Consider the following 236,181-nt stretch of genomic DNA (forward strand, 5'->3'; position numbering starts at 1 on the left):
ACTGAGGCAGTAAACTTCTAATTTCCTGCCCAATTTCTGGGAATCCTATTATCAAGAAAGAAAGTGATCAGTTATTCATGACTCTTGAATATAGTGGTTTCTCTACTACATCTACAGTGGTCTTCCAATACATGAAACAAATAGTGCTCACCTAGAACTCATCTTATAAATTTATGAGAACTCACACCTTATTTCCAAAATGTCAACAATTTGCAGTGCATGATGTAATGCTGAGACAGCTCTGAACCGGCTACTATAAATAATTATTAGTATTTTTCCTGCCATCTAAAGGTTCATATAAATATGCACACATATAACACTAAAAAGTGTAGAATATTTAGTCCTGTTTGAGGACTATCCCAATATATCCGCTGTTACCTCTACACTTAATTAAGTTTACATTTACAAAGTTCCCAAAACCTCAGAGAAAAGTGTCATTTTCTCCCTTTATTTGTATTAAGGAGATACACTAGAGACTACTGCCTATTAATTCTTCTTTTCTCCTTCAACCTTTTACTGTCTACATTTAATTCCTTCCCAGCATTCATTCTTAGAAAAGGTTAAAAAACAGCACAAAACAACAATCGCATTTACCAGGATCTAAGCAGGAGATCAGATCATTGAGGAATGAGTCTCTTACACTACAAAATTACTGTGGTTTCAAGATTCAGAAAAAATGTCCCATGCATGTGTAGAGAAGGATGAGTACCTATAACTCTTAAGTGTTTAAATCCCTTTTTCCCACCTGTTGTTATAAGCTGCTTTTTGGCCTTTCAATGGAGTTGTGTCCCCTCCTCATTTACACAGAGCAGAAAAAGAGAATATGAGAAAAAACCTAAGAAACAACTATTTTTACTACAGAATTTAAAAAGTGTAATATTTTAGAATTTAACCCAGTTATACCAGTTAATAAGCTAGTGTTTCATACAGAAGACACAATTGGAGAAGTCAATAAAGAGGGAAGACAAAGAGCAGCAACATTAAATGAAATCATGTACTTACAAGGCTCTCCAAGTTTACAATTCAATCCTATGAGTGGTTGCTCCTGCCTGGAAGATAACACTTCTTTAATATTGAAGACCTAGATCAAAGATTCCACAAAGTAGAGTGCAGATTATGCCTGCTAGCCCCCTATATTACTCTAGTTTGAGCCAAGACACAGAAGTAAGCTTTCGTATTTGACATATATTAAAAAATGAATTGGGACACTATTCTCTGCATAGTATAGTAAGAATTATAATGTTATATGTTTACCATATACTGTATAGTGCTAAATTTAAATAAACAGCTGATACTTCAAAATTTATGACTTAAAAAAACCCACAAACCACCAACAATCTCTTACATCTAAAAGGCTTTATTTAAGACAAGTTCTTTGTTTGCCCTCAAAAATTTGAAATATTTCACTTTCCTGGTGCTTATGCTACTAAAAATGCATTGTAATTCCCTAAGGTATATTAGTCAGGTTCTGAATTAATGCAAATATACATACATATAATATTGTATTATCTGGATATTAAAGGAATAATGTCTCAAAGTTATAATATCAAAATTACTCTTTTTTTTACACTAACAAAGCATTTCAGTATTTGGTGTATGTTTCTTTGCTACAGTGAGATGTTATAGGGAAATTTTTCAGTTTTATCTAATCATATTTTTTAAAAAAATTCACTCTGAATTTTGCCAGAAGAAAATCAAAATCCTTTATGTTTACTTGTTGGGTCATACCATATTCTAAGGAGTCAAAATGTTTTGAATAGAAATTGAACATAATAGTCACAGCACAATAAATAATTCATAGCACTGTGGTATGAGTTTCTGAGTTCTACATATGTCAAGAATAAAACAGATTCCAACTAATGGCATGTAACAAGAATCCAATTAATGGATACATTTCTTTTTATGCTTTGGGGGTTCATTTACTTAAAACCAAATACCACTACATTTAAAATATAAGAGGTTTTAGAGACTTTTTAGAGTTAACCTTTAGAACTGCCTTATAAAGGTTTCCACACCATATGAATTTGCCACTTGCAAGTACGTATTTTGTTAGCAATTTTAATCTCATAATAGCACACAATTTTCCTCAGACTTCTTGTCTTACTCAGTGCATGTGGCTACTTGAACTTGCTTAACAGTTCAGTAGCCTGTGTTGCACTTCCTGACCCATGCATGCAGGTAGCTTTATCTTCATTGATGATAGTAAGTACTTCACACAAATTAAAATCATTAATTTATTTGTAAGAAAGATTTAATTTCATTTCTTTCAAATCCCATGCTACTTACTTTAAAAATATTAATAAATATGCATACATCTGCATTGGATAAAAGCCCTGAAGGTATAGAGAACAAAAGTACTGAAGGTGAACTTAACCTATCTCCTAACCATAGGGGCTAGACCAGCTACCTAAACTGAGGCATCTTAGTAACCCTTGAGGTGCAGGAGATGGGCAAATATGACTCAAAAGTCCAGTACTTTCTACATAGATACCTGTATTTAGGTAGGCATTTATTTGCAAGGAATGTTGAATAGCCCTGGACCCAGTCATGGGCAATTGATTCAAACCAAAGGTATAGACAGTACGTTTAGTGGATGTGGTCTTCTCCCAAGGACTCTAGCAACATGTGAATTTTCTTACGTATTTCCCTGAAATATATCACAGGAGGCATGTATTCTTCAGACTCCTGCTAAAGCCTGACATGTTACCAGTGCTTTAAACAAATTAATAAAATCCTTAGTAGGTACAGTCTTCAAGGAAAAAGAAATACAAATGCATTAAATTTTATGTGCCACATTTGAAAGAAGTTATTATATACATATACATATACAGATAGCTGTTTTCTTGGGTGCTGAAACTAGTTTTTCAGACCAGATTTCTAATTGTAACAGCCCAGAGTAATTCCTCTGCATTTACCATGCCAGTGACTCATACAGTGACATAAAGCCAAAGGATTTATTTCTATGTTGTTTTTCTTTGTTTGGTACCTCTGGGTGAGATAAACCCTACCCACAAGGACAACAGTTGCATTTATCAAGTGTTTGTCTAATGAGAAAAGACCTTTATACAGAAAAAAATGAAACTCTTGCCTTGCTACCCTTGTTGGCTGCATTGTGCTTTTTTATGTAGGGGCCACTTACGAACTGAGCTCTTAGGAAGAAAAAATGTTAGGGCTACTGGCTTTTTTTTTCTTTTAATTCCCACTGCACCATTCAGTTTCATATATTTCAGTAGGAGTACTTAAATGGAGTACGAAAAAAAAAATGGAGATCGAAGGAAAGACTTTGGTAAGACTGTCACAAGAGTGGGTACTTCTATTTGCTGTTTATGGGAGATAAGTAAAGAATTGCCCTTTGGCTTCCTGAAAATTTCAGCCTTGAGACACATTTTGAAAGAGATCTATACACAGACAAAGATAAATTTGTTTATGTATGAACACTGAATTTATTTTAAAATATACTTTTTGGAGAGATGCATACTATTAAATACTGGAAATTGTCAGTAAGGTAAAATTAACACATAGTCCTCATACCTGGTCAAATAGCACCTCAGAAAGAAATAGCATTACATCAGAAGGGACAAATCTAGAAAATTACTACTTTCTCACATTTAAAATATGTTAAAAGACTTCTCCTAGGAAACATTCTAGAGTGCCATATCATTACTTTTTAATTATAAATTTATAATTTGCTAAATTACAAGGCATATTACACCTCAGGTAGGTGTACTAACATCACAAAACAATCAGTCTGTCCTTACTTATTTGCTAAGAAAATAATTCTGAATTTTAAGACTTTGATGTTTACTTAAAATAAGGTATTCGAAGGAATAAAACATACTTTTATGTATGTTTTATTTATTTATATTTAAATATATAAATATATTATTTATACAATATATAATATATAATATTTCTATTTATATTTCAATATATTATTAAATGTATATTATAAATTAATTATAAATTAATTATATAGTATAAATTATATATAATATATTATAAATTATATTATAATATTGTGTATTATAATTATATATTATAAAATATTTATATAAAATATTATTAAATTTATAATAAATATATTAAATATATTATTAAATTACTAAATATTGATTTTAATTTTAATATTTTAATTTATATAATATATTTAATACTGATATACAATTTATGTATATTAGTCTCATTAACGGCAGGGGATTTCTAAGACTGTTTAGATATAGGTTATTTCACATCACTAAAACTATTTTCATGAGCCTCAGAAAATGCAAGTATTTCAAATATTTCTACTACATGAAACATAGACACATTAAAAAAACCATCTAAAATGCTCACTGAAGTGCTTGAAAGTATGACAGGACACATGCATGTAGTTGACCACTCTAGAAGGACTCATTTCAGTTTTTCTTGGTTCACTTAATTTCAAGTGTACTTTGCCCCACTAATATTTGTCACCAGTTGTGGAGATTTGCTCTTTTGGATTTGAATGAATGCTATGTGCGAATCACCTGTTAAAGGTAAATGGGCCTCTTTCAAAGTTATTTTTATTTTCACTACAACTTAGAGAAAAACAAAGCATACTACAAATTCTTGTGTTGGTGCATAGAAGTGCCCAGTGATTCTGCCTCCTTGCTCTTCCAGCATGTATGTATGTCAAACTCAACTGTGTTTCTATGGTTTTGAACAAAAACTAAACCTTCTCATTTCAAACTTAATGACAAAATGGAAGAACTGATTGTATGTGGTTTAATTGTTTTTCTATTCTATGAATTCAAATCACAGAACAGTATCACATAACAGCTGACAAACTTGGCAGAATTAACTAGAAGAAGAGTTTTAATTCTGCAGTTCCACTCTTCATTATCTTAATTGTATTCTTTTTAACGCAGTAGGTGGCCAGAGTGAGTGAGTGAGTGAGTGAGTGAGTGAGTGAGTGAGTGAGTGAGTGAGTGAGTGAGTGAGTGAGTGAGTGAGTGAGTGAGTTTGGGATGTAGTTTATTATACTATTTTTGGCTAACAGTACATTTAGAAGACTTTCCAGGTTGGCTTCCATTTTTCTGACTTACAGTAAGGCAATCAAGATTATTTTAGCAGCAGAACTGATGAACTGTATTAATTCTTCTGGTTCACTCCTGCAATAGTCAGGAAGTATTTTTTTTTACTGTTGCTTCACACCCAGCCATTCACTCATGTCCTGTATCTAATTCTGAATCCTATTACTGTTCTGTTGTGCAGAGCCTAAAAAAGAGCAGATGTTCCTTGTTGGTAGGAGCACCAACATCCATTCATAAAACAGATGGCTAAAACCCATAAAGCACCAGTATACATTTGAAGCACTTTTTTGAGTGGATAAATAACCTTGTGATCCTAGCAGAAAAGGTAAAAAAATCTCACAAAATCTGCAGAAGATACCAAATGTAGGAGTCCTAGCTTTAAAAAAGCACTGCTGTAGGCACACGAAAGTAGAAATGTTTACCCAAAACACAGATACAACCATGCTATTATTTTCCTCCATCCATTTTTCTGAGTTCTGTCTCAAGTGTGCCTGCAGGTGGAATACCTCCATCTGTAATCTGGACAAATCTCTCCAGCCACTTGGAGCCAACTTTCACTTACGAGGCCTCAAAGAAAACTGCTGCTGCAGAAAGAGGTGATGATTTCCTTTGATATGAATCTATTCTTGGCTTGTGCTGTAGTAGAATATCAGGATATGACAGACCTGCATCTTTTTTTTCTAGTATGAAATTGGAGTAATTCTGTAAGACATATTCCTGCACAGAGAAAAAACCAAAACAACAAAACAAACAATTCCACAATTTAAAATACAAATATCTATGATGAGACCGTGATGTATCCCAGCAGAGTCCAGAAAAAAATTCATAGCTGAGAAAACAGTACTGATGGAAGGTATGTTTCAAAGGACAGATTAGCACAGGAAGAGTGGGCAGATTTGGGGACTGAGAACTTTAATTTTTAACAGACTAGCTGTGTTTTCTTGTCACCCATTTTGAGTGCTTTCATGAAGTTTTCTGAAAAAAAAAAAGAAGGTCTAAAAAAAGAAGGCATTAATAGTGCTGCCAGAGCAAGCCACTTACATCTTGCAGTAATGAGATCTCTGTGATCATTTGGAAGGGTGTTATTGTCTTCCCATTAACAAATTCTGTAGCAATTTTCAGGTTTTGTACCTAAGATTTCCCAGAACTATGAAGAGTTTTAGTGCTGGAATAGACTGAAAGGGCAGAGCACAACAGTAGCTTCTTAAATTAATCAAACCTTAGCTCGAGAAATGGCACAGTGGGATGAGTTTCCTGGTTGCCAGAAACAGAGGAGATGAGTTGGATGACAAAGCAGTCAATGTTCTGATAAAGTTGCAGGAATCAATGTGACACTAAGGTAGAGCCTGGCCTGAACGGAATTTTTAAAGAGAATGTGTTTAGGTTTAGGTGAAAGAAAACCACAAATGCCCAAGGAAACAAACACCAACCAAGAAGAAAGTACACATTTTGATAAAACCAGCTCAGTAGGTCTGGAACAGTACATTTTTGTCTTTAAAAATTCATAAGAGCATAACAATAATAAAATGGAGTGGTTCATCTGGAATAAATGATCCATTCACAGAATATGGTTAGTTTACAGTAGCCTCTGATCCATGATTTCATAAAAATTTCACATTCACACGTCATAAACATGGGACTTTTACATGTTTCACTTGCAATCAGAAGACGCACAGACTGAACTTCTTAAACAGAGATTTACAGTATCCTCAAGTAAAGAATGGTAGTAGACATTGGAGCAGAAAAAAAGTACAACAAAACAGTTCAACAACAGGATATGAGTTGACATTTGTCTTTACATGAGACTTGTTTTTATGCAAGGACCAATGAATGATAGGCTAAAACAGGAGAGATGGAGTCTCCAAACTGGCAGTCTTCCCTTCATTGCAAGAAAATCTGTTTTTACTTAATTAGTTCTCCTGCAGCATTATGCAACAAACTGTCATACTTTCCCGAGTAAAAATTTAACTTACAAGTTAAAGATCTTTATATGACTAAACCCAGTCATTTGCTGTTTTCATTTAGCAGTAGTTCAAAGGCCAAGGATAAATATTTTACCTTTTCATGACTGATTTTCTTTGCAACTCTGTGAGGCTGTTGTAGGGGAACCTCTAGTTATATTACTAAAGTAATACCCTGCACAGGTTTCAGTAGGAAAATCTTTTGTATCACAATGGCTCATTCTATAAAGTTTTAGACATGCAAAAAAAAAATTATTTTTAATAAAAGAAAGTCTAACTCCACTCCTTTTGTTGGCAAGAGAAGTGCACAAATTGAGGCATTTAAACATTTACATCTGATTGTAACACTAAAGGCTGTCAGTTGTGAAATATTTTAAGACCACCTGCTTGTGTAGGTACCCCTCTGCAGGTGACTGGCAACTGTTACAGGAAACAACAAAAGTTGCTAAAGGTGCGAATATTAAGGGCAGCAGGCAGGGGGCCTGTATTTCACCTCAAAAGAAAATCTTTATTTTTACTTGCAAAGCTTCAAACGTTTTTGAAATTGTATTCTTCAGTGGTAGTTAATCTCTTCTCAATTTAACAAGATAAGAAGCCTATCTTACTGTTATTTGGTTTTTTTATGTTACGACCGTTACCTTATCAAGTCAAGGTAAATTTTAACTGTAATTCAGTCATGGTTTTGGTTTAGCTCTTCACACTCATAACCAGGGTTAAATTTTTAAAACTACACAGAAATTTAACAAAACATAGGCCAGGGTAAAGTAGATGAATGCAAAGAAAAAAAAGTTAGAATTACTACATATTACATAGATTTTAGAAATCACTGACAACAGAATGGAGGGCATCCAATTGCAGGCAGACAGCGGAAAGAGATGGGTCTTTACTTCAGCTAAGGTTCAAGAGTAAATTGAAACACATTCTTTAAAACTATGGCTGTGCAATACACCATCAACCCTCTAATATACCATCAACTACTAGACACTTTCAGAGCATGCTAAATGACCAGTCTTTAAAAGAGGGGGGGATAGGAATCTTAGGATTTACATGGCAGCGGGGATAGAATAGAAAATGTGATTACTTCTCAACTCAACAAAATTAAGACCAAACATCTAGCTTTCTTAGAGTATTCCTTATATTCTTAGAGATGACATCAAGTAGGATACTCTGTAATGATTTGTTCAATTACAGTAATGAAAAAATATGAAGGTAGAAAATAGTGTCTCAAAGTATGGGGACAGTGAATTTCTGTATCTCATGAGAGTGATGAGAGGTCATCAGCAAGTTACTTTGAGTGTTATGTGTATAAGGAAGCTAAAAATGTTTTGTATGCTTTCATAGCTAAGTACATGTAGAGGCTTGAGAGTGACTTGGACTACTCTGTCCCCGGGGACATTCAGGCAGACTGGGCTGCCGTATGTTTTAATCGGCTCTGTAGAAAAATGGATCTTCAGCAAGCAAGAAAAAAATATATAGGCAGTATGTCAGAGAGAGAAAGTAGTAATCTAAACTCTTAGGACCTTGCCAGTGAAGGAAGCCTCGCATGACATCCACATCCTTCCACTGAAAACAGCTAAGGAAACCAGAACAAAACAATCATTCTCCCCAGGAAGGATGAAACTCACAGGAAAATAGAAAAGGCATTTTAATAAGTCTTTCTGTCTCTAGTTCTTCACTCTACCAGTGGAGTTGGTAATGGTACTATTAATCTATACCAAAATATTTAACTAATACATAGCTACAGCAAAGCTTGCACTGGGGTGGTCTCTGCAGCCCCTGGAGGCTGGGCATGAGGCACACTCCTTCACCTGTCCTTGGCTTAAGTTCAGATAGCAGGATGAGTTAGTGGGGCAGATCATACTGAATAGTGCTGGCTTTCACCGCCCCCCCCCAGGGGAGTCAGTGATAATTTTGTTAACACTCTGACAAAGATTCACTAATCTTGTATCTGCACTATTATCTCTGAAAAGGGAGACCTTGAAATTGGTCAAGTTGTTGTGCTTCTATAGCCACTATTTTTCCTCCCCACTACCTGACTGGCTGGTGTGCTCAGTTGAAAAAGATTTCAGCCCTTCAGAAAGAAGAAAAAATAATTTTAAAAAAAGGTATAATGGAGTGCAAATGAAATGTTGGGTTCCTGTGTGCTACACACTTGTCCTAACTGCAGCCCTTTCCAACAATCCTGATTTCTAACTCTCAGAAAAATATGCTAGCAGCTCTTCAGATATCCTCACCAACATCCAGGTAAATATGCTGCATCTGGACACAGTGACTCAGATGACTGTTTCCAATCTCAGAGACCTGAGTTACTGCTTTTCCTTCCCGCCCCACTGCACCCTCCTCCTTAAGCTAGAATCTTCTGGCTCATCTTGCTCCACTACTTCTGCATTGAGATGATGCCACTGCTGGAAGACCCCAGAGGTGCAGTCCAGCTCCTGGATGTTTTTGTTGCTTACTGAAACTGTCTTCAAGTTTTGAGCACCCCAATCAGCTCTTCTTTTGCCTCTGACTGTGGGAGGCAGACACCTATTTTGCCTGCCCTTAAAGCTCCGCCCTGCACCACAATTAGCTGTGGCTGCCAGGAGAAACTGGAGCTGACAAGAGAAAATAAAAAAGCTGGGCAATCAGCTTAGAGAGAATAGCCCTATGAAAGTAATTGGTAGAGGGTACAAAGAGTTTTTCAGAATAAATGTCTGCCTCAATTTATTTCCTTAAACAAAGGCCCAAAGTCAATGAAGCATATAAAATAGAAGTATTAAATGTTTAGTATAGCTTAGAGACCGAGAGAGTTGTATCCCTTCTGAACGCCTTTGCCATTGTTCACTCTTCCTTAGAGACCCTCAATTATGCAGCACAGGCTGCAACGCCTCCCACATTGCTGGTGTCTGCAGAGCACTCTGCTCAGCACTTCGGCCTGGGTTTCACATCCCACAGCTGCCCTGACTGCTCCTTTCTTCTGTTATGTGCATTATATGAAGAAGTCTGCCAGGACTCTGCAAATTCTCTGGGACCCCTCTTCAGGGCAGATAATAAAATGATAACAAGGAAAAAGAAAAAAAGCAGAAGACCATCATAGTCGTTGCGGTTCATTACGAGCTTTTTCACAAATATCAAAACACCCACAAAATCTGCTTTGTGGTTACACAGTTTCAAGACCAGGCTTAGGAATCTTTTTTTTTTTAAACACTGACTTAGTGCTGGAGATCTCACGTGTGATTCTTTTTGAAGACAAACAAAAGTGCTTAGTGTGTATTTGAAGGGAAGTCAGATACTGGCTTAACTGTTTTTTCTAGGAAAGAGAGCATTTGGGTGTGTACCTTGTACATACAGATAAAGTTTATTGGCTGAAATACGCAACTCAGGCTGTTTTGCAGCTGAATACAAAGTCCAAGAGATACCAGGATAAGAGTTGACCATCTGGAGGCATTTTCTCCTGTCATTTGAACACTGAGCTTTTAACTGTTGAACACAATGTGAACAATAGAGAATATTCCTGTAAGAATAGGTTATCTTTTATTATTCTTAATTTTGTTCTTGTGTCCAGCTAACATGTCACTGTACACTGAAGAAGGTTGCTGTCCACCTTGCTGTGGTGATTTCAAACCGGCAGACAGCCCAGGTTGCTTTGACCATAGCAAAAATCCCAAGGTATGACCTTGGTGAAGAGCAGCACTGGCATTTAAGGGCTTTATGACTGAACAGGCTGTCATTTAAAAATGAAAAGCATGAAACAGCAGAAGCGTGACGCTGAGCTGTAGGCACACAACATAATGCCTCTGGCTCCATCACCAGAATAGGCTGGGCTTACTTGCAGCTGATTTGCGACATATCATCTTTTCTCCTACATTTTTAAATGTAGCTCTTGTACCCAGATTTGTTGGTATCATCTAGTGCATCTGTCTTCCTCAAAGCTGATGTTTTTTGTCATAATCTTGTAGTATGTTTCCCAATAGAACTGCATTTATGACATGACTTCTTCCACCAAGTACTTCCACAGTATTCCTCATTTGTATGAAAAATATCAGAAATATTCTATAGATTATAAACACCAAATTAATCTAATCCCAGTGGTTTAAATAGTGTTTAACATAATCACGAACAGAGAGTCTGAATTTATTGTAAAGTGAAATACAGTCCAGAAGTACACTAACAAAAAGGACTTCTGTCATCTTGACAATCTTCTTGGGCTACAGAGAACTGAAATAAGCAGAGAGCATTTACAACAGAAAATTTTCACTTATCTTTTAAAGTGGTTCAGCATTTTCAAGCTATGCCAAAGGGAATAAACAGCGCTCAGTGGGTAATCTACCTTAAAGGGACACAACAAAACAATTTTATAGCATTGCTGAATACATAATAATACAGAAGAGGATGTTCTTTATAGCCCCTTGCTGTGAAGAACAAAGTCTTCACACAAAAGTGCATGAAAGTGCTGTTATTTGTTGTCAGTATGATCAGACGGTTAAGAGCTGAGCCTTAAAATAATTCCTTCAGATTTCTGATAATAAACAGCTTTAGAGCTGTTAATCACTTAAGACATATCTTTACAAAGGAATTAATTGTGAGAAGGTGTCGGAGTCTAGAACATCCCTCTGGCCACCCTGGAGGGTTTGGAGACCGGACAGGGGGGTCTGGGATCTGTACAGGGGGGTCAGTTAGACCCACACAGATCCCAGGAGGACACTGCCTCTGATTCCTGTCCATGGGAGTGAACACTCACATGCAGGAAGAATCACAAATCCTAAGAATTTGAAATAAGTAGTGGATGGTTTATTATAGAATATAAATATAGAAATTAGGATTCTTAGCATATGGGGCTGAAGAGACAAGATGGAGGAATTGGGGAGTGGCCCCTGTCTTCCTTGTTCTTGTTCTCGTCCCCCATCTTGTGCTGAGTTGGGTTTTAGAGATTGGTTTAGAGTAGAACTGACATGTTAGTATAGGTAATAGGTATTGGTAAAATTTTGTAAATAAAAAATACGTCTCGGACTGTGGTTGGGTCAGGGGTACTGTACATAAGGTACGGGGCTCTCTGATCCGCCCAGTCTGCTGCGTGTCCTGCTCTGCGGAGACACCTTGCAGAGCTGAGAAAGAACTAAGATAAGGTACCCTGCCAGGGAAGTGCCTGGCAGAGCTGAAAAAGGACTGAGATAATGAAGAATAAACAACCTTGGAAATGTGCACCGGCGGACTCAGTTTGTCGTCTCTGCCTCTGGTGTGTAACACTTAGGGCAAAGAGAAGACTGAAAACCTTATTACCCCTGGGAACAGCAAGCCAGGGGAAACTCCTAGGGAACAGCAACCTTGGGAGACCCTTATTACCTTGGAGAACACCAACCCCAAGGAGAATCTCAGGAAAACTACAACCCTGAGAAGAAGGACTAATTTTTATGCCATAATTCTTAAGTGAACTTTTTTTTTTGTGTTAGATACGTCTAAAGACCTCATGATCACCCTGTAACTGACAGAGTTCTGTGGAACACACGTGGGATTTAATCATTGCACCTTTAGTAACAAAGAGGAATACAAAATCATGTGAAGATTAAAAAGTTCAAAATAAGGCTGTCACCTCCATAAAGCTTTGCCTAGAACTGAGACAATTAACATTGTTAGGAGTGGCAAAGGAAAGGAAATCCAAGACAAGAAGGATAACTTTGTCAATTACAGTTCCTTTAGTAATGGTACAGTGCAACAACATCAACAAAAATACAGCTACCTGTACATAATACAAAAATATAACCCTTCATAAAGTTTATACTCTGCTAGGAATTACATATTGAGCTTAAAGAGTGATGTATAACATTTTCTCTTAAATAACATGGTCAGGTACACTCAGCCAAATGGATGTACTAACACACTCTCTTTGAAGACAAACACAGAAAGAGCAGTTTCTTAGTTCAGTGTATCCATATATTATACCTCAGCTAGGATTTGAGAGCAAACTAAGTCTTTCAAGTTTTCCCTTTGCTACTCTTCTCTATCCATAGCACAGCAGTTCTATAACCAAATGGTGAATTGAATTTTTGATAGTGGCAATTATGAGCAGATACAGAAAAGTACTATTCAGAACCAGCTTAAGGCACCATAGTTTCCACAACAGACCCAAGACATTACTGGCAATAATCAATTTTAAAGGCAGCTATGAGTGTTTAGCTACAGTACCATGATGAACAACAATCTATTGTTGACAACATACTCTGTTGACTGAAGTGGCTTCTGTTTATTCTCTAAAAGGAGTAGTAAAATATATGATTTTAACATTACCACAATCTGAAGAATGCATAAACTCTTAGCAAAAAAAAGTTCTCCTTTCATCTCTCCTTTTTAAAATTCCAATCATCAATCTTGCAAAAGAATTCTTATACAGACTTTTTAGAAACACAGTTTCCAACACATTATACAGTAAAAATCCCACTAAATTACTTCTCTTCCACTTTAAAAGAAAGTATATTGTCCCATGTCCCTCTCTCCCAAATGTACTGTATCTGCCTCTGATATCAACAGCACTAGTGAACAATTCATTTCCACAAAATCAAGTTTTCTCCTGAAGTCCTAAAGAACAAACATGAGCCCTTGACTTCCTCAAGACCTTTCCCCTAACAATAGCCCATGATACTGGCTTTAGTATTACATGCTTTAGAATTTAAAGCAATATGAAGTGAAACTATCATCTTGACAGCACCTGCCACAAAGACCAAAGCAGCTACCTTGCTAAAACTCTCTTACGTTCTAGAGTAAAAAGCAGGATTAGAATAGGATGGGACAAGGAGTAAATTTATCAAATTTCACCACAGAAATTGTGCGTTCCATATTGAACATCGTAGTTCAGAGAGAGAATCACAGCTGAGACATATTTAAAGAAGTACTTTGAATTTCAGAATATGTCCCAGACATATTCTCAAAGCTGACATATTCTCATCACACAGGGTGATGTCAAAAAGAATGAATGTGACAGTCACTGTAGCTAACCTGCTTCCATTCACCAAAGTATAGAAAAATTTATCAGAGGAAAAGAAGAGTAGATACTGAATCATACATTAAATACTTTGCAAAGTATTTTTGAAATTACCATCAACTCTCATAGTACTCCTTCCACTTATCTATCACAGAACAGTTAGAGTTGTAAAGAACATTCAGAGATCAGCTAGTCCAACCCTCACTTGTATCCCCACATTTCAGAGTAAGACTGTCTGCAACTACTTGTAAAAAATAACCAATATTTACTACAGTGTTGATATATTATGCAATAAATCCCCAAAGGCTTTCAACTGTATATTCATCTACTTGGTCTGTCAAAACCTTGGCTCTTACCTGCATTTAGTGCAGAGTGTTGATGAGATTTTTCTGTGCCTTATAATAATACCAATCTTGAAGTCAGACATTTTACTGCCAGTGCAGTGAATAACCTCAAGATTTTCCTACGAAAAATACCAGCAGCATATAAAATGCAAATTTGTGTCTTGCTACCTTTTGTCCTTTAAGGTGCTATGAGCAGAAGTCTTGTTATATTGTTTCTGCATTTATTGCACCTGAACCTTAAGTTTATCAGCTTTCACACTTTTATTTGTTTTCTGAAATTAAGTGAAACACCTCTTCAGAATTAAACTACACTTAAATTTTATGTGTTATATGTTCAGTCAAGTGTAAAGAAGTATAGCTCAGATTCTAGCAACACAATGAGCAACAGCAATTTCTTCCATTTCAAATAAACTTAAAATAAATAATTTCAATTAAAGTAACAGCTTCAACCACAACAGCTGTGTAGTATATAAAAAACAAGAACTATAGGGAATTAATCTTGCTATTGATTGTTATCCAATCATACCAAATTTTTGAGTCAATGAATAACACCATTTTATAAGCTAAAACCCAGATCTAAGAACGACATAAAAAAATGGGAAAAGAAGCTGGAAGAACACTATGTTAAAAACAGACATTCTTCATTAAATTAGCTAACCACACCTTGGCGTTACAATTAACTTTGGTCATGTTTTGAATGTGCTCAGATCTCTAAAGGCCTGGTAAGTTTAGGATACATAGTTTATCGATAATGATGTAGCCATCTAGTTCTTCTCTACGGCTGGGCTAATGATGACTTAACCAAAGAAAACTAAAATCATCTTGTACGCTTGGTTCTGATCTCAGGTTACCTAACAGACATATGACACAAAAGTATCTATGAGAGCAGTGCAAATACAAAAGCTCCATGAAAGGGGAGAAATTTAAAAAAAAAAAGCCTGTGTGGGTTTTCTCAGCGGCTGTTTACTATTTTGCCTTCTGGCAGATGAAAAAAGTTATCTTCTTTGAGTTTAAGATGTTCTGGTAGATCTAGTTGTCTTTTCGCTTCTTCAATATCTTCCTGAATTGCCGAAATGAGTGCATCTGAAAAAGATAAGAATAGGGATATTTAAAAGTTGGTGTGTATTCTGAACAGAGTAACAAGTGAAAAGAAGGCACCACAAAATATCAAACAACAACCACAGAAGTAGAATATAACTATGAAATTTGAAAGGCAGAATTCTCTGCTTTTAAAACGTCTTTTTTTAACATGCTAAAGATACATTTTTACACATTACCATCACTATCCTCTTCGTTTGTCAAAAGACACGTTAACAGTTCTGTTTCAATACTAACAAAACTGCATTTTAAGAAGAAATTAATACACTTGACTTTCATGACAAGCCCACGATTTTAATATTACTCCTCAGACAAGTGAAAGAAAAGCGGATGTTTTTAGTGTGATACTACGAAAATATGCACGTGTAGGGTTTTTTGTTTTTAAATTATGGAAACACTTTACTGAAATTTAAAGGTTAACCAATAAAACACCTCATAATGGAAGGAGGTACAGCGAAGACACAAAACTTGTATGAGTAAGGCAAAAAAGAAACTAGTTTGAGGGAGACCTCCAATACTGACCTAAGGAATCAAAGTTTTTTTCCGGTCGAATGTATCCAGTTATGACTATACTAAGAATTTCTCCATAAAAGTCTTCTTTGAAGGTGTGGATAATGTGTGTTTCCTAAAGGAAGATAAGTAAGTGGACAATTATTATGAACTCAAGAGTTTATTTCTCTGTCTGTAACCATTTAAGCCTAATACCCGCCACTCAAATTCTCCTCAACAGATAAAAAATAAAAAGGACATTTAGTATAGCATATATAATCCAAAATTAAAAGGCCATGGCTTTAGTTTGTATTAGGAAATAGAACTACACTCTGCAGGGAATTAAAAAAATTACTCCCTCAAAAAGTGTATAAAGAGAAAAAGAAAGAAAAAAAGAAAAAACACACAAACAAACAAAATAAACAAACATCACCAAAACTACAAACAAACAAAAACCCAAACCAAAAAGCCCCCAAACCAAACAAAAAGACCCAACAAACAAATTTTAAAAAACCCAAAACCCTCACCCCCAGACACCAGGAGAAATGCTTCAAAACTTCTCAGAGGTAGGATTTCCAAGGCAGGAAATATTAATATTTCATCAACAAGTGGATACATTAAACTAACTATGAAGATTTTGACAGAAGTAGTTGGCTCAAGGAGAGCTTTTACAACTATCTTCTAAGGGAACTGAACAAGAAAATTAAAGAGCAAGTCCAGACAAAGACACAGTTCCACCTGACACTCAAAACTTTTTTACGTACAACTTCAGCTCCAAAATAGGCCAAGCCATAGCATCTGCCAGCAAAGCTATCATTTGGGAAGCTTTTAACTATTTGCTCAGCAAAGTTATCTGCAAAAAAACTTTTAAGTATACATTTGTCTAACATACACACTTAGAAGTAGAGATTCACATAGAAATAAAATTGTTTTAAACAAATAAAAGAGAACTCTGCAAGACTCAGGAAAGACTCAGGAAGACTCAGCACCTGAGAGCGAAAAAAAACCAACCCACAGATGTCCCAGATCAGGATTTTAATTTCTCCATCCTTACATCCTTATATGCCTTCAAATATTTATTCTGTACATTATGCCACAGCATGTCATGTATGGATTCCATCATGTAAGAGACGAATTAATTAAAAATAATTACAAATTAAGCTGCCCAACATCTCCTGTCTGAAATGGAGATACATTGCACAGAACAACAGACTACTACTGTGTTCCAGCTTATGCTAGGGCTCTCATAACCAGTAAATTCAATGCATTACAATGCGTACACCAAGTTTATGCTCAATTTGCTATCAGCAAGTCGAGCAACCATCATTTCAAGCACTATTATATTTTAATTTTGGAAGTAGTTACGAAATGGTGGAACAGAAGAAAGAAAAACTTTATTCAACTTCATCTGCACACTCTCTGGCTAAAGAGTATATTTTTTTCAGAATATAAATATTGTATAGGTAACAACTGCATTCCTAATGGTGCACAAATTCCTAGACATCACTCATCAATCAAATTCTGTGTATCTTGTTAAAATTCATCCAGTCTTTTATTACAATAAAAATTGCACAAAAAGCAAAATTCTTACCACTGATTTCTTAATATTCTTATAGAAGGGATTCCATCCTATGCTCAAAACCATTTTATGCACATCTCCATTTCCAACACAGGCCCATCCATAGTATATACCAGTAGGGATATCAGATGGAAAGCTTTCAACTACTTGCTCAGAAAAGTTAGCTGTAAAAATTGTATAAAGTGTGAATGACTCCATGTAAGTCAAGTATACAACAAGATCTTCAAATACTTATAAGCCACACTCTGCCTACATACTATTTACAAACATAACACTGGTGATGATAATAATAATGCAACATACCATTGCAAAGTACAAAACAGCTTCATAAAATGCAGTCACTATGTCAATGCCAGAGTTATTACATCTCCTACATACGTACACACTGTATTGTATAGTTTTCTTTCTCTTCTGCAGTAGTAATTAATAAATATGTCATACATACAGCCAGAACATATTTCATTATTAGGACAATTACCACAGTTTTACTATGATGAAAAATGAGAGGAAAAAATCAACTGCACTATAATATAGCATCTCAGAACTATTTATTAGTAACGTATTTGCTGATTAAATAAATTATGTAGAAGCAAATGTGATAATTGTTTAGTCATCTGTCAATCTGCTGTTCCCTTTCAGAGGCATCTATGGATTTGAGATTTCCTTTGAAAACTACAAATTTACAGTAGAACAAAATTTCCTTTTGATTCAATTTAACGTTCTCTCAAAATTACTATCCTACCTCTACTTTGCAGCTGAACAGATCTCTTCACACAAGATACCAAATTGATTTGGAAGAATAGACGGTTACCAAACTTTTATCAAACCTCACAGACAGTAACAGCTTACTTTCCCTGTTCCCAAATACCAACACATCATTTATAAACAATCAAGACAAAAATGTGAAATGTTCTCAGAAACAGACGTCAAAAACCAGCACCGCAAGGGTGGTCTTATAAAGTTTCATGTCTGTTAAATATGATTACTGACTTTCAGCGTCTCTCTAAGTAAGATCGAAATTCTCTTGCAGTATTCATCTGCCTGCACTTAGACAGCTAAAACAGAGATGGGCAATAGAAAAATATATTCCCTGTAGGACAAGCCCACCTGCTGTTTCAAACTCTGCTTTACTCCCCTTGAACTTTCTTCCTTGCAGCGATTCCCAATGCCTACTCCCTTTCTTATTCCCATTGGAGGTTTATGAGAAGGGATATTTTCCCTGGCTGCCACACCACTGCACCGAGAATGTGACATTTATCTACATCCCGTACATCGTGACGATCACTAGATGAGGAAAGGAACAAACATCATGATTCACGGAAACCTCTTTACAGGCTGGGGTGCAGAGAATAACACACGGGAAGGAGCAAGACTAAGCAGTGTAGGAGGCGGGGGAAAAAGCGTCAGGAAAGCGCTGGTAGGTACCAAGGCAGGGCCGTTCTCGGAAAGCGCAAGTCACACTAGCGCAGCTGTGCAGGGCAGCGGGGCGGCCGCCGAGGTCAGGCGAGCTTAGTCACCGCTGCTTGGCAGGAGCACGGCGCGGCTCCGCTCGAGGGCGCAGCAGTGCCCGGCTGCAGAACGCCCGGCCCGCGGTCTCGCCCCCGCGACCCGGCGAGCACCCCCGACCCCACGGCTGGGCCCAGCAGCGCGGACACGCCGCCCGTGATGTTCCGAGAAGGTCTGCCCTCCGCCCCCGCTCACCGGTGGGGATGCCCAGCTCCTTGGAGCCCCTGCCGAAGCCCTTCACCACCTCCCCGCGGCAGAAGTACGGCAGGTGCCTCATGGCCCCGCGCTGAGGCGCCGGCGGCCCGCTCCCGCCGCGCCGCCGCGCCGCTCACCACCGCCCCCGCACGGGGCGCTACCAACGGCAGGGGAGGAACCGCGCGAGACGCACAGCGCTCCGGCGGCTCCTCCCCCCAGAGTGGACGCGCCCGCGCCGCATGCCCAGTGTGCTCGCCGGGGGACGGCGATCGCGGCCGCGGCGGGGCGGGGCGGAGCAGGACGGCGATCGCGGCCGCGGCGGGGCGGGGCGGAGCAGGACGGCGATCCTGGCCGGGGCGGAGCAGGACGGCGATCGCGGCCGGGGCGGAGCAGGGTGGCGATCCTGGCCGGGGCGGAGCAGGGTGGCGATCGCGGCCGGGGCGGGGCGGAGCAGGACGGCGATCCTGGCCGGGGCGGAGCAGGACGGCGATCGCGGCCGCGGCGGGGCGGGGCGGAGCAGGACGGCGATCGCGGCCGGGGCGGAGCAGGGTGGCGATCCTGGCCGGGGCGGAGCAGGGTGGCGATCGCGGCCGGGGCGGGGCGGAGCAGGACGGTGATCCTGGCCGGGGCGGAGCAGGACGGTGATCCTGGCCGGGGCGGAGCAGGGTGGCGATCCCGGCCGGGGCGGGGCGGAGCTGGATGGCGATCCCCCCATCGGGGCGGAGCTGGGTGGTGATCCCGGCCGCGGCGGGCGGGCGGCGCTGAGGGCCGCTGTCACTCTTCAGGGTCGCCGCTGTGCCCACGAGTTATTTCTGCCCACGAGTTTCGTCCCTCTCGGTTCTCCGCGGGCAGGCTGAGTCCGGCGCGTCCTGCAGTTTCTTCGGTGGAAGCCGCCGTGACAGCTGCGACTGTTGCGCACCAGCTGCCACGTCCCGACCCTCTTACCTGAAAAGCTGCACCTCGCACCTCGCGCTCACGCGTGGAGATAGGGAATGTTGCTCCCTCAGTAGCCCTAGATTTGCATTTTCGCTCAGAAAAGGCCAGATGCATCAGTGCACAGCAGATATTCAGGAAAGCCGCGGGTGTCGGAGCCCAGCACAGGTCGTTTTGTGACATGCTCCACTGAACGGCAGATGCTTGCTTAAAACAAAACAAAACCAATAATCCGAACAACCAAACCCCAACAGCAAATCGAACTAAAACCAAACCAAGACCCCAAACCATTTTTACTCATCTCTGCTTTACCAAGGTGTTCATGTCCCCCGGCTATCACCGCTGCAAGTGCAGGGATCTCCTTTGGAAAAAAGCAGCAAGACAGCAATGCTCCTTCTGTGCTCACTCAAAGGAAAATGAAGGATAGCTGAGCAGTTCCTTCACTTCCTGTCTCCTGTTGCTTTTCATGTTGATAAAGCTTATTAATGTATTTAGATAATTAGCACTTGTTGTTCTATTGCCCTGAATGATCCAACTAAAATAAATTTGATACTGCATGAGTTCAAAATAGTATTGTGAAAGATGTCCATAATCTTGGTAAGTTACAGACCAGCCAGCCCAGCAGCAGACAGTCTCTTTGTGTCAGTGATACTACAGGCCTTTTGAGTTCTGGGGCCTCATTCAGCACTGCTGTGCTGCACATAAGCATATTTGTGTTTAAACACATAACCTTTATCCAGAAACACCATCCAGAAAATCCTCGAAGGGAATTGGCACTTTATTTTCTTTCCTCCATTCTAGAACACAGTTTCTAATTTCAACAGTTTGATATAAGTCATAAAAATATTTCAGGACTTACCTGAGATTTGGTTTGCTGTTTTTTAATGTGGAAAAGCAATGTAAACACCTATGGCTTGTGCTTCTATTTAATTGTATTCCAAGTAAATAACTTTTTAAAATTGGACTTTTTCTGAGAAACTCACTTATATCTCATATTATAAAGCACTGACTGTTCATGGAAGTTGTGAACACAAACTGTTTTATATAAGAAAGCCAAAAAAGTGATTTTGCATCAAACTTATCCTCTTCTTTCCTTCTTTAGTTTCTGTCAATGTCATCCTTTTCATGATAACACTTAAATTCATTACTTCAGTTTGAGTAGCTTTGATTGTCTTAGAGAATGACCATAGGTGTAGCTGGCACTTACAACAGGATGGTGATGGTATAAGAAGAAAAAGCGGAAGAGAAAGACATCCTAAGTATGCTACCATCAGGTCAATTCTGTTCTGCTGTCTCTGAGTGTATAGAGAATAACAAAGAGTGTTTAAAGTGCTGTTTCGTGATGGATGTATCTTGGATATGAAGTCTAAATCCTGAAGTCATTGCCTAGTTGCTTAACTAATGACAGACATTAACAGCTGACAGTGTGACTGCACGGCTATCAGCATTGCTAGTTTATTTTAACTGAAAAGCAAGAAACGTAAACAAAACCCCTCTGTTTTCTGGAATGAGTTTCCTCAGGATTTCAAGGACATAAACACTTGTGTTCTTCCTCCTTTTCCCCATGCTTTTTTTTTTTTTTTCTTTTTTTTCTTTTTTTTTTCTTTTTTTTTTTCTTTTTTTTTTTTTCTTTTTTTTTTCTTTTTAACCAATCCATCTTTTCAGAACAGATGATGTTGTTCCTGTGATATCCACACGATGGCACGCAATGACTTCTTTTTCAGCGCCTGTAGGTTTGGGCAAAAGGTTTACAATATCAGTAACTGAGAAGACCTTGAGGACTACTAAATCAAGGAAGTATTTTTTTAAGAACTGTGTGGTTAAGAATTTCACAGAAGTCTTAACTGACGACTTCTATGTCACTCTCTCAAACAGTTGTACCATTAATAAATTTTATCAGTAATCATGATGGGCTGCCATGATCCAGCTGAAACATTAGCCATCCTTCATACTATGTCCTCATTCTTCATTTCTTATTAAATATACTAGTTCATATTGCAGGGAGGGGGAATCTTGAACAAGTAGAACTTAACTTCTACTGAAATTTAGAGTAGTTAACTCTGCTAAAATTTAATAATCTTCCAAAAACATAATCAAATTTTAGTGATGAACATGTCTGCTAGCATTGTCAGTCAAGACAAGAACAATTTGATAGTTCCTACCTCCAAGTAAGAAAAATCAGGTGCTATTTCAGGCAGCTAGAGAAGAACTTCTGTTCCCTAATTATACTACTTTACCTATAGTTATTGTCAGTGAAAAAGTATTTTTCACTTTTTCTAGGATATACACACAGCCACAGAAACCAGAATAAGGAAAAGAGAGCATGTGTTATGTTACGTGAGTAGGGCCCATATCAGGTTACCTAACTGAACATTAGTTTGAGGACTCATCATACTAATCAACATTTAATGCAGAGTAAAACATACTCTGTTCATCTTGTTATGCAGTAAAACATAAGACTGGTACCACATCACAACCCTGTGCCAGAGTCTCTGTCTCTTACTACTCTGCTGCAAAAGCCTGCATTCCCATGCAAGGCTTAAGATGAGAGCAGGAATATCATGTTTCCTTCATGTGGTGTAGAAAAATAGCAGAACCATATCTGTTGGATACTGGAATATTTTAGGGCTGTCCCAGCCAAACTGGAAATTCTGGTTACACCAGGCTCAGTGAAATATTCAGGAGCTGACTCAGAGCAAAGAGTGACATGTAGTAGCATTTTAGCCAGTTCTTCAGAAGTTGCCATTCACAGCACAACAAAACACTCATTGATTCAGGAGTTCAATTCAAGGACGCTCTGGCACTCCTTATTTTTAGTGTGCTGAAAACAGGTGATGAAATCACAGATATGTACAAAACACTCTTGCTAGAATATCTAATACCTGCTTTGAAAGTACTTTTTCTGTATTTAAGTCTGGAATAGAAAACCATGAAAGTAATTCTTTTCCTTTTTTTAAAAAAAATTATCTTTATTTTTAGCAGTCTAAAAAGTTTTCTTCTAGTTCAAGAGACCACTTTCTTCCAGGAAAAATACCTGCACATTACGGTGAAGCAACAGGTACTATGAATGTCTGTTTAGTAAGACATAGCTGATATTATCTGCTGAATATCTGATAATTGCATAAAGTTCTAAGAACTGCCATTTGTATGTACTAAATTGTGCGTGAAAGACAAAACTGGTGCATTTCAGATATTATAGAAATATTACATAAAGGCGTAAAACTTGATGCTTTTTGAAAGTTTTTGTCAATTCTCAAGAATTCCTTCAGCTTTTGAATCCCTGTTTCTCTCTCTGGAGTCTTTTCTCCACACCAAATCCTCAATTAGCTCCTTGAAAGATACACAGCATTGCTTTCAGATAGCTTCCCATTGTCTCAACACAGCATTGCATTGTGCCATGTGGACATGCTTCGTGTTTAGTGCTCAAAATTCTCTAAATTTTAATACTTCTGAAGCAACCAAGCTTTTCTTTTTTTCTTGTTCTTTTAAAGCTTTTAAATGCATTTTAAGTCCCTCCCTCTTTGTCCATTTTCCAAAAATGGTTGAATATATGTCTCAGATTAATTAACTGTGAATAACTGATTAGGTTGAATACTATGATGGCCATCTGAATGGCAGGTGTATTGTCACACTTTTTTTTTTTTTCAGCCACAGTTGACCCAGATCAAATTGTTTGTGACCAATCTGTCCCGTATTAAAAAAGCAACCTTCAATTAATCGTTTGGCAAAATATTCAGGAGAATCCTACCTACAGAGGCTTTGGCAGCACAAGGAAATAATGTAGGGCAAGGCAACTCAGGCAGCTTACCACCTTTAAGATAGCAAAATGAGATTCTCTTAGGTTTGACAGACTCTGGTCAAAAATATCTTGCATTTCTCAACAGTCAACAGATTGGTATCAGGAGTCTCACAGTGGAATGCAGAAGAACTAGACTGGGGATCTAGGTCATGAAGGTTAGGAGATGTTTACTGTATTGTCATGATGTTTGTAGATGAATGGATGTTAAGCAACTGGGAGGCCAGTGTCAAGCTACTTCTGTAGAAATGGTATGCAAGAAATGTAGGAAATGGTGTGTAAGAAATGTGTTACAGGAAGTAACTTAGAGAGCTGAGATGTATTAAGAAAGTTATAAACAAATAATAAACAATGGGACAGGCAATGGATTTTTCAGCTCATTGAATTTAAGAAATACCAGGAATAACTCAATTACAGGTCTTGGTGACTGCATAATTTCTACTTCCCATAAGTTGTAAAGCAAACAAAACTTAGATACCAAAATATTTTCTGACCTAGAACTTAATACGACTTGGCTCTTATTTTCTACCTCCCATGGGGAAAAATAGAAGACAAAGGTGCTAAAGGTTTATAGAAAAAGGCAATCACTCAGAGGGAAAAGCCTGTTAGAAGGGCATAAGCTCAAGTGGGAATGAGTATGGAAATAAAAAGGAGCAGATATTTGATGTTCATGAAGCTTCTTAAGTTTGGGAACACTTTACAGAAGAAAGTAAATCAGTTTGTCAAAACTGTTTGTCTTTACTGTAGAAACTGGTTTCATAACGACATAAAAGATAAAAAGATTGAACCAGTAACCACTGAATTAATTAATGGAAATTAATGTTCTTCATGAAGAACAGTACACTCTCAAAACCACAAGAGATGTACTGCCCTAGTGGCAGATGTGCTTTTTTTATGTCCAAGAATATCCTGCCTAGGCACTGAACTCTATTCTCTTTACAGGAGAGATTTTGTTAGTTTTCAGCTTATGAGGGATAAAAGTTTTTCACCTGTGCAGTAACATCTGAAAGAGCAGAAAATGGAAATTATTGTCCTAGTGACTGACACTGCAGAGAGGATGTAATAAAGGAAGTAGCTAAGAATGTTTTTCTGTGCATGCTAATTATCATTTTTTAAATCATCTACTCCTGTCCTTCCCTGGGCTTGCTGTTCCAGCCTTGATCACAGAATAAGCAACAGGTGAGCAAACATGAAAGATTCTGGTGAAAAATTCTCATTATTAAAAGGAATCTGTAGTTTGTGTTATTCCTGCTGCACCTACACCAATATGTGATGCGTGTTCAAGGCATGCCTGTGTTTGTGACAGCACTGCCATCTGTATAAGGCAACCACTCTTTCAATAGCAATCTTTTTAATACTGCCTATTGAAGAAATAGCCCTAATCATGGCTTGTGTCAGCCACTGCAAAGAAATCCTTCTCTCTTCAAACGTGCCATTTGACCACAAACTTGTGATTTCTTAACACAGGAAATATTTGCACAACAGCAACAGAAAAGTGTTAGCCACAATTTCCTTAATTTTTGAGCTTCATCTCATTTGCCGTGCACACAATCCCAGTTGTCCTGCAAGCATCCTGGGCCAGATACAACAGTGCTGCAGACAGAAGAGTTAAGCTGCATCAGTCTCCCAAAAATTGCCTCCCTATGGGCAGAATGCAGTCACTTGTCCTTGTTAGTAAGCCTAGCTGGGTGCTGCCTTATTTATTTTCTTAATCACACCAAAGCTATGAATACAAAAGGCATGTACAAAGAAGAATCTGAGAAGTAATACACGGCTTGCTCTGAATAATACAGCTGGTATGTTTGTTGCTAAATTAATTATATTGTGTAAACACTGTGTGCTGCTTCTTCAATTTTCCCAGTTCAGCTGCATCCAACCGCAATGAAAATGACTATTTTTCTCATTGGGAATTATAATTGAAAATCATTCTCTCCTCCCCCGTCCCCCGCACCAAAAAAACCCCAAACAAACAAACAAACAAACAAACAAACACCCAAAAAACCCAAAAAACCCAAAAAACCCAACCCAACCCTAAAATAAAATAAAATAAAATAAAATAAAATAAAATAAAATAAAATAAAATAAAATAAAATAAAATAAAATAAAATAAAATAAAATAAAATAAAATAAAATAAAATAAAATAAAAAACAACAAACCAAAAAAACCCAAAACACCACCCCAAGAAAAGCTTCCCATCCAAACCAAATAAAACCAAACAAAACCCCAAAGCTCAGGATTGTTTTAGGATATCTCCTATTCCACTTACTTTTGCAAGGCTATCCTCAGCTGCAGAGGTTCACAACAAGTCATCTAAATCAGTATATCTTCATGTGGAGATGTTCTAACCAGTTTTTCTACATTATTAATATCCTTACCTCCTGCACACGGACCACTCATTTTACCCCACACTGTTTACCTTGGCAAAGAAATAGCCATAGGGGAAACCCATAATTTATGCTACGAAACAGGTTGAGCAGAAAATTCAGTAGAGCCTGCTTCACATTACAGAACTAATTACCCCCCAAACTAAGGGTTTTTCATAGCCATCATCAGTGTAGCATCAGACGGGTTTAATAAAAAGATGAATATAATCCCTCATTGCTTAAAAAATAAACCAGACTGTCATGAATGCTGTCAACCCTGTACTTGCACATGTACTTAGGAACCAGAATGTACTAACAAGGAACAGATATTTTGAGAGGTTGCAAAACATTTACTAGTGAGTGAAAAAGGGCACCGTATCCTGGGGTTTGAATGATCTTCTATTTCCTTCCTTGACAGCAGAGAAGAAATAATATTTTCTCACATCAGACAAATGACTTCAGCTATCATTAACTGTCTCTGTAGATAAGTAAGAAAGTGGCACAAAAACACTCAAATGTTTTATCTGATGCTGAGAATATTAAAAAAAACCCAAACCTGAGCAAACAAGCATCTTCTTTTGAGGAGAAATCAAGCCGTGGAAGAGAATCTGCATAAACATCTGTTTTGTTTATACAGACATGTTTGTTTTTATGCCAAATATTTAATAAATGTTTACGTTCCATAGTAGGCCTATAAACTAGAAGATAGGTTTCTGAATGTTACCTTGTGAAAGAATTTAGAATCATAAAATGGTTTGGGTTGAAAGGGACCTTAAAAATCCTCTAGTTCCAAGCCCCAACATGGGAGGGGACACCTTCCACTTGACAGATTACTCAGAGCCCCATTCAACCTGGCATTAAACACTTCCAGAGATGAAGCAACCCCAGCTTCCCTGGGCAATCTGTTTCAGCACCGGACCAGCCTCACAGTAATGAATTTCTTCCTTGTATCTAATCTGTATCAACAGTTTAAAGCCATTACTCCCTGTCCTATCACTAAGTATTCCTGTTAAAAGTCACTCTCACCCTTTTTTATAAGCCTGCTTTAGGAATTGAAAGGCTGCTCTTAGGTCTCCCCAGAGTCCTCTCTTCTCCAGCCTGGTCAACACCACCTCTCTCAGACTCTCATTCACAGGAGAGGTGCTGCAGCCCTTTGATCATCTTTGTGGCTCTCTGCCACATTTACTGCAAAACGTCCCCAGAGCTGGATGCAGCACTCCAAGTGGGGTCTCGTAAGAGCAAAGCATGGGGGGCAGAATCCCCCCCTTAACCTGCTGGCCATGCTGCTTTTGATGTAGCCCAGGATACAGTTGGCTTTCTGGGCTGCAAGCACACATGGCCATGTCACTTAAAGTTTCTTGTCAGCCAGCACATCCAAGTTCTTCTCTGAGCTGCTTTCAATCCATTCTCCTCCCAGCCTGTATTTGTGCTTAGCAATGCCCTGATCCAAGTGCAGGACATTGTGCTTGGCCTTGCTGAACTTCTTAAGGTTTGCATGGGCCCATCTCTCAAGCCTATCAAAGTCCCTTTGGATGGGACATCCCTGCCCTCACAGATGGGATGCCACATAGCTTGGTGTTGTCAGCAAGACAACAAAAAAGACTTGCTGACTTAATACCAAATGACCCAGAAGTCTGATATATCTTGAAAAATCTTTGAGAAGCTGTGAAATAACACACAGCATCAACAAATGCAGTTACATTTTTCCTTGTCTTCCAGTTCACCACACTCCCCTGTTTCTGACACCTCACTGTCCACATCACTCCTGAACCAACAACTCATAATCCTCCAGGATGTTGAATTTAGAAACAGAAAAACAAGCAAATTTTGTAAAGCACGGTGTCATGACCATTTCCCTGGGGAACTTGTTCCAGAGCCCAGCCACTATCTGGGTGAAGAACCTTTTCTTGCTTCTTTCTAACCTAAACCTCCCCTGACACAACTTCAGGCCATTCCTTTGGGTCCACAGAGAAGAGACCAGTGTTTGGCCCTCCTCTTCCCCCACCATGAGGAAGTTGTAGACTGCAATGAGCTCTGTCCTCTGTCTCCTCCAGGCTGAACAGACCAAGTGACCTCATCTGCTCCTCATATGGCTTCCCCTCAAGGCTCTTCAACCATCTTTGTGACCCTTCTTTGGACACTCTCTAAGAGTTTGATGTCTTTCTCATTCTGTGACACCCAAACCAGCCCCCAGCACTGGAGGTGAGGCTGCCCCAGCTCAGAGCAGAGCAGGACAATCCCCTCCCTTGCCTGGCTGTGATGCTGTGCCTGATGCCCCCCAGGACAGGGTTATCCCTCCTGGCTGCCAGGGCACTGCTGACTCAAGTTCAACTCACCACTGACCAGGACCCCCAGGTCCCTTTCCATGGCCCTGCTTCCCAGCATCTCATTCCCCAGTCTGTCCATACATCCAAGGTTGCCCCACCCCTGGTGAAGAATGTTGCACTTTCCCCTGTTGAACTTCATATGCTTGGTGATTGCCCAGAGGCCTGATTTGTCAAGGTCTCTCTGCAGGGCTTCCCTGCCCTTGGGGGAGTCAACAGCTTCTCCCAGTTTTGTATCATCTGTGGACTTGCTGAGTATTTCTTCCAGTCCTACATTCAAGCCATTTATGAAGATGCTGAAGACCACAGGACTGAGGATGGAGCCCTGTGGAACTCCGCCAGTGACAGGTCCCCAGTCTGATGTCACCCCATTCTCTGTAACCCTTTGTGCCTGACCCATGAGCCACTTGCCCAGCCATCCCATGATGTGTTTATCCAGGTAAATGTGGGCTGCACATTTTGTCCAGAAGGATCCTCTAGGGTAAAGCATTGAAAGCTCTACTGAAATCCAAAAAGATTGCATCAACTGACTTATAGGTACTTAAAGATCAACCTAATTCTGATTTCAGATAAATAATCAGTAGATTAGTTTAAATAATCAGTATATATATTTTTAAATCAATTGAACAATAATGGTTTAAATAAAAATAAATTACAGGAATGCCTTCCTTTATACTTCACTTTTTCACAGTATAATGAAACCACATCAGTTTTGCTCCTGTGGGCAAGTTGTCCATTTATATGTTTCCCAGGCATATGGATTTTTCAGTTTCAAACTGGTAAAAAACTAAATTATTTTTGTTCATAAATTCCAAATTTGGGATAATTATTTTCTGTGTTTCTTTCTTATTTGTTGTTATAGATAGTGATTTTTATTCAATCAACTTTTGATCCTGAACCAATTTCTGAAGAATCATGGCTGATACAGAAAAGATCCTATAATGTGTACTGGCTTAATTACCAAATCCTCAGTATGTTCAGTGTGAACCATCTACTACTTCACTTCTCTCTTCACAATTAGAATGTGCAATGCGATATTTTGCTGTGAGGGGAATGAAGATTTTTTTTAAATCTTTTTGTCTTTGAACATAGCTTTTGCCTTGCGTGTGTAGGAAAGGAGAAACAAGATGAATGATACATGATTGTGGTTTTATTTTTGTGAGAACATCAGACCAGTTTCCCAGAATAGTTTGTCAATACACTGCTTCATACAGAAACCTGCAGCAGTGTGCCAAAGAAACAAAATTGTCAATGCTGGACCTTACTTTAAGATTTAAATGAATATTTATATGTTTTGTGTTCAGACCATAAATTGTCTTGATCATATCTTGAAATATTACTCAGGAAGTGGCTGCAAGAAGCAAAAGTTGCAAAAGATTTGGACAGTAATTTCAATGACTGCAGCAATGCAATCTCTACATCTATGCAGAACATTTAATCAGTAAACCTAAAAGCACTCCACTGAAGAAATAACTGCCCTCTCTATTAAATTCAGAAACTACAGGTACAAGAAAATCCATACATTGAGTCCTCTTTTGTCTTGGTTTGCATTAGAAGCACTTTCTTGCTATTTTTTCAAAAGTTTCATTCTTTTGAGCTTTTAAGGTAACTGAGCTGCTATTGAGGACTCAGTACAGTGTTGATAACAAGAAATGAAACTCTTTCTTTCTGACAAGGTTCTTACCTGTACTTCATCATCAAGAGATAAATACTTGCTGCTTTTTTGGCTGTTTCTTTTTTAAAAATATTTACTTCTACCACAAAATACCACCACTTATGTTTATCAGAGCACTACATGATAAAACTTAGAAATAGAAGGACCAATGGAAAAAAACCTAGAGAGATCCAATAGGAATTTTGTCCCTCAGGAAGGTTTACTGAAGTTTCCAGAAAAAAAAAATCCTGAAATATGAGAAGTGTGCTTTTTCTCCACGTTGGCTTGCATGGCACTGTGTTTTGGATTTGTGCTGGAAACAATGTTGGCAACTCAGGGGTGTTTTCATTAGCAGCACCTAAAAATGTCAAGGTCTTTTCTGCTCCTCACCCCAGTATTGATTCAGCTGGGCATGCATGAAGAGTTGGAAGGGGACACATCTGAGACAGCTAACTGCAACTGACTCAAGGGATACCCCAGATCACAGGGCATCATGCTAAACATATAAACTACAAGAGGAATAAAGGGGGAAATGTCTGGAGTGATGACATTTGATTTTCCCAAGTCACTGTTATGAGTGATGGGGCCTTGCTTTCCTGGGAATAGCTGAACACCTGTCTGCCCATGGGAAGAAGGGAACAAATTCTTGGTTTTGCTTTGCTTATCTGCACAGTTTTTGCCTTACCTATTAAACCATCCTTATCTCAACCCATGAGTTTTTTCACTTTTACCCTTCTGATCCTCTCCCCTATACTGCTGTAAGGAGGTAAGCAGGCAGCTAGATGGGGTTTGGTTCCCAGCTAGGGTTAAACTACAATGCAAAGAAACTTGTTTTGTCCTGGATATTGAGACTACTGATTGATACATAAGTGAACCTACATGTTCAGCAGGCTGTACTAAGGACAGGTACTGAGTATGAAACTTAGAAAGTATGAAACTGTTAAAAGGTATCAGGTATGAAAAAGAAATTTAGGAAATTCTTACAAGATACCTCAATTTTATAAGCAGTCTTAAAATCTTAGGGAAGCTCTTGTTCAGCATCTGTTACAGACATGAGACATGCAAACCTTAATAAAATATTTACATAAGACACAGATTTAAACTTAAGTAAAGAAAAGAAGAAAAGGAGTGGTGAAATGCAGAACATAGACTGACTAGTCTGTAATTAGGACCCCACATGTACCCTTCAGGGCAGAACAATAACCAAACCACTAACTCTTGGGAACATAAAGAAACAGAGCAGATTTGAAAACTGGAGCTTGGAAAACCAACAGGACAGGTTTGGAAAGGGCCCTATGAAAGACTGTATAAAGGTACAATAAAATACACATCCCAGCAATATCTACCCTTTTGATAAAATTGCTCAATTTCCAAGAACCTAGGCCATCCTCAAAAGCCTGTGGACAATGATGAAATTCCTAATAAAAATGAACTTACACTCTTATGCTGCAGTACACCGCTCTTGGAACTACTCAACAAGCAGCTGTATCTAGCTGTATGAATAAACCCATTGTAATTTATGGTAATGTGCAGTTTATATGATTATGTGATGAGCTTACAGTAAAGTCCCAAAAAGGAAATAATTGAATCATATACCAGGGGACCATTCTTATTATAGGTTTGAGTTACTAAATATACAAGTGAAAGACTGTCTTGTGTTGCAGGAATTATGCAGCTGCCACCTAGTCCATGTTACAGGAATTTTACAGATGCCACCTCAACGAGGCTCAGCCCTAGGTTCCTGCCTGAAGAGACAGGCCACTAATCTGCTGAGTAAATAATTTGTTTCTTTATCTGACATTCAGAGGAACTTGAGATGTGTGGTCCAAGGAGGGACCCCTGTTCCAGACCACACACCCCAACTATACTTTGGTTGCTGGGCTGACATTTGTCTGAAAAATTACTGTGTTCCCTTAGAAATGTTTCCTTGGTTCTTAGGTTCATTCTGATTGTATCTGCCACTTTCAGCTGGTTTTGTGGTTGCACCATTAGCTTTATCCAAAGGTTCATTCTCAGAGAGTGATTCTCAGATTCTTGCAGCCTAAGGCCTCACATACTTTAGCTTCAAGTGGTAAGCAAGGCTATTAATCCTAACAATTCTCTACACTTGAATATACACAGTTTTATTATTTTCTTAGAGAATGGAGTACTTAGTCCAATGATGTGGGCCTGACATTGGTCTGAATTTAGGCTTCAGGCTCTGCTACTGTCTGTGTGAAAGGCAGGCGAACAACTTTCTCATGTTAGCCTGAGAAATCTTAAAGAGGAATTCAAACAAACCTTGGGAAGTGAGAAACTATCTGCAGGTGGTGTTTTTCCAACATGTTTACTGGAAAGAAATATTTACAAAAGAGTGTAGACGCTGAATAACCAATCATGTTCTTTGTACCGAACTACTCTATAAAAGTAGAATTTAGAAGAATAAAGTTTGCTCTCATCTTTACCATCATGGAGAGTCATGTTGTTATTTCTGTGCCGTCCGAAAACCATAGCAACACAATGATGGAAAATATCAGTCTATCAATTTTATCCACAATTGACATGATACAAAACAATTCCTATGGGACTACTGGAAAATTCATATGTTCAGATTTCACACTTCATGCAGTTTCTCAGGAATCATATATACAGTGCTTTTATGAGCATGTTATATGGAGACTGACTGCCTAGAGGGAGAGAGGAGAACATTCTGTTTCCTACACAACAAGTTTTAGTAAAAAAATCCTTAAAATTGAAATCTTAAAAAATTTTCAGCTGATGCCAGTAGAGCAACTCTGCCATAAAAAATGAACACATAACAATCAATAACATACAGTGAAAGTCCTAACTGAAAAAAAAAAGGCAGAAATAACAAAAATACCACCTTTTTACAGAATTTACACAAAATTTCATAAGGAAAGCCATACAGGGAAATTATGAGTAGGTGTTGAAAGCTTAATGCTAAAGATAGAACAAAGTAAAGATAGGAGTCTTATTGTGTACATACAAATAACATTTAAAGGAACTTTAGGTTCATGGTCCTAAGCTGACATTTATGTTTGGATATGCTGGAAAAAAGTGTTGATACAGAATTCTTTTTTTCTCCTGTCTACAAGTAGCAATACCAGACAATATTAGCTACAGATCTTACACTAACAGTACAGCAGCTGTGCCCCTGCAGCCCCATGGATGTCCACGGTGAAGCAAATACCCCCCTACTGCCCATGGAGAATCCCACACCAGAGCACGTGGATGCCTGAAGGAGGCTGTGACCCCATGGAAACAAGCCCACACTGGAGCAAGTTTGCTGGCAGGATTTGGGACCCCACGGGTGACCACGATGGAGCAGTCTGTTCCTCAAGGACTGTGCTCTGTGGAAGGGACCTGTGCTGGAGCACTTCATGAAGAACTGCAGATTATGGGAAGAACTCACAATGGAGAAGTTTACGGAGGACTGTCTCCCATGGCAGGGACCCCACACTGGAGCAGAGAAAGACTGTGAGGAATCCTCCCCCTGAGGATGAAGGAATGGCAGAAACAACACATGATGAACTGACCACAGCCTCCATTCCTTGTCCCCTGTCCCACTTACAATGCACAGATAGAGAAAATCAGGAGTGAAGCTCATCATAGGAAGCAGGTAAGGGTAAAGGTGTTTTTTAAGATTTAAACTTACTTCCTCAAGTTGCGTCTGTTTTGCTTGTGACAGTAATAGCTGAGTGATGTCTCCCTGCCCTTCTTTGACGCACAAGCTTTTTGTTATATTTTTTCTCTTTCCTATCTAGCTAAGGACGGGGAGTGATGGAGCAGCTTTGGTGGGCACCTGGCATCCAGCCAAGACCAACCCACCATGCAGCTGTAACAACAGCTTCAATAAAGCGAAGAAGGAGAAATGAAAGAAACTTCACCAGGAAAGCTGACTTATGAAACTGTCAATAGACAATCAAAGACAGGGCTTGAGCTGAGCATTGTAGATACACAGTCTGCAGTCCTTTCAGAAGTCTGCAGTTGGATCACCTGTAAGCAATTGTGAGACCAAGGTCTGTAATTTGTGAAATATTTCAAAAGTGTAGAGGACATGTGAAACCAGTTCAAACATTAGTTCAGAATTCCTGATGCATAACACATAGATCTGCATATATGTATGTGTTTATTTATGGTTATATACACATAATATCAGCATTGGTTTATAATTACTTTGGGAGAGGGGACTTTCTAAGACAAATGATAATTTTCATAAATAAAACTTGAAATAGTTCAGACCATTGAAGTTTTTCTCATTTGTTAGTGTCTTAGGAGGACCTTGACTGATTCTCCTTCTGGTTAAAATGCTGTCTTTGCCAGGTTACATCAGGCTGGGCTTTTACCACTCTTGCGAAAGGAGTCAGCAAGAAGAGTTGTTCATTCCCCCAGCAGACATGGTAACATCAAGCTTGCTTCTCGCCTTTGCCTCTCACTCACAGTGCAATCAGCAAGTCATACTTCTTAACTGGATCAGAGTAACAAAAAATAATTCAAGTGGTTCAATTTGGTTTATTTGGCAAAGTTGGTGGGGTGAGGTGGGAGGAGGAGTTCAGGGGATGCCTCGTACGGGACTCAGCTTGTTCCAGACAGTTCCAAGATGGACTCACCGCTGGCCAGAGCTGAACCTGTCAGTGACACTGGTGGCACCTCTGTGATAACATATTCCAAAAAGTGTAACAACTACTCTACAGCAGCTGTGAGAGAGAAGAGTGGGAAAAACATGGAAAAATATCCCTATGGACACCAATGCCACCGCTGAAGGAGGAGGAGGAGGTGCTTCAGATGGTGGAGCAGAGGTTCTTCTGCAGGCCCTGGAAAAGAACATAGTGGAGGAGGTTGTTGCCCTGCACCCCATGGCTGTCCCCAGTTGAACAGATATCCACATGCAGCCCATGGAAAGTCTCAGAAGGAGCAGCTGGGTGTGTGTTTTGAAGAAAGTTGTAGGCAGTAGAAAGCTCACGCAGGAGGAGGCTCCTGGCAGGAGCAGCTACCTGGGGTAAGAACCCATGCTGGAGCATCTGTTCCTGAAGGACAGTAGCCCATTGAAAGGACCCACACTAGAGCAGTTTGTGAAGGACATGGAAGGGACAAACAGCAGCAGGATGGAGGATTGGCAGAGAGGAGCAGTTATGGACTGATGACACTTATCATTCTTCATGCTCCTGCAACACTCAGGAGGCAAGAAGTAGGAAGAGTCAGAAATGAAGGGGTGAAGTTGGACCTGAGAAGAACCAGAGGAACTAAGAGGAAGGTGTTTTTAGTTTTATCTTTTTTTTTTTCTTCCTCTCATCATTGCACTCTATTTTTAATTGACAGTAAATAACCTTTCCCAAGTTGAGTGTGTTTTGACCATGATGGTAACAGGTGAGTAATCTCCCTGGCTTTATTCCAATCCATGAGCTTTTCCATCTTATTTTCTCATCCTGTTCTGTCAAGGAAGAAAAGTAAGAGAGCTGGGTAGGCATCTGGCAGCAAGCCAAGGTCAAACTCACCACAGTGGTAGAACAAGAGGTCCCTGTTTTACCCAGTATATGTTTTACAGTAATTTTGGCAACTCAAAGTCACAATCCACTCCACGTTATTTTCAATTCTGTAATTAGTACTAAATGCCAGCCAGCGTCTTGGAAGAAATTTGTCCTAGCATGTCCTTGATCATACAGAACTGAAATAGTCCATTCATATTAAACTTATTTTAAACTTACCTGAAAAATTTGCCTCTCAAATAGTATCAGAATTCTATGTAAGCACATAACTGCTAAAGTGAAATACTATTTTCAATATGTATTAAATACAGTCTGAGGAAGACAACATGACCTTTCCTAATGAACTTCAGGTATGAGCCACTCTTGTCCCTACAAATTAGTACTAAGCCATATCAGTAGACATTTTGTTCTAAAGAGAAGCACACTACAATATGCTTTAGATATGCTTTTCTTTATTTTCAAAAATGGGTTGAGGTGTTAGACAATGTTTTGTTGTTTAAATGGTTTTGGCAGCTGCAATCATCTTCTTCAGACCTTTTATTTCAGCACACGGTGTTTGCATCTTTGGCACACTACACCCCCAATTTATGTGGAGGCTCAGCCTTCAAGAGTTCATCTGCAAATTGAATATTACTTTTTTCCCCTACTCAGGTACAGAGCAAGCAGAATTGGGAATCTAGGACAACATTAAGTCTCATAAACTTTACAACAAAGGTAAATGTTGCTAGGGATGTTTATGGAGAAGAGAAAAAAAATCTGGATAGGAGCAACTCTTTCCTTAGAGAAGGCTAATGCAGTAAGATCACACTCTCGTTATGAAGAAACATTCAATCCCTAGTAGGATTCAACACTGAAGTTAGGATCCTCTGTCTGTCTGACAATAGATATTAGGATCTTGCATCCTTCTAATGCTAGGTCCGAATTATCAGAAGAAATAGATATTTGGGTTACACCTACATGGCAGAGAAATCAATCATTTTTTACAAAAGTTAGTAGAGAAGCTTTTATTACAAAATGCGAGGCCACTGTCTGACTTCTCAGAAAAATGAAACTTTTACTTCCTTAAAACAAGTAAAATTACAAGAATTAGCATTAAGCATGAGGTACTCTAACTATGTTAGTTTAGCTAGTTTAGCCATGCACAGAAAACTATTTTTGAAACTTTCTCAATGTTGTTTGCATGTATTGGTTCTCAGTAGATTGTTGGTCTTACCACATCAATCAAATATTCATGTACAAACTGATTTAATTCAAACCAATCAAAATTCACAGCAAAAACATTTATGTATTTTAAATTTCCCATAATTGTAACTTGCTTTTTTTTTTGTTCACTTTTGTCTCTATTTTGCCTCTAAATTCCACTTTTTTTATGGCTTTGTCTATCAGTAATTCTAAAATGGTGAACAACATAACTTTTTTGTTTTGCAGCTGCCATACAGTCACATCTGTCACATGCCAGAAAGGGCAGCTTGTGGACCTTGTCATCTTCATATCCAGACTCAAGATTAGAAAAGAAAACACCAGTCACAAACCCATTTCATCCATTTTTTCAGGAACAGCTAACAAAACTATCCATGAATGGGACTGTAAGTGAAATACCACCCTTGAAATGTCACAAAGCTGCACTAAAAACATGATGGGTCTCTGCCAGCATACTCAGCCAAGGATCGCAACCTCTGTAATTATGTCAGTCTATAGAGAACTCCATTTTTCACTTGTGCCAGAGAATAACAAACTTCTTGACTTCAGTCCTCTACCCAAAATAATTACATGCAGTAATGACTTTAATACCTTTTTTTCCCCCTCTCCCACAGGAAGTACTTGTTAGATGGTCCTTTGTTAGTGCACCAATATATATCAGCTCAAGTTGGTGACTTTGCATTAGACATCTTTGCATCTGTAGCTTTTTAAGTAATTAGGGAAGGGTGGATGGAACACAGTGAGAGCAAACATCTGTCCCTAAAGCTTACCCAGTTCATTCTCTTAAGAATACTGGTGGTCAGCTCTACTACTTGTACTGTGATTGCAATACTGCGATGTTTTGCATGTGGTTTAGCAAGAGAGCAAATACTTAAATTTATGTTATGATTTATTTTCTAATTTACATGGAAGACCAACAAGACAGTCACTGTCTATAACCATACATCATTAGTAATTATAAAACATTACTCTTCATGGGGAAAACTAATAGGAAATCTTGCCCACTCCCCCAGATTTCTGTCTCCCACTGGTAACTTCTCTTACCAGCCTCTGCTGGGCTTACAGATTAAAGACCCTTTTGGCATGGTTCTCCAAGAACAATCAGAAGTTCAGCCCTATAAATAACAGACACACTAGAAAATATCTTTCCCCCGCACATCTGTCAGGAAAAGAGGAAAAAGGGAGAACTGCCAAGCTAGCATGCAGTCACACACTAATTCTTTACCCAGCATATATATATTAAAGTCTCTTGACGACATGATGGTGAAAATTTGAAATCTTGCAGTCCATTCCTAAAATACGCTGTCTGATCCATGTGGTGATGTGTGGAGGCAATTCCCTCTTCTGCTGGCAGTGTGTTCCAGTAAGAGCCTTGAAAGCTAATTTCATTTTCTTGTTAGCTTCCAGCCTCTTTATCGCTGCAGATGCAGGACCCCTCAGTACAATCTCACAATTGGGATGAGAAATGGCCAGGAGAGTTCATTAAGTGTGCCTCCAGCTGCCAAATCAAGGTGCACGCCAGATAATGCTGATGTGCAGGGATTTTGGGGGAATTCTGCAAGTACTGTTCAAACTGCTAGAGGCTGCAGCCCTTGGGGGTTTTTAATGAGGCACACGCTTTCTTTGAACTTTTTATTTCCTTGAAATTTAATTTTCTGTTTTCTTTCAAAGTACTTCGCTAAAATATTAAGGGCGTTGCCCCGAAGCTCCACCTCCATGTTTCACAGCTCTCCAAACCCCCTGGACTGTGTTTATTGTCGGACAGATATTTGAATGGACAAAGCGAACAGGAAATCTGTGTCTTCTTCACACTCTGCCCACACAGTCGTACTCTTCACCGCTCCGAGTTTCGTGCACCGCTTCCCAGCCGGGTCTGCTCTCCTCGCACTCCGCCCTCCCCTCCGTCTCCCTCGGTTTTCCTTCAGGGCTTGTCCCACGCCCGCGTGTAGCAGCGGGCGAGCCTCGGGCTGCGCGGTGCGGCCGCGGCAGCGCCGGCCCCGCCGGTGCCCCTGACGAACGCGGCTCACGCAGCCACACCGAGCCCGCCCCGCGGCGCCCGTCTGGGGCTGGGAGCCGCGACAAAGCCCTGCGATCCCATCAGCCGCACAGGCGCTGGTCCTGTGCGGGTTCCAGCCTTACCGGCACTGCCGGAGGAAGCGTTAAAAGAATCAATAAAACGGATAAACAAGCGCAGTTGCCAAGGCTGCCAAGGGCACAGTGTGGGAGAGGTCGGGGCCGGGCGGGGCGCGGAGAGGCAGGGGCGGGACCCTGAGGGCGGCGGCGGCGCCGAGGAGGGCCGGGCCGGGCCGGGCCGGCGGGACCCGCGGGTGGGAGCCGGGAGGGGCGCGGGGCCGGGCGGGACCCGCAGCCCAGGGCAGCAGCCGGGGCCCGGCTCGGGGCCGCGCCCGCGGGGGAGGTGGCCGGGCTCCCGCCTGCCCCGGGGCCGCTCCGCACCTGGGTGCTGTGGGCGTACCGGGAGCGGCGTGGTCGCGAAGCGGGTGGCAGCGCGGGCTGGCCCGGAGCATCGCTCTTCCTGGGCGCCGTACCCTGCGGAGCCTCGAGCACTACTCCAGGAGCCGCCGTGTCGTCGGGCAGGTGCTGCGCTGGAGGGCAGGGAGACGCATCTGTTGTGCCTCTGTCCTTTTCCCCCCTTCTTTCCTTCTTTTTCCCCCCACTTATTTTTTCTTTCCTTACCCCTTTTCCTCTCTCTTCCATCTTCCTCTCTTCTTCCCCCCTCCCCCCCCATTCTTTTTGTTTCCACTTATGTCCTTTTGCTTCTTGATTTACCCTTTTCCTTCTCATTTCTCTTTCCCCTTTCTTCCTCAACTTATTCCCCGCCGCACCTCCTTTTTCCGTAGTTTGTTTTGTTTCCCACCTTGTGTCTGTCTGTCTGCCCACCCTCCGTGTGCCTTTTCTCGCGGCTGTGCGTGCGGGGAGCCCGGGGCAGCCTGTTGCCCTCCCGGGGTGTTGGCTTCTTGTGAGACCTGCTAGCGCCAACAGGGTTCAGGGCATACCTGATGGTCCGGAGGTGTTGCAGTCCTAGGTTGTGCTGCCTTTTTTTTCCTCTCTCTCTCTCTTAAACTCACTGCAACTGGGAAAGCCCTGAAAAAACCTTTTTTTTTTTTTTTTTTTTTTTTTTTTTTTGGTCAGAATTAAAAAAAAAAAAAGCTGTTTAGAAGGTTGTAAATAGTTTTTTTGTGGCCCAGGTTGGGCAAGAGGACTGACAAGGAAGCCTGACAGGAGACTCAGTTGTGCTCTGGCACTTTGCCTTCTTTCAGCGTTACTCAGAAAAGTAGACTTCTTTGTGGGAAAGAGGAGGAGTGGCAGCAGGAGGGAATTGCCATTTTGAAGTCTGCTATTTTAAATTTCATTTTTAATGGAATATGAGTTATTTGACCACAGAGCTGGCGAGAATGAGGGTCAGGAATGGTAGTGAGAGAAGAGGGGACAAATCTAGCTTTTCTGTCTTATAACTTCAAAATCTTTGTGAAAAATAGTGCAGTATTTGTAGCTCAAGTTGGAGTTCACTTACATTGCTTTTGAAAGTAGGTGTATACAAAAGAAAATATTTTTCTCTCCCCAGTGATTAGCTATTCTGCCTATAGGGTATACCGGTTATCAGCATAATGCTTTTCCTGTGAAATGTGAATTGGCTGGGGTAATACTCACTTCCTGAGGCGAGAAGAGCCAAAAGTTGCTAAAAAACTGATTAATACCTTTGCCAGGTCTGCCTTCTTTTTAAATATAAACTAAATGCTAGGCAAAGATACAAGCTAAAGATTTACAATCTATTTGCTGAAAATACTATGTTTACTGAGTAAAATCCTACTATCCCAATTTTGTTTCCACATTGGAAAACCCACTGCTAGTTTTATTAAAAGATTTTGTTTCATTTTTCTAAAATTTCCTCTCAGTTTTGCTTTGGATTTTAACGTAATTTAAAAAGTTCTCCCTCTACTCTGGTTCCCAAGTTCCTGAAACTGGAAAACACCTAACTTTATCGACATAGAATTCTGTCTTAGAAAAGGTGAAAAAAGGTAATACCACAGAAATGTAGCATACCCAGTACTACATCTGAAGTAACTTTTACTGTTAGGTTTACTTCATAGTTCCAGAGACACCACTTTTTGCAATGTGCAGCATTATTATATATGGGATAATGGTGGTGCTGTTAGAGGAACTTAATGAAACAAACAGAAACCTCATCCTGGAAAACTGTGATAGACTATCTGAGGAACTTCACTGATGATTTGTTAGCTCACTGATGAACTGTAGGTATGGCTTTAAAATGCTGGCTTCTCCATAGGACTAAAGAAAATCTCAGAATATTTTCTGTGTTGTGCTTGAAGAGGGATCCAAGTACTCAAAAATTTGACAGCCTCTTCCTTCCGCCTGCCTTCTGGTTTTATAGATTACCCTTCCTGCCAATGTGTCCTGTTACGAAATCCAGCATTGTCACAAGGCAGCAATGACCAAAACTTTTTATGTGAGCATGAGGAGTGCAGCAACTGCTCTCTTCCTGGTGATATTATAGGTCCTACTTTAGAAGAATGTGAAAAAAATAGGTGTACGTTTTAACTTGAAGTAGCCAAAGTGTACAAATTACTATGAACACCGGGCAGTTCTACCACATGTTAAATTGGCCAACATTAGTTTAAAGATTTCACGATTTTTTGTTTTGTGATTTGTCTGTACTTTCAGTGTTAGTAACACTGAGGTAAAACATATCTTTTTGTCCATACTAAGAGTTGCAGGCTTCTTGAGGTAGGAACTGGTCACTGAATGACTTTGCCATAACACCTTTACTCTCCTTGGTGGAAATTTGTTACTGTTAGCTCTGTTGGTGGGCCCTCTACAGACAGACAGGACTGGAAGTAGTCATCAGGCTTTGAACTGTTCTGCTGAAGGTTTACGTGATAGAGATGTATATGAGAGTTCTAGAAGGGCTTGTAAAACAGTCTACATGAAGTGTGTGTTCATGTAAGTGTTACTCATTTTTTGAAACAGGAATACTTTAGTGTGTTAGATTCCTAACAATTGAATACAAGATCTTCAAATAACCTGGAGGTTTGATTTTGTCTTCATCTTTTTTCTAGCTCTGAAAAAACAGCTGTCTACTTTTAGCTACTCTCAGTATTTAATTTCCATGTGGTGGTGGATGTAGCAGTACTAGTCCCTTGTGGACTCCTGTTTAAAGTCATCCTCCAAGCTGACAAAGGACTGTAAATGTGTTGTGGGTTTTTCTGTAAAAAGGGAGTGCATTTTCCCTTTTTTATTGTTTTCTTAAGCACCTCTGAAGGAAAAGTGTCTACTCCTACAGAGTGTTGTCAGTTGCAGTCAACTGTGCCCACATGAAACCCTGATGCATATGATTTCAAAATCAGGGGTCCCATAAAGGCTTATGGTAAGCAAACTATGTAGCTTATGACCAGTTCTCATTTTCACTAAGACTCAAGACTCAACACTACCTAACAGAACAAATACAAGTTCTTTGATTTATTTACAGACGTATCTGCTTTCAAGATTGTGCTGCTTGGTGTCGTGGAAAGCTGAGTAAATCACTTCTGTGTCTGGCAGATCTTTGCAGATGACACAGCAGTCCACTCAGTCTCTGTTTAAGCGTGTTTGTGTTTATACAAGCTGCTTAATGCTTTAAAAATCACTTCCTCATCAGAATGAATGTTCTGCGTAACTGAATCTGAGTGGAAGCATAGTAATTGTAGTAACTATAGGATGTGCCTGGTTTGAAGCGTTCTGGATATGCTTTGGTAAAATGTTAGGACTTCCCAGCAAATCCATCCTTGTGGCCCCACTGTCTGGAGAGCTCCCCAGAGGCTGTCTGGTCAGATCTGCTGTTGCTCTCCTCCTGGCCCCATGGTGGGTGCCAGGGATGGGAGTGGGGTTGCTCCTTCCACAGGCAGCACATTGTGGTGCCAGAGCAGTGGTGTGGGGAAGCTGCAGAGGCGGTGCTGTGCTGGTGGCCAGAGGCTGGTGTCCTGGCTGCTGGGGTAGCAGTGCCCTGCTGGCTCTGCACGCTCACCAGCATCCTCATTTGCAGGACCAGCAGCTCCAGTCCAGCCTATCTGCACCAAATCTCCATTCCAGCTCTGGTCTGCCTCCAAGCTGTGGTATACTATGGTAAAGGTGTTTTGTTTGGTGGCAGGGGTTTTGTTTGTATGTTTGTTTTGGAGATTTTGGGCTGCTTTTGTTTTGGAGACCTAGGTTTCTCGTGGGATTTTGTGTTTGCTAGAAATCAAGCTGAAATTATCCTGGTTTTGTTTGGTCATACCATACAGTTTGTACAGAGCTGTAAAGAATAATTTTGGCAGGAGAGAGGCAAGTGGGCAGCTAACTCAACCTTTGTACTAACTCCCCACAACTGCTCTAAGATTCCTCTTTTAATGGCAACTGCTTCAGAAATACAGATTTTGACTTGAGGAGAAAGCAGTAAAAAGAGGAAGTGGGTCAGGTATGTAACTTCTACAACTGAACCTCAGTTGAGAGCAGGATGAAGGCTGCCAAATAAGCATTTTCTCCATAGCTTTGCAAATCTTCCTCCACCTCTCCCACAGTGCAAAGTGCTGCCTCTGTCAAAGTAATTCTCCAGTGTGCACACTAAGGCTATGCAGAGCTAAAGCTTTACTAAAATATTAACTGAATGTAGCCCAAAACTATATTAATGAGTGTTCTAGGCTCAGTAAGTGTATTAGGTGTATTATTAGATGACAGGTAACAAATCTTACCCTGTAAAGATCGGCTTTTGTGAATGGTATGTGATCAGATTTTAGGACTTTGAAATTGTGAGCATAAACAAATAGTAACTTATTGTTGAAATTGTTCTGAGGAAGCAACATGCCAGTGAGAGAAATTTGCAGGGGAAAAAAAAATCCACATAAAGATAAGAGCCATGTTAATGTGTAAATGTTTGCAGATCTCTCATTTTGGTATAATGAAAATGCCGGGTCTGATTATTCTGAGCTTTGAACAATAGAGGAATTGCACCCAGCTGGGTATACAAGGTCTTTCTGAAAGGGATTCTTTATCCTGCACTCAACCAAGTTTTATTCTAAAATGGGAGCAGGAGAGCTTTCTTAGCAAGCTTTATTCTTTGAAAATTTTAGAAGGTGAAGACTGCCATGGTTAGTTTCAATTAAGATTGTCTCCCTCCATTGGAACAGTGACAGGATTGTAATTTTGAGCGTGTGTTATTTCTCAATGCTAGTGCTCCTATAAAACCTAAGAATCGGATAAAATAATAGTGCTAACAGCCTAAAGAAAGGATTCCAATGTGTGTCAGCTAAGGTATCACAAATATAACTGTATTTGAAGTACAGTTTTAGTTCTAGAAATGTCTTAATTTTTAAATTTGTAGACAGAATACAGTAATTGAAGGTTAACCAGTATCACAAACTTCATCCTATGAAAATATATACCCAGTGGACATTATCACATATTTAGTCTCCTTCCTTTGTTAATTTAATATATGATGAATATTGTTTTTAGTGGATTATTTTTGGTAATCTATAAAACCAGAAAGCAGGCGGAAGGAAGAGGCTGTCAAATTACTGAGTACTTGGATCCCTCTTCAAGCACAACACAGAAAATATTCTGAGATTTTCTCAGAATAATCACTTGTTTTACTAGTGAAAACAAGCGGGATATGAAGTACAAAAGTGTGTGATAAGTTACAAAGCATGTTGAAACATGTTCTAAATTGTTATTGTGTTCGATGTCACATGGCAAACAGCCAGAATTTTGGCATTTTCTTTTTAAACTTTTTTAAATTTGAAGCATAAGACCTCATTCTTAAAATTTCCCTCTGTGTGCTTTCAACTGTAAATGCATGCTAGCTCACTGGGCTACTTTCCTTAAGTTTTAAAATTTAAATTTTCTTCCAGTTTGACTTCAATTTACACCTAAATTATACTGTGCATAAATAATCTGCCTTCCTTAAAATGAATTAGAAATGCAGGATGAAATACTTACAATTATAATTCTGAAAACAAAGTACACTTCTCCGTAAATAAAATGTTTATATAATGCTGTTAGATATAAATTTGTGTCTAGTTTATGGTCTCTGCTTAATGTTGGCATGATATTCAAAATATTTGACTATAGTGCTTCCTTAAAAAATGTCTGATTCTCATAGCTGTGCTAGACGTTTGTGCAGTGTTCCACACCTTCCTCCCACCTGCTACATTCCCCCAGTCAGTTTGCAGTGCCATGGGCAAAGTGGTGGACCCAATGTGTAATGCATCCCAGGCAGCATGAGTAACAAAAAACTCTGTGGTGCCATGCCTCCGTTTGTTAAATGCACCTGTTCTGAGATCTACAAGTAGCAGCTTCATAGCCACAGCTATTAAGCAGCTTAATAATAGTTTAGGAGTTAAAACCTAAAGTGATACTGGGGTAGCTTAAAGAAAATAGGGGAGAAAAGGAAATCCTTATGCCGAACAGCCTATGGCAGAACACAGTAGTGGACACAGTACACACTTACCTTTCTTAAATGGAGTTTCTTACCAGGTTTTCTGAGTAGCTGTTACTCTTAGAGCTATTCAAAAAGTTATTCTGAGGCACTATCTTTTTCTCTTGAAAGTAGTAAAAATGTAGGAGCCTTCTATCTCTCAAATATTTTATATTTCATAAACTTACAGATTCATGTTTTGGAAGGCGTTCTCTGTAAACTGTGTACAAACTGTGTGTAAACTTTTGCAATTAGAGGTTGGTTTGAAATTCAAACCTGCACTAAACTATTAGGCAGTCAGTTTGTGATTAGAAGTAGCATCTGAGTAGCAATGTAAGTTATTTAAGGATATCCTGTTCTTAATCAATTTACCTGCATGAGAGCACCTTCAGAAAAAAAAAAAAGGCACTGAGTTCTGCAGTACAGTTCTAGAGTGCAGTATTCTCAACACAGCTACAGCTGTAGCACAACTGCAGTGATTCTGTTCACAGAGTACTGAAACAGAATAATGGTGCTTAAAGAGAGTAACAGAACTAACAAAAATTATCTAGTGCTTGTGCAGTAAAGTTGAAAATAAAATTGGCTAGAAATCTTGTTGCAGTTCAGTATTGCAGCGTACCTCCGCATAAAAGCAATTGCCGAATCATTAAAAAATGTGTTTAAATGACGGTAATACAACACTGCCATGGATTTGTGCACTTGCAGTGACTTGATACAAATCAGCTTGAGATACCGGTCATAAGTGTTGTCTCTTACCTTACAAAGCTGTTTCAGCACTTCAGTAACAAGTTTTCTCACAACTCTGAAAATTGAGGTATTGCCCTGCTAATAACTTTTTTTCTTGCCCTTCTCATCAGCTGTTTCCTGGTGGTATTTCTAAGCTCATACACAGGATGTTGAAGACACTATCTCACATAAAAATCTTGAAAGGCTGCAGGGACTTTTTCGCCAGTGATAACTAAAGTATGACTACTATCCAGGAAGTGAGTGGTAAGTTTTAATGATAAAGAAATCTATGTCAACCCTGGAGTGGCTATTAAACATTGTAGTTAAGCTCTAAAGCATGAATTAACAAGAAATACTTGCTTCTCAGTAGTGTATCTGACTTCAATTTTGTTTGAGGTTCAGCTGAATCAGCCGTATTTTCTTACTGAACTTCGGTTGTAGCATTAGAACTGTGGAAGTTTGATGAAAACTGTCTGCTTATTTCAGAGTTTTTCTATAAAATATATTTGTTAATTTTTAATTTTCATCAGAATATTTCTGGCTGAACTATTCAGCTTTTTACTGTCACTAAATAAGAATGTGATTATTAATCACTAATTTTTTAAAGAAACCTTTCTAAGCTAAGAATGACTGTCGTATTCCATTTTATTTTAGGATTTTTCCTTCCGTTTCTCTGAAAAACTTGCCAAATTCCTGAGAAGCACAAAATCTTTTTCTGAAGTTGTTGAAACTCATATGAAGAGAGAGGAGGACTTTTTTTTTAGCCCTACAAAGCTACCTGGTATTTGAAATGCTGAAGAGGAAATTACGGTTTTGCCACAACTTGCGCTTTAGGCTTTTCTTAGGTCTAACTCTCATTTTAGTAATAATTTCAGTTTTGAAAGTTAACCAGAAAGAAGACTTCCTAAATCGGAGACATCTGGAGCTAACAAAAGAAGATCCTATTAGCAATGTTAACTGCACCAAGATTATTGAAGGGGATATAGAAGAAATACAAAAAGTACAGCTTGAGGCATTATCAGTGTCATTTAAGAAACGCCCCAGACCAACAACAGATGATTATATTAACATGACTGCAGACTGTGCCTCCTTCACCAAGACTAGGAAATACATTATGGAACCTCTCAGTAATGAAGAAGCAGAATTTCCAATTGCTTACTCAATAGTGGTTTATCACAAAATTGAGATGCTTGATAGACTTCTAAGATCAATCTATGCTCCACAGAATTTTTACTGCATTCATGTAGACAAAAAGTCTCCAGAATCCTTTTTTGCTGCTGTGAAGGGAATAGTCTCATGTTTTGATAATGTCTTTATTTCCAGCCAGTTAGAGAGTGTGGTATATGCTTCATGGAGCAGAGTGCAGGCAGACATTAACTGCATGAAAGATCTCTACAGAAGAAGTTCAAACTGGAAATACCTAATAAACCTATGTGGTATGGACTTTCCCATAAAAACCAACCAGGAAATAGTAGAGAAATTAAAAGCCCTTAAAGGTGAAAACAGCTTGGAAACAGAAAAAATGCCTGTTTATAAAGAAGTAAGGTGGAAGAAACACCATGAGATTATTGATGGTAAAATAAAGAACACAGGCATAGACAAACAACTACCACCCCTCAGCACCCCAGTTTTTTCTGGCAGTGCCTATTTTGTAGTCAGCAGAAGCTTTGTAGAATATGTACTAGAAAACAGCAAAATACTTAAGTTCATCGAGTGGGCTAAAGATACTTACAGCCCAGATGAGTACCTGTGGGCAACAATTCAGAGAATCCCTGAAGTGCCAGGAGCATTTTCTTCCAGTGACAAGTACGACGTTTCTGACATGAATGCGCTGGCCAGGTTTGTCAAGTGGCAGTACTTTGAAGGTGACGTGTCCAAAGGTGCGCCCTACCCACCGTGCAGTGGAGTTCACATCCGCTCTGTCTGTGTCTTTGGAGTGGGAGACTTGAACTGGATGCTACGAAACCACCACTTGTTTGCTAATAAGTTTGACACTGATGTTGACCCTTTTGCAGTGAAGTGCTTGGAGGAGTATTTGCGGCACAAAGCTCTGTATCTCCAAAAGAACTGAAATGTATGCTCCTGTTAGGAAACATAGGTACAAATATTCTACTGCAATGTACTTTAATGTGTTACAGCAATGGTAGTGAAGCTGATAATGGGTATAGTGACTCTCACCTTGTTGGTGTGGTGGTGCTCATGCCCTGCCTTGTCCATGTGAAAAGAACAGGGCATATGCCTTTATTAATATTCAGCTCTTTATTAAAGTGATCAGCTCATTATTAAAATCATCAGCAGGATTGCAAAGTCCGATCGGAGTTTTCCACACTACTGCAGCCATCTGAAGGAGCAGGTGCTGTCCCAGTGGATGCTGAGTCCTTGTTCCCATAGAAACAGCTGGCAGTTTTCTCTGGTCAACCATCAGAAGGCAGAGCAGTGGCAGTCAGCTCTTTGCCCTCAGGGAAAAGTTTCAAGAGTTTCCCATTCTCTCTCCATCAGTCAGCTCAGCTGGCCGGTTCCCATTCCATTCAGGCTCCTCACAGGTCATGGCCAATCTTCAAACCAGGCCAGGAGGTGCACCCACTCCCCGCTCAGCCAGGGCACTATCCCATTCTCTTCTGACGAATCCAGCTTCCTGTCCCGGGGTGCAGTATCCCCAAAAAAACCTCCCAGGATCCACGGGGGCGGCCCTGCCCTATCTGCATATCCAAATGCATATGCATTTGTCCTGGTCATAGCCGAAGTTACTCTTGCTAAATGAGGTAGTTACAAAGGACAATAGGGCTATCTAGGTGTGGGCAGCTTCTTTTCACATTTCAATTAGGTAGGGAAAAGTTGCCAGGCAACTTTCCTTCAGGGCAGCTCTCCCTGCTCAGATTGTCTGGGGTGTGGGGGGTGTTACTCTAGCCAGGAGAGGGTCAGTTGTGGGGTGGTTGTTTTGGTTTTGTTTTTTTTTTGTTTTTTGTTTTTGTTTTTTTTTTGTTTTTTTTTTTTTTTTTTCCGTTCATAACACATGGACAAGGGGGTGAAGAGACACGTCTCAAATATGCCTTGTGGCACACTGAGGCTTGGAGCTTTAGGTACAAAATCAGACAGCAGTTTTTGGAAAGCCAACTGTTTGGAATATTTATTGTCTAGAAGGTGTAATTAATGGACTTCCTTTGGCTAAATTGGTTTAAGGCATAGAAAATGCATGTTGTTCATGGTTATTCCTAATTTTTTTCCCATGAATGTAATTCTAACTGGAAGAGAAAAATGGGTTGGGATAAAAAGCAGCTGGACTGCACTTCATACTGAGTACTGAAAGATCTCAGGAATATAACATTAAAATTATCTAAAAGCTATGCAAAAGGGGATATGCAAAGCCAGCTGTTACCATATTACTTAGATCTGTTTGCTGCAGTTCTGTTATATGTAATTTTCAATCCTCTTGAAAATGTTTTCAGCATGGAGTATTAAGAAATTCAAATCTTTCTTTTGTATTCTTAAAGCACCCTGATAGTGTGATATAAAGTTTATACACTAGTTTGTAATTACATCTTCTCAGGGAAACTTCAGTTTTGTGCCTGATGAGATTTAGACTTGTAATTCTACATTTCTTAGTGTATGGGGAGTTTTGCTTTTGTATCAAAATCACTCAAGTTTCTCAAAACTTAAAGAACTGCATTAGTGTCTAAATATTACTGATGGAACTGCTGGTTTCTGCTTTCTGTCAAGCTCACCTTGCATTCCAGATTATTTTAACACTAAGTATGGAAAAAATAAAGTTATTTTTTTAAATTGTATTGTCTCTTCCTACAATTAAAGTCCCTCTGAAAATACCACAAATAACTTCTAGTGGTGAAAGCCAAAGATACTTTTACTGTCGTTTTCCATACATGACTGAAGCTGCAGTTGAGATAAGCCCTATATGATCATTTGTTCATATGTCTGTGCTTGTTTAGGTTTAACTGGTTCATCTGATTTTAATTCCAGTTAGGTTCTTGCTTAGCTTAGCTGCTGCAGTGTGGCACAGAAACTTGGGGATGAAAGAACAGGACACTGTGAGGGATGATATTATTCCCTTCTGTATCAGTTCATGTTTGTCATGTATAGTTACTGCAAGATGTCTCATTCCTGAGATGGCAGTGGAATTCATGACAAGCATTAGCAAATGGCAAAACAGACTAAATTATTTTATTTGTGAACTGTTGCTGTAATTGCAGCATGTATTTCTTACAAAGGCAGATTGTTCTGAAGTTTCTCCTACTTGGACATTAAAATGAAGGACTGCTTATTTTTGATCATGCAAACAGCTAGGGAGGCAAGCAGTTTAATCTGAAATGGAGCCAACCCGTTGGAGGACTTTTGCCAACCCCTGCCTTCAAAACCACCTGAAAGTTGTTCAGGAAGTTTTCAGAGACTTTCACATTAACAGGTAATTAAAGCCTGTGAGTGAAGGCAATTGAGGGAAATACCCTGTCTTCCCCACCCTTTGGCTTTTCTACAAGAATGCTCTTACAGACAGTTGTGCTTTACCACCTTTGCACAAGCTACAACAAACTTCACTCCATCTAGTACTGGGAATTTCCAGGAAGTCATTTTTAACAGAAAGCAGTTTTAAGAATTTGAACCTAAAGACCACCTACATGACCATCGTCTATGAGATCAGAACTGCTGGTTCAAAAAGACTGAAAAAGTAATGATAAGTAATAAAATATTCTGTGCACTGGATGTACTGCTTACTCAGTTGCTCGAAATCTACTTGACAGAGCATCTTTACCCTACCTCTATCAGCCTGCTTTGTACTTAGTCAGTTGTGTAATAGAATGAATGCCTTTCTGTATTTCTGCTATTAAAAAAACTGCTACTATAGGTAGTGAAGATACTGCTTGATTAGATGCTTCAAATATTACTGTTTAGATGGAATCAAGATAGATTGTGTGTATGTTTGCTGTATCTTCTGAACAGACAGAAAAGTAAGAGGGCATTGCTGTTTAGCATACGTTTTCATTAGGCTAAGGAAAAATTTCTTCTGGAAAAAAAACTTACCTCTCTAAAACTGACTAGAGAAGAGTCACCCTGCTGTGGCAGAACTTAAATGTTCTAGGAAGACGTTTTCATGGAAAGAACTATTTCCTGAGCAAGTACTCAATGTGCCAAAGGAGTTATTGGATTAATTAAAGGGTATTGCAAGTACACATAAAGAAAAAACACTTTCAACAGCTATAACAAGTAAAGAAAGCAATCCAATGTACTTTAGTGTTATCCACAAAATCAGATTCATTACCTGGTGTACAACAAGCCAAGAACCACACATTTGAGAAATACATTAATTGTTCATTTCACATCTGTGCAAGAGCCTCAGTGTGACACAAACCAAGCCCACCCCTCAAGACCCTCCCTGCCGTTATTGATACACAGAAGTTCAGAGTTTGTAACTTTCCAAGTACAGCCCCTCTATTATGCTTGGTTAGTAATTTCCATACAAGTTGTGTAATCCCAGTTAACTTCTACACATGCTTAGGGGAAGTGTTTTCACATGGGCTGGGGTCTTTTTTTCTATTTGTAGGCACAGATTTTACTATTAAAACGAACACAGTTCAGCTATAGGATACATGGACATTGAGTAATTTGCCAAGTTAGCAATATGTAAATAGACATACATCAAAATCTTGGTTTTCTACATTCTTTAAGCTTGTTAGCTCCAAGTTGTCTTTGAGTAAGGTTGCTAGCTGCTGTCTCCTCTACTGACATAAAACAACAGCTTGATTTTCTGCATCCTTAAAGCTTGTTAGTCCCTGATGGCCTTGACTAAAAGATTCTGGTTGCTGCCTGTTCCTCTGGTTAGGTTTCTTTTCTTGTTGATTACACTTGAAAGTGTACAAAGAGATTGATTGGCTCAGAGAATATGATTAAGATGACACAAGATAATCTTGACACATTCCATATTTTGCAGCATTGTTATTCCACCAAATCTGCCAAGAAATTTAGCCAAAACAATCATCATTCTTAAATCAAGTAACTTTGTGGCATCAGTAAAACAGACAAAATCTAGACTGTATTCCTTACTGACAGCAGTTTTTTCATAACTTGTTTCACTTTTCTACTAGATATTTAGAAAACTGGAGTAAAAGTCTAATATTAACCTAAGTGAACATGAAAGAAAAGTGCTTCATTGGTAACTGCAGCAACAACCTAATCTTGATGCTGTGCTGAAGGCACTGGGCACTTGTCAGGAGTAGCAAAAAAGTCATTAATTACATGAGCCTTTCAGCCATACATTCTGTATACAGCGATGCTGTACTGCTGATTTACTCTGATCACCTTCAGGTTCCAGATGAGGGAAGAAGGCAACACACAGACCTGTGCCAAGATGGGCTGTACTTGGACAGAGCATACAGCAGTAGAAATCAAGGCTGTGATGGTGGGTTCGGCCGTGGTATTGCCAAGTCACACACCCAGTTTACACCAGCCTTCACTCCATGATCCTGTCATCCTGTGGGCAGCTAAGAGGGAAATTGGTTTACATTCTGCCTACTGAATAACCCTTTTTGTTTTCTTTATTTTTTATTTTTTGTGTGGCTTAAAGCTGGTCCAGTTTCTCAGTTCAGCTGACCACCATTGCTGGGAAGTAATGAGCAGCCACTGAAACCATAGAAGTACCATATATGCTATTCAAAGTCCCCTAACATCATTTAATTTTCCATAGCAGATCTTTCCAGAAGAGCTCAGTGCACTGAAGACACTGCTCTAGCTCAGTCCCCACTTAACACATAAGCATTTTGAGTGGCATTAATAATAATATTTACTTGGTTTACTGATGATAACTGTGGTCACAAAGTATCTTGTGTCACTAAGGTTCACCAGGCTGAAAGCCTTTAGGATCAAAGGCTGATTTGATCCCAGAAACCTAATACTTGTGCTTTTATCTCCTGCCTGCCTGAGGTTTGGTTTGACAAAGGAGCATGTGTTTGGCTCTTGCTCCTTCCTATTGAGCACAAGAAAAAATGACAGAAAACCTACAACACTGCAGTTATAATCAAGGTCACCAGTCAGGTCACCCTTACTTGGTGCATTTTCAAGTGGTCTGACAATTAAAAATTGACCTAGGTCATAACATGAATGCAGTACAAAATAAAAATGAAAGGTCATCTGCTTCAACATACCTGTACTGTGCTGATCAGGAGGATCTAATCCCTCCAGATTCAGTGCTGTTGCCAGCTCTGAATTGCTGCAGCAGTCATCAAAAGTAATAAACATGTTTCATATGACTTAAACGTAAAAGTGTTTTAACAATTTTTAAATTTATATGTCTTTTTATTGAAAATTATAGTGTTTTTCTTTTAGTCATGGAATAACTAGAACTAATATTGTAGGGAGTCCAAGTTTATCTCTTCAGTTAACTTAAATAAGGAAAATTTTGTAATGTAAAATGGCTTCCAAATTCCAGCTATCCATACCATTCATCCTTAGCTTAATGTTCAGTAATCTAGATAAGTTTCCATAGTTTTCAAATTATCATTTTTTAATGGATAATTTTCATGCATTTTAATGCCCTAGACTACAGTTTTATAAATTAACAGGAACCTGCTTTTGACAGACAACAGCCTTCCAGGTGCTTTAACTGACATGAAAAGCAATAACCTTTAGATTATGTTCTTTGTTTGAAATCAAGCTAGCAATTTGTTTACAGATATACTTAGCTTTTAAGTATAAAAATCTAATCTGTTCTTTCAAGTTATTTCAAGATACTACTATATCTTTCTAGATTATGTATCCTAATTTTTCTGTTTTATAGTTGAAATGAATCTGTATACAAAACTTTGGGCATACAAATAATAGTTTGGATTTTTTTTTTCTCTTCTTGGTTCTTCCCATTCCCCCTTTTCTGGATCTGACAGTTCTTCATACAGATGTTTGTGTTTGCATCATTGTCTGCCCTATTTGCTCTGCCTTAGGTACAATATCTTCAAATACTCTGCTCTGTGCCCTCATTTAATTACTGTGCCTCTCAAACTGAGCTTTGCTGTTGGGGTCTTAAACAGGGTTGCATTCTTCTATGATCTGCCAGTATTTTTTTTAGTTTGTCTGCTTTCTATATCTATAATAGAGCTTGACAAGAAAAAGTTAAGAACAAAACCAAATCCTTGAAGTAAACCAGTATATTTAAAAATACATTGTTTTTTTCACAAAACCTGAAGTTTTTAAAGTTTCCTAAGAAAACCACTAAGTTGTGCAAAAGATTAAAAAAAAAATTGTTAAGAGCATGTCAGGATGGGCCTTGAGCAGATGCCAAGCAGATGCTTTTAAAATCCATGTCAGATATTCCAAGACAGGATGCTGAACTTTTTCTGACAGATACAGATCTAGCTATATTTTTTTTAAAAAAGTATATCCTCTGGACTGGCAAACCTAGGCCTTCTGGGAGATCTAATCACATACAACTAATTGTGTTTTATTCTCTACCATGAAAACATATTAATATTGCATATCTTAACAGTTTTTTAATATTTGAGGGACATGACCTTTATTCTCTCATCTAAACAGGCAACATTTCAAGAATCTTTTAGCAGAAAATGTTTTGTTACTAAAATCTTCAATATCTTGGATGAAGCTGGTTTGTCTACAATCAAAACCCTTTTTATCGCTTTTCCTTTCAGACAATTTGCCTTTGCTACACATGAGAATGCGGAGCAGAAATGGTCATAAGGCTTCAAAGTGTAATTTACTGATTGTTGTGTGATAGCAAAAGTGAAAATCGTGGCTTAGCATCAACAGTTATGAGTGAGTCTTTAGTATATTTTGTCAATTGCATTAGTGATGCTGGAAATAGAAATTTCCCAGTGTTGATGTGAAATCATGTTAGTATAGAAAATGTACTAGAAGAGTGCACATGACATGTCTGTAGGTAATGATAATAATCTCATTTAACAACAGCCTGTTGTTAATTAAAAATGTTGATTTCACCAGGCAGTTAAATCTTAATTACCCCTTTGAACCACTAGGTTATTAAGATGATTTCGTAATACCTCATCTACAAGCAGGAGTTGAAATGCTGTTGACCTTAATTTTGAGTTAGTCCAAGCCACCCTTTAAGCCTTTTCAAGTTCTGCAAAAGTAGCAAACCTCTTTTTAACAACATGCCAAGCAGTGATGTTACCCCCATGGCATGTCTTTGCCGGGCATGAAGAACAAGGAGGTGCTCTTAAGAGTTAATGTATGAGACTCTTGTGAGCCTTGTATCCTGGCACTTTCAGTTCCTGTTGCTACATGGGCCCCCAAGAGCAGAGGGGATTTGCTTTTATACCAGAGCAAACCCAGGTGAACCTGGGAATATTGGGACAGTGAGACCAAAAGGATTTATTCTTTCTGCTGTGCCTGTGGCACTCTAGCACTAACGAGATGTTGCCTGTGAGATACAAAAATCCTTAACAACAAGACAGCAGTGAGAGAGCCATGCAAAAATAAATATCCTTCTTCAAGCACTTCTCATAGAAGGCAAAATAGAAGTTCTACACATACTCTTCCCTCCCACTTTTCTTCCACCCTCCCCACTAAATTTAAGTCAAATAGCTGCCATGCCAGGAAACACAGTAAACGAAGTATTTCACTGAGATAATGCCCCTGCTCCCTAGGGCAGCAGACCTTTGGAGAGCTCTTGTTCTCTTCAAATAACCAGAATCAGAAGGGCCAAAGAGAAACTTCACTTTGTTTTCACAGAAATTACTCAAAGTATTTTCCTTTGCTACTTTTTAAACTTTTCTGCCTGCTTGTGTAACTGAGGGCACAGAGAAGGAGATCTGTTCCTCCAGGCACAGTATCTCCAGTCCCATGGGCTTTGTCGCTCCTTAAAACACAAGACTTGTCCCACCCTTGCCTCCTTGGTTCAGAATTTCCTATCTTCTTCTCTCTTCCTGCCATGACCTGTGAAGAGAGGGAACATGTGAAAGAAACACTAAGAGACCTTCTAAGCATTACTTCAGCTGGCCAAGGCACAAGGTGAAGTTTCAGGGAAACTACCATCAGGTGTATTAGACCTAGTATGTGAGGGGTGACTGTTTCTCGACTTGGTAGCTATTTTTTAGCTTATTCTTTTAGTAAATTCAGCATCTTAAACCCATCTTAAAAACCTCTTGCTTTTGCATGTCTGCCTGTTATTTGGCAAACTACATTCTGCTAGGGTTTTATTTTTGACATCACATTCCTTTTACCTTTTCATGTATCAAAATCTGCAGTCAGTGTAGAAGACTGTTTCCCTTCTTGGCCTTTGAAGGTTGAATTTTTACCAGTAGCCTGAAGAATCTTCTGAAAATTCTAAATCTGCCAGACTGGCAGTGCAGCCATGTAATTCATGTACTTCAGTTAATCTGGATGAAACTATGAGAACACAAACCTATTTCCATCAACTGAGCATCTTGCTAGGATTAAAATAGTCACACGTTGAAATTTTTTAAATGTGGGAAAATCCTCCACAAGGCTACTTTCACCATCCTAAGATGAATGACACAAACTGGAACAGTCTCTCAAAAAACTGGAAGTATGCTAAGAGCAGAGAACACTGGGAAGTGACAGTCACAGCAGAACAGAATGACAATCAAAACATCAGAACACTTCACATAGTTTTGTCCAAGATGCTACAGTCACCAGTTGCTTTACAGCCAGTGGAAGTTAAAAAGCATATTTGAACCAGCTGCTCAAGGGAAGGCAGTGATTTAGTGACAGATGATGAGGTACTTGGTGGCTTTCAAGTGAGCTGTCAACCTACCCATGCCTGTGAGCCCAGCTGGTCTGCACCCAAGGGTGCTGACGATGCTATCTGGTATCCTCAAAAGGCTGTTCTCCTTCAGACCTGATGAATCATAGAGACTGGAGAAGGCCCCAAATGGCCAAGGCAAAACAAATGTTGTACCCATCTAAAGGAACAGCAAATAGAACAATCTGAGGAACTACAGGCTGATTGTCTCATCTTCAGTCCCTGGGGAAAGCATGTGTGAAGCAAGAACTCTTAGACAAGTACAAGCACACAAGGCAGAAGATGAAGACTGGCTAAGTGATGCGTGATCTGAGGGATGATCATCCGTGACTAAATGATTGGGTTTGTGAATGAGGTGAGAGCAGTAGGTGATGCCCGCCTGGGTGTACATGAGCAGGACTTCAGCAGACACTGAAGAAAGGCAGCAAGCTGGACTGGAGCAAGGTAGCTTCAAAGTGTCTGCTCTGCCTACAGGGAGGTTCCCTAGGCTTTTTTTACAATAGCTGCCACAAGTAGACACAGGAGAGTTTTCAGCTAGAGAAAGCAGGCCTCAGGAATTTCCTTGGCGGGGTAACTAAAAACTGGGACAGGCTGCCTGGAGAGGCTGTACCATCTCTGTCCCTCATGGAGTTCAAACCCCAGTGACACAAAGCCCCGAGCAACCAGCTAAGCATTCTCTGGGTAGGGTGTTGAGTCTGGAGACCTGCTGCATTCCACATCATTCCGTATAACTGTTTTCCTACATTCTTCCAGTAGTTACACAGTTACAAAACCACTCCAGAGAAGTAAGAGTTGAGGAAAAGTATTTCCAGAATCAGATAACCCATTACTTACAAACCAAAGGTTTTAAATAATATGTAATACCAGAGGTTTGCTGTAATTAATTTTCCCATGTTGCACATATCCATTTTGTCACCCACAAGTATCAGTCCCCACAAAGTCTCAGCACATTGTTCCTGGTTTTCAACTGTTGTCTTATTTTTAACTCAGTATTCCTTTCACAAGAACACTGCCGTATCTGTCTGGGATTAAATGTGGTGAAATGATTGCTTACATGAAAGACGGTTTCACTCTGAGAGGGCCAGGGTGCTTACTACATGTAATGTGATGGCATCTCCCTGTTACTGGCAGTCACATTTCAGAGGCTCACGTAGCCCAGATGAAGCTGAGAGATTTTTGCTGAGATGAAGCAGGGGGGTTTTTGAGCAATGAGAACACTTAGCACTTTCTGGTTCTGTTGTGACCACTATCTGGCTTTGCTCACTCCACCAAATGAAGTCATAAACGAATCAATTTGTTAGATACAACAGTGAGATGATAGAAAATATTTCCTCACTTTTTCTTGGATTGCAGTTAGAAGAAAAATTGATCTGCTCTTGTAAAAAAATCTCACTTCGGACACAAAGAAGAATCTGCGCAAGCAAGTCAATCTTCTTCTATGTATGTCTCTAAGAAGGTATTTGGCTTTTGGCTACTTAAATATTGTTTAGTAGCTATAATGATGAATTAGCTACTTCATCAAGGTAGCTGTGATCATGAACTGTAGGAAAGCAAATCAGTTTAGTATAATTATTTTCACGTGTACTCCATCTTGCTACAGAAGGTCTGTATGTCTAGACTTGAATGGTACTTTTAAAAACAACTGTAAAAAAGACTAGATATATGTTTGATTGTGTGGCTTGTCATCTCTTTGGACAGAAGCTGATACATAAAATAGTTTAGACTAAGAAACCACATCATAAAGGCCCTTGATGCAAACCTACTATCTAGTATATAGTCTAGCAATCCGAAGGAAAATCTTGTCTTGAAGTTTGTATATCAGGATATATCACCGGTGGTATTATTATTATTTATAAAAAGGCATCAGGCTTATAGTAGTATAAATGGCTTTTGGCAGAAGGCAGTATTTGGTTAATGTTTGTTAAGTGCTGCTCTCTTTAATTAGAGGGAAAAACCCTAAAAATAATGCTACCAAAATTATTTCAGTTTCTGCTGAGTGTTCTGTGTCATTTGTTGGCAAAGGTAATGGAAGGAAAAGTATCAGCAACGAAAAGTGACCGTGAAATGGTTTTTTAACATTCACAGCACTGGCTCAAATTTTCTTTCCCATATTTGGTATTGCCAAAACTGTAGGAAAGGACTATGATACAATTCATATTTTATGCTGCTAGCCTAGGCCAATTCTTAAAGCTGAAAGAACCTAATGGAGTATACTAAATAGTTATGTTCAAAATTGCATCCATGTCCCACTACACCTCAAGTTAGAGGCATCTTGTTTTCATAAGATGGTGGTCTTATCTTTGATCTTTGATCCTTCACTTAAACATGTGCATTTACACATCTTCTTCCATCTGGCTTGGCCCGTGGTGCATAGCCCAGAAACTGACTATTTTTTGAGTCTGCACAAAGACATATGCTGTAGGCACCCTCAGAAGACTTTCCTTTTCTTTCCCTCCCTGTGTGAGAACAGCATACACACTCATTTTTTGAAAGAATGAGAAATACATGTCACTGTCTACACAAGAATTTGATCTTTTCTCTGAAGAAGTCAGCAGTTCTATAATTGCAAGAGGGTTAAAGAGAAACCCTTCTCCATAGTATCCACTGCCTTGGCCAGCCCCATGCACTTGTTAATTCCCTGTGCTGGTTGTTTATGATGTTTAACTAGCTTTGTGAGTAATCTCAGACAGGAAATCAGGCACATAATGCCAACATCTCTTTGGGAAAACATTTTAAATGCAGCCCCATGTGTACATCTTCACTGATGTTTGCAGATCTCTGTGCAGACACTGCATGCTAATTACACTTTGTAAATGCTAAGGAGGAAGTGTCACCGTTCTGATCTCAAACCACATAACTTTTATCTTTTTCTGAGTTTGTGGTACAAACCAATCAATATCAGAGGCCCACTGCTAAGTTGGGAGGGTGGCTCAGAGTGATGGTAAATCTCAAGAACTGACATCTGAAGAATGCCAGGCAGGAAAAGTCAGGAAAACACAGCAAAGCAATGCAAGTTACACGAGTCTGGACTCTGCATAGAAAGGAAAGGAAAGTTTCCTTCAGAAAGGAAAGTTTATTAACCTCAAAAGGCTTAGGCAAATAAACCTCAGCTGGAGAAAAAAAGCCAACATTCACTACCCTGCCTTTTAAACATCTCTAATTACCATATAGACGATTCTCTATTTTAAAAATGGCAAAATAAAAATGGTAGAATAAAATTTCAGACTTGGTGTTAAATGAAAATCTGAAAGGAAAAAAGAAAAGAAAAGAAAAGAAAAGAAAAGAAAAGAAAAGAAAAGAGAAGAGAAGAGAAGAGAAGAGAAGAGAAGAGAAGAGAAGAGAAGAGAAGAGAAGAGAAGAGAAGAGAAGAGAAGAGAAGAGAAGAGAAGAGAAGAGAAGAGAAGAGAAGAGAAGAGAAGAGAAGAGAAGAGAAGAGAAGAGAAGAGAAGAGAAGAGAAGAGAAAAGAAAAGAAAAGAAAAGAAAAGAAAAGAAAAGAAAAGAAAAGAAAAGAAAAGAAAAGAAAAGAAAAGAAAAGAAAAGAAAAGAAAAGAAAAGAAAAGAAAAGAAAAGAAAAGAAAAGAAAAGAAAAGAAAGGTTAGGCTGTTGGATAAAACACTCTCAAATAACATTTAAGTATATGCCAAGAGGCCCTTGGCATTTTTTCTCAGAAAATCGATTCCAGTGCTGCAGTTTGATATGCAAATCCTAGTTTCAGAGTTACTTAGCCCACATTATCAGATTATTTCTGCCATAAGGGAGTCCAGCTGCTGGGCAGATTTGGGGATTCTGCTGCAATCTAATTCCTGTGGCTCTACAGTGTATTTTATGAAGGTTCACACAGAACATTTTTTGTTAGTCAGAGAACATCAGCAGAGGCTTACAGATCACAGTGCCTTCTAGGGAAATTGAAATTATCTGCATTAATTTGGAGACACAAGATGTCTCAAAAATGAGCCATAAAAAGCAGAACCAGTGATGAGACTCTGCTTAGCACAACCATTTGCTTTTTTGCACATAGTAGGGAGATGGAAAGAAGGGACAGAGGATTCAGTGTTACATGTGAAGTAGTGAAGTGGTTAGGGAAGCCCATGCAAACCTTGGGAACACAATAGTACAGAAAAGAAAACACTTTAGATCTGTTCACTTTTTCTGGAGTCCTGGCAGTGAACATACACTGAGTGGACATGTAGTGGTGGAAAAGGAAGAAAAAAAAATCCTCAGTATGACTTTCTACTAGAGTTAAATATTAACTTGTCCAGAGGAAGTAAAAGGCAGCAAAATATCACAGGGTTATTGATTTCAGTGTAACTTTATCCAAATGCCCAACTGTGGCAAGCGTAATGTAAACAAATAGGAAGACAGCCCACTTCCTCCAAAGAAACTACATCAAAAAATCACAGGGCACTGCACTAAAAGGCAAGTGAAATGAAGAATATATTTTGTTATACTGAGAAAAATAGAATGAGAAAATAATGTGTAATAAAACAATAAATAGATTGGAACTAGAAAAATAGAAAAAACTCCCAAAACCCTGAAACAGGAAAACAGGAAGGCTGACAAGGAACAGAACAACTTGTAAGGAGTAATGATAGTAAAAACCAGCAGGTTATGGAAGGTGGAGGAAACTGCTCCAATGAAGTTTTGACATTTTAAAAAGCTGTCCATTCTGTCTGTACCCATCCTGTCCACCACAGCAGTGCTGAAGCATTACTTAAATTAAATTACTTAATAATGTACTTGTAGGGAAATGCAAGTTTTGACTGGGAGACCACTGCACATTTAGGAGGCAGGGATTCACACCACAGCTCTGCTGGGCGGGTGCTGCATGCCAGGCTGGTGGTCAGGCTGTGCTGAGCCACACTGTGCACACCTTCCTCTACCACAGCCTTTGCATGGTGCTGCAGGAGCACCCACCGCTGGGCAGCTCCCACTGAGCACTCTTGGTAAAGAAATTCTGTGGAGAATGTCTTTCCTTTTTCACAGTAGAAATTATTATTAGAGATGGTTTCTTGTTAGGAAATCATGCAACAGCTTGAATCATTGCCAGGGGTAACTCACACACTCTCTCTGTCATAAATAGGGTCTGTGGAGTGTCTTGCTAAGAAATCCGATTTTGAATGATACCTTACAAGATCTGTCTGTTTTTTCTTATGGGGATGGCAACAGACCTGCACCTTCAAGGCAAAAACAGAAGCTCTGAATGAAAATCACTCTAGGGAACTAAAATCAGCATATAGTCAAAAACCAAAAATATAATAAAGCTAAAATCTTTTCACTAGCCTTCCCAGAACAACTAACATAATTTCCTCTCACCTGCAAAGTAGTATGTATGCATTCAGTATAAATGACATCAGGCAATGTCAAAAGATTTGGCAGGTAATGGAAATAAACCCCTGTTTTTTACAGGCACCAAGGGCCCCTCCTCCCTGGAAAGTTAAATTTCTAGCTTACCTAAAATGGAACAACTATCTGGAAAAATCTTTCCTTGTGGAAAATTAATTCAATGTAATAACGTCTTTAGACTTTTTAGAATCTAATTCTGAAACAAGCCCATCCACGCTGACTTCTACTAAACAAAGAAGTCTGAGATAGCTCCACAAACAGATTACTGCAGATCAGGATGCTCATTTCCATCTGAAAGTTGAAAGAACAGGAAGTTAGGCATCACACATCAATCATCTTAAACAATGACAAATCTCTTGCACAAGTCATATCCTAGTATTTTCTCACAGGTCATCCATTATCTTGTCTAAACCGTAACAGGAAGTCTTCTGGTACCACATTTTCACCTGGTCTGCTCTTTGGTCCTAAAATTAAAATAAATTTTTGGGTTAATTACCACCAGACAGCTAAGAACTTTTCTTCATTTGGGAGTACATGCGCTGCTTACTACAGCAATTTATTATTACTATAATCCAGGCATTTTTGTCATGAGATGTAGTCATTATAATTAGTATTAGATAGATTCCAGATACTTTACATGCAGTAAATGGAGATCAAACTACATTATGTGCTTATACTGCAAGAAAACAAATTTATCCTCTTTAACCTCAGCACAGGGGTGATTTCAAGATGTCACTCCAAGATTAATGAATTACAGAAGCACAAACCCAGCCTCAGCTAAGTCTTGAATCAGTGCAAGAGATCTGGGTCTCAAAATTCCTCCCTATTGCATGTAAATGTGGAAATGCACTGTCATAGCAAAGCAGGACTGAAGGAGGGTTGTGGAGATAGGCAACACTGCCCTAGCCTCCCTGCTTCTGCCAGCTCTGCAGATTTAGCCTCTAGCTTTGGGTGAGGTGAGGCTTCCCAGCACAGTGGTCTTCTGGGGCTGCACACAAGTTTGATGGTGGCCAGTCAGGCACAGTGAGGACTGGAGAAACACACAGTAGCCTTGTCCCTGGGGGCAGCCAGAGGGGAGAGTGAACAGGGGACATCTTTTGCATCCTGCAACTTGAACGAGGTAGGAGGGCTCCAGTTTGGGGAACACTATGCTTTGTATTTTTTCTGCATTGAAGCTGAGTTACTCTTAGTGTGATAGTTAAGATTGATTTCACCTATCTCCACTCAAAATGCATGTACTTTGTCAGATTTAAGAATCAGAGAATTCTAGCTATCTTAACAATTAGTTTAAGTGTTAAAATAGTTTTTATTCAACAGAAAGGGAAGAAGTTGAGAGAAGAGATGGGTTACAGCCATCAACTGGTGGTAAGCCAAACCACCCAACATATTTTAATTTATCACAATGTGATCCTCTGCTAGGCTGCTAATCTTTAACAGTAGCATTGTCACAAGGATTGCACAGTTGTCACCACAAGTGACAAGATATGTTAAAATCCATGACACATTTCTTTAGAGAAACTGACTGACTGACTGACATCAACAGAGCCAGTTAAGATCTGTCTTATTTACCAGCAAAATCTTCAAACAGAAGTCTTTAAGATAACAGGAACCAGCTGCTTCCATCTCTCTATTCTTTCACCACTGAAATTTTCTAAAATTCCTCCATTTTATCTATATCCATATTCTTACATGTAACATCATATGTGTACATCTGCACCTTTTGCAATGTCAGCCACTTATAAGAATTAAAAATAAGGCAGTTAAATATAATAGTACATTATTTTCACCACATATTTAAAAAAAAATGAGTATAGTCTTATGCTTTCATTCAGTGTACACCTGCACAGCAATCCACATGTTTAGTTAGACACATATCTGTGCAAACACACACACAAATTAAAGAAAAGGCACAATGCCTTGGCAACAAAGAGAGGTATCATTGCACTGTACAAGACATAATTTTTCAAATGCCAGAGAATTAACCACACTATTGGTTAAGAAATCTCCAAAAGAACAAAATAACAGGAAGAAGAGAAAAGCTTTCCCCAATGCCCACTTGTATTGTTTTTTGTTTCACATGCAACATCTGATTTCACATACAAGACTGATGGAAGAGTGCTGTGTGCCTAAGCTTCTCCCACACACTTTCCAGGGAAGAGGACATACAAGTTTGAATGCACAAAGCTTGAAAAGGACATTTGTAGGTCAAAGGACATATGTGTTCACCGAGCAAACATTCGAGCTTGCATATTGAGGAAGTCCAGCTGTGCCAATGCAAAAGAAAATCTCCTTTAGCCCCATCCATGGGGATTTACTTGTATCACCTGCATCTGGATCATCACTCAAGCAACAGATAAATATTGAGCAGCTCAAAATCAGGATTTTAGGGTAGCAACTGAGTAGCAGGTTATATTTTTGAGGCCAGGTTGTAGAAAGAAGCAGATTGCAATTAAGGGATCATCCAAAACCAAGGTGTCCCATTTAGTGGTCCTAATTCAAGGTTAAACTGACAGTCCTCATATGAAACACAATCCCAAACCCACACACATGCCAAGCCCTTTTCCCCTAGCTTACTTTGAATCAGTAAGTGCCTTCTAGTTCAAATATGTTTTCCTTTCACATTTCTTCAGTCATCCATTTATTAGCCTTGTTCTGGACACAGGAACAAGCTGTCTGGAACAAATTGGTCTCAGACACCATCTCATCTGTCACCTCATCAGGGCTGTTGAGGCCACCTGAAATGTATTTTTGGCTTCAAAAGTCACAGTAGTTGGCTGTAGCGTGATGCACAAGAGGACTTTAGGCCAGCCTAAATGCTACAGGTAATTTTCACTCCACTTGCTTTAACTGGTTTTAAGCTTTGCATCTTCCTTTGTCTTTACATACATTCAGCCTCAGAGAACACTATGTGGCATAATTTAATTTTTCACATAGTTGAACATTTGCTTATTTCTAGCTCCCTTTCTCTCCCCATCTGGTAATAAATGATGGGAAGTCCTGTCAGCAGTTGCAGTACCTTTGGGAAGTTTGATGCCTATAATTTGTGTCATGTATATTACCCACTTGTAATTTGTTATGATGACTGATGACTTGTTCAAAGACCTTCTAGGCTCAATATTAACTCTAGCACTCACAGGAACAGGCTGAAGAGGGTAAGGATTCATATGGTCTCCTGCGCAGTTATATAAGGTAATCCCAATCTTATTTATAAATCCAGGGTAAAGAAAGATACCTGCAGATGTTTTCTACAGGGAATGAGATCAATAACTTGACTAACTCCAGCTGGGTAGTAGTACTTTGTACTCTTCAGGCTTTGTTCCATTCATAAACTGAAAGAAGTACTGTGCTGGTTTTGGCTGGGGTAGAGTTAATTCTCCTCACAATGGCTGGTATGGTGTTTTGGATTTATGTTGAACACAAGGGTTGATAACATAGAGATGTTTTCGTTATTGCTGGGCACAGTTTACACACAGCCAAGGCCTTTTCTGCTTTTCATACTCCACACTGGTGAGGAAGCTGGGGGTGCCTGGCAGGCTGGGAGAAGACACAGCCAGGAGAGGTGACCCAAACTGACCACAGGGATATTGCAGATGATACTGCATCATGCTCAGGATATAAAGTGGGAGAAGGAAGGTGGAAGGGAAGTATGTTTGGACTAATGGTATTTGTCTTCCCCAGTCACCATTACCTGTGATAGGACCCTGCTCTCCTAGGGATGGCTGAACTCCTGCCTGCCCATGGGTGGGGCTGAACAAATTCTTTTGCCTTACCTGTGTGTGTGACTTTTGCTTTCCCTGTTAAACTCTCCTTATCTCAACACATGAGCTCTCTAGCTTTTAGTCTTCCAATTCTCTCCCCAGTCCTGCTGGTGGGGGAATGAGCAAGTGGCTGTGTGGAGCTTGGCTGTTGACTGGAGTTGACAATTGCTCACACAGCAAAAGACAAAAAAAACCAAGTGAAGACAGAACTCAACATGACAGAAAATAAGTGTTAATATTAAAGAATTAAGTAAATTTTAAAAAATAAATCAAGGGCAACCATCAAAAAGGTCACTTAGTTGTAGGGTAAGAAGTAATGGCTTTAAACTGAAAGAGGGTAGATACAGTTCAGGCATTAGGAAAAAATTAGTCACTATGAGGGTGGCGAGGCACAGGAACAAGCTGCCCAGAAAAGTTGTGGATGCCTCACCCCTGAAAGTGTTCAAGGCCAGGCTGGATGCACTGAGCAACCTGGTCTAGTGTCCCTGTGGGTAGGAAGCAGATGATCTTTAAGGTCCCTTATAACCCAAACCATTCTGTGGTTCTATGATATGTGGACATTTGTGAACTAAGCCAAATCCGAGGTAAATAATTCTTGCTTTTAGTTGTTTCATGACTTTGCATTTGGAATATTGTCATCAGCAGATCAGGACAATTTCTTCATAATATGAAAAAGGTCTTGATAAAGCAGTGGCCAAAAAGAGCTTTATATTGCAAAATGTGCTTCACTTCTCATCAAGTTTTCCATGAGGTATCTGACTTTTATATAGCACTTCACAAGACTTAACCCAGATCCATCTCTATTGAAACCAATCTCATGGTATTTTTCTTTTCATACTGGTGGTTTCATTGTAAACAGAACCTACCTCTGTAGCAGTATTTCCTATTGTACTTCCTGATGCACAGCTACAGTGCTGGTTTCCCCATATGGAGAAAAGCACCTGTCCTGCATTTAACCTCATTAGTGAAAGCTGAGAAAATTTTGTTTTTCTTGGCTGGACATTGGTTACTAGTTCAGTCCACAAACCATAAAGTGTGTTTGCTTAAGGCTCATAGGAGAGCAGAGGTCAGAAAAGAAATAAATTTATATTTTAAAAAAATTAAAGTTTAGACTAATTGTCATGACAGATAAGGTTATGAAAAAGAAACAAAACCTGTTTGGTAAGTTACAAACCAAGAATCATCAGGAAATTCCAGATCCACAGATGTTCTACGAGTGCCGGAAGGGTTACTCTATTTTCTTTTACATCCTTTCAGCTTTAAAAGGGGTGCAGTAGCTTTTTACATTTATTAACCAACGTTTACATTTCACTTTTTGAACAACGGGGAAACACTACAGAAATGTGTATACCTTCTTAAATATTTTATTGATCTAATTTCTAACAGAGCAACCTGTCTTTCTAGGATATTTTTTTTTCAGATATATCTTTCTATGAACAATGAATTTACTTTAATGATAAACTCAGCCTTAGAGCTAGCCCTCCGTAATAGGTCATTTCACTCCTTAGTAACTTCACTGGGTTCACTCAGTGTTTCTGAATGCTGATTGCAGAAAAGAAAAATAGGATATTTAAATTTAGCCAGGTGTTAAATTTTAAGCCACTGTAAGTTACTTTATTGTCCTGATTACAAGCTAGTTCCTTTTCTGTACACAAAAGAAAAACAAAAACAATTTCCACCCCAAATGTTCACTCAATAGTATATATTTCAGCCACAAAACCATGACATTGGTGATAATCTTGGAAGTCTTTCCCAAGAGAAATGATTCTGTGATCTGTGAAATGAGCCCTGGTTATCTAACCCTCTCCAGCTATCCAGAAAGCTGCAGGGCCATGGCACAAACCTGCTTGCTCTGAGGCTCATCCCAGCACTTCTACTGCCACTGCCTCAACAGCTGCTGCCGCTGCCTCATCTCTTCCCACTCCATCCTCAGCAGCGCAGCAACACAACACCAGACGAGGGCAGTAGCACTAGTGATGCCACCAACAAGAAGGAAATCAATGGTCAGCAGAAGAGCTGAGGACTGGAGCAGCAGCAGGGGTGGCCGAAGAGGAATAAAACTGAACCTGAATGTAAAATAAAATGATATTTGAGTAAGCTTATAAACAGAATAATGCAGGCACCATTCAGCAAGCTTCAAATGGGCTTTAAAATTATTTGTGCACAACATAATATACTACAGTAGTGGTTTTAAATACATTTGTTTATAGCAAATGGTATTAACATTATATAAAGTTTACAACTTTAGTAAAGAAGAGGCAGTCATGGTGCCCGTCAAGGATGGGAATGTGTCATGAACTGTCCCAGCTCTTGTTTGCTTGCTGACACACTGGGCTTGTTGAAATTTTTGTGTCTAAATGTGAAATTTTTCTTTCCTAGATTTTTAAAAAATTTGACACATGTTCCTTGGATACCTAGAGTTTACTTCTAGGTTTAAGCCATAGGCTGCCCATTATTTTTTCAGGTCTATTCTCAACGTACTGTAACTGTCCGGAGAAAAAATACATGTTTATTATGTACTATTTCCCTTGTAAGGAATTGGTCATAGCAAAGATGGGTAGCAATTGTGTCCTTTTTAGTAATTTTGGCATCCCACTTGTCTATACTTACATACAGCACCGTGTCATGCTGGGCTGTTCAGGGTGCAGCATCACAAACATCTGCCCCATGCTGTGATTGTGAACCCTTCAAGGAAACAGCAGAGCCAGCCTACAAGGCAGTACTGTTTGGATATGAGAAGTAACACGTACACAACTTTCTCCACTGGTTTTGGTGGAATACAAGTGCTCCATGTCCAATCTGCTCAGGTTAAAAACAACCACTGACTTTAAAGCGAGTTGCCTGAACTAGTATGGGCAGCCCTGAGGAAGTGCTTATTGTTTGTCATTATTGTTTTTCTGTTCTCATGGAATAGATCAGGTTTTGCATCTCTTCTTTTAAGTATGTTTAATATTTGTAAATACCTTGGATCTCCCAAGTCTGAGACTATAGCCCAGACAGCTCACTTCATCCATCCAAAGGGAATTCACTGATGTAAAGGGCATCTCAGCTAACTATGACATGATCCTAAAGTCACTTCTGCTCACTTCAATCTGGAAATGAGGATTCAAAGTAAAGCTATTACACAGGCCTGACTAAAATGACACAAACTTTCCTCCTGTCTAAAGCAATGTGAACAAGAGTAAAACTGAAGAAAAATAACAGTTCTGTTGAAAAGTCCTGAGCACATACCCTTGGAAACTTTTAAGAGGCTAATAAATAAGACCATCTGAGTGAAAGAGGCTTTTATTTTCAGCTTGGGGCTGCAGTGGGTGAAACTACTGCTGATACCCAGCCAAATTAGTATCAGGCACTCAGCAGAACTGAACTCTCTCATTTAGCAATAGTTACTACTGTTCTGAAGTAAAAGCCTTAGCTAGTGTGTGACTAATACTTATATTGATTTGGAGAGAGCACAATGAAAAAGTATTGAAAAGGTAATTATATCTGCCAGCTTGAAGAACTACTTTCCACATTTGATGAACAGAACAGCAAACAGAAGACAGTCTCTGCAGACAGCTGAAGAGAAAGCCAGCTAACGTGTGGAAATTTATGCATACCAAGAAAGTCTGGTGGCAGGTACTGAGATAAGTAAGCCAGCTGAGGTTGGCTTTATGCTAGTAGCAGCAGCAGTCAGTAGGCTCACTCTGCTGCTAGTCTCCAAACCAGTGCACTCACCTTTTAAAATACTGCTGATTGTTAAAAACAAATTTAAAGTACATCACAATGTGAGGATGTCAGTACTTTGCCAACACATGGCATCTTCTCTCTGTGTGTTCCATCTTACACTGGCTAGCACTTACAAAAGGAATCATCTATGAATGAGAAGAGACCCCAGACTGGACTTTTTAATTCTGTTTTCACAGTACTGATGTTACCCCATTTACAGCAAAGAACAAAAGTAACTCATGTAACTTTCTAAAAATTATATTCTAAAATCCATGCAGACACATTTAATCTTCAAAAGATGTTAGCTGACCACTCAATCGCTATTGAAGTTATGACCAGTGTGCCTACAAATTAAGTTTAATTTGTTATTTGGTCAGAGTCACAAAAGAGAAAGAAGCAGAACTCCAGATGTTGAAAACTTATTACATGAAGCAAAGCTTCATCCTGGCATTCATAACAAGAGCTTCTGCTCACCAATGTAAGTGTTCACATTTTAGGAAATGGGAGAGGTTAGCTGGTTGTTTTTAGCTGCATACAGTTGAATTGACTCATTCTGGAAAGTTTTTGTCAAGATGAGTATACACATACTAACTTGTATTACTTATCAGGTACTCCCCACCTACCAGTGGTAGAAATGCTAGCAAAACACTTTAAGGCATGTTAACTCTTCTACTAACAGTAGTAGCAGATGGCTCTTCCTTTCTTTGAAACAGAGGATTATTAATAAAAAAAAAAGAGTAAATAATTAGGGGACTGCAGTAGAACTAAATAGAAAACATAAAAATAACAATATGATTCACCTTTTAGCTAAAGGAGTCTGAGTTCACCGTTCCAGTTAAGCAATCTCTTTAAAAATGTCAAAATAAGTCTTCAGATTAGTAGGCAATTTGAAATTATATTTGTTTATCCAGACTACATTTTATCTGGTGCTAAGCACAGTGTTGTGTTACCTAATTCACCTTTGCTCCTTGGAAGTATAAGCAATGGAGCATGGTGTTGTGTTGGTGATCATCAAAGACAAGTACAGATGCTTATAAATGCAGTAAAGCATGTTGCTGACAAAAATTAGAAGCTTTTTTACTACATCTTTCCATTCCTTTACTTTTTACTTTCTCTCCAACATTGTTAAAATGCTACCTTAAGGAAAAGAGGAAGAGGAATCCATCCTCCCGAAAGTCTGAGACCAAGGCAAGGGGACAGGCTTTCTAGTTTGTACAGTCCTGTAGGATTTTCATACAGTCAGGTTTTTAAGGTCTTGGCTTAAGGTGTGCGATGCCATTTGTTATGGCACTAGAATAGCTACAGAACTACTTAGCACACAAAGACTTTTAGGAATAATACACCTAATGCTTATCAAACACTGAGGCCTTCACAGGCTGAATGTTGCCAGTGGGTTTGGGAATCAGCTTCCCTGAATGTTCCTCTCCTCAGAACAGAAGTAAAAAAATAAACATTAAAGGACATTTAATAGAAAGGGTAAGGAAGTAAAAGTAAAGGTAATACATAGAATAACTGGAAAACTATGTAGCCACTATCGAGATGTGAGACTTCTGAAACTGAAAAAGGCCTCATTGGGGAAGCACAGAAAAACCTTGAACCCAACTTTTCCTGAGGGATTCATATACCTGTAGAAATTGAGCCAAATGGTCTGAATTCAACCCTGTTACCAGTGGCTACCACAGATTTGTTAATTGCTGCATTTTCCCCACCTCATAATGACCTGCTTGTCCCAGGCAGAAATACAGTTCAGCAAAACTTTCAACTTACAGGAGCTTGGTTACTTTTATTACAACTGCTTCCTGAGTTAAATCCAATTTCATAGACACTGGGTAATGTCTCAAATGAAGGTGTATAAGAAAGCCTCGTAATTAAGTCTTGATGCAATATTTTTACTAGGTAGCAGGCTATTTGTATCTTCCAGACCAGTTCAGAACTAGTTTTTATCTAGTAGCAGTTTTCTCCTTGAGGAGCATTGCAATAATAGGTAAAACAATCTTTCCCAGATTTCACTGCAGTTGGGATAGAGTATTGCATTGTTAATAGAACAGCCAGAGAACGTAGGTGTGTAACTGTACTGGCCCCAGGCTGTTATTTTACCTATGCAAATAGTTAGAACCTATTGCATAGAGTCTCAGAAAGGCAGGAACAGGAAGAAGGCTAATCCAGAAGCCAGAGGGCTGGAGGGGGAAGGGTGTGCAGAGGGACGGCAGCAGCAGGACAATGTATGGCCACAGGCAGGAATGAATCTGGCAGCTGGTAAAGACCTGCTCAGATAAAATGTTCACTCTAAACAACAGCCTCTCTGCAGGCTATCTTGGGAAGCAGAGATGGCCCAAGCCTGGCTTACGTGAACCAATGGTGAGGGAAAGGCTTTTGCTGCCATAAGCTGTGAGCAGAGTAAGTTAGGCTTCTGTCTTTCTGAGCTACTGCATAGGCTCGAGGGACAATTCTTAAGAGCAGGAAAAAAACCATTCGTTTATACATGTATTTAAACTGTGATCTGGCTGTACATGAAGAAGCTACCAAAATATAGACTTTTTTTTAGTTTTCAATTTTAAATATTCTTGTTAATATACTCAGAAAAATCATAGCTTCTCAACCCAGATCCCCAAATGACTAATTTTTATTTTTGATTTCCCACATGCACTCAGTTTCTAACTCTTGAGTGATCTTGAAACAGCTGACAGAAATGTCCCTCAGATGAATCTGTCTGCTGATGACTGCAGCAGCTGATGATCACTACATTCAAACACTTCCCCAAGCAGAAGCACTGAACAGGCACCCTGTAACATCTGCATGTTCAAAAGGATGTACAGACAAAGTTTATTCAACTTCTTGGATAGAGCTTATTAAATATTAAAATATCCACTGGAGACGCACAGAATTTCCAAGTTATTAATATCAATATTCATATCAATATTGATGTGTAAATAATCTGGAGTTTTCTTCTCTAAATACATTAAAATGTTTTTAGGTTTGTCCCCCCCCTTCCCCCCCCCCCCCCCCTTTTTTTTTATGAAGCAATTAGACTTGTTTTTTCTCTTCTATCAGGTGTTATCAGAGACACTTGTGTTGACTTCCTTATCTGTGTGAAGACAGAATGTGAAGACAGAATGACCAGGCACCAAGCAAGCTCGGTATTTTACAAAAACAAAATCCTAGGTGAAAGCAGCACAACATAACTCAAGATTTTCTTTCACATACACTTGCACATTTCCATTAGTCTCCACCAATAACTCTGAAGGGCTGTCAGACATCTGCTCCTCCATGCACACCACAAGGATTAGTGGAATGACTTAGTGGAATGACTTCTCAAGCTGGTTAAACCAGTTGCCAGTATATGGGGTAGGTTCCTTATGGCCTCCATGATAGGAGGATGCCCATCATGGGGAAAGCTCTGAGCGCTTGCAGAAGCTCAGTGGCCTCCATGCTTCTCCTCCTGTGGGGAAGGAGGAGGTGCTGGAATCATACGGGCATCTCATCAACTTCAGATCTGGATGTATTGATGTGCAAAGTAAACAAAACAGGCAGACCCCAAAAAGGTTTTCCTTCCCTCTGAACTTACAAAATCTTCCTACAATTTCCAGTAAGAATGAAAAACAAAAACAAAAACATAGCAAATATCAGTGAGATACTGTGTTACCAGATGGTGAGTAATCACTGATATAAAGTTAAAACTAAAAAAACCTCATAGAATCTGCATTTTTGCATTGTAACTGAAGAAATTCATGGATTTATTCTGTTGGACATAAAAAATGGTTTTATCCCTGGGACAGTTAACTAAACATCCAGCACCCAATTAGGCAGCAGAGCAACAGATGCAAACCTGTCACAGCTTGAATACAACACAAAAACTTGAATGCAAAATAATCTTTTCAACTTTGGCTTTGCTAATAAATTTATGCTACTATACATATGCACATATATTTATTAATATGTGCCTATGTAACACATCATATCACACCTGTCTACCTAGGTGAGTTGTCACCACTGTTTCACAATCTCTGAGCTTCAGGTCTTGAGCTTCATACTAAAGATTATGAGAAACCTTCTTGTGCTCCCTCAAGATTTCCACTGTACCACATTGCTGCTTCAAGAGAAGGCGCTTAAAACAGTGCTATTTGAATTAGAAACATGGAAAAACAAAGCCATTCATCAACAGTAATTATTCATTTGAAGTTGGCATAAAGTTAGGAAACATAAATGGAAGAAGTGCTGGTGAATGGCAACAGGGAAGTAAAGACACCTAATATGGATTTGTAGTGGTAGCAGTGGTAGTAAGAATAATAAACAAACAAACAAACAAACTAATAAATATCAACAACTTAGTAGGCTAAGCAAACCAGAGAGGAAAAAATCCAGAGTAAGCCGTTATGGATGCACAAGAGTGTCTCTTCTGGGTTCTATTCAGCATTCACAAAAAAAGTCTATCCTTGCTCTCATCCTGCACTTTTTCCTAGGCTGTTTCTGCTCATATTAGAGGAAAACAGAGAACCAGCTTTCCAGAAAGTGCAGCACTTGAAATCACAGTGGAAAATGAGACGGATGTCTATGCAGCCTCAGAAGGATAATTCTGAGGGGACTTTACCCCTTTAGCCCACTTTGCCCCTGTCTGATTTGGCACAAGAGAATACGTTTTTTTTTTCCCCCCAGGACTTGCTAGATCTGGCAAGTAAGTTAAAAAAATTGGTGACAGCATTGTTTCTGTGGGTACACATCACTAGCCTCATACATTTTTACTCCCTTCATATTCTGGCAATTGAGAAAGGGCTCCACAGCAGGTACTGAGCCTGCCTGACAAGCCTGCTATGAATTGAAAATGTCAGAACACCAACCGCATTTAGACCAGTGTCTAGCTGATCACTGCTCTGTTTAAGGAACAACATTTTAAGCTAAAAATGCCTGAATTCAGATTTAGCAGGCGAAAATTATGTTTATTAGCAGCCTGGTTTTGATCTGGTGTACTAGTTTTGGCTGGGTTACAAGTTAGCTTTCTTCATAGTGGCTTGTATGGTTCTGTTTTGGATTTGTGACCAAAATGACATTGATAGCAAACAGATCACAGAACCATAGAATGGCCTGAGTTGGAGGGGAATTTAAAGATCATCTAGTTCCAACCCACTTGCTATGGACAGGCATACCTTCTACGAGACCAGGGTGCTCAAAACCCCATCCAATCTGGCCTCAACCAGGGGTGGGGCATCCACAGCCTTCTCTGGAAAACCTGTTCCAGTGCTCACCATCCTGTCAATCTTTTTTTTTTTTTTTGTTACTGCTAAGCAGGCTTACACAGAGTCAAGCCATTTTCTGCTCCTCCACCCAGCAACCAGGAGGGCAAAAGGAGTTGAGAGGGGACACAGCTGGAACAGCTGAATCTAGTTAATCAAAGGGATATCACAATCTGATCATAAGGCATCATCTCAGCATAAAGAGCTGGGGAGAAAAAGAAGGAAGGGGTGTGCTCATGGTTTTTATCTTTCCAAGTCTCCATTACATGATGCAGCTCTGCTTTCCTGATGATGGCTGCCTGACTACAGGAAGTGTTGAACAAATCCCTTGCTTTACTTTGCTTGGGTGCACAGCTTTTCCTTTACCTATTGTCTTTATCTCAGCCTACAAGTTTTGGTACTTTTACCCTTCCAAATCCAGCTGTGGGGAGGGAGTGGCTGTGGCAGGTCAGCATCTGTGAGATGGTAAGAAAAGCAGAAAGCTTTCAATCTAACAGGAGCTGTGAACAAGAGACACTTCTCACAGTTACTGTGTGTCACAGCCTACTAGACAGAGATTTCGAGTCTCCAGTTCATAAAAACTAAACAAAATTCTATTTTAATGGAAATTTTTCCAAAGAAAATTGATTTGAGAGAAAACAGCAGCAGCTAGTATCTATGAATCTCTCCTCCTGGGAGTACAGTGACCCCTTGGATAATGTAACCTTACTAGTGGACCATGTCCTGGGCTCATCTGTTCAGTATGATCGTATCAGCGACGGAACTCCATCAAAGCCAACTCTTGTACTTAATGAGTATCAGACCAACTTCAGTGGATCAGCAAGGCCTCGCTAATTTTGCTGCTTGACACCAAAATCTGCAGTGTTCAATTCACTTCTTCCACCATATTGATTTTCTTTCCTGTTCCAGTAAGTAATGCAGTAAGAAGTGGGCCAATAGATAACTTGAGGTCTTTTACTTCTGCATAAATCTATGCCATCATACACCACTGTGACACCTTCAGGAGATGGCAGCTTCTCCTCTGAGCACTGCTATTGATCTGTCAAGTAACACAAGAACTCTCTCCTGAGGCGATAAGGGGTTTTTTATTTACTTAACATTTCATTTCTGGTCTCCATTTTTCCTCTTTGGTATAGGTCTTCTCCTATTCTGTCATTTCTCTCCTGCAGCTGTTTTCCACTATAAAACACCATGTTCCATATGCCCTCCTATTGCATCTTGCTCTTTCCTTTCTATATGTAATTTGTTTCCTAATTCACACTTATGATGTCTTCTGAATCATGCTTATTCTGTGCAAGTCACTAAGAAGAGTGCAAAATTTAATTTTCTAAATTTATGCAACATTTCCCATTTATTCAGCTTTCTCCCCTGTGCTGTCTACACAAGGGCTGAGTGGGTTTTATTCTAAACACCAGAGTGAAGATTAAACCACTTATCTCCAGGGATTCCATCATTTCTTTAAATAAGGAGGGGAAAGAATGTTTGGAACAGAGCTCACTTGTGCTTCTTTTAAGTAATGCCTCCAGGCAAATAGGCCTGCTATGCTTCAGAAGCTCTCCCCAAGGAGAATCAGAATTTGGAAGGAGGCTGGAGCCTCAAGCAGAAAGAGCCTATATAACCCTCCCCTCCCCCAGTCATTTCCCTGACCTCTCCTTCCTTCCCCTAGTTTTCCCTTCTCTGATAATTTTAGCTGTGTTGCTTATTCTTACTTTTTACATCATAAAGGCCAAATTTCACATTAATATTCTCTGTATTCTTTCGGCTGGTTGTTTAAGACAAAGTTGTTCATACTTCAAAGGGATGAAGACAGAGATGAAGTTTTATAGTCATGATGGCTTAACACACGTCTGTGATACAAAGCCAGCACTTAATTTTCTGAGTCACTCTCTCATAGGGAGAGTCTGCTTTACATACCAGGCCTCAGGGAGCAGCATGGGAAGTACTCTGAGGATTATTTTCCTAGCATTGCTGGAGGCTGCTTTGCTTGCTGCTTGCTGAAATACATAACAGAGGCAAGAAGATAACGTTTTGACACTGTGGATTTGAATTTCCTTTTAACTGATTATATTTTAGCAGTACGTTTTGACTTGGCTAAACAGACAATACTGAGAAATGAAATAAAGGGAATACATTTAATTCCTGTGAACAGCGTGGCTTGAAAAGCTTAAGAGTGCAATAGTTTTTCTGACAGACTAGATACTGTATGAGAAACACTGCACTGCAGCAGCCTCCTACAGAGGTCACGGTCAACTCAAACATAACAGAAACTTCATTCTTTGGAGTCAGTATTTCATCCTAAGACTGTCCACAGGTCACTACACTAGTTTAGTGTTAGGACAGGCACAGGGGTCTGCAGGTATGACCCTCAAGGCATCTAAAAATCATTCAGAAACAGTGCTGTGCCACATTCAGACTACTTTTTCATATGTGATATTGCCTAGAAATGACATTTCTTCTCTCTTTACAGTCCAAATACGATGCACTACAGTGGTAATATAGTAAAGAGCATTCTCACACCTAACATAATTTTGGTTTCAAGACCAAAACCTTCATCCTTTGAAGACAGCAAACACCTTGTTAACAGTGCCGATGTATATGAACATACTAGCTCACAAAATTGTCTTCTAATAATAATAGCATTAATTTCATTAAAAAGAAAAAAAAAAAGGCTATTTTACCCTTTGATTCCTGTTTTATATAAAAGACCAAGACACTGGATTTTCCAAAATGGAAAAAAATAAGGAGGTTGCAAGTGTACTTGTAAAATCAGTCATGTGTGTTTTTCCTTAAAAATAATTGCTACAGGATCAACCAGCACAGATACATCAAAAAGCCTACAGCAGTCTTAGCACTTTTAAATGTACTAACATGTACCAAAAGGTAGGTAAGGCAGAGATTCTGCCTTACTTCCACAAAGCTACATTTAACAGGGTTATATCAAATGCAAGAAAACAACAAGTAATAAAAAATGTGGCAAGCTTAGGCTGTAGTTCCTTTCAGGTTCTCAAATTTGGCAGAGCACAGCCCAGTCAATTCTATTGTTTGGGCTGGATGGACAAACCAGAGTCACTAGGACTGCTGAGAGAATTCATACTCACCTCACTGTGTGAGCAGTAGGTGACCACTTCTGAAATGGGTGAATGTTTCTAGGAAAAATAAATGCAAGAACCAAGCACATAATTTTTAAAGGTACTCCAGTCCCTTTGCAAAGTAATTTTTTGGGAGGAGAGTTTGCATTTTGTAGTGGTTGACCTTTTGTTAAGCAAGGACTACAGAATTTTAAATTGTAACAGTGCAAGCAGGAACAGCTGATATTTTAACTTCGCAGTGCCATTCTCCGGTCTTCTCCTGAGCATAAGAGGTAATTGTTTGGGTGATAGCTGCATTTTGCAAAGGAACAGGGTGCCAGAGAGGTTGCATGACTGGAGGGAAATGAGAGAAGTAAAACTGCTAATCTGATGCTTGCTCAATTGGCTTCATCTGTGCCAGGCAATACAGGGACATCCCTCTAGTTTCTAGAAATAAACAAATATGGCTGCACAGCTAACACAATGTGACCTGTCATTTATTCCACTAGTGCCACTAGTAGGAAACCGAGGGTCAATTCTAACACTTAAACAGATAATTTGGTAAACATCTGATAGATCTCCAAACCTATCAGAAGTCAAGAAACCTATTTTCAACAAGCATGAAAGGTTTGTTTAATCCAACTGCTTTGACTCTGAAAAGGCCTAGGAGCACTCACAGAGCTGCTTGCAGGTGGATGCCAATTACAAAGCCATAACTCATCCTCTTTAATCCTGTATTTGGTGCCTCACTGGACAATGCTCAGGATAGCTCCAAAAATCAGGCAGGTTTACATAGTGGGCAGTATAAATTGGCCCATTTGACACAGATGTGGACTGGCATGTGGGCACAATGTACCAGGCAGGTGAGAGGATTCCACGTCCACCAGCTCTGACCCTTTCCTTCACTGAGGTCAGTCAGGTTGTTAATCTGCTCAGGGTGGTTTCACAGTCAGTCTCTTTCTGCCCTGTAGCTTTTGCCTTTCTCACATACGAGATGGACTGAGACTATCTGTGCATTTGATCTTTACTTAATAGCATGGACACAAAATGAAAGAAATTGAAAGAATTCCTGCTGATTTCTTTCAGGAATGATACTGCTAGTATCAACAAAGCCAGGATTTTAATAAATAGAGAGGGGGAATAATACCGTAAGACAAAAAATTGACTCTGTTTCCATTTCTTGAAGGACAGACAGGGAACACAAAGGAAAACAAAATATTTGTAACTATATAAAAACTGATCTGAACCAATCAAGTATGTCCATGCACCCAGGGAATAAAAAACCCCACAATTTGGTACTGAAAGGAAATATGTCCAGTGGTGGGTTGCAACTCTTTATTTCGATTCATAGGTATACATATCCATACAATGCTATTAGATATCCTTGTATTGCTTAATCTATAATTAAAGTCAGCATAGGTATTTTAACAAAAAATTTGCGACTACTAATTTATATTTCATCTGAGCACTCTGATACACAGTAGAAAAAATCCATATATAAAAGCTTGTATCTGTGCAATTATACATACTATATTTCTCTTTCAACAAACTACTGAATTAGTAATATCGGTATGTTATTGTTAGTATAACATAGAATTGCCATGTCATAACATTAAAAAACTTTTCAAAATATATTAATAAGCAAAGACAACCACACTGCAATCCTGCAATGATCCTGCAATCATTTTTTAACTATCACATCAATGCCCCATTTTGTTTTAGTGTGACATCTGGCTTAAACAAATTCCTTTCATTGCAGGCTGCCATCATTATTCTGCCCATAATAATCACATTATTTCATACCTTTGCTGCTTAGGAATTTCACACAAAGCAAACAGAATTAAACTCAACTCCGAGGTGATGTCCACCACTAAAATCACAAATCTCTTATACCCCACTTAGATCTCCAACAGTGAATGAAGATTTGTGCTGAACCTCTGCTTTGTGGTGAACTTCTCTTCTAGTGGAAACTTTTCTCATCTATTGCATAACACAAGTCATGTGGCTTGTCCTAAGAGGCTTTAACTACAGGTCTACAAAAGACACAACTTCATGCTACTCAATGCTTTTAATAGTTTAGATCTTAATGAAGCTTAATTAGCATCTGGAAGTTAATACAAATATTAATCTGTACATAAAACATTATCCCCAATATACTAAGTGACAGCACTTTTATAAGGCAGACACAAGCCAGGATTCAAATATCTGAGAAAAGGTGGAAACTACCAGACCCTAGTTTAGGACAAGGTTACAGAGCAGCAACAATGGTCAGCAGGATTAGGCCCTTTATCTGTGAAAATTTACAGGAACCGACAGAAAGATGGGAAACAGCAGACTAGCAAGTAAGACAGAAATACCAGCACAGAGAGAGAATTGCAGAGGGGATGTATTTTGGTTTTCATGCTGGCCAGTAAGAAAGCACTTTTTGCCTTTCTGACAATTTTGTCAGTCTTCGTTACAGTAGCTGAACAACTATGCACACAATGACAGACACTTGCTTCACTGCTTGCAGACTACCTTGCAAATACAAGACAGAAACTGACAGAGTTGGAAATGTGCAAACCACAGAACAAAAACATCAAACTTTCAAATGAAGGACAGAATAGAACTTTCACTTTCAATTTAGATCCTGCTGAAAAAAGCAAAGGTTCACACTCTACTGCCTCTGCTTAAACTTTATGTCCCAAGAAATACTTTGCTTGTTTTCTCTTTCGTTAATAATTCTGAACTGAAAGGAGGACTTGAGTTACACCATATTAAAAGGTGCAACTTATCTTGAATTGTTATGCCTTAGGATTTCTTTACAAAGTAAAGAATCCACAGATGTAATCCTAGGGCATACAAGAATCTTGTGAAAAAAAGAATACCATTTCAGAGAGTATGTAATAATAAGACTTCCATCAGGACTCCCAAAGGCAGGTGAGTCATCAGGTTTGGAAAGTGCATATGTGTATTCATTAGGGTAAGAGAAAACATTTATCTTATTCTTGACTCTCGTCTTTTTAAAGCAGACAAACAGAAATCTCTTGATAATTAATGGGCACACACCTGCAAAAGCATGATCTGAGAAACTGAAACTATTTCCCATTAAGGAGCAGGACTTACTGTAGTACCTTTTGTGTCAATAAATAGGACAGCAGCAAACAAAAGATGCTTAGGGTTTTTTCTTTTTTATGTTTTTACTGGTGTGTTCTGTGACACAGACAATAAATACCATTATAAGACTTTTTTTTTTATCTAATAGAAACACTTGGAGCAAGATTTTAACAATTATTTCTAACAGATGAGTATGACTCCCAGCTTGCAGCTCCTAGTAGAAAATAATATTTGATTCTTATGCAGAGAATGAACAGACTTTACAATTGGAGACAGGATGTCACTTGAAGATTCAAAACTTTAAAAAAAGTGTTCTGGAAGAAACAGACTTAGAAAGCAGCAATAAATTAATGCTCCAAGGATTTCAAAATGTATGAAAATCATTTATAGGATTAGCTGCTTCTAAAAAATCATGCCTGAAATAAATATAATAAACTGCATTATTAAAATAAAATTAATTTCAGTTGTTCATCCTCTGGGAAGTCTAATGAGACTAATTATTATTTTTTAGCACATCACACTCCTCTCTGACCAAATAAAAAAAGTCATTTAATGAAGCTGGAAAGACTTTTAGACAGCAAGAAACACAGATTCCTAAAAGCATGAATACTTTGAGTTGGAAGGGCCCTTAAGAATCATCTAGTTCCAGCTCTTTCGCCTTGTGGAGGAACAGGCTTTCACTAGGACAGGCTGCCCAAAGCCTTATCTAACATGGCCTGTCAAATTCAAGAAAGTCCTCCATAATTTCTAAAATTATTTTTAAACAATAAAGTTGCTGCTGCTCTGTGACACAAGCAAACTAACACTTATTGTAACAATAATGATCGCATTCAGCTATGCATAAACATTAATATGCTGAAGACAAAACCAAAAAAATCCCCATTCTCATTGACCTATTCATGAGGCACACTGTTGGTAAAATGGTATCCTTATAAACAGAAATGGCAAAAACACAAAGAAACCAATGCTAGATGATATGGCTTTCCTAATAAAAACTGTTTCTGAAAACAACAAAAATAACTAGGCCCCAAAATTCTGCTGTTTCCATGGCAAATAGGACCGGCTCTTCTGGTCTTCTTGAACTGCTGAATGACAGGAGAAACTTATAAACCAAAAACAATTGACCAAATCACTTATTGTACAGTGTGGTTGTGATTGTCTGGGTGATGAACATCCATGTGAATCCTCTTCTTCAAATGCCTGGCAATGATGCTTCTTATTTCAGGGTCATGTCGATTCTATTTATTAAAAACAAAATGACAAAGAAGAACAACAACAACAAAAATTAATGAGTGCTCTGAAAACACATGGCTAGTTACTTCCCCAGTCCTCAGCTCCCACAGAGTTTCATCTCTCATTTCCTTCAATGCAGTAGTGTGATCTAACTTACACGCATCCTATCTGTGGATACACCTATGCAAGTACACATCTTGGTAAGTTCTGTTACTGTTTTATTGACATTAACAGCTACTTTTTCAGTAATTCCAGTCTGAAGTACATCAAGTGGGGGAAGATCCACTGGCAGAATGATACAACTGTGTGGCAGGAATGGGTACCCCTCAAAATTTTCCTAAGCATATAATTTTGCTATTCAGTGCAAAGCACATGTCATCAAACACTTTAGAAGTATTCTTTAGAGTTAGAAGTAAGAGAGTAAGCATTTATCTTCATAAATGCTGCCTCAATATACAGTCTTCCTTAAAGAATACAAAATTCAAAGTTTCCTCAATATTTATGAACTGTTACACAACAGTTCCTCCACTATGAATTATTTCACAATATTTCTTTTAAAGTCATGAAGAAGTGCAACAAGTTGAACAAAACAGAACACAAGGAAGCATAACAACAGACAAAGGCTTTCGAAACAAAATGAAAGAGACAACAGAAGCAAACAAAGTGCTGGGCAGACTCCCAAGGCATTTTAGCAGAAAGCATAGAGAAAAAAAGTCTGTGTAAAACTGCTGTTCTCAGGGTGAAGGGATTTACATAGGATGCTATTTCCTGAAGAAATTACACAAGGAATAATGGATATGATCACAGAAAAATTATTGGCACTTCTGAAGACAGATTCATATTTATGCAGAGAAAATAAATGCCATTAATTTGGCCTTAACTATATTTATTTAACATAATGTAAATTCTCTTCTTGTATTGCATTTTGCTGCTCAGCTTATCTTTTGAGAAAAACAGGAAAGTTGTTCAAGCCACAAAAGGTCAAAATCATACACAAACAGTCTTTAACATGCCATTTTTTTTGTTTGTATACTTTGAAAAACAGTTCTTGTATTGACTCATTATAGAATAAAACAGTGCCTGAGAAAAAAAGGAGATGAGATATAATTCCTGTTCAGGAATCAGGAACTTAACTTATGGTTCTAACCTGTGTATGAGGTATGACAGTGTGATATCTTACTAGAGCACTGATTTAGTTTTTAAAAAGTAAAAACCAAAGCTTCGATTTATTTATGCAACTTTTTGCTACATATACTTCTAATTACTTGCCTGTTTATTAATACTCATGTTATTGCTGGAATCTTTTCCTGAGGATTCAGGCTGACTATACAATATTTCCTGTACCGTGTGAGACAAGAGTGTATTTCTACACACCCGTCGGACGGGCAGGGACAGCAGAGGCCTCAATCCCTGTGCCGTGTGCACGCTGGCCAGAACACACCCTCCTCTGCAAGGCTGGTTCTGTCAGCACCCCTGTGGCACACTGCACCTACACACACTCCCTGATGAACAGCAAGGGCAGCAGTGCAGGGTTTTCCATCTGCACGCTTCAGTTACCGCATCAGTCAGAGCAACAGCACACCACAGGACTGACACATTCCCATTTCCAAGGGAACAAGTCCATCTTTGAAGGGAAAAGACTTAAAGATGCGTAAGATTTAATCAGAAAAATAATTATGAAAGAAGCTGAGAAGCAGAAAAGCAAAGAGAAGGCTCGCATTAAAGAGTATGGCCCAGAAATTAAAGTAAAATGTAAGACTTTTTAATCTTTGAATGAGAATGGCAAGTTTAAAATTGAGGATAATGAATGGAACCATCTTCACTGTGATCATGCTGCACTTTTTCTATCTGTTTTTAATATAATTTAACCTGAATATTCTCTGTATCTCAGCTTGCAAATGGTTAAGAACACTTTGAACACATTCCCAATGCAATACAAATATAACAAATCTTCAGTATATCACACATACATAAATTATGTAAAATATAAATATAATAAAGCTTCAATGCTTTGTCTGCTTGTACACATCGATCCTGAATATTACCATAAAAGTATTTAGGTCTCAAAAAAGCCTTAAGGAGTCTACCCAGCCTCAGTTCCTAGACACATGGTTGTAAAATAATGTTAAAATGTAATGAATGACAGTATTAGGCATAGATTCTTACTCCTGCTCCACTGAAGCCATTTCTGGATCATTTGAGAGGCAGCTAGTTCTGGATACAGGGAAAAAGATGAGTAAACATTTTTTCTGTGTTGATTTCTTTCTCTTTTAAAATATGACATCAAATTTGGGGATGTAAAAACTAACTGTAGTGAGTACCTTTGAAAACACGAACACACAAATGTTGTTGTTTTTAGGAATGTAGGGATCTTAGTGCCCACAACACACAACATTACTTTGAGTAACAAATTTTTAAGCTTTTTTTTAAATAAGGGGAAATACACTACAGTGATCTCATACATCCAATAGTAACAATAATCAGTGATGCCTCATTATGAATATTTTGTTCCCCTTTCACTTGCTACACTGCAGCCTCTACTATCTTAAATGGAGTAACAAGAAAGCAGCTTTCTTGCACAGAGTTCTCATTTCTCACATATACAATGCATTTGAAAACATGTGAACAGAAGGGACAGAAGTTGCATTTAAGGCTGGGTAGGCCTTTTTGTTTAACAAAATAGTCAGGTGGCATCTGATAACTACTGTGAATTTATTGCTTCTGAGGCAGTGTTAACTGCTAGAATCAAAAAGCAGTGGCCAGTGTTTTAGATATTTCTCTGTGGTTGTTTTAGAAACTAATCTCTGAAGAACTGAAGGAAAATGTGTACTGCAAAAGAAGGAACTTTTGGAAAAAGTACAGCAAAAAAGCAGCTGTAAGTTGAAAATCTTGACATGCATAAGCAAAAGAAAACTGACTGAGAAGAAACTTCAAAACTCAACATTTCTAATTACAGAAAATTTTGGTACAGTTACATTCTCCTCTGCAAGGGAGACTGCTATATTAGAACCAACAGACACAGACTCCTGCTCAGGAATTTTGCGTACAATACCCACATGAGGAAAGTACACTGTAAACTTTCTAAAGGATTTATTTGGTACTCTACCCCATACTACCACATTACATTCAATTCAAAGCACAGAGTTATAATTTTAACGTATCTGAACATCACCTGCCACTGGTTTATTAAGTAATCATAGATAATATAATATTATTATCAAGTATTAATTCCCCAGTCTATCCAGCTAACACTGGAAAGACAGAAGAATTTATATAGCTACCTTAACTGAGGTAACTAACCCTAGTTTAGTGAACTGTAAAAAAAAAATTGTAGAAAGACTACCTCTTAACAACTGTATGAATCATCTGACATAAAAGGGGAAGAGTAAAAAATATTGAATGATCCATGTTAACGGAGTACATGATTTCAGTCATTCTTACGACTATTGAAACAATCATCAAAAAACAGCAAAAAAAATTTTATAGTGTGAGGGTATGATTATTTATTACTGAGACCCAGCAGTACAAAAGCGGTGAGAGGGGAAGTCAATTCACAAATGAGGCAGCTTACACAGTAATTGAAAATACAAGCTGACTGTTGCACCAAACACAATGTACTACTTGCATTCAAGCTACTCCTGTGAAACAATATTATGCCAGCATCCAGCAGAAAGCTATCTTACTTAGCTGCTTCTGAAGCTTCCCTCAGCTCTTCATCCAGTCTGCGTGAGTAAAAGTTATCGATACAAAGAAACAGAGAAGCAAGCAGAGCATAAGAGTGAAGCAGAGCAATAGCAGAGCAAAGAACAAATACAGTACATGCTTTTAAAATAGGCACCCAGTACGATTCAGGGCTAACTCTAAAGCTCTTCAGTTCAGTATGACACCATTTATCCCTGTGCTCAACCCACCTTAAAATTTTAAGTCCTTATTTAGCTCACTTGGAGGCAGGGACAGGGAAGCAGCAGGGGTCTGAGGCATGCCCAGTGGACAGAGCTGAAAGCATTCAGTTGCTCTATCAGATAAAGTTAAACTAGCTGCAGCCTGGGCCAAGTCAAGGACGTTTACAGTTCAGTGAGTTTTACTGGCAAGGGAGGCTGATCTCAACAGCTTGAAGGGGAAAGTAAGATGCCACGTCATTGCAAGTCCTCTCTCATTCAGCTGTTGAGGTCGCCTGCAGGTGAAAGGCTGTCACACAGATTCACTCCATTATGAGCAGCAGCATGGGCTAGAAAGCAAGTTTTACCTCATTCTTCTCTTAATACACTTCTCTTCATCATACCTTACAAGATAAGAGTGGATGAAGGAAGAGAAAAGATGTACAAGTTCATATGGTACAACAATCATATTGCATTGTGCTTCACTGAAAACTACCAAAAAACCACATAACCCACATTCTGGCAAAACACTGTGTGCTTTCAAAGGTGGGATTTTTCTTGACCATAAGTGGTATGCTTGCTCTTGGCAGTGGAGCAATTATGAAGCCAAAAGATGAGTTGTATTTTTGTATAGAAATCTGTCTGAATTGGCAGCAGAAGGGGAGCTATGAACTGAACATTGCTCTTCTCCCTGTGGTATGGGAATAGCCACTCACAGATGCCTTGAATACACATAGCCACTAAATCTTGTTATCACAGTATCTTGAAATGCTTGCCACCAATGGGTGCAATTGTAGTCTTTCCAGTTCTGTCTTCTCCAGCAAAATCATGATCTCTGATCTGGCTGCTGATGACATAAAGCAGGCATTACCCTAAAACTCCTTAAGTACTGAAGTTTCTTTGGTAGTAGTGCTGAGATCATTTCTCCTTCAGTCTGAGAGGTGAGTGGACTTTTCAAACATTTTTGAGTGTAAACTGAGAAGTGTACATTTTTAAGTGTACAGGGAAGAAAAAATGTGTGTAACACATTGTGTATGTGTGTACTGCCAAAATGTAACAGTAAAAAACAGCAAGGAAACTCTCTGAGTATCAGGGTAAGGTTTCTATCGAAGGGAACTGTAAGAAACCAAAATGTTTACAAGAATCAGAAGAAAATTTGTGAGGGATGTTAGAACTTTATGGACATCTCTTTGTCAGTTGACCAACAGCCTCTGCTTCACATTCTTAGCATCACTCCACCTCTAAAGAAGTCACAGCAGAAAATGAAGTTGAGTGAAAGTCTCTATGACCCTTGATTTCACAACTGTAATTTACTGTTTTCACAACAGCAATTGCCAGACCTGAGCTTCTCACTTGCTTCCTGGAATTGCACCACCAGCTTGACAAAGGAAATTGCTTTACAACCACTGTGAAACAGGTGTGAAAATTCCTGCCTGGGTTGAGCAGACCTATGTGAACTTCAAAAGCTGATTAACCAGTCATAATGAATATACAATCATACCTGCATATCTACTCTTCAAACTACCTTCTAGAACAGGCTGTTCAAAACCTGGGACATTTACTAAAGAGAACAATTAAAAAAAAATTAAATTCCTGAACAGAACATCTTTTAAATAATGACTACATGAAAACCATGATTTTTTTCAGTCTTGGTATACCATTTCCTCTTATTGTTTTCAGCTCTGAAAAAAAGTCAGTTGAGGTGAGCAATGCCAATTAACTTCCTACAGCTTTTTTAACACATATTTTCCTTTGAAAATGCCTGCATTGAAGAAACTTCTTCACATAAGCAGCAAAACTCAGAAACTGTCTTTTAGTGGTTGTGGATTTAACCACGAAAATTGACAAGGCAAGGAACAGTAAACCTATGGAATTTTACTGGTCTTCTATTGAATAGGCTATTGTTTAATTGATCTATTAAAAGCCCTGCATGACTAAAACTTGAAAATACTTCCACTTAAATAGAGGTAAAAATTATGAAAAAATACAGCATAGATGATACCTCAGGAAAGGAAAAATGATTTTTCCACTCCCCTAGAAGTAAATATTTATTGTGTTTTGTGTTTCCATTACACAGTGGTGTCCTGCTTCCAAGTTTGACAGTGAAATGTTTGTGGAACAACACATAATTACTATTAAGAAAATCAGGAAAGTGCTTTCTGTCTTTCTTACAGTCTTTAACACTATTATTAATCAGTGGAAATAGTTTCCATTAGAACAAGCACGTGCTACTGTACATCACTTACTTGACAATACTGTCTGGTATATGCACATATTCCATTGGAATCATCTCACGAAGCTCTGCCAACGTGTTGACATACTGTATCTTACTGCTGAACTTAGAGCTGAAACACAGAAAAAAGGTATTAATTGACCTTGCTTCCCAATCTTTTATGACATGCTAAAACCAAATGAAGAAATGTATTAAATGCATTAAATAATGAAGCACTTGGATATTCATATTTCAATCACAGACTGAGAGACTGGACTGTTAATGATTAATGACTCAGACAATCCACCTGACACAGCTAAAAAAGGCTGATAAGAGACAAGTCCTGTGAGTGGGATAGCACTTTTTATCATGCCAGTCCACTCTTACATAATGGCTCAGGTGTGAAAACTTCCCTCTGGGAAAGAATCAGGATTTTCACACAGAGCCTGAAGTTATTCATCCCTGACATAACTGGTGGAACATAAACGACTCAGCTTCGCTGATGTAACAGGCAGCTGTAACACCTTACAAGGCAAGGTACCTGGGCATTCCCACCTGAACTTGAGTGAATATAAATGCAATGGATTCTGTGCTTTCTGTGCTTCCCCCACTCTATGAAGACAGTGACCATAACTTTGACAAGGCTGGAACCCTCATCACCAAGAAGACCAGAAGATGAGGACCAAGGGGATGCCATCAATATCATGGAGTGATGATTTTTTTTCTACTTAGTCTGTGTTTGTCATGCTCTTTCTCCTCTCCTCCCACCCATTCTATTTCATCTCTCCCTCACATTTACTGATAAGTGAAAGTCTGTGGTATTGACTTCAGCATATGGTCTTGTTTGCACTTAATTCAGACAGAGACATCTCTCTAAGAATTTTAATAACCATATCTTAACACACAGTTCAGCTGATCATGAGTCTACCTGAGTTCTAGTGAGACTGAAATCGAGCCTACACCTTTTACTGTTCCTTCCCTAGGCTGAATCACATTATTAAGCAACATCATAAATTGCCTACATACCAGACAATGTGATTAGTTTTACAGTTTGAAGTGTGAAAATTTGGAAAATAATCAAATCCCTTGCAGCTACTTACTTATGTAAAAAGAGATGGGAAGCATTATATCCATTGACATGAATATAATCATCATGATGATTATCACAGGTTTGTGATGACTTAGCATTTCTATTTTACACAAATTCTCAATCAAACACAATAAAACTGAATTTCATAATTTATTCAGAAGAGTACAGATCTGATTGTGTTTATTCTTACTGCAGGGCCTTTTTATGATGAAATAACTTGTTTATTTCAGCTGTGCTATATGATTCATTTATTGTGTTTGTAAAATGATCACTTGGAGAAAAGGCAAAATTGTTCATTAAACACCCTTAAAACGTAAGGCTATTTACTTGTCTAACCTATGTTATTTAATAATCGTGAGGTTATGAGAATATCTATCTTTCTCATTTGGCTTATAAGGCAACTTTTTCAAATTTAGGTCTGGTTGTATTTAACAACTAACATCTTATAACATTAGTAATAGTTGCAAACTCATATTGACCATAGAAGTTAAGTGTAAGTTTTAAAAGCAGGACATATTGCTTCTATTTACTGCTGACCTGCAGGTACAGCCAGACAACATGAAGCCTCTGAAACAGCTCTGAGCAGAAGGTTACTGCCCCTCCTCTCAACACACGTATCTTCCCAATAATGCAAAGAGAGACAACTGGAACAGGAATACACCAAGGTGCTGTGAACAGTTGTTTAAGCTCATTCACTGTAATTTCTCTGTACCGAATTAGCATCAGACTATGGTCACATTTCAGATGCCAGAATCACCCATTATTCTTGTCCAGTCAAAGCACAGTAACGTACAGACTCTTAGCACTTTATCCACATTTTTAATCATAATCTGCAGCATCAGCATTGCCATCTAAAGTAACCCAGCAAAATGCAAGCCAAACATAAACTTCTACAGATGGTGGGAAGGGATTAAAAAAAATCATTCAGTGGGCAATTTTTCCTCCTGAGGATTCTTCTGAGTCCACTAATTTCACTACAGTGACTGATTTCTCAGACTGATTTCTAAGTCATGTGGCAATAATGAGTGTATGGGTATCCCAGACACAGTTTCTTTCAGACTTTAGGGAAAGAATGCTGACAATAGTAGTGACTTTCCATCATTTAAATATTTCTGTCAAATGCCAAGTGTGTTTCACAGACCCTCGAAAAAACCCTTAGAAATCTATTCTCTTACCCAACACAGCTCAAATAAATTTTGGAGTGAATATCTGTAATGGTTCTAAAACATTATCTATCTCTGCTACCTCTAGTTCTTTCATTCTATATATTCAGACAATAGTTTGTCAGCCAAGACGGGTTCTACACTCCATTGAATTTTCTTGCCAGTTTTTGAGGTAGAAAAAAAAAAGACAGAGCTGAGATAGAATTGAGGGTAGCCCACTCTCAGTGACTTGACTGCCCCCTACCATTTTGCTGTCTTTCAGGTTTTTGATGTCTACTGTTTAGTCCCAATCGTAGCTGATATACAATTAAAATTATGTTTCTTGCCTTTAGCTATCTCACTGAAATCTCTGCTTGCCTTGTGGCCAATTAATTTCTCACTCTGAAATTCCCAATGTGCTTGTCAGGGTTTTGGGGAACAGCTGAGGGCTGGCAAACTAAGCTATAGTCATTGGCCTTCAATCTAATAAAATTTTTATCTCCTTACCTCCTGAAGAAAGGGAACTCATAATATTCTTCTATCCTTGGTAAGGGTCCAAATATCTCATGTCATTCTCCACAAAAGTCCCACTACCATGTGTCTTGCCCCCCTTTTTCAGCTTCTATTTGCACTTCACCTTCTTCTTGCACCAAAACTCAGTCTACTTGGCTGAGATGGTCTCTAGTGTGTCTAGTTTTGGACTGCTAGTCTGCTTTGTCAAACTAAATCTCCTGTTTGGCAATGAAAAACCTCTAATCACTGCTGCTTAGTATGGTTATTTTGAATACTTTACTAATGAATTGAAATATACATGACTTTAAAATAGACCAAACAGTCAATTCTGGGAGCAAATAGAAATATCTCAGATACTAAATGCAACTCAGTGAATTCTCATAACTACTGTTGATAATTCCAAATATTGTTTCCCTTTTACTCTGGTATTCTAAATTGTTACTTTCTACATGGTCTTTAAGATACCACATCTAGAAAGAAACTCCATCATGACATTCTGCCTGTTGCACTTTGGCAGCAATGGGACAACTCATGTGCTTCCCTACCCCAAAGCCACCCTATCTGAACAGAGCACCCTGTGACAAGAGATCTCCAGTGCCTGCAGTCTGTGAGCAGAACTCTCTGAGATCTGACATATGTCATTCTCTGTGTGGCTTCTGCAGAAGAAGCTACTTCTCTTGCCTGAAGCAAATCTTTTTTACACCTGCCAGTCTGCTCTCCCTGATCTCAGGACTTCAACTGCATACTTGCCTATCTTCTGCAGTAAGTAAGAAGCCTTTTTTTCCCCCATTGTTTCACTAATCAAACCATTACTTTTGACAGTGTTAAACCTTTTCTGAAATCAAATGCATTCGAACACCTCAGGGTGCAGTCAGTCCTCTTGTACAAGCTATGAGCAGCAATGCTATTTTAAAAACCCAGAACTGTAGCCTAATCTTGTTCTGTACCCAGGATTTTAAAAATAAGTTTATTGTAATTACATGCAGTCCCTTTTTCTAGATGCCTTTAATCTGGATTCTAAACAAACCCAGGTTTTAAGGAACTGAATTCCCAGTACATATACATACAGGTTTACAAAACCATGCCTGTGACTTCTGCAACTGGATACTCATATAAATCACTTTTTTCCCCCTATTCATCTTAGGAAAGTGAAATCTAACTTCTAAAATCCCAACATGAGCTATAAAATGAGCACTATTCAGTGAAAGAGTAACAGCCACGTTTGATCATTTAGGTTGCTTATGTATTCTCAGAGACATAGAATATCACTGGTATTTACTACATACCTTATAAAAGGTCGTGTCACAGCCAGAATTGTCCTGATAAACCATGATGGATGAACAATTATAAATGATTTCAAATTCTTCCGTAATCTAGGTAAAAAAGCAATAGTTTTTTAGAAAAACAGAAAAAAATTACAAAAGGCAAAGGAAGATCATATACAGTAAACCTGGCATACAGGTGAGTCACAGAAATGGACACTGTTTAAAGTAATGGCTGCATTTTCAGACAGGAAAATGCTACTTACCGCCGATCAATCATCTGATAACATTTTTTCATCCAACCCAATCCAGGCATCCTTCTTCTTGGTGTTGCTCCATTCAAGTAGACAATCATATAGTCTTCAGCTACCATCAGCTCTAAGGTACTGATTACGTATCTGATAAAAATACAGATGTCAGTGAGCATACACCGTACATTATCTGATTGAACCCAAACTGAAATAGGCTACCAAGAATAAGGCAGACTGAACACTTTACAACAATACAGGCTTTTCTCTTCCTTTAAAGAAAAGCAGACATTTAGCACCGATCACCATGGTACCTGTAGGTACATAGCTAGAAAACCACAGTCTTACCTGTGTCTTCAAAAATATGTGGTTTCCTTACGAAAACAAAGTTTCATAGTGAGTTTTCAAGCATCCCTGGTGAATTTGCTTTTTCTTAAAATGTAATTAAATCAGGAGATTTTGCAAAGGAGAACATAGCATCATGTGAAGTCCTAGGAACTCCTGAAATTAACTCTTGAGAAACTTCTATTCACTATTCTAATCACCAAGTTTGTTCAACATAATAATAAAAGGTGTCAGAAGATACTTGTTTATAGTTCTTGTGATCCTCAAACTTCTGATACAGAGTCTGTGACTGGAAAATACAAATACTTTGACACCCATGCCCAAGAAAACCTATGCATCAACCTGACTTCTGATATGACAGAGCACTCCAAGACATCAGTTCATTTTGTGAGCAAAACACTCTAATCACTCATTATCAGACAGTGCTCTTGGGGCCAAATGCATCCTACCTATAAGAGCACCCTACTCAATCAAATAAGAGGATAGTTTTAAATTCAAGATTAGGACTATCTTTGCAGATGGTTCACTCACAAGTCCCTACCTCATTTAAGAGCTGATCATCACAGGAATGTTCAAATCGTTCTCTCTACTAGCAAGCCTCAAGGCATGCCTATGTAAAAAACTTGAATGCAAAACCGAAAGTCACACCTTAAAAACCTGAATGCCTGAGTGCACTCACTACAAAAGGCAGATCTATCTCTAAACCTAATGGCCCCCTCCACAGTTGTATGGGAATGCCTCTCAATCTGATCTGACCCTTAAATTCCTTAGGATGCAATGTCTTTAAAAGAACGTAGGAAATCTAGTTCTCACCAGAGTGGTAGTTTAAGTGGGAATAAAGTAGGCAGCCATTAACTAGACTAGTTTTATGCATTTGATAAATCTCATCCATATCACTACTCCCTCAATGCATTCCACTGCTCATTCTTACCTTGCAGTTGTGCATTCCCTGCTTTTGCCTGACATTTGTAAAGGTTTATAATAGTGGCTAATAATGGAAGGCTTCTAATAGTGATATAGGAAAGCAAGGGATTGCATGGACATTCTGATGTGTAAAGCTTCACAGAATAGCTACTTTAACAAAGCTACAGTTTGACAGGTTATAAGATTAGTCCTTCCCACAGGGCAGAACATCTAGTGCTTCAAAGGCACTTAAAACACTGAAACACAGAGAAGTGTGTAAGTACATATTAAAATACTACAAGTCTTTCAGTCATGGAACATGGCAGTCTGAAAAATGTCTGTTTATTAACTCCAAAGAGAATTGTGCCTATTATGAATTAATTTGTTATAGTAAGAAAAAATCATGCATATTTCTCACCAGAATTAGGAGGCATGTTATGACAGAAAGGAATCTTTGCTAGTTTTTTACTCATATCTCACTAATCTCACATGCTTTCATTCAACAGCTCTTATGCAATACATGTTGAATTAGATCATTTGCCATTTTAAGGATACTGAGCTTCCTTGCAAACCTTACATATCTAATAATTTCTTAGTATGTGTAATAATGGCAGTTTCTTCATTATTTGTAAAGACGGACAGAAATTTTCTCATTGACAAGAACAACTGAATCACTCAGAAAGCAAAGTACTGGTTTTGTTTGCAAAGTGTAGTTTTTCAAATGGAGATTATTTTTAAAAATTTTAAGCTGTGGACTGGCTTTAATCTGATTTTCAAGCAGTCACAAATTGCACAGTATATTCTTTTATGGGTTCTGCATTATCTACAAAAACTGCTGTAAAAGCTGTTTCAAGCATTTTCACCCAAATTCAACCCTTCAAAGACAATTTTACATCGTCAATTTGTCAATTTAAAAAATTGGAAGAAGATAATTGGAAATCTGAAAGGAATTCAGATGGGAAAGCAGCAATTGAGGACAGTAGTTAATCAGAAACTAGAGGTAGCTTATATGCTAGCAGAAACATGCTGTATAAAAAAGGAGATCCAGTGGTTTGCAGGTCTCTCCAGACTCCTATATAATTCAATAGTAAAGAATTACCAAATATTTAAAAATATCAGTTACTGTATATTTAATGAACTGTTTCACTACCTCTATCTCTATGCAATTAACAGACATAAAGAATGGAAAGAAAGAGGTAAACTTACTCCTTTTCCTTGTTCTCTTCAAGCCAACTGTCTACAAGCCTTAAAATAAGCTGCAAATTCACAGCCAACGTGAACTCACACTTACATTATTACTCCAGAAAAAATGACTTGTTAAACTGATTTTGGCAATATCCTTAAGCTGTGTGGAAAAAGCTCTTAAGGCTTTCTTTGCAAATTTAACTTATCACCACCTCTATCTGAACAAAGGTCTTGGGTGAAGAACAACTTTTCGAATGTCAGACATGGTTACAGTCAGCTTTGTTCCTTTCTTACCAAGTTAAAACCACTGTAGTAATTACTTCCTCTCTTCTAAATCACTGGGCATTGTGTCTATCAGTTACTGTAGATGATACTGAGTTTTTAGAGGCTCTACCAGGCAAATGATATCAGTTGTTCTGACCAGAAACTAAAACACTGAGTCTTGATTTTCACAAAAGAGACAATGTTAAAGGCACTGGCTGCCAACAAGTGCATCTTCACAGACTGGAATATTAAGGAGACCTGGATCTGTGCTTTCAGTGCCTTGTAAGCTGCAAATGGCAAAGGCTGTGTCTCCTGCTGGCTTTAGAAATTACTTACTGCATTTTAGCACAGAAAACATTGGAATGATTGATTTTTTTAACAGCTGTAAGTGGATGTAGCTGAAGGCACTTCAGGAGAGTGCTGCCTTCAAAATTTTGGGCTGTCAAACCAATTGCTATTAGGAATAATTTTCCTGTGATAGATTTGGGGTTCTGTGGCTAAATTTGTATCCTGCCCAACTGGCCCCTGCCACTTCTAGCTGAATCAGAAGCAGTCGGAGTCAGGAAGCATAGTTAGAGCTGCTTGTGTCAGCAATTGCCATTTATCCTGTTTTTAAAAACAAGTGTCAAAAAAAGGCCCTGTAACTCCTAAACCCAAGACAGCATATTGTAAAAATACATTCAAGAATACATTATGATTATATATAATGAACAATGAAACAGTCTAAGCCCCTGCTGATTGCTCCCAGCAAGACCTGGACATGACTAGTGAAATAGTGCAAAGACTGTAAACCCAACAAGGTGAAGATATTGCATTCCTTGACATTTAGGGAGATACTAACAGTCAGATTTGGTCCTGACAAATAAACCTTAATATGGGAAGGTGAGCACATAAAGGATACCAAAATAATACTCCACTGAGCAGTTTACCTAAAACTGATATTTTCCTTGACACTCCCCTTCTAACGACCAAAATTACCTCTTAAGTAAAGGTAGGTTACCTCTCACTGCATAATTTGAGTACTAACTCAAAAGACTCTGTCACATTGCTCACGTATCACTCACAGGAAAAGATTTTCCATGACATAGTGGTAATCAGTTCGACTGCTGTCTGGCAAGAAGCATGCTGCAAACACAATGATAGCATTCAGGCCATCACCATAGTACCCTGTGGAGAAAAAACAAAACCACATTTTTATCTTTGTCAAAGGCTTTTAACAGGATAAATTTTTTTAAAAAAATCTTGAAGTTCTGTAATAAAGCTCCTATGTCTACTGCTGAAGCATACCAAAATGCTCCATACCAAAGGTTTGAAAACAGATGAACTGTCTTGAAGTGATAAGAAAGTTGGATAGTCAGCTAAGCTGAATTCTCAAAAACCACACATAGCACAACTGCTAGGAAACTTTCTATAGTGACCAGCATAAAACCTTTGTAAGGCTTCTACTTCTCTATGGCCATCATTTACTGAATGCTCACCTTAGACTGAGGAATAAGGGGCTCAAGAAAATATCCTACATTTGCTGTTCTGCATAGTTTGAATTACATTTCACAAAGTCTTGCAGTCCAATCTCAGTTGGCCTGCGCAGCTCCAATGGCTCTAGAACATTAAAATTATGACTGCTCTCCACTATCCCTTAAAAGCTCCTGGGGATCAGTTAAATCCTTTGCTGCAAGTTTTGTGTAAGTTATTTTTTAACAATGGATACTCCAGTTGTCCAATGCTGGTGTCCTCTGGGCCGTATCACTGCCTAAGAATAGCTGTTAATCTTCAAAGCTGTTGCACTACCATTCCAGGGCCCAGCACAGTTGCTTATTGTCCAAAAGAAAATGTCTCTTTTCTATGATGGATTAATGTTGGTTAATCTTCTCCATAATCCTTTGCAGCTGCTATGGATTTTCTGTATTTATCATTAATAATAAATTAAAAATACTCCTGCATTTCAGTTGGAAGTTTTGCTTAAAGGATACATGCAATCAGGAGAGAATTTATAGAGATGCTGTAGAAATGGCTGTAGATGGATAGCACCAGTGATGCAGAGACAGAAGACAAATAGACTCAGAGAACACTCAAAAACCTTTTGAGTCCAGAAAAAACTGGTATTGAGGGAGAGATGATTTGTGATATTTGTGAAGGAAACTTCAATTTCCCTCAGGAACATGTTTTCATGACAAAAATTAAAGGATAATACTAACACTTAAACAACCTTTCCAAGAGGAAATTTTGAGACTTTCACAGTACTTTCTGGATACTACAGAGCAATAGCCAAGCCTAACTAAAGTGCTTATGGAACTCCAGTCCTGTTTTCAGCAAATATTACAATTCACCTAGATTATCTGGAATTGTGCTGGTTTTGGCTGGCAGAGTTAATTTTCTTCACAGTGGCGAGTACAGGGCTCATTGGAATTGCATTGGAATCAGATAGTTGATAATATAGAGAGGTTTTTGTTTTTGCTGTGCAGTGCACCAAGGCGTTTTCTGCTTTTCATAGTGCCCCCCACAACTCAGACAGCAGGCTGAGGATGCACAAGAACTTGGAAGGGGACACTGCCAAGACAGCTGACCTCAACTGACCACAGGGATATTCCAGACCATATGGCATCATGCTCAGAAGGGGAAGAAGGAACAGTGACTTTATCTTCCCAAGTCACTGTTTCATGTGATGAGGACCTGGTCTCCTGGAGATGGCTGAATACCTGCCTGTTGTTGGGAAGAAGTGAATGAATTTCTTGCTTTGCTTTGCTTGTGTGCACAGGTTTTGCTTTATATATTAAACTGTCCTTATCTCAACCCAAGACTTTCTCATTCTTACTCTTCTGATTCACCATGTGGGAGTGAGTGACTGACTGACTGTGTGGGTCTTGGTTGCCAGCTGGGTTTCAACAATAACAGGAAAAAAGCAGTATTTCTCTCCCCCATCAGGTTTACAAATAGAGAAATAGGGAGGACATTTCCTTCCTCCCATAAATTTAATAAAATTTTAGAAGACTTCATATCACACTGCCATAAAGCAATCTGTCCATCTGGCACAGGAATTTGGCAGTAAGACCACATTATGGCAGGTGCATCCACCTAATTACACAGTACCGTTTGCAGTTCACAGAAAGCAAAACAATTATGTGCAGATGCTAACTAACAACACACAGAAGAAAAGTCCATAGATAAATCTAAGCCACTTTTTCTCAAACATGCTTGAAGAGAAGGAATGTTCACCCTAGGGACAAGTTATTTCAGTTCATCACTATAAGGCAGTAAAAGCCATTTGCCCAAAATCTCAGTTACCCTAAGCAAAGAAAAAGATTTCTAAGAAATTTCTCCATCAGCATATGTTGAAGACAACCTCAAACCTACACTCCCAAATATACTCTCCCCTTTCCTATTTTGTAGCTGCCATCTAGATTCTGCATTTGCTGTTATCTGTCATTTGGTAGGAAGGAATGCTCAGTAGATCTTTGAATCATGAAGAAATGCCTGACGACTTGCTGTTGACTAATTTTAGTTAGAACCTATTATTATTCTTGAGATTAAAGAAAAGACTCCTGGCCCTCTACACACTCCACTGAAGTATTGCCAAAGGGAACTTCATATGATATGGTCCTTGCTGCCATAATGTGGAAACTGTTAGAGCTGTCCAAAGTTTTCCATGATAAACAAAAGGATTTTGTTTCCTTGTCTTCAATCTGCCACTTCATAAATGCACAATTTAATCCAGCCCTTAACTTACTTATTTGCCAAGATATAAGGAAAAAATTCTGGTTCAGACACTGGCAGGCTGAAACTTAACTTTTATACTGTTTGTTTTACAATGACTAATGCTATTGACAAACACCCTTTCAAAAGTACAGAGAACTAAATGGTCTTTACCTTAGATTTGAGTGATCTAAAAAACATCAGACATGTAAAATTTGAACTCAAATTACTTCATAGTAAGAGTTGAACTGCACGACCTAGTCTTGCATTAAACACTGATTTTTTACAAAAGCTGACATAAACATAAACTTCAACATCTAGTAGGAAATATACAAGTTTTTACCGCAAAAGCATATTGACTAGTTTAGAGCATACAAATTCTATAAAGAAACAACATTAGCAAGGCCAAAAATATTTTGTGTTTGTTTCCTAAATTAAGCCATCTGTGTATGTTTGCTAAACTGTGTCTGAGGTGTCATCACGTTCATAAATCTTTGATGGTAGTGTTGTACTGGAAAAATGCTTGAAGGCCTAAACATCTTTATTAATTCTGTTTAAATCTTCTGTACACTGGCCACCATGAATATATGTAGGCTAGCATTCAGCTCCTTTTGATGCTAAAATTAACCATGATTTATTTATGTAATTTTACCGGACAGAGGCTCAACACTGAAAATATTTTAACTTAAAGATTTTAGTATCTTTAACTAATGCTGCAGATCAACAACACTGTGACAAAAGCATCCTCATATAGATGCAAAAATTTTACCTCTGAGATGTTACGTTGCCTGCCTTAGTTTTTGCAGGAATAAAATAACTGATCTTAACCTAATATCTTGCTTAAGAGATAACAAAGAGTGCCCCCCAAAAATACAGAATCCAGAAATAATCCCAATAAAGAAAAATGCACTTAGAAAGCCTTGTTTCATTTTCTTCCTTCAACTATAGTAATATTTGTCCATTTGAATTAAGTATACTAGAATTAAGAATTGTACTAGTAACGCTGAAATCATAAATTCTCTGAGGAAGTCGGGAAGCAGATGAGCACATGAGAAAGTACAGCAAACACATGGGACCATTTTCCTACTTTAAATGTTTTCTTTGATATGTTATTTGATAGTTATTAATAAATTATGTAAAAAGTCCCATAAACTAGTTCCTGGTGAAATGCTGCTGACAACTGTAAATGGCAGAAAAATGGTGTAAGGCAAGTAGCCAGATGAATGGAAGCCCCAGGGAAAACTATTTTTTTTCTTTCGCCATTCTACTTGTTTAGATCTGTGCAACCACATACATCATTCAGCAAATCACAGAGCATTATCCTTCCTCGCACAAAAGGTTTTGTCAAAGCTCACCAAATAAAGTTTTTAAAATTTTATTTTGCTGTCGGTCAAAAGCTTTTCCTTGCTCAAGACATTTTACTCCACAGTGACCAGATTGTTCCTGACACACATATATATGTCAGTATGCTGCTTCCGAAATAGCTTTGAATTTAAAATTCTTATTAGTCATTGCCACATTGAATTGCAAGGCTGGCTGATTTCAGCCTAGGCTGAAAAATAAATTCTCTCTCCTCTTGCCGGTATGACAACAGAACAAAAATAAAAATAAATCATGATCAATAAAGCATGAATTTTTTACACCAATTTAAAAAATAATTACAGCTTCTCCTACCTCCATGTGAAATGACCTTTTTGTATGGTTCAATGACTTTCATATCAATTCTCTGTTCTTGTTCTCCAATAACCACTGTTCTCCATAACCTGTTGTCCTCTCGCTCTTCTTCAGCAGTGTACTCAGGAATTGATTCAGACTCCTCCTGAGAAGCATCCTTAGCAGCAGTCTGCTCTTCTGAAAAGTAGAACTGCATATATTACCTCTTCTGTTAAAGCTCTAAGTATTTTCACTGTTACATACATTTGAGATGCATGAGTGAGATTAACAGCATTTTTACAGTATTGGTATAAATAAGAGCAGAATGTGATCATCTGACAGTCAGTAAACAAGAAGTTTCCATTTTCTTAAGACATCTCATCATTATGAACATGAAAAGAACTACAACAATTATCACTATGCAGAATACCACCAAGGGACTTTTGCATCCAGCTGGTAAAACTGAGCAGCTGTTCACTAGAGTTACTGCAAGGTAGGCTTTCTAAAATCTATGCTGAAGGTATGAGAACTATAGGCCGGCTAACCCTGCTCTGCCAAGTAAATGTGAACATAGCAATTCTAGAGAGGAATTACCAGGGAGTTATTGCTTCTCAACCTTTTCCCCCTTGGTCTTCAATCTCTTTACACTTTACTATCAGCAACTGTGAAACACACTTATCTTCGTCTGATTCAGTCATGCTGACCCTCACATAAACACAGGAGATACCTCCCCACAGGACTGTCTGAGTTTAAATATCTGTTTTATCTTGCTGTGAAGTGTAGAGCAGCCAGGCAGCCTGACCTGTTCTAAGAGCACCCTAGAGAGAACATGGACACATAGTCTGCAGACAGAACGACCACAAAAAATTAACTATATGGCTGACAAGTGACCATAAAGTCTCTCTGCTGAATACTCTTAGTTTCAAAAAAACTGGGAAGCAATTAATAAAATCTACAGTTTCATTGCATGTTGATGGGATTGCTCTTAACTATAAATTTAACTGCATTCCAGTTTTTCAAATTTAATGACTGTTTGCAGAGAAACTGACATGAAAAGTAATTGTGTCCACAGCTGGAATTATTTAACTTCCCTCTTTAGTTATTGTTACAACATACAGTGTTTTCCATGGGGAGAAAAAAAAATATCTCTTGTACTATTCTTGCTCAAGCACCTTTGCATGAACTTGTGGTTCTGTGTACGTATTAAAAATTTACCTTCATAGTAAAGATCCTGTAAACTTTATGCATGACACATGTTTGAAGTAAGCTGTTCTTTCTAAAGTGTTATTCTGGCTCTGCAGTCACAAGAGCAGAATATGAACTGCAAGTCAGTAAGTGAAGTAACAGTAAACAAAAATACAGTGAGATACATTATTACATACATATGTGTACATAAAAAGCTGGATGCATCCTATTTGAAGATACTAAGGAGATCTATGAACTAAAAATAAACTAAAAAAACAATTTTAATTGACAAGAACTACAATCCACAATGTTTCATACGTCCTCTCAAACCTTTCTATGAGTTGGGTTATCTACAGATGTGCCTCTCTGATTAATGCTTCTTCTTGAACTACTTGTACAAATCGAAGTATATGATCCTCAAAATGCACTATGCTATCATACTAATTAAGTAAGCTATCTATGAAATCAGGAATATGATAGTACACTGTATGTATACAACATGTATCTACATAAAAGCTACAGGCACACATACAAACATGTACTATTAATTTGTAAAACTGTATTCGCCATTAAATCCAACCAATAATTTCAGCAAAACTCTTACAAACACCAAGTAAGCCCACAAAAAAAGCTTCAAAAAATACAGGTTGAGCACATACTTATTGCTACACTAGGGCTAATGAAGTCTGAATTTCTGTTGCTGCCTGTCTTGTATTTTCTAATCCAAAATAATTTTGTCCCTAATACAAAATACTATTAGGGAATTATATTTGCCCCTCTCTGAGGTAGATTCTCTCATGTGCAATGAAATTGCAGTATATAAACATTTTCTACTTTATCTAGCTCCTGCCTGATGGAATCTTGAAAGAAGGGAGGAATATTTCCCCTCTTTCCTCACTGTTTAACCAGTCAATGAGCTAAAAACATATTAAACCAAAATTGTATTAATGGCAGAAACAGGGATGGAAAAGAAAGAAATATATAGATGTGGACCTATAATGTGACCATGTAAGCCTTTTCTCCTTAGGAACTCTGAATAAAGTGAGTTTGAGGAGATCTGAAGTTGGAAAAAAGGACAGTCTGACAAAAGGTGGGGTTTTTTCAAGTATAGTATTTCAAATTGGTTTAACAGTTGCTGCTCAGCAGATTATATACTGAGGAATTTAAGAATATATTCACATCTTTCTCAGAATATATTCACACTTTCACAATGCTTATGATGTTTAACAATAGCATTCAGATTTGAAACACCACTCATTCTGTGACACTGGGAATAAGCATACAAAATGCACAACCCCACGATCTCCAAAACCAGGTATCTTAATGCAATTTGGTATGTTGTGAGTTTTGCAAAGGTACTGTTGGTAGCAATATAAAAATTGCATACAGTCAAGTTAAGCAAACTTAGACCACTGCAGGGCAGCCCGTTCCTGTAAGGATATAAAAGGATACTTTTATGCAGCTCAATGACTTTTAGAATAGATAGATGGAATTATCAACACAGCCTATGAAGACTGTCTGGTCAGCTGATTCCTCATGAAGAAGAGGAACATGACTGAGGCAGATAAGCACAGCTGGCAGAACAAACTTTAATAAAAAGGCTGGGCTATGAACATGGCTGACCAGTGTTGAAATTGTACTTGGGGTTTGATTTTTTGTTGTTGTTGTTGTTGGTGGTGGTGGTGGTGGTGATATTTAAGACAATGAAAAATTACTAAGACCCTGATAAAACTTACAATGCTGAAATTGGATACAGGAATTATTTTCTGATAGAAATGGTACTAGATTGTCTCTTCCTGATGAAGTAACTCTCCTTTACTGCCTGGAGTGTTGATTTTGCAGAGAAAAATGCACCAGTGTGAATTCAGAAAGGAAATAAATATCTGCAGAAAAAATAATAACCATTCTTACTTCGTAAATAGTGCTGATTTGAGAGCAGGCTTTCACTGCTACTCATATATGGTTTTCAGAAATGCAATTTTTATGTCCTCTAAAGCAATAATCATAAAAAGCTCATTTCAGAATGGCGTGTAAAGAGAATGCTGGAATGTATGGTATCAGTGACTAAAAACCCCCACCCCATGAAACTGATGATCAACCAATCTCTGAACAAGTCACGTGCTAGTTCAAGACAAGTACTTCTGTATTTCTGCTCTCATCTCATCTTCCATGCATATTGCAGTTGTGATGATTCTTCTACACCATTCTTTTGAAAAAACAAATGGGTTTCAGTATTACTTATAATACAAAGACATTTTCAGTGATGAGGTGGATCCCTGAACCATGGTAACAGTATTGCTTTTCTCAGTTTTCTTTTGTAGTTCAAAGGGACCTTCAACAGTCTGATCATGACAAAAATCACCGTTCTTTCTGGTCTCAGCAGCTATGTTTTTCTCAGTATTTACTTTTCTGGGTTTGGCAGCAGTTAGAAACATTGAACTGTGGGAGATAGCTGGTAACATCAGAGTTTGTAGCAGCTAACAGTAGAGTACAAAGGTAACAAAGACTATTTACCATGCAAATAAGCCACTCTGCACTGTTTCTTATGACTATAATCTTAGCTATAAGCTTAATATTACATACAGCAAATTTATTTTATTGCTGGCTTATTTTGATAAAATGTAGATTTTTTTTGGGGGGGGGTGGTCTTTTCTACTCTTTTCAAGGCTCATCTCAGTGGAAGACATTTTTACTATTGACTATCTAAAACAAAACTATATAACTGCATAAATGTCACCAAAGCTCAGAGGGACCCTGAGCTCTTCACTTAAGAGTTTGGGGAAATTGGTCAAACTTTAAGAATCAAACAAATCATCATATTTAGAAAGCAGAAAAGAAAAACCACTGGGAGGAAATGGCTGCCATCAATACAATGGCAACCAAAATCACTGACTGGAGTTGAATTTAATTACTTGGGGGGCTTAAAGGCAACATCTGTTCTACTGCAGACAAGGGACTTTTTCTCTCACAGGGTGGTCACAACAGTCTAAGCATGTGAGCCTGTTTGTGTGCGTTAGATTTAACCTTCAATATAAAATCTCACTACCAAGCAACTCATCCCCATAGTTTGCACCTATCTGAAAGGAAATCTGCCTCCTGGTGAGAAACAGCATTAGAGGTGCTCATGCATGATTGGGTACATAGTAATGCTTCTTTGGCAATACCACTTAAAATAATGCAACTGTCCTTGTATGCTCCAGCAACCTCATTAGCATTAGGGAATGTAAGTGCATGGGAAAATTCCATTTAAATGGATCCATTTTTAAAGTTTCTTTCTGCTCTGTAAAAGTTGGCTGTAAAAGTTCACACTTGTTTTCCCCTCAAATAGCTTGTGATCTGTTTTTGTTTACATCAGTGATTACAGTTCTTACAACTTTACATTTTATAAGGTACTAGCAAGGAACAGGAAACATCCTATTTTGAACATCATGAAACTAAGTAAAACTGAGTAAAACTTCTATGTCATATTTCTGTAAGAGAAAATCATTAATTCGTGAGGGAAGAATGAAGTATCCATTGCACACTTCAGGGTGCATCTACACTGTACAGCTAGCCCTGCTGAGAAAGGACATATAAATTAGGGGAATTCTGTTGTTCCATCACCTGAGCCAGCTTTATCATGCCATCCATGCACCTTCCATATCTCAGCTTTCAAATAATGGGAATAAAAAGCAGACCTTTTTTCCTGACAACAGACATCTCAGCACATTGTGTCTACCTCACTTATATATTGCAAGATTTTTGGTGCAGCCAACATATTTTGCATGAAGTTATATTCCTAAATATGATGGATGTAACCGTAACTTAGAGCTGGCCAGAGCTGCAAGAAGCTGCAGTTAGCTACAACATTCTCTACAGCAACCATCAGCTGCTCTGTCCTTCTTGAAAAACTGTCTTCACACAATTTTGTATTGAACAAAGACAGGACTTTGAATTTCATTCTCCCTAGGTAGTCACTCTTTATCAATTCAGCTGTACTATTTTTTCTGCACTCTGAATAAATGGAAGGATAATACTTTACACAAGAGGGATAAAGGTGAAAAAATAGCAGACAGTAAAAACACCCAGATGGGTAGCATTAACTCTCAAATGCTTTAACCATACTGATAATCTGAAAGACATGAAACTGAGCATGTGAGTAGCAAAAAAAGAAACAGAGATGAACTCTACATTTACAATCTAGAATATCACCTTGTCCAGTGTATTCAAAGGAGTCTGCTTCATCAGGAGTGTCAAGCTCATCTACATTAATGTCAATTTCATCGGGTGTATCCAAATTATCATCAGACAGAACAGACCCTTCACTCTGGTCCAATGAGAGATTGATGTTTGGAGCAGTGAGTTTTATCCTTCTGGGTTGGGAACCATTAAGATCAAGAGAATTGGGAGGTTCTGAATAAAAAAGAGAGAAAGAACTTTATCTACTTCACATACAATTAATCTCCCAGGTACTCAAAAACTTTAAACACAATGGGACAGATCAATTCTAATAACACCATGACATTTAAGACCCGCTAACACAAAACACAAATTAATGTTTAATGAAATGAATCAAAAATTGACAGGAGCAGAAAATGTAGCTCAGGGCTCTTAAATCCAGATTCACTTTTTTGCAGTCATAAGACAAAAATCAGGTTTTGAACATGCTCTGACCTACAATATTTACGAATTTAAAGGGCAAACACAAATCATTTGAGTTATGAATCAAGAAACTACTGAGTCCTGGGAAAAACTGTAGGAGTTAAAAGCCACAGTAAATATTTATTTTCTCATGCACTCAGTGCTGATTTACAAATACTTACATCTTTACCATTAACTATATAATATCTTACTCAACACAATAACAAATAAAAAAATCTCTGAGTCTCTTAATCAGTCTTAAATGGAAGTAGTATTCAACTAGCTGAAAGCTAGATATACCTTTGCTCCTTGCCTCTGCCTTGTATGGCACATTTCAAGTTGTTCTGTCTAACTTCTGTCTAACTAATTCTGTTCACTTAGACGGAATTAAATTACAAAATAAATAATACAGGCCATTAAAACTTTACAAGGTTACACGTGTTACACGTGGTAACAATGCCCAAGAGAAAATGTCACACTGTAATTATAATTTCTCAAGTGAAGAAGAGAATTTACTAAAAAAAGCAAACTCAATGCTTTTTTCTTTTTAACACTGAACTGATTCTTTACCAGCACAGAAATATCACCACACTGCATAATTAAATGCTACAGGAATAAGATACAATTAAGAAAATGAGCAAGAGCTTCTCTCACCAGGCCTCATCTCTGTAGAACTGGGGCTGAGTACACCCTCAGCTAAGGGGATGTCCATTCCCACATCCTCTTGTACCAACCTGAGAAGTAAATACAAAGTAAGATCTTAAAGAGATGTATAGCTCATTATCTTATACAGAACCAAAATTTCCTCTAACATAGCCAGTTCAGAAGTCTGATCACAAAACTGATATTGCAAACACCAATATTTCTCATTTTACAAAAACTAAGTTGGTCTTTGGTTATCCAGCAAACAGGAGACATCATTGCAAGAAGCTTCAGTTACTCTTTGTAAAACAATATATTCATGACTGTATATACAGTTATTCTATAGCAAAAATTAGTAGGTTTTCCCTTTTTTGGTAGTGTTTGTATCTTAGAGCAATTCTGACCCAAACCAGTAATACTGATGCAGGTAATGTGTCACAGTAAACAGTTCAGAAAGTGAAAAAGTGAGAACCAAAACTACATCACAGATTTTCAAAGACTAAATTGTTGCAAAATATCTTACCTAGACCTCATATTTAGGAAGATACACCTATGTACACACATACCTACACACATACATACATAAGACAAGGAAAAGGCACTAAGTGGTGAAAATAGCAACAAAGATAGCAACTTTTTAGAGTAAATTGACTTGAAGTTTTTCATGTCTACTTATTATTTAAATATTTTACAAAATACTTGCTGGAAGGATGGTTCAACTGCAAACATGAAACAAAATTTTAAATTTTCAGGACATTCTTAACAGCTTGCAAACTATCTGCAAATGCATGACTTCAAGAGAGGTTCATTTATTTTATCATAATACTTGTAGCATTTTATTCTGCATTATTGTTCTGAAATCTGGTTTCTTTTTTTTTTCTCCCCACAAAAGCTGCAGAACAGACCATTCTTAAACTTTGACCAACAGAACTGTGATGGTACTTTTCAAAGCTGGTACTTTCCCTGCAACAGCATCAGCTAGATATGTTTTGAATGACTCAAGTGATTCAGCGGAACAGATCTGAACAGGTGTGGCTTAATGCTCTTGCAGTTTCTTCCTGACCTCAGTCTCCCAATGAGGAGGACTACTCTCAGAATTTGATTGTGTCCAGACAAGACCCTTTGGTCAATCACTGTAGCAAGGTATGTGCATAGTCTCTGTGATTTCTCGTTAATTTCATATAAATTATAGATAAATGCACATAAGTAGGACTGCCAAAGGCTTCACTGTGCCTAAAACTGAAAAAGGTCTTCACCTCAAGCCCTGTGAGATCAAATTCTCAATACAGACAGGCAAACTAGCCACCTCTCACTTTTCCATGAGACCATACATAGTTTAAAGCCATGGTCACACACATTTGTGCTGCTCATCTTACAACCAAGCCTTGTTTCTCAATAAAAACTAATTTTACTAACTTGGATTTTATCCCAAAATACTGTATAGTACATCTTTCATAAATACAGAGATGAACAGCTTAATGATTTTTCAAAATGTGTAAATTCTAGAATATGTTTAATTACTGTCAAAGAAGGCTTGAAATAACCTTTCTCTTAGCACATACTACAAAATAGTGAAGAAATTTGTTCAAAGTATCCTGCTCATGAATAAAATGAAGGCACAAATTGCCTGTAAGGTACCATTTCCTTTTTCCCTTTACTCTGTACAATTACCTGTATTCAGAAGTACTAAATACCAGCACAACTTACACAGACAATGTACGTAAATCATAAGAGTCTTTGCAGGGGGGTTTTGTGGTTTTTATACAATCTATAGTAAAATATATGTAATGAAGTCTGATTCATTCATCTGAACTAGCTAGAGAGAAATCCTAATTCAAAAGAAATGCTATAAGTAACAGCTGGCTAAGGAAAATAACCGTAGTGGACAGGGTATGGGAAGAGTATGAATATTTCTAATCCATTTTAAATTCTGATTAGGATTTTATGTGGGGCTTTATTAACCTTTCTAAAAATAAAACTGTGAAGAGTTCTATTAAAGCAGCTCAAGACTAGTCAGATGATGACTTATGGGTACTCAAGGGTTTATATTTTGATTGGATAGAATTTTCATACTGTCATTCAAATCATTAATTTGTGGTATTTTTTACAGCTTTATCAGACCAAATGGCAATTCCTTACTACACAACCTTTGGAAATTACTGGAGGAAATTGTTTGAAAGGAAATATTCAAAGTTGTGTGAAGACTAAGATACAGCAGGATAGTGAAATTTCAGGCTTTCTGAATTAAAAAGAGACACTATTCTCTGTATAAAACAAAAAATTCTTTAAAAATGAAGATCATCTTTTCTTCTGTATGAAAAGAGCATGATTGAGTTTTATATAGTCTACAAAAACAGTGACAATTATAATCTGAAAGAAAGCAATTTCCTACAAGTAATTAATTCACAATGTTAGAGTTGCATAACATTTTTGCAATGCCCGGGACATAATTGTCCTAAACTATGACACTTCTAGGGTTACCTCAAGACTGCTTTTCTCCCTGTGGCATCTTGTTTTTATTTTTTTTTCCATCACATATGCACTTGAGTTGGTATTGTTGCTTTCTCTAGGGCCTCTTACACTTTCACAACAATAATTTGAAGTATTTTTCTGCTTTCACTGGGACCACTGCAGCTGAGTTAAACCAGATTTTTTTATCACAGTTGGGAAGAACAGTACATTTCTAGTTATTAAAACATACACATGTTTCATACACTAGATTAAATTTCTTACAAAATTCAGCTAGAAGCAGTATACTCAAAAGTATCCCTTACTCATAAATTACAGTTAAACAGCATCAAAATTAGTTGGAGAATTTCTAGTTTTATTTTGTCGACACGGTGTCTTTAATGTCAAAAATCTGTACTGGTCATATTGGATTATTAAATTTAGAAAGTAAAATTCTCTGGTCTTAAAAGCACTGGGTCAACACAGGCATTTAAAAAGTACAGTTACCAAAAGCATTGCTAGCATTGCTGTCACAAGGTTCTCCATTTTATCTTCAAATACAAAAAATGCTATTGCCTTTCAGAAGATTTCTAGCAGAGATTAAGTTTCCTTTTTTTTTTTTTTTTTTTTTTTTAATTGTGTCAGGTTCTTACATACTGTCAAAACATTCAAAAGGCTTTCTGGAGAAGAGAAAGTCTGACCTGGGAGGTAGTCTTCTTTTTCCCAATCCTTTGAGCTTTACCCAAAGACATTAAAGATTCCTTGCCAGTCATACATACCTTAGGTTCAGTGAAAGTTCTTAATTTTCATGTGCCACACTCAATATTTCAGACATAAATTAATGGGCAATACAGGCATATTTAAATGTCTGTGATACTGTGTCCCAATATATGGCTTCAGAATTGCTGTCAGTAAGAGAATTGGGAGGATATAGATGAAGATTGTTTTCTACAGACACAGCTTCACATTTGCTGATGGATTTTGAGAGCATGTTATGCTGAGCAGCTCAACACCTTGCAGAGTAAATTCTGGTTGCGCAGAAGCTCTCAACAGATCTCAGCAGGAACCCTAGTAATAGAAGTGAGACTCCAGAAACTTTAAAATAGGCAACTACCTCCTCTTCCTTCCTCACAGACTACTTCACATGCTTTCAAATTCTGGCTTATAAAAATCCTTGCCTTGCCATAAGGGTGGCAGCTTATAACACCCTGTATGATGTGGACAAAAATATTTAAGAAAGAGAGATATATATTTCTTTAATTCCCTTTTAATGAAAGTTCCTATTGAAGAAATAAGTTACTTTAGAAAGCCCATTCCATGCAGGTATGATTTACTGGATTGATAAAAAAGGGATCTTGGAACAGAGGTCAAAGTCAATTAAGGTTTTTTGTGTCATAAATGGCTTCTTTTATGTTGTACGCAGACTGGTCATTTAAGGATCAGCTGCACTTAGAATCAAGTTACTGATTATTTTCTCTGATATTCAGGTCTATGATCTTGTTCAGAAGCATCTGAACCCCCCTCATTTCTCAAAGGTGGATCAGAGACAGATACCAAAATCATATGAAAGGAGGAGAGGATGGAAGCTGAAATACTTTCCTTGCTCTTTTTTTTTGGTTCAGACATTGTTACAGCTCAGTAAATGAATAAGCTTTAAATAATTCTTAATGCCCTCTCAAATCAGTATTTCTCAAAATTAAAGTTATCCTCCCTGACTTTTCTAGGTACAGCAGCATTTTGCTGTTTTGGAAAGAGCAGCTTTGAATATTCACAGCAATATGTCATAGTCCCTATGGGCTGTGCTGCCTCACCCTTGTGTCATCTGTGATCTATCACCAGTTTCCCAAGTTGCTCTGCAGCTATTACATATCAAGAAGTTAATTTCTTTAGTCTAAAACAAGATATGCTTCCAATGCACTGCTCTGAATAAATACCTACAATGTACAAAAGAGATCAACATTAATCCAGCTGTGACTGTCACCACAATTTATTCACCAGCTGGACTACAAAACTCATACATTTTCCCATTTTCTTTACTCATCATTTTTAATCTGAAGTGGAACCCACAACTGCCAGGTGCTTTTCCTAAATAAATAAATCATGTTTCCTCTGTGCTGTTCCCTCTACATACAGAAATAATTTTACTCATAAATTTTCACAAGATGTCACAATTTTTTTTTATGAAGTTTCAAAACATGCTGAGTCAAAGAAACAACATGGATAAAATCACCTCTGTGCATATTAATATGTGCTTGGTTTGGATACTAAATGTGAAGACAGGAGACAAAGTGCAGTTGGAAAGGTTATTCAGAGACTAGACATTTAGTCTTTTTTCATCTTCCCAAATTCCATACATTATGCAGGTATACCCTGGTTTTGGATGAAGTAGGAGTCCTGCTGATAGCCCACTTTCTCATTAGTTTATAGTGAAATACTGAGCTGCTTTGAAGAAGAATGTGTGAAGTGAAATTTTAGGGTACAAAAACAAGTAAGGGAACTTAAACTTATGGAGTTACTTTTGCAGCACACAGGCAGCATAAAGTTCTCCTTTGAACTCCTCCTATCCCCACCCTGTGACACCACCCTTATGCAAGTACTGAGCCCAGGAAAATAGCAAGAAGAGCTTGACGGATTGGATATGAGAGTATTTTCCTTGGAAGGTATGAAAAGGCCCTTGGCATTTATCCAGTAATGCCTGTCTACTGACTCTCAGCACAGCTCTGTCTGAAAGTGCCTTAGCATTATGGAGGGTTAAGTGTTTTGCCAGTACCCTGTGTAAATCCATCTCTGGCCTGCCTGATGGGTCTTACATAATTTTGATCACCTCAACTGGAAGATGTCTAACTTCTTTCAGACAAAACAAGAATTCCTTCCTACTCAGAAGCAACTAAAAGCCTTAGAAGAACCCAAAGCAACCATTCAAACACTCCACAAACTGCAATTTACATCAAATATGTGTTTACACAAAATATTTTCTTAATTGCTCCATTCCTCTTTGTGTTACAATTATAGAAATGCATATAATTTAGAGGCAAAATATATTACCAAACAACATGACTTATATGGGGTGTTTTGCTATCACCCATCTCTGTAGCTCCTTGCCGTGGTTTAAGCTGAGCTGGCAACTAAGCATCTCACAGGCACTCATTCACTTTTCCCCACCCAGTGGGATGGGGTGGAGAATACAAAGTTAGACTTGAGGGTTCAGTGAGGAACAGCATAAATGCCCAACACCCACCAAGCCATGTCAAACTCCATCCCTGAGCCACGATCAGTCCCCCCTTGCTGGCTAACTCCCCAGATTACACACCAGGCATGATGTTCTGTGATCAGCTTGGGTCATCTATGGTCCAGCTATGCTTCCTCCTGGCTTCCTGTGCACCTACTTGCTTGCAGGGCATGAGACACCAAACCTGTCCTTGACTTAGGGTAAGCATTACTTAGCAGCAACTAAAACATCAGTGTGTTACCAACACTGTTCTCATACTGAATCAAAAACATAGCACTGTACTAGCTGAGAAAAAATGAACTCTGTGCCAGTCAAAACCAGGGCACTACTCCAACATTCACCTCACCTCATATAAAAGAATACCAAAACCTATTCTCTTATCACAATTAAACACTTGACACATTATTTCATTTTAGCTGTTTTACATTTATATCCAGAAAGCACATCTTTTGCTTACTTTCATAGGGCTCCACACTTGTGGCTCATAATTTCTGTGCCGTTTCCGTTCAGAAAATATATTACAGGTTTATAGACCATCAATCACTACAACAACATTTTTTAAAAGAACAGCAAATGTCTACTTTCTACTTTTCTACTTGGAGTGTTCAGAGAAGAAAGTCAGTCTGTCCATCATTTTCCAGTTGTAGATTTAACTCCATAAACTGTTATAACTGAGATGTGTTATTTCCAAGACCTTTAATGCTACTGGGCTAGTAAGAAATCCTAATGTAATCTACATGTTTTGATGCTTATTGTCCAGGTTACATAGGTAGCAATGTTCTGCAAAGTCAGAGAAATGTTGGACACACTTCAGTATCAACTGTGTCTACAGCCAAAAGGAAATGCTTTAAGAAAGAGAGTGTTAATACACGAATTTCAGAAATAACACTGACAAAAGAATAGGCTTTGCTGTGAAGAAACTTGATGAAAATACACAGGAAGAAACAGAGAAAGAAAGCAAGAATATTAGTCCCCAAAAGCCCAAATGGACTGTGCACAAAGAGATGAAGACACCCATTAGCAAATGCACCCACCAAACCCAAAATTAATTCCTATAACTAGTTCCCTGCTACAAAACTTCTAGACAATAAACAAGAATTTATGCAGATACCTATTCAGAGATAAAAGAGACTGCAGTGAGAATTTTTTAGATTCAGCAGAATTAATGATCCCTAAACTGTAAAGGAGTATGCAACAAATCAAAGTGACATACACTGTGCAAGATTTAGTCTGTATCAGTCAGAGATTATGCTTCAGCTCTGTCCACATACCAAGAAAATAAGTGTATTGGAAGGAATCCACTCCAGGATATCTGAGACTATAAAAAAGTAATTACTTTTACTCACAGCTGTGTAAATAATTTAACTGTATACAGGTGACTTGTAAAAATGGATTAATTTTATAACCTCCCAAGACCTGAATTTGGCAACCATATGTTAGAAATTAACAGTGTTTCTATTGCTATTTATTTTGTAGCTCTTAATCACAAGTTAGTTTACGAAAAATCTGTAGATTGAGCACTGTAACTTATGCATAGCATGAGACTTTCATTCTCCTATCTGTATGAAAAGGAAAAGAAACAAACTGTGATGATTTGTTTGAGCCAAAAAGTTTATTAATCAAGCATCTGTGCAAATGCTAACTCATCATTGTCATACTGCTTGCTACAGAGTAGATGACATAATCCTATTTTACAAAAAAAATGTCACTTACAAAAACCACAGAATAAGCCACTGCTAAATATTTGCAAAAATCATAACTTCCTAGTTTTTAATACTTCAGTTTTCATGAGCTGACATTTTGCTCCATTTTCAGCACTGGAGTTGAATGAAAAAGTTAGGCATGACAGTAAGAGTAATATTCTTTCTGTGGAAAAATCATGTATTGTAGCCACAAGATTTGAAAACATGATAGAATTATCACTTAAGAGCCACTGAATAATTTTTAACCGTTCTTTATTAAAACATTTCCTAGTCCCCAATCAAATTAATTGTTTTGTGTCTATTAATCTACCCATATTTTCCCTTGTTCCTCTTTTTTAACTTATACTATAAGCCTCATTTTATTCCCAGAAGCCAATCATAGTAGTAGGTGTATTAGCTTAAGACTGTTGAAAAACAAAAGCTGCTATTCTTAAGCATATGCTGCTGCTTTCACTGCTCCTAGGCAGCCACATGCTGTCTGTCCTGACCCCTTGCCAGCTCCCTCCCTGTGTCACAGCACAAGAGAAGCAGGCAAAGTCATGGAGGGATGCGGAGACATGAAGGGACAAATGCAAGTAAACAGGGATCATGGATTTCCCTAGGCCATTTCATCAACCTTATGCACATGTCCATGGATGAGGAAGACCTATGGAAGAAATCCAGGGCTCCAGCCTTCTTCAGTTGTATGTGACTTCCAGCCACATGACATAAAAATGCATCTTAATATAAAATAAGGGAAACTGAAGTCCCTAGATGTCTTGCCAAAATGGAAATGCAAACTGGGCTGATGCTGCCAGCAGTAGATCCCAGAGTCTCCAAAACCTTGTAACAAGCTTATGGCATGAACACAGTCAGGAGACAATTCCTTAGGGTGGCGCTTTCGGAACGCATCCATATAATAGCACTGTCTCCAACTATGCCTCTTACAGAGAAGTGCAGAACCTGCTAGGTTTCTAATAGTTCTACTTGAATAATATTCTCTCAAGACAATATTCTGTCTGCGAAAGCAGGTGGAGAGTAACAAACTCCAAGGCAGAAGTAACATGTCACTTAACATCTATTTCTTTGCGTAGCATTGCACTTGTATATTACCACATGGTTTTGCCCGCAGAGCAGGGGTTATTATCTGACCCTAACCCTAACCTAGATCAATGCTCCTTAATCTTTTGAGAAAATGGAGAATCATCAGAATTAACAACACAAAGTTGGGGAGCTTATGTGATGGGTGCTCCTCCATCAATACTAACAGATCACAAGGTCTGGCAATATGCTGTGCAGGTTCAAAGCAGTACCAGCATTTAGAAAGCATGTTTCTGATCTCTTAATAGATGTTGTTAGCATTCTACAGATAATATTCCACATATCTAGATGATCTGTTAATCAACAACCACTGTTGAACAAACATTAAAAATGCAACACGGTAATGCCAGCAGAGAAAGTGGAAATTAAATCTGATTCGAAAGATCCATAGGTATAACCCAAAAATACATTTTCATTTTTAATTATATTTTTTAAATTTATTAAGATGCCAGGGATCTGATTCCCACCTTCCACTCTCATTGAGTGATTAATTATCCCCTGAGAAAACTCAGTTTTAGTTTTCCTAACTTTTAAACCAGTTTCTTTTCCTGATGTGTGGCTCATGGTGACCATTTTCCTGCTGTACTGTGCTGTCAGGACCAACCATCAGAATACCTGAAGCTCCAAATTATGTAAGTGGCATGTGAGAAGCACTTGAAAAGCAGGGTGCACCTTCTACCCAGTGCAGCCATCTGCACTTACAGGAAGTATGCTAATAATCTGAGAGTAGTTAACAGAAGAAAGGATATAGGATCAGAAGCCAAAAAATCTTTAGAGAGTTTTAAATTTTATACCCTACTGGACTTGCCTATTCTCCACTGGACTTGTGAGAAATCTCCTCCAACTATTACAATCTACACTGTATCAAGCACATTTGTTTCCAAATTAAAACATGCTAAAATGTCTCAGACTGCTCTTAAGCATTATTCATAAGCATAAGTTCTGAACCTGAGCTAGTACCTGAACTTCAGTGGGTATTTCTCTTTACCACTCAGTTTTTCTGCAATATTGGCAACTTCTTGCATTGCTTAATGGACTTCTTTCTCTGCATGCACGGATGATGACAAGTACAGCAATGGTGATACTTACTGCCATCCTAAACTAGGCTGGAATGAAATGCTTTAACAAAGCATCTTACAACAGGTGAAGTATATCTTGCTCACATGGTAAAATGATGATGATGACAACTTTCAGAGCTGCAAATTGCAAGAATTCACTTAATATCAAGATGTATGATTTTTTTTTCAGCTGTCCATTAAAGTATTAGTGTTTTTCTAACACTCTTCTTATTTCAAGCTCAGCTTTTGGACAATAAGTTGATAGATAGGAAAAAACAATGGCAACATTTTTTTTTTTTTTGTAATATATGACTTCTATCTTTTCCTCCCCTCATACTGCTTTTCTCTGGTCCTATTTATCATGTAATTCCCAATCCTCAAAATATTTCTATTTCTTCAATACCTTAAATATTGTGAGATTCTTTATTTTCTCACATCTCTGTCACTGTTGCTAAATGTCTACCCTTCTCCCTTTTCCATGTTACTGAATCAGTGATTTCACAACTTGTAGTATTCTATGTAATTATAATTTAGATTCCTAGTTGACCTACTGCAAACTTAGAAATAACAGCTATATTTTCCCTGTCTTGGCTTTGGGTGACCTAAAGAAAAGGCTCTGAAAAGGTGTCATTTCAGACTTTAGTCTCTCCTAAAGCTGTTGGAGATGTAATAAACAGTAGGAGAATTTAAGTGACAATGCAGAATGTGGAGTGGGAATTTTAACCATAAAATTCAAATGGAAATAACTCACTGAGTATAAATTGGTAACTGAAATGAATTCCCATCCATACTGGAAAATTATCAGCTTGGGAAAAATATAGGTTAAAGTCCCAAACATGAGCCAGAGAAGACTCCTAATCAGGGCACATAAGCTCTACTGAAGCACTAAAACTGGAAGACATGCTGTTCTGCAGCTTGCCTGCACTGCCAAGAGGTGTTAGGAGCAGGAAAGACTGTTAGACCGTGCAGCTGGCAGGTCTAAAAGGCGTGTGCAAAGAGAGATGGGAGATGCAGAAAGCCACCAGTTATCTTCAGAAGCAGAACTCTGACACTCAGTGGGAAGTGCCACAGAAGCAGTAAGAAGATAAAAACCAACCCAAGTGTGGGAAAGAAGAGTAATGTCAGTCATAGCAAAAACACCGTGAAAGAGACACAGTGACAGGAAATGCCAGGCTGAAGAAGCAATGTTCAGGAATGAGGTGAGAAAATGGGGCTCCTCCTTCCTCCACATGGCACTCCTCACCTATTACAGCCAGGGAAATATATGGGCAAGGCTGGCTATATGCTCTATTCTCAACAAGCAGAAAATGGTGTATCCTGCTGGGCTACTACCCAGCAGAGAGCTCTTTATCGTTTTCTGCCAGTGTGTAGGATACAATCAGGCTTCATCTGACTGTAAAAGAAGTTCTGTCTGCTGCTGTCTGTTTTTCATAGGTGCAATAGCTGTTGGTAAGACCACAAACTACAAGATATACTAAAGACAAATAATTAGTTGATTCTTAAAATCCTGTAACAGCTAAACCAGTTCCTTCAATTTCCAAAGGAAAAACCAAGCAGATAAACTATGAAATCTGTGAAGCAACTGGAATGTCACTCCCACCTTGCTTTGCCTCAGTATCATTAGTTGTTGCAGTAGCACTGTCATTTTCTGGGTATTTATACAGGATGTGATAGGAAGTGTCTCCAGTCTTGAAGACACTACAGTAATTTAAAAAAAGCCTTATCAATATTCACGGGTGCTTTCAAAATCATATTCTCAGCTACACATCGTTAATTAACTTTGCAAGCTGTAACTTTTGCCCAAACAAAGCTTGGGGCTTTAAAATGACTTTTTTTTCCTACGGATATATTACAAGCTGTAAATAACACTGCTCTCCTATTACTGCTGAACACTATATAGAGGTGCCACAAAACTGCAACAGACTGCTTGCAGCAGGATCTAAGTTTTTAAAATAGTGAATGTATGCAAAAACTAGATTTGTCTTGTAACTACATAAATTTTCTACTGTCCAGATTTGTGCAAGGCTAAATAAAAAAAAACAGAGTCATCAAAGCTGCGAAAGAAAAGGCTGTTTTAGATCTTTGTACACCCCTGCCCCACATGAGATATCAGTGTAGATTGTGGCTGAGTGAAAGTCTGAATATGGCAGCCCCGAAAAATAGAAATGCTTGGCAGGGTAACGACTGGTGTGTATTGTTCCCTGCTCTGACCTCCACAGTTTTTTTAATGCCTCCTGACAGTGCTGCTAGAGCTGTGCGCATCCTCCCTTTCTCAAAAATGCTCTGCTTTCCAAGTAAATAAAGATAAATCCAGAAATTACATTTCTGCCTGCCCCTCCTTCCCCTTTCCCAGCACCCTTCTTAGGCAGAAGAAGTCTGCCTAAATGCACCACACCAAAAGCCTGCATACATTTCCTTTCAGTGTTGCTCTAAGTAGCCAATATTTTTACATTCTGTTTAATTCAATGCATCCTGTACACTCCTATCATCAGTATCATTTATGTGCTTACCATACTTTGAACTGAAGAATATTTTCATTCCTTTACCACAGACAGAAAAGCAAGTAACTGAATGAGCTGAATCAAGCTCCTATAATTAAATTTTTTAAAAAATACTGCCTGCACAAACCAACTTTTGCTGTAATTGAATCGCTGACGACTGAGATTATTGCTGCATCCTTCATCAGTTAACCTTCAAAAATTACATATACTGTTCATAGCAAAAATTTTAGAGGACATTGCAAAAAATTCAAAAATCATGCTTCAGTTGATAGGGGAAAAACCCAACTATATAAACATGAAACTAAAATGCCAAGTAGACTGCAATAAGAGCTGTCACAAACAGTCGAGCTACCAGTAATTAAGCACTCTTAAAAGCAAGCTATATGCTGGCAATGCCCTTTCATGCCTTTTTGCCCATTGTATCCTCAGAGCTAGGCAAAAAAGCAGAAAATAATCCATCATATTAGGTGACTGTGCAGTGAAGTTTTGTTTCCTAATTATAAATACCATGCCTGTGCTCAGACAAAAGAAATCCTTCTGAACTGATGTAAGCTTCTCTCACAAAGAGCTGCAACAGAATTAAAATACAGCTGCCCTGTTTGCAGTAATGAGGTCCTGAGTGCTTTGCATCATGCTGACTAACATCTACCCTTTTTCTGCCTAAAGTAACTGCAATAAGAAGCCGTTAATCAGAAAATCTTCTGCACATCTGCCACTCGGAGAAAAGAGATGCTTACCTTCTGAAGACTTGAAAAGGCCTTTCTACTGCAAAAATAGTAAAGATGCTTCGCTGCTGCACTTCAGCATCCCTCGTTCTCTGGCAGTTTACTAGGAATACAGATCCTCCACCATTTTCTTGTCACGTGGGTGGGTAGTGGCACTGCTAAATAAGGGGATCACCTGCCTTCACACAGCCGCCCGTGTTAACCAGCAGCTACTGGGCTTTGGTTACAGGCATACTTAAATGCAGAGCTGTGCTTCAGCCGTGAAAATTATGATTCTTTTTCACATTCCCTGTGGAGCTTCATCGGAGCATCATCAAACTTTGATGCAGCGAGTCAGCTGGCGGTAGCAAAAAGGCTCCCTGCTGCTTCATTTCACTGCCTGAGGAAAGCTTATGCTGAGACTGCATGACAAAAGTTCCTATGGATTCAACCTATCTCAGCCCTCATTTCTGTTTGCATCGATGACTATAGAGCACGTGCACATTCAAACATGGTTTGCATATTTTTTTCGGCTTGCAGTTTAGCAATGGGAATGCAGGTGCAAATTTAAACAAAAAAAACCAAAACACCAACAATGACCAGTTCAGAAGGTAGATTCTGAAACACAAACTATGAGCAGCAGGAAGCAATACCCACAGCCTGTGGTCCTGGCTGGTTTCTTAGGGAAAGAAAGGACACTTCATCCCAGGCAGTACAGTCTCTCAGTCTCCTTTTATAAAAGTCTGTTGTGAGTAGGGTCCCTAAAAAATCCAGGTTCCTTTCCAAATGCAAAACAGCTTCCAATCCTAATCCCTACAGTAGGGCAGTAGACCCTAGGATAGCCTAACCATCATCTGGTTTCTCTCCTCACACTGCACAGATCCTCCTGGAAAACAATGAGAACTGGAGAAGCTCTCACATCCGACAGCTTAGCCATAAACACTCAAAAACAAGCAAAAGCCTAACCTCATTTTCTCTTTCCAGTACATGCACAGCTTCAGCACAGGGTAAATCACAATTCAGTGGCTCCCACCTTGTTCTTCACTGCTTTAGTAACCCTACAGAGAAAGTGGTCATTATCTGCTACATGTGTCCTGGTTAATCTGTCCCATTTTAAAGGAAAACAGATAAATACAAAGCATTTGAAGAAATTTAAAAATCATCACTGATATGAAAATAACTTCTAAAGAGTGCTGCACACATGTCATCTTTGATGTTTCTGTCACCTAGCTGTACATAAAATTTCCAGTGATGGGGATGTTTCTAGCACTTTTTCAACTGGCCAAGATTTAATTAATTTAAAATCAAAAGTCCACAGACCCAGTAACTATGGACCCAAAAGTCCATAATACCCAGACTTCCTGTATCCAGGAAATAAAGTTATAAAGTATTTATGTACAACAGAAGTCATTAGTAGCAAGATCACAGTGAAGCTGTGAAATTAGTAATATAGCAGAAAGCAAGATCCTAATTTTCCATGTGCAGAGTACTATGGAATATTTTTGAGATTTTAGGGTGCTGTTGAGGAAACCTCCCTGTCCAGCCATCCGTGAGCCACTCTGGCAGTCACACTCACAGCACCCGAGCCGGGACCCCACACTCGCGTCAGATCAGGTTTCCTTACCGGTGCAAGCCCATGCTTCCCATAGCAGAGTCTCAACCCTTAAAATAATCTACTCATGGTGCAACAACAAAAGATTAGCTTAAGCTCGGTGTCTCTGAGGAAGGGCCCTAAACACAGGAAACTCTGGGCTTTTATACCCTCATAGTCTGTGTATGCAAAAGTCTGGGGGTCATCCAGCAAAGTCATCAGTCCCTGCTGTGTCTTTCAGTGTCCAGTCACCTGCTGGCACTTTTCCCCATGCCCTTCATTGTGCAAAGGCCAGAACCAGTTCATGGACTCCTTAACAGATGCTCTGCTGGGACCACTTTCCTCACTGGGGCTCACTGCCAAAGTCAGGTCTGTGTCAACAGGGTTGAAGTTTCAAAGCTTGTTAACACTTTAGGCTGAAGTCTCTGGCCATTGACCGCTGGAATATATTATATAATTAATTAGCTCAGAAAACAGTGATGCTTTTAATAGCAAGGGATTTTTTCATTTACCTGCTAAACCATGCTAATGAAGTCCAGGTCTTCTTGCTTTAAGAAAGTGGTTCTATCAGACCAATCTCACAATTTAATTAAAATTTTAGTACCATTGGTAAATAATAGTAAGTTGTGGGTTTTTTCCCTTTTTAAGTTGTTTTTTGGTCACTGAAATGCTGCTCTTTTCTTCCTAAAAGATTTTTACAAAGGTCTTGGTATTTGCCATGTAAATATTAAAGCTATTTTTACAATAATGAGATCATCAGGACCTTCCTACAAGCAACCTTCTCAGTTGTTGCTCCTTTACCAACATGTTTGGTTCTAACCTTTGAAGCATGGTCCTTGTGTTAAGTCAAATGTCATGCTTTGTGCTGCCAAGCGGGAGACCTAAGTTCAATTCCCATTTCAGGTCCATAATTTTGTAGTTTGGCAGGAGCTGGAAGCATAACTGAAACAGCATGCTTGGTCCCCAGAGTGCCTGGAACCGCTTTCCAGTGGATCTGGCCAATTAATAAACAATCCTGACAGAAGTGAAAGATGGCAGCCCCACAGGTTTCCAAGGAGAAAAAGGAAACAGGTATCTAAAGGCAAGTAAATGTTACTTTCTTTTTTCTTACAACAGATTTTCAAGCCTTTAAGCATCCTATATATAGCACCCTGCTTTGCTCATAAAAGAATAATGCAAACCTAGGATCCCTAACTCACTGCCCTAATTTAGCTTTGGCATGACAGAAGAGACATTTTGAAAAATATTTGGTGAAACCTTTGGTCACTGGAGCCAATGTGAATTTTTTCCTGGATTCAAGTCTGTCAGTATTTCATTTCAGTACTGGATATTGATATTGACTTGAATAATTCATAGCTTTGGGATTTATTTGTACTTGGCTAAGACACAAAGACAGCAGAGTTGTCTCAGAATTCTTATTAATCTTGTAACAATCACATATTTTTCTTTAATTAAATTTAATTATCTTTTTTCAGTGGCAAGCACAGGGAAATGTGATGAAAGTAGACTTTTCTATTAATATAACACTGGATTGCTTCCCGTACTGGGCAATTTTAACAGCCAGCAGTACAGTAGTGGTCACAGAGGGACATTTCGGACAGAGGCAGTGGAAGAACAATCTTTTGAAAAACATCATTATACATGTGAGCAGAAAAAAAGTCATTCCTGTTACTTTGAGATAATGCTATCAGAAACATAAACAAAGCTTTCTTTTGAAGTCTTATTCTAGTAGGTTAAATACATTGTGGTAGTTTTTCGAAGGAAATTGTCTTCTGCTCAGTTTTGCCACCAGTTTTCCATGCTCTCTCCCAAACCTTCCAAATATCTCTGTTCTTATTTCTACTGTTCTCACTTCTTCTTGTACCTCAAGTCAATACATCATTTCATAGTATTTTGTTCAGCTCTAACTCTTTCTAATTAGTAAAAGGATAATACTTCTCTACAACAAAGACAAAAGCAGGAATGATCTGATATACACAGCCACTAAAATACTCTGAGGAATGTGCTGGGTAAAAACTAGCACAGCCATCTGCAGTGTTCTCCCTTTGCCTCCCTGTTGAAGTAAGTCAGCCAAGACTCCATTTTTTCATGCAGGAAGGACCCCTCTTTGTTGTACATGTCATATTATATAGGATTATCAGAAGATACTGTGTTGGATTTGGTTACCAATACACTCATACTTGGTTCATTGGTCAGTACATGGTATTTTGCATATCTATCAAACTTCTGTATTTTTAGTTAGTTTGCATACTTTTTCTACTGATTCTCCAGATCCCTTGTTATTGCAGGTGCACTTGTTTTTCATCCAGGAATAATTTGTTGTATTAACGAACTTCTCATTCTAAAGACAGTTTCTTTCAACCTATTGCACACTGCTTAGCTAAAGTAGCAGGGCCTAATCCATATTTTATAAAACCTTTCTCTTATAATATCTTTTACCTGTCTACCTGCTGACCAGTTCATCACCACCAACCCTCATACAGGCTCTAAATTTAAGACGAGACAACTTCTATGAAGAAGAAGATGACTTTCTGTCTTCATAAATTTTACTGCTGGCATACCTCCAGTCAGCAGCAGCAAAGTATGTTATCCTGCCTAGCTAACATGCTGTATAAAAAGCTGTTTTCTTTCTGGAAAGACTGACATTAGTAATGTGCTATCAAATATTTTTGTACTTTTTTTAGGAGTCCAAAGAAGCTCTAGGGTTTGTTAGATTTGGTGTTTGTGTATTCCTGAGACAAGCTTATGTCTTTTCTCCAGTGTTCTAATACTAGTAACCATCCTTTTATTCTTCAATCCCTGCTGAAGCTTTTCCTTGCAGAAATAAAACAGGAGAGGATGGAAGAACTTTACCTCTAGCCATAAACTTCTTTAAAACAGCTTTGAGAGTTGTTAGGTTTGACATTGGAATGAAGATGGCAGTGACTAGCAGACATCAAGATTTTAAGGCACTTCTTCATTCTAGTTTTTGTTTCTGCTTTCTGTTTCAAAATCTTAACTCCCTCCTCTGTGTAACAGCCAATTTTATTGGATGTGGCAGACATCTGCTGGATGAAAGCAGAAAACAATGTGAACTGCATCCTTTACTGGCCCTTACTCCACTACAGAAGTACAGTACAAGTAGGAACCTCCCTGCCCTCCCACCCCCACCAAAACAGGGGCATATGGATATAAAAGGGATTAGAAGACATTCACTAGGTAAGTGCCTTCATAAACTTTGGACTCCTAATTCAGCTGTTCATTGGCTGGATTTGAGTTTGCATACGAATAATAAATTTCTTTATTTTTCAAAGGTCATAGAACCACAGAATGGTTTGGGTTGGAAGGGACTTCAAAGACCACCTGGTTCCAACTCACTTGACAGGGGAAGGGACACTTGACACTACATCAGGTTGCTCAGAGCCCCATCCAGCCTGCCTCTGAACACTTCCAAGGATTTTAACTAACAATAACTTCACAGTTTTTCCAGGCAACCTGTTCGAGTGCCTCATCACCCTCACATTAAAGAGTTTCTTTACATCCTACTTTGATGTAGGATGTAAAGGCAGACTCAGAGCCTCGTGACTAGCACTATCAGGTGCCTTCCAGAAATTGTATTGCAATAATCAGGAAAGTTTTAGTTTCTTCTCTTATGTGATGACAGCAGTGTTTCTTCACTAACCTCCCATAGAAATAACGATTCCTGTATGTGTGTCATCAGTATTTTTTTTGTTGTGTGTGTGTTTGCTTTGGTTTCAAAGGAATCCAGGCCTCTGTGATCATGTTGTGGGCATGCACAGGGATGCATATGTCTGTTCTCCTAGGAAGTCTAAAGTCCTTATCTAACTGACCAAAGATGTAAGATTATTAGAATTTTATTGAATATCAGCTACCAAGCAGAGGGGAAATGGACAGGAAAACCACACCACAAAAGCAATCTCTATTACATACAAAATCCTCATGGAAGAGGATTAATTACTTTTAATAACATTATTGCTAGAAGAAACTTCCATTGAGGTTTACAACTTACTAAGAAAAAAAAATCTAACAAGAAAACTTAAACCCAAAGCAAAGTAGATTTTACTGATTCCATGCTCCCACAATTAATTGTTAATGTGGCGGCTGAATAAGTTCCTTACTTTGCTTCTCTGGGCATCAGTATCAGGACACAAACAGCCACTGCTACTGACTCAAAAGGCATTTAGTATTAAACAACTTCTAAGTGAGATAAGAAAAAAGACTAAACTAGAAGCTATAATGACCATATGTATTCTATATCAAGAATTATTTTATATTTTTCTTGCAGGATGCACCATATTCCATCATGCCTTCAAATTTTTACTGAAAGCACAAGAACATTAACACAGTCCAGTTTTGGATTTTAATGTGAGAATTAGTCTAAGCAAATACACTAAGTTCTAAGAATAATGCATGTACTGCATGCAAAACTCCAATGTGAACTATTGTGGAATAGTACTTCAGGATTTGCCGAAGTTCCTAAAAAATAACAGAGCTTTTCTCAAAGTAGCTCTAACAATTTATGGCAATAAGGTGTTAACACCCTTCTATAAATGAATGGCCATAGGAACGTTTTTTATAGTACCAGTCTAAGTTCAAAAATAGGATTTTCTTCCTGAGGTACCTAAGAATCCTACTGCACTAAAGTTATCTCAGGTCCAAAATAAGTTGGTTTATTTACAAATCATTCTAAATTAGATGCCTGTGGCTTTCTTTTCCTCTCTAAAAACATTATGGGAATGTAAGTACGACAAGTCAAACTCCTAGGATTTTGTTTGCATGTAATTAATCAGTGTGACTTAGATTGGGTCAGCACCTGCCTGTTTTAAATTTAGAATACTTTATGGGAGATAGAGAAAATAACAGATGATTTCTTCATGTCAGATTTGCAAGCCTGCAACTAGCCAGCACCGCTAAATAACTCCTCCTGCTTCCTGTCCCATTCATTACTGATTGTGAGCAGAACTGGTAAGCATTTTGTGATTCTAAGGTTTTTTACTAGAAATGCATGATTTGTCAGAAAAGCATCTTTATTAATTGAAATTAGTTGTTTTTAATGAACTCCCAGTGAAACCCTGCAGAGGTAACACCACAAAATGGCTTCCAGTGTTAACAAACAAAGCACCTCCAAGTCAAAGGACATCTAGTTTTCCTAGATTTGCAGTGCAGAGCTTTCCTAGATTTCCTAAGCCACCCTTCCACACAATAACATAGATGCAGAAGAACTGCTTGGAAATTTTTGTTGTTTGGCTTCTCCAAGATTTCTTTTCTATAGGAAATTTCAGCATTTCTACTTTTCCTGCTGGAATTCAATTTAGAAGCTTAGAGGATTGGGTGCAACAGAAATGCTGTGCCAACCCACCACACTTTTGCTAGTTTCAAGGTCAAACATTCAGTATTTGGTTTACTTCAGACTCTACAGATCTGATCAGTGCTCAATTTCTGCTAACACTTCCGAAGATTCTCCTCTCTCTTGATGGCAACCAGCAGTTTGAAAAGAAAGAGAGGTCAACAACAGAAGCATCCTCTCCAATACACTACACCAAATGGAGTCAGGAGGGCTACCCCTCACTCCATCTCATGACACAGCAGAGTCACTTGGGAGCAGGAATACTGCCAGCCCAGAGGCTGCATGTCCACCCAAGACCAGGTCCGTATGTGCTCATTCAATCTGCTTCAATTGCCAGCTGAATTCAAATCGTCATAAATGCTCCTCTGATTTGACTAGAGCTTGTGACTAGAAATAATCACAAAGATCACAACTTTCCTTCATGCTTTTCTTTCCTCTATAAGCAGCACGTTTTTCTGACTCTGGGCCTTGACTCCTTCCTTTCTTTCTTCTCAGCAGTTTTGCTTTGGGCAGAGACAGTACTTCACCTCAATCCCACATAATCTCATCATATACTCTCAATATCATCAGCCCCTGGCTTGGGCCTGTATTCCTTGGCCACATGTTTCAGATTTAAAGGTAGGTAATACCATTGGTGGGACTTCACAGAAGGAAGACAGATTTACTCTTCTAAGAAAGTGACCTTCAATCAACTGCAAAACAACCCTAATTTGGCTCATATCAAGCAACGAAGAACCACAAATCTGTATACAGAAAGGAACCTTGATAGTTGTCATGTTATCAAACTAACATTGATAGTTAAATAACATAAATACTTCAGACTTGAAAGTCTTGCCATCTATTCATAATGGCACACACCTCAAAATCATAGGTAACAAACAAATAGAAGGCTTTTGAAAGAAAACAGGTTGATTTTTACTTACCCTGATTTTTGATTCAATTCTCTGTCACTGTTGAGAAGAACCATTTCCTCCTTCATTTCTTGTTCTGTTGCTACATTATTCCCAAGCCTCTGTTGAGAATTTGCTTCCCATGTACTATCACCGCCAACTTCCTGCAATTCTGATGTTCCTGCAATGCCCGAACTCACATTGTCAGCAGTCAGGCCATCTGAAGGAGAACAGCTTTCATGTTCAAATGGTTTCTGAAGGGGAGCTTCTACCTGAAATTCTGTCCAAGTGTCCAAGTCATGTGCTACAGCAGATGCCAGTTCTTCATCAGGATGTCCGGACCCTGATTTTGGCATCTCTGTCTTGGCAAAATTTTCTTCAGGCGATATGTCACTTACTTCATTTTGGCCCAGTATAATCCAACCCTCATCTTGTCCACAGCTTTCCTGTAATTTCCTTTCACCATCCACATTTTGAGGCACAGCAGAATAATTTTTCTCTTCTAAGTGAACAGCGTCCTGTCCAGTCCCACAAACAAGGTGATCTTTGGTTTCATTTGAAATGCAGATTGGCTGAAAGGTATCCAAGGAGCCTGGTGAAAAGCCTTCACAGGATTCTTGAAATGCAAAATTAATTTTGTTTCTTTCAAGGGTATCATTTGTTGCAGGTGTATTTTCTTCCTCAGTAACAAGGATGTAATCCATCTCCAGAGAAGATGGGAGCGCCTGCATCCTCACATCTTCCTTACTCCCTGTATTTTCCAGTTCAGGGCTCTTAGGAGAATATCTTGGCTTTTCCTCCCTACAAAGTAGGGAGTCAGCACCAGCTTCTAAAAGAACAGGCAAATAGAAACTCTTTTTAATTTTTGAATTACTGATTTAGTCACTATAGTATGCTTTAATCAGTAGTGTGAGATAAAGCTCTTTTCAGTTTGCTTTGCTCTGTTAATGTTTACTTGAATTTTATAACATCATCACCATCATTATTGTTAAAGGTTATACATTAACACAGCCATCATCCCCAAGGCACAAACAATTCAGTGTCCCATAGGCTAGGCCCTGAACAAACAACAGAAATTATATTCCTACTATTTAACAGCTTTAGATCTGAGAGAATGACACTAGAGCTCTTTCCACAATACGTGTTCTGTTCCACATGTTCCACAGTACATCAGAGAGACACACAAACTCCACACTTCACTCAAAGCCTCCTCCTCGTTAAGCAGAAATACTCCACAGACACTTCCTCCTTCCTCCGTTCTACGTATTTGCCCTGGAAAGCAGATTTTCTTACCAGCACATGATCTTCTATCTCCACCTGGTGGTGACTCGGGATCGGGCGTTTCCGCTTCAGATTTTCCTGGCAAAAAATCAGAATCTGGTGGAGTTACTTCAGACATGGAGAGTGATGGTACTGAGGCGCGATTTTCTTCAAGGCACTCTGTGGATGTTTCAGACACCTTATCTTCGGTAATTAGGATGCCCTTTGCACGTTCTGGAGGAGCTGGCAATGGCAATAGTTTTTCCAAAGAAACACTGTCATAAAATGGCTGCTGTATCAAGAGCTCACTGTTTGCATACTCTCTGCTGCCAGAGGGTTCAGCATCAAAACATGCAGAGGATGGTGGAGTACACACTGCTGGTGACTGGTCATTGGGTATTTCCTTAAACACAGGAACATAATTTTCTATTACAGCTTCATATTCTTTTCTTGTATCATCAAACAGTTGTTTATTTGAATCAGATTCATCACCCTCATTACCATCAGGTAGAAAGGATTTGGGAAAGAGTGTCTGTTCATCCTTTGATTTCCCCTCTTCTGCCTCACTGCCTACCAGTGCTAGTATGTTCACTTCATCACCTGTGTCTGCCAGGACATTAGCCACTGAGGTGTTCCTGATATCATGTTCTATCCCTGTGTCAGATTCATCCACACATTCTTCTGACCTATCCAGCTCAACACCAGTTATTGCGGTATGGTCAGTATCAGAGTATTTTACAACTTCACCCAAAGCACTGATTTCTTTTAAGCTTTGTTCTTCCCTATCAGATTGATTGAAATCCATGGGAAACAAATGCAATGGAGAGGTCACTGTTTGAGCTGTATCAGTTGGTGCTCCTTGATGGCTTGCATCAGTGAAACTTCCATGGAACACGTCTTTCACATCTAAGGATGTTGCTTCTATAACTTCACTGGCAATTTCAGTTGACTCAACAGGGTTAAAACCCAGCTTATTTTCTAGACTGTATTCTTCTGGAATTGCAAAATCAGGAGGCTCCTGAGGATCTGAGGAGATAAGGTGATAGAATTCATTGGTCTTTACTGGTTCATAGTCCTGGGGGCTACCATTTTCAGAGTGCATCCCCACTTTCTGCATTACTAACTGACCCTTTGAATCAAAATCTGTCTCTTTATTCATATTTGATCTTGTATGAATTGGCTGACTGTCTTCCTCTTCAGGCTCCACTGCAATCTGAGAAGATGGGATAGAGGCATGCTTAGCTCCATATTCCTGGCACACATCAGGACTGCTTGATGATTCTGAACCATTGTCTTGGTCACAGTGACTTAAAATATCAGGATTTTCACCATCTGGTTTCAAAGTAACGATCTGCTCAGCATTAGTCCACAGGTCAGGTTCCACTGAAAACTGCTGATTACTTCCTTGTGCATTATCCTGTAAAATATCAGGGATAAGTGCAGTTTGGGGAACTAATATATTCCACTCGGGACTTGACTTTTCTGCCATTTCAAAAGATAAGTCTTGTACAGTGAAAGCACCTGGCATGGAGTTGTGCCCTTCTACCCTTTCACAGGTGTCCTCCTGTTGTCCTTGAGGTGTCAGACTTGCATTTCCCTCATTGTCTTTTGGTAGATCCAGTACAGTGATTCCTTCAACTGCTTTATTTGGTACAGCTTGTTCCTCATCTGAAAAGGAGTTCTGTGGAGTTGGTTGATTTTCCTCATCTGTAGAATACAACTGTTCTATCAACATTCTTTCTTCTTTATCCAGTATGAAAGAATCAAATTGTTTTGACTGCAAAGTGTCTTCATTTATCTGACCATCAGGACTATTGACAGAATGTACTAGTCTTTCATTTTCTTTTTCATCAGAGTACAGGGGGCAAGGCAGATTTTCATCATTACCTGTATCAGTGAAATGTGCTTCTGTTAGATCTTCATCTTGTGAAGGGGAACCACAGGAGTCCTCTTTACTATTTCCTAGCTGATTTATTACAGAGTGACTTGAAACAGAATACAGATCTTTCACTTGCTTTTCTGCACAAGGTTGTGAACTCCACCATTCTGAACTGTTATCTAGAAAATCAGATGTTCCTACTGTGGATTTTGGACCAGTTCTTGAATCAGCTTCCAGTGACATAGTCCACCTATCTACAGCTTTTGAAGAATGCTTTTCTTTATTGCCATCAGCAGCAGAAGTCAATGTAGAATCTTCATTCATTTGATACAAATATGAGTCTTCCCCACTATCTGTTTTTTCATTGAAAATATTCACCTGAGTTCTTTCATCAAGTGCTTTCCAGTGGCCTGTAGTAGGTTGAGTAGTCTTATTATGATCAGTAAAGTCAATAGTCACATTCTCCTGCAATACCTTTCTGGCTTCAGTTGTTTCAGAATTTTCATTTAAGTTGCTTACCAAGACCTCTCCCACCTTAGTTTTTTCATCTAAATTGTCTTCATTAGCTTCAGGACTTGTTACATTGGACTGAACGTAACCCTCTCCATTTTCAGCTCCTTTGTGCTGTTTGTTTTCACACACTGAATCTTCATGAATCTCTTCTGGACATGAGTCTGAATTGTCTGAATCCTCATTTATGTCAGGAGTTGATAAAGAAGATACAGTATCGTCATCTACATGGGCATTCCAAAAATCTAAGCTTTTAGGAACTTTGTTCTCTTCGCCGCTTGTTTCAAATCCTTCTTCATATTTATTCTCAAAATCCTGATTTTTAAAAGAATCTTCAAGATTTTTATTATTTTTTATCTCCCACATATCCCTGCTTCTTTCATGATGACTAACAACTGGAAGGTCTCCCCACACATTCACAGATGCATCACTTAAATCAGGACTTGTTCCACTTGAGTGTGTATAATCATTTATTGAATTACTCCACACATTATCTTCTTCCAAATAGCTTTTGATCCGTATATCTTTTGAAAGGCTGCTTGTGGTATTTGCTATTTCAAGGACTTCGCTTGCCTCAGGACTTGTTCCAGGAGATTGCAAATCTTCACATGGCTGGGAATCCCAAGCCATTTGGGGAAAACTGTCATTAAGCACTGCAAATGACTCTCCACAAAGATTACTAGTAGGTTCTAAATTTTCAGAGTTTTCATTTCTCCCAGAACCTATTTCAAGTGAAAATGAATTTTCCACCACAGACATATGTGCAATATCAGGAACACTAACATATCCGGAAGGATTTTTCTTAAACTCATCTGTGAAGGAATTTTCATTGGTCCTCATCAGTTCTGAGCTATTTTTAAAATATACTAACTCAGAATTACAAATGTCTAGATGGTTAGGAGTCGCTTCATGTAAGCATTTTTGCCCTTCTTCCAGATGTTCTTGTGGTTTATCCATCAAAGGAATTGATGTGCCTTGGCCACAACCATTCTTTCCGGAGTCATTCCAGACACATGAGCTTCCAGGCATTTTAGAATAATTACTTTCAGAATTATCACTACCCTTATCAGAACTTTCAAAAATATCTTCCATCTTGGGACTTGTTGCATTCTGTGCCACTGTAGTCTCTTTTTCAACTCCCTCAGAAAGCAGCTGTGACATTTCACTGTAATTGTAATTCGGTGGTAAGGAGTCATCAAAGAATTCATAATCTCTCACTCCTTCAGAAATACATGAAGATTCTAAACTATTGTGCAACACGTCTTTTCTCTCTTCATGACTAACTGGATTGCTTTGATTGGAAAATGACACATTCTGTGTGGTGAATACTTCCAAACTACTACTATTTCTCATTTTTTCAGGGGGGGTGGCAACTTCAGTTGTTAGCTCGTTTTCTTCCAAATCTGTTTTACCTGAAGATTCATTGCCCTCTTGCACTGGTTTATTACAAATGTCATTAATCATCTCCTGTCCACTTGTCACATGTGTTCTCTTACATTCTTTTCCCTCCTTAGAGATGACAATGGCATTATCCCAGCCTTCTTCACGACCCTCCTCACTCTGTAAACCCCACGAGTTCAGCTGGTGCACTGAATCCTGACTATCCAGCTCTTCATCAATACCGGCAGTGTTCTGTGCTGCATCCTCACTAAGTGTCTCGCTCCCTAACTCACATATTTTCAGACCCAAATCATTCTCATTTTCTGAAGTTGGCATAGAGGTGTTTGTGTCTTCTTCAGAAACACTGCCCACTGTTTCTGTATTGTCTGCTGCTCCCTGTCTAGTATTTAATTCATTCTGTGGTAAGTCATTCACTGTTTGATTATATGCCAGTACTACTCTTCTGCTTTCAGATACAGGAAAGTTATTTTCACTGGTACATGTTTCAGTTGAAAAACATAGATCAGCTGTTTGTTCTGAATTAAGAAAAGGTTTAGCTGAGGCAGAAGGAACTGGAATTTCAGCATTTCTTTCTTGTAACTGGGTGATGTTATTGAGAGGAGTGTTCCAGATATCTGTATTTCTAGTATTTGAAAAAGGCGCATTGTTAGGAGATAATGGTTCCTTACTTGATTTCTCAAATTCTTTTGACTCAGCCATATTTGTGTTCATGAATTTACCAGAAACTGTTTCTTCATCAAAATCCTTGTCCTCATTTTCTCTTTCATCTTCCACATATGTAGGTGATAAGTATGAATCAGATGTTGAATAATTGGTGTCTGGTGGAGAAATAACTAAATCTTCTGCTATATTTGAGGAACTAAGGTCTGAGTTTTTGTACAAGAAGGTGTCCTCCCATGGCACCACTACTTCTGTTACTTCTTTTCTGATGTTTTTATCACACGTGTTCCAGGTATCTGTATTTTCAAATTGGTTTGGTCTATGTTTAGGATCACCAAACATGTTTTTTCCCCCTGTGTTCAGCTTGGAATTATTTTGCATATTGTTGAAAATAAAATTTGTATTTTTTGATTTTCCATGGTCTTCTATTGAAGAATATCTTCCTTTGTCCCACACTTCTGGATTATCAATCTCATTGTCCACTGTGATTTCTGAAGAATCTGATAAACCAGTTTTTGACATGGCCCATTCCTCAGGAATGTTCACTGATTTTAATTCTCTGTCTAGTTTGGGCATGTTCCATACATTTTCTGAGGATCTACCAGCATTTCTTTCATCAAACTTGGCCCAGATTTCATAAGACTCTCCAACTAGCTGGCTACCTTTTCCTTCACCACTACACCATGTATCTGACATCACAGGTGTTGGCTGGCTGACCTTCCACAGGTCTGTAAAGCTCTCAATTTCTTGCTTTGTGTCATCTAAAGAAGGAGTTTGTGAACATGAATGTTCACTGTTTTTCTCTTGATTCTCATGGTTCCAATTATTTTGTTTAAACTGATTATCCCACAGACCTGCTTTCATATATTCCATTTGCTTTGGCTGTTTTTGGAGGAACACAGAATCTGAAGCTCTTCTGTCAGTATGTTCTCGTAGCAAGGGACTTTCTTTAGAATCTTTCCACAAGACAGGACTCTGAAATACAGATTCCTGCTCACTTGAACTCCATGCATCAGCATTTCTGGAATCTAGGTCAAAGCCGTCCCACCAGCTCCCGTATCTAACACGAGACTGAGAGTAATTTGTGCCATCTATTTCATTAATTTTTTTTATGACATCTTGTGAGAAAATTAAAGGCTGCCCATTATCTAATGGTGAAGTATCTACAAGACTATTCATAGGAGTTGGTGGAATTCTTGAATCAGCAGATTTCAACATCTCTGGCGAAGAAGAATCACCTTCAACTAAATCAATCAAACTTGAAGTTTTCTCACACATTCCTCCTGGATTCTCATCAAATTCAGCCAGATTGTCTTCCTCATTTTTTGTCGTAAGTAAGTGAGTTGAATACTTTATTGTATCATTTTCTAATAGGTTTGCCTCATCAAGTTTTTTCTTCAGAGTGAGTTGATGCCCTTCTGATGAATCACTATTGAGAAAGTAGTCATCTGCTGGGGAACAATCAACGGAACGAGAAGACGACTCAGATGGAGCTGTAACCATGGGTGCTAGATCAAAATTGAAAAGATCAAAGTTATCGCTATTGTTTCCTGACTGAGACTTTTGTTCTTCAGCTATTGCTCCTTCAGGAATAGGGCTGTAGGAATCAAAGCCAGGCAGAAGACTGTGATGAGAAGCAGCACCTTCTGCAACAGGGCTATCATCACTAAGAAAAACAGAACTCTCCTTGGAAGACCGGCTGCTTCTAATGGTAGCCAAGCCACTGTCTGGACTCACAAGGTCTACATTAACATCAGCGTGGGCTGGCATAGACCCATTTAGATCTTGAGGATTTTCTAAGAAATTGGCAGAACTGGGCTGTGGTTCTACATCAGAACCATATAACTCCATAATACCAGAAGATCCTTGTGAAAGTGGAGCACTTCCAGCAACAGCTTCAGTAGAAGACGTTCTACTGTTTGATACCATTTCTGGTTGCCTCCTATTTATAACTTCCTTAATTAGAAGAAAAATTTGATCACAGGTCACCAAAGAGTTTTTTTGATGATAAATGAGAATTTGGTCACATTCACATTCTAGAGGATCCAGCTCCAAACAAGGATTCTGACATTCTTCTAATTCACAGCAGATCTGTTGAGAAACAGGATATTTCAGAAGTCATGGGCGTAAGGCACTTTACTGACTACATCATCATGTAATACAGCCATACCTATCTCTTCCTATTAATCTATTGCTTGGCCATTTCACTGTAGCATCTTTATTATGATCCCCAAATAGATGATGTATTACATCAACAGAAGGTTACAAATTACAGATTACAGATTACAAACAGAAGATCAAGGCAAAGTATTTGTTATATGATTGGTCAGAAATTATACCATTTTGCTTTTCGGTGCACTTCTTGTTAGTAACATAAAATCTAAATAAATGTTCGGTTGTTCCCTTAAGAAATCTGAGTAAAATTTATGTATTAGTACTTTAGGAAGGTATTTCTAGAATAGGATCATTATATTAATAAAATAAATAAATGCATTTATATTGACCTTGAAAACAATGGAGTCACTTAGCCACCTGTCCCTAAAATCACAAGTTTTCAAGGCTGAGAAAAAGGTTCAAAAAGTTGTCACTGAGATAGTTTCTTCCACCTGGGGATAAATATAGTATTAAAAAATGGGAAGCTCCTAACTCTGGATGAATGTACACAGTAGTAATAATTTGTTTTGATTTCAGAGCTTGAATTCTTTAGGAATAACATATACATATATGAGTCTGGTTATTGCCTTTTACAACGTGTTTGCTTATCACTCATTGTCAAAGACACATTTGTGTAAATCACAATACAAACCCAAGTCCAAACTAGTGGGAAAAAAACACAAACCAAACAACATTTTGTTGAAATGTTGAAAAAAACATTTTCAACATTTTCAAATGAAAAAAAACATTTTCAAAAAGTTGAAAAATCTTGCCTCTTTCAGTATTTCTCATAACCTTTTTCTATTAGCTTGGTCTGAAACAATAATAAACATCATAATCATTCATCCTCCTATCAGATAAATAATGCAACCATTTCAAATAGCTGCTCCGTTGCTAGTCAACTGTTGCTATATTTTTGACCTCACTTAATGAATCAACATCTTGATACAGAGTACTTAAAAAAAAACCAACTTTTTTTTTCCAGGAAAAACATCCAATTCTTTTTCCAGGTACTTACTTGATTGCCTAGCTCTACATTTTCTGAGTATACTGCTATTTGCTGCTTTGTTTTCTTCTCATCTGACAAGCAGTTGGCCAAAATGACAAGTACATCAAACCCATATTTATCTATGAATGCTTTCAGATCACCAACAAGACTCCTGTGTAATACACAGTCCTGAAAAACATTAAGAAATTGAAAGGAATGTCAGCAACTTTTCTGGTTCTTTTCATCCAAATATATTGTAAATATAGCCATAAATGTTAAAAAGCATCAGCAGGTCTAACAAGCAAGAGAATTCCATTTCACTTGTCAAAACAACTATGTGCCTAATAAAAATCAAGAACCAGTCCCATAGCATAGTAATGGAAGAACACTAAAATACTAAATGCAGGTTTTGCCTTCCTGAATCTGCTGGTGAAACATAATTCTTACTTGTTCCTGCTACCTGCTTTTGCAACATAGCCAAACTCTAGGCTAGTGTATCCCCATGATAAAGAAACTGGGCAAAGGGGGTAGGAGACTTGCATGGATGAGCATGAACTCCTAGTAAAGCTCAAACTCAAGAAATAGATTCGATGCAGAATAAGGGACAGGCCACACAGAAGGACTCTAGGAACACTGAGTTGCAGGGATACAATGAAAAGGCCAAAGCCCACTTGGAACTGAGTCTGGCAAGGGATATCAAGGACAACAAGAAGGGCTTCTACAATTTTGTCAGCAGCAAAAAAAAAAAAACGTTAGGGAAAATGCAGGGCCACTGATGAATTAGATAGGTGTTTTGGTGATGGAAGGCACAGAGAAGGTAAAATTACTGAATGCCTGCTTTGCAAGTCATTACTGCTGAGACCAGCCCTCATGAATCCCGGACCTCAGAGGTAAGAGAGGAAGGCTGGAGAAAGGAAGGCTTTCCCTTGCCTGTGAAGGGTTGGGTTAGAGATCAGCTAGGCAGACTTAACACCATAAATCCATGAGATCTGATGGGATCCAATCACAGGTGCTGAAAGAGCTTGCAGATGTTGCTCTGCTGCTCTCCATAATCTTTGCAAAATCATGGAGAATGGGAGAAGTGCCTGATGACTCAAAGAAGGCCAATGTCATTCCTGTCTTCAAAAACAGCAAGGAGACCCAGGAAACTACTGGCCAGCCAGCCTTATCTCAGTTTCTAGAAAGGTGATGGAACAGATCCTTCTGGAGATCACCAAAAAGCATGCAGAAGACAAGAATATCATCAGGAACACAGGAGTAGTCAGGATGGATTCACCAAAGGCAAATCAGGTTATGCCAATCTTATAGACTCCTATTACAGCATGGCAGGATGGATCAGCAAGGGGAGAGCAGTGGTTGTTGACTACCTCAGCTCCAGCAAGGGTTTTGATGTTGTCTCCCATAACATCCTCATAGGTAAGCTCAGAAAATGTGGGTTAGAGGAATGAACAGGGAGGTGGATCAAGAACTGGCTGAATGGCAGAGCTCAGAGAGTCATGATCAGTGGAGCAGAGTCCAGCAGGAGGCCTGCAGTCAGTGGTTTTCCCAAGAGATCAATACTGAGACCAATCTTACTCAACTTGTTTGTCAATGACCTGGAGGAAGGGATCAAATGCACCCTCAGAAGTTTGCTGGTGACACTGAACTGGGGGCAGGGGCTGATCCACCAATGGCTCTGCTGCCATTCCGTGGGACCTTGATCAGCTGCAGGGATGGGCAGAGAGAAACCTAAGGAGGCTCAACAAGGGCAAGTGCCAGGTCCTGACCTGGGGAGGGGCAGCCCCAGTGCCAGCACAGGCTGGGGCTGACCTCCTACAGAGCAGCTCTGTGGGAAAGGACCTGGGACTCCTGGTGGGTCACAAGCTGTCCATGAGCCATCAGTGCCCCTGTGGCCAGGAGGGCCAAGGGAATCCTGGGGTGCACTGGGAAGAGTGTGGCCAGCAGGTGGAGGGAGGTGACCCTTCCCCTCTACTCAGCCCTGTGAGGCCACACCTGCAGTGCTGTGTGCAGCTGTGGGCTCCTCAGCACCAGAGAGACAAGGAGCTGCTGGAGAGGGTCCAGTGGAGAGCCACAAGGATGGTCAGGGGTCTGGAGCTTCTCTCTTATGAGGAGGGACTCTGGGCACTGGGCCTGTTTGGTCTGGAGAAGAGAAAACTGAGAGGAGCTCTCATCAATACTCAGAAATATCTGAAAGGTGGGTGTGGGAGGATGGTGCCAGACTCTTTTCAGTGGTGCCCAAAGAAGAGATGAGGAGCCATGGTCATAAACTAAAGCACAAGAAGTTCCACCATAACTTGAGACAGAACTTCCTTGCACTGAGGGTGGCAGAGCACTGGAACAGCTGCCTGGGGAGGTTGTGGAGTCTCCCTCTCTGGAGACATTCAAATCCCAGCTGGACACATTTGTGTTGTCACCTGCTCTCAGTGACCCTGCCTTGGCAGGGGGGTTGGACTGGATGATCTCCAGAGATCCTTTCCAACCAGAACAATTCTGTAATTCTGTGATACTGGTCTATTGCTATTTCTTGAATAAATCATGGGTTTTCATTAGAAAAAGAAAAATATTTTATGAAATTTGTCATGCCAATATTTAATCTAAAAAATAGATGTTAATATAATAGTATTGAGATGAAAACCCCACAAGCTAATTTAAGTTTGCAGCCCTTTATATCTGTCCATGATGATGTTACCCTATTCTAACACACAATTACCACAGACTGTTCCTATAGCTTTCCTCATTCCTACTCTTGGAATTGTGCAAGTTATCAAAAAAATACACACACACACACAAGTAAGGACTGAGGCAAAGTATTTTTATGCTACTTGCATCAAAAAAAAAAAGGCCTTCTTTCACACACGCCCCACACCAAATACACAGGAGCTTGGACTAGCTCCTATGCTTGGACTAGCTCAGTTTTGTGGAACTTGAAACATAAACCATGCATCCCCCTTTCTCAACTGGGACCATAATGCACAAAGTATACATGTCTTTTTTCAGCCCTCACTTCTGATAACTACTGGTGAACAAATTTTATTTTCTCCTTTATGTTTCTGCTGTTTGTATTAAAATAACTTTTTGTCATCTTCTACCCAAGATTTATTTTGATGCTGCCAAGCTACCCTGGCCTTGAATAACCAGTAGTTCCTCATGAACACAGCAGAACTGTTTATGTGCAGATTGGCATGTTTTTCCCCTGCATCTATCTCCTGCCTAATAAATTGCTCTTTTGGTTACAAATATATAAATACTATTTATTAATCTACTCAAATGTGTCCACAAAATGCATCTCCCTCCCTCTAAGTTAAACTTAAAAAAATCTGTTTGCCAAATGCTTTGAACGTAGATTCACTTCTGTGACTAGAGATGAAGTCCCTTTTGATGTTTGCAAACCTAAAATGAGGTTTATGTGAAATTTACACAGATTAATGCACAGACAGTCAACTGCCAGTTTATTGGTGGACCCTCAGATGTGACATCTGAATAGATGGTCATGATGAGGAATTATTCTGAATATGTTTTGAATGTCCAAACCAGTGAAATCTTCTGAAGATACATGCATTGGGCAGATTAGAAACAGTTCCAAAATGTCCTTGAGCATGAAAAAGTCACCTCAGTTATCCCATTCCTAACTGCAGCTGGAACAATTAAAATCTATTAAAATAAAAAATCTGAACTATAGCAGATTCAAAACCATCTGAAAATCACTGATAACTCATCTAAACACTCCTAAAATTTATTCTTTTAAACTAGTGCCAGCAACAAAATCCAGACACTTCCTTCCCAAGCATTCAAACATTCAAGTAAATCATGACAGTTGCAAACAAGACTTAAAACCTGCCAAAGACCATACATTGAAAGACACGATAGATATATGGACTCTCCCACAAATTTGCTAGCCTAAATTAACAAGCAGAATGTTACATGTATTATAAATGCTTACAGAAAATAAAAAATTTCCTTCAGAAATGAAAAAATGCATATAATTTCAACAGTTAAGCTGGCATATCCCAACTTAATGACAAGCATTTAAATTATGCTGTTGATGAATTAGTATACCAGGAAATATACTGGTAACAATGATAAAGGAAGTTAACTAGTCATTTTTATACACTCCTTTTCTTTAACTAGCATGTGCTGGCTCAAGTATTAACTAATATTTACATAGTATGCAGCAGGTAAACAGCATATATAAACATTATTAGTTGTTATAATGCCCTCTAAGTAACTTATAAACAACAACAACAAAAAAGATTGTTAGCATACTTGAAATGTATGTACTTGAAATAAATAGAATCAAGTAGTACATATTATTTTGCATAGTTAACAACAATATAACTAGAGAAGTTATTTAGTGTCATAACGTGTAATAAAATTCTGGTTTTGTCTAATGCATATAAATAGCTTCTGCTGTAACACATTAATATGATGGGCATTCTGAAATTTACAAATATTTTTTGCATCAGTTAGGGAAGCAGAATGAGAAAGTCGAAGAAATCCAAAGAGTTTTGAACGATTTTTTAACATGACCTGTTTAGTTATTATGTAATTTGTTGAGAAATACTATTTTAACTAAGTTGTATACTGCTGGGAAATTTCTTTCTCTGAAACTCTATTTTCGTTCTTGATTCTCAAGAATCTCTTTTTAAGTTTAACAAATGATGTAACTATAAACATGGATGATCGTTTAAAAGAGGCAAAATAGCCAAGAAATATCTAAAGAGAATCTGTAACTTCTCTGTCTCTTGCAACACTGATTCATGAAATCAACAGCCAATTACCCAAGTTATCACTACAAACGTACATTACACACACTTCTGACTCTTCTAAACTAACTGTGTCAATATTAACCTGACCAAATTAAGAACAAACTGTCTCTTTTGTTCTTCACACTTCTCACATGGGGAGCACAATATGGCTTTTGTCAGAGGTGCTCCATCATTTTGGCTCAAGGAAACTGTCAGTACAGTTTGGGATTCGTTATTCATGGGCAGATACCCTGATGGGTCTAATGAAGCCTTTCTGCTGACAACTCATTTGCTAAAAATACCAAACCGTCACAAAATATAAATGAAGAATATTATATGCCATTACAATTTTCACAACTGATGCAATTATCACAATACAGAAGTCATACATACTGCTGCATACTGCATTCTCTTAATATTTCATGGTCGGTATTTCTGCATTCCAGTTTATTTCTATGTGATCACTGATAAAACTTTATGACATACTAAAATTGCAATATAATAGGGTAAACACCAATGATACAGCACACATGCAGAGCTAACAGTCTGTGTGCCATTTGTTGTAAATCCAGCTAATTACTAGAAGCCCCCTCCTTTATAAAAAAAAATTTAAAAAGCAAGGCAAAAGGGTGCAGAAAAATACTCAATTTTTTATAAAAGGTTTTCAGGTAAAGGTCACTAAAAATTGAAAGAATAGTATAAACACCATGATGTTTACAGGACTCCAGACACACAGACAAGTGTATTTGTTGTTTAACTGCTTTTTTTTTTTTCTGTCAACACCACTGGTAAAGATGCTCTATTAAAAATCACTTTTCTGCAAGGAAAGACTGCATTTTTCTATTGTGTGGTTTGATGTACCAAATAGCAGCTCTTCTGCACTGATATTTATCAGTCTTCTGGAAAGAACAAAAACAGCAGCAAATTCTGCTTCCTTTATGTCTACCTAATACCGTTTTTGTCTTTATGTTTCCAAAAGACAAAAAAGGTGTTAGGTCCTAAACTAAAGAGTAGGAGAAAGTGAATCTTTGAGCTTTGTTGTCTTGCTCTATGACAACCCCAGTTCCACATTCAAATTTTGGCATTCCGAACGTAAGTTGGAAAGAATTTGAACTGGAAATACTGTAACATTGTGGAATGCTCATATCAAATAATGCATTGAGTGCCTGTTTAGCACTCATACCCCTTGGTATTGATGAAGGCCGTGGTATTTACAGTGTATTATTTTCATTAAATGCAGAGTAACTAGAAAAAAAGAAAGCAAAGAAAAAAGAAGGATTCCTCTTTAACTGAAAAAAATTAGCATGCTTTGTTCAATGAAAGCATGTGTACACAGGTCCATAATGGAAAGAGTGCCTTTTCTACAGCATTAGTGCATTTTATCATAGAGTCCTAACAATGATCCATTTTTTATGAATTCAGATTGCAGCTAAACAGCTGTGTTTAAGCAGAACTTACAAAGATTTACATGTTTTTTGTGTATTTAGCACAACACATGATTTCTGGGCAAGACTGTGAAGTCTCAATTCATTCATAAAACTTGAGGTAGAAAAATTTTGCTCAGGTATACCGCAGAAATGCAATTTCTTTATTCCCCATTCAGAACTTGCTCTGAATTTAGCAACTGGGGTACAGCATCTTCACGTATCCTAAAAGACATTATGATACACATATAACATACAAATATCATCATGGTCCGCTCGTCTTACAGCATTCTTCCTAGAGTTGGAGTGCCTGCCTTTAGTGTCTATCGCTGTCGCCCACCTATGGAACACAAATCCTTATCCATAAGCAAGGCAGCCTCCCATGAGTGCTGAGGTGTACAAGTAACTCCCTGAAATACAACAGTGCCCTGTTAGGGCACTGCCACTACTGCACAACATAAACATTGAGTGCATAGCCTGGAGACATTAACAAACACAGGTACACTCCTGCATATCTAATAATAATATTAGATTGCTGTGACCTCAGTATCTGGAAGAAAAGAAGTTCTGCAGTACAGGAATCAGAGAACGTCAAAGTACGTCATGTAGTCTGGCACAGAGGTGAAAGTACTCATTTATTCCCATCTCTAAGGGAAGAAATTTAAAGTGCTTGTAATTTGTCTCATTGTTACTGGATGTTTTCTGTAATACGAAAACTGTCACTGATAAAGATAAAGTTGCCAATTTTGAGTATTTCTGGTAGTTGAAGGGTAAGTAGTTTTGAGAGGCTAAAAATGCAAAATACATTAAAATACATAGCTGTAATTTTCAAGTTTAAACGCTTAAATTACACCTCCTTTTTCAAATGTTTCTTTAAAACTCTGCCTCTGTAAAGTAAGTCAAGGGACCAACTAGAAAACTTGCAATAATAGTAGTATGACTTCTGCTCCATATAGAGGAGTATAGAGAAATGAAGTATGTTTAAATGTGCTCCCTTCCAGATAATTTTAAAGGTTGAAGTAAATAGGAAAATATTTTTTTCAACAAACGTACATGGAGAGGAAAATCTTTTCTTTTGAAACCACAGGTATACAAAGCCTAAAACTGCTTACCCACCACATTTATAAGCAAAGATCTCCCATAGAAAATATGCACGAAATATGTACAAAATTAAAATAAGTATCTCCATACTAAAGTACAGCATAGTTTATACAATCTAACAATTCTTTACCTCAAAAAATTTATAAGAAAAAAAAAAGCGTTGTTCTTTATTAATCAATAAGCCACGTGGACAAAGCCTACAATACAGTTTTTTATTCTCCTTTATATTATTCTGTTTTCTGACTCTGGGTTAAGAACTTCCATCTGATTTCTCCACAGCTTGTAAATCAATTAAAAATACTGAAAAAGACACAACCTATTACTTCAGTTACAAGGTTCATTTAGTCACATACAATATTTGATTTCACTGTTGACTGATTACCAAGTGGTAACAAGCAAAAGGCTGAATTGACAGAGTGATGAATTAAAACATAAGAAACATTACAACCATACATATACTGACCAGGAGCTGTCTCTTTTAGCCAGCTAAGTCTCAGGTGTAAGGTTATACGTAATAATTCATATCTTACAAAATAATCCCCATGCAAACATGATAATGCAAAAACACATTTCTGGCTGTCAAGAAAATTTCTGGCAAAATTAATCAACCATTCATCCATTCAGGCTCTTTGCATATCCTTTTGTCAAAGAGGGAATACTAAGAGATTTCTTTCCTGTTCCACGCGCTCATTGCAATGGTTTGTAAAATCCATCAAGCCTGAGTTGATTTATTGAACTGTCTCTTAGCTCAGCAGTGTAACTATAGCAAATGAACTGGTAACTTCTTAAAAAACAGCAGTGATTCAACAATATCTGGTTTATTTGATTCCTTCTAACTTCAGATTAGCAATTTCTTAAAGGCACTGACTTGCAATATTTGGTAGTTCTATCTGCAATTTTATAAAAGCATGTTATGTTTGTACTGCCTCACATTTTTAATATTATGTTTTGACATTTGGCAAAGACTTTTTTGATTTATAACTGATATTAGACTGTACCTAAATCTTCACATCTCCACACCAGCCAGCAAGTATGCTTCTATTGCTACTCAATAGAGCTTTCAAATTTAAATACAGTACTGCTGTGTACTGTTATGTGAGCCATCTCACTCATTAGGCTATGAATACTGAAAACTAATTACCCCCACCTATTTCTTTAATTACACAGACAACTTTACATGCATATTCAACTGTTTTTGTATTTATCTATTCCCATCACTAGTAATGAGAATTGTTGTAAGAAGTAGTTAAGGCACAAAAGGCAGAGATATGCCAAGCCATTTGAAGCACATGGATTTTATTGCTACGCATCGTCCATTGAACCCCATGAAGCACATTCATCACTCACCAGCTTTGCATTTTTCTTCATAAAGATATATGACCTTTGCCTATTAGATTTCATTAGCAGGGCACCATACAAGGCTCGTCTGCAGATGACAGGATAGAAAGCTAAACAACCTCGCCTGAAGGATTTGTGAGAACAAGCCCATCTTCAATCTTTGTCCCTGGGAGGCACTTCTAACACCTGCCAACCACAGCACTATCATCAGAAAAACATTTAGAGATTTATCTTCAGGCTGGTGATTATAAGAGATAATTTGTTTGGAGTATGGATAAAGTTGGTCTAGCATAAACAAACTACAAGCTCAAATTATACAGCGAACCTCATTAACTATTGATTTAACCACTGCAAATCCATGAACAAATGTTGTATCAAAATGTTAATTCTTCATGAAAATATAATCAAAAAAGAAACCAGCCAAAATGTCAAGGCAGGATGGCAGGCTATTCTTAAATGTTTGCAGTTTAAAGTGGAAATAGAGACTTGCTTTGTCATAACATCGGCAACACTATACTATTGCCATTTTCCCTTAACATGGAGTTTTGTCTGGCAAGAAGTGCTAGATCTTTTCAGTTGCTGCCACTACAGAGGGATGAAACAGTGTTTTCTCTCCTACTTTCAGGAACATTTCTTTTGTTTGGAAACAAAAGCAAGACTAGATGTACCATTAAAAACACTTTCAATAGCAAGAAGCTAGAAGGTTATAAATGGAGGCCATCACCGGCAGACAGTCTGAAAAATTATATCTTCATTAATATATCTTCATATATCTTCATTATATCTTCTATATCAGAGGTATCACACATATCCTATGTTCCATAACTGGAAATAACTTTTTCCTAATCTTTGAAAATTATTTTAACTCAAGCTAAAAATAAAACTTTAGTCTTCAGACAACAGCATATTTAGAAATAATACATCTGAGGTCTATTTTTTAGGGGGAAAGGTTAGGGTTTTTTCCTTCTTTTGTAATGCAGTGGCATTCAGGCCTGTCCCCTATTTGGTAATAGAAAAAATGAAGCCAGACCTCGGTTGCAATCCAAAGAGAAGAGCCAGAAGATGTTTCCACCTGATGTTGGTGGAATACGGCCTAGGAGAATTCCATTGCACTGTCTCTAACAGCAACACAATTACTTAATACTTATATCCTGAGAGCTCATTTATGTATAGAAGGCAGAAGGAAACCTGCAGTACCACCTACACTTCGGCATTCTAAACAAATCATTCAGTGTGACTTGCACTTAATAACAAAATATCAATACTTTTAACACTATTTTCACTGTAGAAACAGCAAAAATCTTCTGGAAGGGACTAAAAAACTTTCAGGTAAAATACTCAAAAGGAGGAGAAATTATGAAAATATTTTCATGGGATGACATTATCTCTCATTACTATTGCTTCTGGATGGGAATGGTATTTAATGTGAAATTATTAGTTTATCAATTAAAAAAAGGCAAAATGACAAAATCTGCTGGGGAAGACAGTCTTACAACCTGAGTGTTCCTTACACAGCAACACAGCCATTCAAAGTTACATGGCAATTTTAGTTTTTACCCTTTTTTTTTTTTTCTCTCTATTAGATTTACTTTGCTAATTTATGTGTTCAACTCAAAACGTCATTTCAGGAATAAACCATACTTAGTAATTATTAAAGCCATTTCACTACATATATATAGACAAGAAAATGAAGTTGCAAGATAATTAATAGAAAATTAAAAATAATCATCTGATAATAAATCAAAAGAGCTATTTATGCAGGATTCAGTTCTATCACTTCTAAGTTGTTAATATGTCAGTTTTGGATTCTTTCACCCAATCTCAGTAGTTGGTGAAGCTTTCTCTTTGATCTAGCTACATCTTCTGCCTTTCAAAAGCAGCTGTTTGATTCCTCAGAGTCTTTTGACTGCAAATCATTTTTCTCAAAAAATTTATTTCTTTGATTCATGCTCTTGACTCCAAAGTACTATTTTCTCCTACAAGTTTTCTTCCTCCAGGGCTGAAAATTCTTGACTTAAATAAATTTTTACTTTTGCTATTACTTGTCATGAACACTATTGTTCCCACTTCCAACTTTTCATTCTCCTTCCTATTACCCCGAATCTCTCTAACTCAAAATACAGGTTTAGCAAAACACCCTTCCAGGAAGTAAAAGTTCCCTGCCAAGCATGTTAGTATTTTAGAAATGAATTTTCAATTATTTTGATTAAATCACTTTTGCACTGTATGCTAAATCACTGGCACTTTGGTTGATCACCCACAGTGCCTTGTCACTTGTCAGCAACTGTCTGGAATACAACGAAAGACAAAAGAGAATTAATTTTCTATTCATTCAGTTTATCTCTCTGCTGTGGGAAGCTGAACATCTTCCTCCAAAACATATGAACAAGCAAGGATCAATGTATTACCAAAACAACTGACTTCAGTCTCATCTGCAGTGAGACTTAACTAGGAACTAGAAATTGGACAGAGATGGTCAAATGCTGTACACTGAACTTCGCCACCAAAAAAAAAAAAAAAATCCCAGAGTAGCAGTAGCTACTGCTACTAGTAGCAGTCAGAGTAGCAATTCAGTAGCAATTCAGAGTAGCAAAGTCAGAGTAGCAATGCAGTTCTTTGTAATTCATTTAAGTTTCCTATGGATTCTTCTAATAAGCACTTACAGTTATGCAAACAAAATGCCTTTAGCAACTCGTTTGTTAAACAGTCAGTTCCTTCAGAAGACAGAACAGGAGTCATTACCAAAACAAGCGAAAACAGGATAAAACAAAGTTCTTTGCAGATGCCTGCCAGGGGACTCACACTTGGTTACACCAGGCTGAAGTTAGCTGTGGCAACCTTATCTCTGTTTTACAGTAACTAAGAGAGCACTTTTACCACTGAGATGGTTCTGTTTCCTGAGAACCAAATACAAGTTTTCTGTATGGCTGCTCTTGGACCTGCAGGACAAAGTTCTCCAGCATACATGCTTTCTTCAGGTTGTATCCTTCAGAAAGTTGTTCTTTGCTCTCTCACTAGACAACTAAAAGTGAAAAATGAGATGCAAAGCAAAACAATACCTTAAAATCAATCTGAAGTTAACCACTCTGAGACACAGGACTGCTTTGGTGATACTGGCATGTAAATGCAGTTAAATAACCACCCAAAAGAACTGGAATATCTTTCATATTGTTCTAGTTTTACTTGATACATGAAATACTCAATGTTTAAAAAATTTATGACTAGGAGTATGTCAAAAAGGAAAAAGGCTTTTTTTCTGAAGAACAATAACATGGGGATTTTGTTGGGGTCAGTAAACAAAAATGTGCTTTAAGATTTAACATTACAGAAAAAGTGGCATGCAAAAGCATTTTTTTTCCAATATGTTCAGCAGCCATAGTTTCCATAATCTTCAGCTATATCAGTACAGTCCCCACAGCATAACACGATTCTCAAATGGGCTTTACCAACTTTCTGGCGATTCCATCATGTTCACTAGTGAATCCAGCAAGCACAACTGGCTCTGCTCTCATCACTACAGCCTTCTTCCATGAACTGAAACCTTGAGCCAAGCCTTAACACGTGCTTACTCTCTGCTTCATGATTGCAGTCATTCATCGTGACTGAAGCATCTTTCTAATACACTAAGAAACTTCTCAGCAACTTCAAAGCAAAATTTCACCCAACTAAGAAGCCACCCTGTTTACTAGATTTTGTACTGCTTCCCATTGATTTCAACTGGTGCTAATCTGAGGCTTCAAAATTAAGTTTTGAATGAATTTTTTTATCATGTTGAATCTGTGATTTCTGGACATTGAAGGAAATGAAGTAAAGACAGGGTGGTCAAACTGGTAATATACGTTATGTAAAATGTGCTTAAAATGTACTCAAACCTTAATGAACTCAGGAATTTCTTACTGAAATAATCCATGGAAATAAAACACAAACCTTATTAATTAGGACGTATCCAAGGCTTTCTATCCTACTGGCTCATTTTTAGAATTCTCTCACTTCAAACTCTGTGAAATTGATGTCTTTTAATTCAGGGCCTCATTTATTTTCTGAAAATACCGTTAAAAACATTAACATGTAAATGAGAAAGCCAAGCTCCAAGTAGGCAAGTCTTCTTTCCAAGAACTTAAAAAATCTGTATGGAATGACACAAGGGCTTTACCTCTGCTACACTGTGCTTTGAAAGACTATCTAATTGCTGAGTGCTAGAGAGAGGCATATATATATGTGGAATACATAATGTATTATCAAAACCATGTAGTAGATGCTAAGTAGTAAAGGAAAGGCTCTTTTTAACAACATGCACATTAAATAGCGCATCTACTACATTAATCCAGTTTTAGTTTCTTGCAACTCTGTTAAGAATAAACAGCAGTAACATAGACCTTCAGCTCAATCAGTGAATATACTTGTATCATAATCCTTAACAAAGAGATGACTTTAAATATCCAAATTCTAAGACACAACGGTCCAGAGCTAAAATAACATTAAAGCCACTGACTTACCTCTCTTTACAGTGAACCACAAACCCTGACATTCCTCCCTCAAACAAAAAGAACTGACCATATTTCTGCTATACTCTTCAGCAGAACAACATTCTTACATGTAATGTGTGGTTTACCTTCACCACTCTACATCCACCAGGAAGAAGAGGGGGAGTGATGAGAGGAAACAGTACAAGACACAGAATTCTTTGCCAGATCTTTTATCAAACAGCTGCTTACAGGTATCAGGGAAGACAGGATATGATAAAGAATTTGGGAGCAGATATAAGTGACAAAGAGGATACCCATAAATTGGGCACATGAGTTTATACCAGAATAATACTTACAGAGAACTCGCTGTTGAGTTTATTGAGTAAAACATTGAAAAATACAAGATAGAGGAAGAAACAGGAAATTAAGTATGCGCAATAACAAGTATTATGTCATCTGAGTATGAGCATTACCAACAAAGGGAGCAGACAAGTATTGATTAGAAGATATTTAAACCTGATTTAATCTTTCTTTTTCACCCACCAGATGGTGCCCTTGCAGCATCCACGAACAAGCTAAGTGAATCTCTGCCTCTGTCTACAGACAGAGACAGGTCATTCCATGTGTTCCTATACCTGGTTCTGAAGGGACAGTTTAGCTGTATCACTGACACTTGAACTGTTCTTAAAAAGATGAGACTTCTCAGATAGTTCTTGGCACACATATTTTTCAAAATCTCATTAGAAGTCTGACTAATTTTAGTAGCAGCATGATCTACAGGCCATACATACCCCTATGGCAGCTGGTATCCGCTGCGGTATATGGATCTGTGAGCAGGAGAATGACAGTTTGGCATCAATTAGGGGAGCAAACAAACTCTTAGAAAACACTGGAGATTTATTTTGTTGCCTGAAACATGGTTTCTAACCTGGAAATACTTCATCTCTGCAGAGATGTGTATTTCTCCCACAGTGATGGAGAAAGCTTTGCAGCTGTTCAGGTTAATGTGCTCCTGTTTCTCTGCTGACATTTAAACTCAAGGATACACAACATTCTTCAAGGCTTGATTGGCACACAGAAGTAAAATGTGTATTCAGTGTTAATCTCCTAGTCTATTACTACTGTCTTTCATAATCTACATATATTTTACAAAATTTTTTAGTAAGAAAGGCTGTCAGAGCAAATGATGCATCAAATTCAAACAGGCCATCAAGATTGCTAATGGATTTTAATAGCAGCTATTACAGCATAATGGTATTTTCCCAACAGCTGTTTGTTTATAAAATTTTCAGTTTACAAGACCTTTATGTCCAATCCCAGGAGACATCCGTCAATTCATTTATAATCATTTGGTTCAACCTACATGTAAATGCTGTCTTATTTGCACTGGGTAAGACTGTACATGTGTAGAAGACATGAGCAACTACCACAGCAATGAAAATGCTGGGGAACTTTACAAACTAAACTAATTAGTGTGTACCTTTTGACTTTAGCAGAAAATTAAGTGTTTTACGTGTTTCTTTCTTCCCGCTCTTGAATAGCTCATTGCAACTAAGGCTGCCTGGATTACAGCCTATTTGATGACCCAAACTGACATATGATTATTTGTTTAGTTCCATGTAGCTACAGCTGTCAAAGATTTCAAAACGTAGCACATAATTTGGCATAACCAATAACCATAACCAGAGCAACTGGCCAGCAGACAGTGGCTCAATGTGGCCTGCAGAAGTCTGGAGAAGCCTCAGAGGAAAAACATCTTGCAGGCTTACAAAGTTAGATCTGATCTGGAAAACCTATCAGACACAAAACCCAAAGAGCATGACTAAGCTTTTTTCCCTGATTTGTGATGGTTTGGTTTGGTTTGGTTTGGTTTGGTTTGGTTTGGTTTGGTTTGGTTTGGTTTGGTTTGGTTTGGTTGGTGGTGTTCTTTGGTTGACTGGTTGGGGTATTTTATTGTATGAGCAAGTGTCTTTTGATATCTATTAGACACAAAACCAGAAAGAAATAGGAAACTAGGACCCTGGCATGCTTTTTCCATTGAGCCATGTTCAGAGTTGAACTGTGTGAAATGAGAGGGATTTTTAAAAATTACTCAGAAGATAACTAGTAGTGGCAGCTAATTATGAACTGAGGAAAGAGAATTTGATAAATTTATTGAATGAGATTTTTTGATGTTGCACACTTAGAGATGGCTGTTTGTCCAGCCCTTTTCCTGATTCTAAAGCTGCCTGTATAAATTTCTGCGTACCAGTTAATGCTGAAGCCTGGATAAATGCCTTTTAATATAGGTACTAATGGGTAAGGTTTTTTTCTAGAACCATCTAGACCTAAATAATTTTGCTTCCACGGTGTTAGCAAATACCCTACTAAGAACATAAAACACAGATTTTCTGGGGATATAGGACAAGAAAAACCACACACTTCACCTTAAACAATGCCCTCTTTAGACACCAGGTGGCTCCAGTTTTCCACAAAAGAAGGCTATGACTAAAAATTTCAGTCAGGACTCTCATTTCCATCATACAGGAATATGGGGACTAGTTTTGCAGGAAGAAGGATATGGATAAACAAGTTGTTAAGTGGGTGCTGTTTGTGAGCAGTGTTAGGTAGCCACCTTACAAATCAGCTGACTTCATCCACACAACAAATAGTGTCCTGGGTAATTAGCTTATAGTAAATGTCAATTACAGCAGGCTCTGCAGATTCAGATTCTACCTCCATGCTTGCTCATCTCTGTAGTCTGATATGCACTTAAACATCTCAAGCAATCAGGAAAATTACTAAAAGAAGCATTTTTTTTTCTTGGAATGCCTTGACATTTATGGCGCTTTACGTGGAGATGCACCACCTTTTCCTCTACTCATTTCAATACCATCCCATAACTTACCCCTACTAGTTGGTTTACTCTGATTTTTCACATCCATTCTGCACAGCAGAGTTATTTACAATACTTTTAATGACAAAAGAAGAACTAAAAATTAAAAAAATTTTTTTTTTCTCCTAAGACTCATGGTCTAAGGTCTCCCCTCATGTCTGCCAAGAGTTATGGTCAGATCTATGGACATCTATCAGCTTATATGAGAAAAGCAATTAGAGAATACCATTTAAATATGATCAATTGAAAAAAAAAGTACTTTCTATCTCTAAATCAGTACTATAGAAGAGCTGGGCTTAAGAGAAAAACACCAATGAGGTTAGACTGTAAAACCCACAACAGATATTTATAAACCAGCTGGCCCGAACTGGGGGGAATAATACAATTATTATATTATATTTAATAATTCCAATAAAAGGAATTTTTTCAAATACACTAATGGCAATACGCAATGTAAAAGTAACATTGTCTTACTGCAGGATGAGGATAGTTATCTCACAAACAGGGACATAGACAAGGCAGAGATGTTTAATGGATTCTTTGCCTGTCTTCAACACAGATGACTGACCAAGGCGGTCTCAGTGCCCTGAACTGGAGGATTGTGACTGCAAGAACAATCAATTCCCAATTGATCCTGAAATTTTGAGGGACCTGTTGCTCCAGCTGGACACCTACAAATCAATGTGTTCTGATGGGATTCATCTGATACTTCTCAAAGAGCTGTTGTCATTTTTGATCAATGACTTTTGAGAACCCAGACAGGTCCCAGCTGACTGGAAGCTGATTTTCAAGAAGACCAAGAAGGAGGACCCTGGAAAATACAGGCCTGTCAGTCTCACTTCACTGATAGGTAAATTTACGGAAAAGATTATTCTGGGGGTATTGAAAAACACCTGAAGGACAATACAAGTCTGTGGTCAGACAGGATGGCTTCATGAGAGAAGCTACTATATCAAACTTGATTTCCTTTCATAACAAGGTAACACACCTAGTTGATCAAGGGAAGCCAGTTGTTCTCTTTGAATTTTAGTAAAGGCTTCGACACAGTCTCTCACAGGATCCTTCTGGACCTAAGGTCAAGCCCACAGCTGGACAAACACATCATGGGAGGGGTGAGCACCTGGGTCACAGGTTGGGCACAAAGGGTTACAGAGAATGGGGTGACATCAGAATGGGGACCTGTCACTGGTGGGGCTCTGCAGGGCTCCATCATCGCCCCTGTGTTCTTCAGCATCTTCATAAATGTCTTGGATGTAAGACTGGAAGAAATTCTCAGCAAGTTCCCAGAAAACAAAAAACTGGGAGAAGCTGTTGACTCTCCCAAGGGCAGGGAAGCCCTGCAGAGCGACCTTGACAAATCAGGGCTCTGGGCAATCACCAAGCATATGAAGTTCAACAGGGGAAAGTGCAACATTCTTCACCAGGGGTGGGGCAACCTTGGATGTATGGACAGACTGGGGAATGAGATGCTGGAAAGCAGGGCCATGGAAAGGGACCTGGGGGTCCTGGTCAGTGGCAAGCTGAACATGAGTCAGCAGTGCCCTGGCAGGCAGGAGGGCCAACCCTGTCCTGGGGGGCATCAGGCACAGCATCACAGCCAGGCAAGGGAGGGGATTGTCCTGCTCTGCTCTGAGCTGGGGCAGCCTCACCTCCAGTGCTGGGGGCTGGTTTGGGTGCCACAATACTTAGATAGACATAAAGCTGTGGAAAAGCATCCAAAGGAGGCTAACAAGGATGGTGAAGGGCCTTGAGGGGAAGCACTATGAGAAGTGGCTGAGGTCACTTGGTCTGTTCAGCCTGGAGGAGACAGAGGACAGAGCTCATTGCAGTTACAACTTCATTGTGTGAAGAAGAGGAGGGCTAGGCACTGATCTCTTCCCTGTGCGGACCAGTGACAGGACCTGAGGGAATGGCCTGGAGTTGTGTCCAGTGGGAAGTTTATACTGGATATTAGAAAACATTCTTCCCCCAGAGGTTGGTTGGGCACTGGAACAGCTCCCCAGGGAAGTGGTCACAGCACCAGCCTGACCAACTTTAAGACACATTTGGACAGTGCTCTCAGGCACATGGTGTGACTCTTGGGGTGTCCCGTACAGGGCCAGGAGTTGGGCTCACTGATCTGCATATTCTGTGATTCTGTGGTAACAAATAGACGCATCACCTAAAGTCAGACTCTCATTACTCATAATGCGAGGGCATCATACTGGAAAGTGACTGGTTTTTGACGAGAGAGTTACTTGTTGAGACCAAGTAGTGATACTTTGAAGACGTCTACACATAAAAACTTAAGGAAAAATACTAATTCAAAATGGTATTTTTTGCTGTTTGTATGATGACCCTCCTACATCATATGGTGACCACATGCCTATGAATATGATACTGAATATCTCTGATTGGTCTTCTCTGAGAAATACACAAATTACATGGAAGAAATATTACTTACATGCTAGTTCTGGAACTCAAAGAAACTATTTGGATTTGAGCTTCTATGGTCACAGTATTATTTAATTTTACTGGATGCCACAAAAATGAACATTGTCTTAACTGGTCTGAGAAGTGCACAGTGTATGTGCAGGTACCTTCATCTTAATATACCATAAGCTTCCCAACGTCTTGATTTTTCTTTGTCTCATCTAGGATTTTTCCAGAAGGTTTGTTCAAGTACTTTGCAATAAATGAGACATATTCTGAGATATCATCCCAAGTGGTCTCTGCATTAGCAAGTTAGCAAAGACTGTAAAGTCTTCCGGCCTACTTGTCTTGGGTTATCACGACACCACAGAGACTGGTGAATTTTCCACCTTTAGTCAAAAGGAAATGTCAAGTGAAGCAAAAAATTACAAAGAAAGCTTAAGAAATCTAAAAAAAGGGTGTGATGGGAGATGAAAGACCAGCCCTCTTCACCAAGTTTTCTTTCAACATTTTAATAGCTTTTCAAACTGAGAAACTGAAAGCACAGTAGTTAAAAAAAACACCTAAAAGATAGTAAAGGCAACATTCAGACTTGAGGTCTCTACTTTTGTTTGCTGATAGAGATACTTGTGGATATGAATTTGTTAAAAAGAAATCTAATGTGTATTTTTACTACATATGCACTGAACATTTTATATATACTGTATATATACTGAATAGTTAATCTTTTCAAAGGGTCCATATGCATTTTTTTTTAAATAGAATATTTGCACATAAACACAGATACACACTACTGCTTAGGCATTTCAATTCAAGCTGATCCAGTACTGCCAGTAAGTATTTAGGAAATTAAGACTTTACAAACACTGTAATTCAGAACACTGTTTAGTCATATAAAAAACTGTGGTTCAGCAAGTTTATTTAGGTTGGAGATATTACAATGAAATAGTCTAAAAATAAAGATAAGCAATAGAACATTAACACATTTGTGGTAATTTTTAATTTTAAAAGTCTGTGTAAAAGCAAACCTATAATATATTCAAAAGTTTATTGCCTCAAACTCACCTAACTGATACCACTGTTATGGAAAAGCACAGCAGTAGCCACAGAAGTGAATGTTATGCAAACAGTCAAAGAAATTCAAAGCCAGGTAATTAGATAGAAATACAACTTGAGAGTTATTAAATACTTTCTTCATAGTGTTTTCCTCACAAATTTTTAATAAATTAGTAGCTACACTCTCAGTTCTGGTGCAGCCATACTAAACACTGAATGTGCATTTGTCTTTATAACAAGTATTCTGGTTGATGTACTTCACCAAGTATTATGTTCACACGATTTTGGTTTAAAGGTACGGCCATGCTGTGACACAACCACAGCAGAAACCAAGTAGTGCCTGCAACAGAAACTGTGTTGCAACCTATTTTTGGATGATATAATAATCAGCCATCTCAATTATTCCAAGAAGTTAGAAGACTTTTTCTTTTAGTTTAAATGGCAATTTTGAACAACTCTGAGTACTTAATTCCTGCCACTGTTACATGCTTTCCATATGACCTCAAATGTGTCCTGCATTCTCCAACCTGTGTATCATGCTGACCTAAGGAAATGTCAATTGAATAATAAAACTAAGAGATTCTAAAGAGAAATTGAAGACATAAAGTATTTGAGAGATGACTACTCAAAAGCAATTTTCAGCTCTTCCATATGTATAACTCATCAGCTTACTCTCTGAATAGTGTTCTTTATAATCAATGAAGGGAAGGGAGGCGGAGCCAATGCTCCTTTGAGTTTTCCTTGCATGTTCCTTGTACTTTTTCACTGTTGAACAGAATAGTACCCAAATATATCATACAACATACCTATAGGAATGCTATCTCCTCTGCATAGAATACATAATGTTACCTTATTCTTCTGTACAGTGCATTATGTTTCCTCGTAATACTGAATAAATACTGCATTTCTTGCTGACACTGATGAGTGAAATAAGAATTACATGGATCAGATACTCATAGACAAGAAGATTAGGGGAATACTGATTTTTTTTTCTCAATTCATAAATCATTTATCTGTCAAGATTTATAATGATTTCTAAGAATAACCTTTCAAAGAACTAGCATGAAAATTACATAGTACGTGATACTCCTCCAGAGTTTATATGTCATTCATATATATATAGTCCAAATGTTTTGCCTCAATAGTAAAGAATTTGTCTACTCCACAGTGGGAAATATATGTAAAATAAAATGTAACACAAAATTTTTAAGAATGCTGAACACATGCAAAGCTGGAGCAGAAGAACATAATGCATTACTTGCTATGGCCATGATAAACTGGGAGCCTTTAAAAGGAACAGACTTCAGTATTTTTTAACACAAACCAAATATACATCCTTATTGCCACCAACAAGTAAGCTAATACATATTTCTGTGCCTTGGATTTCTGCTAAATCCTCTTCAGTCATTTTTACTGATCAAATTATGCACTATATATTAAATTATTGGAAACTACTCCTAAGCTGTTCATAGACCTGCCTAATGAGTAGGAGGTATTCTACCTCTGTTTTCATGAAGTTAGCTATTTAATTTTATTGGTTCCAGGCATTCTTTTAAGAGGGACACAAGGACAGGGAACTAATAATCCTGATAACATTCAATCCTCATCTTCATGGAACTTATAAATGTCGAGTACATTTTTTACATTCATCTCTCAAACAAGTCTTTGTCCTGTGTTCACCAAAAAATGCTCTCTCTTATGCATTAATGGAATTTACAACATCTAATAACTGCTTGTCCACTTACTAGGTCAGATTCTGATTTCAACTGTATCTCAGAAGATGAGAAAAAATGGCTCCAAATGAGTTAATGTAAGTCACTGGAGACAATTTACATTGGGGAAATACTAATATCAATGTACTGAAAAGATACCAATCTATCTAACCAAATATCATTTCCACGTCTTTCACACTCCTACGTTTTTATTCTATATTACTTGAAGTACTGTTACTATTGATTTATTTCACATACATTAATGGAGAAAATGTTTCTAGAGCAAGATATTTCACCAGAGAATGCAAAACAATGTCTAGAATCCTAATAAATACCGTTATGTCTGAAATGAGTTATCTCAGTAGTGACTTGGGCTCAGATTTATTGTACAGTTCATCAACTTCTCAGCATGCTGGATAATGAATGTTTCATTTACATTGCTAATTGCCAAGCCATGGTTCCTTCAACCTTTAACCCTTACGCCTTATCACATTATCACCATATGTCAATATAATTGCATGCAACATTCCAAGCAACTAACTTTTCATGAGGTCAAGAGATTCTCTTTTTTAAAGATTTACCAGTGGGATATCTTTAAAACTACCAAGAAAACCAGTAGTCTAAAGACAGTGGGAAGCTAAAGCAATTTTTTCTTCAGGAAAACTGCTTCCGTCTTCTGACCCAAAATAAGTTCTTTTCTGTTGAAAACACCATTTGCCCACTGTAACTAAATCATGCACGGTTCTGTGAAGAACTTCACCTTTAGTATGTGTAATTACAAAACACTATTAACTAAGTCCTAATACGAAATATCTTCTGCATCTGCTTGTGCTTTTTAATCTGTAGAATTATGCAGTTATTTCCACATCTTGATCTTCATTCTCCATTGTCTCAAAAATCAAAGTATTTTACTGTAGGTACTATTAGCGATGTTGTTTTAGGCTGTATCTCTGTTATAAAAGCATTGCCACTCACTGCTTACATTTATACTTTCCCTCTATGGAAAGTGAGCTGTATCTCACCTCTAGAATATGTTAACTTGCTCTGCACCAGAAAATTCCTTTCTTTCTATTGAGTTTCACCACAAATCCTTCTTTCATCCCTGAAACCTGCATTGTCAATTGCAAAGTTTAAGCCAAATCATACATAGAATAAGCTGTTCCGGGAAAAGATTTTACTACTGAGTGTAACTGAATCAGTTTTACGACTTGTATGTGGTCAAACTTAAGAGAGAAATGTGCTCCTGGTTGGTAATAGTTAACATCAGCAGAGACTCTAGCATTTCTCCATTTCTTTGGGATGAGAAACTTGGTTCTAAGGTAGCCTCTTAGAACAATTCTGAAATACAGAAAGTTGGAAATTTATTTCTCAGTATTTGAGTCAAAAATGCACTCTCACAGACAGAATGAAGCAAACTGCATTAGAACAACAAAAATGGCTAATGAAGATGAAAGACAGTGAGCCTAATTAATCTTCCATGTAGAAAAACTTTCACATTACATGGCAGATAGAGAGCTCATATGTCTCAGATATATCTGGTGTGTATGTACATACATACATACATACGGACATAAATGGATGGCACATTTTATATGGCATGCAGTGACACCAATCAGTGCCCCATCTCTAAGAAAAACACCATGGCATAATCTTGAAGCCCACAAGCTGGTAGAAGCTTGAAGCTGGTTTATATCATACTTACACTGTTTTATGTCTATGTTCTGTACTATAGCAGCTCTCTCCCCTCCTCTGCTGTAATTTCCTGTATCTTCTTTGACTCTCGGAATGTCCTTTCTGACCAAACACCAAACCCATGAAGGCTACTTTCTATCACTTACTTTTATCCCTGACTTCTACTGCAGGAACTGTGCTTGATTCTATGCCAAGAGCAGTACAATATAATAACTTTGAAAATTTTGAAGTATGACAGAGTTGCAGGCATAAGCACTCAGTAGATCTTGAGGTTCATATACCACTCCCTTGCAACTTGCATCTGTTAAAAAAAAGTTTTATCACATACTATTGTTAGCATGACCCTCTTCCCAAACTGCAGATAATCCCTTTTCAAATCATCTGCAGTATCCACCAGTAAACATCCATTTATTAATGTTCAACTGATCCTGTTGCTGCATGTCACTGAAAAGGACTGCTTCTGCTCCCTGCTAGCTTGGGCAACACATAACCTTCTGATTTACCTATACATAAAACATGAGAAAAGCCTGGAATCAGAACTATGAACCCCCTTTGAACTGGATTATGACCAGAAATGTATGTTTTCTTCAAAGTGTTTCAATCCATTAAATATGTATAAAAACATTTTATAAAATCAAATTCCATGTTACCACTGAGAAATGAATATTCCCTCATGCACCCCAGCTGAGACAAAACGTAAGTATTTCACTTCTAAACATGAGGAATTTTAGCTGTATATGCCAAACAGTGTGTTCCTGGGAGATTTAAGCATGTGGTTATTCATTTCCAGCCGCTTCTGTGGAGTCAAACTTTGTTCTTATGTTAACAGGTAACATTATTGTCACATTTTGTGAAGGATAGAGGCATCAAGCACAGGTAATCACTGATGGTGCAGAGAGCCATTTGAAAGCATGCTTGTTTTCTTAGCCTTTAATGTGGATTAAAAAATACAGCCAACTTCTATATACCTTTAAATGTGTTCAGAAAGTGAGTTCATGATGACTGAGTATACGGTACATAAAAGATCACTCATCACTTAATTTTCTTTAACCTCCCAACTACTTCCAGTTGACACAAGAAACTAAATTAACATTTTTCTGAAATGGTTTAAGGCATAAAATCCAGAGTCCTGAATAGTCTTGATACCAGTGGCTCCTGACTTCAGTTAAGTGATACTTGTAGAAATTTAAATGCAGAAGTAGTGAAATGACTACTTTCAGGGTTCTATTCACCTGGGCATCTTTAAAACCTTACTTTGAGTTTTACAGTTACACTGCTAGTACCCCAAGTCCACAGTAAGAGAGGCTGAGGCTTGGCTTCTGAGTAAATACTGCTTACACTACAAAACAAAATTCCATTATCTCAGAGAATTTGTGTAAGTATAACTGACTGACGCACCATAAACAATTAAGCTGATGTTATAGATGATATGCATGAAGGAAGAATTCATAGTAGATGATAAAACAACCAATACCTTCTATTTATTCAGCTGTCAGTATTTACAGATTAGTTTGCAGAGAAGACCAACAAACCTCAGCACACTAGAGCAGTACAAAATACGCAAAAACAAACAGAAAAACAAAACTGGTCATTCCAATTAACCCCTATCCATAAGGTGGAACAAGGGGAAATTAAATGTAACTGCACATACTAATATAAAAGCCAAATGTGCAAACTGGATCACAACAGCAACCTGTGATGACCGCGCTAAGACAAATGTTTAGCAGGAGCCAATGAAAGTGTTTTGCACTTATTTGAACTAAATACTTCTAGATGCTGCAAACTGAGTATTTTCTCTTGAAGACATGGAAAAATGTTGCTTAAAGGAAATTGTATGACAATTGTTCAATGTTTAATGCACTTTCTTCTAAACCGGAATCATGAACAGTTTTGAATTATCACAGAATCAAGAATAACCTGGGTTGGAAAAGACCTTAAAGATCATCTACTTCCAACCTACCTCTGCCATGGGCACTTCACCATGACCAGGTTGCTCAGAACCCATCCAAATTGGCCTTGAACACTTCCAGAGGTGGGACATCCATGACTTCCCTGGGCAACCTGTTCCAGTGCCTCGTAACCTTCAAAGGAAAGAACTTCTTCGTAGCATCTAACCTAAACCTACTCTGTTTTAGCTCAAAGCCATTTCCCCTTGCCCTATCACTACATGCTCTTATGAAGGGTCTCTCCATTTTTTTTGTAAGCTCTCTTAGGTACTGGAAGGATGCAACTGGATCACCCCAAAGCTTTCTGTTTTCCAGGACAAACAATCCCAATTGTCTCATGAAGGAGTATATCCATGACAGTAGAGTCGGCGACAAAGTATCTCTATAAGCAAAGTTGCAGGGGTTGGTTTATTGTGAAGGCCTTGCTTGTAGCTGCTGGGCACAGCTAAAGCAGGCCAGGACAGCAGGGACAGCGAACCACGAACAGAGCCCTGAATCCCGTACATTAAATATCTTTCCAAGTTGAAGAGTATGGGTTGGACCAACCAATCTAATACAAGATAACAACACATACAGCCAATAGAAATGTCCCATTACCTAAGGCAAGCAGAAGGGGATTGTTTAATCAAACGATCTGGCCCTCAGCTTAGCAGGTTGTTGTTCACAAGCTGATGGCCCTGCACCCCACACCCTAAATCTCAAAGCATGCTTTCATTTCTATCTCACTTGTTGAACTCAGACTCCCAGAATCTAAACCCCATATTTGCAATGTCTTTCTACTTCATCTTTCCCAACAGTCTCAGCCTCTTCTCATAGCAGAGGTGCTCTGTCCCTCTAATCAATTCGGTAACTCTCCTCTGGACTCTCTCCATCAGTTCCATGTCCTTCCTGTGCTGGGACCCCAGAGCTGGATGCAGCCCTGCAGGTGGGGTCTCAGCAGAGCAGAGCAGAGGGGCAGAATCCCCTCCCTCCCCTGCTGCCCACGCTGCTCTGGATGCAGCCCAGGACACGTTTGGCTTTCTGGGCTGTGAGTGCCCATGGCTGGGTCATGTCCAGCCTCTCATCCACCAGTACCCCCAAGTCCTTCTCAGCTGAATCCCCAACTGAAATGTGCAGGAACAGACAGCATCCAGGCAGAAAGGAAAGCATATGCATTACTAATGTCTAATGTATAACAATAAGACAGAGGGCAAGATGCAAACCACTGCTTTTTTAAAGCATTTCCTTTTGAAGCTATTTCATGTTTGCAATTACAATATGAAATGCATAATGGCAGCCATTTCTATTATTCAGAATAATGCATTTATGCTACGGATTCTTTTGCTCAGATATGCCTGCTCCTAAATGTAGAAGAGATATTTTTGGGGTATTTTTAATACAGCAATGCAGAACCACCTGTGGAAAAAAACCTCTTTCTTTGGGCCGGAAGTACTGATTAAAAATGGTCACTTGGGTTGCTGATTCATACAAGAAAACTATGGTGGAGCAAGCTCTAAAGAGTCCTTGAAGGACAGAAATGGCAGTGAAGTCCCTAAAGAAGACAACCCACAAAGAGAAAGAAAGCATATACACAATACTAACAGAAAGTCCCAGGAGCTCACTGGAGATGAGAGGTTTTCAAAATACTGATACTATGGATTTGCATGGCTGTGGTTGAGGAAAAAAAATGTTATTTATTTTTCGCTTATTTTCTACCTCCTTCTGTGCCTGATCCAAATCTTAGAAGTGGCCCAGAAGATGAAGATATTCATTTAGTTGGTGATCCTTCTGCAGAGGCCCAGGGAAAAGCTAAAGCATCTCATAACCACAGCAAGAAACATGATGTTTTCCACCAACTGCCCTTCATGGAGAAAGCACAGCCCTGGGGCAGCTGGCAGCACGCCAGACCAGAGCAAAGAAGGTATAATTTACACACTGCCATGCAAGCTCCAGCAGATCAGTCTCATGGCAAGAAAAGTGCAGCATTTCAGTCTTCACAAATTCCCAGGAGAGTGGGAAATACGCACATACTCAACTAAGTGCCACAACTATATGGGCTGAACCTGAATAAGCTGATTTTAGTTAAAAAAAATTTAAAAATAAAGGAATTAAGCAAGATTATGAATATTTTCATTGCCTTTTTTTCTGTTCACTCACTCACTGTGTGTTTACCATAAATTAGACCTGCTGAGAGTGTAATGCTGAGCAACCCATATGGCAAATACTCAACTGAGAGATGTGAAAGGAAAATGACTTTTTTATTTCTGAATTATATCTAGTCCCTTTATTTAGAAAGTCTTCTTTAATAGCAAATGCTCAGAAGCAACCCAGATAGCACTTTTTATATTAGAAAAGATAAGGTGACATACCTTTTAGACCAAAACTATGTATTTTCAGAAGAGTATCAGTATGTGATGAAAGAGGACAAAAAAATTACCCTTAAATCAGAGTTCAGTTAAGATTTTTGGTTCTAAAATGCAGTTATAGAGGTTCTTGGTTGTAAACTTGCCATTTACTCAAACTCATCCTCAAATCCTTCTTCCAATGAAACTATCTACAAGTAGTCTAAGTCCATAGTGTTTGATCAACTGCAGAGCTGACCTAACAGCTCTCATTTGAGGTACAAGATCAATCTACTCCAGCTTTTTTCCTTACTAGACTGTGACAAATACTGATTATGAAAGAAGCATGCACAGAGGGCTGTCATCCATGGAACCTTAAAAACAATCAAGTTCTGCATGTGGAAGCCAGGCACAGATTGCTGACCAGATCTCACTGCAATCTTGCAGTGGGGAAAATAAAGAAGAATGGACTGAAGATGATTCCTAGTGGATCTCGTTTACTCTTACCTTACTTTTTCTGTAAGTCTAGATCTTCCCTTCTCCCTCTCCGCCCCCATAAAGGATGGAGAGAGAATCAAGTTTTTATAAAATTTCTCTGAAAATGTGACTCAGGCAACAACAGCAGCAAGATGAGAAGGATAAAATGATGCCAAGTTACAGTACTGCAGCCAAGTGACATTTATGCTCCCGTAGAAAGTGTCAGAAGTGATAACAGATACCAGCCGATCCATTTCGTTCATAATGGTAACATCCAGGGAAGGGGAGATTTTCCCAAGAGCTTTAGTTGTTCATGCAAAGGAGGAAGAAAAATCATCTGGCAATGAAGACAGATAACTTTTCAAGTTCTCTGTTTCATTTTACTACCAACTCTATAATCCTGTTTGATTTGAGCCACAGAACAAAGCAGCCTGTATTCAGAGTTACCAGTTCTTTCTCACAGAACTGAGAGATATCCACCCAAAGTGTGAAAAGGTTGTATACATGCCTCCATTCCCCATAGCTGTAATGCAAAAACTGTGATTTTTCATATTCGGGGAAGATAAACAGCTCCTTCTGTTGTGCTCTGGCATAAACTCTGTAGCCTCAATAGGTTTTTCCTCATCAGCTTAAGTGGTGTTTTTATATTCTGTTTAGAAGTAAGAATTCTGGAAGGCAGACACCCAACAGGCATAAGAAATTCAGATGCATTGAGAGCTACATGATCACAGCTGAATAAAGTACCTTATTCTGCTTGTGTCTTGCTGTATTTTTCTTCTCCTTTTAGTGTAAAGAGTAACAAAAACTTCCTGGCTTTGTACAAAATCCCAAAAATTATGCTACCATGAGAAATTAAAATCTCTCCATACCTGAATTTTCAGTCAAAGGATGATTTTTTTATTAACCAAGAATCACAAATGAATAGAAAGTTATAAAACTCAAAATACTGAGATTTATTCTTCCAACAAAGTAAAAAAAAAAAAAAAAAAAAAAAAAAAAAAAAAAAAAAAAAAGCAATCAGGAAAACAATGAAGGTCCACCTTCCTACTCTTTTTTTTTTTTTCTTTTTATGATTAATAAATTCAATCTGTACTCAGCAATTTTGGTTAAAGATATTGTTTCATTTCAGAAATGCAACAATTTCAGGACTAAAAATGGTATATTCATGCACAGCATTTCTTATGGCGAAAATAATAAATATCTTTATGATAAAAGAAATGCAAGATTACACTGAAGGAACTTTCATTTTACACTTTATCAAGTCTATATTGAAAAAGGAAAATATGGTAAAAATGTAAGATGTTGCAGTACTTGCAACATACACAGGAGCTCCGAGTGTTGGTTTTTCTGGCTCAAAGAGCCTGCAGGTTAGACTTAATATGTATCATTTTAAAACACAAAGTATTTAATGTACCCAAACAACTCAGCTATGGAGTTGCTTAGGTAATCTGAAGTTTGAAAACTCAAATAAGGGCTGAAGGCTTTCAACTTCAATTATTTTATTTTTTAAATCTCTGCATTTTAAATAAAATATATAAAAATTCAAATAAAATTAAATAAAGCCTGAAGTTTCCAGTTAGACAAAACAATTGACTTCAAGTCCTGAGATTGTACCCAGTTACGGAATCAAAAAAGGATCTTTCCCATCATTATCTAAACAGAGAACATATGTGCACCATAAATATCTTTCAGAGCACTTGATCTGCCTAATTCAAAATTTTAAAATGTTCCTACATCCTAAAACATCCAATAGTTTCAAGACTGGGTTTCTGATATATACAAACGTGTGAAATCCAGTAGTGTATGATAAAAACATAGGCTATTGTAATGTTTCAAGTGTTAAGCATTCCTTTACATTAGAGTTCAGAAGATGTTTTAGGACATGATTTGTCAAATAAAACAAAAGTAGTATTTCAAGACACATCAGACAAACTTCATGGAATTTCTCCATCAAAATAGCACCATTCTAAATAAATATTGCATGATTTTAAAAGTAGAGAGATTTTAAAATTTTTAAATTAAAAGCACAAAATCAGTCACCAAGCAGAATATTTGTTTATAAATACACTGTATCTCTCTTCACATCCTGTCGACAGAATTGCTGGCTTCTGCAGTACTGCAACACTAACACTAGCAAACTCAAAATGTCGTTTGACTTATAGCTAGTTTTACTGTAACATTGGACCAACAGTTCAACATTTTAATTACTTTGTTTCCCACACACTAGCAATAAAAAACAAAACCTAAATAGTAGAAAATATAATTTCTGTAATATTCCTAGTATCATCTCTAACTATTGTCAATTACTATATTTTTATGCATTACAGCCAGATCTTAAAATGCTAAATGCTCATGCTAGGTTTTACACTGAATTTCTTTTTTTTAAAGTGCATTAAATTTCATAGAAACAACTCTTTATGCTGAACGTTTCTGAAAACAGCACCTCCCGCTGTCAATGTCTATGCCCCATAAGCAGCTAAGCTGAGTGCTACTGACAAGAACTAGAAGAGTATACAAATGATAAATTAGTCAGCTTTGCAGAAGTCAGAAATACAGGCCAATAATGATACGATAGATTACAGCATTTTACTTAGCTGAAAGATAGTGCATATTTTACAGTTGTATTTCATAAAAAACTAGCTTGATGTAGCTAAACAAATTTAATAAATGATACTAAAGAAAACAGTTTATCTTTTTGAACAATGTACTTGTGAGCACAAGCACATTTTTACTGTTATGTTAGTAGGTTGTTTATGCTCATTCCTTAAGTAATTTTCATAGTTATTTTACTTTGCTTATTAACTTTTGAACCAAGACTGAACTAAACCATTAAAGGCAAACTGTAAATGATAGCTTGGCCCAAAAAAGACCAGATTGTAACTAATTATACTAAGTATAATACTACAATCACACTAACTATAACCAATGACATCTATTCCACTTACTCAGATACTGAAATAAAATCCTAATAACATACCAGTGCATGCCTGAAACCATTGTTTACCTTGCACATTTTTTAAGTCATACAGCAAGTACAAAGAATTCTGATGCTTCTGGCTTACTATCTATTATGATTGTACTACAAAATAAAATAATCAAATACACCTTGCAAAAATGGCAGTTGAATAAATTAGTACACGCTGAGTTGGGAAGATTCATAAATATAATGGTGTTTGCCAGTTTTACAAATTTACATTTTTCTCTGAGCTCAAGAATCATAGTAACATCCTACGTGACTTCATGCAGGAGGATCTCGTTGAGGAACTCACTGGGGAACTCCAGCTCGTATCACTCCCACATCATCTTCTGAAAGGAGTCTGGTATGAAAACTGTAAGTAATTCTGCATTTTTGCTGCCATTTCATTTCACATACTTAATTAGGAAGCACTCTTTTGAATCATAGAATAACAGGTTAGAAGAGATCTCAAGGGTGACCTAGTCCAAACTTTTTTGATACAAGTACTTCAGACAAGGTGGTCCAGCACCCTGCCCAGATGAACATTAAAGTGCCTAATGTTGAGAAATACACCACTTCTCTGGGGATTATTCCAGTTGTTGTAATTGTGAAAAATTTTCCTCTTGTGCCTAATCAGAAACTCCCCAGGATTGTATGCATTATCCTTCATTTGCTCCATGTGACTCCTTGTAAAAACAAGAGTCTCTGTTTTTTATGTAGCCACTCTTTAAATACCAGAACCTGGTGTTAAGCCTTCTTTTCTAAAATGACAGGCTTCCCAGCCCTTTCATCATCTCTGTGGCCCTTTTTTCCAACCTCTCCAGCCTATCCATATCTTTTTGTATAGAGACCAAAACTGACAACAGTACTCCAGGTGTGGCCTGACAAATGCTGACAAGAAAGCGATAGTCTCTGCTGCTGATGCAGCCCAAGATCCCACTGGGCTGCTTTGCTGCAGCAGCACACTGCTCACTCACACTGAGCTTGTTGCTCACTAGGGCTGCCATGGAGCTGCCCCCCAACCTTGTGCTCCCAGCCTGTGCTGCACTCCTGGATTTGTTTTCCCAGCTGTAAGACCTTACACTGGTCCTTGCTGAACTTCAAAATGTTCTTCTTTGTCCAGTCTTCCAGCCTACACAGGTTTTCCTGCAGGGTGGCTCTCCCTTCCCAAGTGTTCTCTTGATTTTAAGCGCTCTGGATGCCCACTTGTGAAGACATCAAAGAGCGCTGGGCCCAACACCAATCCCTGGGGAGCCCCACTTGTGCCAGGCTGCTGGAAAAGGAACCATTTACCCCCACCCTGGGTGCTGCCCGTGGGTCACTGCAGCCACTGCACAGGCAGCTTGTCCAGACTGTTACACAACAACTTCACCAGGAGGCTGTGGGAGAGCCTAGAGAGAGCCTTGGAGAAACACAGGCAGACAATGTCCAATGCCCACATCAGCCAGGCGGGTTACTTTGCTGTGTCAGGCAATCGGGTGTGTCAAGTGCAATTTGGCCTCGGTGAACCCGTGCTGGCATTTCCCAATCACCTGGTTCATCTGACTTGCAATGAACCCTCTGAAAGAGGGTCTGTGTCATAACTTTTCCAGGGCCTATAACTTCCTGGGCCCTCTTTTATGCCCTTCTTGTAGATGAGGGTGACATTAGCCTTCTCTTAGTCTTCTGGGTTGTCTCCTGATCACCACAACTTCTCCAGGATTATGGAGAACAGCCTCACAATGACCCCAGCCAGCTCTCAAATACTCTTGAGTGGATATTGGAATGTCCAATAGGGTTGTAGGAGCCAAGTCCCTGTAATAGCCCACACAGCAACTTTTCCTTCACTGACAGTAGGTCTGTTTGCATCAACATGGACTTTTGCTTCCAGCACCTGAGGCCCAACTCTGCTGGTGACAACAGAGGTCAAGGAAGTGTTCAGGACTTCTGCCTTTTCATTGCTGCTGGGGACTAGTTCACCTCTCCCATTTAACACTGGGCTAGCAGTTTCCTTCTGCTTCTGCTTGTTGTTTATATACTCAAAGACCCCTTTCTCGTAGTTTCTGACATCTCCTGCCAATTTCAATTCAAGCTGAGTCTTTGCTTTTTTAATGCTATCTCATGCCCTGGCAATGTTCTTGTGGTTCTCAACAGATTTGTAATTCCTTTCCTATCTCTAGTGTGCTCCTCTTTTGGCCCTGAAGCTCACAGTTAAACCAAGAGGGTTTCATGGTCCACCTACCTCCCTTCCCTTTGATGAGGATGAACTGGTTTTATGCTCTCATGAGAGCAACCTTGAAAAACTCACAGCAGTTGCTAGTTCCTTTATTCTCTCTTCCCTTTCAATTGAGCTCTGAGCAAGCCAAAACTTGCTCTTCTAAAATCTAAAACCTGTGCCTTAGTACTAACCTTCAGAGTGCACAGCCAGACCTCAAACTCCACCGTATTTCCTGGAGATGACCCTTTAAAACTTGACCCAGAGGCATTTGATAGGTCTTCTATAGTCACTGTAGTTGACTTCGATACATTTGAGGTTCTCCTTAACTTAAAGTGCAAGTGTCCCTGCTCTTCTTCCCCGATTCTCTTTACAAAGCAGCCTTCAGCCACCCATCATATTCCTCCAGTCATGGGAGTTCTCCTTTCATGTTTCAGTTACTCCTATGATACCCTTTCTATCTGGTTGTCCAGTTCCTGGTGTTTATTCTCCAGGCCCTGCACATTTGTATAAATACACACAAGGTGCCCAGTCTTGTTCTTATGTGGGAGGCAGCTAAGGAAGAGTTGTCACTGCTCTGATTGGCCTGGCTTATTTCCCAGTTGGCTGCAACAGCAGCCACTTAAAACCACCACTTAAACAGTTCTCCTCACCAGATTCCTTTCACATCTTTAGAGAAAAAGAGACTACTTTCACTACAGAGAATTCAGCTTGCCCATCTAACCTCTCCACACCTCACCACTCACTAGAGCTGGGTTTGGCTCACTACTTTGGCTGATCTGAGGCATCAACTGGACAGCTATTGTCCTCCAGAAGACAGCAGTCTGATGTTTAAGCAGGAGTATTTACAGTAATGCATGTGTGGCTGCATTACTCAGTCACATGAGGTTATGACTTTAGCCTCTTAATACTTCTGAAAAACCAAATGAAAGTATGTTTAAGCTTTATGTATATAATTATATGTTATGTATGTAACTATATGTGTTATAAATTTTCCTAAGGCAGATCTCGCACACTGACATTGTAAGACCTTAATTAAGGTTGATTTATTTACAAATAGTATGTTTTCAGCTCTCAGAAATGATGTATTTAATGTTTTATTTTTAAACACAATTAAAAAATAATATATAAATATATACATACTGCAAATGTAATACAGATAACAAATTCATTTAAGCCCATTTATGCACATTAGTGACACACCATGTGGCAGAAAGACTAGGACTACAAGAAGACCCCGTGGCGATTTATTTTATATTAAATCCCTAATGGCCTCTTCTCATCTTTGCAAAAATATGCACAGAAGTCCAGACTATACAGCCATTGAAATGAATGGTTATTTATTTGCTAAACGAGAACCCTATGTTTAATGTTCCTTAGACATAAGGTAGTCTGCAAAAGTCGCATTCCTACAGCTCTATACATCATTTATTTTACATACCCTAACTTCTCACAACAGGCATCAGAAAAATACTTTTGAACCGTATTGCTAGTGTAAGTTGCTGAGAATTTTTGTTTCCAATTCCATTACTGGAAGATTAAATGTTAACATGTTTACTTGGGGTTTGCTTCTTGTTTTGTTTTTTGCATTAAAAACAAATTCATGGACCAATCTGCCATTTAAAATACGTTTATATTTATACTCAGAGAAAAAAGTTCCCAAATACACTATATATATATATATATATATACATAATTTTAGATAGACAACAGAAGTTCAAATCTTCACAAAGACACACATTATAATCTCGCTTATCTGGGTGTAATGGTCTAACTTGCTCTTGTTTGACATGCTGCAGCCAAGACAGAGGTTCTTTATTTGCTCTACAGAAGTTTTAATTAAAAACATCATTTTTCAAAATGCAGAAATAAAATTGTCCAAATTAGTGAAAGAGTAGCATTTCTTACTAATACTACAAAATAGCTTTAAAATAAACTGTATCTCCAAGATAAGACTATTTTTTCATAGGAAAATGACAAACTGTGCACCCAAACACCTCTATATTTCTTCAGTTACTGTTGCTGGGATTGCCACTATAAATTCCTCTGAAGCATAAAGCCACAAAGTTGTTACAAGAGACAGAACTTCCTACTGGTACCATCCCCAACTGTGGAGGCTATCTAAGGACAGTCAAGCTTCCCCTGGCAGCATGAACTTGCAGGTCACTTTCTTGAGGAAACAACACTGGCAACAGCAGCCTCCATTGAGGTTCTGGCATGTTCTCTAAGCCTTTAGAAGTGGCATACAACCTGGAAATTGTCTTTATGAAGTATGTGGATGCCATGGCCAGAGGCATGAACCCCAACAGAATTTCAGAACATCCTCCTTTGTCTGTCACAGCCAGTAGCAGACAACCATAGAACTTGTTTTTAACTGACTGACTGACCTGCCTCCTCAAGTGGTAATTGATTTTCTATACTCATAAGTTCTGTGAATAGTTAGAAAAATTTTCATGGACCAACGGATAAAAGACTTAGTCCAAGACACATATTATTAACTTATGTTATAATGAGCCATTTCAGCTGAACTAAATATTCATGAAACCTGGATTGTTCTCCCTACACTTAGAAAAGCAGAAAACAGAGTTTGCTTTACAACAGAAGTATTCATTATTCAGGAAGAAAATTACATTCCCGTAAAGTCACATTGAGAAGACATTTCTCATTTCCAAGAGAATTCCAGCAGAGCAGCAGCAAAAGATACTCTAAGGGTATAACAAAATGTAACAGAAATTAACTGTAACACAGGCATTGGATTTTGCTACAATATCTTATTAGTAATCATTATGACTCGGAGAAACTTCACAGCAAAGGTAAAAAAATAACTGTGATCTGCGCAGTGTCTCTTTTATTTTGTCATTCTCTTCAAAAAGAAAGTGTTTACGTATGTAAAATTCAAGCACTGTGCACTCTAACAGATAGCCACTGGTGACAAAGGTCTGATTTCAACTTACAGCTTTGATGCCACCCAAATCCAGGAGGGACACATCCAAAGGTGGTTATCTCAAGAAATGCAATGCTGCCTAGGGACTCTTAGAGAAACCTAAACACATTCACACAAAAGGACTGCCCTAGAGAAAGCACTTTAAGGGAAGATACTTTTGCATCTTTGTTGATTATTAAGATAATAAAGTGAGGCTGTGATACTTTTGAAGAAGCAAAAACACAAACACACTAGAGAATCAATTGCCAAGCCTGTTCTTCATGTTTCCTTAATATTGAATCAGGTAACGTCTGTGGAGCACTTTGAGGATGAATAACAAACTACCATTATTATTGCTGAGAAAATAATGAATTCATTAAGGTTTATGTATTCTGAGTTCGTAACAGAATTCTAAACTGAATAGACAGGTCTGGCCAGTTTTGTCATTAATTTTCTTATATGTATTGTGCTTCTGACACTGCGTAAAGTAACTACATGTGATCTCTATTGCTAATAAAACTGTAAAAAAAATCTTTTGCTGGCCAAGCACCAAAATTGAGGGTCTTCAGGAGACATTTCAACAAAGAGCAGTAACGCAGCAAAATTCATCGCCATCCCAATAATGTTGTAAACATTATACCTAAAAAAACCAAGCAGTTACACCCCTGAAAAGTTCGTCCTTTCTGACACAAACTATTCACAGCAGAACAACAGACAGCAAAAAGTAAAGGAACGTATCTGTGACTTCTAGAAAGAAATCCCATCTGAAATACTAGTAAAAAAAATTACTAACAGACTGGGACTAAAAGTCATCTAACATCAGTAAAATCTTTTCAGTTTGCTCTTACAGGCAAATGAATCTTCTCTTCCCTCCACAATGACCACTAGCTATGTAAGAAAAACAATTATGAAACCTCTACTGCTTGACCAACAGATCTTAACACCTCTTGGCCAAGGTAAGTCAGCATCACATGTTACACTTCACTGGAAAAAGGTTGAAAATTTGCCTACTTTGAGAACTAAGAACATCTACTCTTGACAAAGTCAAATTGTGAGATCCAGCCAAAAGGAATACAAGTTCTGAGTTACAATTAATTTGAGCATATAGAGTTGCAAAAACGAGGTCAGACAGATTTAGACCTCAGACAAGACTGGAGCATGGACACCTGTCGAGTGCAAGGTCTGTATTCTACATAGTTACTACACATGATTTAATGCAACATAAACAAAAAGAAAATGCAATGCTAAAGCTAGCTCCTAATTAGCTCCTAGCTCTGTCCACCATTAACTTAAACCAACAGAATAAAAGAAAGATTTGAAACAAAAGAAGATGAGGATTTTATTAAGAACTTTATGAAATGCCACTTTCTCTTCTGGAGATTTATCTTACGATACTCTTTCCCCAACCTCTTTCTGCGCAGCCTTAGCAAAATTTTTAGGATCAAATTATGGTTTGTAAAGTAGTGCTGTTTTGGTGGTAAAGATTGCTTAATATTGAAACAAATAATTGAAAACTAATAGATTTGACTTCATTTCTTAAAGCTTTGCTACCCAATTTAATTTGTATATTTTACTATACCAGTAGAAATCTATGGATAATTATTAACTGGATTGTAACAAAAACTTCTTCAACCATAGAAGCATCTTATTTCTTGCAAAGTGCATCACAAGACACAAGAAACATATAAGAGATCTCTTAGGAGATACAAGGCAAGAACTATTCAAGAGATTTATTTTTTTTAGTAGCATTTGACTAAAAAAAAGTTTTGATTTAGTGCAAAAGGAGATGAAAATTTCTTCTGCATTTCAAATACTTTTGAATAGGTGACTTTCATGCAAATGAAGAGATTGAAAATTACAAATATATACTATATAAAGATTTTTTGATATTGATATTTGCTTCAGATCACTTAGGTTTTATTACTAATCAATATGCCAGCATGCAAACTTCAATCATAAATAGTAGTGTCAATGTCATACTTGTTCAGTGATCTAAGCATTCATATTGTTAAAATAACACTTTTCCATAATATCCAGCAACATATAATTCTCCTTCAGGTAGAAAGCTCACACCTTCAATTCACCCAAAGGTTCCAATTTGTTTATGTCATTGTTTTTAACATATCATGGTACAACCTAAAGTGAGGGAATAATCATAATATCATAATAATGTAAGTCAGATAACAACTAGCTACTGCTTCTCTCAAAGTTAATTAAATCACTGAAAATTCTACTCATACTGAAAAAAATATTGAGAAAATAACTTGTTTGCAATATGTTTTAAAGAACCATTTCCATATGCAATAAGGCTGTTAAATATGTTTTAAGTTTCTTCTTACCTCCAGTGTCATGTACACAGTGCTAATTGCTACTTTGATTTCTCCATCTGAAATCTCCTTGAGATCCTTGAGCATAACCTCCTCAATATTCACACCTGTTTAAGAAAAGAAACAAATTTCCATATATACAATTATCTACAGCTGACAGATGCAACAACGTAAATTAAAAACACAGCTTAGACCTGAATGCTGAACCTTCTTTCTGTGTTTCAGGACATCATATGAAAATATTAACGCTAACATTAATATTTCAATGCTTCATGTTTCTAGAAAGACTTCTTTAAGAAAGAAAGAGATTTAAGGGAGGATACACACTAACAACGAGTCTGAAGAATTAAGTCTCCTGCAACACCTATGTTCCTGTGTGAACACTTACTTTTTAAGTGAATGTACTTCCAGTTGATGATAAATGTATAGCTAGACAATTTTTGAGGTCTAATATAAAATCACAAATATAAAGTTACTTCTGAAATAAGTAAAATATTGAAAAGCACCTGTGGACTATGGTGTTTATGGTGGTACTATGGTGTTTATGAAATATTCAAAAGCAGGGCACTTAAGATCTTCTATAAACACAGTCATTCAACCTTCCTGACCTTCTTCATAAATTGGTAACACCAATGGATTTTTCCGATGTACTTTAAATCATTCATGAATTAAGTATATGTTTATGTACCATAGAAACATTCTTATCAGAAACAATGGTGTAAAACAAGAACTGCAAGCAGACATATTGCTATGTTTAGGCACAATGCATTGAAAATCCAGGTGACTAACTTTCCCTCATTGGACATGCTGGCCTAAAATGCTGTAACGATTCTCAAAACAAATACATATTATGTGGAGGAATATAACTACATCACATGATTGCAACACAGACATGACAGCCAAATGTCTGTGTAAAGAATGCTGCAAGCCACCTATCTCAGTACAGAGCAACAACTAAAATGTCCACCAACCTTCAAGGCATAGCAGTTTAACATCCACCATATGTTTGTATAAATGATTTTCAAGATGGAATCAAATACCAACCTGAGTCAAAGAAATTAATCCTTTCATTACTGTTCCTGTATAGAGTCCAGCTACTGCAGTTAATCTAATGATAAGATGAACATTTACACGTCTGTCATTTAAAAAATTTTGTATATAATGTACAGACTTTCTGGGGGGTTGCAACCTATTGTGCCTCAAATAACAAATGAATTCAGGCCAATAAAGCGTTATTTCTGCCAGAAACTGAGAAATTTTTTGGCTGAATTGTCCTAATATTCCTCCAAAAACAGGTAAATATGGTAAAATACTCAGCAGAGGTTACATCCTGCAAGGGGCTCCTGAAACTCAGCAGCATCGTACTAAAAGAAATGTCACATGTAATATATGCTATATGTAATATATGCTAAATATGTACCCTGTAATACTCACAAAGCAGAAACTATGAGCCAAAAAACCCCACCAAACCAGAGTGCATGACAGTGCCCTCCCCATGCCTCACTGGCATATATAAATTACTGGCAACCAATACCATGCAGACTAAACCCTCAACATATACTTGTCCAAGTTTCGTTTTGGTATTACAGAAAACTTCAGGACAAACATTACTAAAACACTTTCCCTGCAACTGGCAAACTAAGAACTGACTTCCATGAAAGTCACTCTCACTGCCACTTTCCAATCTAGAATGCATACAGTCCATTCCTGAACCATGAATGCTTGAGTGGAGGAACTTAAGAGAATTCGCGTGAACATTTATACACTTGAATTAAATTACCTTGTAATCTCACTGAAAGAAAAGGCACAAGGAAGCAGCACCTCAAATTCTGCTAGATAGGGCAGCTGTCTCAGGCTGATGGTCTGAATTTCATTGACTACTTTCTGCATATGGGCAGATAGAGAATAAAAAAAAACCCCGAGTCTGCACAGACCCTGTGCTTAGCAGATATATCTAACAGAGAAATATCCCTAGGAATTTAATACTCACTCTTTGGTAAGAAATTAGCAGCAAACATCAGTAAAAAAAAAGTAAGAGTTATTGCAACAATCTTCTTCAGGCTTTCAGAGCATCTCTTCAAAAGCTCGAATTTTCAAAAACTATATTCGAGGTTCAAACATTGCCACTTTAGATCACTGAATATTTCTATTTGGTATTTCTAATAGAAAAAAGGAAAAAATTTGCAACTTTCCTGCTGTTTCCTTAATCAAAGTCTCATATCAAATTCAATTCACCTGTACACAGCCCTTAGTAAATCTGGGTCATAAAACAAAATCTACTTCCACACCACATAGGCAATTGCAAGGGCTGACACATTTTTTATGCCCTTGTGAATCAACATAAATTCTTCATAAGCATGCATCTGTAAAATGTAAAAGCAATATATAAAATAATTTGTTAACTTTATCTGTAAAAACAACACAAGATTATTTATGAGCTAAGTAGTTCCTCAAAAAAAATCACAGTTCCATGATTTAGAATGTAAACAACTTAATTTAAAATTAATATACAACATTTAACTGTCAAATGAAGATAGCAAGCTGCATCTATTTTCACCACACACAATACAATATATTTTCATACAGTTACACAAATAAATTTGTAACAGGTCTGAAAAACGGAAGCTGCACTACCTTGGGCATTAAACTGAGTCTCCTGGAGAACAGAGATAATTTCCTCTCGTGGAGGAAGATCTGGAAACTTTTCCTCCAAAATTGACAGTACTTTCTCTTGCTGCTCTGTCATTCTGTCAGCTTCCAAAGACATGCACTTGAAGAGAATGCTCCCTGAAACATTGAAAGACAAAAAATCAATGTCTCCTGTAAAGATCAAAGAGGTACTACAGAAACAAGAAGTTTTATCGTATTGCTTCCAAAGCCCGTTCCTTCTTGGAGGTTGTTCGCCGAGAATTCACTGAATTCACATGGAAACATCCTCCTAACAAGAAGGTCCAAAATCAGAACTGGCTGCCTCTTACAGCTGACTGGCTGGTCCCAGTGCTGCCACGGTGTGCAGCACAGCCAGCAGCAGCTGATGGCACACCGGTGTGTGCCAGGCGTCGCCAGGCGTCAGACCAAGTGCTGGTGTGTTGTGAAACATAAATCCACATTGTCAACCTTCCTTCCACACACATGCCAGTGAGCTCCTACTGTGGACATCAGGAAGAAATACTTCACTGTGAGGATGGTGAGCCACCAGAACAGGCTGCCCAGAGAATACGGGGATGCCCCATCCCTGGAAGTGTTCAAGGCCACATTGGACCAGGCTCTGAGCAATCTGGACTAGTGAAAGGTGTCCCTGTTCATGGTAGTGGTGTTTGAACTGATAATCTAAAAGTCATTGGTCACTGTGGTGTAATTGACTCTGGCTAATTCTTGACAACAGATGCACCAAAAAACACCAATTCAGACAATCAAAATTTTAAAATTTAGGAGAAACAAAACCCCAGTAAATAACTTCATAGTGATTGGAATTGTCTTACAATGTAGAAGTGAGAGTGATGTATTTTCAGACAACTTCGTGCTGCACATTAAGTCACCTCTTTCATTCCCTGAAGACTGGGATTCTATTTATCAATATACCAAATACAGTGCTTGTTTCCAATCACTCACAGTAAATTCAGGATAATAAAATCTTATACTTCAGCCTTGAAATTATTTATTATTCTACCGTGCACAAGAATTTCAAACAAGTGTATGATTTCATTAATTATGCTGGGTCAATGAGCAACTGAGTACAGTAAGTACAATATATGAGTAACATAGTTACTGCAAAACCAAGTGTTCAGGCTTTAGCCTGAGCAATAAAGAGTAAACGAAAAACCTTGACATTGTCACCCTCAATCTCACCAGACGAGCTAGGATCCAAACATCTACTATATATTCATTTTCCTTTTCTCCTACATCATCACATGAAATAACAAATAGCATTACTTCAAAATTCATAAACCACTTGCAACAAAAAATAATTGTGCCATGCTAAGTAAACGCACCCTTATTAAACAAATCCTGTATGGATTAAATAATAAATAACACCTAACAAGCCACAAGCTGCTCCCCATCAGATACTAATTTCTGGAATTAAATACAAATACATGAAGTTCCATTCTGTGTTTCTATTACAGATATTGTAACTGCCAATATTCTTTTAACTCGCAGCAGCTCCTTATGTCAGTCCTTCAATCACTTTAAGACAATGCTCCTCCTCTGTTTGATAGTATTAAAAATACTCAATAAATAGAGACTGCATGAAAATCATGTATTCTGATCCAGATTTGTATTTCTAAATTTAGGTACAGAACATAACAAGCAGATTTTAGATTTCTACAGGTAAATAACTGATACATAAAGCATCCAGATCTCTATACCGATTATCAAGGCCTGGTTTTCAGCCCCCCTAACAGGATGGAAGTTTCTCAACTAGCAGCCTCCATGGTAATTCATGTAGAAATACCCCTTGTTGTTCAACTCCATAGCAGATAATAGTGCTTGTGCTCCATATATACTCTTGAGATATATTCTGTAGCTTGGAAACAGTGGTGACCAGAATGAGTGAGACACCCCACCACACGTGTTCAGTCAGTACAGAGCTGCATCTGGACAAATGGCAGCTCAGGCACCAGGCTCAGGAAGTATTTCAGCAACAGCAATTTTCTGCTTTTTTTTCTTCCTCCAGAAACAGAAACGGAAATTGCTCATGCACACACAAAGGAAATGGAGACTCCAGCAGAAAGTGCTGGATCTACAATATGTGCTCAAAGTCATCACACCTACTGGAGGGAGGTTGCAGTGTACCTCATAAAGCCCTCCAGCAGCAGCATTGGGATGAATTAGGCAGTCTGTCCATCTGCTCAGAAGATCAGATACACACTGTATGAAACTTGTATCACAGCTGTGTGTGCTTCAGGGAATGGAATATTTGGGTAAGACAAAGAAGAGGAAACCCCAATACAAATTTGGAAAAATGCCAAACAAGGGGTGTGAGCTGTATATCCACCCAAGCTCACCAGTTTGGAAGTCAACAGGACATAACCTTCACTCACGACAGGCACCTCAGAAGGTTTATAAAGGCTCTGGTTTTGTCACTAGTCACACCAATATTGCTGTGCTTGCAATTGGTAACTTTTCTACTAGGATGAAAGCCAGAAAAGGATCATTCTCAAATTACTAGGGTGTCAGCAAGCACTAAGATCAACATTTACTTGTCCTTTAATACTGTGATATTTTTCAAAGCTGTTCTCACCACCAGGAAAGAAAAGCACACCTCTTCTCCCCCAGGCATCCTCAGCATTCCTGTGAGGGTTAAGATTCCAGGTAGTTTAGAAAAAGAGTTCACTTAAGTTACGTTTGCTTGACCAAAGGTCAGTAGTCCATTTAGTCATGTGCTGTCTTATAAATACCTGCTGTAAAAGCAATACATAGTCTCAAAAATCTCCTGCAGATTTTACTGAGTGTTGGTGTGACTCCCCCAGGGTTTCTGAAAGCATAATGGTGGCTGCTGTCTGCTTATAAGCAAGGAAAAAAATATATAATAGGCAATACAAGATTCAATATTATTTCTTGCGTACATCACACTTTAGTACATTATTTTTTCTGAAGAGGTCACTAGAAAATAGGCTAAGGCTCTTTAAGAATGTGCATTTCATTCTTTTTTTGCAAAGCAGTTTGGTAGCGAAGCATTAGTTTTGCCAAAAGCAATTGCTGTGCATTAATATTAAACATGATCTAATGAAGGCAGAAGTCGTTTTGGGAAAACATTAAGAACAGTACAAGCATCTCCTGAATTATAAGTTTATGGCTGAGAGGAACAGTACAATGAAAATATAGGCATTTCTCCTGCCAAGGTTTTGTTCCACAACCTGTAAAAATAAAGCACGGGGAAAAGGGGAAAACCAACACTTCCTTATGGGAAGTATACTCCAACACTTCTCACACTCACACTCCCCCACCCCCTTCCTCCCACCCCCCCAAACAAAACAACACTTTACACAGTAAACTACTTCTTTCTGCAAACCAGACTTGTAAATACATCCAAGTAAGCAATCTTTATTGTAATTAATAGGAAATGCAATGAAGCTGGAATAAAATGTAACTGGGGAAAAGAGAGGAGGAGCACTGCCTCCAAAAAAACCTGCTTCCATACATTAAAAAGTGTCAGCCCAAATAAGTGCAGTGTTTGGTGCAGGTCAAAATGATCCTTTCTTCTTGGCACATGTATTAGGATGCATCAATGCAGCAGCATGTGAATCATCTGATTAATGTACAAGACAGAACAAAAAAAAACCCTGGCATAATTCCCAAAGTCCTTAAAAGGGTATTTCTTAACATTTGTCTGGGTGGCTGGAATTACAAACTAATCTTCTCTACTGAAAGTCAGACTGCCCCAACAGGGTTTGAAAAGACCTCGAATATGCAGCTCATCACTAGCAAAAGCAGATTCACATTAAAAAAATTGCTGACGCTCTTGCTGGAAATCTGTCTATATTTACATGTTGTGGTTTGCACCTTGTGGCATCCTTCAAGGCCTTATACAAATAAACATAAGGAGGCATTTTTGAGAGTGCATTGACCCAAGATACCTGACAGAGAGTGCTTGGAATAACATCCTTGCCAGCTGGCTGCAACAGAGAATGTAATGATTCAGCAGTTTAATGGATCTTGAGTTTGGCAACAGTCCCCTCATAAACATCTCTTGGGAAATAAAATAATACAGGGCCAGGACTCTAGCAGGTTCTGTAATTGTTTGCTTCTGGCACAAATCCAGGGACAGCACAAGCTCTAACTTAAGCCAAATATGGCTGTACAACACTGATTCTCCAAGCGGGCTCTACTCAAAAGCCCAAGGGTAGAATTAGCTTATACAATGTCTGATAAGGAGACAAATATACCAAAAAAGCATTCACCTAAAAAAATTATCTTTGAATATGAAAATGCCTAAATCAAGTTCAGTTTCACAGAAAATATCTTTTCCCTTGACTTTTTTTTGAAACATAGGCAAGCAGGTAAAGTTTGCTCAAAGGTAAAATTTATATAACATTTAAGTTTTACTAAAACTTAAAAATTGCTAACAGACTTTAAGAAAAAAGAAGTGGGAATAAAACAGCCACCCCTCCCTTTCCAAGATATATGGACCCTTTGCTCTCTATGCTATGGCAAGGTGAATTTAATAAGCTATACCTCATGATGAAAGACCATAATATATAGAGAGAAACACAAAACCTAGACCTGGCAGGCTGTACTTAATCTTTTATTTTCAGACTGTTTTAGTTTGATCTGCCACTTACATACATTAATATCTATGGCTTTTTATTTTTTAATTAAAAAATAAAAAGTCAGTGATGGGTTCACTGACTTTTCTAAATTCGTAACGAAAGACTCTTAAGTACCAAAAACTTTTTCTGTTTTAAGAGACCAAGAGGACTTGCTGCATTGCTTCACATTTTACCCACAGAAACTGCACTGCTGGGAGATGTAGAAAAGCATCAAGTCCCAAGTGCAGCTGTGTTTTGTTCCCCAGGCTTTGCCAGTAGCTTCTCATACCATGCAAAAGAAGGTATGCAGAGACTTTTCATCCAGTAAGTTCTTCTTCAAACATGCTCTAGCAAATGTAATAATCAAAATGTAATTACTCATTGATAAAAGAATATTAAAATTAGCTACTACATTCCCCAAAACTGGAAGTGCTATCTCTAATTCAAACACTAACAAAAGCACTTCATTAAAATTTGGATACAGATTAGAGGCATGAAACATGCTGACACATCCATATACAATACTTGAACATGTTCTTGAACATTATTCAGACCTCTCCCTCCTGACTCTCCACCACCAAACAAGTATCCTCATATTCCCCAAAAATTCTTTTGTTGTTCTTCCTCCAAAACCAACTATTATACTTGGTCATTTGCTTAGATTCCTGGAGAATCAACAGAAATCAACAGAAATCTGGAGCTTACAAAAACGTTTCATGGCAGGTTAACCAAATCTTGTTAGCATGAAAAGGCACTGTAAGGGCAGACTAAAGGCTGTGTTACTGTTAATGCTTATTCTGTGGAAATTTTTTTAAAATTCATCTTTGTGATTTCTTATGACATGTTTATTAGTTATCACAGGGATGAGTACAATGATTTACCAAGACTGTAGTTGCTTCTGAAGTCTAAATGTAGACAAGTTTTCATAACCCTCATTAAATAGGTCCATATTAATTTCTTAAAAGAACACTTAGCAGTTTCACATAATTGAAACTTAAAATCTATAAAATTCTTGGAACATTAAAATTCAGTAAGTAATTTAAAAGCAGTGATTGTTCTTTTCAACAGCAGTTTTATTTCCAGCTGGAAAGTTCTGCTGCAGCAAATAAACCACAAAAATTAATACAAACAATGAACTTCCAAGACAGAGAAGAAAATATTTCTGATTGTTGAAGCTCACTCCTACTTTGTACTCTACTGGGCATGCAGTACAAAAGAAAAGGAGAGCACAATGAAAATTTAGTAACACTGTTTTTAAATAGAAAAAGTTTTGCATCAGGCCATTAAAACATCATTCTGTAAAAAAGTGCTACCATTGGGAAGGAGAAGCTTTAACTTGTAAATATTAGATTCCAATCCATATTGTTGTCCACAATGCCCCTGGAATCAACGAACTGCACAGCTTTTCCAGCTACCCAGCTGGTATGTCGACAGCTTCATTTAATATTCTTGTCTAGTGATACAGCAAAGACCTCTCATGCCTATTTTTAAATGCACATTTTTAATATTCAATATAATGTTACTCTTTAACAAACTCTTTACTCCCTGCTTCTTTTATGAAGCTTCCTGTGGTCTTTAAAGGGATTGTTAACCAAAGAATGGATCACACTCTTTCTGCATGAGCAAATTCAGAAACACTCCATTAAACCTTTCAGTATTTAATAAAAAGAGTAATCTCTCACCTCTGAGGAGATAAGCCAGTTGCTGAGTGATTAACTCTGGTGCCTTTTGAAGAATCTCTTTTACGACTAAAGAGGAAGAACAGGCTTGTAACTCCAGGCTCCTGTCACATTGCTCATCTGGATTGATGACTTTGACAACAGCTGATTCCAAACTTTTATCCTCACTATCAAGCAAATGTAGAAGTTACACATATATTTATCTTTATAGCTGCTTAGGAAACTCAGCTAAAAAAGTGCAACATATTTTTTTAAACTCAACAGCATTGTTATAGCTACCTGAAGTCTGCTGTAAAGCCAAAGGATGTCACACAGGTCCTAAACCTGCGATTTTTTAAATTAAGTGTTCAGAGTGCTTTTACTGCTTAGTACAACATACCCCTCACCAAAATCTATGAAAAGCTATGGAAAAAAGTATTTCTACGTATGCTGAAAATAGCCTTCTTTATATAAAGGAGATTCAGGATTTTCCAAAAAAAAACTTACCAGACAACTTACCAAAAAAGGGGGTTTTGTGTTTAGATACTTTATGTTTCTGTTTACAATAATAGTAACCAAGCCAAACTGATTTTAATAATAATGTACTAATTGTAATTCTCTATAAGGAAGAAACACAGGAAGTGACAGTAATAAACAAAAAGCAAATCTTACAGATAATTTTTACTCTGAGAAGTGCATGATGCACTGAGCTGGCAGCATTTAACACATAAACAGCTATGAGATTCACATATTTCTCTCTTAAGATTTTCCTTATTTATAGTCTAATCTATAAAATTCTCAGAGTACAATGAGGCCCTAGGACTCCACCTGTCTTAAGTGAAGTTCTAATGACAACTGGAAGTAAACAGCATCCTTCACTCTGGGCAAGACAGACAGACCATTGTTGAGACTCTTCATAAAAGATTCTCAATGGCCTTACAAATGGTACCTCTTAAGGATGGGTATAGGGACTGTGGTCTTCCAGAGAGCAACTCTGAGCCTTTTAAAAGGCTGTAGTTGGTAAGGACCACAGTAATTCATCAGCCATCTTAAAAGCACACATGCAAGTGTCTAGGCACCTGCAAGTTAATGTAAGATTCTCAAATGAGAGCTAACTAAGAAGCAGGAAAAGAACTCTGATCACTTATCTACTGGCCACAGGAAACTTCCAGACTATTTAACTAAATTAAAATATCTAATCTGTGTGAAAACACAGGGTTCTTATAACTGCAAGTTCCATTAAAAGTGATGCAAAGATGACCGTTCACCTTTTTACATTTACTGAACATAATGGGAAACAAAATATATTTTAGTTTCTTTTAGGTCTGTGTTAACATAGCAACATCAATCAATATCAATAAAGAGAAAATATAATTTTTGAAACAGCTCAAACTAAAATAAGCCAGCTTACTGTACATAAAAAACAATACCTTGTCAGCATGTTGCTATTTACAAGTGTTAAAGACAATTTCCCTTCAGCATTCAGCTGATGCAAATTGATCTCATCTCGGAAGATATGGAATGACTCTGGGATTTTCAGCTCTTCCAGCATAAATCTTGTCTCAGTGAAGTAACTGAAGTCTCTTCTTGGTATGTTCAACACAGGTAAGCAAAGAGTATCAGGAGGACTGACCTGTAACACAGGTGTGCATTTGTGAGAATTGGACCTGTTTTTCATCAGGACAGCATTTTAACATAGTGAGCAATTAGAAATAGCCTGGATTTTCTGTTTGGGATTTTCTCCCCTTTACTTAATTACAAGAAGGAAAAAAAAAATTTGCACTTTTTTTTCTTCATCTATCTCTGTTTGCCTCCCACAGAGTACCTAAAAAACCAGAAGAGGAAAAGGATAAGGAATGAAGCACATGACTGATTTTTTCATGCTATTCAATAAGCCATCTAATAACCACTCATTCATTTTTGTATGGAAAGAAATGTTAATTATTTATCTTTTAAAAATTCACTTTTGATAGTAACAAATCCATTGTCCAGAAAAAATGTTTCTACAGCAATTGACTTAGCAATAAGATGTCTATAACAACCTGGGACAAGTGAATTAAGACCACTCAGTCCAATTTTCCATTACCTTGTCTAGAAAGTAAGCGTAGGTCAGGGTAGAAATAAGTGAATCCAAATCACAGGGTTTATTCCCAAGAACAACATGGACTTTTTCCAGGCATTTGCTCCTGTTCTGTAACACATTAGAAAACAATTGCCATGAGTGGAAAGGATGAGAAAAAGTCAAATCACCGGACATTTCAAAGGACAATTTAACTATCAGGCTTTGTTCTCAGTTGTAGCTTTTCACTGCTGTCTGAAGGAATGGACTTCCTATGGGATAACACATTCCTTGGCTTCAGAGCTCCCAAGAAAGCCAAAAAATAAATTTCATAAGACACCATGTTTAGAACCCAATGAGGTCTGAATCTGACAGAAGTCCCTTCCACAGTAAAATAACAGATAGCAGCAGTATCATGTACATGTGGAAAAGCCTTTCAAAACATCACACAAATCCATTTCAAAAAAGAGTCCAAAAGAGTGTAGAAATGCAGAAAACAAACACAGCAAGTAATGCATAGCAAGTTGTAATTTTAATTCTACCCTTTTTTCTTCACTTAGCTGAAATCAGTAAATAGACAAAGTAACTGCCTTTCACCCTGAATCTTCAGAAGCCAAACACAGCTGAAGTACTGCAACTTTTGAATTGTTTTCATTTAATAAAACTAGGAGCCTTCCAAACAAGAGGAAAAGAGAAGACAAACCTACTGTGTGAAAGCAAAGTATTGAAGGGAAGGATGTACCCTCTTCATAATTGCACACACAAACTATAGTATGAAGTCTTTCTCTTGTTCACATCATTATTGTCATGCTAGCTGCATGGAAACATTACAGTATATTTACTTTCAATGCTTCTTAATTGGTGAAACACATATAGCTGGTGCTAAGAGATGTTTCAGAAACAAACACACAAAGGTAAACATTTTTGTTGTTGTCATGTACAGGCTGATGTACTTTCTGCTATTTTTAGTTGGAATTCTGGGTATCAAAATTTTAATCTTTCAACAGAAGCATGTCATTGTTACATTACCCTTAATAATTAGAAATGTGAAATTTTTCTTAAGCTAACTTTTTCCTCTATGTCTAGTCTTAGTTCTACCTGGATATAAGGAATAAACTCATGTTCTCTTTCCCTTAATGGAACACAGTCATCAAAATACATTTGGAAAATAAATACAGGACACATCCTCCATTCCCTATATATCAGGAAAGACAGCTTACTGAAGAATACAATGACTGGAACAGATGCATTCATTTATGTTCTAAGTCTTCACTAGAAACAAACCGTCTCCATGTACTCTTTTCAACATAATTTTTGTAACACGTTCTTCTGCAGCATGCATTTCTGATTGATTTGCCATGATAAACAACAAAATTAAAGCTCATAAGCCCATCCTTTTTTTAGTATCCTCTCGATAAAGAATTTCTTCATAATATCTAATCTGAACCTGCCCTTTTCCAATTTAAGGCCATTCACACTTATCACTACACATCCTTGTCAAAAGTATTTTACAGCTTTCCTGCATTTCCTCTTTAGGTAGGGGAGCGCTGCTCTCAGGTGTCCCCACAGCCATCTCCATGCTGAACGTTCCCAACTCTCTGACCCTGTCTTCATAGGAGAGCTACTCCAGCCCTGCGGTTGAGTTAATGGATCTCCTGTGGACTCCAGCAGGCCAATGTTGTTATGCTGGGGTGCCAGAGCTGGGTGCAGCCCTGCAGGTGGGGTCTCAGCAGAGCAGAGCAGAGGGGCAGAATCCCCTCCCTGGCCCTGCTGCCCACGCTGCTCTGGATGCAGCCCAGGACCCGACTGGCATTCTGGGATGCAAGCACACATTGCCAGGTTATAATGATCTTTTAGTCCACAAACATCCACAAGTCTTTCTCCTCAGGGCTGCTCTCAGTCCCTTTCCACACAGGCTGTGTTTGTGCTCGGCATTGCCCTGACCCAGGCACAGCACCTTGCACTTGTCTTGTGGTTCATGAGGTTCTCCCAGGCCCATCTCTCAAGCCTGTCAAGGTCCTTCTGTGGTAGTGACAGTGACCACCTTTTTTCCCACCTTTCTTGCTTTTCTCTTCACTGAGCAGAATTTGCTTTTCCTCTCCTTCCCTGCTTGCAGATCCAAGACAGATGATTTCACCAATATTTCATTTCTCCATGTGCAGCTGAATGAATGGTTAGCATCTTATTCTCAGTAACAATAACCTGCCAAATACTCTCCATATACACTGTCCATAAATGCAACCCTGAAGTATGCCATCCAAGCATACTGATATTTTTCATGTCTAAGACTGCATCCTCTTTCATCATCTCAGATACAATTAGTTTGCTTAGCTTACTGCATGCTCATCAGCTGTCTTCAGGAAAAGCAGGCACGTGGATGCAAGGCTTCCTCTCACAGATCTTCCCAAGCAAAAACCCAGGCAAAGAAGCCCACAGTCCAGAAGACAAAGATCCACAAGCCCAGTAAGGCTTAGCAACACTAGGACTAAAATGTGATTACCTCCTGCAGTTATCACAGCTAAACCTGAGAGAAAACATGAACTGTCAATATGTCTAAGAATTAAAAAATTTAGGATGTTATTGATGAAGCTAGAACTCTTTTCAGATGGCATCAGTCAGGATAATTCAATTTAAATTAGACCTGCATAGATTAACATTCACTTACTGTGCTCAGGAAAGAGATTTATAAACATCAGGCTACATCAGCAAGAGATCTGATTCTCAGACATTTACCATGAAGAAACTCTCATATCTGTTCAGTTTTGTTGTCTATTAATACATAAAAGCATTAGTATGACAACTGCATCTTCATGCAACTGCAGTAAAAATACCATTTATTGGTTCCCACCTGAATCAAACCGCTGATATATTCAAACATACTTCAATACTGGCAATCAGGTTTGTAAAAATTTTGATCAGGACATGTTAACTACAGTGATTGATCAAACTACAATATTCCAGTCAAGAATTACATTCTCTCTATTTTTTTTCTGTTAATAGAGAAGCTGAAGTGATCTTGCAAGGTAATAAACACTGAAGATACATTCTAGTATAAATAGGAATACCTACAAAATGCTCATTGTCTCAAGGCAAAAAACTCTTTTCCATTTCTTTCATACACATTCACGCCCACACACACACACTGCACAAATGCACACTCAGCAGCCACACACAGCCTTGCTTTCTGAGCCACTATTTGCTTTTTGCCTCAAATTTCACTAGTTCTGTCCTTAAACTGTAATGAAATCACTGCATTTTACTGCATGGAATGGGACAGCACTTGTCAAGCCCAGCAATTCTTTAAAGAAGAAACAATATAGCTTAACAGAAGCATATCACAAAGGAAGAAGCTGAAGAACCACATAGCAATACACAGTGTCAGATACCACACAGAAAACTTTTCCAGCCTTGTGGCTGAAGCACCAGCCAGGGGGTACACTTCACAGACACAGCTTTCCTGGAAATACACAGGGGAAAATCCTAACTGCTCAGACAAAGGCCGAGATAGTAAAAAAATCTGGTTTTCGATATATAAAGTCATCAAATCAAATGAAAGAGGATTTCTGTACCTAAAATTCTACCTCTAAACCAGAGGTACTAACTTATTGAGTAGACATTTTAGAGTGCAACTTGCACTTGCTTTATAGTATCAAGCAGTATTATGCTTCCAGTGGCCTGAGGAGTTTTAACATGATTATACATCTCTGTTGTCAAAGAAATGTTTTTAAGTCAAAGCTAAGTTAATTTAATATTTCATGCAAAATTCCAGTTAGTGAAATACTTAGTAAGTCTTTTCACAAGAAAGCTTTATACTGGCTTGGACAAAAATAGATGGTCTCATATTCTAAAAAGAGATATATGAGACAATCCTTGTTTTCTCTCATTTTTGAGGTCAGTCAAAAAAATTACTGTATTTCTCTGTCCCTGTAGTATCCCATTTACCATGTGCAGTATATGACACATAGTAATCTAAAGTACTACCTGTCAAAGATCTGGTTACATAAGGCTTCTTCCCTAAGCAACAAAAGTGTAGTTGCAAAAATTTCAAGCGTGACGTTTAAATCATTGTCTATTGAAGATCCATTGTACAGTCTTGCTTTACTTAGAAATCTGAAAAAAACCCCTTTTACAGCAAACACCAATACGACTAGCAGAACAGAACATAAAACAAAAGGGGTATTTTCTAATTCCACACCATCTGCTTTTGTGTGGGAAATACAGCCTCACCAGTAAGATAAACAAAAGTGGAAGGATCGAAAACTTAACACCATCCTCAGAAATGGCTGGACAGGCATAAAACATTATCCAATACTTTGCTTTGAAATGGGATAGGATAAGCAAAGACTATGACTGGTCTATAACAAAGACTAGGAGAAGGTCTTCACAGCTTTGCTCTTGTGCATATAGAACTTGTACACAATTTATCCAATCACACTTGCAAGGAAGTCTTATCTTTAGATTCCTGGAATTTCCACAGGACAGAACTCTTTTCCAGCCACTTCTAATCAAGAACTGGTACAGGCAACTATTGCTGATGAGAATGCTTTTCAGTATTTCTGCATTACCAACAGGCTCTGACTCAGAATTCTGCAGGCAGACAAACTTATTGCTATTCAAGAAAGAATTCTGAGGAACTACATACATTTATTCCTTTTTCACTTTTAATTATTTTACATCTTGTAGGCAATCTGCTCTGCTTCTTTTTGAAATACGTTCTCTCTAGCTTATTACATACATTCATTCACATTGCAAAAATCCAGAAATTAACAATGATTTTCTACATCAAGTTTTCATTTGAAAAAGAATAGCTGCAGTAATCAAATAATGCATTAATTCCACTTAAATATAAAAAAGAAGCACCGCAGAACAGCAATCAAAATCTTGTTGGCGTTTTTTAAAATTAGATTTATTCCATCAATTGTTTTGGCATTGATTTTTGACCATGTTTTATAAGCTTTACATGTTCACATTCTCTTGCTTCTATGAATTTTTGCCTTCAGGATCAACATTTGAGACACCACCTCTACTAGATCATGGAGTGTATGTGAATACCCAATAGCACGTGGTTTTCAAACTGAATCATAGATGGGGTACACATATATGCCACATGCACACATATTTTGGAAGTGTGACTTTGACACTATAGGTTTTGATCCCATCTTTGTTGCTACATCAAGGTAAAAAATACTTTAAGTCAGACGGACATTAAATATGCTTTGTCTTAGAGAATTAGAGAAACCTCAGTTTTTATTATATAAGATAAACAAATGATAAAGCAAGTTCTTAATGGCCTTAAGCGCAGTAATAATATCACATTACTCTTTCTGCAAAGACAAAACAGGATATAGTCTCCTATGGCCGAAAAAGGAAAATGTTCCCAGCACAACAATTATTTAAGCTTGACTTTGCAGTACTTCAGCAGTCTGTCAATAGGATTCTCTATGACAGAAGTTACTAAAATAAAAATCAAAGTCTCCCTCTTTCATTTATGCTGCATTAATTTATTTGTTGTTCAAATTAATCTGTCTTATATAGGATTAGTGCTCTTACCTAATAACTAAGTATACAGCATACAAAAATTCAGCTATGCAAAAGAGCAAGTTATATTCCTATTCCAGGGACTCTCCAATGCCTAAAGTCAGCCACAGCAAATCTCTGAGTTTCCACCTCAAGCTATGTAACTCCTCTTCCCACTTCCTTCCCCACTTGCCACTTAATGTGCAGAAGTGAGACTGGGATGCCTATCTAATTTACAGGACTTAATATTTATGTTCCTTAGGAATTGTTTGGCTTACTGTAGGAGCAAACTGTTCTTTGAGTTATTAGACACAAGTGACTCAAGACTAAGGAGTACATTTACCTGAGGAGCAGAGTGGCCCTGTCACGTATCGGCTGTGCCAGCAGGTGACTGGCAGCAATAAACCCCTACACCATACACTCCAGAGGCTGAAGAAATTACACACAGCAACGAGACAGTGCACTGGTGAATAACAGGTGGGTTTGTTTCGGTGAAGGCAAGGGAATGCAATCCAAACAGTGCAGTTAATTTACCTGCCTCTCACAGACTTAACATCTTACCTTGGATTGTTTAAGTTTAGCTGCTTCTTTAAAATGAAGGAAACAACTGTGCAACTGAGAATAAATTTACCAGGAGTCAGGCAGCACTTGAACATTGCATTTTACAGAAACCTTCGGAGTTAAGCTTCATATTTCATAAATCAACATAACCCTTAGGTGATGGGCACCAAGCTGAAAATGAAACTGCAAGTAAGCCTGAAGTAAGCCAACTACGCAGTAGAAGTATCATTAGTGAGCAAGAAAATCATAGCTAGAAGAGATGGTCAGTTCCACTTTTGCCTTTCTTGTTCAACAGGTTTTCATCATATTATAATTCTAAAATGTCTTTGGTTTTTTACCCATTCTTCAGTAAGAACAACGCTGAAAAGATGCCAGGTTTTGTTTTGGCTTTTGTTTTGTTTCAGTTTTTTTACTTCAGCATTGGTTCAGTTGCTCTTTCTTATTCCACAGTGAATATCAGAACACCTATTCCTCTCCAGCACTCAGTACTGCTCTGCTCTGCCTGCTCTATACACCATTCCACAAAAACTCCATTATTATCATTGGCAGCTTCTTTTCCCATGAGGAAATTTTAATATTGTAATATGTTTTACTCCTGTTGTCCTTCTGAAAGAAAATACTTGGCTGATTTGATGTAAAAGCAGAGCACAGAATAAAAATTGTAACACTGTGCTTGTTAGTAAAATGACACTGAATTCATCATAAAACCTGACTTTAAAAAAACAATCTATTTTTTTTATTTGCAATGTTATGAGAATAAAAACATATGCTTCATTATGAGAATGTACTTTTTACTCATACAGTAATTAGTTATGTCTAAACTGTTTAGATCTCTGAATTGTCCTCACTATCACACAAATATCAGAGCCATAGACATATTGCAAATGAGAAAATGTATCATTACATTCCTGTATTACTTTTAACATGCACATGATTTCAGTGTAGGGCTAGTCACTAATAAAATTATGTTTCTTTAATGCCTGAAACTCCTTTTTATACAGATGACAGCAGTAGCGATTTCTAAGTAGTTTATTTAGTAAGTTCATCTGGGCTCAGGCGAGGGACAGAGACCATATGTTACGTCTTGAACATACATGCAAAGAATGTACAACATACATCAGAAACATCCATGTATGAAGTGAACCTCTTTCTCTCATCATGTGGGCTGTCTTCAAGCATCCAGTCTGCTCATGAAATCCAGAGAGGTCATTAATACAGTGACCCATGAACACTTCCTGGAGCAGTCTGAAATCACCTTCCTCAATTTGCCTTAGCAAAAAATCCAATTCAGATGTTCTCCCCCATGACACACCTCCCTTCAGCATAACCAAAGAGGTATAATCTGTGTCAATACTACTGAACTAAGACCCTCACAATGCACTGAGATGACTGGGGTCTTCCCAGTCACTCATGGTCCCTTCCTTTTGCACTGGCCATTTTTTTCCAGAGCAGAATCATGCAAAAAATGTGCTAATTATATCCTCAAAGCCAGACATATGAGATTTAGGAGGTGATCCTCCATTCCATTTCATCATTATACCACTGCATTTCCTTAGAAGTCAGTAAGCCTAGATATATCATGTATTTTGCCTCTGCAGTTTCTACAGATATTTGTCTTGTGATGACAAGTAGCCTCCACAGAGCTTTCAGAACTGCTCTCAGGTGACAAAATATGTTTCAGCATAAACACTACCCAAAACTTTTACTGAATCAGACTTCCCCATCTATCCCTGAAGCATTAAGAAGACATTTAAACAAATTTCCTTGATAACATTTGGCTCACTGCAGATTTTTGCTGTGTTTTAAGCACACTATTGACTGCATTAAATAACCTCATAATCACATTTAAAGGCTTAGTGATCTAGTGCCACCAATATACTAAAACATATGATAACAAATGCAGTCAGCATTTTCCATACCATATGCTTGTAAATGTTATTCTGCAGGGAACCAATTAAAACTATGGAAAATTTGGAACACAGACATATGGAACAAAACAAAGCAACTTATCTTGTCACCATGGTGCTTGCTCAGTACATCGATTAGGGAATGGTGATATTACAGGACAAACAAATGTCACTTTAATTAAAGTATGCTGAAAGGCAATATACAATAGCAATCTAAAACATTAGTTTTTGCTGTGCTCATGTTAGTTTTCCTTCTAATCAGATAAAGCAGGTACAATACACTCCTGAAAAAAATTAGAATCCACAAATATTCCTAGCTGAAGCAATGCAACACTAGTCCTAATTTACTAAAAACTTCCTCTTTTAACATGCAATGAGAAAAAGGTAGGAAAACTAAAACGGAATGTTTGGGTTTCATGAAAAACATTTAAAATACTGCTGAGTATAAATTTTTCAGGGAAAAAAATAAGTTTAAGTAGGGATTTACAAGTTTTTCTATGAAAAGTCTGTGCATCAGGGAATACAGTGAATGTAATCCTTGTAGTTGTCTAGTACAATTGACAATGTAAAAATAGTAAAGGAGGTAGAAGAAATAACACTCACTTTAAAGCAAAAAGTTATCAGGAGGTAGAATCATAATTATCTCATTCCCAAGGCAAGCTGGAAAAGATCTATTGGAGGAAATATGCTCAAACTTGCATTTCCCATTCCTTCTTTCACTTCAGAGTTCAGCACTGCAGTAGATGAAGTCCCACAAGGCACCACAGTGCTCAGTAGAAAAATTACAAAAAAAGATTAAGAACCTTGAGGTTACATATTCCGAGTAAGACTCCTGTCTTACTACTCTTGTATTGTGCCAATGACACCTTGAACTGACATACATATGATGACACTGCAAACAGTATTTATGATGAAGGTGATTATTTTCCCTCTGAAACACAGCTTCATATCGAAGTATTTTGTCTAACATAGAATATATGTGTAACTGAGCCATGTTTTTAATTTCATGCACTACAACAAGTGGTACAGAGGGAAAAAAAGGAATTAAGTTAATTCTGGAGTCATCATGTAACGTTCCTGCACCGCCAAGATCTGTCAAGAGTCACAATACAATGAACACATCTTCCTCTTATAGAATTATAGGCAGATTGTCACTAACTACAAAAAATCTCCACCTTGAATAGAAGGAAAACTGCAATAATGGTAAATAGGATATTGATAGCACAAACTCCTATTTATCACAGCAGCTCAATTTCATCTCCTAAAAGATATGTTATAGAGAGTTGAACCATAGAATCAGAAATTATGTAGTATTAAAAATTATCTCTATGGTAAGCACATCAACTACTGCTTTAAAAGTATGGAAAATATTAGATAAATCATTTAAAGTGTAATTACAAAGTAAACTAAAGAACTGTTTGTATTATAAAGCCATAAAGCCTTTTTTTAAGGGTATCATATTATTTCAGTTAATAAATATTGGTAATTGCAAACAGAATATAAGAGCTATAAACACAATTAGAAGGTTTTTTTTAGTTTAAGATTTGACTCACTTTCATTAATTTGCATTAAGGTTTTCATGATGTATTATTTAAAATTCTATTAAGCAGAAGGAAACAGGAGATATAAGTTGACAAATTCAAATATGAAGAGACATTAATGACTGATGAAGACATCCTCCTCAATGAGTTTTACTGAATCCTCTTACTTAACACCGAAATGGGTAATTCATCATCCCTGGCAAATCTGCTGTCCTAGCTAATTCAAAAGACAAGAAACAAATTTTTTTAAATGGTTACAACAAACAAAGTAAATTACATTAATATTTCAACTTTTACCTTTCAGTATCTCCTACTTTTGTATTGAACACACTATCATGTATTTTCAGTCTATGAAAATCACTGATAGCTGTGCCCTTCCCCAAGAGGGCGTTGCTAGATTTTCTTCCAACAGTCAAGGTCTTGGTTTCCAGTTGAAGAGGACACTGGGGAAAAGAAATCTCCATAGATTTCCATGCCTACTGTAGTTAAGAACAAATGGTACAAAGGTAAGGAGAGGTATATAATCCAGGAAAACACAATCTTCTTCTCAGGCTTACTTGTAATAAACCACAGAGCCCAAAACTTGCTTAAACTCTGATTCTGAATGTAAAAAAAATCCAGGGTACAACATCCTTCCTAGGTCTTAAGTCTCTGTGAATGGGGGTAAAAAACCTTCAACCAACTAACAAACAAACAAAAGAAGCTAAAAGAAACAAACCCCCATCAAAACCCCAAACAAACAAACAAACAAAAACCTACAACAAAAATACAAAAAAAGAAACCCAAACAATAAAACCACAAACAAGCAAACAAACAAAACTCACCCAAAAACCCCACAACTCCCCAGAAAAATCCCACAAACAAAACCAAAACCCCTAGGTCCATAAAAGGGACATATTTTACAAGCCAAAATACCAATGCAAAAGGCTGCTTACAGCACCCAGGCCAAGATTTTGCTAGTGGTAAACTCTGAGGACACACCTGGTACAGCACCTAAAATTGTAACCTCACCTCACTGACTAGCAACACAACTTACTCCAACTCACAGGAATGCTTTCTGTGCCAATAAGACAATTCCTGTATTTCCATTTATAAGAACACTACAACGTATGAACTGAAGTTTCTCTGTATCCTCAAGGTGTTCAAGATGTTAAAGGGACTCACTGCCCTTGGAGATACTGAAAAGCATCCAGATAAACACTTACCAGAACAGGAACAGTGGTAACATTAGAAATTGGTGATGATTTCACAGTTTTGCAGTGTAAGGTCACTCTCTGCTTCCAGTCTGATTTTTTTTTTGCTTATTATTTCTGCAGAGTTAATTGCATACATCTCAGCATCTCAGAGGACAATTACACAGTATTTTGTGTATTTTTCAATGAAAGAACAAATGAAGTAACTACATGTAGCTTTCCCTCCCTTATATGGGAAGCATAAACTGGCCTTGTACTGCTGCTGAAAGGGTATCTGTTCAGCATTAATGGAATTAGGAAAGTCTATTATAAATAAACAAAGCGTCATTCTTTCCTTTTTTTCACCAGCTAAGTAGAACAATATTTTTTCATAGCATCAGCCAAAGAGGATATGGTATAATGGCAATAAAATTATATGCAGTCATATTTGAACATTTAATCCCTAGCTGTAGACAGAGTTCATATATATATAGGCAACAGCATATTTATTGCCACTCCCAAATAAAAAAAAGCATGTCATATCATTAAAAAGCATACTGACTTACAGGAGATTTGAGATACTCCACTACAATAGTACAAGATATTAGTAAGCTGTTTAAATTTATAGAAATCCACAGAGGGTTTGTGATTCGAGTCGTCTATTACTCACTGCAATATACGAGAAGCAAATATTGAGAATGAGGTCTACTTATAAAAATAGAGTGCTATGCCTGTCTGAGGAGATCCACACCCGCTGAAACCACATGAAATTTACATTCTGTGATTTAAAGACCAGCCTTGCAAATACTTTGTACAGATGTCAATAATTTGTGGGACCAGGATGTTAACAGTTATGGTAGTTAGTATCACAATTAGCACCAAAATAAAAAGTTTAAATTTATTTTTTCCTAAAAACCAGACTGTGTGATATACCAATATCAACATATATATATGTTTTAATAAAAGCATGTCTTAAATTATCTGTTTTGTTATGAAAGGCACACAGATTCGGACTGTGTAATTTATTTAATACAGCATTAGCAAGAAAATCTGCAATTCTTACTCTACTCACAATTAGTCTGTGAATTCAATGTAAAACAAAGTGATAAGATGAAACTCAAAATGCCATTTAAAAATGCACAACACAATGAAAGTTCGTAACATAGTTAAACGAAACCTGTATCTAACTGCTACTCATAAGGGAATTCTCTTTTCAGCATAAAATGCTGGGTTTTAATGCTTCAGCATAGAAACAACATTCAGAGAATAAATAAATAATTTTTTCAGTAGAAAAATATTTAAATTACAAGAACTTTTAATAAATATATAACACCTCAGAAAAAAACCTAATAATTTTTTTTATAAAAAATAACACCTCCAAAAAAAAAGTGATCGGTTTCTGATACTTGGAAAACTTTGCAAATAGTAGGATACAGAAGACAGACACCACCTCTAAGTAATTCCTTCATCCATCTTGGCTAACTGATACCAAGAGACTGATCAGTACCCAAAAATTAAACTAGCAGAGTCTGTATGAACTTTCTGAAACACAAGAAGGAAAAGGGGGGAAAGGGAAAAGGGGGAAAGGATTAGGTGCTGTATAACAGACTACCTTGTCAAAAATAGAAAAAAAGGTCATGGCTCAGCATGGCCTTCTTCAGACACAATAGAAAAAACTTTTCTTCCCACAGATCATTCAGCAGGGGAAGCTACGAGCACCCAAGACGAGAGAAAGGGGAAAACTCATCTCTCTGTGACTGGAAACACCCTATTTTCAATGATATTTGATTCCCTTGATTTACATTGCTCTCTGGTCTCCCAGTACAACTATCTAATTTATGCAGGTGTTTGTGTAAGAGCTAACAAGGGAAAAGACCTAGCTACTAAAGCTCAGTGGGTTTGAGCTATTTTAAACTTTATGTATGTTGATTCATATGTATTAAATGCCCTCAGAAACATCTACAATTATGTAAATCTGGGAACTCTCTAACAATAGTAACCAAAAATTGCAGACAAAGAATGTAAGTGTAGTGAAAATAAGTCTCCATCATTCAAGTTAGGTTTGCCAGTTTATTTAGACTTTTGACAGGATTGGAAACTAAAAAGGACACTTCTGCATTCAATAAATATTACCATTCTAGTTTCATTTTTGTGTTTTTCAGGGTTTTAATTTATTAGTTGCTATGGAGTATTTGGGGGGGGGGGACAGAGGGAAAGTACACAGGGATGCAGATATAAAAAGCACAGGAAAATTCCCTTGCCATATCTGCTATCTATTTCTACAGACTTCTGTTTGTTTTTATTATGGAAGAGGTTTCTAACTCTCACTGCAGATAACAGGTTCTTCTATCACATACCAAAATAGTTCATACCAAACTATCACAAAAAATCAGTGACTTTCTAAAACGTTCAGCAATGCATAAAGGAGTCCTCAAAAGAAATGTTGTGGAGATTTACTCTTCTGCTGGGATCTCTGAGGGATGCAGCTTATCCTGTCCTTCCTGCCAAAACATGACAAGCCAGTTGATTTAGAGTGCTGTCCGAAGAATCTGTGATGACCCGAATCTATCTGTTAATTACACAGTTACTAATATTTAGGCTTGAAGACACAACAGGAGTAGATCAAACTATGATCACAAAGAAAACAGATCCATTTCATATTTTGTAGAGGAGCTTGAAAAATTTGTTTATGATACTTATTTTTATTTCAAAGGAAGAAATAAAAGCTCTTCATATTTCACAGAATCATAAAATTCTTGAATATCTCAAGTGGGCAGGTATTCATGGGACCATCAAGTCTAACTCCCTGATTCTTGCAGGACCACCCAACACTAAACTAGATGACTAAAAGCATCACCCAGACTCTCCTTGAATTCTGAGAGGCTTTGATGGTATGAACACTTCCATAAGAAGTCTGTTCTAGTGACTGATCACCCTCTCTTTAAGCAAAGAACCTTTCTAATGTCCAGTATGAACATCTGTCACAGCTTCATTCCATTTCCTCATGAACTATCACTGCTCACAGGGAGAGAGCAGCAGCTCCCCTGCCACCACCCTGTGTCTTGCCTCAGCCATCTCTTCCCTCAAGCTGAGCAAGCCAAGAGACCTCAGACATTCCTTTGAAGTCTTGCCCTTGAGGCCCTCAAATTTTTCCTTCAAATCAAAGCATTAACTGATGTCAGAAAGTCAAAATCTACAGCATGCCATATGGGCATAAGGAAAGCCTAGTTTCCTCCTTCTTTAGAGATGCAAATTTACCAAAGAGGTCAGTGTTTCTAATACATGTGAAAGATTCCAGCTTGACCAGTCTTACTCAGTAAGGTCTCTACTCCCATCATCTGAGGAATTTTCTTGCCTATTTCAACAATTTCTAGAAACGGACTCATAGGGTTTGTGCTTCTTTCTAAGTGTGCAAGTGACAGAGAATGTGAGTGTACAAGTAACCTATATGAAAGGGGTAATTTAATAGTATGGACTAAGTGAAAATTGCTAAGGCTGAGATGCCAGGCTGGACAACTAAACTCAGTGTTTGCAGCCCCTTTCCATTTCCCACAGTCTTACTTTCTTTGGCTATTATATATAGTCTGTTCCTAAAGAATCTGTGTAGTCTCTTTGGAAACATTAAAATCCAAATGGGTGCTTTAAAGTGAGTCCCATATTCTCACAATACAGTAGATCTAGAGATCTAGTAACAGAGATTTTCAAGCATCTGAGAGAGATGTTCACACCTTACAATGTCTGGAATTCAATCATCCTCTGAGTTTTTAAATTGGACAGAACACATCAGATTACTACTCCAGCTGCAGCTTCTGATATTTTACTGTGGTTCAAAAAGTTATTTGAAATATATATGTATAACCACATTTGGTTTATGGAAGCAGAGAGCAGATTCTGCTCCTATAGACTGCTGTCAATTCAATATGAGTAATTATTATCTGGTTGGAAGAAAAGCAGTTAAAGTCTAATCACTACTTAATAGGGCAGCTAACTAGGTTACTTTTGCTACAACATTATCAAGAAGCACCGATTTGGGGTCTGAAAATTTGAAATATGCAAAGATTTAAACCAATTCTAACTAGTTTAAAAGGTAAGTAATGAAGCACGCAGTTAACAATGGAGAACACAAGCAAACAAGAGGAGCTAGAAAAATGTAGAATGTCATTTCATGTCTTGTTTAGTATCTTTGCTTATTTTTCAGTGCAGCAAAATGCAGAAGCAGATAAGATCTGTTTTTTAGCAAAAGACAGCATGTTGTATGGTAGAACTGAAAGTGGCAGTTCAGAAACAATCACATTAATTTATCCTAAGTATAAGACATATGAAAGAACAAATGTGTAGCTCATTCATTGGCACAGAATAAAGACAAACTACACTAGCACCAGCACTGATGAAGAAACACAAAGTACTTACACTGCAGTGTTCTGAAACTGTTGAAATTTACTGAGAGTCTGTACTAATTTCACACACACAGTACACTCCTTTACTCTTAAAAGCTACATGGCAGTATCACAGCTCTGCCTGTTGAGTGTTGTACTGGTTGTAAAGGAGACTGAGCAGAGAGAAAAAAATTGGGGAAAGGAAAAAAATATAAATAAATAATAAAATAAAAATATAAATAAGTACCTCATTACTTCACCCTCTTTGGAAAATATAAAGTTGAGGAGAAAAGGACACAATAAGGTAAGCTCACCTGCTTATTGCTGTCAGCATTAAAAGAGAGTATTTTTATATTTAGTGTTCTGTTTTCGCATACTGGGGTCATGCCCTTCAGTTTTACCCAGTATAAATATAAACAAGATCTCAGCACTTTTAGTCAAGCAGAGATTGTAGTCTTCATACTTACCTAGACTTAAACAAAAACATGTATTTAGATCAATTCCTTTTCTTTATCAACTTTTGTTTTACTTAGAATATGTAAACAGACGATCTTTATATACCATGAGATTATTACTGTTTCGATTATCGTACAATGCAGGGCTGGGGGGAAGTTGATGGCTACTTGGATTTGTTTTTCAAATGAAGGCTCAACACCTTGATACTGAGACAGGCTCATACCATACCACAACTATTGCACAAACTTTGCAAAACAGATCAAGCAAAACACCTCTGACCCAGCCTCAGAAATTCCTCTTCCACTGCACAAAAGGTGATAGCTAAAAACTGTGCAATCATCTTTAAGATGTTAGCAAAAGCTTGTTTCATTCGTTTTCACATGTGCTTAAAACAGGAAATGAACCAGTGTCTCTGGAAATCAAAGACTAGAATTCCAGTCTACACTACTCTCTTATCCCTGGAATAAAGGCTTTAATGCATATTTACACCACTTCAGTCAATTAAATCTTTTTAGTCTTCTCCTAGGATCATCAGTGCTGAAGTTCTAGTGTGCATCAAATTTTCAAGGAAGAGAAGGCATACCTCACAGTAGCATGGAACTGTCTTTATGTAAGTTTAAGCAGTTTGCCTTTTAGAATATGCAGAAAGCATACAAAAATACCCCATACCACTTCCTTTCATACACAAAACAGATTTTATGTAAAAAAAAAAGTAGTTAAGTTGCACAATTTTAAAGCTGTTTGCAGCAACTTTTGCAACATTTTATCTACCATCAGCCTCTACAGCCCCATCCTGACACAGAGACATATGCACAGATTTCTTTTAGGGTCATAGGGAAGAAGTAAACCATCTCTTTACCACAGACAATCAATGCCCCAGTGATACCATTCAGTCTACAAACCCCTCACAGACTGAATGAGCAATTAATTTTGAATTTTAAAAAACGTTTGTAATTCAAGTAAACTTGAATTACATTATTTTTTCTAGTCAAAAAATCACCACACTTCCTGTTTCAATTAAATCAAGAGAAAGAACAATCAAGCCCATCTTTGCAAAAAGAGAATATTTCAAATTTTTTTTCTGCACTACAATTATTTCAATTGAATGGGTAATTGCCATTTTTATGTTAGTTAAATTTTAGAAAAAATTCAAAAATCAAAGGAGCACAGAACCAAATCCAAAACTGGAAAGAGACTGGAAGTGAAATGGGGAGTTAAATTGTATCTGGTCTTTTAACTTTATGAGGCTATTTACTTGAAAAATGTACAAAAGACATGCAGAAACATTGCAAACTAACCTTTCCAAGATTTCATACAGACCTAAATACCCTCTTACAGACACAATACTCAGATACATCACAACAAGGCACTTGTTCTTGTAAGTAATGTGACTGCTAAGGATGAAGCATAACAGAGATAACAGACTTATCTGTAAGAAAACTAAGTAAACATATATGAAATTTACATGGACTGCATACAGGCATTGTCAAACATAGCAGCTTAATTTTCCAGTAGGTTAAACCATCACTGTACTCCATCTGACTCAGCTGTAACACAGCCAGGCTTGTAAATGACTTTGACTGAGTGCTGAAACCTTTTCTAAGTCAAAGAAAGGCTGCTGACTTAGTCAACTGGTTATTTGCCAACTGTGTATATTTAGGACTGTTCCTGCAAGTGCTCAAAAGTTTACCATTTATCACTGCTTCAGAAAAAGTCAAATACATTCCAAGCAGAGGAATTCTGCTTCTCATCAAAGGGAGGTTTTCCTTTTCCACCCATCTCACTGACTCCAAAACAGCATACAAGGTTCACAAGCAGAATATGCCCGTCTCTGTAAACTCCAGACTCTAAGTCTCCACATGTTTCCAGGATTTATAAGAGTGTGATAGTAGCTGAAAAAACACTTCAGAGTTTTCTTCTTCCCTACCAACTCCTCTTTGATCAGAATTTCGTAATCACTACTGGACAAGTGCAGGGAAGTATATCTTGAGAATGGTAATTTTTATGCCATGTAGCACAATGAGATTAACCATTGGGGAAAAGGTCACCACAGCATGATGATGTCTCACAGGCAAAGACTGGCTTAGCAGCTAACTCAGTTAGTTAGCTACAGGGACTGCATACACCACCACTTCCACACACAAAACTAAATCAAAAACCAAAGCTGTGCCAATTATAAACAGACATGAACACAACTACTGCTATCTAAATACAGCAAGATCAAAATTTCCTAAGTGGTACAAAACAGGTAAATCATTAAGTAGCACTAAACAGGTACACTGCAAAATCAAACTGTGCTCTAGACAGAATTTGTTATAAGGAGGTTTAAGATTAATAAATTACAGCTAGAAGGAAATATACAGAAGCAGGTTATGACTGTGCAAGATGGAATTGGGCCACTGCATTAGGTCTATTAGGCCTATTACACATCATTCATTTACTGTCAAATGATTAAGTAAACAAGGAAGGACAACTATCTGACGTCCTCCAAACGTCATCATTTTCTGAAATCTTCCTAATCTTCTCACTGTCCATTCTCTGTCCTTACTGTGCCACAATCTATTTGGATCTCATTAGAACAAGCAATATCATAACTGTAATTAAGGACCTGTCTAACTGTTTTTGGGAACAGACTCCCTTGTTTTAAGAAGAAGAATATAACAAGAATGTCATGAAGTCATTTAAATCCTAAGCCTGATCTCCCTCAGGGCTCCAGGCTGACAAACAGGGCTTCCACGCTGCTCCCATCCTGCCCTTTCCAAACTAAAATCTCACACTTACTCCACACCTTCCCAACATACACACAATAATACAGTCCAACTGAGCATGGTTAAAGCTGAGGTTTTACTCCCTCTCCTATTACTATGCCTCTCTCTCAGAGGAATATAAATCACAGGTATATAAGGAACTCATGAAAGTATCCTATCTATCACTCCAGTCTGTAATCCTGGCATCATACTCAGTTTAGACACATGCACCTTACTGCAAAGTCTTGCAGGCCTCCTTAGCTCATTAACCTTTCTTACCCTACCCTCAGAGCTAACACTCTGGCTATCATTACCTGATGGTTTAATCACATAAACATTATTTAGTTTCAGCAGAAGTAACCTAGCGGCTTCTACAACCATGCTGTGGAAAGCTTGCCCCTCCTAGCCTGTGGCTCTGACTCTGCCCATACAGACCTCCCTCTTCCCACCCTCCTTGCTCCAGCACATCCAAGAAGATGCCTCAATAACATCTTGAAACCTTTCAAATCCTCCTCTGCTTCGTCTATCATTTCCCATTCAATAATGAAACATTAAGTTTTGTCTTCAGACAGTCTCTAGCAGAGGAACGGAAAGAGTAGTCAGATTTCCTTTGTCTCTGATGTTGTCCCTATGCTTAAAGACGTGTTTCCAAACCTCAGCAACTTTCTAGCTTTTTCTAACTCCTACTCAAAACCGGCCTTTGCTAAAATGCTAATAGGTTAGGAAACATAAAACCAACCATTACCACCTCTTTCGATTTATCCGCTTCCTCCAGGATGTCCAACAGACTCTCAAGATTATTTAATTAAGTATTTGCATGTAATCTAGCACAACAGAATCATGACCTCACTTTAATAGTTGTGTGATACCCTAGAAAATACCCTACTACACTGCACTCAAATGCCTTTGGAATTGTAGAACAAAGTATAAAGTATGTCAGCTACATACGCATTAATTCAACACACCAAAAGTTAGCCAGGGTAGAATTTGGCCTAATCATGACCAATATGGTGTGCTTCACTTATCCCTGCACCAGAGACTGACGAAAAGCAAGGTATGCAGATTAGTGTTTAAAAACACTATTTCTATCATCCCAAACCATGAAAATCCATGGGGGAAAAGCATTTTTAATTCTCAGTTTCTGCCACATGTGTCTAGTCTGTCTGACTTTGGTGGGACTGTAAAAGGCTATTAAATTACCCAATACATTGTCCTTACATGTTGCTTTTTAAAGTAGTTTTACATATGTTTATCCAGTTCAGTTTTTATTTTGGTTTGCTTATAAGCAAAGGCCTCCTCTCCCTCCTCTGGGAAACTGTTTTCCTTGCTAATAGACCTCATTTTCTGGAAATACTCTCTTTATTAAGCTTCTGTTGACTGTTTTGCAAATACATATTTATACCTATGTACCTGAATGAATGATTCCTTCCTTTCTTTGCATTGCTTCCAGCAACTTCATAGATCCCAACTGCTCTCATGTCTCAGTGCAGCAGTAATTTAATCAAGTTTTAAATTTAATTTTTTTCTTGGATGTCAATTCTTTAAATAATTTTCTTAAGATTCCCTGAATTCTTTTCCCACTTAAGAAATATTTTTGATTGTGTGGTATCCATAAAAGAAAGAAGTATTCCACTTGAAACTCTACCATGATGACAAAAGCCAGCCCTTCAATATTACTGTAACTGCTCAGAACTATGCTTTGTTTAAAAATTTACCTCACAATTATGTTGGTGCAACGTTTATACTTTTCTCCCTTATTACTAATAAACACTGACTCCATATTTGTTGCTGCATGATTTCTTCTGACCGATTTAAATAATAAATGGTTAATCAGCCGTAATACTTCGATTCTGCAACCTTTTTAAGTGTATATACAACTTCTATATCTGAGTTTTCCAACTGGAGTCAATATCATTACTCATACTATTTAATTCTTACATAGTGTAAGTGCCTTGCTAAGTGGAGTCAGGTCCCTTGTGTGCTGCTGGATAAATGCAAAGAAGATACATGAGAGGGCACAACTTGATTCCTTATCTAAATGTTTGAAAGCTTTTTTACTCATCAGCTTGGAAATGCTCAGCAGTTTCTGGGAAAATAACTTCTGCTTCGCTTCTGTAGTGTCTCTCATTTACTGTAAAGCCAAAACTATTCCAACTAAATCAAACATTATTTTCAAAGTAATCACTGCCTACCACTGATAAAAAACCCTCCAGATAGGAAAATAAGAGGCAATATGAGTAAGCATGTAAGTGACTCAGCTTGTTTTTAAACTGCGGTCACGTAAATCTACTCAAGTCATGCCATCATCACTAACTGTTCTTTGAACTTCTGTGCCTCAGAAACAAGCATAACATTCATTTTTCAGATCTATCAAAGCAGTGCCTTAAAAGCCTTTTTTACTATTCTCAAGGGTGTCCCTTGGTCAAGGGTCTGGCCCTCAGTTTGGAAAATGTTCAGTCACACAATCCAATATTTCTTTGGGCACACCTGTCTAGGGTCGTAATACCCCATTTGTCCAGTGTGCTACCAGGTGTAACATTGGTCTAGTATTCTGGTCTCTTTTATTGTATCAGCAAGAAATTAAAAGAACTTCAATTTTTAGAGGGTTTGGGGGCTTTTTCCCAAAAACTGTTAACTGCCGAAGATGACACAGCATTCAGAAATATTATTTCCCCAGCCAATTTGCTATTCTCTGCAGGAGAAGGACCATCTTTCAATTACTAGTTTAAGGCACTTTGCTGCAGTATGTGGTTATCTCAGTATCATCAGCACATTAAGCCTTTCCAGGGCTCATTCTGTTCTCTGACTTCCCTGATGCCAGCATACAAAGCATTAGGTTCTCCATTAGGCACAGACCTAAAGCCAGGGGAAAAGCACTCTCTGGCAGTCCTTGTTTCAGCATCTCTCAGAGGCAATTCTGTTTGTTTGTTTGTTTTTAATTCTTACATGTTCTTTCTTGACAGATTCCCTTGAATCAGCTACTTACAGTCATTGCACTTCACTGTAACCTGAGGCATATAAGACTACCTGAAAAATACCTAAGTACCTTCTTCAGTACACAGTATTCCTCAACAGAGAATTACTGAGGAAGTACTTTCTGAATGTTTAGTTCTCTATTTACTTGACTTTAACATCTTGATAATTGCTCTGATAATCATTCTGAAGTTACACCACTGAAACATTAAACTTTTGATTTGTTTTCTTGAATAAATTCTACAAAATTTAGCAGTCACTCTTCTCCAGCTGGATGGCTTACCTGTACCTGAAAGAGTCTAATCCCAAGAGATTAATAACATAATATAGTGGGGAAAAGGCAGTGTTTGCGAAATATTACATTTTTGTACAAAATTGTTTAATGTTAAGTAAAGTTCTTAATTCCATAAGCATGCAGAGAAGGACAGGCAAGGAAGGATCCACAGTATGTGGATCTTCCAAAATATTACTGAAAAATTCCCTATAGGCCAATAAAGAAACAAAATCACCAAAGAAAAAAGGTATGTCATCCTTTCATTACATACTACAGAATGAAAAGTTAAAGAAAAAAGGACAGGAACAAAGGGTCAGTTTTTCAATGGAGGAAAAATAACCATGAAGGATTCTCCAAAAGAATATGTGCTGTTTCTTATATCCATAAATAATAAATACCCTTTTAGTAGGACACACAGGCACACAGTGAGGTGGAAAAAGCTGCAGAAAATACCAGATTATTTAGGAGAGTTAAATCTATAACTGGCTACAAGAACTGCAGAAAGGATTCATGACACCGAGGGACTAGGGAATAAAACAGTAAATGGAAATGAGGGCCAAGAAGGGCAGACTAGGAAAAATGTGAGAAAACAACCCATCTTCACTTTTAACTGTACTGAGGTGCTGCACACTGTCCGATGTGATATAATCATACTTAAAAAAAGGTATTGCTAAGCAGCAAAAACATCATGCATTCGCTTTACATGATACTTTACATGAAAGCATCAGAAAATGCCTTCTGACAGTAAAACAAAGTATGTAGGATAGCAAGAACCCTTAAGAAAACGGGGGAAAAATGAGAAGTCATTGTACTACTGTCAGTCTTTTATGCTGTCATAACTTAAACCTGACAGGTGGTTCTGGGCTCCCCAGTTTTCAAATGGTTAAACAAAATCTTCAGAGAAAGGACATAAGGACGAGCGGAGTGATAGAATTATGCTCATGTATGAAGAGGCAATAGAAAACTTTAGCTTGGAAATGTCTGAAAGAAGAGAAGGAGGATATGGTAATACTTAACTAGAGAGAAAGTGGAATAAAAATATTCACTCAGATAGAAGCATCATAGGACACACATCAAAATTGTCAGGCAATTTAAAGCATACAAAGAGGGATATTGTTGCTGTCAAACAAAGCACATGATAAAACTGTAAAACTCACTGTCTCAGGGATTTTGTTGAAGCCAATGCATTAAAAAAAACAAGCACATGACATTGCCAAATGTATGGAAGATGGTTCTAGCTGTGGCTAACATGTTAGTTCAGCTATACATTTTGATCTAAGCTTTCAGCACCTGATCAGCCTGTGTATTCTACTGTTTATAATCCCCCACTAGACACGACAGAATGGTGTAGAAGGATCTTTGATCTCACCTAGTCTCACCTATTCTCACTTTATTACTAGACTTACAAAAAATGTAGAAAAACCTGCAGAATTGAACCATGAATGTGGAAAGATGTCAGTATGGCATTTCTTATATCCTGTCATGTATTGCCTTCTAAAATTTTCCATCCATGGTTTCACATAGATTATACATAACAACTTTAAAGATTTGTACTGAAAATTACTGAGGGTGTTCTACAGTTGCCAAACTACAAAAGCAAAATCCATTGTTCTTTAAGAAGGAATAGTCTGGTTGAGACTTTATTATTAATAGATAAATCACAGAGAACTTTACTCTCCAAAAATCAATGAAGGCACACAATAGAAAGTCTCAGAAAACAAAAAACAAGCATGTCCTTTGTGCTGCACAGTCCGTGCTCCGTGTGGATAAACAGCCTTGATTAATGTTGTGGCTGGATCCAGACCCAAATGAATGACAAAGCACTTCCTATAACAGGTTCCTCTGCATGGTCTAGAGCAACTGTTCTTCTGGTGAAAATTTTCCTTTACTTATGCTGAGTAACAATCATGTAGTCAGTGCACTGTGATCTGTTTAACCTAACCAGGATACCTGTGATGTGAAATACCAGCACTGTGACACTGGCATCACCAGGCCTCTCAGATACAACTGTAGGCCTTTTAGCATCTTCCACAGATACAGCTGCAGTAGCTCAACACACAGCAGCTCCTTCCTCCTTAGTCATTCACCCATTCCCCTGCACAACTTTACCTTACATCAGTGTCAAAACAAAGACATTGTTTGGTCTCAACTCAGCCTACGGCTACCAGCTGAGAACGATTCCCCACAAAAGGCCTGACCAAGCCAAAAGGAAAGCTCATCATCAGCCTTTCATGTTGCAGAATGCAAATATTAAATTTCTCTGGGTTACCCTTTTCAGGCCACTGTAGCACAGAGTAAACCGGCAAATTGAAGACAACCTACAAGATTTATGGATCTGTTCTGAACTAAACACACCAGTGCTCAGATGCTTCATCCCCAGCCATGCTCAGCTGACATGCCCATACACGGAAACACCAGTCAGAAAGAAAGACACTCTGCCCCCACAATATCACTCCTCTAGAGGAGGCCTCCTCCAAAACATGTCTTTTCCTCCCATGATTCAAAAGCTACAAATAGAATTCTGCATTTCTTTTGAAAACACACCTTACAGGAATATAAAGATGGTCTTGTGGTGTGTTCATTTGCTGTGCTATTCACATCATATAAATGAAAGAAGTAATATTATCTATTCTCCAGTCTCCATGGGTCTTCTTTAGATTCTGGTTTTCTAGACAACTCCTTTCTGATCATCAAAATCTATTCAGAAAGATTAGTGCAATATTTGCTTTTAGAGGTAAACAATTTGTTTTTACTGCTTGCCATTTACTAATGGGAAGCATTACCATTGCATAATTAATGAATATCAAGTCAGACTGCCTATGATGTACTTGAGCAGAAAGTTTGTCAGAACCACCACCATCTCCATCTTGAATTTTGTAATACATGCAATGCTAATGTGTAAGGATTTGTAATTGCACTTTACAGTATCTTTGAAGAGGGCTACCAAAGTTACAATTGCTTATATGAAAACATTAGGGAAACATTTTGAAAGCTCCTAAAAATACATTATAAAACAACTTAGTTGGCATATGACCAGAGTTACACACTTCATGTTTGTTTACCCTTAATATCTGCCAACAGAGTTAAATATTAAGAAAGCCACCAAGAGATTCATTTTCTCATCTCTTTCCCCATTCCGCTAAAAAATTCTTTGTTTCTCTGATTTCCAACAACGCCTGCCAAGAAGAGATAGTATAACAAATCATCTTTTACAAATCATTTTAGACACAAAACCACGTCTGTCAAAGAAAGAGCATCTTGGGTTTATGACTGCGCCCTCTCCAGAGATTCTTAACATATCTATGACTCCAACAACTGGGAAGTCCCTACAAGTCCAAATACCCAAAAACACAGGATAAAACAAGCAGTAATGGGATAAACCCAGTCCTACTCCTATAACTGAACACATTTCTTAGAGCTGGGATAGGTAGTGGGCATGCAAATTACACATGAAAGATAAGAAGTCACTAAAACTGAGTTTTGCAGACAAAAGCAAAATGGAAAACGAGCTGCCCTAAGACCATCCCAGTCTTTAAAACATCCTACCTTTGCAGTGCACGGAAGGGGGAAAAGAGCACACACTGACTGGGCTAGATTAGCAGTCACTGTAAACAAAATAAGCACTCTGCAGTTTCAGCACAGCCCTACCAACAAGCCGCTGGAGAACACTTTCTATACACCTCTGTGATTCCTAGCACAGTATTAACGACCCAACGGCTGAGACACAATTATGATGCTGAACCTCGGTAACCTTTGCACATTACTCAGTTATTTAATATCTTGCTTACCCAAACTTATCCCCTACTGCTAGTGCCGTTTAGACCACAGAAATAACACTTCTTCAGCGACTTCACATATTATTCCCCTCCCTTCAACTATGCAACTTGATGCATCCTAAAGTCCCAAGAAATGTGCAAATAATCTTCAAACGACATGCCGACACCCCCCACAATGCCTGTCAAACACGGGCTCGCGGGTTCGCAAAGCAGAGCATTATTCAGCAGTAATTCGAGGGCAGCAAGGTGTGAGAAGAAAACGCACCCCTGAAACACGCCCCAGCCCCAACCGCTGCGAGGGTCACCAGCCCCATCCTCTGCCCGCCGCCCCCCGGCAGCACGGCAGCACTGCCCCGAGAAGTTTCGGGGAGCACCCGCGGGCGCCGCTCCCGGGGCTGCGGGGCCAGGCCGGCCGCCGCAGTCACCCCAAGTCGGGAGAAGTCCCGCCACTCACCAGCCGGGACTGGGCGCGCTGCAGGAACTCCTCCATGGCTCCGGCCGGGCGCAGGGCAGGGCAGGTCGGCGCTGCCCGTGTCGGCGCTGCCCGGCCCGGCGCTGCCCCGCTCGGCGCCCCCGCTGCCCCGCGCCCCGCTGCGCTGCGGAGCGCCCGCCCCGCCCCGCCCCGCCCCGCCCTGCCCGCCGCGGGCGCTGACGTCAGCCCGTGCCGCAAGGGCCGGCGCGGAGCTCCGCGGAGCGCGCACACGGCCGAGGATGCGCGCCCTGCGCTCCTGCGCTCCTGCGCTCCTCTCCCTGCGCGCCCTGCGCTCCTCTCCCTGCGCTCCTCTCCCTGCGCGCCCTGCGCTCCTCTCCCTGCGCTCCTCTCCCTGCGCTCCCTGCGCTCCGCCGGCGGCGGGCCCTTGGAAGCGGCGGCGTGCTCTCTGACAAGAATTCCTGACCCAAGGATAGGGCGCGCCGAGACCCGCCGGACGCAGGGGCTCGAAGCAACAGGCACCGGCTGGTGGCTGGTGCGGGTTGCTTGGGCGGCAGTGTCTCGGTTCCCCATTTCACGTTTGGGGAGACTCATCAGTGGAAGGCTCGAGGGCACTGGGGTCAGAGGCAGGGACCGTTTCGGGGTCCCCTTCCCATGGTGGCAAAAGGTCTGTAGGGAACCAAGCAGAGAGTTCAAATTGCAAGAGAGCAGTTTAGAAGTTAGGGGGGGAAGAAACCTCTTCTGAGGGTTGTGAGGCAGTGCCCAGGAAAGTTGTGGATGCCCGATCATTGCAGGGGTTCAAGACCAGTTTGAACGGAGCTCTGAGCAACCTGATTTAGTGGAAGGTGTCTCTGTCCACTGCAGGAGGGCTAGAACTAGATGTCGTCTAGGATCGCTTCCAACTCAAGCCATTCTGTGATTCTATGACTCTGTGTTTCAGTCAAGCCTCAGTAAACCCTGCCCTGTACCTCAAACTGAGGATCCTTTCTAAATATTGTGCCCACAGTCACATTTTATATGTATATTCAATTGAACAGCTCACAAAGGAGCCTCCTAGGCTAGAGTCCACTTTGTAGAGAGATAAAGAGAAATGTCAAAAGCTGGAGTCCAGCACTAGAAGTCAATGGGAGGTTGTGCAATGAATGTAGAGTAGACCAGAAAATAAACTGTAGGGCTTGCAGTGTCTCCAGTGCTCTCACACCACCAGTATTCACCAGTGTGGGGTTTTTCCCGCTCTAAATAACTAACCTGGACAGTGCAGTTTTATTATTCCAATCAAGTTGTACCTCACTGCCGAGTCAGTGATGACTAATTGTTAATAAATTCAGTGCTATGGGATCTGGGATTTTTCTCTCTTATGTATTTTTTTGCAGCTCATTGAAGATATTACTGTAAGAGCTAAAAGCTCTCGCTTCCTTATTAACAAACTTTTTCTTATGATTGTAATTTAGTCTCATTTGATTTGTTAATTCTTCCATGATATCTTGCAGATCCTATTACTGTGTTTCCTGCCATAATCAATCTGCTTTGCCTAGTCATATGTTCCAGCTGGAAATTGTTCTGGAACAGAAAAAGCAACCTTAATCTGCATCATAACCATCTAAAACTGAAAGGTAAATCTTCATTAAAATACTTGAGTAGACAAATTACACAAAGCAAAGTACTCTAAATGACAGTGTTCTACAGGAAAAAGATAATTCTGTTTCATTTACTGGAACATTTCTTCTTCTGAAATGCATTGTGTGTTTGCACATTAATTTGTTTCAGAACTCCATGTGAATTAGGGTTTTCTGGTTGTTCTATAGAGAAGTAGGTCTCCTGAAAGAGATACAGGTTTTGCACAACATACTCTCATTGTTGTAACTTGAAGTATTACAATACAGACATTGCTGTGTAACTTAGGATGCAGACTTGAGGTCAACTAGGAATGTATTGCCAAGTAAACAATATGCCCCCCCCAAAAAAAAAGAGTAAAGTATGTATTTCACTTCAGTAAAGTCTGCAAAACAAAATGAAAAGATCCAGCTTGCTTTGTGAGCTAAGCTGAAGTTTGGGAAGTTGATATTTAAAAAGGTCATTTTTGATGCATATATACTTAAAAAAAATGCTCCAGAACATCAGCTAGTTGAATAAAAAAAAAGCTGAGTTTGCTAAACAGGCAGGAAAGTTGTATTCTTATTCCTCATACCAAAAAGCACACTCACTCTCGTACACTGTAAATAAAATGTGTTGACTAATTACTTATTTGTACATCCACTGAATGGAACTGTGCATGTTAATATACCTCTACATTGTAGTAGCCAAGTGGTTCTTCACAGAATCTAGAAGACTGTGATCCCTATGTTGGATTTCCAGAGATGGCCTCAGTACAGCTGCACTGAAAACAAAACAGAGTGCACCTGAGCTCCCTAAAAACATTAGCACTAGATAGCTTTTGAAACTGCTTTTTAAGTAACTTTTTTTCCTACATAATTATTGTATGAGTTACATATCGAATAATTAATTATTCATATCCTATTGTGCAAAACCATGGACAGAGTACCAATCTTTGTATCTGCTTAATATTTAATAGAAATTCCTAAGTCTTATTCTCCTCTTTTCTACTCCACTTGTAGCCACTATTTTACTTCCACTTTAAGCATAGATTCCACTGTCCACTGAATTCCACTGAAGCTTCCACTGAAGCATAAATTAGAGTTGAATCAGGACTCAGATTATTTTTTTACCCTTCTTCCTAAAGTAGCTAAAAGCAGATCACAGTCATGCAGGGGCTCTTCCTAAGGTGTTCTTTATTTGACATGTGTAACTTACCTCCTTGTGAAATTTGTGGGAATCACATGTCCCAAAGTGAGAATTTGCTCAATATTTCATTCATAGAGTCGAGTTATTGAAAAATAGACTTGCTGATCAATACTGGCTTTTGACTTGTTCATAAGCACATTTGCAGTATGCCTTGTTACACTGAAGGGATTTAGGCTGTGAATTGAGAGTTCTGCTTTGTATGTCTTTGTTGTTTTGAAAATCTAAGTACAAATAATGTCAAACTTCAGAGAGTATAGTTTGGAAGTGAATGCTTCTCTGTTCACAAGACAAAGTTCATTTTTTAGTTTCAGCCATTATTCAAACATGTATAAATATATGATTACTTTCCTGCGTGTTTTTACTGTGTCCTAAAAACCCCTGTAACTCATAATGATGAACACACTTCGTGTACTTCTAAAACTCCTCCCATTTTCACTGTGGTCATCCAGGGAAAAGTAATTTGCATGATATACAAACTACCTTAGTAAAACCTTATATACTCATACATGCTGTGTGCCACCAAATAATAGACTTCTGTGATATTCCATAGTTTCTGTGGTTCATATCCATTTTATTTATTCTCTAGGCATACAGTTCAGATCATTCTATTCCATATAGTGGAGAACCAAAACCAGTGATCACACATCTCAGAACAACTCAGAACTGAACTCTGTAACTCATCTTTACAGTTTAGCAAGGAAATAGAAGACCTGTCCAGAAGTCTAGCATTTCTATCAAAATGATTTTTTATGATAAACACTTCAATAATGTGTTAGCAATCATTTTCATGTTAAATAAGGCTGAGGTTCCCATTGCAAGACTTTTTATACTACCACAGTAAGAATAAATAGTTCCTACCTATGAAATGAGAATGTAAAATAATCATTTTAATAACAGCACAAAAGAAGTTCACAGCTCTCAGCTCTTGTAAGAGGATATTATGTAAAAATTTGTAAGGAAAATGGTGATTTCACAAATTACTGAAAAAATAGTCCTCCAGACAGCCACCCAAAGAAACAAAAAAGAACAAAGCTGTGAGTCAGCAGTAGGCTGGCAGTCATTTGCATTGGCACTGTTGGGGGTTAGATTTGCCTCTTTTTCAGTTACAGATTTTTTTCCCATAAGCTGCTAAGAAACTTTAATGACAGTACTTAACCAGAACAAAGGGAGTAGTTGAAGGACATGGCAGCACAAGGCTACACCCATTGTTTTGAGTCTCCGGGAGCTCCCCTCAGAGGGCAGAGATAACGCGAGTTTTGGAAAAGGTAAAAGAGCTGGGGGAGCAGTTGCTCTCTCTTGCTTTCGGCAAGAGAGACAGTCAGGCTGCCCCTCACTGCAGGAAGAGTTCACGGCCATCACTCTGCCTCTGCCTCATCCTGGGAAATCTACCGTCATCTGCTGTGTACCCGGGAATCCTGAGCTCGTTTTCTCCAGCCCTCCCACCACCGCCGCTGCTTCTTGGGAACTTTGATGCTCTCCTGCTACTCTGTAGCCCTGCACTGCCCAGCCCTGCCAGGACACCCCTGCTGCTCCAGCTGCCAGCGCAGAGCTCCTCATCTCATCCATTGGCCCGGGACTTTCCTCCCTTCCAGCTCGGCCTCTCGGAGTCCTGCAGGGGCACCGAGATCAAACTGCCCCAGGCTTTGTGAAAGAAAGCCCTCGAGGTTCCTGGTTCTGTTTATTATTAATGCTGTAGTTGCTGTTTGTTTGTTTCTTTTGTCATATATATTAGTAAAGAACCGTTATTCCTATCCCCATACCTCTGCCTGAAAGCCCCTTTAATTTTCTAAATTAGAATAATTGAGAGGGAGAGGATTTGAACTTTCCATCTCTAGGGAGGTCCTGCCCCCTTCCTAGCAGACACCTGTATTTCAAACCAAGACAGGCACTCAAGCCATTTTACTTTTGGAGTCTCTATAATTTCCATGTACACCTATGAAAGCTACTGCTTTTTCCTTAAAGATTTTACCATCAGGTCATGTCCTTACAATCACCAGTCTTTGATATCAAGTGTCTTCACTTCCTGTGGTTGGTATTTGCAGTTTTTCATGTTTCCATTACCCTGGTTTCAAGATCATAGAATTGTTTCATTTGGAAAAGACCCCTAACATCAAGTCCACCCATTAATCCAGCACCAGTGTTCACCACTGAACCCTAAATGCTCCATCAACAAGTCTTTTCTGCAGATTAAACAACCCCAGCTCCCTCAGCTACTCCTCACAGGGCTTGCACTCCAGACTCTTCACCTCCTCTGGATGCCGTCCTGCCCCTCAGTGTCTGTCCTGGAGTGAGTGAGGGACCCAACACTGGATACAGAATTTGAGGCGAGGCCTCACCAGAGCTCAGGGGCCACCCTTTGCTCCCTTTACTAGTCCTGCTGGCCACACTGTTGCTGATACAGGCCACAATGTCACTGGCCCTCTTGGTTACCTGGGCACAGCTTGCTCATGTTCAGCTGCTGTCAACCAACAGCTTTTGGTCCTTTTCCACTGGGCAGCTTACCAGCCACTCTGCACCCAGCCTATAGCACTTTTGCATGGAGTTCTGGTGACCCAAGGACAGGACCTATCACTTCACCTTTCTGAACCTCATACCACTGACCTTGACCCATTGACCCAGTCTGTCCACATCCCTCTACAGAGCCTTCCTGCCCTCAGAAGATAACAGTCGCACCCAGCTTGGTGTCATCTGCAAACTTCTCAGGGGACACTCAGTCAATACCTCAGCCAGATCACTGATACAGACATTAAATGGAACTGACCCACTACTGAGCCCTGGGGAACACTACTTGTGACAGGTTGCCAGTCACCCTATGAAGACAGACAAAAAGAAACAATTTTAAGTATTAGAAGACTATTCTCCAAACATGAAGACTGTGCATCAACACTGTATAAAACCTCTATGCTGTGAATGCTTCCTATCTTTCTTTAGTGAAAGTGAACATTGAAATGGAGGCAATGAAATCACTGTCCCTTTTGGACTTCTGATTTTCCCAGTGTAAACCAAGAACTATTAAGAAACTTTGTTCTCCAAGGGATTACTTTTGTTCAATTGTTTCACTCCTAACCATAAATTTTAAGGTGAAATTTTAAAAACAGGCCCTGTTTCTTTTGTGGAATATTATGCATGAAAAAATGAAATTGCCACTGGGGTTTTTTTGAGGGGCAAAGGAAGAGAAAGAAGCCATGCCTGGTTAGAGATGACTCCTACAGGTCTGATACATGTACTTGTTGAAGTTTTCAAAGACCGACTGCATTAACCATATTTTCATTGTGAATAGCACATAATTCCTGTGTTACAAGAATTGTCTGTCCTGGTCCTCCTTGCAAAACTGAATAAGATACCAGGGTGTGCATTTTTGAGCCATGGCTAGCTACTGATTCAAAGCCAAAAAGCAATATTAAATCAATAGCAAATGTACTTGGAGGCATCCCAAAAATGGATGATTGAATAGCTTTCTGTGTGGGAAAGTACAGGCTGAAGGTGGACAATAGAATTGCTGGTTTAGTCCACTCCCAAACTACGGCTTGTACAAATAAGCATGAAATTAAGTGTGAGAAGCCAGAATCCAGATTCATTTCCCATTGGCACATGTCCAGGAAAACCAAGTTCCCAAGTTATTAATCAAATTTCAACACAGTGTTCTCAGACAGGTTGTTATAGAAGCTAACTTGTGTGCTGCTGCCTCTTTCTTACACCATGTATGCTGATAATTCAGGCAAATTACACGTGCCATGCAAATACATCCCCAGCTGTACGAATGATCAGTCTACTGAATGACAGAGTATGTCATGTCATTTGCACAGCCTCAGTACAGGCTATCCAAGTGAAGCTAGTCCCTGGTCAAAGAAGTAGTTCTCGTAGATGGGCTCAGTTTAAGCTATTACCAAATCTCCTGTCCACTTACACCTCACTTGGAAGTGAATTGAAGGAAATTTATTCCTATTATATTGCCATATACTAGTAGTATTTAAAATAAACAGAAAGTATGTTTCCAAGGGATGGTAATCTCTGTCAAAGTAGGGGGGTAAGAGCTTAAGATACTTGACTTCAATCATTAACACCATTTACTTCCCATGTACATGGGTCAAAGTCCTCAGAAGTTTTAGGCTGCAGTGAGCACAAGGCATTTTCCAGTTAACTGTAAGAAAATTAGAATAAACAGTACATAAAACTTCTGCTTTATAGATTACCATTGATAACTGAATGAATGAATATAGTATGTTTATTATTTTTGCATTTTGAGATGTTTAGAAGAAGTTCAGAAGGGAACATTCTTAGAGCTACTAGTTTGAGTACAAATAAAAAGGAAATAACAGTGAACCTCAGATTTCAAATTATGGAAAATAACACAAAGAGAGTATTGGCTCTGTGGTAATAATTGTGAAATATATTGCACTGAATAATATAGTGGTTACTACTTCAAAATTGAAAAGTAATGTAAGAACCTCTCATTTTGCAAGTTGACCAGAATATGCAACTGCTCATCATGGACCAGTTAAAAGTAATTTTTAAGGTAGGTTCTTATTAGTAGAACACCATATTATAATTTTTAGACAGGTCCTCTCATTCTACAGACACGTAACATAGCTAACTACAGTTACATTCTAAAAAAAATACCATGTTATTACATTCAATACAGTTCTTACCTTGACCTTTGAAATTCATACATAAGTCAAGAAATTCATAGGACCTTTGCATTGCAGATAATACTGAATGTTTAGTAGATGCACTGATAATAAAATAAAGGCTTGTGAGTGGTCAGTTCCTTTATCTTGACCACAACAGGAGGACTGGAGCATGATGATCTTTAAGGCCCCTTCCAACACAGGCCATTCTTTGATTCTGTGATACTACAAAGGTCCTAAATACAAGTAAAATATTCTATGTGATTAATAAAGAACAGTTAAGAGCATTCCATCATCAACATTCCCATGTTTTAAATGGAGAAAGATATTTATGGATATTACCTCTAATACTTTTTTTCTTTAAAAGAAATACAGTTCTTTTAATGACACATAAATGCAATTGTAGAATTAAAAAACTGATAGTGATCTGAAGGTGCAAGAAGGAATTAATGTATAGGTAGAGTTGGTTTGGACAAAAAAAATGGGTTATGGCAGAAAAGCATAGAACTCAGAACACACAGTCTTTCCTTTAAGTCTGAATTATGGTTACTGATTCTGTATACGTGTCCTAGTTTTGGCCATGACCCAGAGGTTTTTCTGTACCATCCCATGCCTTTGCTTGCTCAGTCAGTAAATCACAAGACTCTTAATCCTAGGCTTGTGGGTTGGAGCCTAACTTTAGGCAGCAATGTCATGGTCTAGGAATGGTACTCCCTAATTCAGTGCCCACACCAAGACTGTCCAAAACCAAGTGCCATTCTCTTGCTCCCCCTTTCCTTCACCTTGCCCCATAAGGCAGGATGGAGTTGAGAATTGGAGGCATAAATGGTGAATATCACATCTTGAGATGAGAACAATTTACTGAAAAGAGCAATGAGGTAAGAAACAGCAACAGTATTAATAAGAAAAATTTATTACTTTCACATGGAAACTAACGAAAACTACCATTTTGGAGTATTTTCTGTTATTTGTGGTTTATGTCTTTGTGGATTATCTTAAACCAATGGGATTAGTGCCAAGGACTTGCATTTATTTTCTGCTTCAATAATACTACGTCTTTTTTTCAACAAAGAATTCATACTGTAAAGATAACAGACTTGGCCATTAATGATCATTAGTGTCACCACTAAGAAAAGATTCATGTTGGTCTTATTTATTAAGGGAATCAAAACATGCTATTATGTTCCTAATTACGATATTCATTCAAACTCCCTCACTTACCCACAGTACAAATACAGTGCAAACAGCTGTTGTAGAAGCTTCCCTATGCAGCTCCTGAAATGAGGTTTTCTTTCAAATAAGGACACTCCTATTCTCTCAGAGAAAGAGTAGAATAAATGTGGATCTCTGCACTGTGAGGTAAACACTGGTGTTGGATAAATAAAGTTGTGTTAAGGATAAGGGCTGCTGAAACAGGGAAATGTCTAAGAAATGTGGTAGATCATGAAATGTTCTGTTCAAGCTTCTCCTCCTGGGCAAGTACATAATTACGACAATAAAAGATTAAAAATAACAAGTAAAGAAAACTTTGTCGCTTTTAATGTAAATTGCCCAAATGGAAAGAGATTTTAGAATACAAAAGAGTATTTTATTTATTCCTTTAAAGAAGATAAAGGACACTAGTATCAGAATCTACAAACAGACTTGCTATCAAAAAGATATCCCCTGACAGCTGAAATAAAAGGCTGGTTTTACTGTTATGCAGCACAGTGGCAGAAACAGGAAAACACAAACTGTGGAACTAGGGCTATCATAAAGCTTATCACAAAAAATATTAAGAAATAAATATGAATGTATGAAAATTATTTTAAGAGCCTGTATTTAGAATATTTCAAAAATCTTTACAGTAATTCAGTGTCTATTGACTATGTGCTTTTTGCTGAAGTATGAGCAATGTGTTTATTAAGTCAATATTACTGATTTCAAGCATTGTTCAGCAGAGACCACTAATATAGCTGAAAAGATCACATTCTGCTCTCCTCATGTGAAGCCCACCTTCCCAAAAGCAAGAATGATCTTTTTCAGCAACTACAACCTATCACAGATTATCAGCATTATCTGCTCATTTTGTTTTTAGGAAACACAGTTTGAATATGCTTTTCCAAATCAATTCCAGAAAAAACACAGTTAAAAGCCACCATTAAGGTCTTGATGAACAATCCATTTTATTGTTTGTTTTCAAATACTAATGATTAAGTATCCCAAAACCCTTTAAAAATCTATAACATGGTAGGCCACTTTCCTGAGGGGAATTTGTAGCTGTGAACTGACATACAGTCAGTGATATTTTCTGATGGATAGAATACATTTTGTTAGCAGTGCTGGTCTATACTTTTATATGAGTTCTACTATGGATTATCTCTCTGTTTGGATGTTTATTTGCTTCAGGAAAGAGGGAGACAACCTGGAATGCTCTGATGACACACCATCTCCCAGTCTAAGCCATAAAGTCAGATGCAGTAAAATATGTTGATTATTGAAAATAGAGAATAATATTTCTATCAATTATTCAGAAATAGAGGATAAGGAAGCAAAGTTTAATTAGTGAGTCAATACAAATCTCTAGTGGGATAAGATTGCCCTAATTTTTTTGTGGAAGTAAGAAAAGAGAGGTTAAGGGGATTATGAGGGAGTGAACCAGTACTTAGGATTCTCCAAATCCTCACTCCTAGTGTGTATAATAAAAATAGATCAAAAATTCGGATTAGAAGTTGTTCCCTTCTCATCTGCTAACTGCATTTAAACAGTGACTTCATAGTCACAAGATAGTTGCAATAATAAGGTTAACATGCAGGACAGTTAAATATATACCTCAACAGGTTTTCTGAGTACTGAGTTCAGTCTATTTACTTACTCAATGGGCAATTCCATTCAGTTAGTAGGAACCTTTTTTTGTTAGAAATATTTACAGCCTGAAGAAAACTGTAAAATGTGCGTAAATTGAAATTTTTAAAATGGCAATAATTACAGTAGCATGTGGAGCCAACACTGAGCCTAAAAAATCTTGGTGGCAAATTGCACTGTTGTAGAATAAATAACCACTAAGAGTGCTGTGTATGGGAGGAATAGACTAATCAGTGTATGAGGATGCCAGAACTAATTAATCTTTGAATTAAGAAGCATAAGCAGAATAAACACAGATAATTTTATCGTGACCCCCTGAATATGATAGTATTTATGCTTCTGCATGGATACCCCTATTACTTTAAGAAGAGAAAATGACATTTTATATTACATTTCTTTTCTCCCTTGAATGAGGGAGAGTTTTGTTCTATCGCCTGAAAGTGAAATAACTCACCAAGATAAAATGGCAGTCTTTCCTCAACAATGATTTATCTTTGTCTTCTCTTTGCAATAAAAGATGAATGAGTGCATGTCCTACAGTCATGAAGATGTTCTCCACCCAAATTACTGTTGACAAGATTTCCTCCTTCTTGCCTATCTTCATTTCCTCTTCAACCCTAAAATCTTTCTAATCTACAAGTACTACATTTCTATAGAGCAATAGGGAGAACACAGGACTAATCAAATGCTCCCTTTCAACTGAGTTCAAAGATACTATAGTCTCTGGCTTCATGACAGTCACAGTCCCCATTTTCAGAATTAAACTGAAACTTGAGTATTGTATCTTCCTCAAAGTGTCTCAAAATTTAGTTATATATGTTGATTTCCTTTGTTAGCATTATTTGATCTTCTCATGTTTATGCATTTATATGTGCATGACACTATAAAGAGAGTACTAGAAATTGCTGCCTTTACATTTATAGTGGTTCTAGCTTTTGATAAATAATAGTTTTGGGATAGTTTCCCTCGCCATTTAGCTATTAGTACATAGCTAATCTAACTGTACATTACAATAGCCACTTCTTAAAGAGCTCATATTTATCCAGAATGTTTGAAATTGTTGAGGAAAAGAGATATTTGAACTGTGTTATTACAGGCAGAAAAATGGGATTTTGTTTTACAGCCTAAAGCTTGTGTAAGCAGAATATGAGAAAGGTAAGTCTTGGAAGACAGCATGCAGCCATGCTCAGGTCTCTCATTGCTTAGTCCAGAGCTTCCTATAGGAAAGTAACTGTTTGTAGAGTAAAAGTAAACTAAGTCAAATTGACCATTTTATGGGAGCAAAACTACTTTGAAGCTGCTCAGCTTTGCATTAATCTCAGCAACTGTTTTTCTGAGGACCATTTACTGAATTAGCATTATTTGCTTCAAATAGGACAGAGTGTAGAAGAAAGAATACACTATTGATTTTTATAGCAAATTCTCAAGATAACCAGGAATTATTTTCTTGGTGGGAAACTGACCTATCCACTTCTCCAGCTAGACTGTACTTCTACTTCTCCTCTAGCTCTCCTTCAGATGGGTAAGTCCAAGGTAGGGTTGAAGGATAAGAGGCTAAGGGATCTGTCTATATAGAATTGTTTTCTACCTTGGAGACCCAATTAAGTATAAACTGCCTTGGGCTTTTATGTGTCTTCAGAATGCCAAAGCTAATGTCTCATTTTATATCTTAATTTATTTCTGTAATATTCAACAAAAATATTTGAGTTTACATAGAACAGGTGTTATTTCTGTAAATGGTAGCTGTTTGGAAATGAGTCTGATTTAACTGACAATAACTGATTTTAATACCTAGTAATTTGTCCTTCTTGCTTGTATCATAAATAAGAGTAGTCACCAGAAAAAGAAAAATTATCTGGAAGGTGTTACCCTTTTTTCCCTTACCTGCACTGAGCTCTGACAAAAGGTTATCTCATTTTCTTGCCTTTATTTTAACACATGAGTACCAATGCTGTCTCAAATCCTTTGTAAGGCTCAGATCTCACAAGCACACAAACATTAACATTTATCTAAGTCCACTGAATGATGTGTTACGTCCAGCACATCTTTTAAAATTATTTGAACAAGGGCCTCAATTCCCAGTATTGTTTACTGAAGTTACCCTTCCCCTTTTATTTAAAAATATTCATCAGATCTGGAAAATTATGTCAAAACATCCAAATAATGTGTTTTTCTCTTCCTTTTGATATAATAAAATAACAGTAGTAGCAGCAATAATTATCGCTTCCACGATATAAAAATTGTACCATAATTATCTCTGTTTGGCATGTCACTTGACTGTAATTCCCATTCCTTTCAAATACAAGAAAAACATTAGTGTTGGTATTTTCCAATGATCCCTGCTATATTCATCTTTCTATCTCAAGATTTTCAAAAGTAGAAGTAACAATGCCATACATGACGGAAGTCCATGTAAAATTCATGAGAAGAGTATTTGTCTCAGAAATATGTCAAGTGATAGCAATGAAATAATTTTTAAGGATGAATTACAGATAGTAGACTGAAGGACTTGTTGTCTCTTCAGTTGAAGGACGTGCAGCTTGTCTCTGTCTTCCTGCTCTAGTGGCACACAGCATCATAGAACTTAGAGATACACAGGCAGTTTCAATGGGACTCTGCTCAGGCCACCAGTGGATTAATTAACAAAAGTGATGAAAATTAATTTCTGCTTCAAGGCTTAAAAGAAGGGCTGAGATTTTGATTCAAAGATTAATATAAATGCTCTCCATATTAATTTCAACTTTCAGAATGAGTTAGCATTGACTTTTTTGTTGAAGGTCTCATCTAGTAACCTGTAATAGAATAAAATCAATTCCTCTCTTTGACTCTCAGCAACTATTGGAAACAAATCATGATATGAATAACCAGAATAAAACTAGATAAAATGGAAATTCTAAGGTATTTAAGTAAATTGAATTGAAAGAATCTGAGAAAACCAGTCAGCTCATGTGTATTTATAGAGAGATAGAAAATTACAATATTTATCTGAATGCCCTTCTTAATATTCTATTTCTATATCTCAGCTATCACACTAATAACATGCTGGAATTGCATCTACAGTTTACAATTGGGCAGTAACGAGAACTTTACCACTGATTTCTGCTAGAATGTCTTCCAGCCTATACTGGGTTTTGGTAGCAAGGAGATTGGGTCTCTGTGACCAGTCTTCTGTGAGAGATGCCAGGATCTTCCTCCATGTCTGTCAAAGCCATTTCCAACTGGCTCAAAGAGCCGAGCCCATAAGCAATGATAATAGTGCCTCTGCAATAACTCTTTGATGGAGGAGGGGGAAAAATGTGCTGAGGACAAAATCAAGAAGGAGCCAAAAGATAAGACTGAGAATATGTGAGTGAAACAGGCCTTCAGACACTGAGGTGAATAGAGAAGGAGGGGGAGGAAGTCGTTCAGGCACCTCTGCTCTCTTGCTCAGACGTAGAGATTCCCCTGCAGTCCATGGAAGAACCCACAGCAGAGCCCGTGAATGCCTGAAAGAGGCTGTGACTACTGAGCCACATTATGGATCATGCTGGAGCTGTCTGTTCCTGAAGGACTACATCCTGTGGAAGGGACCCACACTGGAGCAGGCGAAGAACACGAAAAGGAAGGAGCAGCAAAAACAGTATGTGATGAGCTGGCCACATTCCCTGTCCACCTGAGCCATTGCAGGGAAGAGGTGGAAACTGTGGGAGTGAAGTTCATCCTGAGTAGAAGGGAGGGTTGAGGGAAGATATTTTAACGTTTTTGTTTATTTCTCACTACTGTACTCAGATTTGATTGACAATAAATTAAATTAATTTCTCATAATTGAGTCAGTTTTGGTGAATGATCTCTTGTCCTTATCTTGTCCTACAATCCTTTTATTTTATTTTCTCTCCCCTTGCCCTGCTGAGGAGGGGAGGGATAAAGCATCTGTGGCCAGCATCTGGTGTCCAGCCATGGTCAACCCACTGCACAGCCATAAGCATCAACATAATAAGAAATTAGCAGCCCAAACTATTTAAACCACATTGATGGTTCCACAATAAGGACAGTTCTTCCTATGTACTTAATTTCAATAGCAGGACCTGAAAGCAGAAAACAAGTTATAAGTTATTTCTACTTATCTCATAGGCACACACAAAAAGAAAAGGGAAGAAGAATACAACCCACTTTGGTCTTGCAAACTTTACAAAATTCTTACAATCAGAGCCTAGGCTGTCAATTCCTCTATCTGTAAAGCTAATCAAATTACAACATGAAAACATGAAAAATCTCTCCCCTGAACCTCCTGAGATCCCTTCATAAGTACTGTATATTTCCAGTATATATGCAAGCGCTGTTCATACATAATGGATATCAAATTGGAGAAGTGCAGACACTGATTGCTTTGAGCAGAAAAAAACAGCAGAAAGCTCTACGCTGAAGTCTATAGCTTTTATATAGCAGACACATAGGCAGATATATTGCAAGTACAAAGGAATTTTGGAAGATCTTGTAAAACATCAGTGTAGTTCAGTGAGCCAGCCAAAAAAGCTGTGCTCTAATGGGGGAACAAAGAACACTTTGTTCTCGGGGCTATTTCATACAGGATGTTCAGGAAAGGAGACACTCAAGCATCATTCTAGTAACCTGATCCAGGTTCTTAATATCCCATTGTCTTTAAAATGTTAACAGGTGAGGTGGAGGGCTGTTTGGAAATGATGCTAGGAAAGAAAGATGGTATGTGTGTGTACTTGAGACAAAGGGAGAGGAGTTCAAAGCTAAGTCTAAATGAAGTCTAGTCAAGTAGACTTTTAGAAGTCCAAAAGGTACTGGAATTGAAAATGGCTATAAACCACAGCAACCGTGTTCTCACACTAGGAAATATGTAGTCTTATGCTCCTAGTAAGCTAAAAACCAGTGATTAACACAGTTTTTTTAAACTAGAATTCAATGGTACCACAGATCTTTTCCAGCTCAGCAGTAAAATATATATCTATGTAAACAAATTAATACCAGGAATTCCTTTTTTTCTTAATGTATTGTATGAGCTATGGATTTATGTGGGAAAGACTGCTAATGTACTCCAACTCTGAAAACACAAAGTCCTGGAATGATGCCATGTGCACACATTGCTACACATCTCAAACATGTATCCTTTGTCCAGAAATTACCATATCAAGTTTTGTCATAAACTTCATGTTCAACTTTTTAAACGCCTAATTCTTTCACAAGTACTCAGCCTCAAAGATAGCTAGAGGCAGGGCATTTTCGTCTTAATTGTACCAAATTTAAGAAATTCCTGCTTTCCTACATGCTACCACTGAACAGTCACAGCTTTCTAAAGGTAGAAGCTCATAGTCCTTTGCCAAGTGGACAAGAGTCTGTACCTTGAAAACAGACTTAAAATAAAAAACTATCATACAAATGGGCCTGTTGGTATCAGCAATGGGAATCTGCAATAACATCTTGATGAAGTATTTGCCTATGAAAATATACTTGCATTTGTGAATAGCTACAGTTGCCGTTTGCTGTTCTGGTTTTTTGTAACATTCATTTCCTTGATGTCAGCACAAGCTAGAGCACTAATTTCTTCCAACAAACTTTAAAAAATCTGTTATGTTCTTCAAGCATTTCCTAAAATTAGGATTTTTTTTAAACCCCAAGCTTCCTGTTTCTTCAAAACATTATTTGGGTGTAACAATGTCTCTTCTGGGAGCTGCAGTTGTGCTTTATAAGCTGTCTTTTCCTCTCACTGCAACAAGTATTCTGTCTGCTGAACTCTTTGTAGTCCTCTTACATTTGCACAGAAACAAAGACAAATATTTCTTTGTTAATTGGCATATTAAAAATTTATGGTGCACTAGGATGTTTAATATTTAAATACAATGTTTAATGATTTCTGTTGTCTTTTTCCTGAAAAAAATAAACAAGCATCATAGAGAATGCTGTTCTTTTCCAGACTATTAGAGATCTTGAGTTAGCACTGAGGATAGATAACATCATTACTCCAACATCAGTAAATATTTTTTTTCAAGTTTAAATCACACTACATTTTTATTCCCAAGACAGCCAGTCTTGATATACTACAGTACTGTAAATCAATATGGGTTTTTTTACTTTTTCATTTCTTCTGCAGACTGCTGCTGACATATAAAAAGGATTACGAATCAGCTATCTGAAGGAAGCCTTTATTACCTGCAGGGACCCGATAAGAAATCTGGGGAGGGACTCTCTTTACATGAGAGTATGCAGTGATTGGACAAAAAGCAATGGCTTCAAAATGAAACACAGCAGATTAGACTAGATATTTTAAAAAATTATTTACTGTGAGGGTGGTGAGGCACTGGCACATGTTGTCCAGAAAAGTTGCGGATGCATCATCCCTGAAAGTTGTTCAAGGCTGTGTTGGATGGAGGTCTGAGCAACCTAGTCTAGAGAAAGTTATCCCTGCATATGGGAGTTGGGTTGGAAGGAAATGATTTTTAAGGTCCCTTCCAACCCAAGCCATTCTGTGGTTCTATGATATGAATGATATGATACAAATTTACCGTTAACATTAGACTTGAAACTATTTTATCAGGGAATTTTCCATTTCCTAGTTAATCTGTTAAATACTTTCCACCCAAAGGCTTGAGTCTACAAAGCACTAAATTCACTGGTGAGGCAGTTAAATGCAAAGTCAAGATTCCAATCTTCCTGCTTTAAAGCAAAAAACCCAGTATGTCACAATTTAAACCAAGAAAGGCCAGAACATGTTTTTAAAGCAGAACATGAAGAACCTGGGACACTTGCATTAAATATTCTTCTCACTGTCTCACCCCAGGCTATTCTCCATTTTTGAACAAATCAGCTGCAGCCCACTGACTTTTACATACAAATTTAAGACTATGTTCTCCTATCTGTGCACAACCAAAAACTGCAAGTACAAAAAATACATTGTTACATTACTGCTCAACTTCCTAGGGACTTATAGAAGCACTGAGAAAAGTCCCTACAAAACTGTTTCATTCAAATATAAACTGCCAAGATTGACAACAAGATATTAGAACAGGCCAAGACCCATGAATGTTGAATTCTTTTGTCTAGTTCACGTGTGTCTCACCCAGTCCTGCAACTGGTCTGAAGAATTTTCCATGTTCCTTAGCCTTTTTCCACTTACTTGGGATTAAAGTCATAGGATGAAGCTTACCAACCCATATTCTGCTCTCCACAGAAAGGGTGTTAGGCACTGGAATGGGCTGCCCAGAGATATGGTGGAGTCATGATCCCTGGAAGTTCAGTGTTCAAGGAAACACTGAATGTGGCACCCATTGACATGATCTAGGTAAAAAAGGTGGGCTTTTGTCACAGGCTGGGCTCAATGATCTTAAATGTCTTTTCCAATCTAATTCGTTCTGTGACTCTTTATTATTACAGAGGATGAGATGACTTAGACAGATGTTTACTTTTCAAAGAGGTCCTGCTTTTTCTTGACTGACCAACCTTGCTTTGCATTCCCATCACCTTTCTTAGCACCAGAAGTTTTTTCCGGTGCTTTTCACTGAACTATAAGAAAACATAATTCCCCTTGTTCATGGTTCACAAAAAAAAAAAAAAAAAAAAAAAAAAAAAAAAAAAAAAAAAAAAAAAAAAAAAAAAAAAAGAGAGAGAGAGAGAGAAAAGGATAAAAAAAGTTTGATTTTGGGCTTTACTCTGGCTAGTTCTCCACAGAAAACTCTTTTTCATTTCAAATCTGTGAACCTTCCTCAAAAATGACAGTTTTGAGATGGGAATAACTTCTGTTGCCATTACTCATTTGTGACCCTAAATGTCCCTTCTCTTATGTTCTCTTTGTCAACCCATTGATATGAAAGAAAATTTTTGGGCAGATATTCCAGCTAAACTATAGAAGTTCCATCCTCAGAATAATCTTCAGAATTCCACAGCTAAAGAAAGCTGTGATACTTACTTTTCAAGATCATTTTATTGTTTTACACTAAATTAGTATCTAGGCCTGCCCTAGATTTGCTTGTTTCCTGCTCACAGTCATCCCTGGAAATAAGGATTGCTTTGCAGAGTTAGATTCCTGAACCTGATAAGCTATGCAAGCAAAAGCTGTTTATTTAAAATCAAAATAGCCAGGAAATATAATGCTAATCAGTAGTCCAGTGAGTAGGAAAGGTATTTTATTTGCAGGTATTACCTTAAGTAAATATTTGATGGTTTGTAGTACCAGAAGAACTGTTAGGCAGCTGAAGGGGCACTAGATTCTGGACTCTCCCCTTTCCAGAGAAAAAAAGATTTTTTTCTGATTCGTAACTGATTGTTATTTTTTACTAATAAACTACTAGTAATGAGTTGTGTTTGGTTTAGTTGGTTTTGGTTTTTTTAAAGCAAGAAGATGTCATCTGTAAAACTTCTTTTATAAAGTTGGAGAAAAATCCTGAAACAGTGATCAAAAATTACATTCTAAGAAGGGTCTGGCAGGAGTGCTATACAGAAACAAGGCAGTTTGTTTGATTCTGAAGCAAAATCCATGCAAAATTAGAACAATAACTCACCAGACTTCAACTAAAATCATATGTCATAAGCAGAGTAGTGATATATTAGATCACATTCTGTTGTTTGTCTCTTTAGGCTTCTTTTTATAATTTGTCAATTATTGTTTCTCCCATGGTGTTTCTTTTTAGCATACAATGAGGTTATACACTGTTGATGACCAGGCAATGTTAGAGAAAAATTATAAAATAGCAGATGTGAATCACTAGGCAAATGCCCTCTGAAGGAGTTTTATTTTAACATATTCAGCTGCAACCTCATGATCCTAACTGCAATAGGCAGCCTTAAATTTAGTATGTAATTTTAATATCTGGAATCAGATACTTCAGTTTTTCTCATTTTATTAAAGTGCATATAGGTAGAAACATTTTGTTGTGTATGTTGTTTAATACCTCACCTGTGGGTCTGCACCACCCAGTGACACAGAAGATGCTAGGCTCACTAGGACAGCCAGCCACCATCTGAAGTGAAATCTGAAATATAATGGATCTGTCTTTGCCTAGTATTCACATTCAAAAGTCATTTAGTCACCTTGGTTTCAGCTCATTTTTAAAAGAGGATAAGAACCTCAATCTTGCAACAGAGGAACACGTAAAAACCTACTCCCAAAGTACCTCATGTGTAGTCAGCATTTGGGTAAGGGGGAAGCAGCATTCAACAGCACCAAAAGGGCCATCCATGGTCACACACTTGCTCTGTAGGCACAGCATCCTGGTTGGTGTGGGGCTCTGACTGGACAGGGTCCAGATAACTGTGTGGAGCAGTTCTAAGTATTGAATGGGAAGGATCTAGCTCTCTGCACTCATTTTCCCCAGAAGAGGCAGTGTTTTCCAAGTAGAAGAGGAACATACCACACTGAATTTAATTTCAAACAAGGCTGGCTTAAATATGTCAAAATCCTTTAAAAACAATATGCTAGACGGAATTTTAATAAGGTCCCCAGCAACTCAAATTGAATACGTTCTCAAACTATCTGCCCAGGTTGGTGTATATATCTAGGTGCATTACGAATAGTTTGCTGTAAGTATTATTAAAAATGCTTTTATTAGGATAATTGATTGATCATACCAAATGAATCAGCTCGGATTTAGAGGGAACTGAATTTATGAAAAATGTTGCAGGTTGAATTTGAATGAAAGGTATATAAACTTTAATTTCTCCAGAAATACTCTATGAAATAATGAAAAATATACATAATTTTATTAACTCAGTACTCAATCCTAAGCAATGTATTGCACATTTGATGTAACAATTTACTCTTTTATCCTACGTCCAGTATCTATCATGTGAATGGCTTGTATCTAAAGACAAAAAGGACTCAAGGAAACCAACTTCCTGAATAAAATACTAGTCTTTTGAAGGAACTAGTGCCGTCTCCTAAAGAAAGAATGCCCTCTACTGCTTGGTTAGAGAGCTGCTCCATAGCAAGGGAACTCAAAACTATGTTTCCTATGGAGTGAAAACTTTGTAAAATACACATAACAAAAAAAAATTATTATTATTACTTTTGTTGTTTCTGCAGTTGCTAACAGCAACAATAATAATAAATTATATCTCTGAAATATTAGGAGTTGCGATGTGCTTATATAAAATCAAATATTCTTGAAAAGCATTTCTATCTGCTCTACTGTCATTTTTCATTATATACCTGCAGAGCACAACCCAATATTTTATCTATAATACTCAAATGAATAAATTTTAAAATAGCAAATTTCTTCACTTTGAGTAATTATTTTGGCATGCATTTTCCTTAAACTTTTTGTATTTACTGCCTGTCCTCAACCTTAATACACCCCACCTTATTTATGTGTAAAATCTCCTTCAAAGACACAAGTATATTGTCTGTCCACAGTGGTTTGCCTTTGAAAACCAGACAGCTGAAAGTCTTACATCTCTAAAACATTCACAGCATGCAATTTTGAGGCACGCTACCACACAGAAATACTCTGAAGCATCATCAAGAAACCACAGAGACATGCATGCTGATTTGATTTACATCAACAGAGGAGAGACTGATGAATGCTACTCTAGAAACTTACCTCAGATCTGACTGATTCTGTTTTATATCAAATTTGTTCCTAAGGAAACCCTGTATTTTCTTAAAGCAATAGAAAATTTTCTGGAGTGGGCTTTAAACAGTCACCAGCTAGGATCTCCAGCAGCATATATTCATCTTTTTCCTGTTCTTTTTCCTCTCAGTTATTTGGCTGTCCAAGTAAGTAAAGAGAAAGTCTAGGGATGTGCACAGTAGGCTCATTTTTTTTTTCTCTAGTTCTTTTGATTGTGCAACACTAAAAATACAAATTCAAAGACAGTTTAGTTCATGGTTGTTTAAAAACACATAAATGATGGATATCTGGAATACATGATCCTTTCTGTTTTGTTCTTCACAGTACTTAACATCACCCACTCTCATAGCATGAGTTCTTCGTCAGTGTGAGAATTTAAAAAGTTTATGCTAAAGCACCAAGGGATTGTATCCTCAGCAAACACATCTGTATCTACAGCTTTGTCTCACCTGGCCCTAGATATGGAAAAACAAACAAATTCATGCTCTTAAAATAATTTTTTTTCTGCTAGATATGAATTTGAATTTTCTTTCTTTCCCAATGTCACACTTACAGTATCTGGAAAAAGGCATGGTCTGGAAGGAAGACACTATTTTCTCATGTGGAGAAACACAGAGGTTTAAGACCAGGCTATTAATTCAGGTAGCTCTACATTAACTGAGAGAAACTTAAAATGTATACTGTATGACAAAACATGAGAAAAAGAATTTCACATCAGATATGACATTAGCCAGTATTCTCCAAACACTTTCAGGTCCTAAACAATGAGGCCACAATTTCTAGGAAAAGAAAACATACGTTTCAACTCTTCAAAAATAGAACAGAATCTTTTCATTATTTAAAGAAAAAAATGATAGGCATATGTGATCTCATACACATAACTTAATTCAATTTCATGTAAAAACCAAAAAAATCCACAGTTTTATGCCAAATATGCCAGGAACATCAAGAAAGAACAACTTATTTAGAGACATCTCAGAAATTCCCCAGCCTCTCTATTAGAAAATTATTTTGAGAAGGAAGGAACTGCTAACTATGCAAACCTTAATCAATGTAGTGACCAAAGTTGTTACAATGTGCATATAAAAGGACCAACTCTTGATTCCAGACTAATTCAACATTATACTTAATTTTCAATGAGCAATGGTAGATGTAGCTACCATCATGGTTATTTATGGATGATCATACATATTTGTGATTAATCTTATGTTCTTGCCATGAGCTGACCTGATAGTTTCAAGGACACACTTCCCCAAGCCTGCATAACAGTAACAACCATAGTAAGAATGACTACAGCAAGTGTGTACAAGTTTTTATTGTTCTTCAGCTTTTCCTATTACACTCACACACGCATAACTTGAATGGATAGGTATTTGAGATAGGTTTGTAATAATAATGTATGTGCCAAAATTTGCACATTTTCAGATCAACAAACTTACTCAAAATTTTACCAATCCAAGAACTCTTACCTTTCTGTGAGGATAAACTGAGTGTTCAACTTTCAGCAGCAATAAACAAAAAATCTCATTAATATACTGTCCAAGATAAAATACAGCATCTCCAAACAGAATACATTATCAAATACCTTTTGCTTTCTAAGAATATATACAAGCTCCATATGCATTTGCCAACAAATACTATCCATTGCATGCAAGTATACACGTATGTGTATGCGTACATAGCTATATATTTATGGATGGATGGATGATTTTTCCATATTAAGAATCAAGGATTTAGTAGTATGCTGATGTAGCACTGAAATGAAAAAAAAGATTGCAATGACAGCAGTACTATTTTTCATTGCTGCCAGGACTAAACCTAAAGGAAAAATGATTGCTCTGTTTCCTCCGCTGGATATATCAAGAATATCAGCTTTTCCAGAAAGAATTGTAACTCAGAAAAAATCAGGCATGTTTAAGAAGCAAGATTCTTCTGTGTTCATACAAAACAGTAATCATTGAAAGCAATTTTTTAATTAGAAAAAATACTTTATTTCAGAATATTTTATTATTTTGTTTATTTTTAAATTTAATTTAAAATTTCTTTTAACTTTAATTTAAAGTTTCTTTTTAACCACATCCTTCAGTACAAATTAATTTCTGCATTTCCACAAAAACCATATCAGCAGTAATGATATGCTGGTTTCTCTTAAAACTGTACTCAATCAAACATCAAAATGTATTAAGAGCGTTTTAGAGTAATGAAATTTAAACTAACATGATTCATAAAAGTGGAAGTTCATAGAAAGAGAGAAATTATATTTCTGACATAATTCAGATATGAAAGGTTGTTTATTGAATTCTTTACTAGCAGAACTGCAATTAAAAAAATAGGTCAAGACTGGTAGTAAAATTAATCAGCAGCATTATCCAGCAGCATTATTGACGTCACATAAAAAGATACTGAGTCCTTTTAAATTTTGCTATCCTGGCTTAAGAGAATGGCGCATACCAAATGTCTTGAAATACCTGAAGGCCATGAACTCCAAAATTCAAATAATTACTTAGTATTGCACAGACAGTATAATTAAAAATAGTGAGATAATTGTAGACAAAGTGGGAAAAGCTTCTTGACCATGAAATTTGAACAAAACTGAAACAGCTGTCTTAAGAGGGAGATTCTGTTGCTCAAGTAATTTGAGTTAGAATGCAGAGCACACATGAAAAAGCCCTATAGGGAATGCTCTGTATTGCTCTGGCAATAAACCTAGTATGTCTTTCAACTATAATTTGTATGATTTCTTGGGTTTTGATATAAAACACATGGGAACACAAGTCAAGAGTTCATTTAACTATTGTTTTTGATTGAACTGAGTACCATATGGTGCAATACAGGCAAGCTGATGAACTGATATAAAGTTAATGTTAAGTTATGGAGACGTGTGTGTTCCTTTCAATATTTTGGCAAAAAAACACCACCTCAATGTATTGAATAAGATATAAAATAGATTTAAATAAAATATACTGGCAGCATCAAGGATTCCTCAAAACCTTCTTCACATATTAATCTTACAGAACCTTCATGTTTCCATCACTGTCAGAATTGGCCTTCGAACTACCTGTAAGGAGCTCTATGGAGGCATGCTAGAAAAAACCAACTGGGGCTTCCTACCTAGAGATTGCATCCATGTTCTTTGCATTAAAATACCGTCTATGCTGATTTTTTAAACAAAATAAGCCTTCTACGACTCCATGGCATCTCCACAGGCTCAGCCATGACACTGCCACTTGAGGATTACTTCTTATTTCAGTATGTTTTCCAAAGTAAGAAGATAAAGTCAGACATCTTTAGTTCTGTATTTCCTAGATGCCTTTTTGCCTTTATTAATAAAAACAGTACATACCACTACAATAACCTGGCAACAACTGAGTGATCTAAATGAGTGACTTAAGGCAGGCCAAGCTGTCTTTCCTTTCTGGTCCTTTCTTCCTCATCAATTATTTGTGAAAAAATCAAAGGCATGTGAACAAGACAGACTTAGGTACATATTCCTAAGTAAATATCATATAGTATAGTATTAAACAGAGCCAAAAAGATGCATGCAGATTTTTTCAGTCTTTTACAGCAACAATGCCATGCAATGTGGTGCTTAACACAAAAAAACCCCACAATATCACCATGCACAAGTTTAATATTTTCTAGTGATCAGCAAAGATCCTATCCTGTAAGAGGGCAGTTTTTCCAAACATAAAATTTTCGTCTTCTTGCTTTATTTTCATACATCTGAAGTTTTATTCCAGGATAAAGTAACACATGAGAAAAGTAATTTGTTTTAAAAGTAATTAGTTAAATTGTTTTTAAAATTGCCCTTGCTACTAAATAATAAAATCCCTATTATGAATATGTTAGTACTTGGTGCAAAACTCTGAGGAAAGAATTAAGCCCCCAAGCTTTTACAGTTCCACAAAGACATTCTACATATAGGAAATTAAACTGAAATTTATGTCACTTTGATAATGACATCACTTAAAACCATAACAGTTAATTAACTAATTAACAACTTAATTAACTCAGCACTTAATTTACTTACTTGAGTTCATTTAAATTCCCCAGATGAGATTTGATGAACTTCTAGAATAATTTCTGACTAACCATGTGATGTATGTTTCTCTTATCTAGGAGATATTTCATGAAACTAAATGATTTA

At 38.1% G+C, this 236,181-nt stretch overlaps 3 protein-coding genes across 5 annotated transcripts; 1 reads left to right on the forward strand and 2 right to left on the reverse strand.

Annotated features, from left to right (window-relative positions):
* Positions 1-12,661: 12,661 nt before the first annotated feature.
* Positions 12,662-19,393, reverse strand: RFK (riboflavin kinase). The gene is made up of 4 exons (XM_063421998.1): positions 19,179-19,393; positions 17,490-17,641; positions 15,932-16,034; positions 12,662-15,394 (listed from the first exon to the last, which is right to left on the reverse strand). Exons 1-4 carry the CDS (start codon positions 19,258-19,260, stop codon positions 15,264-15,266), a joined length of 468 nt encoding a protein of 155 aa, XP_063278068.1. The 5' UTR covers positions 19,261-19,393; the 3' UTR covers positions 12,662-15,263.
* A 19,840-nt stretch (positions 19,394-39,233) lies between these two features.
* GCNT1 (glucosaminyl (N-acetyl) transferase 1) lies at positions 39,234-49,908 on the forward strand. The gene is made up of 3 exons (XM_063423116.1): positions 39,234-39,530; positions 46,257-46,389; positions 46,780-49,908. Exon 3 carries the CDS (start codon positions 46,916-46,918, stop codon positions 48,194-48,196), a length of 1,281 nt encoding a protein of 426 aa, XP_063279186.1. The 5' UTR covers positions 39,234-39,530; positions 46,257-46,389; positions 46,780-46,915; the 3' UTR covers positions 48,197-49,908.
* Positions 49,909-79,287: 29,379 nt separating this feature from the next.
* On the reverse strand, positions 79,288-211,369 carry PRUNE2 (prune homolog 2 with BCH domain). 3 transcript variants are annotated; one of them, XM_063421707.1, is made up of 19 exons: positions 211,217-211,369; positions 185,490-185,594; positions 184,834-185,036; positions 183,428-183,591; positions 177,130-177,282; positions 174,508-174,602; positions 136,561-136,719; positions 128,972-135,479; positions 127,712-128,507; positions 107,140-107,219; positions 106,057-106,257; positions 100,702-100,878; positions 96,402-96,504; positions 92,659-92,790; positions 92,417-92,503; positions 88,420-88,518; positions 86,542-86,577; positions 84,462-84,509; positions 79,288-82,300 (listed from the first exon to the last, which is right to left on the reverse strand). In XM_063421707.1, the coding sequence occupies exons 1-19, from the start codon at positions 211,250-211,252 to the stop codon at positions 82,279-82,281; spliced, it is 9,204 nt and encodes a 3,067-aa protein (XP_063277777.1). In that variant the 5' UTR covers positions 211,253-211,369; the 3' UTR covers positions 79,288-82,278. The 3 variants fall into 3 exon arrangements, with proteins under 3 accessions (XP_063277777.1, XP_063277778.1, XP_063277779.1); XM_063421708.1 differs by lacking the exon at positions 84,462-84,509; XM_063421709.1 differs by lacking the exons at positions 84,462-84,509; positions 86,542-86,577.
* Between the last annotated feature and the right edge of the window lie 24,812 nt (positions 211,370-236,181).

Source organism: Prinia subflava, chromosome Z, assembly GCF_021018805.1.
Source record: "Prinia subflava isolate CZ2003 ecotype Zambia chromosome Z, Cam_Psub_1.2, whole genome shotgun sequence".
NCBI classification, from domain to species: Eukaryota; Metazoa; Chordata; class Aves; order Passeriformes; family Cisticolidae; genus Prinia; species Prinia subflava.

Coding starts and splice junctions, on each gene's coding strand:
- PRUNE2 (XM_063421707.1), bottom strand. CDS start 211,252: ATGGAGGAGTTCCTGCAGCGCGCCCAGTCCCGGCTG. Junction 100,879..106,056: donor CTTTGAATACACTGGACAAG/GTGATATTCTAG, acceptor TCTACTTTTCAG/AAGAGCAGACTGCTGCTAAG. Junction 86,578..88,419: donor ATACCAGACAGTATTGTCAA/GTAAGTGATGTA, acceptor TTATCTTGTAAG/GTATGATGAAGAGAAGTGTA.
- GCNT1 (XM_063423116.1), top strand. CDS start 46,916: ATGCTGAAGAGGAAATTACGGTTTTGCCACAACTTGCGCTTTAGGCTT.
- RFK (XM_063421998.1), bottom strand. CDS start 19,260: ATGAGGCACCTGCCGTACTTCTGCCGCGGGGAGGTGGTGAAGGGCTTC. Junction 17,642..19,178: donor GGAGCTGGGCATCCCCACCG/GTGAGCGGGGGC, acceptor CAATTTTTACAG/CTAACTTTTCTGAGCAAGTA. Junction 15,395..15,931: donor AAAAAACTTTGATTCCTTAG/GTCAGTATTGGA, acceptor TATCTTTTTCAG/ATGCACTCATTTCGGCAATT.